The 237,572-nt window shown below is 39.7% G+C and overlaps 6 protein-coding genes, 2 non-coding genes and 2 pseudogenes across 8 annotated transcripts; 5 read left to right on the top strand and 5 right to left on the bottom strand.

Annotated features, from left to right (window-relative positions):
• Positions 1–18,620: 18,620 nt before the first annotated feature.
• LOC136388287 (olfactory receptor 7E178-like) lies at positions 18,621–19,743 on the bottom strand. Its single transcript, XM_066360214.1, is given in 3 exon segments — positions 18,621–19,153; positions 19,156–19,509; positions 19,512–19,743. Coding segments are annotated over 3 exon segments (1,074 nt in total). The 5' UTR covers positions 19,699–19,743.
• A 20,181-nt stretch (positions 19,744–39,924) lies between these two features.
• On the bottom strand, positions 39,925–54,532 carry LOC136388286 (olfactory receptor 7E178-like; annotated as a pseudogene).
• TRNAG-GCC (transfer RNA glycine (anticodon GCC)) lies at positions 52,499–52,574 on the top strand. Its single transcript has one exon. It is a non-coding gene; the product is annotated as a tRNA-Gly (tRNA).
• Positions 54,533–57,887: 3,355 nt separating the features above from the next.
• On the bottom strand, positions 57,888–200,146 carry LOC136379614 (zinc finger protein 699-like). The gene is made up of 7 exons (XM_066347031.1): positions 199,713–200,146; positions 198,072–198,256; positions 194,967–195,019; positions 193,282–193,408; positions 191,298–191,396; positions 60,361–60,544; positions 57,888–59,484 (listed from the first exon to the last, which is right to left on the bottom strand). Exons 2-7 carry the CDS (start codon positions 198,079–198,081, stop codon positions 58,011–58,013), a joined length of 1,947 nt encoding a protein of 648 aa, XP_066203128.1. The 5' UTR covers positions 198,082–198,256; positions 199,713–200,146; the 3' UTR covers positions 57,888–58,010.
• On the bottom strand, positions 62,000–70,586 carry LOC136387383 (zinc finger protein 699-like). The gene is made up of 5 exons (XM_066359232.1): positions 70,330–70,586; positions 70,157–70,240; positions 65,950–66,002; positions 64,272–64,398; positions 62,000–62,208 (listed from the first exon to the last, which is right to left on the bottom strand). The coding sequence occupies exons 3-5, from the start codon at positions 65,995–65,997 to the stop codon at positions 62,000–62,002; spliced, it is 384 nt and encodes a 127-aa protein (XP_066215329.1). The 5' UTR covers positions 65,998–66,002; positions 70,157–70,240; positions 70,330–70,586.
• On the top strand, positions 90,781–107,156 carry LOC136382835 (zinc finger protein 699-like). The gene is made up of 6 exons (XM_066355980.1): positions 90,781–91,042; positions 91,096–91,207; positions 94,419–94,472; positions 95,688–95,814; positions 98,627–98,782; positions 107,077–107,156. Exons 3-6 carry the CDS (start codon positions 94,464–94,466, stop codon positions 107,154–107,156), a joined length of 372 nt encoding a protein of 123 aa, XP_066212077.1. The 5' UTR covers positions 90,781–91,042; positions 91,096–91,207; positions 94,419–94,463.
• Positions 113,074–117,990, top strand: LOC136379658 (zinc finger protein 699). Its single transcript, XM_066347142.1, has one exon. It carries the CDS (start codon positions 113,211–113,213, stop codon positions 114,420–114,422), a length of 1,212 nt encoding a protein of 403 aa, XP_066203239.1. The 5' UTR covers positions 113,074–113,210; the 3' UTR covers positions 114,423–117,990.
• LOC136379741 (olfactory receptor 7E24-like) lies at positions 126,381–135,763 on the top strand (annotated as a pseudogene).
• A 16,996-nt stretch (positions 200,147–217,142) lies between the features above and the next one.
• Positions 217,143–235,884, top strand: LOC136379597 (zinc finger protein 699-like). Its single transcript, XM_066346992.1, has 6 exons — positions 217,143–217,394; positions 217,476–217,567; positions 221,555–221,607; positions 222,809–222,935; positions 226,200–226,356; positions 233,759–235,884. Exons 3-6 carry the CDS (start codon positions 221,560–221,562, stop codon positions 235,482–235,484), a joined length of 2,058 nt encoding a protein of 685 aa, XP_066203089.1. The 5' UTR covers positions 217,143–217,394; positions 217,476–217,567; positions 221,555–221,559; the 3' UTR covers positions 235,485–235,884.
• LOC136390187 (U6 spliceosomal RNA) lies at positions 223,998–224,104 on the bottom strand. The gene has a single exon (XR_010748621.1). It is a non-coding gene; the product is annotated as a U6 spliceosomal RNA (small nuclear RNA).
• Positions 235,885–237,572: the final 1,688 nt, after the last annotated feature.

Genomic DNA, 237,572 nt, shown 5'->3' with positions numbered 1-237,572 from the left:
TTTAATATTGAAGAAGAAATAAAAACCTTCCCAGAAAAAAAAAACACCTCAAGGAATTCACTACAACCAAACCAGTACAGCAAGAAATGTTAAGGGGCCTGCTTTAAAAAGAACAAAGAAAAAAAAAGAAATCGATAAAAAGAGGATTATAGATTTAAAGAATAAAATTACAATAAATATCAATAATAATCTTAAATGTAAATGGATTAAATTCTTCAATCAGACAACATAAGGTAGTTGCATGGAAAAGAAAACAGGACCCATACATAAGCTGTCTACAAGAGACCCACCTCAGAACAAAAGATACACATAGACTGAAATTGAAGGGATGGAAAAAGTATTTTACACAAATGGAAATTTAAAAAAAGTTGGTGTAGCAATATTTATATCTGACAAAATAGACTTTAAAACAAAGGCTATATTATGGGTTAAAGAAGGTCACTACATAATGATAAAGAGAGCAATGCAACAGGAAGATACAAACATTGTAAATATCTATGCACCTAATATAGGAGCACCTAAATATATAAAGTAGATTTTGATGAACATAATAGGTGATATCAACAGCAATACTATAACAGTAGGGGATTTTAATACCTCACTAATATCAATGGATAGATCCTTCAGACAAAAATTAACAAGGAAACAGCCACCATAAATGACACACTAGATCAACTGGATTTAATAGATATCTTCAGAAGCTCTCACCCCAAAGCAGCAGAATATACATTCTTTTCAAGTGCTTATGATACATTCTCTAGGACAAACCACATGTTAGAAAACAAAACAAGGCTCAATAAATTTAAAAAGATTGAAATCATATTAAGCATCTTCTCTGATCACAATGGCATGAAACTAGAAATCAACGACAATAGAAAAACTGAAAAACATTCAAACACTTGGAGGCTAAATAGCATGTTATTAACTAATGAATGGGTTACCAACAAGATCAAGAAAAAATTAAAAAATGTTCTTGAAACAAATGAAAAAAAATACAATTCAAACTTTATGGGGCGCAGCAAAAGCAGTCCTGAGAAGGAAATACATAGCATTAGAGGCTAAGTGCCTCACACAAGAGGAGAGATAACAGGCGTCCCCAAACTATGGCCTGCAGGCCACATACAGCCCCCTGAGGCCATTTATCCGGCCCCCTACCGCACTTCCAGAAGGGCCACCTCTTTCATTGGTGGTGAGTGAGAGGAGCACTGTATGTGGCGGCCCTCCAACGGTCTGAGGGACAGTGAACTGGCCCTCTGTGTAAAAAGTTTGGGGACCCCTGAAACAGAAAAAGCAATTTCCTCTGGGGAAAGGTCAAACAGAAAGCCCTGACACTAGAGGTCTTGTATCCAAGAAAAGAGACCTAGCAAGCCCGAGAAAGGTGGGTTGAACCAGAAAATGTTATGAGACATAACTCTGATGAAAAGAGAGAAACTTCAGAACAGATAAAAAGCTAGAATTTAGCAAAACAAGAGATTGGTCTGACTTACCTCCGGAGGTCAGAATTTGAATTCTCCAATTTCCCAAATTCTGAGATTTTTAGGGCTTGGGGGTGTCTGCTGAAAAGCTGTTTGAGACCCACAGGAAAACTAGAGCTCTGGAATGTCTTCAGGGGGCACCTCTCCTAGAGATCCAATGGGGTCAGGTAACTCTCCGAAGTGGCCACCTGGCCTTAGTTTTTCAACCCGGTGCCTAATATTTAAAATACTCTAATGAGGCACAAGATGAACATGATAGTGACTGACCCATTACTGGACAATCAGACACAAACGAAACTACAAGCAGACAAATGACAACACTGGAACAAAAAACAAGTGAAAGCAAACGAAACCAAAGATCACTGGCCACCGTTATGGTCCAGGATTGAGTCTCAGAAGTAATGCTGTGTCCAGCCTTCCAAAGACACCCATCGTGGTGCCCCAGAAACCGAAAGAAATCTTACTAGCAAGTACAAATTCAATTGGTTCTAAGAGTCAAATTGCAGAACTTTGAGATGGCAAACTTCCTCAACTTTGTCTTCTGGGGCTGAGGAACATCTTCCCAGAGATCTCCCACAAGGAGTGCAATAGCAGGGTTCCAGCTGGACTCTGACCCAAATGCCAAGAAGGCCTTGCTTATCTCTCTGGGGCCTCCAAATGATATGGACGGAGCATGAGTAATTATTGATCAGAGCCCAAATTGATTATAAATTTAAAGAGCCTTTATTAGCTGGCTGGCAACTGCTAGCTGAGAAACAGCTAACAGCCCTGAGCCTAGGGAGAGAACAGTATTTCAGGGGATAAACCACATAGTCATAGCTATTACAACAGGTATGCACAACATTTTTGACATTTCGGTTGAAAGCATTCTTTGTTCTAAAGCTGATGACAGTTCTTCCTATAATTGTTGCAAGGCTAAAAGCATAAAACTACATCCTGCTTCTGTAGGCAAGATTTAGGTCAAAATATCAAACTAGTTGGGCTTGTAAAAATTTTCACTCTAAGTTACTGCACAGGCAAGTTCTATTCAATGCTTAACTTCCTTGTACAGACTATTGGGGATTTTCTACTCTAAGCAGCTACTAAAAGCAAGTTTAAAGTTCCTCTTTATGTCCAACTCTCTATACACAATACTGAGGTCCCATACACAACATTAGGCCCCTATCACAGAGATATAGAGAACTACATCAGAATATGTGGCTGGAAGTGACCTGATGGAGGATAGACACTCAGATAACTTAATCAATGAAGAAAGGAGAATTTATTAAAGCTAGCGGAGCATGTGAAGTTTATAGCTCCAGAACATGGGCTCCTCAAAGTTGATTTTCTTACAGTTTCTATACCTTTACAGTATCTAAGCAATGAGCATGTGATTTCTTAGTTCAAGGTTTCCCAGGACTCAAGAAGATGGGAGGAAAAGGGGGAAGGGGTTTCCAGATCACTGGTTGTAGCTACGTACAAATCTTGCTTTACTTGCTTTGTGTTGCAAGTTGCTCCAAGCAAACATTTAATGAACTATGAGATATAGTTCATTTCTAGCTTGTGGACTCAGTTATTCCTAATGGCTCCTTTCCCATGTATTCTCTGGTTTCTTCCCTCTTAAAGCAGAAGGGAGGCTTGCTCCCTCCTTGGGAAGCAGGACTATCTGTCCTCCTTTATCATGGTCAGCAGAGATGCCACCCACCTCAGGAAGTGCTGTGGGAGATTGTTATGAGAGAAGAAACTGTTTAAAGGATTAATTCCTCCTCTACAAGACAAACTGCACAGTTAAGATAGATAGGTAAGAGTGCACCAATGTACAAAATTTTAGATCATAGAACTGTGGATTTATTTCTGGGTTCTCTGTTCTGTTCCATTGATCTATATGCCTGTTCTTATGCCAGTACCAGGCTGTTTTTGGGTACAATGGCCTTGTAGTATAACTTGATATCAGGAAGTGTGATACCTCTCACTTTATTCTTCTTTTTTAGATTGCTGAAGCTATTCATGTTCCTTTTTGGAATATGTGATTTATATCTTTGAAGTATGTCATTGGTATTTTAATTGGTATTGCATAGAATTTATAGATTGCTTTGGGTAATATAGACATTTTAATGATGTTTATTCTTCCTAACCATGAGCACGATATATGCTTCCACTTGTTTGTATCTTCCTTGATTTCTTTTATCAATGCTTTATAATTTTCCGAGTGCAAGTCTTTAGTCTCTTTGGTTAAATTTACTCTTAGGTACTTTATTTTTTGGTTGTAATAGTGAATGGGATTGTTTCTTTAATTTGTCTTTGTGACTGTTCATTGTTGATGTATAAAAATGCCTTTGGTTTCTGAGTATAAATTTTATATCTTGCTACCTTGCTGAATTCGTTTATCAGGTCCAGTATTCCAGCTATCCCACTTTTAGGAATATTCCCCAAGAACACCACAGAACTGCTCCAAAAGGAAAAATGCACCCTCATATTTGTGACAGCATTGTTCACAATAGCAAAGATCTGGAAACAGCCCAAGTGTCCATCAGAGGACGAGTGGATTAAAAAGCTTTGATACATATATACTATGGAATACTACTCAGCCATAAGAAATGATGACATCAGATCATTTACAATAACATGGATGGACCTTGATAACATTATACAGAGTGAAATAAGTAAATCAGAAAAAACTAAGAACTATATGAATCCATACATAGATGGGACATAAAAATGAGACTCAGAGACATGAACAAGAATGTGATGGTAATGGGGGTGGGTGATGGCAGGGAGGAGGAGATGGGGCGAGAAAGGAGAGGGGTGGGGGAGGGGAAGGGCACAAAAAAAACCCAGATAGAAGGTGTTGGAAGACAATTTGACTTTGGGTGATGGGTATGCAACATAATCAAATGTCAAAATAATCTGGAGATGTTTTCTCTCAACATATGTACCCTGATTTATCAATGTCACTGCATTAAATTTAATAAAAAACTTTTTTTGAAAAAAAAATTTTAGATAAGAATTTAATGAAGTTTGTATTCTCGATCCTGGTTGGGGTCTGGCACAGAAGGGGCATCACCAGCAAATAATCTGAGTTAAACAGTGAATAAACTCTTTTTATAGAATCAAAGTAGGCAATTTGGATTCCTAGGTCTATAAGAAACAATTGGAAAGACTCAATAAATTCAGCACAAGGCAGCACTGTCTCCAAATTTCTCAACAACATTTATTGAAGAGGCTTTCTTTTTTCTACTGTGTGTTTTTGGCTCCTTTGTTGAAGATGATTTGCCAATATCTATGTGGTTTTATTTCTGGGCTCTCAATTCTGTTTTATTGGTCTGTGTGTCTGTTTTTCTGCCAGTACCATGCTGTTTTGATTGTCGTGGCTCTATAATATAATTTGAAGTCAAGTACTGTAATGCCCCCAGCTTTGTTCTTTTTCCTTACAGTTGCTTTGGCTATTTGGGGATTTTTATAGTTCCATATAAATGTGATGATTTTTTTGTTTCATTTCTTTAAAAAATGACATTGGAATTTTGATGGAAATTGCATGACATTTATATATTGCTTTGGGTAATATAGTCATTTTGACTATATTTATTATTCCTGTCCAGAGACAAGGAATACTTTTTTATTTCATTGTATCTTTTTCAATTTTCCTTAACAATGCTTTATAGTTTTCATTATATGTATAGGTCCTTTACATTTTTTGTTATGTTCATTTCTAGGTATTTTATTTTATTTTTGTTGCAACTATGAAGGAAATTATATTTTTTTAGTTTGTTTTCTGATGTTTCATTGTTAGCATATAGGAAGGCAATGAACTTTTGTATATTAATTTTGTATCCTGTGGCCTTACTGTATTGATTTATTGTTTTTAGTAGTCCTTTTGTGGAGTCTTTGTGGTTTTCGATGTATAAAATCATATCATCTGCAAAAAGTGAAACCTTTACTTCTTCTTTTCCAATATGAATGCCTTTCATGTCTTTTTCTTGTCTGATTGCTCTGGCTAGAACTTCCAGCACTTTGTTAAATAAGAGTGGAGAGAGTGGATAACCTTGTCTTGTTCCTGATTTTAGGGGAAAAGTCCTCAGTTTTATGCCATTTAATATGATGTTAGCTGATGGTTTATCATAAATGGCCTTTATTATGGTGAGATATTTTCCTTCTATAACCATTTTGTTGAGTGTTTTAAACATAAAATTGTGTTGTATTTTATCAAAAGACTTTTCTGTATATATTGATAGGATCATATGGTTTTTGTTCTTTGTTTTGCTGATATGGTGTATTATCTTAAATGTTTTACGTATGTTGAACAATCCTTGAGATTCTGGGATGAATCCCACTTGAGCATGATGTATTATTTTTGTACTGTGTTGTTGTATTCGATTTGCTAGTATTTTGTTTAGTATTTTAGCATCTGTATTCATTAGTGATATTGGTCTGTAGTTTTCTTTTTGTGTGTTGTCCTTGCCAGGTTTCAGTATGAGAGTTATGTTGGCCTCATAAAATGTTTGGAAGTATTGCATCTTCTTCAATTTTTTGGAAGACATTGAGTAGAATAGGAACCAAGTCTTCTTTGAATGTTTGGTAGAATTCACTAGTATAGCCCTCTGGTCCTGGACTTTTATATTTGGGGAGGTTTTTGATAATTGTTTCTATTTCCTCCCTGCTTATGGGTCTGTTTAGGCTTTCTTCTTCTTCATGACTCAGTCTAGGAATATTGTATTGTTCTAAGAATTTTTCCATTTCTTCTAGATGGTTGAATTTGGTGGTATGTAGTTTTTTCATAGTATTCTATAATAATTCTTTGTATATCTATGATATCTGTGATGATTTCTCCTCTTTCATTTTGGATTTTGTTTATTTGAGTCCTTTCTCTTTTTTCCTTAATGAGTTTTGACAAGGGTTTGTCAATTTTGTTGATCTTTTCAAAGAACAAGCTCTTTGCTTTATTAATTTTTTTTATAGTTTTTCTGTTCTCTATTTTGTTTCTTTCTGCTCTGATTTTTATTATTTCCTTTCTTCTGCTGGTTTTGGATTGTCTTTGGTCTTCTTTTTCTAGGTCCTTAAGATGTGAAGTTAAGTGGATTACTTGGGCTCTCTCTTGTTTGTTCATAAAAGCCTGTAGTGATATGGACTTCCCTCTTATTACTGCTTTTGCTGCATCCTAGAGATTCTGATATGTCGTATTGTTATTTTCATTTGTCTGTATGTAACTTTTTATTTCTGCTTTTATTTCTTCTTTGATCCACTCATTTTTTAAAAGTATGCTATTCAGTTTCCACATTTTTGTGTGTTTGTTTACCTCTTTTTTGCAGTTAAATTCTAGTTTCAAGGCTTTATGATTGGAGAATATGCTCAGTATGATATCAATCTTTCTGAATTTGTTGATGTTATTTTTGTGGCCCAATATATGGTCAATTCTTGAAAATGTTCCATGTACACTAGAGAAAAATGTATACTCTTGCACTTTGAGATGAAATGTCTGGAAGATGTCTATTATATCCAATTGTTCTAGTGTTTTTTTAAGGCCACTATTTCCTTATTGATTTTCTGTTTGGATGACCGATCTAAAGCCATCAGAGGTGTATTGAGGTCTCCAAGTATGACTGTACTTTTGTCGGTTTTTGTTTTTAGGTCAGTAGCTGTCTTATATATTTTGGTGCTCCTTCATTTGGTGCATGACTCATACTTCTTTTTGTGGCAGGTTGCTTGTTTTTACTTCATTTATTTTCTGTGGTTTTCTTTTTGTTTTTCCTCAGTTTCTACATTTTGTTATCTGTAGTTTTTATTCTACTTATCATTATTTATAGAATTTTTACTATCTCACTGTATTTTTTTCCATTTTATTATTTTTTAGTAATCTTATTAGTCTTATTAACAATACCACTCTCAAATGCTATCAAAGAAAAAGAAATCAAATATGAATACACAAGATAGAGACATAGCTCAGACACATGATAAAAAATCTTTAGAAAAAAAAAAGAACTTCAGTTACATGAAGACCTTGGAGCTTAATGACAGAGAATTCAAAATTGAAGTTCTAAAAACACTCAAAAACATTCAAGAAAACATTGAAAAGCAATTGAGTTAAAAAATATAATGAATGAAAAGAGTACTTCACCAAGAAAATTGAAACTATAAAAAGGAACCAAACAGAGATCAAAAACTCAATACATGAACTAAAAAATGAGGTAACAAGCTTAGTTAATAGAACAGGACAGATAAAGGAGAGAATTAGTGACACTGAAGACTGGCAACTTCTAGAGATGCTATATATAGAGAGAGAGACTCATGAATTTAAAAAAAATAAGAAAGCCCTACAAGAATTGTCTGACTCTATCAGAAAGAGTAAAATAAGAATAATGGGTATATTAGAAGAACACAAAGAGACAAAAGAGAATGGAGAACACATTGAAACAATTGAGAACTTCCCAAGCTTGTGGAAAGAGATACAGCCTCCAATCCAAGAAGAAAAAACAATGTCAAGTTACTTCAACCCAAACAAACTTACTCCAAGGCACATTGTAATAAAATTATTACAAACCAATGACAAAATAAGAATCCTCAAGGCAGCTAGGGAAAAGAAGAATACAACATATAAAGGAAGGCCTATTAGGTTATCATTAAATTTGTCAGCAGAAACTCTATGAGCCAGAAGACAGTGGAGCCCAAATTTTAAAATACTGAAAGAGATAAACTACCAGCCAAGAATACTATATCCATCAAAGCTATCCTTCAAATGTGAAGGAAAAATGAAAACATTTATAAACATACAGAAGCTGAGGAAATTTATCACCAGAAAACCACCACTACAGAAAATATTAAAGGAGGTTATCTGACCAGATATAAAGAAAAAAACAAAACAAAACTATAAGTAAAAACTCCAACAAGACCACAATATAAACAAGAATAATCTGTGAAAACAATATCATAATAGGGGAGAGGATAAAGATCAGCAGTAGCAAAGGAGGATGGAATACAGAAGCACTCATGAGATAATGGACTATAATAAATAAGATAATTTTTCTTTTAATAAGTTAAAATTAACCATAGGTGAAAATGACCCTACTGAAACACATAGCTTAAAAAAAGAAGAAACAGAGGATAGATATATGGAATACCAGAAACAAAAGCAAATGATAGAGAAACAAAAAAAAAAGAAGAACCAAACAAGACAGAGCTATCAAAAAGCAATATATAAAATGGCAATAAAATATCCTCAAGTGTCAATCATTACACTAAATGTACATGGATTGAACTCACCAACAAAGAGGCACAGAGTAGCAGATTGGATCAAGAAGCAAAACCCTACTGTATGCTCCTTCAAGAGACACATCTAAGCTATGACAATAAAAATAGATTCAAAGTGAAAATCTGGAAAACAATTCTCCAAGCAAAAAATATCCAAAGAAAAGAAGGTATAGCCATATTCATATCTGACAATGCTGATTACAAGAAAACAAAAGTAACCAGAGACAAAGATGGACATTTCATAATGATCAAGGGGACATTGTATCAAGAAGACATAGCATTTCTTAATATATGTGCACTAAACCAGACAACACCAAAATATATAATACATCTGCTAACTGATCTAAAAATACAAACCAACGAAAACACAATCATACTTGGAGACCTCAACACACCATTGATGGTATAGATTGTTCATCTAAACAGAAAGTCAATCAAGAAATATCAGCCTTAAATGAAACACTAGAACAAATGGACATAATAGACATCTATAAAACATTTCATCCAAAAACGTCAGAGTGTGCATTTTTCTCCAGTGTACATGGAACATTCACAGGAATAGACCATATGCTGGGCCACAAATATAACATCAATAAATTCAGAAAGATTGAAATTATAGCAAGCATATTCTCTGAACATAAAGCTTTGAAACTACAATTCAACTGCAAAAATAAGTAAACAAACCCACCAAAATGTGAAAAATAAAGAACTTCTAAAAAATGACTGAGTCAAAATAGAGAAAAGCATAGATCAAAAGATATATACAGACAAAAATGACAGCACAACATATCAGAATCTCTGGGATGCAGCAAAAGTAGTAATAAGAGGAAAGTTCATATCATTACAGTCTTACATGAAAAAGCAAGAGAGAGCCCAAGTAAACAACCTAACATCACATCTTAAGAAACTAAAAAAAAAAAAGCCAAATCAAAATCAGCAAAAGAAAGGAAATAATAAAAATTAGAGCAGAAATAAGTAAAATAGAGAACAGAAAAAATATAGAAATATCAATACAGCAGAGAGTTGTTTCTTTGAGAAGATTAACAAAATTTACAAACCCCTGGCAAGACTCACTAAGAAAAAAAGAGAAAGGATTTATGTAAACAAAATCCGGAAAAAAAGGATAAATTACCACAGATATCATAGATATATATACAAAGGATTATTGTAGAATTCTAGAAAAAACTCTATGCCACCAAATTCAACAATCTAGAAGCAATGGATAAATTCCTAGAACAATACAATCTTCATAGACTAAATCATGAAGAAGTAGAAAGCCTTAATAAACCCATAAGCAGGGAAGAAATAGAAACACTATCAAAAACCTTCCAAAAAATATGTCTGGGGCCAGACAGTTGTTCTAGTGAATTCCACCAAACATTCAAAGAAGATTTGGTTTCTATCCTTCTCAAAGTCTTCCAAAAAGTTAAAGAAGAAGCAGTACTTCCAAATACATTTTAGGAGGCCAACATAACTCTCATACCAAAACTTGGCAAGGACAACACACAAAAAAGGAAACTACAAACCAATATCTCTAATGAATACAGATACAAAAATCCTAAATAAAATACTAGCAAGTCAAATAGAACAACACATTAAAAAAATAATTCATCATGATCAAGTGGGATTCATCCCAGAAACACAAAGATGGTTCAACATATGTAAAACAATTAAAGTTATACAGCATATCAACAAAACAAAGAACAAAAACCATATGATCCCATCCATAGATGCAGAAAAGGCATTTGAAAAATACATCCTTTTATATTTAAAACACTCAACAAAATGGGTATAGAAGAAAAATATTTCAATATAATAAAGGCCATTTATGACAAAACATCAGCTAACATCATATTAAATGGTAAAAAACTGAAAATATTACCTCTAAAGTCAGAAACAAGACAAGGCTGCCCATCTCCCCACTCCTACTCAACATAGTGCTGTAAGGAAATTTTAGCCAGAGCAATCAGACAAGAGAAGGAAATAAAAGACATTTATATTGGGAAAGAAGTAAAGGTTTCACTTTTTGCAGATGACATAATCCTACATATAGAAAACCCCAAAGACCCACAGAAAGGCTATTAAAAACAATAAACCAATACAGAAAGGTTGCAGAATACAAAATTAATATACAGAAGTCTATTGTTTTCTTATATGCCAACAATGAAACTTCAGGAAATGAACTCAAAATAATAATTCCTTTTACAGTCGCAACAACAACAAAAAATACCTAGGAAAAAACATAAGAAAAAATGCAAAGGGCCTGTATACTGAAAGCTACAAAGCATTGTTAAAGGAAATTGAAAAGGACACAATAAAATGAAAAATATTCCTTGTTTCTGGATAGGAAAAATAAATATAGTTAAAACAGTAATATTACCCAAAGCAATATACAAAGTTATTGCAATTACCATCAAAATTTAAATGTCATTTTTTAAGGACATGGAATAAAAAAAAACATCAGGTTTGTATCGAACAATAAAAAGCCTTGAATAACCAAAGTAATCCTAAAGAAAGAAAATGAAGCTGGAGGCATAACAATACCTGACTTCAAATTATACTACAGTGCCATGATAATCAAAACTGCATGTTATTGGCAGAAAAATAGACACACAGACCAATGAAACAGAATAGAGAGCCCAGAAATAAAACCACATAGATATGGGCAAATCATCTTTGATAAAACAGCCAAAAACAGACAATGGAGAAAAGAAAGCCTTTTCAATAAATGGTGCTGGGAAAATTGGAAGGTCACATGCAAAAGAATGAAACTTGACTACAGTTTGTCTCCTTGCAGAAAAATTAATTCAAAATGGATCAAACACCTAAATATAAGTTCTGGAACAATAAATTACAAAGAAGAAAACATAGGTACTAAACTCATGGACCTTGGCCATAGAGAACATTTAATGAAATTAACCCCAAAGGAAAGAAAGGTAAAAACAAAGAGAAATGAATGGGACTACATCAAACTAAGAAGCTTCTGCACAAGAAAATAAACTGACAAGAAAACAAACAGCCAACTAAATGGGAGATAATATTTTCAAACAACAGCTCAGATAATGAGCTAATGTCCAAAATATATAAAGAACTCACAAAACTCAGCAACAAACAAGAAAACAATCCAATAAAAAATAAGAAGAGGACATGAACAAACACTTCTCCTGAAAAGAAATACAAATGGCCAATAGATATATAAAAAGATGTTCATCTTCACTCGCTATTAGAGAAATGCAAATCAAAACTATAATGAGATACCACCTCACACCTGTTAGATTAGCTATTATCAACAAGACATGTAATAACAAGTGTTGGAGAGACTGGAGAAAAAGAAATCTTCATCCACTGTTGGTGGGAATGTAAAGTAGTATCATTATGGAAGAAAGTATGGTGGTTCATCAAAAAAATTAAGAATAGAACTACCATATAACCTGGCAATGCCTCTACTGGGTATATACCCCCAAAACTAAAAAACATTGGTACATAAAGACACATGCAGCCCCATGTTCATCACAGCATTATTCACAGTGGCCAAGACATGGAAACAATCAAAAAGTCCTTCAATAGAGAATTGGATAAAGAAGAGGTGGTACATATATACTATGGAATACTCCTCAGCCATAAAAAAATAATGACATAGGATAATTTACAACAACATGAATAGACCTTCATAACATTATACTGAGTGAAATAAGTAAATCAGAAAAAACTAAAAAGTCTATGATTCCATACATAGGTGGGACACAAAGTTGAGACTCATGGACATAGATAAGAGTGCAGTGGTTACCAGGGGGAGGGGAATGGATGGTAGGGAGGGGTAGAAGAGGGGGTAAAGGGAAGGGGGGTGGGGGAGGGGAGGGGCATAAAGAAAAACAAATAAAAGGTAACAGAGGAATATTTGACTTTGGGTGATGGGTTTACAATATAATTGAATGTGAAAATGATTTGGAGATGTTTTCTCTAAATCTAAGTACTCTTGTTCAGTGGTCCTCATCCTTTTTTGGGCTACGGACCGGTTTAATGTCTGAAAATATTTTCACGGACGGGCCTTTAGGGCGGGACGGATAAATGTATCAAGTCACTGAGACAGGCGTCAAGAGTGAGTATTAGATGGATGTAACAGAGGGAATCTGGTCATTTTTAAAAAATAAAACATTGTTCAGACTTAAATATAAATAAAATGGAAATAATGTAAGTTATTTATTCTGTCTCTGGGGACCAGTACCAAATGGCCCATGGACCGGTACTGGTCCGCAGCCAGTGGTTGGGGACCACTGCTCTAGTTGACCAATTTCACCCTGTTAAAATGAATTTTCTAAATAAAATTTTTTTTAAAAGTATATAGTCATTGGACTATATAAAATTAAAGATTTTATACAGATATAATATCATAAAATAAGGAGCAAAGTTATGTTAATTCAATAGTGCAAAAACATTTGATAACATTAATCAACAATTGATAAAATATATATTTATAAACCAGATTTAAAAGGGACTTTATTAACTTAATAAAGTTACAACTTACTGCAAATAGATTGATAATCATTACTGATCAAGAAAAAATTCTTTCTTCTTGACTAAAACATAGTTGAAGAGACACATAACAAGCAAAAAAATGTTAATATTAGTACAAAAACAATGCACAGAAAATTTTATTTGTATTTTAAGTCCAAATTTAGAAATGGACAACTATTGGAGGTCAGTAAGGTTTCCAGGTAAATGAATCTATAGAAATAATTATCAACAATATCCTTCCTACATGACCAGTTATCAATAAAGCAATGGAAGGGAACACTAAAGGCCTAATGAAGAAAGTGAGTGAATGAAGGAGATTCCACGGATTGGTACAACTTTTGTTTTCTGTGTAATCTCTGACTCTTGAGAGGCTGGATAAGAGATCTTAAGGCTAACCCTGCCTGCAGCCCCAGTTTCCCTACATCCTTGGCACCTGGGCCTGTCCCCACTTTGAGCCCGCCTCTCAGAATATTCAACCAAGACCCACCTTATAGGACTAGTCAATCAAACCTTGCCCGCTGACCTAGTCCGGTCCCAAGTCCATGCAACTCCAACTGCGCATCTCTCCTGGGACAAAACTAGCCATTCTCCATTCTATGTTGGAAACTGCAATCTCCCAGTCCTCCACCCCTCCTTGCCCTTCCTGTACAACATACCCTTATTTTCCAAGCATCAAGAGTGAGTCTTAAATGGATGTAACAGAGGGAATCTGGTCATTTTTTAAAAATAAAACATTGTTCAGACTTAAATATAAATAAAACAGAAATAATGTAAGTTATTTATTCTTTCTCTGCGAATCAGTACCAAATGGCCCATGGACCGGTACCAGTTCATGGCCTGGGGGTTGGGGACCAATGCTTTAAATGGTTGCTTGGAGCTACTTGCAACACAAAGCAAGAAAACAGGATCTGTATGTAGCTACAACCAGTGATCTGGAAATCCCTTCCCCCTTGCTGATCCCACCAAAACTCCCCCTCCCCTCTTCTTGAGTCCTGGGAAACCTTAACAAGGGAATCATGCACCCACTGCTTGAATACTGTAAAGGTATAGAACCTATAAGAAAATCTAATTTGGAGAGCTCATGGTTTGATGCTAGTAGCCTCACATGCTCCACTGGCTACTAATAAAGTCTCCTTCCTCTATTAATTAAGTTGTCTGAGTGTCTCCTTCACCAGGATCATTTTCCTGCAACAGCCCCTTTTTTGCCTTGTGTGTGATGAGGGCTTGGGTCTTTCTTCAGGTTTGGCAGGAAGAAAAACGCTGGCTGGGACCTTCTGATGCATATTCCCACAAAGAAAGGCAACTCAGAAATATGGAGCCACTGTAGTAGAACTAAAAATCTTGAGGGCTGAAGACATCAGTCAATTATTTACAATGGTAAGACCTCAGAGGCTCAATGCACAAATCTTATTAGCCATCTGGTCCATGCTGTCCAGTCTCTGGAAGTTTGCTAATATTAATGAAAAGGGGTGAGGGGAAACTTAATGCCCTTGAAGGGTCTTAGTTCTTTCTCTCCTGATAAGAAAGGTGTTGAGGAACAGTATATATATATATATAAATTTAAACTCAATTGAACATGAACATTAACCATCACAAAAACTAGTTGCAGGAATGACAGAGTCATTTACTTAGGGTGGGATAAGACGTCCTGCGGTAATTTCCACTGAATCCAGGGAGGATGGTCTTAAGACATCCTGCTTTCCCCAAGGCTACTAACAGGTGCAGTTTTCTCTGAAGCCAGGGTGAATGTTCTTGATTGCTTGCCTAAGTTAATTATTTTAGAGTGTGGTGACCTTTCTTTGTTTCTAGAGGTTATGCATAAAGGGCCCACATGTAACAGCCTCCAGCTAAAATTTTTCTATAAATATATGTAGGGTCTCAGACCACCCCTGAAGCTCTTAGAGATTTTCTCCTCATTGATGCACACAGTGGATGGGGGTCTGGGAGGGTAAAGGGGTAAATTTGGAGCCCACGCTGATGCTTCTCAGTCTGTTGATGTATTCCTTTATGGTTTGGTGAGATTTGTACATACTCATAATTCTCCTTTTCTTAGTCTATTGCTTCAACTGGCTATGACTGAAGCACTCAAGCTGATGTTTCTTCATCCAGTGATGTGTAGCTTATTGTTGTGTTGCTTCTTTTTCTTCTACTTCAGGTTACATAACTTCAAAACATATTGATTTTGCCTTGATTATCTTTTATTATTAATCATAGTAAATTTTCCCCTAAAATCCATTTGTGAATAATTGCAACTTTGTATTGGGCCTCCTGCACAGCACAGAAGGTCTTCTATATTCTTTGCTTTTTATTTCCAACTTGCAGGATCTCAACTCAAAAGTTAAAATTAATCTTTTTAATTTAACCATTAAATGAGTGACTTCGATATCTGTAATCTTTTGTATTAATCATAAAGTCTATGCAGAAATAGGTCTTCAATATAAAGAATGTGATATTAATCTAAAGCCATACCAAATAATGTGATATTACTTCTATATTATCAATTAATAGTTGTTTCTAAATATAACTTATTATTTTTATTTCCTTAGATGTTGTTGAGTTTGAATTTGTATTTTGAAGAATTATAGGTTTTTGTATTTATTTAGTTTTTCTAACATGAATGAGATTTTAGTTCTGCATTTTTTAAATGAATTATAATGGTATTTTTTTAAACTTTTGATCTGTATATATTTTATATATTTATTTGGTAACTGATACTTAACTACTTCTAGAACCTCTCACAAGGTTCTATCAGGTGTCACCCAGGGCTGCAGTCATCTCAAAGCCTGACTGTCAGAGGCCCACTTCCAAGTTCACTTACAAGGCTGTTTGTAGGTGTCACATGCTTGAGGGCTATTGGCCAGAAAATTCCCTCAGTTCTTTGACACATGACCCTCTTGATGGGGCAGCTCACAATGTGAAGGTTGAGGTACATCATCCCTGGAGAACAAAAGAAGAGCAACAGGAAAATGCCAGATTTCTTTCACTCTATTTTCAGAAGTGAATTCTCATCATTTCTACCCAATGCTTATTGTTGGAAGCAAGACAATATGTCCAGCTCAAACTCAATGGGAGGAAATACACATGGGCATAAAAACCAGAAGTTGAGGATCATTGGGGACATCTCAGACACTGCCCACCAATGGTCTTATCTCCTAAGGCCTTTGTTTTCAGTGTCTTCAAGACTTAAATCATGTCCATCTGCGTTGCAGCATTGTCTCAATTCATCACACAACAAAAACTCAACAGATATTCACCAGAGAGAACCTGGCAAGTGGGTAGAACTTCCTCTCCATTGGAAACTTCTGCAGACATTATACCACTTCTGGCTTTACAGACTCAAGGAGACCACTTGGTTTCTGTTATGCCAGCAGGGTTCCTCCATCAATATCAGGCCAGTCTTCAGCCATTTCACAGCCAAATTTAACAAATGTCTCCAGCAATTTTGATCTCTGCAAACTAGAAAAGAATGAACTGACTTTAGAATATATTTTTTATATTTCTTTGTTTTCTCTCATCTTAAACACTATAATAAAATGTGGTTTGGGTGAATTATTTTCTCATGAATAAATTGGGATGTATGTGGTTAGTTGTGTACTATAACCTTATAAATACTACCCATCCAGGTTTCCTGAGTCAGAGGGACATGGAGGTTGGTTTGTCAAGTTACATGAAGAGTCCTGTACATACAATTGTGTAGAACTCTAAAGGAGCCCAAAGCTTTATTTATCATAACAGAAGACAGGGAAGCATGGTAATAAAGTGAAGTCTTAACCAGACCATCACTAGTGAGAGGAAAGAATACCCTTTTGCTGAAAACATGCTCCTTGGAATTTCTAGAGTAATATAAAAGAAGGTCAATTTCATGTGATGACCAGTGACTTCATGATCCTCAAGTATCATCAGAGAACACAGTAAAAATAAATAGTCTCACCACTGATTTTACAGTTTTATACTCATGGCCAAAACACATAATTTACAAACCCTTTTTTCCTGAGCTTATTTTGCAATCTTCCTGTTGCTGACACCTCACAAAAATGTCTGTACCCCATATCATAATACCAGTCAGAGTTCAGTCATGAAAAGAGAAAACAATTAGTCAACTTGATTAACAAATTGTAATATAAGACATTACTTAAACAGTTATTGAAATACTAAAAGGCAAAGAACAAACCGGTAACATAGCAATTACAAGTGAAGAAAGAAGATATCACTACTTCTCAATGGATGTTAAGGGAAAGGTTGAGTTTTTAGAACATAATGACTTTGTTACCACTATTGACAGTACAATTGTCCCTCATCATATCGTGGTTCACTTTTCATTGTATCACTGCATTGTGGATTTTTAAATTATATATATCTAATTTTATGTACGTGAATCCTGCTATATTGCAGGATTTTGTGGTATATAGGTATTTTTATATATTTATTATTTTAATTTTTGTTGCAAAATAAGCATTTTGTTGCAAAATAGCCTAAAAAAATTGCAAACCATATAAAAATATTAAAACATATTAAAATAATATTAAATTAAAATAAAGCCTTAAGATAGATATAAATTATAAAACTAATATAAGGTCGCTACTTCATGCATTTTCACCTATTGCACAAGGTTCTGGAACCTAACCCCCTTGATAAGTGAAAGACCACTGTATGTAAGATGGACAAAAGATGGAAAATACAGTAGTGATTTTAAGAGTTTCATCCCAACATCAGAAAGCATAAAATTGAGTTTGGAGAAGAGAGACAATAGCTTCAACATAAACACGTATGCACAGCTATAGAGAGGATATAGAGAGGATACTTCAAGAAACATTGTCGGTAATAGCTGGGAAATAACTGGGTAATAACTGGGAAAACACACGTATGATATAGAGAGGATACTTCAAGAAACATTGTCTGTAATAACTGGGAAAACACATTGCCTATTGCTACCATCGGCTCTATCTTTTTCCACCTTTTACCTCTGATTTTCTTCATATTCTTCAGCATTTATCCATGAACAGGTGGACCCAAGACATTAGGCCATTTTTGAAGGAAAGATCTGACTTAGATCAGTAGTTCTCAAACCTGGCTGCACACTACAACTACTAGAAGGCTCTTTAAAATCCTCATGTTCAGACCATATTTCAGTCCCATGAAATCAGAATACATGGTGATGAGACCCAGTGTTAGTATTTTTAAGCTCTGCAGATGATTTTAATAAAAACCAAGGTTTAGAAACAGAAACATTTATCTTACACATACCTGCATGAACAAAGTTGATAGATGATAAATTTGTATGAAAAATTCATAGAGCTGTCAAAAGGATGTAAATTTTAGTTAAACATATAAAGTGTTATTTATCAGTCTGGGATGCTTGGGTCACCAATGTTAAACTACAGAAGTCTCCAGTGATGTTATAATATTCAATCAGGCAGTGATGATGATACACAAAGGACCCCAGGATACTCCCCAGTTTGTTACAGACATACCAAAAGAAGTGATATTCAGATGGTAAGCAGGGAGAAGAGTGAAAGTCATATGACCTACATAAATGATGTGATGAGAGAGGTGGGATTTGCGGGTCTTGATGTTTGGTTCTGTTGCATTTTTCAACTTACACCTCAAATGGATGACACGAGCACTGAGATCAGATTGTGTTTCTGAGAAGCTTCTTCCTGGCCCTTTTGATGTCCCTGTGTTCAGCATGGAGGTGACTACAGTGTACACCACCAAGGACACTGCACCCTGTCTAGGAGAGGGTGAGACAGCTGAACTGAGGTACACCCCAAGGGCTCTTCCATAAAACAAACAAACAACTGACAGGTGAGAGCCACAGGTGGACAAGGATTTATACATCCCACCTGTCAACAGGATTCTCAGAATGAAGCAAATAATTATATAGTAAGAGAAAATAATCCCTAAGAGGGGGAAACTACCAAATATGGCACCAGTAGAATAAATATGTTATTGGTGAGGACTTGAAAACAAGCAAGGTTGAGTAGCTGAGAAGGGTCACAGAAGAAATTTGGTATTTCCACATCCATGAAGCAGGTAAGTTGTGACACCGTTAAGAAGTGCAGCTGAGAGTCTAAGAGGCTGATGAAAAATGACAAAACCAACAAGCCACAGAGACGTGGCTTCATAATAACCAAGTAGTGCAGAGGGTAACAGATGGCCACAAATGGGTCATAAGCCATCATGATCAAAAGGAGATCATTAATACATCCAAAAAGCATAAAAATTGACATCTGAGTCAGGCTGACCCCATAGGAAATGACTCTATTGTGAGTCTGGATGTTCACAATAATTTTGGGGTGGTTGTAGAAATGAAACCAATGGAAGCCAAGGACATGTTGGAGAGGAAGAAGTACATAGGCATGTGCAGGTGGGAGTCTGAGCTGATGGCCAGGATGATGAGCAGATTCCCCAACATGGTGATCGGGTACATGGACAGGAAGAGCCCACTGAGCAAAGGCTGCAGTTCAAGATCATCTGAGCAACCCATGAGGAAGAACTCTGAGACACATGTTAAATTTTGTGGTTCAATGTAGCCTGGATAACTTTAGGAAAAGAAAATAAAGTTGTAAAAGAAAATAAACCCACATGTAAGTGAACACCCAGTGCCATGTTCATAGTTTGAATCCAAGCAGTTCACAAATAAAGTCTTTACACTGAGTTCATCCACCCCAGTGCCTTCAACAATATTTCTCAGTGCCTTAAGTCCTATTTTCTTAGAAGTCTTTACTCATTAGTTTACATAGTATTCACCCATTTTTATACGGACTTACATTACAGACACTTCCTTGAGGAATGTTAGAGAAATAAGGACATTTAGAAATAGCAAATCTATGAACATATCAACTGCAGCCTATTCTTTTAGATAAAGTGCTGAATAAATAATACTCTTCTTCCTCTAAGAAAAAATTATTCTTATTAAATAGCACTTATAAACAGCCCTAAATATTTAGACACAGTGTAAGAAATGCAAGCATACTGATAAGATATATTATTTCTAGAGCTATATTATTTGCTCTTTACATTAAAGTCAATGTTTATAATTACAAAGCAGCTTTTTATGAGCCAGATACTTCATGTGTTCTCATTACCATTTTGGATTTCTGACTTCCCTCCTCTAATGTAATATGTGCTCACTGAGACATATGGGTTGTCATTAAAAAGCCTTATCAAAAAAGCAGTTCAAATGCAATAGAGATGTTTACCTGAAAAAAAAATGAATAAATAAATAAATAAAAAGCCTTATCAAATATCCCTTCCAACCTTGACCTAGCAGACTTCAAATTTTGTTAAGTATGTTTTGAAAAATACAAAAAGTCTTAGATCATTATTGACCCCTACTCTTGGTATTAGTGTATCATGAAGCTATCAATCATTAAACAAGAATTAACTCTAAAAATAAAAACTTGCTTTCTATTTCTTGATAGATACATGAATTTGCCAGAAAATCCAAACTGCCCTCTTGATGTTCTGCTTATCTGTCAGACCTCACCCTTACTTAATGGACCCTCAACCCTGAGACAGGAATTTCAAGAAGATGGAAAGCTGCCCCAAGGAGGAGCATTCAGACATACCAGGACTTTTGATTCAACACCCACTTGCTTGAGACTCTCTGTACCCTATAAAATTCATCCCCCCAGCATGTACTGGTGTTCTTCTCCCCAGGAAAAGTGTCTGGCAGGGTTTCTTTTATCTTTTCAATAAAGCCTGTTACTCTGGACTTTTCGGACTCCCATGGATTTCAACATTTGGTGCTGAAACCCAGGACAGGATGATCCCTCTTTGTCATCCAAACTTACCACCAGAAAAGCAATGGGCAGCAGCAGCTCATCCCAGGCTTACTCCCTGATTCTGTTTGGACATGTAATTGTAGGTTGATTGGCCAGCAGTCTAACTCTGTCCTGAACCCCTGCTGGATCAGAAGATAAGGAGTTTCTCCCTCCCTTCCCTGGTTGGCCTCCAAATTTCTCTCTAAAAGCACCCCTTCCTGGTCGGACGGTTTTGACTTCAGACCCCATATCTACGAGTGGTGTGCCTCTACTCCTTTATGGACTTCTATAAAGGTCTAGGCACGCCTATCCAGGCCCCTCTCATACGTGCTGGGATCTCAGCCTTGGGGTGACAACCTCCTGTCTGAGACTCTTTCTATGAAGATTTTCTCATCTCGAAACTGTGACTGAAGGCGGGGACGCCCCCTTCTCTCACCAGTCTCCTCTACTATGGGCTTCTTTCCGTTTAAACCGTCCAGCCAGGCTCCCCTCAAAACATGGGCTCCTCCCAATCTCAGGCCTCAGAGACTACTCCTCTACTCATTTGGGACTACTACTTCAGGACTCCTCTACTCCTTCAAGACTCACTCTACTCACTGAGGTTCACAGTTTGGGAGTTTTCTACTCAGAGCGGCCTGCTACTATGGACTTCTTTGAAAGTCTAGGCACCTAGCCAGGTTGCTTTCTACTACTATTACAATATCCTAAAAGATCTTGACAATTTCTGCCACCGGACATGGAGGGCCTCAGAAATACCTTATGTGCAGGCTCCCTTTTACTTTCGCTCCTATCCTTAATTTCTCTGCCACCTGTTCTACATGCAGGCCATTTTTTGCCAAAGAAACCTCACCTGAAGCCTTTGCTCCTAATCTTTCCTTCTCCATGGACTCCCAACTCTGTCTCCCTCCTGCTTGGCCCCTGGGCATGCCCCTCTCTTGGGACCCCTCACTGATTCCTTTGCAAATCTCTTCCACTTGAGTCTCTTCCCTCCAGAAAGTGCCCTCCCCTCTCTTCGCTGAATTCTCTTTTTATTCACCTGCAAATACCATTCTCTCTTTCTCCTTCCCTGCTGGCCAGAAGCCCCTCCCTTCTCCACTGTGTACTTAAACTCCTCCTCCCTCCTTAGAGATGGGTGGCTCTGTCTTTTTCTTCTTCAACCCATCCTTCCCCCTACTCAGAGACTGACTGTGCCTTCACTAACCCACATTCTCTCCCCTCTCTTCAGAGATCCAAGTCTTTTTTACTCCTCTGACCACATGACGTTATCACCAGTAACTTAATCTCCTCCTCCTCCTTTTCCTCCTGTAGATTCTGACCCTTTCTTTCCATTCAGCTGTTTATGCTGTCCATTCATCTGCTTTCTCTCTTTCTCCCCTCTATGTTGGCAACTCCCTGCCATCTCAAAAAGATTAAAAAATCAGAGTTGTCTACTGAGCTGTGTGAGTGAATCATTTGTCTTGTCTCTTTGTTTGTCAGAAAATATCTCTAGTATAATTTTAATTGAAACAAGTAAAGTGTGCTTATTTAAATTTCTTAATTTATAATTTATATGTAAAATCTTTGTTTAATGTGTAACAGTGTCTGTTTCTAAGGTCTTAAACCAATAATTATCCAACTCTTAAGCCAGGCTTACAAATCCCCATGGACTCTCCCGCAATACCCCCATCCTTCCAGTTCAAAAACCTTCAGGGGATTATTGCCTTGTACAAGCCTTACACCTAATCAATGAGGCAGTAGTTCCCCTCCATCCAGTAACCCCTAATCTCTACAAGTTACTGTCACACATTCCCTCAAACACCACTCACTTCATGGTCCTAGACTTCAAGAATGCCTTCTTTACCATTCCTCTACACCCTGACTCTTACTTTCTGTTTGCCTTGACCCGGACACTAGTGCAGCCCAGCAACTTACATGGACTGTCTTACCCAGAGGTTCAGAAACAGCCCACACCTGTTTTGGCATACACTAGCTCAGGATTTACCAGCATGCAATCTCAAAACTAGTACTCTCTTACAATATGTAAATAACCTACTACTTTGCAGCTTCTCCCTGCCTGCCTCAAGGAGACACACAACCACCCTGCTTAACTTCCTCACTGTGAGAGAATATCATGTCTTCTCTACTAAGGCTCAACTTCATTCTTAGTCTGTAGTCTATCTGGGGCATTGCCTTAACCCCACCACGTGAATTCATACCGTAAATTGAACTCAGACCCTCCACAGTCTCCAATCACCTACCACCACAGATCAAATCCTTTCTTTCCTAAGTTTTATAGGCTTCTTTTAACACTATATTTCCAATTTAGCTCTCTTAGTCAAGCCCCTCAGTGAGATCTTCTGAGCATGGCTTTTAAGGTCTATAATGGCCAAAGTAGTAACAGAAAAGGCAAATAAGGCCCAAAAGAAGTCAGAAAATACCAACTTTTGGCATACGCTCTTAAAGGGTCCAGCACCGTAAAGGGCTTCATAGAATTCCATCAGGGCCCTGCTCCACAGTGGAAAAAAAGTTCATTGAACTGAAGCCTGCCAGGCTTCCCAGCCCCATCAAGGGACACATCATTGCTGTGGAAAGAAGTACATGAAAAGGGAAGCTGCCCCCTTGCTCCATGGAGGGAAGGTTCAGTCTCTTCTAGCCCTGCTCCAGCTACCTGTGATCTGACCTTGCCCAGCATGCTGGAAATTGCCACTGAAGGCAAAGGATATTGTTCACTAGCCTAAGCTATTTTTTCCAAGTAGCAGATAAGCTGATCTCATTTTTTGGAAACAAAAGAGCCATCTATTATGCCTTGCCTGAATATTTGAGTTTTATTTATCCCTCAAAGATCTCTACTGTAGGTATTGACAGTCTAATTTTATTGCTTTATTTAATGTATAGTATCTCCTTTATTCCTCTTGTCTCAATGCCCCATGCCTATTGTAGGCTGGATTCTGCTGTTAATTCCAGCTAGAAGCAGTGGACACTAGGACTTAAACTCTAACTGAAAAGTGTAAAAATGTAACCAACCTATTCCTAAGTACTTGCAGGATTTACAGGTTAGTCAGAAAACTGTTCAAAGACTGTCCAAGATGCGCTTCCAGAATTACATCACCCAAGGACTGACTTTCACGTGCACAGGTCCACACACCATGATCCTGACAACTCCCACTGCCACTAAGGGAGACTCTTTCCCCCACCCTGACCATCTGGAGCTCAGAAACAGAGAAACAAAGCCAACCCCTTGTCCGTCTATTCTTTATCTACCTCTCATCCTGTATCACCCAATCAGAGGCTTTCTACTTGTGTGGGAGCAACACCTATATATGTCTCCCTACTAATTGGACAGAAACCTGTACCCTAAACTTTCTCACCCCAAATATCAACCTAATTACATCCCATGAGCCTCTTTTAATTCCTAGAACACTACCCGTCAATCTAAGGACCAAACAAGCTGTACAGGTAATTTCTCTTCTTGTTGCTTTAAAAATTTCTATAAAAATAGGTCTAGGGGAAGGGGGACTGACCACTGCCCCATCTTATCCCCCCCCCTCTCTGAAGCCCAGCGAATTCATAAAAAACAAACTAAGTCATGAAATCAGTGGTTTCACACAAACTGGGTATCATGACTATTGCCTTTCATTAGTCCACTCACTCTCCTATTTATTTTTCTAACTTTTTGACCCTGCCTCTTAAGTTTGTTCACTAGTTTCTTACAGAACCACAGACCTTTGCCAGTTAGAAAATTGGAAAAATCTACCTAACCCTACACACCAACCCTGAAACCTGCCCTCACTAAACAGAAAAATCTGAAACCCTATATCAGCAAACCTCCTAAATCTTATCTTTCAACCCTTACAGGTCCCCTAACCCTAACACTCTCCCGTATCCCTGAAGAACTAAGAGAGTGAATAGCATTCACCTCTTTACACTTCTCAGTCTTTTTACTTTTCACAGAGTAAGGGGACAAGATCGCTGGGTCTTTTTGGCCGAAGAAGAGCCTACAAACAGACATGAAACATTTCTTTTAGCTCAAGCTAACTGCTCTCTCCAGGGCTGCCAGGAAAGAATATCTCTAACTTTACCATGGAAGAACTTTCACCCCCCATTACACAACCTTTCTTATCCCTGTATTCCTGATCCCCAAATACTTGCCCCCTTCTTTATCAAGTTTCTACAGGCCTGGATGAGAGAAATCTCTAGGATTGCCTACAATCAAATGCTCCTACACTCCTATCCAAAATACCCCACGGAGAACTTCATGAGGGAAAATTTAAATAGGTAAGGATGACAGCAGGAAGAAGCCACCCCTCAGCCCAAGAAGTTCCCCCCCTGAATGTTCTCCAAACCCCCTTCTTTTTAAACCACACATATTTAGTCCTTTTAAACACATATACCAACAGGTTCCCTGTTTCTAAAAATCTTCACATGTCCTCCCATTCGAGAGGAACCAGACCAGCATGTCTCATGAGGCTCATCCAGGAGACCATGTATTATCATGTCACTCTGTCCACTCAGCATTCGCAGCAGGCAATTCACAATTATTACCTCACAAGATTTTTTTTTTTACCTTCTCACTCAGGATTTTTAAGACATCGCCTGGTTCAGACCTCACAGCACTGATATTAACGACCTCCTTAACTGGATGAGGGACTTGGCTTGGCAAGGTTCCCTTCTTGGGTTCTCTCTAGAAGAAGCAATAATTTTTCAATTTTTTCTTCTTTTTCTCCTCGTCACTCCTCACCATATATTATAAAATTAATAACTGCCTTTCTTTTATATGTAACCACAAAGTTGAGAAATGATAAATACATGAATTTACCAGGAATTCCAAACTGCCTTCTTGATGTTTCACTTATCTGTCAGACCTCACCCTTACTTACTAGACTATCGCCCTTGAGACAGAGGAATTTCAAGAAGCTGGCAAGCTGCCACAAAGAGGAGCATTCCAGACATGCCAGGACTTTTTCTTTTTATAAATAAATTTTTATCTTAATGGGATGACATCAATAAATCAGGGTACATATATTCAAAGAAAACATTTCCAGGTTATCTTGTCATTTAGTTCTGTTGCATACCCATCGCCCAAAGAGAGATCGTCCTCCATCACCCTCTATCCACATACCAGGACTTTTGATTCAACACCCACTTGCTCAAGACTCTCCCTTTACCCTATAAAATTTGTCTCCCCAGCTTGTACTGGTGCTCTTCTCCCTGGGAGAAGTGTCCAGCAGGGTTTCTTTCAATCACGCCTGTTACTCTGGTCTTTTTGGACTCCCATGGATTCCAACATTTCTCACCTTAGAGAGTCTTACATATCAAGTCCAGAGAAACTCAAGGAAACACCTGGGGTTTGAATCTGCTTCACGATTTTTTATTTGATGACTTTATAAACTAATTATATGTATTTCTATATTTCATTATTTGTAACGCTCTTGTTCAGATTGACTCAGCATTCTTATGCCTTCTCTTTGAACCAATTCTATTTTAAATCAATTTTCCTTAAATAAGTTCTTTTTACATCAGCTACCTGAAACCAACTCTGATTTTTATTTCTCTTGAAATTATATATTGTAATTTAAATTTGGGAAAAAATACAGACGAGAGAGATATAGAGATTAATGTAACAAACACCTGGGGAGTTTCCACAACAGTAAAAAGGGTTGTTCTATACAATTAAATTGAATTAAAACTACAGTAGTAAGACCAGTGATTATTATTATGTTGATTATTATGTTTGCCTATAAATATTGTAAAATGTATGATGACCTAGCCACAGCCTACAAACAATTAAACAATAATCTCTCCATGCATGGTTTTTAGTGCTGGTAACACTGCCTTAGCATATAGCCAAACACTTAGAAAATGTTTAAATACCATTACCTATTATACTTATAATCAATATAAAAACATAAGTATAAAATAAAATTTGCCTTCAAATTTATATTTTATAGAAATTTGTAATATTAACAATAAAATCTGCATTTTTATATCCCTGCATGATCTCATTCCCCTGCACACCTGTCCCCCAAGAGCAAACATTGTTATTAAATTTGTGGATGTAGACCCTGGCTGGATGGCTCAGTGGTAGAGCGTCGGCCTGGCGTGCAGAAGTCCCAGGTTCGATTCCCAGCCAGGGCACACAGAAGAGGCACCCATCTGCTTCTCCATCCCTCCCCCTCTCCTTCCTCTCTGTCTCTTTCTTCCACTCCCGCAGTGGAGGCTCCATTGGAGCAAAAGATAGCCCAGGTGCTGGGGATGGCTCCTTGGCCTCTGCCCCAGGTGCTAAAGTGGCTCTGGTTGCGACAGAGCGACACCCTGGATGGGCAGAGCATCATCCCCTGGTGGGTGGGCCGGGTGGATCCCGGTCGGGTGCATGTGGGAGTCTGTCTGACTGCCTCCCCGTTTCCAGCTTCAGAAAAATACAAAAAACCCAAAACTTTTTGTGGGTGTATTTTCTGTCTGTATTTCCATAATGTTGGTGTTTATTTATATGTTTTTAGAGCTTTTCAAAAATTTGCATAAATAGTTCTTCACTGCACACATTGTATCTAAATGTGATTGTTTACTACAATAATCTGTTTAGATCTTCCTTTGAAGTACACACATTTTGATATAACATTGTAACTGACACATAGTATTACCTGAAATTTTTTTTTATTCATCAATTCTTTATTTGGGCAACCTATCAAAATTCTTTTGCCTCTCTTCATATCATACAAGTAAGAATTTCCATATGAGGCCCTGGCCAATTGGCTCAGTGGTAGAGTGTCGGCCTGGCATGCGGGGGACCCGGGTTCGATTCCCGGCCAGGGCACACAGGAGAGGCACCCATTTGCCTCTCCACCCCTCCCCCTCTCTTTCCTCTCTGTCTCTCTCCTCCCCTCCTGCAGCTAGGCTCCATTGGAGCAAAGATGGCCTGGGCGCTGGGGATGGCTCCTTGGCCTCTGCCCCAGGTGCTAGAGTGGCTCTAGTCACAACAGAGTGACGCCCCAGAGGGGCAGAGCATCACCCCCTGGTGGGCAGGGCTTCGCCCCTGATGGGCGTGCTGGGTGGATCCCGGTTGGGTGCATGCGGGAGTCTGTCTGACTGTCTCTCCCCATTTCCAGCTTCAGAAAAATACAAAAAAAGAAAGAATTTCCATATGATATGTCCATGGTGCTGGTGGTTTGTGTTATAAAAATCATTGTGATAGATATGAGAATTTACCAGAAATTCCAAACTGCCCTCTTGATGTTCCGCTTATCTGTCAGACCTCACCCTTACTGGACTATCACCCCTGAGACAGAGGAATTCCAAGAAGCTGGCAAGCCACCCCTAGAAGAAGCATTCTAGACATACCAGGACTTTTGATTCAACATCCACATACTCGAAATTCTTCCTTACGCTATAACGTTTATCCCCCTAGCTTGTACTGGTGCCCTTTTCCCCCAGAGAAGTGCCTGGCAGGGTTCCTTTTTTCCTTTCAATAAAGCCTGTTACTCTGGTCTTTTTGGACTCCCATGGATTCCAGCATTTGGTGCTGAAACCTGGGACAGGGTACTAACTACCTGGATGATCCCTTTTTGTCGTCCAAACGTACAACCAGGGAAGCAATGGGCAGCAGCAGCAGCTCATCCTGGGCTTATTCCCTGGTTCTGTTTGGACATGAAATTGTAACTCAATTGGTCGGCAATCTATCCTTGTCCCGAACCCCTGCTGGACCAGAAAGGTAAGGAGTTTCTCCCTTCCCTCTCCTGGTTGGCTTTAATTTGATCCATAAGTCCCTAATCCATCATCAGATGGTTTTCTCCAGTCAGCCTCACATTTTGAGGGATTTGTCATTTTTCTGTCCCAGGGATAGCACATTCTAAAAGTCTAAGCACTTAGCCAAGTCACTCCACATTCTCTTTGAGCTCCTTCTTAGGTGGTGACAACCCCTAGGTAGGATGACTCCCCATTCCCAAGAGAACTTTCTCCTTTGAGATTGTGATTGGAGGTGAGATGCCCTCTCTAGATCACTAATCTCCATACTGGGCTCTTTGGAGTCAAAGCCATCTGACCAAATCCCATTAGACTGTGTTCTACTCATTTTCTTTTGCCATACTGCCTGGCCACAATATAAACTAGACAATGACTCCCATTGGCCTGAAAATGTGACATTCAATTACAATATTCTGAGAGACCTTGACAACTTTTGCCACCAACTAGTAAAGCTTCAGAAATTCCTTACATGCAGACTTCCTTTTACTTTCACTCTTGTCCTTAATTTCTGTACTGCTTGTTCTACACACAGGCCGTTTTTGGCCGAAGAAACCTCACCTAAAACCTCCGCTCCTAATCTTTTCTTCTCTGTGAACTCCCAACTCTGTCCACCTCCTGTGTTACCCCCGGGAGCACCCCTCTTCCAGGACCCCTCTCTGGTCCCTCTGCAAATCTCTTTCACTTTAGTTATTATCCTCCAGGAAACCCCCTCCCCTCTCTTCGCTGAATCCTGTTTCTCATTCACCTGCAAATACCAGTCTCTCTTTTCCTGCCCTGCTGGCCAGGGGCCCCTCCCCTCTCCACTGTGTTCTTAAAGCATGCTCATTTAAATTCATAATTTAGATGTGAAGTCTTTGTTTAATGTGTAACTGTGTCTGTTTCTAAGGCCTTAAACCAATAGTTACCCACCTCTTAAACCAGGCATACTCATCCCCACAGAATCTCCCTGCAAGACCCCCATACTTTCTGTTCAAAAATCTTCAGGGTTTATCACCTCATACAAGGCCTTACACCTAATCAGTGAGGCAGTAATTTCCCTCCATCCAGTAGTCACTAATCTCTACAAGTTACTGTCACAAATTCCTTCAAACACCACTCACTTCACAGTCCTAGACCTCAAGAATGCCTTCTTTACCATTCCTCTACACCCAGACTCTTACTTTCTGTTTGCCTTTACCTGGACACTAATGCAGCCCATCAACTTATGTGGACTGTCTTACCCCAGGGGTTCAGAAACAGCCCACACCTGTTTTGGCAGGCACTAGTTCAGGATTTAGCAACATGCAATCTCAAAACTAGTACTCTCTTACTATATGTAAATGACCTACTCCTCTGCAGCCCCTCCCTGCCTGCCTCAAGGAGACACACCACCACTTTTCTTAACTTTCTCACTGTGAAGAAATATTTTGTCTTTTCTGCTAAGGCTCAACTTCACTTTTAGTCCATAGTCTATCTGGGCATTGCTTAAACCCCCACCACCGAAGGTCTCATCCTAAATCGAGCTCAGACTTTCCGCAGACTCCAAACGCTTACCACCGCAAATCAAATCCTTTCTTTCCTTGGTCTAATAGGTGTCTTTAAACACTGGATTCCCAATTTTGCTCTCTTAAGTCAAGACCCTCATTGAGATCTTCTGAGCATGGCTTTTAAGGTCTATAATGGCCAAGGAAGTAACAGAAAAGGCAAATAAGGCCCAAACAAGTCAGGAAATACCAGCTTTTGGCATAAGCTCTTAAAGGCTCCAGCACTCTAAAAGGTTTCATAGGATTCCATCAGGGCCCTGCTCCACAGTGGAAAAAAAGTTCATTGAACTGAAGCCTGCCAGGCTTCCCAGCCCCATCAAGAGACACATAATTGCTGTGGAAAGAGGGACACGAGAAGGTAAGCGGCCCCCTTGCTCCATGGAGGGAGGGTTCAGTCTCTTCTAGCCCTGCTCTAGCTACCTGTGACCTGACCTTGCCCAGCATGCTGGAAATTGCCAAAGGACATCATTCACAAGCCTAAGCTATTTTTTCCCAGTAGCAGATAAGCTGAATGAAATGTGTTTTCATTTCTTGAAAACACAAGAGCCATCTATTATGCCTTGCCTGAATATTTGAGTTTTATTTATCCCTCAAAAATCTCTACTGTGGGTATTGACAGTCTAATTTTATTGCTTTATTTAATGTATAGTATCTCCTTTATTCCTCTTGTCTCAATGCCCCATGCCTATTGTAGGCTGGGTCCTGCTGCTAATTCCAGCTAGAAGCAGTGGACACTAGGACTTAAACTCTAACTGAAAAGTGTAGAAATGTAACCAACCTATTCCTAAGTACTTGTAGGATTTACAGGTTAGTCAGAAAACTGTTCAAAGACTGTCCAAGATGCGCTTCCAGAATTACATCACCCAAGGACTGACTTTCACGTGGACAGGTCCACACACTGTGATCCTGACAACTCCCACTGCTACTATAGGTGACTATTTTCTCCACCCTGACCATCTGGAGCTCAGAAACAGAGAAACAAAACTGACTCCTTACCTTCTATTCTCTATTCACCTCTCAGCCGGCCTCACCCAATCAGGGCTTTCTACTTGTGTGAACCAACACCTATATGTTTCTCCCTACTAATTGGATAGAAACCTGTACTGTAATCCAGTGGTCCCCAACCTTTTTGGGGCCACAGACTGGTTTAATGTCAGAAAATATTTTTACAAACCGGCCTTTAGGGTGGAACAGATAAATGCACAAAATAAAATTATGCGACTGGCATAAAAACTGTGGTATTTTAAAATATAGTTGTTGAACTTATGAATCAAGCATCAAGAGTGAGTCTTAGATGGATATAACAGAGAGAATCTGGTCATTTTTCAAAAATAAAACATCGTTCAGACTTAAATATAAATAAAACAGAAATAATGTAAGTTATTTATTTTTTCTCTGCGGACCGGTACCAAATGGCCCATGGACCAGTACTGGTTCATGGCTCGTGGGTTAGGGACCACTGCCCTAATCTATCTCACCCCAAATATCAACCTAATCCCACCCCATAAACCTCTTCCATTTCCTAATACACTACCTGTTAATCTAAGGACCAAACGAGCTATACAGGTAATTTCTCTTCTTACTGCTTTAAAAATTTCTATAAAAATAGGCCTAGGAGCAAGAGGACTGGCCACTTTTTTGTCTTATTTCTAATCTCTCTCTCTCTCTCTTTCTCTCTAAAGCCCAGCAAATTTGTAAACATGGAATTAGTGGTTTCACACAAGATGGGTGTCTTGACTATTGCCTTTCATTAGTCCACTCACTCTCCTATTTACTTTTCTAACTTTTGGACCCTGCCTCTTAAGTTTGTTCACTAGTTTCTTACAGAACCACATGCAGACCTTCACCAATTAGAAAATTGGAAAAATCTATCTAATCCTACACACTAACCCTGAAACCTGCCCTTGTGAAACAGAAAAATCTGAAACACTATATCAGCAAACCTACTAAATTTTATATTTTAACCCATATAGGTCCCCTAATCCTAAAGCTCTCCCATATCCCTGAAGAACTAGGAGAATGAATAGCATTCACCTCTTAATGCTTCTCAGTCTTTTTACCTTTTATATAGTAAAGGGACAAGATCACTGGGTCTTCCTGCCTGAAGGAGAGCCTACAAACAAACATGAAACATTTATTTTAGCTCAAGCTAACTGCTCTCTCCAGGGCTGCCAGGAAAAAATATCTCTAACTTTACCATGAAAAAGCTTTCACCCCATTCTTATCCAAGTACTAGCCCCCTTCTTTATCAAGTTTCTACGGGCTTGGATGAGAGAAATCTCTAGAATTACCTACAATCAAATGCTCCTACACTCCTATTCCCCAATATCCCAAGGAGAACTTCACAAGGAAAATATCAAATAAGTAGGGATGACAGCAGGAAGAAGCCACCCCTCAGCTTGAGAAGTTCCCTCTTAAATGTTGTCCAAACCCCATTCCTTTTAAACCACACATATTCAGTCCTTCTAAACACTTACACCAACAGGTTCCCTGTCTCTAAAAATCTCCACATGTCTTCCCATTGGAGAGGAACCAGACCAGCACATCACATGAGGCTCATCCAGGAGACCATGTATCACCATGTCACCCTGTTCAATTGGCACTCACAGCAAGCAACTAACAATTATTACCACACAAGACTTTTTTACTTCCTCACTCAGGTTTTCAAAGACATCCTGATTTAGACCTCACAGCACAGAAATTGATGGCCTCCTTAACTGGATGGGGGACTTGGCTTTGCAAGGTTCTTTTCTTCAGTTCTCCAGAAAAAACAATAATTTTTCAATTTTTTCTTCTCTTTCTCCTCATCTCCCCTCACCGTATATTATAAAATTAATAACTGCCTTTCTTTTACATGTAACCACAGAGTTGAGAAATGATAAATACATGAATTTACCAGGAGTTCCAAAATGCCCTCTTGATGTTCTGCTTATTTGTCAGACCTCATCCTTACCGGAATATCGCCCCTGAAACAGAAAAATTTCAAGAAGTTGGCAAGCCGCCCCTAGGAGAAGCATTTCGGACATACCAGGACTTTTGATTCAACACTCACATACTCAGAATTCTTTCTTACACTATAACGTTCATCTCCCTAAGCTTGTACTTGTGTCCTTCTCCCCCAGAGAAGTGCCCATCAGGGTTCCTTTCTTCCTTTTAATAAAGCCTGTTACTCTGGTCTTTTCAGACTCCCATGGATTCCAACAATTGCAAGTTCAATTTTACCTCTTACTTACTACCTTTGCTTTTCCAATAAAAAATTATTTGCTGTCAATTATGTACTACTTTTGGAAATATTTCTGAAATATATAAGTATAGTCATTCCATGAAATTCTTATATTATATATGGGATAATATTTCTGTATCTCAGCTTTCCAAAATGGGATGTAAAGTGCATTACTATTTATGAAAAATGCTATAATCCCTATGTTAAGGTCATGATTCCAGAGGTGTGTGGAATCCTCCCACCTCTCTATACTGGCATTCTTTTTCTGGGATAGAAGAGAACAACACCAATCTCCAGAAACATGTGGCATCCAAAGGAGGTAGAACCTAATACCTATTGTTTATTAATAAATATTTGTTTATGGTATTGTAACCAGAAATTGATATACTGTAAGAGTGGGTTTACTGATAAAATGCAAGCCTAAGAAAGTTTTAATCACCTATGATTTTATTATAAGGCAGAGAATCTGAAGGCTGTCTTGTCTGAGGCACTAGAGCATAGAATGACTTCAAATCCAAACATTTGTCTCAGCCCACACAATAAAATTTATCTTCTTATCATTATACCTCTTCTTTCCTATATTTATGAAAATCACCATGATGGTTTTTGAATATGTGATTATTATAGATGCTACTGAATGGGAAATAATAGGTCCCATTAAAAGCCTATGACATACACATAAACAAGTGCTATTTTATCCTGTCTCTTGTCCAATGGGACATCCCTGAAATGGATGAAAACACAGAAAGAAGATCACCAGTGTATGAGCACCACATAAGTGTAAGTTATTTTTCCCCACCGAGAAAGAAGGAAGGGGCTGGAGTCACAAAGTGTGGAATAGTAAAGATTTTATTGAGTTCTATGCTGCCTGGATGATGTTCTCTGGTCCCGGGGATCAGGGGTCAGAGAAGTCACAAGGGGTGACCCGTGTGAGAGATATTTAAAGGGTCCCTAGAGTGGTTGAGCTGATATGACGTGGTGAAATCTTACTGGCTGGCAGGTGGTTGCTCTTTTCCAAAGGGCTCTTGAGAAGTTTCTTTTGGCTTGCTTGGTTGTAGGCTGCCCTAGCCAAAATTTCCGGGCCTGAGTTTCCCCCATTGTCCACCACCCTACAATAAGTACGTTTTATTTCTAGGAACCAAAAAAAGCTTTTATTCAGTATTTATCATATGTTAGGGTTTCCATTTTTGTTATTGTTTGGACTCCTCTGTGCCAGAAATGATCTAAGTTCTGGGGATCCAGAATAAAATGTGACTTCCAAGTCATCAGTGTCTATTTGTATAAGGACAAGAATAAATTGTTTTGTCAGATATTTGTTTATTATTTTTTAACCAAAAATTAAATTACTGGAATAGTGAATTTATTCACAAAAATGCAATCTTAAGGAAGTTTACTATCCATTGAAAATCAAATCATCAGATCACAGGATATTTTGGTGAAATAAAATGAAGCTTAATGTTTCAGTAATAATAATAAAAATAAAATCAACCTTTTTCCCTTATACATATCATCACCTTTAATCACATAGTTAGTATTTGTTCTCTATTTAGTCTTTACTAAATGGAGTTGTATGAACTAAAAACATCGACTCAGATAACACTATTGAGGCTCAGAGACACTAAGAACTTGCTCTATGGAATTAGATAATCAGTAGAGCAGATAGAACTGGAAAAGTATATTATGAATCTCTGAAGCACATGAAGATAACTTTTCCTATTAAAATTCAGAAAGTTTAAAGCAGAGATCCACAGGTCTTAACCAATGAAACACACATGGTATATCTTTAAATACTTACTGGTTTTCTGAGTATAGATGGAAACTGTCATATTTATGTTATGTCTCCCTTTGAAATGAAAATGGACTGAATTAACTGATTAGAAGTGGAAGCAGACGGTTGAGATGAAGTGCAGGAGTAGGGGCAAGAGAGAGATCTACCCTAAATGTCATGAGCTGGCTCTTTCTGTGAACCCTGTCTCTTATCTCAGCCATCCTTCTTATATCATAGTTAAATCAGTAAGGGCCACCTATGGCTCTCTACTGTGGTCTACCAATAACCTACAAAAAGAAAAACACAGTGAGCAGAGAATGTTTGTGTTGAATGACAGAGAAGTGAAATGGTTGTTTGGTTGACAAAGGGACACTGCTAGGCAGGTTCCCTATGTCTGGAGTCGACTGATTGAAACCTGACTTTATTCCATTTTATCCTATGATTTGCTACAAGTTAGGTTAAAAGTGTATAAACTTTTCATGTAGATGAACAATTATATGTGACAATACAGATAAAAAGACAATCAATGCAGCACTTGTTTCAGACCTTCGTACTTGGGAATATTGAATAAAGGTTTATGATGGCCTGACCTGTGGTATAGCAAAGTGGATAAAGCACACTTGTTTCATACCTTCGCACTTGGGAATATTGAGTAAAGGTTTATGATGGCCTGACTCTGGTGTGGCAAAGTGGATAAAGCATCAACCTGGAAGGCTGAGGTAACCAGTTCAAAATCCTGGGCTTGCTTCATCAAGGCACATATGAGAGTTGATGCAAAGAGCTCCTTCTTTTTCCTCTCTCTTCTTCTCTCCCTTGCTGTCCTCTCTAAAATGAGAAAAATAAAAGGTTCATGAATTTTTGTGAGAGTGAGAGAGGCAGGGAGGCAGAGAGACAGACTCCCACATACACCCCAACCGGGACCCACTTGCAAACCACTAGAAGGCAATGCTTTATCCTTACGGAGTCATTGTTCCTTTGCTTGGCAATCAAGGTGATGCCATGGTCTCATCCTCAGTGCCTGAGGCCAAACTGCTCAAACCATTCAAGCCTTGGCTGCGGGAGGGGGAGAGAGATAGAAAGAGAGAGAGAGAGAGAGAGAGAGAGAGAAACATATGGTCATTTTTCCTGTGTGTCCTGACAGTAGTTGAACCTCGGACTTCCACACACCAGGCTGACACTCTACTGCTGAGCCAGAGCCAAAGGTTCATGATTTCATGCCTATGGTCATCTGGCATTAATTGGCCATTCATCTTCATCATCACCATTGTAATCAGTTTGGCATGCATAGGAGGTAATTTAGAGAAACTTATTTTTCAGGTCTGGTGAGAAAAATGCTTACGGGACATAGACCCAGTGTGGGAGGACAGCAGAAATTGAATCAGAGCCTTTACACCCCCAACAAAAACAAAAACATAAACTTCATAGGCCTCTGAGCTGAAACTGTATATTGGTATATACCATCAGGCTACTCAACTGTTCTGCTTGTTCTGATGATGAAAAACAATTATCCCTCTATCCCTTCTGTATCTAGTATCTCCAATAGCACTCACGGCAAGGCACTGCTTCCATGCAGGAAAATGTCAGAGGGATGACGATCTATCACCCTCCTCATGCCTGGTGAATGATGAAGGCTCAGGCTCTGACCTCAGGACTGCAGGAAGACAGAGTCGGGCAGGGACCCCTAGATGTACACATTGACTCTCAGAGAGAAGACACACAAACAGATCCAGCAGTATAGGACTAATAAAGTGAACGGTTGCAGAACACAAGCTGCTTATTAAGAGTTCTTTGTGCTTGAGGACACAATACACCAAGCTCATCACTAGCCAGATTGGTCCAAGTCATCTCAGTCTCTAGAAACTTGTTAATATTAATGAAATAGGGTCATAGGAAAAGTCAATGTCCTTTGAAGGGTCTAGGTCCTTCCACTTCTCAGGAAGAATCTTACCTGTACACCTTCATTAAACTTTCAATTTTTATACATCCTAATGAACAATTCAGACTTACTTTTTAAATTAACATAAGTCAAAATGTGAGGTTTTATTTTTACCATCAAATGCATTCAAATTACCAAGTAATTTAGAGAGAAGTAAGACTTCTATAACAAGAATATAATAGCATTTTCATTTTGTCAGTTAACACTTGTGTCTCTCAGTATAGCTTCTTATTGTAAAAGAACATTTTGTATGAGACTTGCCTTTTTAACAAATTTTTGAAGTTTTCATATATGGTCGTAAACTCTGGGTAAAATTCTGGACAGCAGGTTTCAAAGGCATTCTTATCTCCCCTGCCTAAAACTTTATGCCCTATGATTAGTAGTTCTCCATATTCTCCTCTCTCCACCCATGGCAGCCACCACCACTGCAATGTGATTCTATGAAGCTGACTTTTTGAGATACATCACAGAGGTGGAGTCATGCAGTATTTGTCCTTCTGTGATTGGCCCATTTCATTTAACATAATGTCCTTGAACTTCACCCATATTGTTAAAAATGGCACAATATATTTTCTTCAGAATAAATAGTATTTTTTTATCTATATTATATTAATCCCAGTTTTCTTATTCATTTAACTGTCAATGGCCATTTATTTTATTCCTAAATGTCAATAGTTCCAGTTAAATGATTTTTAAAGACAATATTACTATACTTATTTTTGTTGTTTAGAGAAACAGAATCAAAAGGATATGTGTATGTTTATATATAGAAATATCTTTTAATAATTGGTTCACGCAATTGAGGAGACTTGTTAGGTCCAAATTTTGCTGGAAAAAAGTTGCAATTCAAGTCCAAAGGCAGTCTGCTATTACACTTTTTGCTCCCCCTAGGAGGTCATTCTTTGTTCTAGTAAGGCCTTGTACTGTTTAAATGAAACCCACTCAAATTATAAAGGATAATCAGCTTTAACTGAAAGTCTACTGATCCAAATGTTAGTCTCAATTAAATAAAATCACTAACAGAAAAACATCCAGAATAATGTTTGGCCAAATATCTGTGTACCATTACCCAGCCGAGTTGACACAAAATTTATCATCACAATTATTCTGGCAAATTCCCAGTGCTACTCTTTAATACCTCATTTTTCAGAAACAAAGACACAGTTCCTTATGGATCCATGATAGAACAAATGCAAAGAATCTAACTTCAGTTAATAAAGATGAATAAATCTAACACTAATTTAGAAACTTTTAAAGAGAGGTATGTGTTTTCACTGCAGCTATGGCTTTATTCTCTCTAAAGGGCATTCCCTTCTCCAGTATTAAAGTTCCTGACCAGTGCAGTTGTTAGACAATTTAGCTGAATGACCAAAGGCCAAGTAGATTAAAATAGTTGTTTGGTGGGTTTTCAGAGAGCCCTAGTTTACTGCCTCAGAAATAGAAACATCTCTAAAAAAAAGGGTCTTTCCTGTGTCCTATAGAGTGGACATAGATCAGAGCCCAAAGTCAGATTTGTCAAGAGAAGACACAAAAAAGAATGTTGTCAAAGTGAAGTCCTAAAAATACTGTTATTAGGGAAAGAAAAGAACTACCCTTGGCTAAGGTTAGGCAAACAAAGGTGAGTTTGGAGCTAGATGACCAGCACAAATGACTGGCTGTATGTATGAAAATATATATGTGGCTTGACCAGCTGGTGTCAGAGTGGATAGAGCATTGGACTAGGATGCGGAGGACCGAGGTTCAAAACTCCAAGGTCACCAGCTGGAGTGCAGGCTCATCTGGTTTGATCAAGACTCACCAGCTTCAGTCCAAGGTCACTGGCTTGAGTAAAGGGTCACTCCATCTGCTGTAGCCCCCCGGTCAAGGCGCATATGAGAAATCAATCAATGAACAACTAAGTTGCCACAATGAAGAATTGATGCTTCTTTCATTTCTCTCCCTTCCTATCTGTCTGTCCCTATCTGTCCCTCTCTGTGTGTCTCTCTGTCACAAAAAATTAATTTAATAAATAATTAATTTTAAAAAAACACAAAATATATATGTGAAGAAATATCAGAATTATTAGGGAAAATCACACTGCCTATTGCTAGGGAGAATTTTCATAAGCTCCCACTCTGAGCTCAGATGGCTACAAGAACTCCAGCACCTGTTCATGAGCAGTAAAGGATCCAACACACTAGTCATCACTGAAAAAAACATGTAGTCAGATCAGTAGTTCTCAACCTTGGTTTTTCATGCCAATCAAGTTAGATCACTTTTCAATATTCATGCTAAGAATATACCTCAGTCTAATTAAATTATAACCTGTGCTGAGACACAATCATCAACATTTTTAAAGTTACACAGATGACTGTGATATGAAGCCAGAGCTAAAAATCAGTTACATACATCCTTATACATAAGATGCATAAAGAGATATCTGAAAAACATGAAAATTCTGTGAACAATAGCCATGAATTTTAGAAAGGGTTAAGAACTGCAATTATTAGAATAACAGAAAACAAAAAAAACTAGTGCATTTCTCTAGGATGCTAGGAACAAAAGAGAAATAAAGAACACTCTATAATTATAATGTGATTCAATCATGCAATTTTAATCACTTGAGCCCATTAAATATATAGCAAATGAAGCAATATTCCAATATGAGACCCTGTGAGGGTTGGAATGCACAGCACTACAAAAATTATAAAGCAAAATGGTAGAATTTTGAGATTCAGGAATCTGAATGTTTTAATGTCTTTTCCAACCTGTAAATCAAAAAAGATGGGACAGGTATTGAGATTAGGTTGTTCTTCTGAAAAGCCCCTGAATGGCCCTCTTCATGTCCCTGTTCCTCAAACTATAGATAAAGGGGTTCAGCATAGGAATTACCACCGTGTACATCACTGAGGCCACTGCTCCCTTCCTGGGAGAAACTGAGACAGCGGAACTGAGGTACACACCAAAGCCTGTTCCATAAAATAAACAACCGACAGGTGAGAGCCACGGGTGGAGAAGGCTTTATACTTCCCACCTGAAGATGGAACTCGCAGAATGGAGCAAACAATTTTATAGCAAGAGAACGGATCCCTGAGAATGGGACACCACCTAAGATGGCACCAATGAACTAGATCAATGTATTATTGTTAAGGATTTTAAAATAGGCAAGTTTGAGTAGCTGAGAGAGGTCATGGAAGAAAAATGTGATATTTCCACATCCATGAAGAATGTAAGATATAAAATCATGAAGTAGTGCAGCTGGGAGTCCAAAAAGCTGATGATAAATGACACTAAAACCAGCAGACCACAGCAGCATAGGTACATGATGACCAGGTGATGCAGAGTTACAGGTGGCCACAATTTTTTCAAAGGCTATTATGGTCAACAGTAGTTTGTTTATGCTTCCAAAAAAAGAAAAAGAAAAACAGACATCTCAGTCAGGCAGCCCCCATAGTAGATGACTCTGCTGTAAATCTGGATGTCCTCTACCATCTTTGGAATTGTCATAGAGATGAAACAGAGGTCAGCCAGGAACCGGTTGGAGAGGAAGAAGTACATGGGAGTGTGGAGGTGGGAGTCTGATGAGCAGGATAATGGGCAGGTTCTCCAACATGGTAACCAAGTACAAGGACAGGAAGAGCCCACTGAGCAAAAGCTGAAATTCCAGATCATCTGAGAGACCTATGAGGAAGAATTCTGAGACACGTGTTAGATTCTCTATTTCTATGGGGCTGAGACACCTGCTGAAAAAGAAAAGGGGCTTAGAATAGATGAAACAACTGAACAGGCAGTTATCACTGAGCCTGTATTTTGGATTATGGAACACATACTCTAGGACTTTGGCAGAATTTCTTATTGGTGACAAACTCAATCTCAGAGAATTTTTTTCCTATTGATTTTTTGGCTATTTACCTGTTTCTATGTATATCTACTATAGAGCTACTAAATTAATGAAGTTAATAAAGTCATGAACACAGTAAATTTTACTTTCCTCCCTTGAAAAAATGTATGGATTAAGAAATATCTTTCTTCATTAAAAAAATCAAAATCATTCCAGTTAAAATACACAAAAAGCAAATATACTTTAATTTACCTAAATACAATGCACACAATTTCTTTGATTTGGAATATTTATACGTGTTCCTAACATAACTGTATTCTAAATTAAAGCTGGTTATATTTAATCAATTAGAATCTTTATATAACTGTTACATTTTTGAATTTTTATTCTTATTTGGTTTCTCCAATATTCATCCCAAATGCTAACAAATACCCTCTCAAATATTTGTTTTCTTTTAAAAATCTTTTTAGATATTCATTGAATCCTAGGCTTTTTATGCAGGGTTATTCTTATCAACACTCTACAATCCCAGAGAGTCTTTGTGTTTGAAACTGTTCTTTGCTTTGCTTTTCTCTTTTATGTAGTGGTTTGTTAGAGTGTTTAAACATGCTCCTCATCCTAAGCATTGTTTCTTCATGAAATCAACCACATTATTTCCAGTGGAAGTTTTACAACCAAGAGGAGTCCCAAAGGGATGTCTGAAACTCAGTCTCCTTAAGCCTAGTTAAAAATGTTTTATGTCAAACCTGCCAATTAACAGGAATTCCAGTTCTCTGTACACCAGGTGCCTGAGGACAACTTGAGACTTTCTTTCCCCTGACAGGAAGCAATGGAATTAATTTGAGAAAATGCAAAGGAAGAAAGCACAGGAAATAATATAAGAAAAGCTTGGACAATTTTTACATCATTAAAATGGAGATAAAAATAAAACCTACTTTACAGGACTGTTGAAAGAAATTAAATTAAAATAAATATAAACCAGTAACTATCACTCCCTATTGGCTGTTATAATCATCTGTGGATCTTTTAAAATCTACTGATGCTCTTAGCCCAGTGGTTCTCAAACTTTTTGAAGTTGGGAAGTGTTTACAATCTTATAAATAATTTTAAGCACACTATATACAAATTTCTGAGAAATATGTTATAATAATTAAGTCAAATATTAAAGAAAAAATATATAAAGCCCAAGCGTGCTTTTATTGTAATTAAATAAATAAATACAAGAAAATTAAATTTATTCTGACATTAAAAAACATTTTTATGTTACACTTTTTGAGTTATGCTTTTTAGAATTTGTAAAAAAGAGAGGTTAAAAAATAAAAAAAAAATTACAAAAATGTTATTTTTATATATATAGATACATCCTTAGTAAGATTTATTAAATTTGGAAGGTCCTGGCATAAATGTGTTAAGTTTTTTCATTCTTGGGTGTTTATGAGAAACATGAGCCTGACGTGTCCTGGTGATTTCTTCAGTGTTTGGGCATTTATTTGAAAGACAAACTCTCATTTTCTCATCAATACATTGAAGAATTCCTCTCATTTTACTTTTAATTGTGTTGAGGGTAGAAAATTCTAATTCACATAAATAGGATGTTGAAAATTGTAATAAAATGTTCAAAGCTTTTTTAGATATTCTTCTTTTATAGAAATCCAAAAGGCTTCAAGAGACAATTTCTTATGTTTAATCACCAATCCACGATCAGTAGATATAGCTGCCAGTTCTTCTTCTTTTGTTAATGTTAAACCAAAATTACTTAAAGATTTCATGAATGGGCTTCTAATCCAATCATACTGTTCAGTGTTAAGTGATGGAAAATGCTATAAATTAAATTCTGCCCTTCAGCCTTCAAGTCCTATTTTATTTACACTTAACTTTTGCTCACTTCCAGAATCAGATTCTTCAATATCACGCTTCTATATGAGAAATCTATCCATTCTTTGGGTGGATTTATATAAAAATAATATAATGATGTGTTAACAATAAATATAATAATGATATGTTAACAAAAAAAGCTGTATCTCCATAATAAAATGGTATAATAGAGTAACTATATATATTTTTATATCTGGGCATATGCTGCAAACAAGCACAGCTAGTAATTTCAGGTCCCAAGTGGGAACAGTGCGGGATTAAGAATATATGGAGTTAGAAGGGCCCTGTAGTTGCTGCTGGCAAGAACAAAGCATGCCTAAAAACCACATCTTGCTTTATTTATAGGGCAAAGTGGGCCATTAGCAAATCCATGAGATCTTTGCTCATGTTTCCAAGGCAACTCAAGAATTTTACCAAGTGGCCTGACCTGTGGTGGCGTAGTGGATAAAGCGTCGACCTGGAAATGCTGAGGTTGCCGGTTCAAAACCCTGGGCTTGCCTGGTCAAGGCACATATGGGAGTTGATGCTTCCAGCTCCTCCCCCCTTCTCTCTCTCTGTCTCTCTCTCTCTCTCCCCCTCTCTCTCTCCTCTCTAAAAATGAATAAATAAAAATAAAAAGTAAAGAATAAAAAAAAAAAAGAATTTTACCAAGTGCAGAAAACTCCCACTATACATATCATCTTAACTTTTTCTTTTTTTTTTTTTTTTGGATTTTTCTGAAGCTGGAAATGGGGAGAGAGAGTCAGACAGACTCCCGCATACGCCCGACCGGGATCCACCCGGCACGCCCACCAGGGGCGAAGCTCTGCCCACTATAGGGCGATGCTCTGCCCCTCTGGGGCTTCGCTCTGCCGCGGCCAGAGCCACTCTAGCGCCTGGGGCAGAGGCCAAGGAGCCATCCCCAGCGCCCGGGCCATCTTTTGCTCCAATGGAGCCTTGGCTGCGGGAGGGGAAGAGAGAGACAGAGAGGAAGGAGGGGGGGGGGGTGGAGAAGCAAATGGGCGCCTCTCCTATGTGCCCTGGCTGGGAATCGAACCCATGTCCCCCTCACACCAGGCCGATGCTCTACCGCTGAGCCAACCGGCCAGGGCCCATATCATCTTAACTTTACACCAAAAAAAGGATGGAAGAAACTTGCCTCCAGTCTTTCAGGGGAACATAGGGGGTGGTTAAAACAATCCAGCACCACAGCTTAACACCCTTTTGCAACCTAATCAGGAAAGTGAGGTGGAGTTTGAGCAGACTGGCAGTTTACAGTCAATTCCCAAACCTCTGTCCCCCAAAAATCTGAACTCCAAAAACCTGTTGGTTTTTTTGGTCTCCAACAGGCACATATTTCTCTGAAATACCATAGGTGCACCTGGAAAACTTCTAGGATGCAACAGTGTGTCCTGGCACACACTTTGAGAACCACTGTTTTAGCCACATCCTAGAACCAGTTATACCAGACTTTCTACATGTGAGTCTGATGGTGATCTAATATGCAGCCAGAGCTGAGAGTCATTGCCTTAGAACATTCCCAGGCACTTAGTGGAAGTCTCATTAATAATATCTATTATTATCATTGACATCCACTCACTATATTAAAAGTAATACTTTTGCAGAACTTATATAGAGATTTGCAATATTACCAATGCAATTTCAGTTTTGTTGCTATCCCTGTCCCACAGAGTCAACCACTGTCAGGGAATTTGGTGGGGATATATTTCTGCTTATACTTTTATGGTGTTAGGATTGATTTTGTACTCATAAGCAACTTTTGTGAAAATTTAACTGTAATACTACACATGTTCTTTTGAAATGTTCTCATTAAAATTTTATATTTTTACTCCTTCTATAAAGTATATGCATCTTTTTTAAACTTTTAAGCAGATGTGTAATATCGCCAGAGGGATAGACTTCATTTTATTTTTTAATTTATTATACTGACAATTCTATGCAAACTCTTTTATGTCTCCATATCACACACGTGAGAATGTCAGTAAGATATATGTGAGGTATAGTTTCTTACATTGTAAAAATCAGTGCACATTAAATATTACTATTATTTACCTAAATTTTTCTCAAAAAATCAGATACAATCAATTACCTGCTCTTATTGCTGAGATCTAGAACCAGCATTTCCTGAAGTCTGTCTAGTGATAGTCATGTCAGGATAGTCATGTCATTGAATTTTTCAATTTATAGACAAAATGTTGCTTGCACATACCAGACTTCCAAATGAAATGGAAAAAAAAATACTATTTATAGAAAATTCTATAAAATAAAATATTTATTTTAGAAAGACCCCTGTAAATGACTTGTTCCGTTCCCTTATTCATAGTGACTTCACTGAGTCCCAATAGGAGGAACCAATGATTCTGTCTCTGTTTCCTGATAAAGGACAAAGCAGGCATGAAAAAAAAATTGTTCAGCTCTAGTTCAGGAACAGAGTCCTGAGTCAGGACTCAGGAGATAAACATTTAAGTCCCACATCTTTCACACAGCAAATTTAGAGTGTGTATAAACATCACAGCATCTTTCTGATGACATTTTTACCAGGAAATGGGGAGGAAAATGTGCCCTTAAATTTGGCAATTAACATCTAGTTACCATATTTTAATCAGAATTAAATTGTTATTGCAGTAACTACTTATTAATAAATTTAACCACAAGAAATTTTTAATGACTTCTATATCATTACATGGCAGAGAGATCAAAGCCTTCCCTGTCCCAGGAAACTTGAACATGGAATGACATGACATCCTGAATGTGAAATCCTAAAAGTGTCTCAGTCCATGAAGTCAGATTGATCCTGCCCTTCTCCATCCTTTAAAGTTTTTATTATTTAAAATTAACACAATTTTTTGAAAGTGAATGATGCATGTCTTATAAAAAGAAAGTAAGAGGTTCAGAGGAAGTTTATGTCATAGATGTACATAATCCCCTTTGCATCTTTTCTGTACTCCTGTGAAATATTGCTGGAAGGAATGAAAGGACAGGGAGAAAAGCAGTCGGGGGTGGAAGCCTCTTGCCTACTCTGTGTTTGTGTGAACGAAGGGTTTATTTAATGTTAAAAAAAGTTTTTTTTGTTCTTGTTTTTGTTGCCTACTCTGTGCAAAGGTATAGGCTCTAAGGAATCAGAAATTAAAGAGATTCAGCCCTGGCCAAGTAGCTCAGTGGGTGAAAATTTTTCTTATACACCAAGGTTGTGGGTTTTCTCCAAGTTTCAGCATGTACAAGAAGCAACCAATGCCTAACCAGGTGGTGGCGCAGTGGCTAGAGTGTCAGACTGGGATGCGGAAGACCCAGGTTCGAGACCCCGGAGGTTGCGTGCTTGAATGTGGGCTTATCTGGTTTGAGCAAGGCTCACCAGCTTGGACCCAAGGTCACTGGCTCTAGCAAGGGGTTACTTGATCAGCTGTAGCCCCACGGTCAGGGCACATATGAGAAAGCAATCAATGAACAACTAAGATGTCGCAACAAAAAACTAATGATTGATGCTTCTCATCTCTCTCCATTCCTGTCAGTCTGTCCCTATCTATCCTCTCTCTGAGATAGACTCTCTTTCTGTCTCTGTAAAAAAAATTTAAAAAAAAATAAAGAAGCAACCAGTGAGTGTATAGCTAAGTCTTTGATTTTTTTTCTTCTTTTCTTTTAGTATCTTTCTGAAGTTAAAAGCAGGGAGGCAGTCAGACTCCCACATGCGCCCGACAAGGATCCACCCGGTATGCCCACCAGGGGGCGATGCTCTTCCCATCTGAGGTATTGCTTTGTTGCGGTCAGGGTCATTCTAGTGCCTGAGGCTGAGGCATGGAGTCATCCTCACTGCCTGGGCCAACTTTGTTCCAGTGAAGCCTTGGATGTGGAAGGGGAAGAGAGGGATAAAGAGGAATTAAAGGTGGAAGGGTGGAGAAGCAGATGGGCTTTTTCCTGTGTGCCCTGACCAGGAATCGAACCCTGGACTTCCACATACCGGGCTGATGCTCTACCAGTGAGCCACCTGGCCAGGGCTCTTTTATTTTTTATTAAGTGACAGGTGAAGAGGCAGAGAGACAGACTCTTCCATGAGCCCCTACTAAGATCTAATCTGCAAGCCCTCTATGGGGTAATGCTGTGCTCATCTGGGGCCATTGCTTCATTGCTTGGCAATCGAGCTGTTTTATCACCTGAGGCAAGGCCATGGTGCCATCTTCAGCACCCAGGGTAAACTCAAGTGAGCCATGGCTGCGGGAGCGGGAAAAGAGAAAGAGAGAAAGGGGAAAAGAAGTGGTGAAGAAGCAAATGGTCACTTCACTGGTGTGCCTTGACTGTAAATCAAACCTAGGACTTCTACACACCAGGCTAATGCTCTACAACTGAACGAACCAGCCAGGGCCTGCACAACTAAGTCAAACTTCAAATCCATGGGTTTTCTTCTCTCTTTTTTTTCTCTCTCTCCCTTCACCTCTGTCCCTAAAATCAATAAAAATAAATTAATATGATTCAGTCATTTCCTGTTCACTTACTCAGTATCTACTGGTATAAGGACAGAATAGAATGTCCTGTCAGAAATGGAGGGAAATGCATACCTTCAAATCACACAATATTTTATTCAAAGTGCATAAAGATATACTTTTAATATTAATATTAATATCTAAAATTTATTTTGAACTTTCTATGTACACTCAGTGTATATAGAATTTCCATTATATTTAATCTTTGGAAAAATGCAGTTGTGGCAACAGAAATCAACTAACATGAAAATGTTAAGGTTTAGAGACACCAGAACTTGCCCATTATAGCACAAGATTATATAGCAGACAAAATTAAACTAAATTCTTAGACTCTGATGCTTATATGTTAAACTTCTTTACTGTTTTCCAACACTTCAGGAAGTTTAACACAGAAGTTCAGAGGTCTTAACTAAAAGTACGGCTGAGATACATATTTTAACTGATTTTTTGTTTTTAACAATGAAAACCAACACCCATAATATGTCTCTTTTAGACTGGGAAGGGCTATGATTCAGAAATAAAGGAGGAAGAAGACAGTTCAAGAAAAATCTAGGAGTGGGGGCGAGCAAAATATCTGCCCTAAATTATAAACTGCTGATTTGTCTATGGTTCGCACCACGAACTCAGCTAGCCTTCCTCCAGTCAGTGCAGCAGAGGGCATCCATCACTCTCCACTGAGGTCTCCTGGGAACCCCCACAGGGAGGACAGTGAACAGAAGGTCCGCCTGAAGTGACCTGGCAAGTGAAATAAGTTAGGATTTCAGGAAATAATACTGGCCATGTGTTCTCTGTGTGGAGTCTGGATGCCTGAATTCACAACTTGAATTCACTCCCACTTTACCACAAGCCCTAGTTCAAGTTATATTTGAATGCTGTGCTCCTATATTCATTTGTAAAATGAAGGAATGTGCATTCCTCTTTCAGTGAGTGATTATGCAAATGAAAATAAACAAGGTATAGAACACTCAACTGAGGGCATGGTACTTAGTAGGTCCTTGGTGACCATTCATGACATCTGAATCACTGTCTTTATTTTCTACCTCCTCCTCCTCTTCATCATCATCATCAACACCTCTTGATTTTGGAGTGTTTAGAAGACCATTTTAAGAGGCCTATTTCCTGTCATCCTGGGGGTAATTTCTATAGGAGCTAGAACCATTGTGAGAGGAAAGCAGAACTCTGAATGAAAGTTCTTGGACTCCCACCAGAACCAAGAACCTAAACTTCATAGTGCTTGAAATAGAAACAACATTTGGTACCCTGTCACCTCTCTACTCCAATTGTCCTGCTTCTCTTGACAGTAAAAAATTTGTGTTCCCAGTCCTTCTTCCGTCAATGTCTCCCATGACATTCACTGTGGTGGGCTGCGACTCTGCTGGTCCATGACCAAGGAGGGCCAGTCTGCTGCCCCTTTTCTGCCTGGTAAGCACTGACTGCTGAGGCTCTGTCCCTGGTATTGGCAGATAGACAGATTCAGGCCAGACCTCCCAACACAGATGATTTTTGAGATGAGGCACAGGTGTAAAGCTAGCTAAACAGGGACCGGCACCCTAAAAGCCTAGAGACACACTGATCCTTTATGGTAGTCTGGCCTTAAGACTCAATGCACAGAGCTCACAATTAGCCAGATTGATCCATGAACTCTATTCCCTGAAGACTTCACAATCTTAGACATGGGAGGAAAAAGTCAGTGTCCTTGGTTCAGATCAATTATTTCTGAGTTTTACCTCTTCTCAGGTGAAGGTCACTTGGCTGCTTTGAGTCACATACCAAAAGGAAGGCTCTCCCATAAAGATTAAGTATTTTCAGTTACAAATTCACTTAAAATTTGAATTTTCTGGAATGATATTGGTGATGAAATATACACTATCAGAAATTTGGCATCTTTGATTTAAACATTTCTCATGATAGAACATAAAAATATTTTCATATGTAAACATGCTTATATATCTGCAAGGAGACCTTAATGCTTTTTATCTTGGTTTGCTTGTTTGTTTTTGTTTGGTTTTCTTTTACAGAGACAGAGATTCAGAGAGAGGGTCATATAGGAACAGACATAAATGGAGAGAAAAATGAGAAGCATCAATTCTTTGTTGCAGAACCTTAGTTGTTCAATGATTGCTTTCTCATATGCACCTTGACCAGGGGGCTATCACAAACCAAGTGACCCCTTGCTGAAGCCGGCAACCTCAGGGTTTTAACCCTGGTTCCTTTGAATCCCAGTCCAATGCCTTATCCACTGTACCATGCCTGGTCTGGCTGTGCTTTTCTTAATATGAGTTCTTCTCATTTCTTATGGAGTGCATTTTTTGCTAACTTTTTGTTACTAATTAAAGTGACATCATTAGTTTTATTTATTCCTAATTGATTCGTATTGACATATTAGAAAATAATTAAATTGTATATTTTCATTATCTAGCATTCTTCTTTAGGTGTTTTTAGTTGTTTTTCTTAAGTAAAATTTTATTATCTGAATATTTGTTTTTGTGATATTTGTGTGTGTGTGTGTGTGTGTGTCTGTGTGTCCTAATGCATAGGCTACATCTTCTAGAAACATAATAGCAATAAAATCAACTTCTATATTTGTTCACTATGATGAAAATGACTCCAAGGTCCCAGCATTAAACCCCATACTAGTTCCAGTTAGTATACACATTTTGTTATCTATATTCTTGTTTTGCTTAAATTTTAATGTAGAACAAGCTATAATTTACCAAAGACCTGTTTAACGAAACTAGAATATAATCTGTTCTTTCCCTTTGGCCTCTTATTGTGATAGCCAGAACTTTCACATAGTGATGCTTTACTGTGTGCCAAACCCTGTCCTAAGCACTTTACATATATTTAGTTTTCTCCTCACAGTCACACATAAAGAAAACAATTTTATTAATAACACCAGGAAAGGGTCAGCAAATCTTCCTGTAAAGGGCCTGGTAGTAAATAGTTCAGGCTCGATAGGCCATGTGGTCTTTGTTATAACTACTCAGCTCTGTCATCATAGCACAAAAGCAGCCATCGACAACACATATGTCAATGAGTACAACCATGTTTCAATAAAAGTATATTTATGAAAACTGGTGGCAGGTTAGATTTGGCCGAAAGATGGTAGTTTGTTAGAAGTCAGGTGAAATGCTCAACATCACAGCTTGACCCAGATCATAAATATAGCAATATCAAATTAAGTTTTAATTCTGAAATCTTGTATGAAACAGAAATATATGGAAGTGATAAAAATGGCTACCATATGTGATGTAAACTTGCCATATGACTGATAGATTTTATCACATTATGTCTAATCTTCATAATGACTTTGGATGGAATTAACCAATTAAAATACAGGATACTGCCTAACCTGTGGTGGCGCAGTGGATAAAGCGTCGACCTGGAAATGCTGAGGTCGCCGGTTCGAAACCCTGGGCTTGCCTTGTCAAGGCACATATGGGAATTGATGCTTCTAGCTCCTCCCCGTCTCTTTCTCCTCTCCCTCTCTCTCTCCTCTCTCTCTCTCCCTCTCTCTCTCTCCTCTCTAAAATGAATAAAATAAAATAAAATACAGGATACTCATTTAAAATAAATTTCAGTTGAACACTTGAAACCTGTATAGTTATAAAATTCATTGAATTAAAAGAAATTAAAAAATAAATAAATAATAGAATTTGAGGTTAACAATAAAAATTTGTTTGGTACAAGTGTCCCAAATGCAGTGTTTGTCTGCAATTCCAATTTGGGCATAGTATTTTGCTGACAAATTTAGCAGCTTTACTTTGAAGGTAAATGCAAATAATCCCAATTTTCTGTTAGAAATTTGGGTCTCAGAGATATTTGCACACCCATGTTTATTGTAGCATTATTCATCACAACCATAGAGTGGATACAACCTGAATGCCCACTGACAGATGGATAAAGAAAATGTGGTGTCTACATGAATGGAATATCACTGGGTCATAAAATAGGAGATGCTTTTATCTCCTACAACATGGATGAACCTTGAGAACATGCTAAGTGAGATAAACAGGTCACAGAAAGACAAATACTGCATGGTTCCACTGGTGCAAGAATTCCCAAGTAGATAAACTCATAGAAACAGAAAGTAGGATGATGGTTACCAGAGCTGAGAGGTGAGGCTGTTGGTGTGTAATTTCAGTCAGGAAGGGTGGGGATGTGGGGGTCTGGGGATTTGTTGTGCCAAAATGTGCACATAAGTGACACTTGGACACTGGGAAAGGGTGAAATTAATGTGGTTTTTCTATCATAATAAAAAAAATAAAACAAGGGAAAACAAGATAGAGCAAAAAAAGAGGCTTACTGCATGAAAATGGTCATGTGAAAATCAGAAGTAATCTGCTCATAAAATTAAATTTCAAAGTAACTTATTAATGTTCATGCTTTTATATAAAGAAAAGTACATAATAAAGAGAAAATTCATAGTATGTGACAAATAGAAATGCTCTTTAATGGTAACTGTTTCAAATCACTCTTCAGAAGTTGTATTTTGAGTTAAATATTGAGGTTCAAGAATGTCAGTATTCAATACTATGCCACAAATCCCTCTTTTGAACAATGACATGTGCTGATTGTAAAGGTTGTCAGAAAATTGCCTGAGAATAGAATGTTGCCTTAAACAGATATCATTTGTGCAGACACAGTAATGCCAGGTCCCTGATATGATTATCTGCACAAAAATCTGTACTGTTTGCCATTTCCTATCTCTCCCGAGTAAATGCTTACAAGCAAGAATGCCCTGATGTGCCAGATGATTACCTCGTGTACTTGAGCTTTATAATAAGCTCATAAAGCAAATAAAGAATTACAATGAGGACTTGCATATCAGGGTTCTCAGTCCTTGAGGCTGGGATACCCCTGGTCCCATCTTTGCTGTATCTTGTGTCTGTAATTTCTTTTAAGTTTTGTGGCACCTTCCACTCAGGACTGTCCTTGGCAAAGTCAGTCTCTGCAAAGAGTGAATTCTTTTTTATTTTTTAATGAGACAGAGACGGGGATGAGACATGAGAGTATCGACTTCTAGTTGCAACACTTTAGTGGTTCATTGGTTGCTTCTCATGCATGCCTTGATGGGGGGCAGGGCACTCCAGACCAGCCAGTGAATCTTCCCAAGACAACTATCTGGTCTCAAGCCAGCATCCATGGGATTATGTCAATAATCCCATGCTCAAATCAGGACCCCGCCCTGGCCGGTTGGCTCAGCGGTAGAGCGTCGGCCTGCCGTGCGGGGGACCCGGGTTCGATTCCCGGCCAGGGCACACAGGAGAAGCGCCCATTTGCTTCTCCACCCCCCCCTTCCTTCCTCTCTGTCTCTCTCTTCCCCTCCCGCAGCCGAGGCTCCATTGGAGCAAAGATGGCCCGGGCACTGGGGATGGCTCCTTGGCCTCTGCCTCAGGTGCTAGAGTGGCTCTGGTCACGGCAGAGCATCGCCCCTGGTGGGCGTGCCAGGTGGATCCCGGTCGGGTGCATGCGGGAGTCTGTCTGACTGTCTCTTCCCGTTTCCAGCTTCAGGAAAAAAAAAAAATCAGGACCCCATGCTCAAGCCGATGACCTCAGTTTCAAACCTGGGTCCTCAGCTTCCCAGGACAATGCTCTACCCACTACACAACCACTGGTCAGGCACTAGTATGAATTCTAAAACCAGGCAGACTTAGCTTCTTACAAGTTACATGAACTGGGGTAAGCTATTTCTCTACTTTTTCTTCATCTGTAAAATGTGGTCCAGAAAGCACTTTTCTCAGTTTTTTTGTTGAGTAAATTTATAGTTATAAAGTACTCTAAAAATGATGTCTAACACAGAATAATCACTCAATAAACCAGATATTTTGGTCAAACTATCAATTTATAAAATAACAATGGGTCTCTGATACTTTGTTGACTGGATTTTTCCTTCCTTCTTAACACTCCTTTCATAACACTGAGAACTCATATAATGTGAATGATAAAAAAGATATCTGAGGGCCTGACCTGTGGTGGCACAGTGAATAAAGAGTCAGCCTAGAATGCTGAGGTTGCTGGTTCAAAACCTTGGGCTTGCCTGGTCAAGGCACATACTAGAAGCAACTATGAAAAGATATATGGTGCTTGTCTAACAGATGCCATTAACTATGAAAAACTTACAGCTATTATTATACTTCAAAGAGTATTATAGAACACTTTCCCCTAAGATCATAAGCAAGGCAATGATGTCCATTTTTATCTTTTCCACTCAGGGCTGTAAAGCAATGAGGCAAGAAAAAGAAAACATAAAGTTTGGAATTTCTTTTATTGATACTGACAAGACTGTATACACAAAATTCAAAATAAGCGATAGATATTTGATTAAGTAATTAAATTTATAAAGGCAAATGGAGAAAAAAATCAATATAGAAAAAGAAACTGCAATTCTATGTACTAGCCTGAAAATAAGAAAATAAAATAAATAACTTTGACAGTGAACACACAATAAAATGTACAGATGTATTATAGAATTGTACATATAAAACCTATGTAATTTTATTAACCAATGTCACGACAATAAATTCAATAAAAAAATTTTAAAAGAAAAATATTTACAAAGTAAAATACAGTATATACTTAGTAATAAATTAAAGGTATTTAATTAATTAAAGGTAATCAATACCTATACAATTAAAACTACAAAACACTCTTAAAAGAAATTAGATGACCTAGGAAAATGGAAAATTATATTGTGTTCAACAACTGGAAGAGTTACTATTGTAAAGATGTCAATTTCATTCAGGTTATTTTATAAAAATCAATGCAATTCCAAGCATACTCCCAGCTTTACTTTTGAAACTGATAAGGAGATTCTATAAGTAATACAGAAAGAAATGGTGAATAGAGAAGGCACATATAGACTCTACTCTGGTTTGTGGATGAGCATGTCAGTACTAAGCAAATCAGTGTCTTACATTCCTGTGGATAACAGTGGGCAAGTCAGCTAATCAGATTCAATTGCAATAATCATATTAAAATTGTCCCAAAAGACCATCACTATATTCTCCCTGAGAATTCAATCAGGAAAGAAAGCAGTGTGGATCTCCTGGGGACAACATGAAGAGAGACAGCATGCCAAGAATAGCTAATACAAGAAGAACAGCCAAGACACTGAAACAGAATTCATCCAGATAATATATTTTCAGCCTGAGGATCCAGCCATGTCTAGGGCCATACCACCCTAAACGCACCTGATCTCGTCTGAGGATCCGACCATGCCTGAAGCCAGTTACACCCAAGGACTTTCCAGTAATCAAACCAATAAATTCCTGTTATAACTGACAAATATGGAAACAGTGACAGACAAGCCAGGGAAAAGTTTTCTGCAATATACATATGTATGAAGCACACATTATTACATATATATATATCTCATACATGGCATATGGAACTATTGAAATGCTCATACATAAAATAAAGTACTCTTCAAAATGTAATAAAAATAGGTAAAATGCTTAAAAAGGTACACTCATAAAAGATACCCAAACAGCCAATGAGCACATAAAAAAGTATTCAACCCTGGTCGGTGCTCAGTTAGTTAGTGTTATCCTGACATGCCATGATTGTGTGTTCAGTCTCGGTCAGAGCACATGCAAGAATCAACCCATGAATACATAAATAAGTGCGAAAGTAAATCTATGCTTCTCTCTTTCCCTCTCTCTCCTTTCTATTCCTTTCTCTCTAAAATCAATAAATAAACTTTAAAACATTTGTTTAAGTATTCAACATCATTACACATCTAGTAAATACAAATTAAAACCAAAACAATATATTGCCACATTGTTGGAATGGCTAAAATCAGTGTGGGGCCAAGTATCAGGACCAACTGTAAAGTTCATGCACTGCATCTAGGATTGTAGGTGCAATCAGCCTTTCTGATATAGTGAAATACCTACCGAAACACCTGAAGCCTACCCTGATCCACTAATCACATTCCCACATACAGAGCATTTACCAAAAGAAGTTGGTGTCTGCCAAAAGGACAATGGAAAGGCAAACAGACATTAAGTAAACAAGCCAAACACATAACTGTACATGTTATATTTTAACATTTATATAAAGATCAAAGCTCTTGCCGGGTAGCTCAGTATGTTAGAGCATTATCCTGATAGACAACATTGTAAGTTTGATCCACAGTCAAAGCACATACAGGACTCAACCAAGAAATGCATAAGTGGAACAAGTCATTTTCTCTCTCTCTTTTCATTTATCTCGACAATCAATAAATAAAAATTAAAATAAACCCAGAAAAAAGCTAATAAATTATAATTAAAATGAAAATCAAAATCATGCTTTCCTCTGTGGAGCAACTGCTGAGAAGGCAGATGAATAAACTTTTTGGAGTGATTGAAGTGTTCAGTTATCAGGGTGTAAACATTATGTGCAATTCCATCAAGCAGTACACTTGGGATTAGCACTTCTGTAAAGTACTGTACATATTCCTTAATAAAACAATAGAAAATGATGACAGGAAGTGCTATAGGTATAGTGTGGCTCCATGGAATGACTGGGATACATTCTGAGAAGGGCATCAGTAGACAATTTAGTCATTGTGCAAACATATTAGAATTCACAGGCAATAGGAATGTCTCAGCTTATTACAATCTTCTGGGACAACCATCATCCATTGCTGATTTATGTGCTGTATGCAACACAGGACTGTACTTCTAGAGATGAGGGAAAATACAATAGAAGGAAAAAGTGCGGCTAAACATACCTGAAGCACAAACCAATAAAGCATCATCTTAGGTAAAAAAAAAAAAAAAAAAAAGGGGGGGGGGAGTAAAATCTTCTGTTTGAGGATATCAAATATCTTTCCCCACTAAAATGGGATAACTCCCTATCTGATGCTTGCTTTACTTATATCGAATTTTCCTCACTGTCCTCACCTCTTTTTGTTTTGAGATCACAGTGAACTTACACAGATTTATCTTTCCACTTGAGTAATGATATAATGGGACTGGACTATGCAGATGACAACAGTCCAGCTCCAAACTGAGGCCAAGTCAATATAATCAGTTGATGTGCAGGGGGAGTGTAACATCTGCAGGATGACAATTCTAAAACTTGTCAAAGTCTAAGAGGCTGTGTATGGTCATAATGGAGAAACTTACAGGAAAGTTTATGGAACCGCTGCTTCCACGATAACCAACATCAAGGACTTAATGTTCTTGTGCCAGTACTGAATGGTGAGGCCAATGATCAGGGAAATGAGCTGGAAACTAGTCCACCAGAAACCTATGAATCTGTCTCCCAGTATCACAGCCTTACTAAACTCAAATAAGAAATTCTATAGTCTGCCTTTCATTTTGCATACAAACTCTCTCTTTTAGACAACTCTAACCAGAAACTGTAAGAAATTGGTTCCGGGAAATGGAGTCCCAGCCATGCCCAAATCAACACACAGAAGTAAACTGACTTAATTTCGGCTTTCTTGTCACAAGGTCTTTTTTTACTCTCAAAACACTGGGTGTTTCATTATCAGCCAGGAGCAATGAGAAAGAATAAAATACAAAAACACTTCTTGAAGACCTGTGCACTTAACAATTTCTGCTGAAATTACTTATTAGACAGGTAAAGCTTTGAAGAGTAAAAACTGATAACTTCAAAAAGAATAAAAGGGTTGAAGAATATTGAGTATGCAATTTCCAGGATCAGCCATACTAGGTCAAAATGGAATGACCAAGTACAAAAGCAAAATACAAATGAAATAATACTAAAGTGTGCATACCATGATCACTGCACACTTAGAAATGAGTTCATCATAAACAAAAATAAATAAAGGACCACACTTACCTGAATATGAAGAAACACACTCCTTAACTTAGTGATGGAAATAACATTTATATCTAAACCCAAATAAAAGCACCTCAGAATAAAATAGAGTGGAAAAGTATTAGAGGAAAATTTATCACCTTAATTATTGATATCAGAAAATACAAACCAGACACCACAGAGTAACTTTCCACTTTAAAGGTGAAACACTAATATTTGCTTCTGGAGCAAATTTTCTGATAGACTTATTTTTTAGGAATTTGTGTGTGTGTGACAGACACAGAGAGGGACAGACAGACAAGGGAGAGAGATGAGAAACATCAATTCTTCATTGTGGCACCATAGTTGTTCACTGATTTCTTTGTCATATGTGCCTTGACTAGGGGGCTATAGCAGACTGAGTAACCCCTTACTCAAGCCAGCAAATAAAGCCTCAAGCTGGTGAGCCTTGCTCCAACCGTATGAGCCTGTGCTCAAGCCAGCAACCTCTGGGTATTGAACCTGGGTCCTTTGCATCCCAGTCCAATGCTCTATCTACTACGCCACCATCTGGTCAAGCTCTTACGAATTTTGACTTGTAATAAGCAATATTTTTGAAGGTATTATCACATGGTTTATATACAAGGAATTTCTCTCAATTGTGATTTCTCAGTAGTCTTCAAAAAAATGAGGGATAATTAACTACTTTAATTATTAAAGTCATAGGATGTATGCACTGTGTGAGATCTCACATGTTGCCTTAGATTTGAAAAGCTTTGTAGAAGTTACAGTCCTTACATTTTTTGTTTTCTTTAGAGTTAATTTTCTTTAGAGTTAGAAAATAGACAAGACAAAGGCTTTCCTACACATTCATACGGCTTCTCCCCAGTGTGCATCCTCATGTGAATCCTAAAAACTGAGGAACAGATAAAGGCTTTCTCTCATTTCTTACATTCATGAGATTTCTCTTCAGTGTGAGTCCGTCTGTGCACTGCAAGGTGGGAAGAACTGATAAAGGCTTTCCCACACTCCCTACATTCATAGGGTTTCTCCCCAGTGTGGCTTCTTATGTGTCTTCGAAAGGATGAAGGACAACTGAAGGCTTTCCCACACTGTAGACAGTCAAAAGGCTTTTCTCCAGTGTGCATTCGGGTGTGCACAATCAGGCCTGAAGAGTGACGAAACGCTTTCCCACACTCCTTACATTCATAGGGTTTCTCCCCTGTGTGTGTCCTCATGTGAATCCTAAGAGAAGAGGCGTAAATAAAGGCATTCCCACATTTCTGACATTCATGAGGTTTCTCCCCAGTGTGAGTCCGTCCATGCACTCTAAGGTAGGAGGAACTAATAAAGGCTTTCCCACATTCTTTGCATTCATAGGGTTTCTCTCCAGTGTGGTTTCTTATGTGTCTTTGAAACGATGAGGGACAACTGAAGGCTTTCCCACACTCCAGACAATCAAAAGGTTTCTCTCCAGTGTGCATTCGGGCATGTACAGTCAAGCCTGAAGAGTGACGAAAGGCTTTCCCACACTCCTTACACTCATAGGGTTTCTCCCCTGTGTGTGTCCTCATGTGAATCCTAAGAGCTGAGGCATAAACAAAGGCATTTCCACATTTCCTACATTCATGAGGTTTCTCCCCAGTGTGAGTCCGTCCATGCACTGTAAGGTGGGAGGAACTAATAAAGGCTTTCCCACATTGCTTGCATTTATAAAGTTTCTCTCCACTGTGCAGTCTCAAGTGTGCTGTGAGAGATGAGGGACGACTAAAGATCTTCCCACATTCCTTACATTCGTATTTTGTCTTGAAAGTATGATCTCTCACATGTGCTCTGAAGGATGAAGAACAACTAAAGGGTGTTCCACACTCCTTACATTCAAAAGGCTTCTCGCCAGTATGGATTCTTGTATGTGTTATGAGGTAAGAAGAAGAACTAAAGGCCTTCCCACACTCCTTGCATTCATAAGGCTTATCTTTACTGTGAGTTCTTTTCTGTTCCATGAGGGATGAAGAACAGCTGAATGTTTTGCCACATTCCTCACATTCACAGTTTGTCTGTTCAGGGTGAAGCTTCATATGCGCCCTGAAGAATGAAGAACAGCCGAAGGCTCTGGTACACTGCTGACATTCATAGGGTTTGTCTTCCACGGGGGTTTTCATATGCTTCCTGAAACAGGCAAAGAAATGGAAAGCCTTCCCACACTCCTTGCACTGGTAGGGTTTGCTTCCCATGTGTAAACTGATGTGGTTCTTTAGGGAAACATGATCTGTGAAGACCTTTTCACATTCACGACATTCATAGGATTGTACCTCAGCAGTTCTCTGGAGTACGTTAAGATTTGAATTTTGGCTTAAGTTTTTTCCATGCTGGTTTTCTTGTTTACATTCATAAATGTTCTCCACCACATGATTTCTTTTAAAAATAAAAAGCACAATATTAACAATAAATACATTTTTACCATTAACAGTAACTATACATGTTTTGCACCCTCTGGTGTTATAAGCTGAAACTCCTCACAGAGGGCTCTACAGTAGCTGGTATTTATCAGAGTTGGTTGTTTTTAAAAAAATTCTTTTCCAAGTAAGAGAATGAGAATAAAGAGACTCCTGCATGCACCCTGACTGGGATCCATGAGAAAACCCCCATTTGTGGCTGATGCATTGCCCATCAGGGGCCATGTATGCAACTGAGCTATTTTTAGCACATGCGGCAGAGGCTCCTCAAAGTCAGATAAAATCCCAGGGGTGATGCACTCAAACCAATGGAGCCATAACTACAGGAGTTGAGAGAGAGAGAGAGAGAGAGAGAGAGAGAGAGAGAGAGGGAGTGGTGGAGAAACAGATCATTGCTTCTGCTGTGTGCCCTGACGGCAATTACACCTGGGACATCCATACACCAGGCTGATGCTCTACCACAGCACCACAGCCAGGGCTTTGTAAATTTTTTTTACATTAATTTTAAGGAGGTGACACTGATCAATAAACACATAGATTTCACTGAACATCTCCATAGCATTTAAACTGTTAATTGCTTTATGTATCTGTGACTTTTTGACTGATGGGATTTTTCTCATAACTGCTTACAATTGAGTTATATCAAACATTGAAGATCACAGTCTCATTAGAAGAAAATATCTAGTAAAAATTCTTTATGAAATCATAACTTTTGACAAGTATTAGATATGTATTCTTTATTTTTTGTGACATTTTAAGACACTCTTCTGGGGCACTTTTTACCTTTATATGGATAAAGGTAAAAAGTCCATACCTTTTTATGAATGGAACTCACCTCAAATGTCTCTCATGGTTTTTATTCTTATAATCAATACCATGGTACTCCCACGTTTTGTTTAAAATAGATGGCTGTGTATCATTCCTCTTGAATCTTATTATTTCCTGTTCACTGGATACTATTTCTTCATAAATATCTTGTGAAGTGACTGATTGATTAGTCTTAGGTTGAGTGTCAAAATCTGAAATGAAAGGTAAAGGCACCTTTGTACAAAGGGCTTTCGCTGTGTGGCTATTTCTTTTTTTTTTTTTTTTTTCTGATGCAGATAGAACCTTTTAATATGATTGGTAATAATCACATTTACTGTATGAGTGTATTCTTTTCTAGAACAATCTGCCATCAATTTTACATAGTGTTTTTCTCCCCCCCATCCCTTTAAGGCTTCTATTGTGGCTGAGGCCTATGACTTTGTTCCAGATTGGGCTGAAATTCTATACCAACAAGTGATTCTTAAAGAGACTTTAATTACTTGGAAGAATTTAAGCAGCAAAGGTTATTATGAATGAGTATATTTGAAGAGATTTCAAAAAAGTAAGTATTAAAATGCCTCTGTATTGGATAAGGCATGGTAAGAATTTAATGACTAAGTATAACATGCCTGTAGCCACCCCTCTGCTTGAGATGACAAAGAGCTGTCAAGAATCCCCAGAAAGAAGAGATCTTTTTCTTTTTCTTTTTTTTTTGTATTTTTCTGAAGTTGGAAACAGGGAGGCAGTCAGACAGACTCCTGCATGTGCCCGATCAGGATCCACCCAGCACGCCCACCAGGGAGCGATGCTCTGCCCATCTGGGGTGTCACTCTGTTGGAACCAGAGCCAGAGGCCACAGAGCCATCCTCAGTGCACGGGCCAACTTTGCTCCAATGGGGCTTTGGCTGCGGGAGGGGAAGAGAGAGACAGAGAGGAAGGAGAGGGGGAGGAGTGGAGAAGCAGATGGATGCTTCTCCTGTGTGCCCTGGCCAGGAATCAAACCTGGGACTCCTGCACGCCAGGCCAATGCTCTACCACTGAGCCAACCAGCCAGGGCGAGCTGTGTGGCTATTTCAAGACTCTGCTATCAAGCACAGGGTCAAATGATAATCAACTGAATGAGAAATAATGCCATGAAGATTTTGATGGATGGTATAAAAACAAGGCATTATTAGGAGAACAAAACAAACAGAAACAGGCTCTGGCTGGTTGGCTCAGCAGTAGAGCATCAGCCTGGCATACGAAAGTCCAAGGTTCAATTCCCGGACAAGGCACAAAGAAGAAACGCCCATCTGCTTCTTCACCTTTCCCCTTTCTCTCTATTTCTCTCTTCCCCTCCTGCAGCCAAAGCTCCACTGGAGCAAAATTAGCCTGGGCACTGAGGATGTCTCCATGGACTCCGCATCAGGCAATAGAATGGATTCGATTGAATCAAAGCAACGCCCCAGAAGGGCTGAGCATTGTCCCCCGGTGGACATGCCAGGTGGATCCCATTCAGGCACATGCAGGAATCCATCTGTCTGCCTTCCCACCACTTCTCACTTCGGAAAATACAAAAAACAGGAACAGTGTAAAATGTACATGACCAAATACCAACTTACAAAAAGGAAACAAGGAAAGTCTTTTCAAAAACAAAAAAAAATTGTTAATAAAAAGTCAAACAGTAATCAATGGTGTATGTGGAAAATCATCTCAGACAAAACACGTGTTTGGCTTTCACTTGATTTTTCCGAATGAATACCCCTCAACCTAGACAGTTTCTCCCAAGAACTCTTGCCTTCCTGGCGCTCCCCCTGGACAGGCCCTCTCTTTGTCATCTCCAGGTCCTCCTCCTGCTTCCTCTGGAAGATCAGCCAGGGTGTATGCAGTGCGTACCCTGTTAAACAGAAAGGCATGTCACACACAGGAAAACAAGGAGGAACCACAAACATTTCCAGGAGACAAGGCTGACACTTTGGTCTTCAGATACTGAAAACATAGCGTCAGGTGTAACTTTAATTGCAAAAAAATGTTTAACAAAAATATATTTAAGGGAGATGAGTTGCAACAAAGCCTCTGATGTCCAAAACTGATTTGAAACCGTGGCCAGATAGCTCAGTTGGTTAGACCATAGTCCCAAAGCACAGAGGTTACAAGTTCGATCCCCAGTCAGGGCACATATAGAAAGATATTGATGTTCCTGTCTCTTTCTCTCTATATATATTCCACTCTTGCTGTAGTCAATCAGTAAACATTAAAAACTGATCTTACATTCATATCTAATGCTCAGTATATTAGACTGGTCAGCCAGGACATTTTATATTCCTGCTGAACGTGAGTAATCTCACAGAATACCAATTTTACACAAGGTTACACTGAGATCATGGTAAAGTGAAAAACAAGAAAAAGGTCCACCCACATGGTCAGACAGTCATTCTCTTTAGAATTTATCTGAAGAAGCTGAAAACATGCCCACACAACACCTGCACACACATTTATAGCAGCTTTATTCAAAATTGCCAAAATGTGGCAGTAGCAAAGATGTCCTTCTGTAGGTGAAAGAATGAATGAAAATCTAGAAAACTGAATAACAGGCATGAAGGAACTTTAAATGTGTTACTATCTGAATGAAACCAATGTGAAAAGGGTACATACTGTAAAACTTCAAATACATGACTTTCTCAAAAAGAAAAAATGATGGACACAGTAAAAAGAGCAACAGTTGCCAGGGGATACAAGGGAAGAAGGGATGAGTCAGCCAGACAAAGAGGACTTTTAGGACAGTGAAACTATCTGCATGATATTACAGCAGTGGGTGTACATCATTGCATATTTGTTCAAAGAACAAAGGTACAACAGCAAGAGTGAAGCCTAATGGAAGCTATGGACTCTAGGTGATGATCATGTGTCAGTGCAGGCTCATCAACTGTGACAAATGCAGGACTCTGGTGGTGTGTGCTGACAGTGGGGAGGCTGTGCACGGGGCGGTAAGGGGTATATGGTAAATCTCTGTATCTTCCATTCAGTTTAGCTGTGAACCTAAAACAGCTCTGAAAATAAATAAACATATTTGTTAAAAATTTTCTGTCTACCTAGAATCATAGAATGATGCTTTATTTGGAAATAGGGTCACTGCTGATGTAATCACGTTAAGATGATGTTACATTGAATTAGGCTGGGCCCTAAATCCAATGACTACTGTCCTACAAAGAGGGAGAGACTCAGAGACAGAGAGAAGTCTGTGAAGATGGAGGCAGATTTAGAGAAATGCAGCTGCAAGTCAAGAATACCAGGACTGCTGGCCACCACCAGAGCTGGGAAGAGACAGGCAGGATGTTTTCCATAGAGCTTCAGGAGCATGGCCCTGCTACCACCTTGGTTTCACACTTCAAAAAGTTTCTTTTGTATCTGGTCACCCAGTTTGCAGTACTTTGTTACAAAAGGCCTCAGAAACGAATACAGCTTGATCCACAGATCCATCCTCCAATCACTCAACCAAAGTTCAAATCTTATAAAATGTACCAACACTCTCTGACTGTGACACCTGACAGCTCCCTGTGTCATGTTTTTCTCACTTGACTGAGTAATAAACCCAACTTCTTTAACTTTTATGTTTTCCTGGTGTTCCTTCGGTAAAGGGCCTTGAAGTCAGCAAAATTCTCAAGAGTTCCCAAACCATAAGCCTCCTTGTGTCCCGCAGTGACCCCTGAAGTCTATGCCCACACTTTCAACCCTCAGTAAGCCTTGAGGCTTTCAATCAATGAAAAGGCAGTTCAACACACAGATGTTTATTTTCATGGTCAAGCCACTACACTATACGTTTCTGATGGTTCCTGACTGTGTTCGTCATATTTACCAATGTATTCTTATTCCTCAGCTCAAATCCTAAAATAAGGAATAAGGTCAATTTGTCAGATTTCTTTTCTAAACAACTGAACCTAGGAATGTTGCCTTTCTTACCTAGGGAGGCCAGGTTCTGGAAAGTCTCCAGCATCACATCTCTGTAGAGGCTCCTCTGAGTGAGATCCAGCAAAGCCCACTCCTCCTGGCTGAAGTCCACAGCCACATCCTCAAAGACCACTGGGTCCTGAAACATCCCACACATTCTGTTCAGAAAGGTGCCAATACCTTTTGTTTAGGAGGATGAGTGATACTGACAATATGGGGCAAAGAGAATCCATTCACAGGACATTTGAAGGTTGTGTGGTCTCCTGACACCAACCCCGGGACTCAGCCATCAGACAGAACTCTTTCTCTTTCCCCCACACATCCTCCTGACTGAAAAAGTTCTGAATCACAGGCATCACAACACTTCTAAAACATTAAATTTCTCTCTCTATTGTTTGATGAAAAAAAATTCTGGTCTTAGTATGATCCAGAACAATCCAGACCATATAGCAAAAATGAGAGAAATGCTCTCTGAATGAAATATAGCAGTTCCTCGAATGACTCCTTTTTGTTATAATATTGATGAGATGTGTGGGAACCTCACCATTGTTTATATGAATCAGTCTATAGGGAAACTGGTTTTATTTATTGCTGTTTTCCATAAAAATGCAGAAATTATCAACAATGTTAAGTGAAGATTTAGTGTTTTGTGTTTTTTTTGTGTGTAAGAGACAGAGAGAGGGACAGATAGGGATAGACAGGATGGGAAAGAGATGAGAAACATCAATTCTTCATTGTTGCACCTTAGTTGTTCATTGATTGCTTTGTCATATGTGACTTGACTGGGGGCTACAGCAGATGAAGCGACCCATTGCTCAAGCCAGTGACCTTGGGCTCAAGCTGGTGATCCTTGCTCAAACCAGATGAGCACATGCTCAAGTGGGCAACCTCAAGGTTTTGAACCTGGGTCCTCTGGGTCCCAGTCTGAAGCTCTAGTAACTGCACCACCACCTGGTCAGGGAAGTGAGGACTTATTTTCAGTTTCAACCATGACACTAACAATGCCTTTTTCCAGAAACAATTTCACCTGCTTCCTTCTTTCCCACTATAGTGATCAGTGCAATATGAAACACTGGGTCAAATCTGAATGAGGTTTTAATGAATAAAAACACAATGTGTGATGCACAATTATAAACTCACAATGGAATAAACATTTAAATATTAGAATCAGCACACTCAAAATACCAGAAGACATAGGTAATAAAATCTCAGACATTTCTTTTAGCAATATTTTTTCTCAAAGATCTTCTTGAGGAAGGAGAAAATTTAAAAATTAGACATCAATTAAAAAGTTTTTCCCAGCATAGGAAACTATCAACAAAATATCAATAGAAAGGCAACTCACTGAATAAGAGAACAGTCTCACTGATATATCTGTTAAGAAATTAATATCCAATATTTAAAGAAGTTATAATATTCAACACCAAAAAAAATACACATACAATCCAGCCCTGGCCAGGTGGCTCAGTGGATAAAGCATCAATCTGGCATGCTAGAGGTCATGGGTTCAACCACAAAGTCTGGGCACATATGAAAAGTAATAAATGAGTACACAAGTAAATGGATCAGCTAAGTGACATACTTTCTAGGTGGCCCAACACAGAAACAGGTTGCTGATCCCTGTTTTAAACAATCAGTCGAAATGGTAAAATGGAAATATTCTTTTGAAGAATTATTAGCTCTTACCAACCTGTGGCATGCTTTTCTGGAACTCGGCAGTGCTTCTTTCCTCACCCATGTTCCCTTCATGGAGAAAGACAGAATGCTGAGAAGTTACAGCTGAGGCAGAAGAGTCATGATCATTGAGGTCTCTCCACAATTCACACAATCATGAGCCTGGATGCTGCAGCATGGACCACTCCCCTCAAACTTCCCCCACACATGCACATACACTCATGCAGACACACAATATTCTCATACATATATTCATAGGCCCGAGACACCAAAGCCAACACACACTAATCCTGTAAAATGGTGGAGTAATCTTACCTCATCTAGGATTAGAAAACTATTATCTGGTTCTTGTTGAGTTTTTTATTTCTTTCTTTTTTTAATGTTTAAAAGTTCCATTTTGCAAGTAAGTTGACTGCAGCCTAGAAGTTTAGCTGGCAGTTTGCCTATGATAATGAAAAGCATAAAATGTATCAGGCAATACCTTCAACTTTAGAATATACTACAAAGAATATACACTGTCTCAAACCCAAGAAAGCACTGACTTAAATACCACCTCTGGGTGCTCCATTCCCAATATTACTCCTGCAACCCTTGGCAGGCTAACACACATTACTGCTCAGCCCTTGCTCAATGGGCTCCCCCATGGAATGCAGGTCCCTGAAATGGTTTTTAAAAAGAGCATCAACTGCATAAATTCCACACATGGGAGGCAGAGAATACTACCACGCTGTAATTCTGCTGCAAAGGTTTACTTGTACAGAAGCAGCAGCACAAAAATACTTAAGTTAGCAGAGTGTAGCTCATCTCATAGCAATATCTATAGTGCTGGTGCACAAATTTCAAGCAATGAAAACACAATTGTTCCTTCCACTGCAGTGGATCAAGTATGTATTTTAAAGCCAATAAAAACTGTGATATTCTTTACTATATTAATAACATGTTCCATTTGAGCAACTATAATGAGAATGACTGAAGAGATGCCCATACCTTTGCAAAGAAATTACTTATTTTTCATAGGAACTCTGCAAATCATATTATTACTAATTAATAATTCAGGAATCTTACAGTCAATTGAATACACACTCAATGTTACCCAATTAGAGAGCCACTCTATCCAGTGTGTATGCAGGTCTATTTATCTTCAAAGCTGAAATGCACTATGTGTATATTTCTGAACATATACTTTTAACTTCACTGTCAGCGAGGACTTTATTCCCTAACATTTACCAGGGTGTGGCCTAGAAACCTGTTGGGTACACTATGCAGAATAGACAAATGAAGTATTCTATTCAAATGTTTTGTCTTTGAATACCTTCTCTTGACTAAGACCTATGTCTTGAGCAAGGTAGCTTCCCTTAAGGCCCCTATCTCCTACTCCTTCATTTCATATTCACTTAGGTGAACCTGATCCTACTACATGCAGTCACAGGGGATACAGCACTAAACAAAACAGAAGAACCCTGAAACACATGGAGTTCATATTTGTTTTTCAGGGAGGGCAGTAATTAACAAACTATCAGGTGTTGACAGATATAAAAAAATGAAGTACATTATAGGGATAAGGAGATGCACACATATTTCTCTTCAGTGAGTCAGAATGACTCATGTGACAGAACAGAAGCAGAATATTAAAATAACTGTTTCTTATAACACTGGAAATCCCAGCCCTGGCCGGTTGGCTCAGCGGTAGAGCATCGGCCCGGCGTGCAGGAGTCCCGGGTTCGAATCCCGGCCAGGGCACACAGGAGAGGCGCCCATTTGTTTCTCCACCCCTCCCCCTCTCCTTCCTCTCTGTCTCTCTCTTCCCTTCCCGCAGCCAAGGCTCCATTGGAGCAAGGATGGCCCCGGCGCTGGGGATGGCTCTGTGGCCTTTGCCTCAGGCGCGCTAGAGTGGCTCTGGTCGCAACAGAGCAACGCCCCGGATGGGCAGAGCATCGCCCCCTGGTGGGCATGCTGGGTGGATCCCGGTCCGGCACATGTAGGAGTCTGTCTGACTGCCTCCCCGTTTCCAGCTTCGGAAAAATGAAAACAAACAAACAAACAAACACTGGAAATCCACAGCTGGTGTGGTGTATATATATTTATAAACAAAAATATCATCAAATTCCAGAGAAGGAAAAATCAGTATCAATGAGCTAACCACTGAAGTTTGGAAAAAGTGCAGCATATTGGGTTAGAAAGAAAAGTGAAAACAAGGCCCAATTAATGACAGTTATAAAACTAATAAACAGAATCAGAAAAGCCAATGCATCCTTTGAAAACTATTGAGGTTGAGAAAGCCATAGCAATTTATTTAGCAGCAGAGCCCTGACAAAAGGAGTTATGAATTAGTCATAATTACACATTACAAAAAGACTGCAACAACAAAAAAAATGATGGAGATATGGAAATGTATAAGTAATTAATTAATTTCAAGAGAGAGAGAGTACAATTCTCCAGCAATGATTTAAAATAAATACAACACTTGACTATATCTAGCCATTATAAAAAAAAACTCAGCAGTTTAAAACACACCCACAAAGGAAACAGAAGTTTCAAACTGTTTTATCAGGTGGCTCACCAAATAAGTAAAAATTTTAATATTCCATTTTAGGGGTGGAAATACTTGTTTTCTCAAGTATTTCCAAAACCAGGTAAGTACAATTAACAAAAATCTCTTACACATTAGTGCAAATAATATATCAGTATAGTCAACAAATGAATAATAAATATATTAATCACAAACAACATTCATTTTGTCCTAAGAATAAAATGTGGTTAAAAATGAAATCATTAGGCCCTGGCCCATTGGCTCAGCTGTAGAGTGTTGGTCTCACATGTTGACCTCGGTCAGTATACAGGAGAAGCAACCACCTGCTTCTCCACCCCTCGCCCCCTCCTCTGTCCTCTCTTGCAGCCATGCTAAATGGTTAGAGCAAGTTGGCCCCAATGCTGAGGATGATTTCATGGCCTCGCCACAGGCACTGATATAGCTCAGTTTTCCCATGGAGCCGTGGCACCAGATGGGCAGAGCATAGTCCCTTACTGGACTGGGTTATGCAGGAGTCTGTTGGCCTGCCTCCCTATCTCTCACCTAATAAAAAAAAAGAAAGAAAATGTTATGAAAATAGAATCGATTTATATAATTCACCTTATTAAATTGTCACGTGACTCATCCCCTTCAATAAAAAGTAGTCACTGTCTAGATTAATGTTCACTAGCGATAACAATTTAACCCACCAGAACTAGAGGGGAACACGTTTTACTAGAAAAAAAACCTACAGACATACAATAAACATTGTATTTAATGCTGAAATGGTAGAATAATTCCCTCTGGGATCGGGAACAAGGCAAGGATATAAATTCTATGCTATTCAACATGAACTGGATGGAGGACCTGGCACGTGCACTAAAGAAATACAAGGTACAAGGTAAAAAACAGCTAAAACTGGCAGATGATCAAGCCTTATGTATGAAATTCAGAAAAGATCTACACACAAATGATTACAATGGCTGGCTGCATTCGGCAACGACAGTTACAAATACACTTAATTATTAGTTCACTTGTATGCACCTGAATATAATGTAGCAAACGGGTGCCCACAGGCAGGGTAATGTAAAGATTAAATAATATCTTGTATGGCCAGTAGTCACCACCGTCGTGGCTATGCAAGTGCAGGTTCCCATTGGATTCTGGCAGACAATAAAGAAACAGTGGAGCCAAAAAATGGTGGGCCATTTCTTTACTAAAGTCGCGCACCAGCCAATGAGCAACACACACAGGGAACACACTTCCCTTTCACTCAGGGCTCCCAAAGCCACTGACACATCCAGTTCCACACACAGGAGAATCGTCTCTGGTTTCTCCTAGAATCAAAAGCCCCACCAGTCTCAGTGGAGCTTGCAAAAGCCCCTAACCTCTGGTTCCCATCTGCACACTTTCATTCTCTCTGTTCTTACTCTGCAATCATGGCTTCTCCCTCTGCCTCTTTTTCTTCAAAACTTTCTGGCGCGAAAACCTCTCCTCCAGCAAACATTAGCAAAACAATGGCCCGTCCCACGCAGGAAAGTATTCTGCAATTTCACAGACACACATATACCTGTCCCTGCCCAGCCCCCATGCAAGCTATAAGCGAACAAACATAAAAATTATATTTTAGAAACTTATTTTACCAACATATCTCCTGCACCAGAGGGGAACGGAAGGGGGACGTAATGGAGCTGAATGCCAGCCCCTTGCTCACCGAACACGCCGAAATCCGCAAATCCGCGCAGAGACGACCAGGTGAGGCTCTTGTCCCCGGATGCGAAAAGCGGTGATGCTTTTCCTGTTTGGAAAGGGAGCAAAGGACTCGTCTAGAGGCGATTTATAAATATAAGGATATAAGCGTTGTTCTCCACTTCCCTTTGCTCTCACCCGTTTGTACCCAGCCTAGAGTGCCCGATTCAGGGAGTTGGAGACGAGTAACAGCCACGGGCGGAGCGGACCAGGGCTCTGAGGTAACGTGGCGGCGATCGGAGGCCCGGGTGCGGGGTCCCCGCGGCGCCACCCTCTGATCTCTGGCTTCCCCAAGCCCGAGCTCTCTGCCTTTGCCACCGGACCTGAGACAGGGCCGACCCAAGCCGGGAAGATTGCAGACCCAGGTGAATATTGAGCTCAGACAGGAGTGAGGACACTAGAAGACAGAGCCCACGGCGCACGCACGCGCAAAGGCACACTTTTGCTTCCTGCTAAGGGGCGGGGCCTCGGGAGCTGGGAAATGAAGGTACCAGACGCAAGAGAAACAGGGAAGCGCCCAGAAACAGGGAGGGGAGGAGGAGCAGGGAAACAGTCACTTCCAAGGTAGAGTGGAGACCTGTTAGTTTCCTCCCAGGAGAGATGAGCTGTTGGAATTGGATGAACTTGGGACCGAACTAGGTCAGCGGGTGAGGTTTGACCAGTCCTATGGTGTGAGACTTACTCAGATATTCAAAGAGGCAAGGCTAGGTCGAGGGGCGGGCCTCGAGGAGGTTGGGGCTACAGGCGGGTTAGGTTTAGGACCTATTCAGGCTCTCAAGAGTCACAGACTGGACACAAAACTTAAGCCAGTAGGAATCCATGAGATTGCGTTTCCATTCACTCAGTCCTCTCATTAGGCCTTTAGTGTTACCTTTCATTGCTTTATTGATAACTGGTCATGTAGAGCAAGGGTTGGGAACCTATGCCTCATGAGCCAAATGTGGCTCTTTTGATGGCTGCAGACAAATCTTTAAAAAATATAATAATGTTAAAAATATAAAACATTCTCATGTATTACAATCTATTCATTTCCTACCACTCACGTTCATGGTTGCAGGTGGCTGGAGCCAATCACAGCTGTCCTCTGGGACAACACCAAATTTTTATTGGATAATGCATAAGGTACATGGGTCATTGTGAGGTAAAGGAATGACTTTTCTCCTTTTAATCAAGTAGTCAGCTAGCTAATTGCAGAAACCCTTTTGATGAACAAGATGGCTAAAGAAAAAAGAATGAGGAGTATTGTACTTTTCAGCAGAAATGGACAGAGGAATTTGCCTTTGTGGAGAGAGCAGGTTCTGCAGTGTGTCTAATATGCAATGATAAAATTGCACCGATGAAATGGTCAACTATAAAGTGGCACTTCACACACGCCATAGTACATTTGCATCGAAATATCCAGCAGGGGTCAGCAGGAAGAAAGCATGTCAAGAGCTACTGTGCAGAGTGCAAGCTAGTCAGCAGCAACTCCGTGTTTTGACCCAACAAGGTGACTGGAATTCAGCTAGCTTTACTGTTGCTTTAGCAATTGTGAGAAATGGAAAGCCATTCACATATGGTGAGTATGCCAAAACATTCGTGTTTGATGTTGCCAATGAACTTTTTGACTACTTTTTGGATAAAGACGAGATAACCAAATGAATAAAAGACATGCCTCTGTTGGCAAGAATTGTTCCTGATCATACCATCATGATGGCAAATCAAATTGAGGCAACACAAGTGAAGGACATAAATGCAGCATCATTCTTTTCTTTCGCTTTGGATGAGTCAACAGATGTAAACCATTTATCCTAGTTCAGCGTGATTGCAAGATATGCTGTTGGTGACACACTACGTGAGGAAAATCTTGCTGTTTTGTCTATGAAGGAGACAACAAAAGGGGAATATTTATTCAAGTCTTTCACTGCTTTCACTGAATTTGCTAAAGAAAAAATCTACCGATGGATAAACTTACTTCGGTGTGTACTGATGGTGCTCTGTGAATGGTGGGGAAAAACAGAAGATTTGTAGCGCTTCTTTGTGAACATGAAAAGAGACCCATCCTAAGTTTTCACTGCATCCTACATCAGGGGGCGCTTTGTGCTCAGATGTGCGGTGAGGAGTTTGGTGAGGTGATGTCACTGGTCATTCAGGTGGTCAACTTTATTGTTGCCTGAGCTTTAAATGATTGCCAGTTTAAAACACTGCTGATGAAGTTGGGAATAATTATCCTGGTCTGCTTCTGCACAGCAATGTGTGTTGGTTGTCAAGAGGGAAGGTGCTCAGTCATTTCGTGGCTTGTCTGAGCGAAATACGAACTTTTCTTAAAATGAAAAACGTCGAGCATACTGAGTTAGCTAACACTGAGTGGCTCCTAAAGTTCTACTATCTCGTGGACATGACTGAACATCTGAACCAGCTCAATGTGAGAATACAAGGCATTGGAAATACAGTCTTATCTCTTCAACAAGCAGTGTTTGCATTTGAAAACAAGCTGGAAATCTTCATTACAGACATTAAAACAGGTCATTTATTACACTTTGAAAAACTGGGAGAGTTTAAAGATGCATGCACAGCAGATGACCCTGCTCAACATCTTGATCTCCAGCAGCTAGTGGGCTTCACATCTAATCTGAAGTTATTCAAAGTGCACTTTGGAGAATTTCGTGATTGCACTCATCTTTTTAAGTTCATCACCCATCCACATGAGTGTGCAGTGGACAGCATTGACCTGAGTTACATCCCCAGTGTCTCCATCAGAGATTTTGAGCTACAAGCTGCTGACCTGAAGGCCTCAGACATGTGGGTGAATAAGTTCAAGTCACTAAATGAAGATTTGGAAAGACTTGCATGACAGCAAGCAGAGTTGGTGAGAAAACATAAGTGGGGAGAAATGAAAAAACGTCAACCTGCAAACCAGCTGATTGTCAAAACTTGGAACACGCTTCCCATCACATACCACACACTGCAGCATGTGAGTATTGCTGTACTTACAATATTTGGCTCTACATATGCATGTGAGCAGTCTTTCTCACATCTAAAGAATGTTAAGACCAACCTTGATCACATTTAATGGATGAAAGTCTCAACGCCTGCATGAAGCTTAACCTCACCACGTATCAACCACACTACAAAGCCATCAGCAAAACCATGCAGCACCAGAAGTCACATTAATGGTAATAAGTACTTTATTCATCATTGGTGAGCAACAGCATAACAATGTTATTAAAAAGAATTTACAGACTTATTATACTACAAAAGTGTTGGTTTTACATAAAATGCACACATTTACTTGTATTTTTTTTTTTGTATTTTTCTGAAGTTGGAAACAGGGAGGCAGTTAGACAGACTCCCATATGCACCCATCCAGGATCCACCTGGCATGCCCACTGGGGGGCAATGTTCTGCCCATCTGGGGCGTTGCTCTGTTGCAACCAGAGCTATTCTAGCACCTGAGGCAGAGGCCATAGAGCCATCCTCAGTGCCCGGGCCAACTTTGCTCCAATGGAGCCTTGGCTGCGGGAGGGGAAGAGAGAGACAGAGAGGAAGGAGAGGGGGAGGGGTGGAGAAGCAGATGGGTGCTTCTCCTATGTGCCCTGGCTGGGAATCAAACCCAGGACTCCAGCATGCCAGGCCAACACTCTACCACTGAGCCAACCAGCCAGGGCCATTTACTTGTATTTAATGTTAAACATATTATATGGCTCTCATGAAATTACATTTTAAAATATGTGGCGTTCATGGCTCTCTCAGCCAAAAATGTTCCTGACCCCTAATGTAGAGAAAGGCTACTGCAATTATTTATGTAGTTTACTTTAACTGGAAACCTTGCTGACCTCTAATGTCCATTCCTAAACTTGGACTTAAAGTACAAATAAAATGTTCTGTACATATTTTTTTGTTCTAATATTTGTTAGATTGAAACGAGGGCGGCCACTTCACTGGGGAAGGGGAAAGCCTCCTTTTAGCTTCTCTTGGAAACTGCCGGGTCGGTATAAAACTGTAAGAATGAGATGGCACTCGAACATCAGATCTGCAGGCTTTATTAGATGAGAAAGACCTGCCAGGGCACTCCTCTGGGAAGAAGGGCCTCAAAAACAGACTGAGGCAAAGTTTTATACTTTGGGAATAGCCTCGAGCAAGGGTGTGCTGGTATGTTTGGCTTTCTGGAATACTCCTCTTTGGGGTGACTGACCAGCTTTCTGGAATTCCTTTGTCCCAGGGGCGATTGTCCGGTAATTAAGAGTGGGGTCAGGTAGCCAAGTGGAACAGGAAAAGGGCAGTTGTAATTCAGTATCTATCATTTCTCAACTCTGTGGTATGATAAAAAAGGAAAAGAGGTGTGGGAAGGAGGGGGTATGGAGTCCAGGAAGGAGGTTTGTCTTGGACCAGCCATCTTCTGGAGCTACTTCCTGATGTTATCCCTATAGGGGGCTCCTTCATGAACCCCCCCAATGGGGAAGTTGGAGTAGGGGTTGTAAAAGCATTTGATTGTAGGTAATCTTGGAGATTTCTCTCATTCGAGCCTGTAGGAACTTGATAAAGAAAGAGGCAAGCATTAAAATTACGTACAGATTAGGATTGGTCCTATAATTGGTGCTAGCATGGAGAACAAGGGGTTCTTACACCATTGTTCAGAGTAGAGGTGTATTTATAGAGTTCCAGATTTTTCTGTTTTGCAAGGGCAGGTTTCAAGGTTGGTTTATATGGTTAGGTAGATTTTTCCAATTTTTTGATTGGCGAAGGTCTGCATGTAGTTCTGTAAGAAACTAGTGAATAAACATAAGAGGCAGGGTCCAAAAGTTAGAAAAATAAATAGGAGAGTGAGTGGACTAATGAAAGGCAATAGTCAAGACACCCAGTTTGTGTGAAACCACCGATTCCATGACTTGGTTTGTTTTTTATGAATTTGCTGGGCTTTAGAGAGAGAGAGAGAGAGAGAGAGAGAGAGAGAATAAGACAGGGCAGCGGCCAGTCCCCCTGCCCCTAGACCTATTTTTATAGAGATTTTTAAAGCAACAAGAAGAGGGATTACCTGTATAGCTTGTTTGGTCGTTAGATTGACAGGAAGTGTACTAGGAATTGAAAGAGAATCATAAGGTGGGATTAGGTTGATATTTGGGGTGAGAAAGTTTAGGGTACAGGTTTATTTCCAATTAGTAGGGAGACATATATAGGTGTTGGTCCCACACGAGTAGAAAGCCCCCGATTGGTTGATACAGGATGAGAGGTGGATAGAGAATAGAAGAACAAGAGGTTGGTTTTGTTTCTCTGATTCTGATCTCCAGATGGTCAGGGTAGAGGAAATAGTTGCACTTAGCAGCAGTGGGAGTTGTCAGGATCATGGTGTGTGGGCCTGTCCATGTGAAAGTCAGTCCTTGGGTAATGTAATGCTGGAAGTGCCTCTTGGACAGTGTTTGAACAGTTTTCTGAGTAACCTGTAAATCCTGCAAGTACATAGGGAAAAGGTGGTTACATTTCTACACTTTGTAGCTAGAGTTTAAGTCCTAATGATCACTTCTTCTAGCTGGAATTAGCAGCAGGTCCCAGCTTGCAGTAGACATGGGGCATTGAGACAAGAGGAATAAAGGAGATGTTATACATTAAATAAAGTAACAAAATCAGACTGTCAATACCCAGAGTAGAGATCTTCAAGGGATAAATAAAACTCAAATATTCAGGAAAGGCACAGTAGATGGCCCTTGTGTTTCCAAGAAATGAGATCAGCTTATCTGCTACTTGGAAAAAATACCTTAGGCTCGTGAACAATGTCCTTGGGCCTTCAGTGGCAATTCCTAGCATGCTAGGCTAGCAAGGTCAGGTCACAGGTTGCTGGAGCAGGGCTAGAAGAGACTGAACACTCTCCCTCCATGGAGCAAGGGGCAGCTTACCTTCTCATGTTTCTCTTTTCACAGCAGAGGTGTGTCCCTTGATGGGGCCGGGAAGCCTGGAAGACTTCAGTTCCATGGCCTTTCTTTCTACTCTGGAGCAGGGCCCTGATGGAATCCTATGAAGCCCTTTAGGGTGCTGGAGCCCTTAAGAGTGTATGCCAAAAGCTGGTATTTCCTGACTTCTTTTGGGCATTACTTGCCTTTCCTGTTACTTCCTTGGCCATTATAGATCTTAAAAGCCATGCTCAGAAGATCTCACTGAGGGTCTTGAGTAAGAGAGCAAAATTGGAAATCCAGTGTTTAAAGAAGCTTATTAGATTAAGGAAAAAAAGGATTTAAATTGTGGTGTTAGGTGGTTGGAGACTGCGGAGGGTCTGAGTTTGATTTAGAGTGAGAATTCAGGTGGTGGGGGTTAAGGCGATGCCTAGATAGACTACAAACTGAGAATGAAGTTGAGCTTTAGCAGAGAAGACATGTTATCCCTTTACAGCGAGGAAGTTAAGAAGGGTGGTGGTGTGTCTCCTTGAGGCAGGCAGGGAGGGGCTGCAGAGGAGTAGGTCATTTACATATAGTAAGAGAGTACTAGTTTTGAGATTGCATGCTGCTAAATCCTAAGCTAGTGCTTGCCCAAACAGGTGTGGGCTGTTTCTGAACCCCTGTGGTAAGACAGTTCTTATAAGTTGCTGGGCTGCATTAGTGTCCTGGTCAGTTTAAATAAAGGTAAATAGAAAGCAAGAGTCAGGGTGTAGAGGAATGGTAAAGAAGGCATTCTTAAGGTCTAGGACTGTGTAGCAAGTGGTGTTTGAGGGAATGTGTGACAGTAACTTGTAGAGATTATGGACTACTGAATGGAGGGGAATTACTGCCTCATTGATTAGGTGTAAGGCTTGTATGAGGCAATAAGCTCCTGAAGGTTTTCAAAAGGAAGGATGGGGGTATTGCAGGGAGATTTTGTGGGGATGAGTAAGCCTGGTGTAAGAGGTGGGTAATTATTGGTTTAAGGCCTTAGAAACAGATACAGTTACACATTAAACAAAGAGTTTATATATAAATTATGAATTAAGGAATTTAAATGAGTGTGCTTTACTTGTTTTAATTAAAATTATACTAGAGGTGTTTTCTGAAAAACAAAGAGACAAAACAAGTTATTTACTCATATAGCTCAATAGACAACTCTGCTTTTTTAAGCTTTTCAAGATGGCAGGGAGTTGTCAGCATAGAGGGGAGGAAGAGAGAAAGCAGACGGTTGGACAGTGTGAACAGCTGAATGGAAAGAAGGAGAGTAACAATCTGTAGAAGGAAGAGGAGGTTGAGGTGCTAGTGGTGGTGCCACGTGGTTAGAGAAGTCAAAAAGATTTTGAGCTCTGAAGAGAGGGGAGAGGACGAGGGGGAGAAGGGCATAGCTGTCTCTTTTTCCAGCAGGGGAGGAAAAAGAGAGAATGGTATTTGCAGGTGAATTAAGAAGGGGATTCAGCGAAGAGAGGGGAGGGGGCCATATGGAGGGAAGAGACTCAAGTGGAAGAGATTTGCAGAGGGACCAGAGAGGGGTCTCAAGAGAGGGGTGCCCCCGGGGGTCAGGCAGGAGGGGAAGAGAGTTGGGAGTCCGCAGAGGAGAGATTGGAAGCAGACGTTTTAGGTGAGGTTTCTTGGGCCAAAAAATGGCCTACGTGTAGAACAAGTGGTACAGAAATTAAGGACAGGAATGAAGATAGAAGGAACCTTGCACGTAAGGAATTTCTGAGACCTTCCCAGTTCAGTGGTAAAAATTATCTAGGTTTCTCAGAATATAGTAATCAAATGTTGCTGGGTTCCAGCCCCGGGGGGAACCCAGGGGTCCCACAGGAAGAGACAGCGTTGGCGTGAATCAAGTGAGAGAGCTGAATTCTTTTTTTTCTCTTTAGCATTTACTGACAGGCATCTCTGCCAAATGCTGGTCTAGCTTTATTTTTATACACACACACTAATTTACAATCACATGGTATTCAGAATACATTGATAAATCATTATTTTTGTTTCACTATGGTTACATATTTCTAGATAACAGTTAATTTATTTCTATAAGCTACAAATCAGGTGGTAAGTCATTCAAAGTACAGTTATACAATAACTTGAACAGCAATAACAATATTGGTACAAACTTCTAAAAGGTCAGTACTGATTAATAACTCTACCTTACCTAAGGTCCTATTGTCTAGTCAAATTTTATTTATCTACTATATTTATACACTAGTTAAGTTCTAACTTTATTTTTCTCAGAGTGTTGCACCACCTGTAGGTCAGGTATGAAAGAAGAAAGGAAAGTTTTTTTACTCTACCACATGAAAAGGCTAAGGAGGTAAAGTAATGAATTAAGTGAAGGCTGAAAGGTGCTTCTGTGTATAGTTACTGTTTCCTACCTATTCATAAGTCACAATCTATTTTTTCTAACATGATTAATAAGAAGAAATTCTCCTACAAACTTAACCCTTTTTGAGGGATGTCATAGCCAGCCTCTTATGTCTATGAACCCAGGCAAAGGGGTTTACAGGCTTTTCTGTGGAACTCACACCCTCTGTCTCATTTCCAAAGAAATTACTATGAATCTACAGGGAAAGCACGGTGCTATTATTCCTGTGCCATAAATGATAGCACACACACCCAGAAAAGGGGGGATATAAGGTCAAATTAATTCAAAAGGTCAAAGGGGGAAGTATTGTTGTGCCTTTTCTCTGCTGTGACTTTGTCAACCAGCAGCTGTTGATCTTCTCTGCTGTGACTTTGTCAACCAGCAGCAGTTGATCGGCTTCCGACAGAATGTTCTGTTTTCAGGCCAATGGGAGTCATTGTCTAATTTGTATTGGGGCCACACCATGTTACAGAAGAAAATGGGGTTTTTGGCTTAAGGTCAGAGAGGCCCAATTTAGTGAAGTTTTTTTTTTTAATATTTTATTTATTGATTTTTTTAGAGAGAGGGGAGAGAGAGAGAGAGAGAGAGAGAAGGGGGAGGAGCAGGAAGCATCAACTCCCATATGTGCCTTGACCAGGCAAGCCCAGGGTTTCGAACCGGCAACCTCAGTGTCCCAGGTTGACGCTTTATCCCACTGCGCCACCACAGGTCAGGCCTAGTGAAGTTTTTTATGAGACATCCTAGAGGGGTCTGGTAGGAAGGCTTAGACTCTGAAGAGCCGTGGAGACAGGTGAGCAAGAGGGGGTGTCACCACCTTTTGTCACTGTCCCAAGAGGAGAAAATCTCCATGTGTCATCCCTGATAGAAGTCGTCACCACCTGTCAGGGAGTTCCAAGAGAGAGAGTGGAGAGGTTTTGTGCAGTCCACTGAGACTGAAAGTCAAACCCCTCAAAATGTGAGGTGTGTCAGAGAAACCCGTCTGACCAGAGAAAGTTGTGGAAAAGAGAAGCCGACCAAGGAAGGGAAGGCAGAAACTTTTTACCTTTCTCTGGTCTGGCAGGGGTGCAAGACAGGGTTAGACTGCCAGCCAATTAACCTACAATTGCTTGTCCAGGCTTCATCTGGACAGCAAAGAGGGGCCATCCAGGCAGTTAGTCCCCTGTCCCAGGTTTCAGCACCAGATGTAAGAATGAGACCGCTCTTGAACATCAGATGTGCAGGCTTTATTAGACGAGAAAGACCTGCTGGGGCACTTCTCTGGGAAGAAGGGCCACTAAAACAGACTGAGGCAAAATTTTATAGTGTTGGGAATAGCCTCAAGCAAGGGTGTGCTGGTATGTTCAGCTTTCTGGAAACTCCTCTTTGGGCTGATTGACCAGATTCCTGGAATTCCTTTGTCCCAGGGGTGATTGTCTGGTAATTAAGGGTGGGGTCAGGCAGCCAGGTGGAACAGCAAAAAGGCAGTTGTAATTCAGGTATCTATCAAAAACCCGACTGGGTCAGAGCTCTGAACTGCTTTATTCAGTATGATGTACTGACAGGCTAAACCCCTTCCCGGTTCTGTGGGTTGGCACTGTTGCAGGAAGGCAACCCAATGGAGGATAGAATCTAAGATAACTTTATTAGAGGAAAAGAAAATTTATTAAAAAGCCAATGGAGAATGCAGGACTAGTGACTCCAAAGACACGTGCTCCCCAAAGTTGATTTTCTTACAAGTTATATACCTTTTACAGAATACAGGTTTTCATGCAAGGGGCTTGTGATCCCTTTGTCTTGAGGTTTACATTAGTCTCATGACTCCAGGAGGGAAGGGTGAGTTTAGGTGAGGTCAGAGAATAAGCAGTGACTCCAGGATAGAAGGGTGAGTGTAGGTGAGGTGAGAGAATAACAGTTGGAAATTGCAAATTAGGGTCTTAAAAACTTTTTTTAATTTATTCATTTTAGAGAGGAGGGGGAGAGATAGAGAGATAGAGAGAGAGAGAGGAGGGGGAGGAGCAGGAAGTATCAACTCCCATATGTGCCTTGACCAGGCAAGCCAGGGTTTTGAACCGGCAACCTCAGTGTTTCCAGGTTGACGCTTTATCCACTGCGCCACCACAGGTCAGGCATTAAAAACTTTATAAAAAGGGAAAGAGGAAGGGGTTTTTAGATTAATTCTAACTTCCTTTCTCTATGTAGCAAGTTGTCCCATGCACCATTTCAGAGAACTACAGGAAGCAGTTAATCTCATGCAGGCTCCCTTCCCCCTGCATTCTTCCTTGCTTCTTCTCCTTCCTTCTCTCTTCAAAACTTTCTGGCTCAAAAACCTCTCCTCCAGCAAACATTAGCAAAATAATGGCTCTTCCCAAGCAGGAAGGTAATTTGCAATTTCTCTGACTACATTTACCTTGAGCTGCTGTTGTAAGGTACAGAAAAGCTGAAAATTGATATTGATATTCTGTTAGGAAAGGTCAGGCTTTCCATTCAGGCTTTCCTGTCCTGTCTCTCCTTTAGGGAGGGGAAGGAGAAGAATGTAGAAGTTTCTGGGCCCTGGCCGGTTGTCTCAGCGGTGGAGCGTTGGCCTGGCGTGCGGGGGACCCGAGTTGGATTCCCGGCCGGGGCACATAGGAGAGGCACCCATTTGCTTCTCCACCCCTCCTCCTTCCTCTCTGTCTCTCTCTTCCCCTCCTGCAGCCAGGGCTCCATTGGAGCGAAGATGGCCCGGGCGCTGGAGATGGCTCCTTGGCCTCTGCCCCAGGCGCTGGAGTGGCTCTGGTCGTGGCAGAGCGACGCCCCGGAGGGGCAGAGCATTGCCCCCTGTTGGGCAGAGCATCGCCCCTGGTGGGCGTGCTGGGTGGATCCCGGTGGGGCGCATGCGGGAGTCTGTCTGGCTGTCTCTCCCCGTTTCCGGCTTCAGAAATAAAAAAAAAGGAAAAAAAAAGAATGTAGAAGTTTCTGGCTTGCAAAAACAATGGGTCATTCAGTTTCAAATCTAAAATAAAGGTTAACCTAGAAACTTCTTCTCTTTCAATAGGAGGCAGCATTTACATACCACCTTGCATTGATTGTAGTTTCTCCCCCTTCCTGGAATCTTGAGAGTAAAATACCTCTAGGCTAGTGAGGGAAGAGGAACCCTGAAAGATTTGTAAACATCTTTGATTGTGTTACCTTAAAAGTTTTAATGTTTCTGTGTATCCCCTAAATGAATGTTGCCAGCCTATGTCATGATGTCATGCTCTCCCCCACCCATGTGTGAGCAAGGGTATATAAACAGCCCCTGAACTATTTTTGGGACTGCACGATTTGGGCTTACAGATGCCCCGTGTCAGCCATATGTGGCTAGCATATTTAATAAATCTCCTCCTCTAATAAAACTCTTGAGGAGCCACTGAGCCATTTTACCTGCAGATGTTGTAAAGTACCAAAAGGCTACAGAATTAATATTAATATTTTAGGAGACTTGGAGAACATTTTATTAATTTGGGTTAAGGTGTGCAGAGAAATTGTGAGAATAGTCTCTGTACTGTGTGATTGGCATAACCAGGGTGGCTCTTGCCATTGTATTGTAAATGAAAAGGGAAGGAAAGCATAGATTCCCTGATTCCACCACACCTGTGGGGAAAGGAGTGAATGGCTAGTTAGGTGCAGGAAGAGAAAAGCCAAAATAAACCTTTTCTTATAACAATGAGCCATTTGCGGGCATTTGTCCCCACGGAAACTACCTCTCTTATGTAAATGCATGTGGTTAATACGTCCTACTCTGGACAGAGAGATGGTGGATGAACACTAGAAAATATAGGAAGGCCTTTTAATATGTAAAGAGATATCTTTCTACCATTGTGTTGACTTGTAAATTTTGTTTTCTCCAAAATGATGTATGGTTTGCAAATTGAACATGGTCCTATCATGTTAAAGGACATATGACTATAACCAATAGCGGTAAGGGGCTCCTAATTGCAATTTTTGCTTCTGTACTTCCCACTTACAAAACTATAAAAACTAAGTAGAACAAAGGGCCAGTGTGCTCTCCGTCAGATTTCTGTCGAAGTTCCCGCCGCTTGGCCAAGCTAGACAATAAAGCTTTATTGTGTAAACGACGGACCTTGCTCCTGTCTTCCATATTTCGGGTCCCTCCGAATTTGGATTAACACTCTTTAAAATTTATCTGGACTGGGTGTCTCTATGTGAATTTGATGAAATGAGGTACAATGCCTTTCAGAATCTGGGGTGTGGTACTTTATAACATATGGGGCTCATCCAGGATCTGATGTTGTGTCACTGGATAGAGACACCTTGAATCAGCTGGTCTCTCCAGGGAGTTGCCCAACCCCACTTGAATCTCAAGGAGATGCACACCACCTGGGACTTTCCAGGGCTCCCAGTCTTCTTGTGGGGTCCAGACAGTTCTCTGCTAGATGCCTTCTGGTTCCCAAGATTGACAATTTGGATAATTTGGCAGAAAAAATTGAGGAGGTAGATAGAGCAACTCTTTTTGCTCTACTGAACTTTCTGGCTTTCCTTTGAACTCTTGCTTTCACTTTTCTGTTTTGGACAAGAATGTAGGTAGAGTGGATTTGGGGTCTTTGCTTATTTGGGACTCCAGGGATGTGGAACTCCAGTGAGTAGGTAGCGCTTTCAAGACTACTTTGCTGTTTGTTACTAGTCTATAGTATTGCTTTCATTTTCCTGTTTAGGACTGGTACTGGTCTGGGACTAGTTGTAAGTAAGGTAAATTTGTGATTTACTAATCTGTAACCCTGTGGGTAGATAAAACAGATCTCTTATTTTGCTGATCTGGAACACTGGTAGTCTGTAGGTAAGGTCAATCTAGATGTATGGCCAATCTAGATCTGTGGTCTTTACTAATCCATAATTCTGGTCTGTAGGTAAAGTAAACCTTTTGTTTTGCTAATCTGAAACTCTGGCAGCCTGTAGGTAAAGCAGACTGTTGCTTTGCTAATCTGAAGCTCCAGGTGTGTAAGTGAAACAGAATTTTGGCTTTGCTGATTTGAAACTCTGGCGTAAGTAGAACCAGCTGCTTTGCTGATTTGAAACTAGTCTCCACATTCAGCGGTGTTCTCAGAAAGAAACCTGAGTAGGGACTGAGTTGATACTGAGCTGATCAGGCCCATCTTGGAACTTTCAGGGACACCTCTGTGTTTGTCAAGATCTCAGTCTTTGTTTTAAAGTTTCTATCTAAAACCCCTGGTTAAGAAATCTCTGGTATTGCAACCTGCATGTACCTGAGAGGCCAGAGGGGGGTCCTTCCCTCATCTATGAGGCTTTGTCTTTGTTTATCAAATTATCCCTTATTATTTCATTGAAATAGGCATGCATTGTTTGTGTATAAATCCTTTGTTCAATGTCTAAATATGTCTGTTTGAGTCTTTTGTGTCAGGATTGGAAGCTTCTGACTAAAAGCTATGGTAAGTGACTTTCTTTGTTCTCAAAATCTGCCTTCAGGGCACTCTGACTTCTTCCCTGAAGGAAAAATCATTCTCTTCAGTTGGCTTCTTCCCCTTGTCTTGTGTAATAATTAATATCTCAATAGTCAAACACTCTCATTCTGGGTACTAGTTAATTATCTGTCTTATCTTTCTTGGTAATGCACTAATTCTTAGATTCTCCTGAAACAAGTTTCAGTTTTGTAATAGGTAATAACAACCAGACTTCTAATCCTTGGATAATAAGGAAGTCTGGAATATAGTAATTGGGAACCCAGGTTGTCCCAATCAGTTTCCATACATTGATCAGTGGCTAAATTTAATAGTGAATCCATCACAGTGACTTAAAAGCTTGCTCAATACAGAAGGGCTGGCAAGCAAGCAATTTAAATGAAAGAAAATCAAAGCCCACAAATTGAAAGAGTTTCTTCAAACTCTGAAGCAAAAGGACTAGCAACACGAGGTGTGGGGAGTGAGGGGTGGGTTGAGTACGCATGGTCCCTCCCCTCTCTATTGTTCCTTGGTCTCAGCCAGTGCTGCACCCAAGGGGCAGGCAAACAATAAACAGCCTGCGGCCTTCAGGTGCACTGTTAGGTTAGGATTCAGCTTGTTGTGTGTGGCGCAGAGGAGAAAGAGCAATAAAATAAAGGTAAGGTGACTAAAGTGTAGAATAGAAATTAGTTTCAAATATCCACCAGCAGACCAAAGGAGGTTTTGCCCATTTGGAAATTACAGGGTAGGAATAGTATTAAAAATTGGGACTTTACTTTAAAAAAATCTTAAAGAAGAGAAAAAAGAATTTAGAAATTAACAAACCATAGGTGTGGACCTTGCTAGTTAATTGGCAGTTTCTTAAATTAAATTGCAACTCCAGAAGGAGTAATAGAATCATAAGTAATAGGATTGTAGGGAATAAAATTAAAAATAAGCTCTCCGTGGGTTAGGGATGATGGCTTGTTGCCATCCACAGGTGTAAAAATTAGAGAGAAATTTTAGCACTGCAGGTGGAGAGGGTGTTGGATTCTCCTCCAAGTCTTTCAGTTATGTAAAAGATATAGGGTTCATAAGGAAGACCCACAGCATTAACCATAATGGTAAAAACTGTGAAAAGGAAATTTTAAGGGAGTTGCAGGAAAAATTGGAAACCTCATATAGGCTAAAGCAACTCACTATTGGGACAGTAGTTTTGTACAAATTGTATTTAGCTGCTCAAAGCAAGGCAGTTAGTTTGCAGGTGGCAAATTGATTCGAGTCCTGCTTAGGAAAAGCCCCATTGTCTTGCTGAGAGGCTTGAATACAGGACAACTACAGAAAAAAAGGGTAAAAGTAGCAATGTGGTGTAAATTACTGTAAGTCAAAAGAAAATTAATATCTCTTTGCCAGGTAGGTAGTTTATACCAAGAATCCCTTATTGTATAAAAGTATTTTCCATGTTAAAATGTATATATTGTGTCAAAGGCCTTTTGTTAATTCTTTTATTTGCTGTTTTATAGCCCTGTAATATTGGAATCTTACTTTAAATATTAGGAGTTGTTAATAATGTCTTTTTATGTAATGTTTAGTTTGTTATCATTATGAAACAGTATTGTTAAAATTTCTTTTGAATGTAATGTACAGAATCATTTATCAGTGAAGAGACTCTGGAACTCTAAAGGAGACATCCAAACCTATTTTTCTTGAATTGATCCAGCTAATAATGTTGTTTTTGTCTTTTTTTCCAAAAGTTTATGCATTATAAATAGAAAAGGGCTCTCAAGCCCCTCAGTGAGATCTTCTGAGCATGGCTTTTAAGGTCTATAATGACCAAGGTGGTAATAGAAAAGGCAAATAAGGTTTAAAAGAAGTCAGGAAATACCAGCTTTTAGCATATGCTCTAAAGGCTCCAGCGCCCAGAAAGGACTTCACAGGATTCCATCAGGGCCCTGCTTTAAGAGTGGAAAGAAAGTTCATTGAACTGAAGCCTGCCAGGCTTCTTGGCCCCACTGGGGGACACATCTTTGCTGTGGAAAGAGGGACTCGAGAAGGTAAGCTGCTCCCTTGCTTAAGGGAGGTAGGGTTAAGTCTCTTCTAGCCCTGCTCCAGCTACCTGTGACCTGACCTTGTCCAGCAGTATGTTAGGATTTGCCACTGAAGGCTAAAAGGTGCACAAAGCTGGCCATTGGCCCCATCTCATGACATTGTTCATGAGCCTAAGGTATTTCTTCCAAGTAGCAGATAAACTGATCTTATTTCTTGTGAACACAAGAGCCATTTATTATGCCTTGCCTGAATATTTGAGTTTTATTTATTCCTCAAAGATCTCTACTGTGGGTATTGATAGTCTAATTTTATTGCTTTATTTAATGTATAGTATCTCCTTTATTCCTCTTGTCTCAATGCCCCATGCCTATTGTAGGCTGGGACCTGCTCCTAATTCCAGCTAGAAGCAGTGGTCACTAGGACTTAAACTCTAGCTGCAAAGTGTAGAATGTGACCACAACTCCAATGCCTTGTGGACTTTTTCTGAATATGTGTAACTCCTGTTCTTTAGGACATTTCTCAGACTTAGTGAAATTATGTTAACATGTTAAGAACATTAGTGACTGTAAAAATTTTATTTTGAATCCTGTTATATTAGTTAGAATTTTATTTTTGTTTAATAATCTGGTAGGCTTTAGTCATTTTATTGTATTAAGATGCTTGTTATAGTATTTGTTAACATTAGCTACTTGAATTTTATTTTTAATTGTATATTTTTCCAGTCTGCCTCAAAATCAGAACATAGTAATTCAAATGCATAGATGCCACCCAGAACCAATGGGGTCATGGAACCCTTATTGCCAAAGGTTTATTCAAAACCAATTAGAAAAAAGAATTTAGCCAGTAAAAAAGAAACTGAATAATAATTAGAAACTAATTTGAAGTTGCATTGTGCCCACAGGTACCAAAAGGTCTAGGCAAGTAAAATGCATGAATCAAATAGTAAAAGAAATGTAACCACTCTTTCCCTAAGTAATCACAGGATTTACAGGTTACTCAGCAAACTGTTCAAAGACTGTACAAGAGGTGCTTCCAGCAGTATATCACCAAGGACTGACTTTCACATGAACAGGTCCACACACCATGATCCTGACAACTCTCACTGCTGCTAAGGTAGAAAAATGGCGTGCCTTACTACAATCAGAAACCGGAAGCTGGCTGGTCTACATATGGCAAATGTATGAAAAACTCACTAAGGACTTCTTTTTATCAGACTTTGGAAAAAGGGAAACTAGGGTAAAACAAAAGCCAACTTAATTGTCACTAAAGGTTAAGATTTTTAAAATCAAGAGTTCTGACTAGAAAGGAATTGTATGGTTTTGATAATAGAAGGTATAAGGTATGGAAATACTTTTTTAAAAAAGGAAAAAGCAGGTTGTTGTGAAGGCCAGTTATTTCTGGATAAGAAAGTTCATGAAAGTTGAAGGTTTATGTAAGTTACAGAAGGTTTGTGCAGGTTGTAGGAGGTTTGTACAGACAAAAAAAGAATTTGAACAGTCAGAAAACTGGTTTTCGAAAAATGTTTAATTAGTTACCGTAGCTAACAATCCTATTGTCTGTGGTGATTAGTCCTCTTACTTTAATATTGTCTTGTACTATGTTTAATCAATTTTATAGCAAGGTTTGTTCCTGTCTGTTAAATATCTGTTACATGTTATAAGTTAATATCCCTAGACAGCAGCCTCATACTTTTCAGTAAATTAGGTCAAGGATTTGACTTAAGAAATAGAACCATTGGGGATGTTGTAAGGTACCAAAACGCTGAAAATTGATATTGATATTCTGGGAGGAAAGGTCAGGCTTTTCTTACAGGCTTTCCTGTTCCATCCCTCCTTTAGGGAGGGGAAGGAGAAGAACATAGAACAGGGGTCCCCAAACTTTTTACACAGGGGGCCAGTTCACTGTCCATCAGACCGTTGGAGGGCTGGACTATAAAAAAAACTATGAACAAATCCCTATGCACACTGCACATATCTTATTTTAAAGTAAAAAAACAAAACGGGAACAAGTACAGTATTTAAAATAAAGAACTAGTGGCCCTGGCCGGTTGGCTCAGCGGTAGAGCGTCGGCCTAGCGTGCGGAGGACCCGGGTTCGATTCCCGGCCAGGGCACATAGGAGAAGCGCCCATTTGCTTCTCCACCCCTCCGCCGCGCTTTCCTCTCTGCCTCTCTCTTCCCCTCCCGCAGCCAAGGCTCCATTGGAGCAAAGATGGCCCGGGCGCTGGGCATGGCTCTGTGGCCTCTGCCTCAGGCGCTAGAGTGGCTCTGGTCGCAATATGGCGACGCCCAGGATGGGCAGAGCATCGCCCCCTGGGGGGCAGAGCGTCGCCCCTGGTGGGCGTGCCGGGTGGATCCCGGTCGGGTGCATGCGGGAGTCTGTCTGACTGTCTATCCCCGTTTCCAGCTTCAGAAAAATAAAATAAAGAACTAGTAAATTTAAATCAACAAACTGACCAGTATTTCAATGGGAACTATGCTCCTTTCACTGACCACCAATGAAAGAGGTGCCCCTTCCAGAAGTGCGGTGGGGGCCGGATAAATGGCCTCAGGGGGCCGCATGCGGCCCATGGGCCGTAGTTTGGGGACCCCTGACATAGAAGTTTCTGACTTGCAAGAACAATGGGTCATTCAGTTTCAAATCTAAAATAAAGGTTAACCTAAAAACTTCTCTTTCAACAGGATACAGGATTTACATACCACCTTGCATTGGTTGTGGTTCCTCCCCTTCCTGGAATCTTGAGAGTAAAATAGTTCTAGACTAGTTAGGGAAGATGAACCCTGAAAGATTTGTAAACATCTTTGATTGTGTTACCTTAAAAGTCTTAATGTTTCTGTGTATCCCCTAAACAAATGTTGCCAGCTTATGCCATGATGTCATGCTCTCCCCCGCCCGTGTGTGAGCAAGGGTATATAAACAGCCCCTGAACTATTTTTGGGACTACACGGTTTGGGTTTTCAGATGCCCCATGTCAGCCATATACAGCTGGCATATTTAAAAAACTCCTCTTCTAATAAAACTCTTCAAAATTTATCTGGACTGGGTGTCTATACAGGAACTTGATGAAATGAGGCACAGTGCCTTTCAGAATCTGGGGTGCGGTACTTTATAACACTGCCTAGCCCTTATTCCAAAGTATAAAAGCGAGCAAACATAAAAATCACATTTTACAAACTTATTTGGCCAATATTTCACTCCTTTTGCTCGCTTTTTAGTCCACACCACAGGCATTTCTGTGCAGGGAATGAGGTAGTCCAATGCTTCATTCACTGCACCACTGCCTGATCAAATGAGTCTATACTATTAAAAGAGTGGTTTCTGACTTCTGGTCAAGATGGCAGCATAGGTAAACACAGTACTAGCATCCTGCCACAACCATATCAAAATTACAACTAAATTACAGAACAACCATCATTTGGAACTGCTGGATATTTAGCTGAATAGAAATCCTAAAAGTGGGGATTTAATGAAGAAGGCTCATCAAGACTAGTAGGAAGGGCAGAGATGTCAAACGGGCTGGTTCCACACCCAAGTGTAGCAGATAAACATAGGGAGAGCTATGTCTGCTGCAAAGGCCCCCGCTGGGAAGCTAGTAGTCCAAGCTTCACAGCAGGCTCCCCAACCCAAGGAACCTTGGTGCCTTTGAATTGCTATTTCAACGACAGAGCTCAGAAAGAGTGAGGCAGACAGATTAAGTCTGCGTGCTGGCCCTTCAGGAGAAACTGCCTGGGACTCCAGCAGCCCTCCATCACACTCAGCCATTATCCCTGGGGGTTTTTACTGCCAAAAGCTATAGGAACTTCTCTTCCTGTTACTGGAATCCTGGGCTGGGGAGCCTGGCATGGAGATGGGACTACTTGCTCCTCAGCAGGAACCTCTGCAGCAGATATATGTCATCCCATTTTAATCTGCCACGGTTGGGTGTCGAACCAGTCCATTTCACATCTCTGCCCCTTCTACCAATCTTGATGAGCGTTCTTCTTTAAATCTCTGCTTGTAGGATTTCTATTCAGTTACATATCCGGCAGCTCTGCATGATGGTTGTTCCGTAGTTTAGTTGTAATTTTGATATGGTTGTGAGAAGATGCAAGTACTGTGTTTACCTATGCTACCATCTTGACGGGAGATCAGAAACCATTCTTTTAAAAGTATAGACTCAGGCTATATAAAATTAAAGATTTATACAGATATCATAAAGTAAGTTAAAGGAGCAAAGTTATCAATTCAATAGATACAAAAACATTTGATAGCATTAATCAACAATTGATAATGTACACATAAACCAGATTTAAAAGGGACTTTATTAACTTAATAAAGGCCACAACCTAAAGCAAATAAATTGATAATTATTACTAAGAAAAGAATCTTTTATTTCTTTCTTACTTTAAGAGACACTACACAAACAAGAAAAAAAAAACAATATTAGAAAAAAAAAATCTGTACAGAACATTTTATTTATTTATTAAGTCCAAATTTAGGAAGGGACAACATAAGCGGTCAGCAATGTTTCCAGGTGAATAAACCTACAGGAGGCCCTAAACCTAACCCCGCCTGTAGCACCAATTTTCCTGAGTTCCACCCCTCCACCTAGCCTTGCCTCGCTGAATATTCAACTAAGTCCCGCCCCATAGGACTAGTCAATCAAACCTCCGCCCTCGTCCCCTCTCACATCCACCCAATCTCAACTGCGCGGACCTGGCTCCAGGACCCGACCACTTCTCTCCCCGGAGGAAGCCAGCCTCTACCCGCTCCGTCGTCCCTTTTACTGTCCCTCCGCGCCTTGTAACCCTAACTGTATTTCCCAGCTCCCGAGGCCCCGCCCCTTTCGCTGGGCGCGGCGCAAAAGCAAAAGTGTGCTTCTACGCGTGCGCCAGTCGTGAGGCGGCTCTGGCCTCACCGTCACTTGCCTCTGAGCTCAATATTCACCTGGGTCCGCAATCTTCCCGGCTTGGGTCGGCCCTGCCTCAGGTCCGGTGGCGGAGGCGGAGAGCTCGGCCTTGGGGAAGCCAGAGATAAGAGCGTGGCTGTCGCAGGGACCCCGCAACCGGGCCTCCGATTGCCGCCAGGTTACCTCAGAGCCCTGGCCCGCTCCGCCCGTGGTTGTTGCTCGTCTCCAACTCCCTGAATCGGGCACTCTAGGCTGGGTCCAGTCGGGTGAGAGCAAAGGGAAGTGGAGAACAGCCCTTACGTTTATGATTCGCCTCTAGACGCGTCCTATGCTCTCTTTCCAGAAAGAAAAGGCATCCCTGCCTTTCCCGTCCCGGGACAAGAACCTCACCTGGTCGTCTCTGCACCGATTTGCGGATTTCGACGTGTCCGGTGAGCAAGGGGCTGGCATTCGGCTCCACTACGTCCCCACCTTCCCTTCTGGTGCAGGAGATACTAGTTAATCCTTATGTTTTCCTGCCTGTGGGCACCCGTTTGCTACATTATATCCAGGTGCATACAAGTTAACTAATTATTAAGTATATTTGTAACCGTCATCGAGGAATGCAGCTATCCACTGTAATCATTTGTGTGTAGATTTTTTTTGAAGTTCACACATAAAGGATGATCGTCTGCCAGTTTTAGCTGTTTTTTACCTTGTACCCTGTATTTCTTTAGCGCACTTGCCAGGTTCTCCATCCAGTTCATGTTGAATAGCATAGAATTTATATCCTTGCCTTGTTCCCGATCCCAGAGGGAATTATTTTTACCATTTTACCATTAAATACGATGTTTATTATTATATGTGTTTGTAGATGATGTTTCCTAGTAAGACATATTCTCTTCTAGTTCTGGTGGGTTAAATTGTTATCACCAATGAACACTTTTTTTTTGTATTTTTCTGAAGCTGGAAACGGGTAGAGACAGTCAGACAGACTCCCGCATGCGCCCGACTGGGATCCACCCGGCACGCCTAACAGGGGCGATGCTCTGCCCCTCCGGGGGTCGCTCTGTTACAACCAGAGCCACTCTAGCGCCTGGGGCAGAGGCCAAGGAGCCATCCCCAGCGCCCGGGCCATCTTTGCTCCAATGGAACCTTGGCTGCGGTAGGGGAAGAGAGAGACAGAGAGCAAGGAGAGGGGGAGGGGTGGAGAAGCAGATAGGCGCTTCTCCTGTGTGCCCTGGCCGGGAATCGAACCTGGGACTTCTGCACGCCAGGCCGACGCTCTACCACTGAGCCAACGGGCCAGGGCCAATGAACATTATAGATCCGTCACTACTTTGTATCTAAGGGGATAAGTGATATCTTTTTCTGTTAACACAGTGAATTATACTAACTGATGATTCCATTTTTAACCACATTTTATTCTTAGGACAAAATGAACGAGGTTTGTGATTAATATCTTTATTATTAATTTCTGGACTGCACTAATTTATTTGCACTAATGTGTATGAATTTTTTTTTAATTGTGCTTCTCTGGTTTTGGAAATACTTGGAAAAGCAGTGTTTTCGCCCCTATGATGGAATGTTCAATTTTTTTTATTTGGTGAGCCAGCTGGTTAAACAATTTGTAACTTCTGTGTCCTTTGTGGGTATGTTTTAAAGTGCTGAATATTCTTTTCTTTAATGACTGGATATAATCAAGTGTTGTGTTTATTTTAGACATTGCTGGAAAGTTGTATTTCTCTCTCTCAAAATTAATTCATTACTTGTTCATTAGTTCATTCCCTTAACTTTTTTTGTTGTAGTCTTTCTGTAACATGTGTAATTATAATTAACTCATATCTCCTTTTGTCTGGGCTCCGTTCCTAAACAAAATTGCTACAGGTTTGTAGACTTCATTAGGTTTCAAAGGACACATTGCTGGCTTTTCTGATTTTCTTTATTAGTTTTAAAGTATCATTAATTGTGCCTTGTTTCCACTTTTCTTTTGAACCATTTATACTGTTCTTTCCCCAACTTCCTATGGTGAGCCCATTTTTACTGATTTTGTTCTTCACTGGGATTTGATGATATTTGTAAGTCTATAAATATATGTACACAACCCCAGTTGTCCAGTGCTATATGTAACAGTTATTTTAATTTTCTGCTTCTGTCCTGCCATTTGAGTAATTCTGACTCACTGAAGTAAAATGTGTGTGCTCCTTATCCCAATAATGTGCTTCACTGTATATAGCATCTGCAACCACCTGAAAGTTTGTTAATTTACTGCCTTCCTTCAAGAAATGATGAAGTTCATGTGTTTCAGGGTTTTTCTGTTTTGTTTAGTGCTGTGTCCCCTGTGACTGCATGTGGTAGGATCAGGGGAGATGTTACCTAAGTGAATATAAAATGAAGGAGTAGGAGGTAGGGGCCTTAAGGGAGGCTACCTTGTTCTAGACATAGATCTTAGTCAAGAGAAGGTATTCAAAGATAAAGCATTTGAATAGAATACCTCATTTGTCTATTCTGCATAGTGTGCTCAACAAAGTTCTAGGACAGACCCTGGTAATGTTAGGGAATAAGGTCCTCACTAACTTTGAAATGATAAGTGTATGTTCAGAAATATACTCACTGGGCATTTCAGCTTTGAAGATAAATAGACCTGCATACACACCTGACAGAGTGGCTCTCTAATTGGGTAACATTGAGTGTTTAGTTAATTGACTGTAAGATTCCTGAATTATTAATTAGTAGTAATAATATGATTTGCAGAGCTTCTATAAAAAATAAGTAATTTCTTTGCAAAGTAATGGTCATCTCTTCACAGTCATTCTCACATCATGGTTGCTCAAATGAAACATGTTATTAATATAGTAAAGAATATCACAGTTTTTATTGGCTTTAAAATACATACTTGATCTGCATTGGATAGAACAGCTGTGTTTTTATTTGAAATTTGTGCACCAGCACTGTATATATTACTATCAGATGACCCACATTTCAACTTAAATATTCTTCTTTTGCTGCTTCTGTACAGGTAAACCTTTGTAGCAGAATTCCTATGTGTGGAATTTAGTCAGTTGGTGCACTTTTTCAAAAACCAGATTTCAAAGACCCTACAGCACATGGGGGGAGCCCATTGATCGGGTCAGAGCAGTAATGTGTGTTAACCTGCCAAGGGGTGCAGAAGTAATATTGGGAATGGAGCACCCAAAAGTGGTATATAAGTCAGTTCTATTTTGGGTTTGAGACAGTGTATATTCTTAATATATTCTAAAGGTTGAAGGTATTGCCTGATACTTTTTATGCTTTTCAATATCATGGGCAAACTGCCAGTTAAGCTTTTAGACTGCATAGAACTTAACTTGCAAAATGGAACTCTTCAAAAAATAAGAAAAACACTCAACAAGAACCAGATAATAGTTTTCTAGTTCTAGATAAGGTAAGATTACTCCACCTTCTTACAGGATCAGTGTGTGTTTGCTTCACTGTCTTGGGCAAACCTTGAGTGTGAGGGTATTGTGTGTGTGGGCGGGAGGTGGCGGTGTTTGAAGGGAGTGGTCCCTTATAGTGTGCTGCAGCATCCAGGCTCATAATTGTGCGAATTGTGGGGAGACCCAGAGGATCATGACTCTTTTGCCTCAGCTATAACTTCTCAACATTCTGTCTTTCTTCATGAAGGGAACACGGCTGAGGAAAAAAAACACTGCTGAATTCTTGAAAAACATGAAACAGGTCAGTAAGAGCTAATAATTTTCCGAGTATATTCTCATTTAACCATTTGTTGATCTGATTGTTTAGAGCAGGGACCAGCAACCTATTTCTGTGTTAGTCCACATTGGAAGTATGTCACTTAGATTTTCCATTTAATTGTGTACTCATTTATTGTTTGTCATATGCATACAGACTTGGGGTCGAACTCATGATATCTGGCACTCCACATTGACTCTTTATCCACTGAGCCACTTGGCTAGGACTGGATTATATGTCTGGTTTTTTTTTTTTATGTTGAGTTTTATAAGTTCTCTATAATTTTTGGATATTAATTCCTTATCAAATGTATTAGCGAAAATATTCTCCCATACAGTGGGTTTGGCTTTTGATTTTATTGTGGTTTTTGGTGTGAAAAACGTTTTAATTGATATTGTCCCATTTTTAACTTGTTTTCTTCCTTAAGAATATAGATCAGAAATATACTGCTATAAGAAATACCCAAGATTTTACTGCCTATGTTTTCTTCTGGAATAATAGTGTTTCAATTCTAATATTTAAGTGTTTATTCCATTGTAAGTTTATTCTTGTGCATTCCATATTGTGTTTTTATTCATTAAAACCTCATCCAGCTTTGACCCAGTGTTTCATGTTGCACTAATCACTGCACTGAGAGAGAAGGAAGAGGTGAAATTGTTCTTGGAACAAGGAATTGTTGGTATCAGGGTAGAAATTACAACTAAGTCCTTACTTAACATTGTTGATAGGTTCTGTATCTTTAAGAAAAACAGCAGATAATAAAACCAATTTCAATATAGACTAATTGATATAAATAAGACTAAAGTTCCCATAGCATCTCATTAACATTGTAACAAAAAGAAGACATTCGAGGACCTGTTGTGTTTCATGTATATAGTTTTCTCTGATTTTTTCTATATGCTCTAGACTGTTCTGGATCATGATAAGACTGGAATTGTTTACCACCACATTGTGGAGATAGAAATTGTGTTTCTTAGGAGTGTTGTGATGTCTGTGATACAGGGCTTGATCAGTCAGGGGCATGTACGGGGGAAGGAGAAAGAGATCTGATGGCTGAGTCCCAGGGTTGATGTTAGAAGACTGTACAATTCTCAAATATCTTGTAAATGGATTCACTGGTCGCAGTATTGTCAGTATCATCCTCCCTCCTTAAATCGGGGTATTGGCACCGTTCTGAACAGAATGTATGAAATGTTTCAGGACCCAGTGGTCTTTGAGGATGTGGCTGTGGACTTCAGCCAGGAGGAGTGGGCTTTGCTGGATCTCACTCAGCGGAGCCTCTACAGAGATGTGATGCTGGAGACCTATCGGAACCTGACTTCACTAGGTAAGAAAGGCAACATTCCTAGGTTCAGTTGTCTAGAAAACAAATCTAACAAATTGACCTTATTCCTTATTTTAGAATTTGGGCTGCAGATTGGAATACATTGATAAATATGATGGACACAGTCAGGAACCCCAAGAAACGTATAGTTTAGTGGCTTGACCATGAAAATAAACATCTGTGTGTTGAGCTGCCTTTTTATTGTGATTGAAAGCCTCAAGGCTTATTGAGCATTGAAAGTGTCGGCATAGACTTCGGGGGTCACTGTGGGACACAGGGAGGATTATGGTTTGGGACCTGTTAAGAATTTTGCTAACATAAGTACGCTTTAGCCAAACACCACCAGGAAGAAACCTAACATTTAAACAAGTTGAGTATTTTACTTAGTCCAATGAGAAAAACACATGACACTGGGAGCTATAGGGTGTCTCAGTCAGATAGTGTTGGTACATATTACAGGATTTGAACTTTTGTTGAGTGATTGGAGGATGGATCTGTGGATCAAGCTGTATTAGTTTCTGAGGCCTTTTGTAACAAAGTACTGCAAACTGGGTGACCAAATACAAAAGAAACTTTGAAGTGTGAAACCAAGCTGGTAGCAGGGCCATGCTCCTGAAGCTCTATGGAAAAAATTCTACCTGTTTCTTCCTAGGTCTGGTGGTGGTCAGCAGTCCTGGTATTCTTGACTTGCAGATGCATTTCTCTAAATCTGCCTCCATCCTCACACAGACTTCTTCTCTCTGTCTCTAAGTCTCTCCCTCTTTGTAGGATAGTAGTCATTGGATTTAGAGCAGGGGTCCCCAAACTACGGCCCGCGGGCCACATGCGGCCCCGTGAGTCCATTTATCCAGCCACCACCGCACTTCCAGAAGGGGCACCTCTTTCATTGGTGGTCAGTGAGAGGACCACAGGATGCAGATGCATCCTGTGCTCCTGGAGTACTGTATATGGCGGCACCGCAAAGCGCGGCGTCGCTCATGTACAGTACTACTTCTGGTGACGCGGGATGTACGCGTCACAGCTCTGGAAGCGTGTCATATCACTTGTTATGGCTAGCAGTGACAAATATGGAACCGACATTGACCATCTCATTAACCAAAAGCAGGCCCATAGTTCCCATTGAAATACTAGTCAGTTTGTTGATTTAAATTTACTTGTTCTTTATTTTAAATATTGTATTTGTTCCCATTTTGTTTTTTTACTTTAAAATAAGATATGTACAGTGTGCATAGGGATTTGTTCATAGTTTTTTTATAGTCTGGCCCTCCAATGGTCTGAGGAACAGTGAACTGGCCCCCTGTGTAAAAAGTTTAGGGACCCCTGATTTAGAGCCACCTTAATCCAGTGTAACATCATCTTAACTTGATTACATCAGCAATGACCCTATTGCCAAATAAAGCAACATTCTGAGATTCTAGGTAGACCAAAAACCTTTAACAAATATGTTTATTTATTTTCAGAGCTGTTTTAGGTTCACAGCAAAACTGAATGGAAGATACAGAGATTTACCATATACCCCTTACTGCCCCATGCACAGCCTCCTCACTGTCAGCATGCACCACCAGAGTCCTGCATTTGTCACAGTTGATGAGCCTACACTGACACATGATCATCACCTAGAGTCCGTAGCTTCCATTAGGCTTCACTCTTGCTGTTGTACCTTTGTTGTTTTAACAAATATGCGATAACATACACCCACTGCTGTAATATCATGCAGATAGTTTCACTGTCCTAAAAGTTCTCTTTGGCGATTCATTCCTCCTTCTCTTCTATCCCCTGGCAACTATTACTCTTTTTACTGTGTCCATAGTTTTTTTTTTTTTTGTTTTTTTTTTTTTGAGAAAGTCATGTAGTTGGAGTCATACAGTTTGTAGTCCTTTCACATTGGCTTCATTCACTTAGCAACATACATTTAAAGTGCTTTCGTGTCTTTTTATTGTTTGATAGCTTACTTCTTTATAGCATTGTAAAATGATCTCAGAGTAACCTTGTGTAAGATTGGTATTCTGTGAGATTACTCATGTTCAGCAGGAGTATAAAATGTCCTAGCTGTAAGTATTAAACCAGTCTAATAATACTGAGAATTAGATATGAATGTCAGATCAGTTTTTAATTTTTACTTATTGACTTTAGCGAGAGTGGAATAGGGAGAGAGAGAAAGAGGCAGGAACATTGATCTACTTCTATATGTGCCCTGACCAGGGATCAAACTTGACACCTCTGAACTTTGGGACTACAGTCTAACCAACTGAGCTATCCGGCCAAGATTCAGATCAGTTTTAGACATCAGAGGCTTTGTTGCAACTCCTCTCCCTTAAACATATTTTGGTTAAACATTTTGTTGCAATTAAATTTAGACTTATGGCCTGACCAGGTGGTGGCACAGTGGATAGAGCGTCGAACTAGGATGCCAAGGACCCAGGTTCGAGACCTTGAGGTTGCCTGTTTGAGCGCAGGCTCATCTGGTTTGAGAAAGCTCACTACCTTTGACCTAAGATCGCTGACTCGATCAAGGGGTTACTCGGTCTGCTGAAGAACCATGGTCAAGGCACATGTGAGAGAGCAATCAATGAACAACTAAGGTGTTACAATGAAAAACTGATGATTGATGCTTCTTATCTCTCTTCTTTCATGTCTGTCCCTGTCTATCCATCTCTCCAACTGTCTCTCTCTGTCTGTTTAAAAAAAAATTTTTTTTTAATTTACACTTACACTCTTTTCTGTATCAGAAGACCAAAGTATCAGCCTTGTCTCCTGGAAATGTTTGTGGTTCCTGATTGTTTTCCTACGTGTGACAAGCCTTTCTATTTATTAGGGTACGCTCTGCATACACCCTGGCTGATCTTCCAGTGGAAGCAGGAGGAGGACCTGGAGATGACAAAGAGAGGGCCTGTCCAGGGGGAGCGCCAGGAAGGCAAGAATTCTTGGGAGAAACTGTCTAGGTTGGGGGATATTCATTTGGAAAAATCAAGTGAAAGTCTAACACAGCTGTTTTGTCTGAGATATGGTTTTCTATATATATCAGTGATTACTGTTTGACTTTTTATTAAGTCTTGTTTTTGAAAAGACTTTCCTTGTTTCCTTTTTGTAAGTTGGTATTTGGTCATGTACATTGTACGCTGTTCCTGTTTGTTTTGTTCTCCCAATAATACCCTATTTGTATTACTATCCATCAAAATCTTCATGGAATTATTTCTCATTCAGTTTCTTTTTTTTTAATTTTTATTAATTTTAATGGGGTGACATCAATAAATCAGGGTATATATGTTCAAAGAAAACATGTCCAGGTTATCTTGTCATTCAGTTATGTTGCATACCCATCACCCGAAGTCAGATTGTCCTCCATCACCTTCTATCTAGTTTTCTTTGTGCTCCTCCCCCTTCTCCTGTTCCACTCCCTCCCTCTTTCCCCCACTCCTAACCACCACACTCTTGTCCATGTCTCTTAGCCTCGTTTTTATGTCCCACCTGTATATGGAATTATGCAGTTTTTAGTTTTTTCTGATTTACTTATTTTACTCTGTATAATGTTATCAAGATCCAACCATTTTGTTGTAAATGATCTGACATCATCATTTCTTATGGCTGAGTAGTATTCCATAGTGTATATGTGCCACATCTTTATCCAGTCATCTATTGAAGGGTTTTTTGGTTGTTTTCATGTCTTGGCCACTGTGAACAATGCTGCAATGAACATGGGGCTCCATGTATCTTTACTTATCAATGTTTCTGAGTTTTGGGGGTATAAACCCAGTGGAGGGATTGCTGGGTCATAAGGTAGTTCTATTTTCAGTTTTTTGAGGAACCACCATACTTTCTTCCATAACGGTTGTACTACTTTACATTCCCACCAACAGTGAATGAGAGTTCCTTTTTCTCCACAGCCTCTCCAACATTTGCTATTCTCTGTCTTGTTGATAATAGCTAATCTAACAGGTGTGAGGTGGTATCTCATTGCAGTTTTGATTTTCATTTCTCTAATAACTAATGAAGATAAGCATCTTTTCATATATCTGTTGGCCATTTGTATTTCTTCCTGGGAGATGTGTTTGTTCATGTCCTTTTTCCATTTTTTTTGTTGGATTGTTTGTTTGTTGTTGAATTTTATGAGTTCTTTGTATATTTTTGGATATTAGGCCCTTATCTGAGCTCTTGTTTGAAAATATAATTTCCCATTTAGTTGGCTGTCTATTTGTTTTGTTGTCAGTTTCTCTTGCTGAGCAAAAACTTCTTATTCTTAGTCTGACGTAGTCCCATTCATTTATCTTTGCCTTCACTTCTCTTGCCTTTGGAGTCAAATTCATTAAATACTCTTTAAAACCAAGGTCCATGAGTTTAGTACCGATGTCTTCTTCTATGTACTTTATTGTTTCGGGTTTTATATTTAGGTCTTTGATGCATTTTGAATTAATTTTAGTACAAGGGGACATACTGTAGTCGAGTTTCAATCTTTTGCATGTGGCTTTCCAATTTTCTCAGCACCATTTGTTGAAGAGGCTTTCTTTTCTCCAGTATGTGTTGTTGGCCCTTTTATCAAAAATTATTTGATCATATATATGTGGTTTTATTTCTGAACTTTCTATTCTGTTCCATTGGTCTGACTGTCTATTTTTCTGCCAATACCATGCTGTTTTCATTGTCATGGCTCTATAACAGGGGTCCCCAAACTTTTTACACAGGGGGCCAGTTCACTGTCCCTAAGACCGTTGGAGGGCCGGACTATAAAAAAGAAAACTATGAACAAATCCCTATGCACACTGCACATATCTTATTTTAAAGTAAAAAACAAAACGGGAACAAATACAATATTTAAAATAAAGAACAAGTAAATTTAAATCAACAAACTGACCAGTATTTCAGTGGGAACTATGCTCCTCTCACTGACCACCAATGAAAGAGGTGCCCCATCCGGAAGTGCTGCGAGGGCTGCATAAATGGCGTCAGGCGGCCGCATGTGGCCAGCGGGCCGTAGTTTGGGGACCCCTGCTCTATAATATAGTTTGAAGTCAGGTATTGTAATGCCCCTAGCTTCATTCTTTTTCCTTAGGATTGCTTTGGCTATTCGGGGGTTTTTTATAGTTCCATATAAATCTGATGATTTTTTCTTCCATTTCTTTAAAAAATGTCGTAGGAATTTTGATGGGAATTGCATTAAATTTATAAATTGCTTTAGGTAATATGGCCATTTTGATTATATTTATTCTTCCTATCCAAGAACAAGGAATATTTTTCCATCTCATTGTATCTTTTTCGATTTCCCTTAACAATGCTTTGTAGGTTTTGTAATATAGGTCCTTTACATTCTTTGTTATGTTTATTCCTAGGTATTTTTTTGTTGTTGTTGTTGCAATCGTGAAGGGGATTATTTTTTTGAGTTTGTTTTCTAATATTTCATTGTTGGCATATAGAAAGGCTATGGACTTTTGTATATTAATTTTGTATCCTGTGACCTTACTGTATCGGACAATTGTTTTTAGTAATCTTTTTATAGAGTCTTTGGGGTTTTCGATCTATAGGATCATATCATCTACAAAAAGTGATACCTTTACTTCTTCTTTTCTGATATGGATGCCTTTTATTATCTTATCTTGTCTGATTGCTCTGGCTAGAACTTTTAGCACCATGATAAGAGTGGAGAGAGGGGACAACCCTGTCTTGTTCCTGATTTAAGGGGGAAAGATTCAGTTTTATGCCATTTAATATGATGTTAGCTGATGGTTAATCATATATGGCCTTTATCATGTTGAGATATTTTCCTTCTATACCCATTTTGTTGAGAGTCTTAAACATGAAGTTGTGTTGGATTTTATCGAATGCCTTTTCTGCATCTATTCATAAGATCATGTGGTTTTTGTTCTTTGTTTTGTTGAAATGGTGTATTGCATTAACCGTTTTATGTACGTTGAACCATCCTTGAGATTCTGGATTGAATCCCACATGATCATGATGTATTATTTTTTTAAATATGTTGTTGTATTTGATTTGCCAGTATTTTGTTTAGTATTTTAGCATCCGTATTTATTAGAGATATTGGTCTGTAGTTTTCTTTTTTTGTGCCGTCCTTGCCAGGTTTCGGTATGAAGGTTATGTTGGCCTCATAAAATGTGTTTGGAAGTATTGCTTCTTCTTCAATTTTTTGAACACTTTGAGTAGAATAGGAACTAAGTCTTCTTTGAATGTTTGATAGAATTCACTAGTATAACTATCTGGGGCTGGACTTTTATTTTTGGGGAGGTTTTTAATAATTTTTTCTCTTTCTTCCCTGCTAATTGGTTTGTTTAGGCTTTCTGCTTCTTCTTAACTCAGTCTAGGAAGGTTGTATTGTTCTAGGAATGTATTCATTTCTTCTAGGTTGTTGAATTTAGTGGAATATAGTTTTTCATAGTATTCTACAATAATTCTTTGTATATCTATGATCTGTGGTATTTCTCCTCTTTCATTTTGGATTTTGTTTATATGAGTCCTTTCTCTTTTTTCCTTGGTGAGTCTTGCCAAGGGTTTGTCAATTTGTTGATGTTTTCAAAGAACCAGCTTCTTCTTTTATTAATTGTTTCTATAGTTTTTCTGTTCTTTATTTCATTTATTTCTGCTCTGATTTTTATTATCTCCTTTCTTTGGCTGGTTTTGGGTTGTGTTTATTCTTCTTTTTCTAGTTCCTTAAAGTGTGAAGTTAAGTGATTTACTTCGGCTCTCTCTTGTTTGTTCTTATATAGGCCTGAAGTGATATGAACTTCCCTCTTATTACTGCTTTTGCTGCATCCCAGAGATTTTGATATGTCGTATTGTCATTTTCATTTCCCTGTGTATATGTTTCGATCTCTGTGCTTATTTCTTCTTTGACCCATTCATTTTTTAAAAGTATGTTGTTTAGTTTTCACATTTTTTTGGTGTTTTTTTCCTCTTTTTTACAGTTGAATTCTAGTTTCAAGTATTTATGATCAGAAAATATGCTTGGTACAATTTCAATTTTTCTGAATTTGCTGATGTTATTTTTGTGGTCCAACATATGGTCACTTATTGAGAATGTTCCATGTACACTAGAGAAAAATGTATTCTCTGTCACTTTTGGATGAAATGTCCTGTAGATGTCTATCATATCCAGGTGCTCTAGTGTTTTGTTTAAGGCCAATATATCTTTATTGATTTTCTGTTTGGATGAACTATCTAGAGCTGTCAGCGGTGTATTGAGGTCTCCAAGTATGATTGTATTTTTGTCAGTTTTTGTTTTAAGGTCAATAAGTAGCTGTCTTATATATTTTGGTGCTCCTTGGTTTGGTGCATATATATTAAGGATTGTTATGTCTTCTTGATTCAGTGTCCCCTTAATCATTATGAAATGACCATTTTGTCTCTGAGCACTTTTTCTGTCTTGTAGTCAGCATTATTAGGTATGAGTATTGCTACACCTGATTTTTTTTTTGGATGTTATTTGCTTGGAGTTTTGTTTTCCAACCTTTCACTTTGCATTTGTATTTATCCTTGTTGCTTAGATATGTTTCCTGTAGGCAGCTTACAGTTGGATTTTCTTTTTTAATTCATTGTGCTACTCTGTCTTTTTATTGGTGAGTTTAATCCATTTACATTTAGTGTAATTATTGACACTTGTGGGTTACCTATTGCCATTTTATAAATTGCTTTCTGTTTTGCATCTTGTTTGATTCTTCTCTTTTGTTTTTCTATCATTTGTTTTTGTTTATTTGTATTCCATACTTCTTTCCTCTGTCGCTATCTTTTTTAAGTCATGTGCTTCTGTGGTGGTTTTTTTCAAGGGTGGTTACCATTAAGTAATGAAAAGGGTACCTACCATGTTCATTGTAGTACACTATCTTATGAATGCTTCTGCACTCCATCGTCCTATGCTACTGTTAATCTCTGTCCTTTCCCCCCCTTTTTTTTGGTTTTTGTCACAGTTTAAATTTGGTTTTATTGTGTTCTTGGTGGAGCTTTTTCTTGTGGTTTTGTTTTGTTTTGTTCTTTGTATCTAGTTGGAAAACCCCCTTTAGTAATTCCTGGAGTGGGGGTTTTCTGATGATAAATTCCCTCATCTTTTCTGTATCTGTGAATGTTTTTATTTCTCCTTAGTATTTGAAGGATAGCTTTGATGGGTATAGTATTCTTGGGTGAAAGTTTCTCTCTTTCAGGACTTTAAATATTGGGGTCCACTCTCTTTTAGCTTGTAGAGTTTCTTCTGAGAAATCCAATGATAATCTAATAGGCTTTCCTTTATATCAGGGGTCCCCAAACTATGGCCCATGGGCCACATGCGGCCCCCTGAGGCCATTTATCCGGCCCCTGCCGCACTTCCAAAAGGAGCACTTCTTTCATTGGTGGTCAGTGAGAGGAGCATAGTTCCCATTGAAATACTGGTCAGTTTGTTGATTTAAATTTACTTGTTCTTTATAATACAAAAAAATAAAAAATTTACTTGTTCTTTATTTTAAATATTGTATTTGTTCCCATTTTGTTTTTTTTCTTTAAAATAAGATATGTGCAGTGTGCATAGGGATTTGTTCATAGTTTTTTTTATAGTCCGGCCCTCCAACAGTCTGAGGGACAGTGAACTGGCCCCCTGTGTAAAAAGTTTGGGGACCTCTGCTTTATATGTTGTATTCTTCTTTCCCTGGCTGCCTTGAGAATTTTTTCTTTGTTGTTGGTTTGTGCTAATTTCATTATGATGTGCCTTGGAGTAGGTTTGTTGGGATTAAGAAAACTCAGTGTTCTGTTTGCTTCTTGAATTTGAGGCTTTAGATTTTTTCCACAGGCTTGGGAAGTTCTCATCTATTGTTTGTTTGAATATGTTCTCCATTCCATTTTCTCTCTCTTCTCCCTCTGATATACCTATTATTTTTATGTTAGTCTTTTTGATGGAGTCAGACAATTCCTGTAGGGCTTTCTTGTTTCTTTTTTTTTTAATTTTTGAGTCTCTTTCCTCTTCTCTCTGTTGTGCCTTAAATTGCTTGTCTTCTGTTTCACTGATCCTACCTTCTATCTTTCCTGTTCTATTAGCTAAGCTTGTTACCTCGTTTTTCAGTTCATGAATTGAGTTTTTCATCTCTTTTTGATTTGTTGTTATAGTTTCCATTTCCTTGGTAATATATTCTTTGTGTTCGTTGAATTGTTTTCTGAGCTCCCTAAATTGCTTTTCTGTGTTTTCTTGTATATCTCTGAGTATTTTTAGGATTTTTATTTTAAACTCTCTGTCATTTACCTCCAAGGTTTCCAATATATTAAATTGTATCTCCATAATTTTTTCCTCATCTATGTGTGCTACATCTCTGTCTTTTGTATCCATGATATTCTATTTCCTTTTCCTTAATGGCATCTGAGGGTGGTTTTGTTGATAGTACTAATGAGAATTAATAAAGAATAAGAAGTAAAAAAAAAATGAAAAAAAATTTATTATTTTTCTTTTTTTTCTCCTTTCCTCTCCCCTCCTCCTTGAGAAAAAGTTGTGATGAACTGTGAGTTATATTGTGCTAAATGGAACGAAAACTACTTATAATAGAGGGCCTGTTTTGGGGAGAAGTGATAAAGGGGCAAAAAAGGAGGTAAGGACCCACAAAATCCAAAAACGGAAAAAATTTGGGTCAGAAATAAAATGATTTGCTTGTAAGTGATGGTCGACTAAGAGATATAATGAGAGGGTAAGAGGGAAACAGGAAAATGGAAAAAAAATTTAAAAATTACTATTGTATTTAGTGGAGCAAAAACTAGATAGAATGGAGAGCCAGGGTTGGGAGAAATGCTAGTGAGTTAACAAGCGAAGTATAAAGCACCCAAAGTGCCACTAAGAAAAAATTTGAGTCCCAAATAAAATAATTTGTTCATGATTGATGATTGAATTAGAGGAAAAGTAAAGGAGAAAAGAAGAAACTAATATAGAGGAAGAAAAAAAGAAAGAGGAAAAAACAAAAAGAAGAGAAAAGAATAAAAGGAGAGAGAGAGAGAGAGAGAGTTAAGAGTTTTGGAGTGCAACACTCCTAGAGAGAAAGGAAGAAGAAAGGAAAGATAATGGGAGATGTAACACTTATGGGTAATGTAGTTCAAGGAGAGGAGAGAGTAATACTAGCAGAGAATTAAATGACCAAATTGGAAGAGGAAGAAAATAATCAAGACAAGAAGAAAAGAGAAACAAATGAACAAATATAATAAAATGGGATAGGTTATAAAGTCTGTGGATTATTCTTGATTTTGAGAGGTTATCTTCTTGCTTTTTCTTTCCTCTCCTTCTTCCTGGTCAGTGACTCTGTACCCCAGGTTCTGCCCCTGTGGCACGCTTAGGTAGAGATTTGTAGTAGATAAGTATCTATGGCAATATCATATGTTAGGCTTCAGTCTCGTTGTTAGTCAAGGCTCGTTAGCATTTGCAGGCTCCAACAATGAGAGAGTCTGTTTTCCCGGAGCCTCTCTCCTAGTCTCTCCTTCCTGAATTAGCAGCCTGATGATCCAGCTATGGGGTTGCTGCTTTCTCTGCCTGGAGAGTAATAGGCTCAAAGAGCTGGCAAATCCCCACTCTATCCCTACTCAGCTCAGGGCTCTGGGTAAGGCTCTGACAGTCAGAGCCACCAGCATAATCAGGCAGGGCTGGGAGCCAATTGGTCTCAAGGTGCCTTTCTATGTGCCTCCAGGAGTGTCCAGTATGCCTCAGCACTCTGTGGGACCACTCTCCCAAGGCTTTTTGCACTTTGTAACCTGTTTTGGCTGGGTAGAAGATGCCCTAGTCGCTGTTTGCATAACAGGAGGTCTTACAAGCTGCCAAATCCCTCTTTTTAACGTATAGCCCTGAGTATGAAAGCTCTGCCAATCGGAAGTTGCCCCCACCCCTACGTACATAGCAAGAGGCACTAAAAAATATTACACCTCTTATCTTAGATCACTGAACTGAGAGCGTTCTTGTCAGAGATGCATAGGTCAGTTGGGAGGTGAGCAGACTGTGGGTTAAGCTAATTTCAGTGATTGGATCCACAGATCTGCTCCCGAGTCAGACTGGAAGCTGCTTGCCGCCCCTCCTCCCAGTGCTTTCATATTTTTCTTTTTCTTCCCGGGTCTGTTAGCTTGAATGGCTGGGTGAGGTGCCCTGCCTGCTCGGAGAAGTTTGGGCATAGGAAAGTTCGCTTTCATGCACTTCTCATGTGCCACTGTTCAGGGTGCAGGGACCACACCGAGACTGGTTACAGCCCACCTAAAGGCCTCTGACTCTGCCCTTCTGTCCAGTAACATGTGTGCCCACTCCTGGGGCACTAGGATGAACCTCTTGCACACTAGCCACGCTCGCCGACCAGGATATCGAGGCTAATGGCGGCCGCCATTCACCCGTCTTTGTCAGGGTCCGGCAAAGGCGTTAGCTCGCATTGTCTGAGTCACTGCAGGTACACTCTTTCCTTGGCTTGGACATCTGTGCTGCAGCCTGGCTCTGACATCTGTGCTGCCACCTGGCTCCCTCCACACCTTTAGCCCTCTATCTCAGTTCCAAGCAAAAGCAGCCCTTGCTTAGGTTAGTGAGGAAGGCAGAGTGTTCCTTTCTCCGTCTTATTTCTTTTGGGGTTGATTATATATTTAGTCAATTTTTTGCTCGATCATACCTTCATGTTCAGTGTGTGGGACTTCTAGATGCTCCAAGGATAGATTTTTCTGTTTCTGGTTGAAGAACTTATTGAAATCTTGGGGAGATTTATTGGTGTCGCTCTTCACAGTGCCATTTCTCTGATGTCCTCTCATGCAGTTTCTTATCATTTGACCCTGTGCTTGAAAGCAGAGTCTTGAAATAACCACACTGCCCAAAGCCCTTTGTTCAAAGGTGCCTTTTCCTTTCGTTTCAGATTCTGACACTCAACTTAAGACTAATGAATCAGTCATTTCACAAGATATTTATGAAGAAACAGTATCCGACAAACAGGAAATAGTAAGATTCAAGAGGAATGATGCACAGTCATCTATTTTATACAAAAAGTGGGAATACCATGGGATTGACTATAAAAACAAAAACCATGAGAGACATTTGAGGTGAGTTCCATTCATATAAAAGAATATAGTGCTGCATAATAGTGTCTTAAAATGTCACAAAATATAAAGAACATGTATATAAAACTTGTCAAAGTTGTAATTTTATAAAGAATTTTCACAAGATTTTCTTGCACAAATGAGACTGCGATTTTCAATGTTTGATATAATTCCATTATAAGCAGTTATGAGAAAATTCCCGTAAGTCAAAAACTCAGTGATACATAATGCAATTAACAGTTCAAATGCTATAGAGATGTTCACTGAAATTTATGTACTTTTACAGATCAATGTCATCTGATTGAATTAACTTCAACAAAAAACAAAGAAGGTCCTGGCCCATTAGCTCAGTGATAGAGCATCAGCCAGGCATACGGATCTCCCTGCTTCTCCTCCACTCCCTCTTTCCCTTCTCTCTCTCTCTCTCTCTCTCTCTCTCTCTCTCTCTCTGCCTCTTGCATCCTGCAGCCATGGCTCGATGGCTTCTAGCACATCAGCCCCAGTCCCTGAAGTTGGCTCAGCAGAATCATGCATCTGGCACTAAAAATAGTCCGGTTGCTATTGTAACCACAATGAACTACTCAGGGACCAGATGACATGCTCTGAGGGGCAAAGGGGAGACAGCAGTCCCATTCAGAAAACCAAAGGACTGAGGCCCCAGCATTACTTACATATTTATTAGAAAGTACAAATAACTCAAGGAAGCAGGCAGCAGAAGTTTTCAGGGGATGAAATAATGGACAAGGTATGTGCTGACTTCTAATCTCTGTTCTGAGAGCCTAATAATTTTCCATTACTGAATTTTATCCTGCTGCTTCACTTTTTTCAGCACACACTGTTTCTAGTACATGGTCAGAAAGGTCCCTGGACTCTCGTCCACTCAGAGGTTATACGCTCTGGCAGCTCACTTTCTCTAATTGTAATTTTAACTGTGTATTTTCATAGCATATTGGTACATATCACCCTTTTTTGTTTTAGTAAAGATTAATATAGAGAAAGATGATTCGGTGGTTGAAGTGGAAGGTGAAGAGCAAGCATAGAGAGAAACAGGTTTTTAGGGGTCACAGTTGTGTCTGTATTTTGCAAAAGTTCTTTAGCATGCCTCGTTACATGTTTCAAAGTGTCCCTGGTGATATCAGGCATGCCCTGAGTACTTGGTAGCATGTTAGGTGTCCTCTTTTCAGGTTCATTTACAGACATGGTTTTACTATCAGCTTCTGAATCTCTTGAATCAGATTGCTTTATAGGGGCGGATGCTAATTCATGATGAGGCTTCACATTTCTCACTGGTATCCAAAGAGGACCTGTTGATGACAAAATTACAACATATTCTTACCCTAAGGTTAGCAGACTAAGTAGATTCTGCCACTTAGGGCCAGCTAATATATCCCAGTACAACACGAGAGGCTTAGGTTGTTGCTTGGCTTGGTATAAAATGCCTTTCAGCTGCAGTAAGTTTAGATGAAAAAATGTTTTAAAAATTGAGAGTAAAAAGAGCCTTATACAATTGTTTTTGTGGGGTGAGTCTCTCCTCCTGACTCCCCGATTTTTGTTTCTGTAGTTGGGGCTTAAGAAGGCCATTGGATCTTTCTGTAATACCTGTAAATTTGAGTGAATTGCTCAAGCTCTTGAAGCCCCTAAGAATGTTCTAATGTTTCTTTTTATTTTCCTTTCAGGACAGTACTTCTTTTAAAATCCTTTCTTCCTCTTCTCACCTTTGTCTATTTTTTTTTTAGTTCCTTCTCTTTTTGGTTCTTTATTTTCCACAAACCTTCTACAACCCACACAAACCTTCTGCAACTTACACAAACCTTCTGCAACTTTCATAAACTTTCTTATCCAGAAATAACTAGCTTCAGAACTTACTTACTTTCTATCTTTTCCTTCCAAAAATATCTCTATACCTTATACCTTTTATCATTAGAATCATACAATTTCTAATTAATCAGAATTCTCAATTTCTAAAAACCTTAATTTCAATGAGGACTAAGTTATTAGTAATTTTAGATTGATACTTTTATATTTTAAGACCCTTAGAAACTGGTAATTTTACTGGCAAACAAACATTTTTAAAGGCTATAAAAGAGATAACAGGAACCTAGGCAAAATAAGCACTAGTAGTGATATCAAATGTATTTTTAGACCACCTGGTTAAAGAAATTTGGAATACTTTTATATTTTACAATATTATTAATCATTTTTCTATTGTTCTCAGGATTACAGTAGTTCCCAGGCCTCTAGAAGAAGACTTTAAGATATTTAAATGACCTGGTTTCTCTTCTTCCCATAATTACCCACAGTCATTTTCTTAATAGCCAAATTAAGATTATTCTAGTTAAAGTATTAACCCCAGTTTTAACTTGGCCTGGTAATTTGCATAAACAGAACAAGAATAGTAATTAATAAAATTGGTTAATTAAAATCTGCTTTGCTGATACTTTTAAAGGAATTTTTAGATTGAGTTTTAATTAGTCTCAGGGCATACTCAAAAGCTAGGCTACATATGGTAGTTGTTATTAGGCTCTGCTTGTAATCTTTCTAAAAATATTTTTCTTTTCCACAGTTGTAACAGGTTGGTGGCCTTGTTCACAGACTATCTCCCTTTCCCAACCCCGAGATCTCTCCTGAAAGCATTGTCCTAAGGACTCTTACTAGAATCTTCCCAGGGTAGGGATCGTTGCTTAAGGGGGGGTGAGGGGAATTTGAGACTTTAAAGGGATTCTGGATTTAAAGGAGCCCTGGGCCCAAACCTAACATTCCAGCTTTTTGTTGCTTAAGGAAAAAGGTTGAAGGTCTCTTCTGTAGCTCCTTCCTGCTGGTTAGGGTCGATGAAATAGCTAAGGGTGTGGCTGGTCTGGGGTTTGGGCTAGTCAGTAGTCCGTAAACTCCTTAGTCAACAGAGCCAAATATCAACAGTACAATGATTGAAATTTCTTTTGAGAGCCCAATATTTTAAACTTAAACTATCTATATAGGTAGGTACATTTCTTATCGAGGTATTGCCCATACATGGTATTTTGGAAGAGCCACACTCAAGAGGCCAAAGAGCCTCATGTGGCTCGTCATCTATAGTTTGCCGACCAGGGGGCTAGGTGGTGAGAACAGTTTTTACAGGCCCTTTCCAATTCTAAGGGGTCATTTATATTCCATCCATGTTGCTTCAACCATCCCTTTGGAAAAGTCTTTTTCAATCTTCTAAGTCTGAACTTCTGTCCTTCAGATATGAAGGGCTTTGTTGTCAGGTTGTGAGCAAGAGGGCAGTTCAATTCTGATCCGACACTGCATTTCGAAAGAGTCCCTGTAGCTGTAACTTGAGACTCCACTGCCCAGAAGAAAGGGAATTCCCCATGATGAAGGAGAGATGAAGGGAAAGAGAAATCCCCTGGTCTGATCCCTAAAAGTGACCTCACCACAAGCATTCAATGGCTATTCCCCTGCTGCTTGTGTTCCTTAACAAATAGGATGAGCAGACGTCTTTTTTTTTTTTTTTTGCTAGTCTTTGGGAGGCCCTTTCTTCTGATTCCTCACATGAGGAATCACTTGTGATGAGAATGAACTGCTCAGAGTAGCAAACCTGTCATTTGATTCCCATTCATCACAGAGGGCCCCACATGTCATAGAGACAAAAACTACTGAGACCAGATGAAATGTTCCAAGGGGTTGAGGGGAGGCAACAGCCCTGATCAACAGACTGAAGAGCTAAAGCCCCATCCCCAGCCTTACTCAGATATTTATTAGCCAGTACAAATAACTCAAGGAAGCAGACAGCAAAAGTTTTCAGGGGGTGAAGTAAAGGACAAGGAACATGCTGACTTCTACTGTCTGTTCTGAAAGCCTAAACATTGTCTGTTACTGAATCTTATCCTGCTGTTTTGCTGTCTCCAGCATGAACTGTTTTCAGTACGGATCAGAGAGGCACCTAGACTCTCATCCACTAAGGGCTTTCACCTTAGGTCACCTTGCTGTCTCTAATTATCATTCTAACTGCATATTTTCATAGTATATTCCTACAGAATTTGAGTATGGCCCCAGATGGGCAGAGCATTGGCCCCAGATGGCATTCATTGGGTTAGTCCTTGTCAGGGTGCATGCAAGAGTCTATCTCCCCTCCTTTCACCTGTAAAAGAATTTATAAAAAAAAAAACAACAAAAAACTTGGTGATAAATACTGGCTATTGTAGAGCCCTCTGTGAGAACTTTCAGTTTATAAACCCTTAGGGCAGTGATTCTGAAACTTTTTGAAGTCGGGGTGCACTTAAAATCCTACAAATAATTGTAGGGTTGCTATATACAAATTTCTCAGAAATATGTTATAATTAAGTCAAATATTTAAAAATATATATATAAATACAAGCATGCATTTATGGAAATTAAACAAAATAAATATGAAAAAATTAAATTCTGATATTGAAAACATCTTTATGTTAAATTCTTTGTTATGCTTTTTAGAATTTATATAAAAGTGGTTAAATAATAAAAAACAAAACAAAAATGTTATCTTTTTATATATATACAGATGCATTCTTAGTAAGATTTAGTAAATTCAGCAAGTCCCAGCATAAATGTGTTAAGTTCTTTCATTCTTGTGTTTATGAGCAACATAAGCCTGATGTGTCCTAGTGTCTTCTTCAATGTTTGGGCATATATTGAAAGGCAAACTCTCATTTCCTTGTCAATACACTGAAGAATTCCTCTCTTTTACTCTTAATTGTGTTGAGTGCAGAAAACCCCCACCATACATATCATCTTAACTTTACACCAAACAAAGGATAGTAGAAACTTGCCTTCAGTCTTTCTGAATAACATGGGTGGTAGTGTAAACAATCCAGCACCACAGCTTAACAGCCTTTTGCAACTTATTCAGGCAAGTGAGGTGGGGGATTGGGCAGACTATCAGCTTACAGCCAATTCCCCACACTTCTGTTCCCCAAAAATCTAAACTCCAAAAACCCTGTTGTTTTTTTGGTCCCAAACAGGCACATATTTCTCTGGAATACCATAGGGTGCACCGGAAAATCTTCTATGGCACACCAGTGTGCCCTGACACACACTTTAAGAACCACTGCCTTAGAGTGAAAACATGCACAGTTACTGAAAATATTAAAAATATATTTATTACTAATATTGTGCTTTTTATTTTTAAAAGAAATCATGTGGTGGAGAACATTTATGAATGTGAACAAGAAAATCAGTGTGAAAAAACCTTTGACCAAATTTCAAATCTTAACGTACTCAAGAGAACTGCTGAGGTACAATCCTATGAATGCCATGAATGTAAAAAGGTCTTCACAGATCATGTTTCCCTGAAGACCCACGTCAGTTCGCACACAGGAAGCAAACCCTACCAGTGCAGGGAGTGTGGGAAGGCTTTCCATTTTCTCGCCTGTTTCAGGAAGCACATGAAAACCCCCGAGGAAGACAAACCCTACGAATGTCAGCAGTGTACCAGAGCCTTCGGCTGTTCTTCATTCTTCAGGGCGCATATGAAGCTTCACTCTGGACAGACAAACTGTGAATGTGAGCAATGTGGCAAAACCTTCAGCTGTTCTTCATCCCTCACAGAGCACAAAAGAATTCACAGTGGAGATAAGCCTTTTGAATGCAAGGAATGTGGGAAGGCCTTTAGTTGCTCCTCCTCACTATCCAAACATAAAAGAATTCACAGTGGAGATAAGCCTTACGAATGCAAGGAATGTGGGAAGGCCTTTAGTTCTTCCTCTCACCTCATAATACATTTAAGAATCCATACTGGCGAGAAGCCTTATGAATGTAAGGAGTGTGGGAAAGCCTTCAGTGAGTCCTCGAAACTCACTGTACATGTCAGAACACATACTGGAGAGAAACCCTATAAATGTAAAGAGTGTGGGAAGGCCTACAATTGTCCCTCCTCCTTAAGTATACATATGAGAAAGCACACAGGAGAGAAACCTTATGAATGTCTGGAATGTGGGAAAGCCTTCTCTTTCCTCAGTTCCCTTAATACACATGTGAAAAATCAAAGTAGAGAGAAGCCCTATGAATGTAAGGAGTGTGAAACAGCCTTCAGTTGTCCTTCATCCTTCAGAGCACATGTGAGACATCATACTGTCAAGACAAAATACGAATGTAAGGAATGTGGGAAGGCCTTCAGTCGTCCCTCATCTCTCACTGAACACTTGAGAACACACAGTGGAGAGAAGCCTTATAAATGCAAGGAATGTGGGAAAGCCTTTATTAGTTCCTCCCACCTTGCAGTGCATGGACGGACTCACACTGGGGAGAAACCTCATGAATGTCAGAAATGCGGGAAAGCCTTTATTTATCCTTCAGCTCTGAGGATTCACATGAGAACACACACAGGGGAGAAACCTTATGAATGTAAAGAGTGTGGGAAAGCCTTTCGTCACTCTTCATACCTGACTGTACATGCCCGAATGCACACTGGAGAAAAGCCTTTCGACTGTCTACAGTGTGGGAAAGCCTTCAGTTGTCCCACATCCTTTCGAAGACATGTAAGAAGCCACACTGGAGAGAAACCCTATGAATGTAAGGAATGTGGGAAAGCCTTTGTTTGTCTTGCCTATTTTCGAAGGCATGTGAAAATTCACTCTAGAGAAAACATACAAATGTAAGAACTATGGGGACATCTGCAATGCTTTTCCAATCTTAGGCAACATGTGAGATCTCCCACAGTGGAGAAATCTTATGACTGTAACTAAGTAGATAATTGTCCCACATCTTTTAGATGACTCCTGAGAACTCATAACTAAGAGAAGACCTTTGTATGTAAACTATGTGGTAATGCCTTCCAAAATATTACTTATTATGTCATAATTTCTAAGAAATAAGTGAATAAGAAAATTTGCACTAAAAGCAAAGATCAGTGCTTCACTTTTAAAGTAGAATGTTGGCTCACTGGTTTCTGGTTTGTATTTTTTTATGTATTTCCTGGTTAGTGTAGTCTAAAATAGAGAGTTTGTATGTGAATTGAAAGGCAGACTATAGAATTCCTTATTTGAGTTTAGTAAGGCCATGATACTGGGAGACAGATTCATAGGTTCCTGGTGGACTAGTTTCCAGCTCATTTTCCTGATCATTGGCCTCACCATTCAGTACTGGCTCAACAACATTAAGTCCTTGATGTTAGTTACCTTGGAAGCAGTGGTTCCGTAAACTTCCCTATAAGTTTCTTCATTATGGCCATACACACCCTCTTAGACTTTGACAAGTTTTAGTATTGTCATCCTGCAGATGTTACACTTTCCCTGAGAGATCAACTGATTATATAGATTTGGCCCCAGTTTGGAGCTGGACTGTTGACATCTCCACAATCCAGTCGCATGATATCATTACTCAAGTGGAAAGATACATCTGTGTAAGTTCACTGTGGTTTCAAAACAAAAAGAGCTGTGGACAGTGAGTAAAATTGGATATAAGTAAGATAAGTATCAGATAGGGTGTCATCCCATTTTAGTGGAGGAAGATTTATATTTGACATCTTCAAACAGAAGATTTTACCTTTTTTTTTTTTTTTTACCTAAGATGATGCTTTATTGGTTTGTGCTTCAGGTATGTTTAGCCGCACTTTTTCCTTCTATTATATTTTCCCTCATCTCAAAAAGTACAGTCCTGTGTTGCATACACTACATAAATCAGCAATGGATGATGGTTGTACCAGAAGATTATAATGAGCTGAGAAATTCCTATTGCCTGTGAATTCTAATATGTTTGCACAGGGACAAAATTGTCTAATGATGCCCTCAGAATGTATCCCAGTCATTACATGGAGCCACACTGTATACCTATAGAACTTCCTGTCATTGTTTTCTATTGTTTTATTAAGGAATATGTACACTACTGTACAGAAGTGTGCTATTCTAAGTGTACAGCTTGATGGAATTGCACATAATGTTTACACCCTGATAACTGAACACTTCCATCACTCCAGAAAGTTATTCATCTACCTTCTCAGTAATTGCTCTATAGAGGAAAGCACGATTTTTACTTTAATTATAATTTATTAGCTTTGCTTCTTCCTGATTTACTTTTATTTTAATTTTTATGCATTGATTGTAGAGAGAAAGAAAAGGAGAGGGAAAGAGAGAGAAATCGACCTGTTTCACTTATTTATGCTTTTCTTGGTTGAGTCTTGTGTGCCCTGTCTGGGGATCAAATTCACAATGTTGGTGTATCAGGATAATGCTCTAAGCAACTGAGCTACCCGGCCAGAGCTTTGATCTTTACATGAATGTTAAAATATAACGTACAGTTATGTTTTTGGCCTGTTTTCTCTACTTAATGTCTGTTTCTTTTTCCATTGTCCTTTTGGCAGACACACACTTATTTTTCTTAGTAAATGCTCTGTATGTGGGAATATGGTTAGTGGGTCAGGGTTGGCTTCAGGTGTAGTTTTGGTAGGTATTTCACTATTTTAGAAAGACTGACTATACCTACAATTCTAGATGCAATAGATGAACATTTCAATTGGTCTAGATACCTGGCCAGCACACACTCATTTTAGCCATTCAGCATAAGATGTAATATTTTGGTTTTGATTTTAATTTGCATTTACTTGATCTATAATTATGATATAGTTAAAAAAATGGTTTAAAATTTATTTACTGATTTCAGAGAGGAAGGAATAAGAGAGAGAGGAAAAGAGAGAAGCATAGACTTACTGTCCCAATTATTTATGCATTCATTGGTTGATTCTTGCATGTGCTCTGCCTGGAAATAATTAATCCCACAATAGTGGCATGTCATTATGAAGCTCTAACCAACCAAGTACCCGACTAGGGTTGAATGTATTTTTATGTGCTTGTTGGCTATTTGGGTATCTTTCATGAGGGTACCTGTTGAAAAATTTTACCAATTTTTATTTCTAATTTGGAAAATTTCTTTCTGTTACTTGTCCATTTTATGTATGTGCATCTCTGTAGTTACATAGGCCATATATGATATATATGTAATGTGTATTTTATACATATGTATATTGTGGAAAACTTTTCTCAGTCTCTGGTTTGTCACTATTTTCATATTTTTTAGTTATAACAGGAATTTATTGGTTGGATTACTGGAAAGTCCTTGGATATAACTGGCTTCATGCATGGTTGGATCTTCAGGCTAAACCAATTTTGTCTGGCTATACATTTTTTTTTTTTTTTTTTACAGAGATCGAGTCAGAGAGATGGATAGATAGGGACAGACAGGAACAGAGAGAGATGAGAAGCATCAATCATCAGTTTTTCATTGCGACACCTTAGTTGTTCATTGATTGCTTTCTCATATGTGCCGTGACCGCGAGCCTTCAGCAGACCAAGTAACCCCTTGCTCCAGCCAGGGACCTTGGGTCCAAGCTGGTGAGCTTTGCTCAAACCAGATGAGCCTGCACTCAAGCTGGAGATCTTGGGGTCTCAAACCTGGGTCCTCCGCATCCCAGTCCAACGCTCTATCCACTATGCCACTGCCTGGCCAGGCTGGATATACTGTCTTAATGTCTTGGTGGTGCATCTTATTGCATTAGCTTTTGGCAGGCTATCTCTCTTTATGGCCCCAGGAAATGCACACTGCTTTCTTTCTGGATTAGATTTTTAGGGAGAATAGAGTGATGGTCTTTTGGGACAATTCCAATATGATTGTTGTCACTGAATCTGATTGGCTCCCTTGCCCACTGTTATTCACAGGAATGTGAGACTCTGACTTGCTTTAGGAGTGGGCACTCATACTCATCCACACACCAGAGTAGAGTCTATATGTGCTTCTCTATTCATTTCATTCTGTATCTTCTTATCGATTTTAAAAATAAAGCTGAGACTATGCTTGGAATTACATTGATTTGATAAAATAACCTGAATGAAATTGACATTTTTATAATGCTGGGTCTTACAGTTGATGAACATAATATAATTGTCTATCTTTCTGGGTCATCTTTAACAGTGGATTGTAGTTTTAATTGTAGAGGTATTGAGTACCTTCATTTATATATATACTGTGTTTTACTTTGTAAACATTTTTATTTACTTTAAAAATATTTTTTATTGAATTTATTGGAGTGACATTGGTTAATAAAATTACATAGGTTTTATATGTACAATTCTGTAATATATCATTTGTATATTGTATTGTGTGTTTACCACCCAAGTAATTTTTTTATTTTTGTTTAGTGTATAGAATTTCAATTTCTTTTTGTACATTGATCTTTTCTCCATTAACCTTTATAAATTAAATTACTTATTTAGATATTTATGGCTTATTTTGGATTTTTTGTGTATACAGTCTTAATATCAATAAAAGAAATTCTAAACTTTATCTTTTATTTTCTTGCCTCATTACTTTACAGTGATGAAAAGATAAAAACACCATTGCCTTGTTTCTGATCTTAGGAGATAGTGTTCTATAATACTCCTTTAAGTATATATATATTAATAGCTGTAAAGTTTTTATAGTTAATGGCATCTGTTAGATAAGCACTAGATATGTTTTCAGTCATACACAATTATATGGGCCACCAATGTTGTGAAAGGACCGTTAACCCTTTGAGTAGTACGAATGCTCATGTACGTCCTTGTGCCTTCTGACCATGCAGAGTATGATTATTTTAAAAATGTGTAAGACAACATTTAAAAAAGGCAAATGTATGTTCTTATTTTTAAAATTGGTTATCGTGCCTGACCTGTGGTGGCGCAGTGGATAAAGCATCGACCTGGAAATGCTGAGGTCGCCGGTTCGAAACCCCGAACCCCGGGCTTGCCTGGTCAAGGCACATATGGGAGTTGATGCTTCCAGCTCCTCCCCCTTTCTCTCTCTCCCTCTCTCTCTCCTCTCTAAAAATTAATAAATAAAATTAAAAAAAAAAAACCTTTAAAAAAAAAATAAAATAAAATTGGTTATCAAACAAACACAATTTTGTTAGTAAAACTGTAACTGGAACTTATTTTACTTTTTGAAAAATAATTCACTACTGGGGGTCAGCAAGCATAAAAAAAATCTTACTACTCAAAGGTTAAAAAGGAAGGAAAAAACTCAGTTGGCAAAGTATGAGAGATCCAAGATCATAGTATCTTTGAGTGACAACATATGGCACATTGTTACTTTATAAATAATAGTTTGGTTTGACTAAAATAGCTATGGTTTATTTAGTGATTACGGGGGTTCCTTGGGTCATGATACAGTTTCATTCATACAAGAGTGACATAACCTGAATTTTGATGTAAGTCGAAACACACCCTAGCCTGTCAGTTACCTATCCTTACACAGTTGTAAAATCATAATGTAGAACATAAAGACACAAGTAAGCCACAGAAAAAGGAAAAAGACATAAACATACTGTACTGTACACTACTGTGTATTCTGCCCCGCTGCAACCAAACTGGTTTGCCTATGTCGTCCATAAGTATGTTAACAGCAGAAGCTGAAATACATCTTGATTTTTTTGTTTTTATGGTAGTGAGTGTAGTAAACTTCAAATGTCGTATGTCGATACTGTCATAACCTGAACTCCCTGTGCTCTGTGTTAGACACCCTTTAATGCAGTCTAGCTCTACTCTTCACAAAAATGCATTTCTTTTCACAAAAATAATGTGAGGTGGGTGCTGTGTTCACCATGTTTTACAGATGAAGAAAAAGGGGCAGAGAAACTGCTTGCCCAAGGCCACATAGCTTGTAAGTAGCTAAATCTACCTGGCTTCAGAATTCAAACTTGTGTCTGACCAGTGGTAGTGCAGTGGGTTGAGCATCATCCTGGGACACAGAGGACCCAGGTTTGAAACCCCCAGGCTGCCAACTTCAGTACAGGCTCACCTGCTTGAGCACGGGGGCACTTGTTTGAGCATGGGATTATTGACATGATCCCATGGTCTCTGGCTTGAACCCAAGGTGGCTGTCTTGAGCAAGGGGTCACAGGCTTGGCTCAAGCACCCCCATCCTCCCCATCAAGGCACATATGAGAAGCAATCAATGAACAATCCAAGTGCCACAACTATGAGTTGATTTTTTGCATGTCTCATCCTTCCTGTCTCTGTCTCATTAAAAAAATAATAAAAAAGTTCACACTTGTAACTACCTCATGTTATTCAAAAGAGAGATTTGTGGCATAGTATTAAATGCTGACATTCTTGAACCTCAATATCCAACTCAACGTACAACTTCTGAAGAGTAATTGAAATAGTTACCATTTAAAAACATTTTCATATGCCACATACTCATGAATTCTTTCTTTGTTATGTACTTTTCTTTACACAAAAACTTAAACTTTAAAAAATTACTTGGAAAATTTAATTTTATGAATTGATTGCTTCTGATTTCCACATGAACGTCTTCCTGCAGTAAGCCCCTACTTATGCTTTATCCTGTTTTCCATTTTAATTTATTTTTTTTATTCTGGCAGAAAAACCACATAAATTTACCCTTCCCCAGTGTGTAAGTGTATAGTAGAATGTCAATCACATGCACATTTTGGTACAACAAATCTTCAGACTCCCTTGTTCACATTCTTCATGACTGAAATGACCTACCAAAAACAACTCCACCACCCTTTCCTCTCAGCCTCTGGTAACATCATTCTACTTTCTGTTTCTAAGAGTTTATGTATTTTAGATATCTCGCACCACTGGAACTATGTAGTGTCTTTTTGTGACTTGTTCATTTCACTTAGCATAATGTTCTCAAGGTTCATCCATGTTGTATAAGAAAGCGTCTCTTATTTTATGACCCAGTGATATTCCATTCATGTAGACACCACATTTTCTTTATCCCTTCATCTGTCAGATTGTTTTCACCTTTTGGTTGTGGTGAATAATGCTGCAATAAACATGGGAGTGCAAATATCTTTTCTCTGAGAATCAGATTCCAAATGGCAAATTTGGATTATCTACACTTACCTTTCAAACAGAGCTTCCAGATTTAGTAGGACAATAACCATTCCCAAATTGAAAGTTTAGAAAATGCATTTGGGACCTACTTGTACCAAAGAGTTCTTTGTTATTTACCTCAAATTTTATTTTATTTATTTATAAAATTTCTTAATTCATTGGATTGATATAGTTCATCAAGCTAATTTTTGTTACTAATTTAAGTGGCATTATTAGTTTCATTTACTGCTAGTTGGTTTATATTAGCATATTAGAAAATAATTAAATTGTATGTTCCCATTATCTAGCATTCTTCTTTAAGTGTTTTTAGTTGTTTTTCTTGAGTAGAATTATATTATCTGAATATTCATTTCTGTGGTATTTTGTGTGTGTGTGTCTGCCCTAATACATGGGCTACATCTTCTAGAAACATAATATTGATAAAATCAACTTGTATGTTTGCTCACTATGATGAAAATGACTCCAAGGTCCCAGCATTAAACCTCATACTAGGTAAATACTGTACTTGGTTAGTGTACATATTTTGTTTTTCATATATCTTTTCTGGTAAAATCTGTAATATGAAATGGATTATAATTTACCAAATGCTATTTGAACATAAATAGAAATTTTGGGTTTTTTTCTTTGGGCCTCTTATTATGATAAACACAACTTCCACTTATTGATTCTTTACTTTGAGCCAAACACTGTCCTAATAAGTACTTTATATTATATATTTAGTTTTCTCCTCACAGTAACCCATAAAGGAAACAATTTTATCAATAACACCAGGAAAGGGTCAGCAAATCTTCCTGTAAAGGGCCCGGAGAAGCAGGACCTTTGGAGTAGACAGGTGACAGAGCACCTAATGGAGTTTCTACTTCAAGAACTGTGAATTCTATGTTCTTGCTGGGAGTTTAAGAACTTTTATTCAGAGTTCTGATTACCTCTTATAATGTTAAGTGGGAGTTTAAGAACTTTTATTCAGAGTTCTGATTACCTCTTATAATGTTTTTAGTTCCCATAGAAATTACTCCTATGATGGCAAGAAACAGGCCTCTTTAAATGGCCTCATAAGTACTCCAAAATCAGGAGTTGATGAAGATGAGCAGGAGGAGTTAGAGGAGGATGAAAAAGTGATCCAGATGTCATGAACAGTCACTGAGGACCTCCTAAGTGCCAGGCGCTCAGCTGAGTGTTCTACACCTTGTTTTATTTTATCTGCATAATCACTCCCTGAAAGAGGAATGAACATTTTATCATTTTACATATGAATACAAGAGCACAGCATTTGCTTAAAGTGGGAGTGATTCCAGTTGGAATCCAGGCATCCAGACTCCACACACAGGACATATGGCCAGTATTCTCTCCTGAAAACCCAACTCATCATTTTACTTGCCAGGTCACTCCAGGCAGACCCCTGTTCACTGTCCTCCTCCCTGTGGGGGTTCCTAGGAGACCTCAGTGGAGAGTGATGGACGCCCCCTGCTGCACTGACTGTAGGAAGGCTAGCTGAGTTCATGGTGCGGACCATAGACAGATCAGCAGTTTATAATTTAGGGCAGACCTTTTGCTTGCCCCCACTCCTAGATTTTTCTTGAACTTTTTCCTCCTTCATTTCTGAATCTTAGCCCTTCTCAGTCTAAAAGAAACATATTATGGGTGTTGGTTTTCATTCTTAAAAACCAAAAATCAGTTAAAATATGTATCTCAGCTGTACTTTTAGTTAAGACCTCTGAACTTCTGTGTTAAACTTTTTGAGGTGTTCGGAAACAGTAAAGAATTTTAACATATAAGCAGCAGAGTCTAAGACAGGGGTCCCCAAACTACGGCCCGCGAGCTGCATGCAGCCCCCTGAGGCCATTTATCCGGCCCCCAACGCACTTCCGGAAGGGGCACCTCTTTCATTGGTGGTCAGTGAGAGGAGCATAGTTCCCATTGAAATACTGGTCAGTTTGTTGATTTAAATTTACTTGTTCTTTATTTTAAATATTGTATTTGTTCCCATTTTGTTTTTTTACTTTAAGATATGTGCAGTGTGCATAGGGATTTGTTCATAGTTTTTTTTATAGTCTGGCCCTCCCAACGGTCTGAGGGACAGTGAACTGTCCCCTGTATAAAAAGTTTGGGGTCCCCTGGTCTAAGATTTAGTTTAATTTTGTCTGCTATATAATCTTTTGCAATAATGGTCAAGTTCTGGTGTCTTTGAACCTCAACATTTTCATCTTAGTTGATTCCTGTTGCCACAACTGCATTTTTTCAAAGATTAAATATAGTGAAAATTCCATATATAATGAGTGTACACAGAAAGTTCAAAATAAATTTTAGATATTATTATTAATATTAAGTTTATCTTTACACACTTTGAATAAAATATTGTGTGATTTGAAGGTATGTATTTCTCTGGATCTCTGATGGGACATTCTTTTCTGTTTTTATACAAATAGATACTGAGTATATGAAGGGAAATGACTGAATCTCATTAATTTAATTTTTAAATTTTTATTGTTTTTGGAGGGAAAGGTAAAGGTAGAGAGAGGAAGAGAAAAAGAGAGAAATATCTATTTGTAGTTTGACTAAGTTGTGCATTCATTGGTGATTTCTTGTACATGCCGAAACAAAGATAGAACTCACAATCCTAGTATATTGGAAGGATGTTCCACCCAACTGAGCCACTTGGCCAGGGCTGAATGTCTTTAATTTCTGATTCCTCAGAGCCTATACCTTTGCACAGAGTAGACAACAAAAACAAATTTTTTTTTAACATTAAATAGACCCTTAGTTCACACAAACACAGAATAGGCAATAGGCTTCCACCCTGGGCTCCTTTTCTCCCTGTCCTTTCATCCCTTCCAGCAATAGTTCACAGGAGTACAGAAAAGATGCAAAGGGGATTATGTGCATCTATGACATGAACTTCCTCTGAACCTCTTACTTTCTTTTTATAAGACATGCATCATTCACTTTCAAAAAATTGTGTTAATTTTAAATAATGAAAGCTTTAAAGGGTGGAGAAGGGCAGGATCAATCTGACTTCATGGACTGAAAACTTAGGATTTCACATTCAGGATGTCATGTCATTCCACGGTTCAAGTTCCCTGGGACAGGTAAGGTTTTGATCTCTCTGCCATGTAATGATATAGAAGTCATTAAATATTTCTTGAGGTTAAATTTATCAATAAGTGGTTACTGCAATAGCAATTTAATTCTGATTAAAATATGGTAACTGGATGTTAATTGCCAAATTTTGGGGCATATTTTCTCCCCATTTCTTGGTAAAAATGTCATCAGAAAGAGGCTGTGATGTTTATACACACTCTAAATTTGATGTGTGAAAGATGTGGGACTCAAATGTTCATCCCCTGAGTCCTAACCCAGGACTCTGTTTCTCAACTAGAGCTGAACAATTTTTTTTCATGCCTGCTTTGTACAAGATCAAGAAACAGAGGCAGGCCCCGGTCAGTTGGCTCAGCGGTAGAGCGTCGGCCTGGCGTGTGGGGGACCCGGGTTCGATTCCCGGCCAGGGCACATAGGAGAAGCGCCCATTTGCTTCTCCACCCCCACCCCCTCCTTCCTCTCTGTCTCTCTCTTCCCCTCCCGCAGCCAAGGCTCCATTGGAGCAAAGATGGCCTGGGCGCTAGGGATGGCTCCTTGGCCTCTGCCCCAGGCGCTAGAGTGGCTCTGGTCGCAGCAGAGCGACGCCCCGGAGGGGCAGAGCATCGCCCCCTGGTGGGCAGAGCGTTGCCCCTGGTGGGCGTGCCGGGTGGATCCCGGTCGGGCGCATGCGGGAGTCTGTCTGACTGTCTCTCCCCGTTTCCAGCTTCAGAAAAATACAAATAAAAAAAAAAAAAAAGAAAATAAACAGAGGCAGGGCCTTGGCCGGTTGGCTCAGTGGTAGAGCGTTGGCCTGGCGTGCAGAAGTCCCGGGTTCGATTCCTGGCCAGGGCACACAGGAGAAGTGCCTATCTGCTTCTCCACCCCTCCCCCTCTCTTTCCTCTCTGTCTCTCTCTTCTCCTGCAGCCAAGGCTCCATTGGAGCAAAGATGGCCTGGGCGCTGGGGATGGCTCCATGGCCTCTGCCTCAGGTGCTAGAGTGGCTCTGGTCAGGACAGAGCGAAGCCCGGGATGGGCAGAGCATCGCCCCCTGGTGGGCGGAGCATCGCCCCCTGGTGGGCGCGCGCGGGGTGGATCCCGGTCGGGCGCATGCGGGAGTCTGTCTGTCTCCCCATTTCCAGCTTCGGAAAAATACAAAAAAAAAAAAAAAAAGAAACAGGCAGAATTATTGGTTCCTCCTATTGGGACTTAGTGAGGTCACTATGAATAAGGGAATGGAAAAAGTGATTCACAGGGGCCTTTCTGGAATAAATATTGTAGTTTATAAGATTTTTTATAAATAATATTTTTTACATGTCAGTTTGGAAATCTGACATGTACAAGCAATATTTCCTTTAAACCTGAGAAATTCAGTGAGCTATCATGACATGACTATTACTAGACAGACTTCAGGGAAATCCTGGTTCTAGATCTCAGAAATAAGAGCAGGTAATTGATTGTATCCGATTTTGGGGGGAAAGATTTAGGTAAATAATAGTAAAATTTAATGTGCCGTGACTTTTATAATGTAAACAACTATAAAAGTGTGGGTTTATTTCTGGGTTCTCTGTTCTATTCCATTGATCTATATGCCTATTGTTATGCCAGTACCAAGCTGTTTTCAGTACAATGGCCTTGTAGTATAACTTGATATAAGGAAATGTGATACCTCCCATTTTATTCTTCCTTTTCAAGATTGCTGAGGCTATTTCTGTTCTTTTTTGGTTCCATATAAATTTTTGAAATATGTCATTGGTATTTTAATTGGTATTGCATTGAATTTATAAATTGCTTTGGGTAAATAGACATTTTAATGATGTTTATTCTTCTAAACATGAGCACGGTTTATGATTCCACTTGTTTGTATCTTCCTTGATTTCTTTTATCAGTGTTTTAAAATTTTCTGAGTACAAGTCTTTAATCTCCTTGGTTAAATTTACTCCTAGGTACTTTAATTTTGGTTGCAATGGAAAAGGGGATTGCTTCCTTATTTTCTCTTTCTGAAAGTTCATTGTTGGTGTATAAAAATGCCTTTGATTTCTGAGTATTAATTTTATATCCTGCCACCTTGCTGAATTCATTTATCAGGTCCAGTAGTTTTTTGACTGAGACTTTAGGGTTTTTTATATACAGTATCATATCATCTGCAAATAACGATAGTTTTACTTCTTCTTTTCCAATTTGGATGCCTTTTATTTCTTCTTGTCTGATTGCTGTGGCTAGGACTTCCAGGACTATGTTGAATAAGAGTGGTAAAAGGGGGCATCCCTGCCTTGTTTCTGATCTTAAAAGGATTGCTTTTCATTTTTGCCCACTGAGTATGATGTTGGCTGTGGATTTGTCATAGATGGCCTTTATCATGTTGAGGTATGTTCCCTGTATTCCCACTTTGCTGAGAGTTTTGATCATGAATGGGTGCTGGATTTTATCAAATGCTTTTTCTGCATCTATTGAAATTATCATATGGTTTTTTTTCCTTTTGTTTATGTGATGAATCACATTGATTGATTTGTGAATATTGTACCAGCCTTGCCTCCCAGGAATAAATCCCACTTGATCATGGTGTATGATTTTTTTCATATATTGCTAAATCCGATTGGCTAATATGTTGTTGAGGATTTTAGCATCAAAATTCTTCATGGATATTGGCCTATACTTTTCTTTTATTGTGTTATCTTTTTCTGTTTTTGAAATCAGAATTATGCTCACCTCATGAAAAGGAGCTTGGTAGCCTTTCTTCCTGTTGAATTTTTTTAAATAGCTTGAGAAGGAAAGGAGTTAGTTCTTCTTTGAATATTTGGTATATTTCACTTGTGAAGCCATCGAGCCCTGGCTTTTGTTTGTTAGTAGTTTTTTGATAACTGTTTTGATCTCGTTTGTTGTAATCGGTCTGTTTAGGTTTTCTGATTCTTCCAGATTGATTTTTTAAATATTATATGTTTCAAGAAATTTTTCCATTTCATTTAGGTTGTCTAATCTTTTGGCATACAGTTCTTCATAGTATTTTCTTATAATCTTTTGTATTTTTGTTGTGTCAGTTGTTATTTCTCCACTCTCATTTCTAATTTTATTTATTTGAGTCCTCTCTCTTTTTTTCTTGGTGAGTCTGTTTAAAGGTTTTGGCCACTGGAGTTCAATGAGTGTGGCCTCTGGGTTTCCTACATGTGTTCTGTCTGCAGGCCCACCACCCCCTCTGCCGCTGCCTAGGGTATTTGGGCGTGGGCATTGCCAGCACTGCCCCTCTATAGCCCTGAGAGGGGCTGTGTCCAAGTGCCCGGGTCTAGTAGCCTCAGCAGTCTCCGCCTTTGCCCTGCTCCCGTGAGTGAGGTTATGTGCTGTGCCTGTGCAGCAGGCCTCGCCACCAAGGGCAGGTGTGAGCACCTTTGCTCAGCTCCCAGTTTTCACCTGTTACCGGGCTTTCTCTCTGCCTCCGAGGTTGGAGCCAGCCCATGCGTTGGGCCGCAAGCCTTAGTTCTGCATGACCTTGCTCAACGGCCATGTCTCCACCCATTCCTGGGCTTTTGCCTTTCCCCTGCAGGTGGGTTTGCAGGCTGGCCCACAGCCTGGTGGCCAGATCATTTTCAGGCATCCCCTCCACTCCCACTGGGCAAGACTGAGCTCACACCCAGGCCTCAGTTGTGGCCAGCTGGCTTCGACCCTTGCTGACGTAACCATGCTTTTGTGCCCAGCCGCTGACCACTGTCTGGCAAGCCTTCAGTCATGTGGTGGGGCGCTGCAGCTCAGACCCTAACACTCAATATTGTAGTTCTGAAAGCTCCCTTCTTCTAAGCAACTCTGCTCTGAGTGCTGCGAGAGAGTTTTTTGGCTGGTGTCCTGCTGTTGTAAGGTACCAAAAAGTTGAAAATTGATATTGATATTCTGGGAGGAAAGGTCAGGCTTTCCTATCAGGTTTTCCTGTCCCATCCCTACTTTAGGGAGGGGAGGGAGAAGAATGTAGAAGTTTCTGGCTTGCAAGAACAATGGGTCATTTAGTTTTAAATCTAAAATAAAGGTTAACCGAGAAACATTTTCTTTTTCAATAGGAGGCAGAATTTACATACCACCTTGCATTGACTGTAGTTCCTCCCCCTTCCTGGAATCTTGAGAATAAAGTACCTTTAGGTTAGTGAGGGAAGATGAACCCTGAAATATTTGTAAACATCTTTAATTGTGTTACCTTGAAAGTCTTTTTTTGTTTGTTTGTTTGTTTTTTTTACTTAATAAAATATTATTTTAATGCAAGAGAAAAATATACTTGGTAATTGTTTCCAAGAATGATTTTTTTTATTTTTTTATTTTATTTTTTTTATTTAAATAAATTGTTATTAATGTTAATGGGGTGACATTAATAAATCAGGTTACATATATTCAAAGAAAACATGTCTAGGTTATCTTGTCATTCAATTATGTTGCATACCCATCACCCAAAGTCAGATTGTCCTCCGTCACCTTCTATCTAGTTTTCTTTGTGCCCCTCCTCCTTCCCCTAACCCTCTCCCTCCTTCCCTCCCACGTCCTCCATCCCCCCACCCCTGGAAACCACCACACTCTTGGCCATGTCTCTTAGTATCGTTTTTATGTTCCACCAATGTATGGAATCATGTAGTTCTTGTTTTCTTCTGATATACTTATTTCACTCCGTATAATGTTATCAAGATCCCACCATTTTTTTTTTTTCTGAAGCTGGAAGTGGGGAGAGACAGTCAGACAGACTCCTGCATGCGCCCGACCAGGATCCGCCCGGCACACCCACCAGGGGGCGATGCTCTACCCATCTGGGCGTTGCTCTGCCGCGACCAGAGCCACTCTAGTGCCTGGGGCAGCGGCCAAGAGCCATCCCCAGCGCCCGGGCCATCTTTGGTCCAATGGAGCCTTGGCTGCGGGAGGGGAAGAGAGAGACAGAGAGGAAGGAGTGGGGGTGGAGAAGCAAATGGGCACTTCTCCTATGTGCCCTGGCCGGGAATTGAACCCGGGTCCCCCGCATGCCAGGCCGATGCTCTAACGCTGAGCCAACCGGCCAGGGCCAAGGTCCCACCATTTTGTTGTAAATGATCCGAAGTCATCATTTCTTATGGCTGAGTAGTATTCCATAGTGTATATGTGCCACATTTTCTTTATCCAGTCTTCTATTGAAGGGCTTTTTGTTTGTTTCCATGTCTTGGCCACTGTGAACAAGTACTGCAATGAACATGGGGCTACATGTGTCTTTACATATCCATGTTTCTGAGGTTTTGGGGTATATACCCAGTAGAAGGATTGCTGGGTCATAAGGTAGTTCTATTTTCAGTTTTTTGAGGAACCACCATACTTTCCTCCATTATGGTTGTACTACTTTACAGTCCCACCAACAGTGGATGAGAGTTCCCTTTTCTCCACAGCCTCTCCAACATTTGCTATTACCCATCTTGTTGATAATAGCTACTCTAACAGGAGTGAGGTGGTATCTCATTGTAGTTTTGATTTGCATTTCTCTAATAACTAATGAAGATGAGCATCTTTTCATATATCTGTTGGCCATTTGTATTTCGTCCTGGGAGAAGTGTCTGTTCATGTCCTCTTCCCATTTTTTTATTGGATTGTTTGTTTGTTTGTTGTTGAGTTTTATGAGTTCTTGGTAAATTTTGGATATTAGGCCCTTATCTGAGCTGATGTTTGAAAATAACATTTCCCATTTAGTTGGCTGTCTGTTTATTTTGATGTCAGTTTCTCTTGCTGAGCAAAAACTTTTTATTCTGATGTAGTCCCATTCATTTATCTTTGCCTTCACTTCTCTTGCCTGTGGAGTCAGGTTCATAAAATGTTCTTTAAACCAGGTCCATGAGTTTAGTACCTATGTCTTCTTCTATGTACTTTATTGTTTCAGGTCTTATATTTAGGTCTTTGACCCATTTTGAATTAATTTTAGTACACGGGGACAAGCTGTAGTTGAGTTTCATTCTTTTGCATGTGGCTTTCCAGTTTTCCCAACACCATTTGTTGAAGAGGCTTTCTTTTCTCCATTGTGTGTTTTTTGCCCCTTTATCAAAAAATATTTGACCATATATATGTGGTTTTATTTCTAGACTTTCTATTCTGTTCCATTGGTCTGACTGTCTATTTTTCTGCCAATACCATGCTATTTTGATTGTCATGGCTCTATAATATAGTTTGAAGTCAGGTATTGTAATGCCCCCAGCTTCATTCTTTTTCCTTAGGATTGCTTTGGCTATTCGGGGTTTTTTTATAGTTCCATATAAATCTTATGATTTTTTGTTCCATTTCTTTAAAAAATGTCATAGGAATTTTGATGGGAATTGCATTAAATTTATAAATTGCTTTGGGTAATATGGCCATCTTGATTATATTTATTCTTCCTATCCAAGAACACGGAATATTTTTCAATCTCATTGTGTCTTTTTCTATTTCTCTTAACAATCCTTTGTAGTTTTTGTTATATAGGTCCTTTACATTCTTTGTTATGTTTATTCCTAAGTATTTTTTTTGTTGTTGCAATCGTGAAGGGGATTATTTTTTTAGTTAGTTTTCTAATATTTCATTGTTGGCATATAGAAAGGCTATGGTCTTTTGTATGTTAATTTTGTATCCTGCGACCTTACTGTATTGGTTTATTGTTCCTAGTAATCTTTTTGTGGAGTCCTTTGGGTTTTCGATGTATAGGATCATATCATCTGCAAAAAGTGATACCTTTACTTCTTCTTTTCCGATATGGATGCCTTTTATTTCTTTGTCTTGTCTGATTGCTCTGGCCAGAACTTCTAGCACCACGTTAAATAATAGTGGAGAGAGTGGACCACCCTGTCTTGTTCCTGATTTAAGGGGGAAAGCCTTTAGTTTTATGTCATTTAATATGATGTTGGCTGATAGTTTATCATATATGGCCTTTATCATGTTGAGATATTTTCCTTCTATACCCATTTTGTTGAGAGTCTTAAACAAAAAATTGTGTTGTATTTTATCAAAAGCCTTTTCTGCATCTATTGATAAGATCATGTGGTTTTTGCTCTTTGTTTTGTTGATATAGTGTATTACGTTAACCGTTTTTACGTATGTTGAACCATCCTTGAGATTCTGGGATGATTCCCACTTGATCATGATGTATTATTTTTTTAATATGTTGTTGTATTCGATTTGCCAGTATTTTGTTTAGTATTTTAGCATCTGTATTCATTAGAGATATTGGTCTGTAGTTTTCTTTCTTTGTGCCGTCCTTGCCAGGTTTCAGTATGAGGGTTATGTTGGCCTCATAAAATGTGTTTCGAAGTATTGCTTCTTCTTCAATTTTTTGGAAGACTTTGAGTAGAATAGGAACCAAGTCCTCTTTGAATGTTGGATAGAATTCACTAGTATAACCGTCTGGGCCTGGACTTTTATTTTTGGGGAGGTTTTTAATAGTTTTTTCTATTTCCTCCCTGCTAATTGGTCTGTTTAGGCTTTCTGCTTCTTCATGACTCACTCTAGGAAGGTTGTATCGTTCTATTAATTTATCCATTTCTTCTAGATTGTTGAATTTGGTCGCATATAGTTTTTCATAGTATTCTACAATAATTCTTTGTATATCTATGATGTCTGTGGTGATTTCTCCTCTTTCATTTTGGATTTTATTTATTTGAGTCCTGTGCCTTTTTTCCTTGGTGAGTCTTGCCAAGGGTTTGTCAATTTTGTTGATCTTTTCAAAGAACCAGCTCCTTGTTTTATTAATTTTTTCTATAGTTTTTCTGTTCTCTATTTCATTTATTTCTGCTCTGATTTTTATTATTTTCTTTCTTCGCCTGGTTTTGTGTTGTCTTTGTTCTTCTTTTTCTAGTTCCTTAAGGTGTGAAGTTAAGTGGTTTACTTGGGCTCTCTCTTGTTTGTTCATATAGGCCTGAAGTGATATGAACTTTCCTCTTATTACTGCTTTTGCTGCATCCCAGAGATTCTGATATGTCATCTTGTCATTTTCATTTGTCTGTATATATCTTTTGATTTCTGTGCTTATTTCTTCTTTGACCCATTCATTTTTTAAAAGTATGTTGTTTAGTTTCCACATTTTTGTGGGTTTTTTCCCCTCTTTTTTGCAGTTGAATTCTAGTTTCAAGGCTTTATGATCAGAAAATATGCTTGGTACAATTTCAATTTTTCTGAATTTGCTGATATTGTCTTTGTGGCCCAACATATGGTCAATTCTTGAGAATGTTCCATGTACACTAGAGAAAAATGTATACTCTGTCGCTTTGGGATGAAGTGTCCTGTAGATGTCTATCATATCCAGGTGTTCTAGTGTTTCGTTTAAGGCCAATATATCTTTATTGATTCTCTGTTTGGATGACCAATCTAGTGCTGTCAGCGGTGTATTGAGGTCTCCAAGTATGATTGTATTTTTGTCCATTTTTGTTTTTAGGTCAATAAGTAGCTGTCTTATATATTTTGGTGCTCCTTGGTTTGGTGCATATATATTAAGGATTGTTATGTCTTCTTGATTCAGTGTCCCCTTAATCATTATAAAATGACCATTTATGTCTCTGAGTACTTTTTCTGTCTTGTAGTCAGCATTATTAGATATGAGTATTGCTACACCTGCTTTTTTTTGGATGTTATTTGCTTGGAGTATTGTTTTCCAGCCTTTCACTTTGAATTTGTTTTTATCCTAGTTGCTTAGATGTGTTTCTTGTAGGCAGCATACAGTTGGATTTTCTTTTTTTAATCTATTCTGCTACTCTGTGTCTTTTTATTGGTAAGTTAAATCCATTTACATTTAGTGTAATTATTGACAATTGTGGGTTACCTATTGCCATTTTATAAATTGCTTTCTGTTAGTTTTTTATCTTGTTTGATTCTTCTCTTTTGTTTTTCTGTCATTTATTTTTGTTTGTTTGTATTCCATACTTCTTTCCTCTGTTGCTACTTTTTTTAAATCATGTGTTTTTGTGGTGGTTTTTTCAAGGGTTGTTACCATTATGTAATGAAAAGTGTACCTACCATATTCATTGTAGTACCCTATCTTATGAGAGTTTTTCATTTCTGTTTGATTTGTTTTTATAGTTTCAATTTCTTTGGTAATATATTCTTTGTGATCGTTGAGTTGTTTTCTGAGCTCCCTAAATTGCCTTTCTGTGTTTTCTTGTATATCTCTGAGTATTTTTAGGATTTCTACTTTAAATTCTCTGTCATTTAGCTCCAAGGTTTCTAATATGTTAAATTTTTTTCCATAGATTTTTCCACATCTATTTGTGTTACCTCTCTATCTTTTGTATCCATAATATTTGATTTCCTTTTTCTTATTTGCAGCTGAGGGTGGTCTTGTTGATAGCACACTGGTACACTTCCTCCTCCTCGGCTTGAGCGAACGTCCGTGTGGCAGTTAGCTTCCTCCACACCCTCAGCTCCCTCCGGACTCTTAGCTCCAGGTGATAGCAGCCCTTTTGCCTTCAGTGTTTGTGGAACTCTGGAATGCTCCGAGGATAGATTTTTCTGTTTCTAGTTGATAAATTTGTTGAGATTTTGGGGAGATCTTTCGTACATGCTGCTCACGGCACCATTTCTCTTACGTCTACCTTGAAAGTCTTGATGTTTCTGTGTATCCCCTAAATAAATGTTGTCAGCCCATGCTATGATGTCATGCTCTCCCCTGCTTGTGTGTGATCAAGGGTATATAAGCAGCCTCTGCACTATTTTTGGGACTGCATGATTTGGGTTTGATGCCCCGTGTCAGTCATATTGGCCAGCATATTTAATAAACTCCTCCTCTAATAAAACTCTTCAAAATTCATCTGGACTGGGTTTCTCTACATGAACTCAATGAAATAAGGTACAGTGACTTTCAAAATCTGGTGTGCGGTACTTTATAACACTGCTTCCCTTTGCTGGTATTGCTGTTTCCAGGGGAAATATTCACTTCAGATTTGGAGAGTGGCTTAGCCCAGGGGTTAGGGTGGCTGTTCCTCAAAGTGTGTCTCCCTGTGCCTCCTAGATTAGACTCTCTTTCTGCTGCTCCAGTACTCTTTTTTCTCCCCATCCTCCAGAGCCCCAAGTGAGTGGTTGTGAGAGAGCTTTTCTGCGTGGTCATTTTAAGATGAATCCTGGATCTGAGATATCTGTCTCTTTCTCACAAACAGTATCCTGACTTGTTTCACAGCTAAATACTGTCCATACACCTCTTCTAGGCTCTGGGGCTGCAGGATGGGGCTTTGTTCCAGGGATTTAGGACCCTCCCCTCTCCGCTAAACTTACTTTTCACCATGCGAGTCTCTCTGGGCTGCCATTTGCTCCAGGGAGCTGGGCAGCCCTCTCCATGTTTCTGCTTCTCCTACCAGTCTCAGCGTGGCTTCTTCAGTGTTCCTTGGTTGAAGAGTCCTCTTAGTTTAGTCCAAAGTTGGTTTTTCCAGATGATGGTTCTTAAAATTAAGTTGTAATCCACTTTGGTTCTGGGAAGTGGAAGTTGGTACATCCACCTACTCCATTGCCATCTTGCCGCTCCAACCCGCTCCTTTCTGACAGCTGTTTATGTGTTCCTTTTAAAGTACAACTCTCTTGTTTGAGTTATCACTTATTTTAATGAAGAAAGAGAGATGGAAAATCAAATGATAAAACTCAGGAAGATAAGTATAACATACAAATTTTTCTGATTATGAACATTCAATCTTCATTTAGAATCCAGATTACATAATCCTGCCTTTTATACAGTGTTTAAAATATTATAAATAAAGTGTCTATCTACTAGCATTGTATTTGAATAAAATAAGGCATATTTAGCTACTTATTAGTTTCTTTCCATGAAAAAGATTTTTATTTTCTTTAAAGAAGAAAAGGTATTCTTATTCTATATTTTTTCTTAAAGAAGTTGGCTGTGTGTTTCTGTGATTATGGGTTTGTTATCTCTAATGTTCCTGCTTCTCTGATACTCTTCAGTTGACTTTTTGCCAAGTGTGTATAGAAAGAAATGACTAACACAGAAACATTAAAGAAACAGTTCTAATTAGATAAGATTGGTCATACTATCTGCTAAAGGTACTAGGGTGTGTGACCTCACAAATTAATTGCTTAAATACAAAATATGGAAACAGTACAGTATGCCCATTTACTTATTTTCTTTTTTCCAGTCCTCTTTTCCTTTTCCAAAGGTGTCCAGGCTACATAGAACCAGAAAATATAACACGTGTATCAGAGTTCTTCCTCATGAGTCTGTCAGATGATCTGGAACTGCAGCCTTTGCTCAGTGGGCTCTTCCTGTCCATGTACCTGATCACCCTGTTGGGGAATCTGCTCATCATCCTGGCCATCAGCTCAGACCCCCACTTCCACATGCCCATGTACTTCTTCCTCTGCAACCTGTCCCTGGTGGACATTGGTTTAATTTTTACCACCGTCTCAAAGATGATAGTCAACATTCAGGCTCATAGCAGAGGCATTTCTGTGAGGGCTGCCTCACACAGATGTCTTCTTGATCCTTTTTGGATGTGTGGATGGTATGCTTCTGACTGTGATGGCATATGACTTGTTCATGGCCATCTGTCACCTTCTAAACTACTCAGTCATCATGAGCCCACACTTCTGTGGCTTCTTAGTTTTGGTTTCATTTTTCATCAGCCTTTTGGACTCCCTGCTGCACAGTCTGATTGTGTTACAACTTGTCTGCTTCAAGGATGTAAAAAATTATCATTTCTTCTGCAATCCTTCTCAACTCCTTTGTCTTGCCTGTTCTGACACTTTCACCAATCACATAGTCATGTATTTTGTTGGCATCAATTTTGGTGGATTTCCACTCTCAGGGATCCTTTTCTCTTACTATAAAGTAGTTTTCTCCATTCTGAGGGTCCCCTCATCCGATGGGAAGTATAAAGACTTCCCACCTGTGGCTCTCACCTGTCAGTTTTTTGCTTATTTTATGGAACAGGTATTGGGGTGTACCTTGGATAAGCATTATTCTCGAAGAAGAATGTGGTGGCCCCAGTCATGTACACTGCGGTCACCCTGATGCTGAACACCTTCATCTACAGCCTGAGGAACAGGGACATTAGAGTGCCCTATGGAGGCTCCACAGCAGAACAGCCTAATCTTACTACCTGTGCAATCCTCTTTGGAATGTGGTTGGCAAAATTAAAAAAATGAAATATGTAGACCGGTGAATGCTATTTCTTTAGTCACTTTCTTTTTTTATTTGAAGGATTTTATTATTTTTATTTAATTAATTGTGTCTACATACATTCTAGGATCACCCCAAATGCATCCCCCTTTGCCATATTTCCGTCAACATCTCCCTTCCCTTCCCTTCAGGTTTATCCCATCCTATTATCCCCTTTCCCTCTGTCCTCTTTTCCTCTGATCCCTTTGATCTCTCCTCTCTCTCATTTCTGTTCCTCAGTTCACATTGCTCATTGAATTCCTCAAAAAAGTGAGGTCAAATAATATTTATCTTTTTCTGCCTGGCTTATTTCTTTTTTTATAATTTTATTTTTTTAATGGGGTGACATCAATAAATCAGGATACACATATTCAAAGATAACAAGTCCAGGTTATCTTGTCTTTCAATTATGTTGCATATCCATCACCCAAAGTCAGATTGTCCTCTGTCATCTTCTATCTAGTTTTCTTTGTGCCCCTTCCCCTCCCCCTTTCCCTCTCCCTTTCCCCCCTCTCCCCATAACCACCACACTCTTATCAATGTCTCTTAGTTTCACTTAGTCCCACCTACGTATGGAATAATGCAGTTCCTGGTTTTTTCTGATTTACTTATTTCACTTCGTATAATGTTATCAAGATCCCACCATTTTGCTGTAAATGATCCAATGTCATCATTTCTTATGGCTGAGTAGTATTCCATAGTGTATATGTGCCACATCTTCTTTATCCAGTCATCTATTGATGGGCTTTTTGGTTGTTTCCATGTCCTGGCTACTGTGAACAATGCTGCAATGAACATGGGGCTGCATGTGTCTTTACGTATCAATGTTTCTGAGTTTTTGGGGTATATACCCAGTAGAGGGATTGCTGGGTCATAAGGTAGTTCTATTTTCAGTTTTTTGAGGAACCACCATACTTTCTTCCATAATGGTTGTACTACTTTACATTCCCACCAACAGTGGATGAGGGTTCCTTTTTCTCCACAGCCTCTCCAACATTTGCTATTACCTGTCTTGTTAATAATAGCTAATTTAACAGGTGTGAGGTGGTATCTCATTTCCGCCTGGCTTATTTCACTTAACATAATAATTTCCATGTCCATCCATGTTGTCGCAAAAGGTAAGATTTCCTTCTTTTTCATGGCCCCATAGTATTCCATTGTACATATGTACCACTGCTTTTTAATCCATTCGTTCACTGATGAAAACTTGGGCTGTTTCCAGATCTTTGCTATTGTGAACAATGCTGCCATAAACATGGGGGTGCATTTCTCCTTTTGAAACAGTGCTTTGGTGTTCTTGGGCTTTATTCCTAAAAGTGGGAAAGCTGGGTCAAAAGGCAGTTTGATTTTTAATTTTGTGAGGAATCTCTATACTGTTTTCCACAGTGGCTGCACCAGTCTGCATTCCCACCAGAAGTGCAGGAGGGTTCCCTTTTCTCCACATCCTCACCAGCACTTATTCTGTTTTGTTTTTTTGATGAGCACCATTCTGACTGGTGTGAGGTGATATCTCATTGTGGTTTTAATTTGCATTTCTCTAAAGATTAGTGATGTTGAGCATTTTTTCGTATGCCTATTGGCCATCTGTATGTCCTCTTTGAAGAGGTGTCTATCCATTTCTTTTGCTCATTATTTGATTGAGTTGTTTATCTTCCTGGTGTTGAGTTTTACAAGTTCTTTATAAATTTTGGTTATTAACCCATTATTAAACATATTGTCAAATATGTTCTCCCATTGTGTAGTTTGTCTTTTTATTCTGTTCTTATTGTCTTTAGCTGTGCAAAAGCTTTTTAGTTTGATATTGTCCCATTTGTTTATCCTGTCTTTTACTTCACTTGCTCGTGGAGATAAATCAGCAAATATATTGCTGCGAGAGATATCAGAGAGCTTACTGCCTATGTTTTCTTCTAAGATACTTATGGTTTCATGGCTTACATTTAAGTCTTTTATTCATTTTGAGTTTATTTTTGTGAATGGCATAAGTTGGTTGTCTAGATTTATTTTTTTGCAAGTTGCTGTCCAATTTTTTCAACACCATTTGTTGAATAGGCTGTCTTTACTCTATTGTATGCTCTTACCTCCTTTGTTCTGGGTTTTCTGTTCTGTTTTATTAACCAATATGTCTGTTCTTGTGCCAGTACCAAGCTGTTTTGAGCACAATTGCCTTGTAGTATAACTTGATATCAGGAAGTGTGATACCTCCAATTTTATTCTTTCTTTTCAAGATTGCTGAGGCTATTCATGGCTATTCATGGCTTTTATTAGTTCCATATAAATTTTTGAAATATGTGTTCTATATCTTTGAAGCATGTCATTGGCATTTTAATTGATATTGTACTGAACTTATCAATTGCTTTTGGTAATATAGACATTTTTTTTTGGTAATATAGACATTTTAATGATGTTTATTCTTCCTAACCATGAGCACAGTATATGCTTCAACTTGTTTGTATCTTCCTTGATTTCTTTTATCAATGTTTTATAATTTTTCAAGTACAAGTCCTTAATCTTCTTTGTTAAATTTACTTCTAGGTACCTTATTTTTTTGGTTGCAATAGTGAAGGGGATTGTTTCCTTAATATCTCTTTCTGACAGTTCATTGTTGGTGTATAAAAATGCCTTTGATTTCGGAGTGTTAATTTTATATCTTGCCACCTTGCTGAATTCGTTTATCGGGTCCAGTAGTTTTTTGACTGAGACTTTAGGGTTTTCTATATACAATATCTTATCATCAACAAATAATGATAGTTTTACTTCTTTTTTTTTCAATATGGATGCCTTTTATTTTTTCTTCTTGTCTGATTGCTGTGGCTAGGACTTCCAGGACTATGTTGAATAAGATTGGTAAAAGGGGGCACCCCTTCCTTGTTCCTGATTTTATGGGGATTGCTTTTCATTTTTGCCCATTGAGTATGATGTTTGTTGTGGGTTTGTCATAGATGGCCTTTATTATGTTGAGGTATGTTTCCTGTATTCCCAGTTTGCTGATAGTTTTGATCATAAATGGGTGCTGGGTTTTATCGAATACTTTTTTTGCATCTATTGTAATTATGTGTTTTTTCTCCTTTATTTTTTTTATGTGAAGAATCACATTGATTGATTTGTGAATATTGTACCAGCCTTGCATCCCCAGAATAAATCCCACTTGATCATGGTGTATAATTTTTTTTCATATATTGTTGGATTTGGATGGCTAATATTTTGTTGAGAATTTTAGCATCTAGATTCATTAGGGATATTGGGTATAATTTTCTTTTATTGTGTTGTCTTTGCCTGATTTTGGAATCAGAATTATGCTCATCTTATAAAAGGAGCTTAGAAGTGTTTCTTTCTCTTGAATTTTTGAAATAGCTTGAGAAAGATATTAGTTAGTTAGTTTTTGAATATTTGGTATATTTCACTTGTGAAGCCATTGGGCCCTGGGCTTTTGTTTGTTCAAAGTTTTTTGATAACTGTTTTGATCTCATATGTTGTAATTGGTCTGTTTAGGTTTTCTGATTCTTCCAGGTTGATTTTTAAAATATTATATGTTTCAAGAAATTTGTCCATTTCATCTAGGTTGTCTAGTTTTTTAACATACCATTATTCATAGTATTTTCTTACAACCCTTTATATTTCTGTTGTGTCAGTTCTTATTTCTCCACTCTTATTTTTAATTTTATTTATTTGAGTCCTCTCTCTCTCTTTTCTTTCTTTTTTTTTTTTTTGGTGAGTCTTTTAAATGTTTATCAATCTTCCTTAACTTTTTAAAGAACCAACCCTTGTTTCATTGATCCTCTGTATTGTTTCTTCAGTCAGGAGTTGAGAACGTTTTTGGCTGAGAGAGCTATGAACACCACATATTTTGAAATGTAATTTCGTGAGAACCATACAATATGTTTAACACTAAATACAAGTAAATGTGTGCATTTTATGTAAGACCAACACTTTTATAGTACAATAAGTCTCTGAATTTTTTTTAATAATGTTGTTATACTGTTGCTAACCAACGATGAATAAAGTACTTCTTACCATTAATGTGACTTCTGGTGCTGCATGGTTTTGCTGATGGCTTTGTAGTCTGGTTGATATGTGGTGAGGTCAAGCTTCATGGAGGCATTGAGATTTCCATCCATTAAATGTGATTGTAGGTTGGTCTTAACATTCTTTAGATATGAGGACTGCTCACATGCATATGTAGAGCCAAACATTATCAGTACAGCAATACTCACATGCTGCAGGGTGTGGTATGTGACAAGAAGCACACTCCAAGTTTTGACAATCAGCTGGTTCGTGGGTTGAAATGTTTTCATTTCTCCCCACTTGTGTTGCTCACCAACTCTGCTTGCTGTCATGCAAGTCTTTCCAAATCTTCATTCAGTGACTTGAACTTATTCACCCACATGTATGAGGCCTTCAGGTCAGCAGCTTGTTGCTCAAAATCACTAATGGAGACACCGGGGATGTAACTCAGGTCAGCGCTGTTCACTGCACACTCGTGTGGATGGGTAATGAACTTAAAAAGACAAGTGCACTCACAAAATTCTCCAAAGCGCACTTTGAATGACTGCAGGTGATTATATGTGAAGCCCACTAGCTGCTGGACATCAACATGTTGAGCATGGTCACTTACTGTGCATGCATCTTTAAACTCTCCCTGTTTCTCAAAGTGTAGTAAATGACCTGTTTCAATGTTGGTGATGAAGAGTTCTAGCTTGTTTTCAAATGCAAACACTGCTTGTTGAAGGGATAAGACTATTTCTAATGCCTTGCATTTTTATATTGAGCTGGTTCAGATGTTCAGTCATGTCCATGAGATAGTAGAACTTCACGAGCTGCTCAATGTTAGCTAACTCAGGATACTCGACATTTTTCATTTCTAGAAAAGTTCGGATTTTGCTCAGACAAGCCATGAAATTGCTGAGCACCTTCCCTCTTGACAATCAATGCACATTGCTGTGCAGAAGCAGACCAAGATAATTATTCCCAACTTCATCCAGCAGTGTATTAAACCGGTGATCATTTAAAGCTCAGGCAAAAATAAAGTTGACCACCCAAATGACCAGCGGCATCACCTCATGAAACTGTTTGCCACACTTATGAGCACGAAATGCCTCCTGATGTAGGATGCAGTGAAAAGTAAAAATGGGTCTCTTTCCAAATTCATGAAGAATTGGTACAAATCCTTTGTTTTTCCCCTTCATGCACAGAGCACCATCAGTACACACTGAAATAAGTTTATCCATTGGTAGATTTTTTTTTTGCAAACTCAGTGAAAGACTTGAATAAATCCTCCCCTCTTGTTGTCTCTTTCATAGACAAAACAACAAGACTTTCCTCATGTAATGTGTCACTGACAGCATACCTTGCAATCACGCTGAACTGGGATAAATGGCTTACATCTCTTGACTCATCCAATGCGAGAGAAAATAATGGTGCTGCATTTATGTCCTTCACTTGTGTTGCCTCAATTTGATTTGCCATCACGATAGTACGATTTTGAACAGATCTTGCTTACAGAGGCATGTCTTTTATTCATTTGATTATCTTGTCTTTATCTGAAAAGTCATCAAAAAGTTTGTTGGTAACATCAAGCATAAATGTTTTGGCATACTCCCCATCTGTGAATGGCTTTCTGTTTCTCACAATTGCTAAAGCACCAGCAAAGCTAGCCAAATTTCAGTCACCTTGTTGGGTCCAAACACAGAGTTGCTGCTGACTAGCTGGCACTCTGACTAGTAGCTCTTGACATGCTTTCTTCCTGCTGTCCCCCACTGGATATTTTGATGCAATGTAGTAAGGCATGTGTCGAAGTGCTGCTTTATATTTGACCGTTTCATTTATGCAATTTTATCATTGCACAGTAGACAAACTGCAGAACCTGCTCTCTCCATAAAGGCAAATTCCTCTATTTCTGCTGAAAAGTACGATACTTCTCATCTTTTTCTTCTTTTAGCCATCTTCTTCATCAAAAGTGTTTCTTCAATTAGCTAGCTGACTACTTGTTTAAAAGGAGAAAAGTTTACTTCCTGACCTCACAACAACCTATTTACCTTATGCATTATCCAACAAAAATTTGGTGTTGTCCCAGAAGACAGCTGTGATTGGTTCCAGCCACCTGCAACCATGAATATGAGTGGTAAAAAATGAATGGATTGAAATACATGAGAATGTTTTATATTTTAATGTTATTATTATTTTTATTAAATATTTTACTGAAAGCCAGATGCAGCCATCAAAAGAGCCACATCTGGGACTTGAAGATGGCAGTGGAGTAGGCAGATGCACAGACTCCCAGCTCACAACACTTGGATTAAAAATTAATTTAGGAACAATCAGTGGAAAACCCAACTCTGAACTACAAGAACAGCTATCAAAAACCAAGGAGCAAAGAAGAAGCCACACCAAGCCTGGTAGGGAGTGCCAAGGAGCAATGAGTCTCCCCTGCTTACAGGAACAGAGGGGAGGGTGAGGCTGAGAGCACAGAAAAGTTCTTACTTCAAGAAAAAGAGCAGAAATATTTCTCACAGCCACTTGCCTAAGAACCTGGAAATGAGGTGTGTTGAAAGGGCTGGCTTGTCTTCCAAAAGGATAGAAGAGAGAAAGAGAGACAGATGGTGAGGTGCAGAAGAATGCATGGGACGACCTGAGAAGCTGACTCATCTAGTGCTGGAGGTGGCCAAGCTGGGGGAGGGGTTGATCCTTCCACATAACACAAGAATAAATTGGTTCTGGGTCACATATCTCCAGACATCTCTCCAGTTCCAATTAGCACAACATGACACAACTGAAAACAAGAAGTGGGTAGGAAGGGCAATAACTCAGGTCTCCATGGAGATCTGAGATACACCTCCTCCTACTGAAGCTGAGAAAACACCTCACCACCAGAGAAAGTAACTGGCAGATCAGGCCTTCAGAGTCTCAGGTTACACCCACCGCATTCCTGGATACAGTTTTAAATAAGCCCCCTGCTGAGATCAGTAAACAAGACTACTACATGTTAAGAAAACTGAGAAAACAAACAAATCAAGACTTATAGTGGCTCTACTAGAAAAGCCAAATCAGAAAGTGGATTACAAATAACAGCTGATGCCAACCTAAGAAGACCTAGAAATAGCACAACTGAAAACTGGAGGCAGACAACACCAAGCCTAGACTCAACCACCTCTACTAACAATACACCCAAACACACAGACACAATGAGAAGACAGAGAAATGCAATCCAAATGAAACCAGAAGAGGAACCTCCAGGAAATGAACTGAGTGATATGGAAATAACCAAACTTCTGGATGCAGAGTTTAAAATAATGATTGTAAGGATGCTTAGGGATCTTAGAACAACAATGGATGGTCATTACAAACACCTAAATAAAGAAATAGCAAGTATAAAAAAGGACATTGAAATATTAAAAAAGAATCAGTTGGAGATGACTAATACAATATCAGAAATGAAGACCACAATGGAAGGAATTAAAAACAGGATGGATGAAGCTAAGGATTGAATCAGCGAGTTGAAGGACAAGTTGAATGACGGAATGGAAGCAAAGCAGAAGAAAAAAAAGACTCAAAAAGTCTGAGGAAACTCTAAGAGAGCTCTGTAACAATATAAAAAGAGATAACATTTGCATCATAGGGATTCCTGAAGGAGAAGAGAAAGAACAAGGAATAGAGACTTTGTTCAAGCATATCATAGCTGAAAAGTTCCCTAAATTAATGCAGTAAAAACTCTCACAAGTTCAAAAAGCACAGAGAACTCCATTAAAGAGAAACCCAAAGAAATCTATACCAAGACACATCATAATTAAAATACCAAGGCTAAGTAATGAGAAAATATTAAAAGCTACTAGATAAAAAAAGGCTATCAACTACAAAGGAGCCCCCATAAGGGGGCTCCGAATTCTCAACAGAAACACCTGAGGCCAAAAGAAAATGGCAAGAAATATTTAAAGTAATGCAGAACAAGAACCTACAACCAAGACTACTTTATCCAGCAAGGCTATTATTTAAAACTGAAGGAGAAATAAAAAAGCTTCTCAGACAGCCCTGGCCGGTTGGCTCAGTGATAGAGCATCGGCCTGGCATGCAGGGGTCCTGGGTTCGATTCCAGCCAGGGTACACAGGAGAAGCACCCATCTGCTTCTCCACCCCTCCCCCTCTCCTTCCTCTCTGTTTCTCTCTTCCCCTCCCGCAGCCAAGGCTCCATTGGAGCAAAGATGGCCCGGGTGCTGGGGATGGCTCCTTGGCCTCTGCCCCAGGCGCTAGAGTGGCTCTGGTCGCAACAGAGCGACGCCCTGGAGGGGCAGAGCATCGCCCCCTGGTGGGCAGAGTGTCGCCCCCTGGTGGGCGTGCCAGGTGGATCCCGGTCAGGCGCATGCGGGAGTCTGTCTGACTGTCTCTCCCCGTTTCTAGCTTCAGAAAAATACAAAAAAAAAAAAAAAAAAAAAAAAAGCTTCTCAAACAAACAAAATAAAACTCAAGGAATTCATTACAACCAAACCTTTCTGCAGGAAATATTAAGCGGCTAGTTGTAAACAGATTAAACTTGAAAAAAAATATAGCAAAAGAGGAATACAGCCTTAAAGAATGAAATGGTGGCCCTGGTCAGTTGGCTCAGTGGTAGAGCGTCAGCCTGGCATGCAGGAGTCCTGGGTTTGATTCCCGGCCAGGGCACACAGGAGAAGCTCCATCTGCTTCTCTACTCCTCCCCCTCTCCTTCCTCTCTGTCTCTCTCTTCCCCTCCTGCAGCCAAGGCTCCATTGGAGCAAAGTTGGCCCAGGCGCTGAGGATGGCTCTGTGGCCTCTGCCTCAGGTGCTAGAATGGCTCTGGTTGAAATAGAGCAAAGCCCCAGATGGGCAGAGCATTGCCTTCTGGTGGGCATGCTGGGTGGATCTCAGTTGGGCACATGCGGGAGTTTGTCTGACTGCCTCTCCGTTTCCAACTTCAGAAAAATACAACAAAAAAAAGAATAAAATGGCAATAAACAACTACATATCAATAATAACCTTAAATGTAAATGGATTAAATGATCTGATCAAAAGACATAGGGTAGCTGTGTGTATAAGAAAATAGGACTCATACATATGATGTCTACAAGAGACACACCTTAAAACAAAAGATGCACATGGACTGAAGGTAAAAGGATGAAAAAAAATATTTCACACAAATGGAAATGAAAAAAAAGCTGGGGTAGCAATACTTATATCAGACAAAATGGACTTTAAAACAAAGGCTATAGTAAGAGATAAAGAAGGCCATTACATAACAATTAAGGGAGCAATCCAACAGGAAGATATAACTATTATAAATATCTATGCACCTAATATAGAAGCACCAAAATATATAAAGCAGACTTTGATGGATTTAAAGTGCAAGATCAACAGCAATATATAATAGTAGGCGATTTCAATACCCCACTAATCACTAGATAAATCCTCAAGAAAGAAAATTAACAAAAAAACAGCAGACTTAAAGGACACAGTAGATCAACTGAAATAGATATCTTCAGAGCCTTTCATTCTAAAGCAGCAGAATATACATTTTTTTCAAATGCTCATGGTACATTCCCTAGGATAGACCACATGTTAGAGCACAAAAGTGGTCTCAACATATTTAAAAGATTGAATTCATATCAGGCACTTTCTCTGATCACAATTGCGTGAAACCGGAAATCAACCACAACAAAAAAACTCAAAAATTCTCAAACACATGGACACTAAATAGCAGGTTGTTAAATAACAAATGAGTTAAGAACAAGATCAAAGAAGAAATAAAAAAATTTTTGAAGTTGCAAATACAAAATTAGTGGGACCCCCTACTTCAGGGGTTTCTTGGTCAGGATTTTAGTACAAGGAATGTGGCCCATACTCAGAGCTTCATTTCTCTGCCACTTCTTGACACTCAAGTTTTATTTCTCCCCAACAAGGTGAGCAGCAGGTTCAGACTGAGTGTGGCTGATAGTCCCCTCTGAAGTTCTTTTAGCTGGTGAGATCCTGGTCTCAGAAGGAAGACTGAGAGAGTCCTTTCCTGGGTCTGTGTCCCCCTAAAGGTTGCTAAACCCCTCAAACAGATCCAAAAATAGACTCCCAGAGACCCATACGTTAAATATCCATGCTCCAAGCCTCTTTCCGTTCCCTCTGTGGAATCTAGCCCTGCTGGGCAGGATATCCAGCATCCAGGCCGGCTTACTGTGAAGTTCCACCCTATCCAAAGCATATGAGTAACTGTCCTAGTGCTGATCATAGAGAGTGGAACTCACCTCAGCTTGCCCAGGTGCAAGAAACCTTTCTTTAGGATACCACTCTAGCAAATGTTTTTAGGTTCTGAACTGATGCTTTTTGCTGCTAGTCCCTGGATGTGCCAGCCCTGAGCCTTCCTGGCAGGAACCCAGTGCAGACCAATGGGAGACACTGCCTGTGTTTGGCCCTCAGCAACCTTCTTGGAGCTACAAGCAATCCTGAGTTTGTGGCTGCCTCTGCTGGGCCCAGGTGTACATGAAAATACCAAGCTGCACACTTAGGCTGGCTTTTACCCACACTGGGCCTTGGGCAAGTTTCACTTAAAAGGTCAAGTTTCCCTGAGTCTTATGGCCTGCAATCTGTCTGTTGGGCTCAGCCACTGAAAATACCTCTGCTAGAGTCTACCACAGGCATGGCCAACATGCAGCCCGCAGGCTGGATCTAGCCCGTGTAATGAGTTTATGCGACCCGCGATTACATTTTTAATATTCTCTGCACAATGCCCTGTAAAAATGAAATAAGTGGTACTTTTAAATTGTTATACATAAAACTACAATATCTAACCATTGTACAACAATGGAAGTTAAAATCTCAGCTACTCAGAAGTGGAAGCGTCTTTGATTATTGGAAATTGAGATATTTAAGAAGATAGTGATAAGTGGAAAAGAATTCCACGTGTGACTAATCTAGGTTTAACTTCCAACAATTGGTCGAATGGATTCAGGATACTTTTTATTTTTTAAAAAAATTCCATTATAAAAATTTATAACTTTTGTACTCATCTGTACTCAATATGAACTGTTTGACATTTAGCAGCAATATGAAACCCACATTCTTTTAGGCGGAGTTTGCCAGTGCACACCCAAGGTCAAACATTTCATTATTTTTGTATTTAAGTGTGCTGAATCAAGTGGCATTGTAGCATAGACAGTAGCTGCAGTTGATAACTGAAATCATGTCCTGGCTGTTTGTAAAACAAAATAATTGTTTTATTTGCGATATAATCCCTTCAAGCTCATTCTATTAAATTTTTCAATAAATTTCTCTTTTTATTTTTTATTTTATTTTTATTTTTTTACAGAGACAGAGAGAGAGTCAGAGAGAGGGTAGACAGACAGGAACAAAGAGATAAGAAGCATCAATCATTAGTTTTTCATTGTGCATTGCAACATCTTAGCTGATCATTGATTGCTTTCTCATATGTGCCTTGACCACAAGCCTTCAGCAGACTGAGTATCCCTTTGCTCGAGCCAGCAACCTTGGGTCCAAGCTGGTGAACTTTTGCTCAAACAAGATGAGCCCGCGGTCAAGCTGGCAACTTCGGGGTCTCAAACCTGGGTCCTCCACATCCCAGTCCAACGCTCTATCCACTGCACCACCACCTGGTCAGGCTCATTGTATTAATTAAATATTGTTTTGATTGATTATGATACAGTTTGGATATTTATACAGTATGTAATTATATTTTTATTAATTTGTTGTACTAAATTACTTACATTTATTCATAAACAAATCACATAATAAAATTTTGTTAATTTACACGGATCATTTTTCTATTTAACATTTTTAAATTTTAATATTTTGTCTGGCCCGTGAAAAATGTTTTCTTTCTAATCTGGCCTGGGGGCAAAAACTGTTGGCCACAATTGGTCTAGCACCTGTAGCAATTCAGGGATTAGGAAGGGTGGTGGGTGTGGCTCTACCCCTCATCCCCAGGTGTCAGTCAGTCCAAACTTCTTTTGCAGACTTCAGTAGGGTGTGGCTCCAGAATTCCAGTGAGTATGGACTCTGAGACCCAGAGGTGTGGTCTATCCCCTCTATGGACAGTTTATACTGAGCCTCCCATGAGGTAAAAGCACTAGTCCTACAGTCTTGTAGGGGAACGCTCTGGTCTCAATACCAGAAAACTGAGCCACTAATGTGCACCCTATTTCCTGGCCTCTTAGAACTACTCAATGCCATGACAGATAGGAGAGACTCCTGAGAGTGGAGCAGTTGCTTTTCCCCAGGCTGATGCTGCACAAAAGGGATGCTCCATCCAAGAAAGATGGTGACTGCAGTATTGGAGAATGATTCAGTACAGGGCTTCTGGTGGCCATTCCCCAGTGTCTCTCCCTGGGCTTCCAACTTTATACTTTTTTTTATGAGACTGCAGCCCTCTCAGCCCTACCTAAACCAGGGTCCTGGGTAAGAGGCTGTAAATGGGATTTTCTGAATAGACCCTTTAAGACAGAGCTTGCACCTCAGGAAGCTCAGTCTCTTTCTCACAGACAGAAACCCCGATTTTTTTCACCACCAAATGCTGTCTGGGCACCTCTTCTTGGCTCTTGGGCTCTAGGCTGGGGCTTCAGACCTGGGGCTGAGCACCCACACCTCTCAGGGCAGCTCTCCCTATGCTGAGAGTCCCTTCAAACCCTCATTCACCACTCACTCCTGGGAGTGGGCAGCCCTTTCCATTTCTCCTCCCTTCCTACCAGTCTCGGTGTGGCTTCTTCTATGATCCTTTGTTATAGAGTCCTCTTCCTTCAGTCCAGAGTTGGTTTTTCAAGATGATTGTTCTTAAATTAAGTTGTAATCTAACTTGGTCCTGGGAGGTGGCAGTTGGAATGTCCACCTACTCTGTCGCCATTTGGGACCCTCCCATTTTTGTCAATTGTAAGGCAAATCCTAGGGGAAGTAGAGACTAGATGGAAAAAAAGCACTTGAACTAAGTGTGTGCATTATCTAGGCCCTTTGTGAGCCTAAAACAAACATGAGAAAAATGCAGATATCTGGAGAGACAAACCACTAGCTAAACACATGAGCTTTCAATTAGAGGCAGTGTACCCACCACTGTGCATCAGATCATGCCTGACCTCTCTGAATGGGGAAACACGTACTGTATACACTAGCAAGAAAGCACTGTCACTATCTGATTGCCAGGCTTCTCATTTGGTGGTTACCAGCTCTGAGGACAACAGGAGAATGCAAAGGGCCTAACAGATCTTCCTGAGAGAATGATGAAATTCCCCTTCTCTGGGACAACAGTGCGCAGGCCCTCTCACAGTCCCACAGGTGTACACCTTCACCTGGCAGTGCTTATGGTAGGGGGAGACCCTCACAGAAATTTCTGTACAACCTTTAAAAGATGCATTTTGAAGACTACCAATCAAAGCACTGATAAAACAGGTGGAAATTGAGAGAAAATAAACTAACATCCATGGAGAGAGGATGGGATCTACCAGCCCCGGTCCACATGGATAAGGGAAGCTGAGCAGCTGCTAAGATGTATGCTAAAGGGTTTCTACATGCTGACAGAAAAGACCTCAGTGTTCCCCTCATGTGAGTCTTGTGGACCAGCTCTCTGCATTTGTATCCCACCTGCTAGGCTACATATATGTGTTTCCAACAGGCACATATACGTATGTGAAAATGGCATAATATTGTATATAGAGAACACTAAGGATTCCACTAAAAATTTACTAAAACTGATGGCTGAATTCACTAAAGTACCAGGATACAAAATATAGAAAATAGTGAACTATCAGAAAGAGAAACTATTTAACCAGTAATGTAAAAGAAATTTATCAGACACTGAGGAAATAATTTGACCAAGCCCTAGCCAGATGTCTCATATTATTAGAGCATCATATTGAAGCTCAGACATTGCTGACGATCCCTGGTCAGGGCATGGACTAGAACAGACATCCCTGTCTTTCTCCCTTTTTCTCTCTCTAAAATGAATAAACTATTTTTTAGAATATTGACTAAGTCACAAATAAATGGAAGTATATACTGTGTTTATGAGTAGGAAGGATAAATATGATTAAAGTGTTTGTAATACATAAGCCAATCTATAGATTCAATGCAATTCCTATCAAGATACCAATGGCATATTTCACAAAACTAAAACAAATATTTCCAAAATTTACATGAATCCTCAAAAGACCTTGACTAGCCACAGAAAACAGGAGAAAACATTTTGGATACATAATTTAATATTCAGAAGATGCTGAATTCATTAATGTTTCTATGGATTACAAAAAGGTCACATACTAAATCTGACAAGCTCCAGAGAGGCCTGCATGGTGGCCCTGCAAACTCAGAGACCTAAAGTGACCACACAGGATGGTCTGAAATAAAAACTGTCTAACTAAATGCTGTTTATGGGGTGCAATCACATTCTAAGGAGGTATTTTTTCCTAACAAAGGTCAATGTTTCCCTTAACTGAGCTTATCTGTTGTCTTTCTGTAATAACATACCTGATAACATACCTTTAAAATGTAAGAGTTACATGCCTTTGAAATATTAGTGATTTACATTTTTACCCTGCAGGGCACAACATCCCCAGAAGATCAGAGACCACAAATCCCCTCATTGTTAATATTATCATGCTAATTGTTCACTGTTAACTATCCTATTCTTATCAATGTAAAAGATGTGTCTATTTGTGTCATTTTTTATCCAATCTCAAAGATTTTATCTCTTTTCTTTCTCTCATCTTTCTAATCTATCACTAGTTTATTCATGAGATTATCCTTACATTTCTCCCATTGATTCTGTTTTTCCAGAGCATTTTTTCAATTCATTGAGATTTTGTTTCCCAGCAATTGTCATCAGTTTGGCTCAAATAAACCCATAAAAATTTTTACAGGTTTGGATGTTTTTTATATTGACAAATTTTTGTTATAATTTATAAGAGCATAGATAACATGTTTGTTATTATAAAAAAAGGCATTTATTATTTTACACATATTACATTTTCATGGTTTTATAGGTTCTATCATAGCTGGATTCTTTTTAATGTCAGAAGCATTGATTAATACAGAGATACGCACATTTATCATGCCATGATTGCACATTTTTCTTTTCTTTTTTTGTATTTTTCCAAAGTTAGAAGCGGGGAGGCAGTAAGACAGACTCCTGCATGTGCCCTACTGGGATCCAGCCAGCATGCCTATCAGGGGGCAATGTTCTGCCTATCTGGGGCATCACTTCATTGTGGCCAGAGCCATTGTAGTGCGTGAGGCAGAGACCATGAAACCGTCCTCAGCACCCAGGCCAACTTTGCTTCAATGGAGCCTTGGGTGTGAGAGGGGAAGAGAGACATACAGACGAAGAAAAGGGAAAAGGGTGGCGAGCCAGATGGACACTTCTGCTGTGTGCCCTGACTGGAAATCAAATGGCATGGTTATTTTCAAATGGTTATTGCCAAGTAAAATTTTCTTTTGCTGTAATTGTACCTTCTCAAAGTAAATTCATATTTGAGACTTATCTTATTTAGTATTACTTCATTATAGTGGACTGCTACTAAGATCACAAAATTTTAATGCCATAGACAAGACAAAAATAATGCTACCACCTGGTCAGGAAGTAATCTTCTAATTACTAAGTTTTTTTCTTATTTTATGCATTTTTTTAAAGTCATAAATGACTTTCATTACTTTAGTGAAGAATGAAGAGCAAGCATTACAGATGTTTTACATTAATACAACCAAATTTTTGGATGAAAGAAATAGTGTTTTGAAGTGTATTTGATTTGCCACCATACATAAAAAAAAGACTACAGCCTGACCAGGTGGTGGCGCAGTGGATAGAGCGTTGGACTGGGATGCGGAAGACCCAGGTTCGAGACCCGGAGGTCGCCCAGCTTGAGCATGAGCTCATCTGGTTTGAGCAAAGCTCACCAGCTTGGACCCAAGGTCACTGGCTCAAGCAAGGGGTTACTCAGTCTGCTGAAGGCCCATGGTCAAGGCACATATGAGAAAGCAATCAATGAACAACTAAGGTGTGGCAATGCGCAACGAAAAACTAATGATTGATGCTTCTCATCTCTCCATTCCTGTCTGTCTGTTCCTGTCTATCCCTCACTCTGACTCTCTCTCTGTCTCTGTAAAAAAAAAAAAAAAAAGACTACATATTTTGTTCTGTTTTGTTTGGATGTATTTTTCATTTGGTGGTTTTAATTTTATCATGTTTGGTTTTTATTTGTTTGTTTGTTTTTCCATTTAATATTATTTTGGATTGTGTGAGGTGTACAGCATAGTGATTAGACAATCATATATTTCATAAGGTGTCTCACCTGATATTTCCAGTACCCTCCAGGCATTAAAAGTTATCAGAATATTATTGTCTATATTTCCTATGCTGTACTTTATATCCCCAAGAGTATTTTGTAACTACCAATTTGTACTTCTTAATTTTTTTACCTTATCCACAGAGTCCCTCAATCCCTCTCTTTCTGATAACCACCAATCTGCTCTCTGTGTTATGAGTCTGTTTCAATTTTGTTTGTTTAGTTGTTTTCTTCTTTAGATTTCACATATAAGTGAAATCACATGGTGTTGTTTTTATCCTGCCTGACTTATTTCACTGAGCATAATACCCTCTAGGTCCATACATGTTGTTGCAAATAGCTTTATGTTTAAAAAAACTTACATGTTTAAAGCTGAGTAATATTTTGTTGTGTATATGTAACACAGCTTTTTTTATCCACTCACCTACTGATGGGCAATTGGTTTGCTCTGTATCTTAGTTATCATAAATACTGCTGTGATAAAAATGGGATTCTATATATTTTTTTCAAAGTAGAGTTTTGGATTGGAAGTACCAAGTTACCTAATATTAAAATATACTACAGAGACATAGTAATCAAAATAGCATGGTAGTGGCCTAAGAAGACACATAGACAAATGGAAAAAAATAGCGCAGAAATAAAGTCATGCCTATATGGTCAATTAATTTTTTTACAAAGAAGGCAAGAACATGCAATAGGATAAAGACAGTCTATTCAATAAATGCCGTTGAGAATATTGGACAAGTTCATACAAAAAATGAAACTAGACCACCTTTCTACACCATATATAAGGATAAACTCATTAAATCTAAGACTAGAAACCATAATACTCCTAGAAAGAAACAAAAACAGTAAACTCTCTGACATTTCTCTTAACAATATTTTTCTGCTGTATCATTTCAGGGAAGAGAAACAAAAGAAAAATAATCAAATGAAACTACATCAAACTAAAAATTTTATATAGCAAAGAAAGCCATCAACACAACAAAAAGATAACCTACTAAATGTGAGAACATATTTACAAATGATACATCTGATAATTTGTTGAGAGCCAAAATTTATAAACAACTCATACTACTCAGCACCAAAAAACTCCCAAACAATTTAATTAAAAATCAGAGGACTTGAATAGGCACGTCTCCAAAAAGGACATGCAGATGGTCAACAGACACATGAAAATATTAAAACCAGTAATCAGCAGAAAAATGCAAATTCAAAGCACAGTGAATTATCACCTCACACCTATCAGAACAGCTGTCATCAATAAATCCACAAACAAGAAGTGCTGGCAAGCATGTTGAAAAAGGGACCCTCACACACTTTTGGCTGAAATGCAGATTGGTGCAGCTACTGTGAAAAACTATACAGAAAGTCCTCAAAAACTTAAAAATGAAAGTGTTTTATGGCCCAGCAATTCCACATTTGTATATATATCTAAAGAATCCCTAAAGACTACTGAAATTGATAGAGAAAAATAAAGGGCAATAAAAAAATAAATACCTAAAAACTCAAATACCTCATTTTATTTTACAGTATCAATTGATTACCTTAATGGACTACCTGTTACACAATAAGTATATATTACATACACATAAACACAGACACACACACAATATAATTCTTGCCATGAATATGAAATGGTTGTAACCACAGAAGCACTAACTACAGAATCAATATCCAGAGTTCTTCAAGAAAAAAATATGCATAAATACTAAGTATGAATTAAAGAAAAGTAATACAATCTAAGGACAATATAAACAAAGAATACATTTAGCCTGACCAGGTAGTTGTGCAGTGGGTAGAGACTGGGACATGGAGGACCCAGGTTTGAGACTCCAAGGTCACTAGCTTTAGCACAGGCTCAGCTAATTTGATCAAGGCTCACCAGATTGAGCCCAAGGCTGCTGGCTCAAGCAAGGGGTCACTCCGTCTGCTAAAGCCCCCCAGTCAAAGCACATATGAGAAAGCAATTTATGAACAACTAAGGTGCCACAATGAAGAATTGATGCTTCTCATCTCTCTCCCTTTCAATCTGTCTGTGCATATCTGTTCTTCTCTCTGACTCCCTCTGTCTCTGTCAAAAAAAGTATATTTAAATACTCAAATATTTTATTTTTATATCTTTAAATTTTGTATTAAATGTATTGGGGTGACATTGGTTAATAAGTTTATATAGGTTTTAGGTGTACATCTCTAATACATTATTTGTATATTGTATTATGTGCTCACCATTCCAAGTCAAGTCTCCTTTCATTGGCAGGGTAAATGAGGATACATAGTCAAATGTTTGAGTTAAAATTTATTAAACATAGCCCAGAATCTAAACCATTACTATAGTACACCTGTGCTGCCACACTGACTTTGTAAAAGGCCTCCCTTGACAACCTGAGGGAGGTTGTCTACAAAGCAGCCTGAGGAATCTTTAAGAACATAGATCTGCTAGCTTACTCCACAGCTTAAAATGCTTCAGTCATTCCTCATTACACTTGAAATAATAGCAAACGAGTTGCAGTCTATGTGAGAATCTAAATGAATTTGTCAGCTCCTAATTTTCTCCAACAGCATCTTCTTCTCAATTTGTCATATGTTGATTATTCCTCCTCTGTTGTTATTCTTACTATGTTTTATTTAGAATATTTTAAGTGATTTGTCTTTCAGTTAACCCATCTCTTTTTTCTCTTTCTAATGTTCTGTTTGAGATATATTTTATTCAAAAATTCTGTTTTCTAAAAAAAAATTGTGTTTTATAAACTTAATTCCTTGTGAAATTATTCATCTCTTGTGTATTTTCTCTATTTCTTTGAACATATTAATGATAACTCTTTTCAAGTCCTTGTTTGATAATTTCAATGTCTAGGTTTCTTCTCAGTCCATTCCTATTACCTTTTAGTAATATATTTCTCTCATATGACATTCCTAGAAATTATTTTATTGAACATTATACACTATTTTTAATATTTTATGTTTAGATTATCTTTCATCAAGGAAGTTTTACCCTTTCTCTTGCTAGGAAATTCCATTATTCTGAGCTAAATAAAACCTAAGTTAAACTTTCAATAAGGTTTCTTCCTATTTCTGTTTCTCCTTTGTTTCTGCAGTGTAGATAATCATATTCCTTTCTTTCTGTTGATCAAGCTATTATTTTACTAGTATCACTCAATTATTTTTATTTAATAAGCACAGTAGGTTCATGAGGAGAAAGACATTTCAGTATGCTCAATGTATGCCACTAAAATCTTTTTAATGTGTTCTACCCTGTGGGTTTTCTCCCAAGATGTATTAAGATATAATTAATATATAAGATTTTGTAACTTTAAGGTATACAACATGATTGGATATGTGTCTATATTGTTAAATAATTACCATAATAAAGTAAGTTCATTCATCATTTTATATAGTTAACAATTATTTATGTATGAGTAGAATAAAAATCTGCTCTCTTAGCAAATTTAAAGTATATAATACAGTATTGTTAAATTTAGTCATCATATTGTTCATGAGATCCCAAACTTATTTATGCTATAACTAGAAATGTATACCCTTTAACCAACAGCATCCCATTTCTCCCACCTTCTGGCAACCATGTTGTACTCTTTCTTTTTTTCCCTCTTGATTTGAAAGAAAAGGAGAAAAAGAGAGAGAGAGAAAATGAGGGAAAAGCAAAGAAAGAGATACAGAAACACCAACTTGTTTCACTTTATTGTTTCATTTAGTTGTGTATTCATTGATTTCTTTTGCAATGTGCCCTTATTGAGATCAAACTCACTTCTCTGTGCCAGCGCTTTATCTACTGAGCCACTTGGCCAGTGCCTGCCTACTCTTTCTTTCTTTAGACATGAAAATAAATTGTGTCTCTCAATCTATGAATGGATAAGAAAAGTGAGCATATATATGGAATATTATTCAGCCACAAGAAAGCACAATATCCTGCCATTTGTGATAACATGACTGAATTTTAAGGATATTATGCTAAGAGAAACAAGTCAGAGGAAAACAAATACTGTATTTTCTCATTTATATGTGAAATCTAAAAGTATAAACACACTCTTTGAATGATAAAATCCATATATTCAGTGGGAACTACTCCTCTTGTGATTTTAAAACTATGTAGAATCTCTGGTTTGACCTGTGGTGGGCAGTGTATAAAGCATCAAACTGGAATGCTGAGGTTGCTAGTTCAAAACCCCCGGCTTCCCCAGTCAAGGCACATATGGGAGCTAATGCTTCTTGCTTCTTTTCTCTCCTTTCTCTTTTTCTTCTTTTTTGCTTCTCTCTCCCTTTCCCCCTCCCTTCTCAAAAATGAATAAAAAAATAAAGTAAAGTAAACTAGAATCTCTGGGTCCTCAGCAGTAGAAGAATATTTTTTTGCATACATTCTTTTTAGATTTCTTCAGTTTATTCAGTACAACTTCATATTTAATAAATAAATTAAAAATAACATTTTCAATACATTTGAGTTCCTTCAACTCTTTAATATACTATTTACTGTAGTTCTGTCAGACCTGTTGGGATCTCTATTTTTCAACAGTGAACTTTATCTGGTCAAAGCTCAAGTTATTCACTTAAAATATTGAGAGTATTGGTAACTTTCTGTAGAGAAAGAAGCTACAGTTCATCAACAAATCTCTGTGTGCTGCTTTTCTCTCCACAATCTTATCTTGTGTGTAATAGATCCATTTTAGGAATTTTAAATGTCTTCAACTGATACATATAAAATGTCCAATAAATGTTGACTTTTACTTTACTATGACTATTGTTACTATAATACTATCAATATGATTGTTCCCTCACTTGTTTAAACCACACTACTTTCCAGAACAGCCAGAAGAGTTAAAAAAGTATGCCAAGCATTATTTTAAATAGCTCACATTTCATATCAAATATATTATTATAAACAACTAAACACCTGACTTTTGGAGATTCACTCTATACTAACTGACATTTAGATAATAGGGTTCCTTATGCTGTAACTATTATGAGTTGTATCTTATAATAAATTAATAATATAGTTTTATTTTACTTGTATGAGTGTCATAAAAAGCTCTCTGCCTACTTCAATTTGATTATAAAAAAGAACACAATGACCTATTTAATGAAAAATTTCTGATCTAAAGAGTGCAGCCTCAGTAATACAATTTGGCTAGTTCTATATGACAATTTTCCAGACACATCACAGCCAATATATCAACATGCAGATTTTTTATGGTTATTATTAAATCCCCTTAACCTGATGCCTCCTGCTGTCCTTTGAATAAAAAGCTTCTTGGTTCTTAAACATTTGCTACACATGTGCAGTAAACCAGAATTATACTTGCAACTTAACAAGTCTGTCTTAATACAGAAAAATACTTTTTCCTCAAGTTCAATACATCTATTTATTATTCATCCTTCTCTCTTCCAGAGCTCAAAACATGCTAGTTTGTAGAAATATAATTTTTATTTATTTTTTTGCTTTTCCATACAAAATTTTAGTCATACTATAAAATATATATTATTTTCATAGAAAATTAATTGGAAGGATACAAACTTTGGGATAACTATAAAAACCTTGGGGTAACTAAACCTCACAACAAAGAAAAATTCTTACCTGTCTCAACTATTAGTTACTGCCCATGAGACACTCTGCTGTGTAAATAAGAAATGAATATAGCATGAGACAGTCTTATTTGTTTTGCTATTGCATTGAAAGGAGGCTGTTTCAGAAGGTTTTAATATCAGGAAAGAGAGAATTTATTTCTCAAGTTGTACTTATCACATCACCTAAACCTCTAAATATATGTTGAACACAAATGTCTTAGATATCTAAAATATTGATTATTCATCAGTATATTTAATTACTCCAGATCTATCTCCAGATTCTAGCATTAATGGTGTAACATAGATTTATTTAAATTTAGCACCTTAGATTCTCAGAGATATGGAAATGTTTATATTAAATTATATAAATAGCATCAGAAAAGGTATATTTTGGCATAAAGTACATAGACTTGGTCATAATTCCACTATCAACAATAGTTTACTTTCCACTGATTTCCACTGAATTGCAATATACAAAGTGAATCACTGTTTTATCATAATTCTGGAACTCCACTGATTCTTTTCAATGACTTTTTAAGGACATTTAACAAGTTGAGCAACAATAAGAGTGAATATTTTAAGAAAATGATGTTATACATTTAAAACTAAGAGCAGTTTTTAACCATTGCAGATGGTGACAAATAAAAATTGAAATGAGACATTCTCAAAGCTGTGTTCTACTTATAAAAACTTATAATGTAAAAAATAATAATTTTATTTGTCACAATACAAAGATGAAAAAAATAAAACATTCCCATTTGTACCAGCCACTCTACCAGGCATTTTCTTTTTTTTTTTTTATAAATAAATTTTTATTTTAATGGGGTGACATCAATAAATCAGGGTACATATATTCAAAGAAAACATTTCCAGGTTATCTTGTCATTCAGTTCTGCTGCATACCCATCACCAAAAGAGAGATCGTCCTCCGTCACCCTCTATCCAGTTTTTTTTGTACCCCTCCCCCTCCCCTTCTCCCTTCTTCCCTCCCCCCACCCCCTGTAACTACCACACTCCTGTCCATGTCTCTTAGTCTCGCTTTTATGTCCCACCAATGTATGGAATCCTGCAGTTCTTGTTTTTTTCTGATTCACTTATTTCACTCCGCATAATGTTATCAAGATTCCAGCATTCTGCTGTAAGTGATCCGATGTCATCATTTCTTCTAGCTGAATAGTATACCATGGTGTATATGTGCCCCATCTTCTTTATCCAGTCTTCTATTTTTTTTACAGTGATTAAAAGCCTTTAAGCAAACTCTTGGCCAATACAGCAAGAATCCATAAAAGAGTAGTGTCCTTAACATGTTCACCAAGTCCAAGTTGGCCCCATCACCATGCCAAATTCCTGAGAAATGCAACCCAACCACAGTTCAGTCTGTTAGGAGCTGTCACAGGGAGCAGGAGTCCAGGAAAAGTCCCCACAGGAAAAGTCCTCATGGCGCTGGAATTGTTGTCACCATTCTATACTTTGCAGCTCATGTCCAAGTCCCAATGACAGCTGCTTCTAGCTGGTAATGATTCAGGTAGACTGGAAAAGCCATTTGCAGCATGCATGGATATGGAGCTTCTGTTCTCTGCCTGGAGAGTTGAGACCAGGTTGCTTTTCCCTGGAGCTCTGTGACTGTGGCATGGTAAAGAGAACCTTGGGATACACTAAGCTGGGTGGCAAAGGTAAATTCGTAATACAAGTTGGCAAAAGGGGGAAGGAGAGCTCTACATTAGGAGTAGGTCCCAGCCTGAAATATGAGTGGGGCATTGAGGTAGGAGGGATAAAGGAAACACTATATACTAAGCAAAGCAGCAGAAAATAGGACTATCAACACCCACAACAGAGATCTTTGAGGGAAGAATAAAAAACCTGACTATTCAGGCAAAACATAGTTAAGTGGCCCTTGTGCAAATGAGATCAGTTTACCTGCTTCTTGGAAGAAATACCCTAGGCTCGTCCACAGTGTCATAGATGGGGCCGACGGCCCTGGGCACCTTCAGCCTTCAGTGGCAAACCCCAGCTTTCTGGGCAAGGTTAGGTCATAGGTGGCTGGAGCAGGGCTAGAAGAGACAACCCTCCCTTAGAGGAGCGAGGGGGAAGCCTACCTTCCAGTGTCCCTGTTTTCTCACAGCAGAGGCATGTAAGCCTGGCAGGCTTTAGCTCAATGACCTTCCTTTCCACTATTGAAGCAGGCCCCAGATGGCATCCTATGAGCCCCCTTTAGGGCATTGGAGCCTTTAAGGGAGTATCCTAAAAGCTGGTAGTTCCCCTGATCTCTATTGGGCTTTTTCTGCCTCTAGGTATCTTAAAAGCCATGCTCAGAAGATCTCGCTGAGGGGTTTGAGGATCCCCATCCGCCTATATAAAACTTTTCCATATATCTGGAGCTATTTGGAAAAAGACAAAACAGTGTTCTTAGCTGGATCTAATAAAGAAGGTAGTAGTTTGCAGGCGAAAAAAGATTTGGTGTCTCCTGTTCATCAGCCTTCAAAAGAAATGTAAATTTTTTTTTTTAAGTAAAAGGCATGATATGGTAGTCCCGTAGTAGTCATTGGCCTGGTGTGCAGGATTCCCGGGTTCAATTCCTGGCCAGAGCACACAGGAGAAGCGCCCATCTACCTCTCTACCCCTCCCCCTCTCTCTCCCCTCCCTCCTCTCCATCTCTCACTTCCCCTCCCACAGCCAAGGCTCCACAAGAGCAAAGCCACCCCGGGCACTAAGGATGGCCCCATGGCCTCTGCCCCAGTCTACCAGGCATTTTCACATTTATTACCTCATTTAATGACAAATAATATCTAAGCTATTATTATTATTATTTCTACTTGTAAAATGAGAACATGGTAGTTTAGAAAGTTATAGTAATTTGAAGAATAGATATTGTTAATTACATAGAAATGCAACCATCCTATATTTAAATTTGTAGCCAATACATTTTCAGAAAACAAAAGCTTCATTTTTTTATACATTAAAAAATTATAGATACATATGAAAAGATATACTGTAACAAATTATACTAGATTAGAGCTGCAATCATTTCTCTTTGTTGTTTTATAAGAATACCAAGTAAACATTAAAATCATCAAAATGCAGTAGTCTTAAAAAAATTTATTTTACATTCTGTTTTGTATTATTATTCAGATATAAAAAATATAGTTTTTAATACTGTTATAAAATGTTGATTTGTTCCTTGTTTAAAGACAGACATGATATATGCATATATGTATTTATGTATCTATGTATTTAAAATAATGGGTGTGTGTATGAGTGTGTGTGTGTGTATGCAGAAAGTGATTCAAAAATTTTAGTGCAGTGTTAAATTTTAATTTCACAACAAAAATGTTTCTACTTTATGAAGTGTCATTGGGATATTTTATTATGTAAATTTATTTTAATCTTATTTAGTTTTGTGAATTTTTGTACAGTTAATAGTTATTTTTTACTCAAAACTGTCCATTTTTAATCAGAAACTGTATAAAAATTTACCTTTAAAATCTACATATAAGATAGTCTTTCCAGCATTGTTGGTTCCAAATTAACTTTTCAGTTATGAGTAAAAATAAACTTTGATGAAGTAATTAAGGAAATATTTTTGTTTTTAGTTTCTAGGCAAATGGTTTCTCAATACTAAATATACTCCATGGCAAAGAGTAACACCACTGGTGAGTCTCATGTTTATTCTGACTTTCTTCCTTGGGCTACTCTCTGGCTCACAGCTGAGTAGAGTGGAGTGCAAGCAGAAGGTAGTGGATGCCTTCAGTTGAAGTGGCAGAGAATGGAGTTAGACACTGCCACTGAAGCAACTGAAGTTTGTTATGGAGGCACACGGATATCAGGTAAATGCAAAGGCTGCCACAAGGAGTATGTGTGAATGTGCCAATAGGCATTTGATAGAGTTTCTCATTCACAAGAAGAGTCTCAGCTTAGAAAATACCTGCCACTGAGACGCTGAGAAGTGAATGGAGACAAACATTGCTGAGGCCAGGAGAATTTATTGATAATCTACCTAGAGAGTTAATTACCTTTTGAATTAATTAGTTAAGAATTAAATATAAATTTCAAAATGGCCACACCTAGTGAGTAAAGACTACCAACTAGAATAAAACCTGAGCTCTGGGACTAAGAAGCTAAGTAAAGCAAGTTAGCCCTAACAATAAGAGAAAGCATGACTTGAGAGTAGTAAACAAGGCAACAGTGATTCTGCACCTGAAACTACCAAAGCTCTACACCCTCCTAAGCCTCCTCCCTGGCCAAATCTGTTTCACTTGCTTGGACTTGAAATATAATTTTTTCAGTGTAAGATTGACTCCTGAAAGCTGGGAGTTGTTTGCTTTCCAATGGGAGGACCCAGCTACAGCGACAAAAATAAAGTACACCTGGACTAAGTTCCTGCAGAGGTTCAAGAACTCTCCCACCATTTTGGGGGAGGCCCTAGCTTGAGATCTTTAGTGGTGTCCTGCACAGGACATCAAATGTGTCCTTCTTGAGTATGTGTATGATCTGTTGTTGGGTCACAATGCTCTCCAAGGCTGTGCTCAAGGAATGGATGAGCTTCTACATCATCCAGAGAAGAATGGATACAAGGTCTCAAAGAAGAAGGCCCAGATCTGCCAAAGGAAAGTCAAAGACTGGAGATTCATTCTCCAGCAGGGGGAGAGGAGGCAAGGAGTGGAACAGAAACAGGTTATTCAGAACATCCAGTCCCCACCATGAGGAAACAAGTTAGAGAGTTCCTGGGTGCAGTTGATTCTGTCATTTGTGAATCCACAACTTGGCTGTACTGGCCAAACCCCTCTATGAAGTTACAAAAGGGGGAGAAAAAGAGCCCATGGGGTAGGGTCCAGAATAGAACTGTGCTTTTCAGACTCTTAAAAAGTAATTACAACTTGTCCAAGCACTAGCTCTTCCTAACCTAGCAAAACATTTTGTACTGTATGTCTCAGAGAGAAGCAAGACAGCAGTAGGGTTATTAAAGCAAGACTCCAAACAACTAGACAGGTTGCAACAGGCTGGCCACCATTGAGAGCCCTAGCAGCCACAGCTATGCTGGTACAAGAGGCAGACAAATCAATTTTGGGACAAGACTTAAAAGTATGGGTGGCCCCTTGCTCTAATGACTCTAATGAACACCAAAGGACATCACTGGCTACCTAACGCCCACCTCACCAAGTACCAGAGCCTATTATGTAAAAACCCAAGACTAGTAATAGAGGTGTGTACCAGTTTAATGCACCAACCCTGCTCCCAGTGAAGGAGGAAAAGCCACAGTACAGTTGCTTAGAAGTGCTTGATTCAGTATACTCTATTCGGCCTGGACTTACTAGATCATCTAAGCCTTCTAAGGGATCCTGACTAAGACCTGCAGCTCCATTAACTCAAGGAGAGAAAGGCAGGCGAGATATGCTGTAGTGACTTTAACAGAGAGTATAGCAGTGTTAGTCAACCTGGTCCCTACCACCCACTAGTTGATGTTTCAGTTTTCATGGTGGGCAGTAGTGGAGCAACCAAAGTATAAATAAAAAGATAGATTTAACTATAGTAAATTGTTTTATAAAGATTTATTCTGCCAAATTTAGTGAAAACCTGACATAAAGTACTTGGTAAGTAATTATTATTATATGACTCTACAGACACACTGTATATAAAATTTCCACTATATTTAATCTTTGGAAAAATGCAGTTTTGACACAGAATCAACTAAGATGAAAATGTTGAGGTACAGACACACTAGAAATTGCCCATTATTGCAGAAGATTATATAGCAGACAAAATTAAACTAAATTTTTAGACTCTGCTGCTTATATGTTAAACTTTTTTACTGTTTTCCAACACCTCAGAAAAGTTTAACACAGAAGTTCAGAGGTCTTAACTAAAAGTACAGCTGAGATGCATATTTTAACTGATTTTTGGTTTTTAAGAATGAAAGCCAACACTGGTAATATGTCTCTTTTAGACTGAGAAGGGCTAAGATTCAGAAATGAAAAAGGAAAAAGACAATTCAAGCAAAATCTAGAAGTGGGGCAAGCAAAAAATCTGCCCTAAATTATAAACTGCTGATTTGTCTATGGTTCGCACCATGAACTCAGCTAGCCTTCCTACAGTCAGTGCAGCAGGGGACCTATATCACTGTCCACTGAGGTCACCTGGGAACCCTCACATGGAGGAGGACAGTGAACAGGGGGTCTGCCTAGACTGACCTGGCAAGTAAAATGACAAGTTGGAATTTCAGGAAAGAACACTGGCCATGTGTCCTGTGTCTGGACTCTGGATGCCTAGGTTCCATCTTGAATTCATTCCCACTTTACCACAAGCCCTAGTACAAATTATATTTGAATGCTGAGCTCCTGTATTCATGTGTAAAATGAAGAAATGTGCATTTCTTTTTCTTGGGAAGCAATTATGCAGATGAAATTAAACAAGGTGTAGAACACTCAGCTGAGGGCCTGGAACATAGGAGGTACTCGTTGACTGTTCATGACATCAGGATCATTGTCTTCATTTTCTACCTCCTCCTCCTCTTCATCATCATCATCAGCACCTCTTGATTTTGGACTGTTTAGGAGACCATTTGAAGAGGCCTATTTTTGTTATCATGGGGGTAATTTCTATGGGAGCTAGAACTATTGTGAGAGAAAAGCAGAACTCTGAATGAAAGTTCTTGGACTCCCACCATAACCAAGAATATTAACTTCATAGTGCTTAAAATAGAAACTACATTTGATGCCCTGTCACCTGCCTACCCCAAATGTCCTGCTTGTCCTGACAATAAAAACAATGCTCCCAGTCCTTCCTCCCTCAATGTCTCCCATGGCATTCACGGAACTGAGCTGTGACTTTGCTGGTCCATGACCAAAAAGGGCCAGTCTGCTGCCCGTCTTCTGCCTCCTGAGCATTGACTGCTGAGTCTCTGTCCCTGGTATTGGCAGATAGAGATTCAGGCCAGACCTCCTGACAGAGATGATTTTTGAAAGATGAGGCACAGGTGAGAAGCCAGCTGGACAGGGACTGGCACCCTAAAAGCCTGGAGACACACTGATCATTTATGGTTGTCTGGCCTTGAGCAGTCAATGCACAGAGCTCACAATTAGCCAGATTGATCCGTGAACTCCATTCCCTGAAGACTTCACAATCTTATTTATGGGAGGAAAAAGTCAGTGTCCTTGGTCCAGATCAATTATTTCTGAGTCCCACCCCTTCTCAGGTGAAGGTCACTTGGCTGCCTTGAGTCATGTACCAAAACAAAGGCTCTCCTCATAATGATTAATTATTTCCAGTTAAAAATTCACTTAAAATTTGAATTTTCTGGAATGATATTGGTGATGAAATATGCACTATCATAAATTTGGCATCTTTGATTCAAACATTTCTCATGATAGATCATGAAGATATTTTTATATGTAGACATACTTATATCTGCAAGAAGACCTTCATGCTTTTCTTATCTTGGTTTGTTTGGGTTTTTTTGTGTTTTTTTTTGTCTGTTTGTTTTTTTTTTTTTTTACAGAGACAGAGATTCAGAGAGAGGGACATATAGAGACACACATAAAGGAAGGGAGAGAGAGATGAGAAGAATCAATTCTTTGTGCGGCACCTTAGTTGTTAAATGATTCCTCTTATATGTGCCTTCATAAGGGGGCTACAGCAGTGCAAGTGACCCATTGCTCAAGCCAGCAACCTTGGGCTCAAGCCAGTGACTATGGGTTCATGTCTATGATCCCACGCTCAAGCCAGTGACCTCGCACTCAAGCTGATGAACATGCACTCAAGCCTACAACTTCGGGATTTTGACCCTGGGTCCTCTGGATCCCAGTTCGATACTCTATCCACTGCACCACCTTTTGGTCAGGCCTTTGTGCTTTTCTTTTATTTTTTTTTAAATTTGTGACAGAGATAGAGACAGATAGTGGGACAGATAGGGACAAATAGACAGGAAGGGAGAGAGATCAGAAGCATCAATTTTTTGTTGCAGTACCTTAGTTGTTCATTGATTGCTTTCTCATTTGCGCTTTGACCAGGGAGCTACCACAGAGCAAGTTACCTCTTGCTCAGCCAGATGAGCCAGTGTTCAAGCTGGTGACCTTACAGTTTCAAACCTGTGTCCCTTGCTCTCAGTCCAGTACTCTATCCACTGTACCACCGACTGGTCAGGCTGTGCTTTTCTTAATATGAGTTCTTCTCATTTTTTGCTACTTTTTTGTTACTAATTAAGAGACATCATTAGTCTTATTTACTCTGAATTGATTCATATGGGCATATTACAATATAATTAAATTGTATATTTCCATTATCTAGAGCTCTTCTTTAGGTGTTTTTCTTGAGTAGAATATTATTATCTGAAAATTCACTTTTGTGGTATTTTGTGTATGTGTGTGTCTGCGTGTCCTAATGCATAGCCTACATCTTCTAGAAACATAATGGTGATAAAATCAACTTCTATATTTGTTCACTATGATGAAAATGACTCCAAGGTCCCAGCATTAAACCTCATAGTAGTTCTAGTTAGTATACACATTTTATTTTTTATATTTTTGTTCTGCTTAAATTTTAATCTAGAATGAGCTATGATTTACCAGATGCCTGTTTAACAAAACTAGAATATAGTCTATTCTTTCCCTTTGGCCTCTTATTGTGATAGCCAGAACGTCCGCTTATTGATGCTTTCAGGGCTCTCAAACTCGCGGCCCGCGGGCCGCATGTGGCCCACCCACCAATTTTGTGCGGCCTGCAGACTAATCAAACTTCGTGGATTAGTCTGCGGGCCAGTCTGTGGGCTGCACAAAATTGGTGGGCGGACCGCGAGTTTGAGACCCCTGCTTTACTGTGTGCCAAACCCTGTCCTAAGCACTTTAAATATATTTAGTTTTCTCCTCACAGTAACCCATAAAAAAAATAATGTTATCAGTAACACCAGAAGCCTGACCATGTGGTGGCGCAGTGGATAGAGCGTCGAACTGGGATTGGGAAGACCCAGGTTTGAGACCGTGAGGTCGCCAGCTTGAGCCCAAGGTTGCTGGCTCGAGCAACGGGTTACTCGGTCTGCTTAAGGCCCTTGGTCAAGGCACATATGAGAAAGCAATCAATGAACAACTAAGGTGCCACAACAAAAAACTGATGATTGATGCTTCTCATCTCTCTGCGTTCCTGTCTGTCTGTCCCTATCTATCCCTCTCTCTGTCTCTAAATAAATAAATAACACCAGGAAAGGGTCAGGAAATCTTCCTGTAAAGGTCGTGGTAGTAAATATTTCAGGCTCTGTAGGCCATGTGGTCTTTGTTATAACTACTCAGCTCTGTCATCATAGCACAAAAGCAGCCATCGACAACACATACATCAATGAGCAAGGCCATGATTCAATAAAATTTTATTTATGAAAACTGGTGGCAAGTTAGATTTGGCCCAAAGATCGTAGTTTGTTAGAAGTCAAGTGAAATGCTCGACATCACAGCTTGACCCAGATCATAAAGATAGCAATATCAAATTAATTTTTAATTCTGAAATCTTCTATTAAATAGAAATATATGAAAGTTATAAAGATGGGTACCACATGTGATGTAAACTTGACATATAACTAATAGATTTTATCACATTATGTCTAATTTTCATAACGACCTTGGATGGAATTAACCAATTAAACTATAGAATACCCATTTAAAATAGAATTTTAGTTGAACACTCAAAACCTGTATAGTTTGGCAAACCATATCAACCCATTAAATTAAAAGAAATTAAATAAATAAATAAATAATAGAATTTGAGGCTGACAATGAAAATTTGTTTGGTACAAGTGAGTCCCAAATGCAGTGTTTGTCTGCAGTTTCAATTTGGGCATAGTTTTTACTGCCCAATTTAGGTTGAAGAATGTCAGTATTCAATACTATGCCAATCCTTCATTTGAACAATGACATGTGCTGGTTATAAGGGTTGTGGGAAAATGGCCTGAGAATAGAATGTTGCCTTAAACAGATATCATTTGTGTAGACTTAGTAACGCTGGGTCCCTGATATGCTTATATGCAAAAATATCTTCTGTACTGTTTGCCATTTCCTATCTCTCCCGAGTAAGTGCTTACGAGCAAGCATGCCATGATGTACCAGAGAATGATTACCTCGTGTACTGAAGCTTTATAATAAGCACATAAAGCAAATAAATAAATACAACGAGGACTTGCATATCAGGGTTCTCAGTCCTTGAGGCTGGGAGACCCTTGGTCCCATCTTTGCTGCATCTTGTGTCTGTGATTTTCAAGTTTTGTGGCACATTCTACTCAGGATTGTCCTTAGCAGAGTCAGTCTCTGCAAAGGGTGATTTGTTTTCATTTTTTAATGAGACAGAGAGAGACAGAGACAGGAAGGATGACACATGAGAAGCACAGACTTAGAGTTCCAGCACTTTAGTAGTTCATTGATTGCTTCCAATACATGCCTAGATGGGAGGGGGGGGGCACACCAGCCCAGCCAGTGCCTCTTCGAAAGACAGCTATCTGGTCTCAAGCCAGCATTCATGCGATCATGTCAATAATCCCATGCTCCAAGACAGGACCACATGCTCAAGCCCATGACCTCAGAGTTTTAAACCTGGGTCTCCACTTCTCAGGACAATGCTCTACCCATTACATAACCACTGGTTGTCCAAAACTATGAATTCTAAAGCCAGGCAGACTTAACTTCTTACAAGCTATTTGACCTGGGGAAAGCTATTTCTCTGCCTTTTTCTTCATCTGTAAAATGTGGTCCAGACAGCACCTTTTTATTTATTTTTTACAGAGACAGAGAGTGAGTCAGAGAGAGAGATAGACAGGGACAGACAGAAACGGAGAGAGATGAGAAGCATCAATCATTAGTTTTTCATTGCGCGATGCAACACCTTAGTTGTTCATTGATTGCTTTGTCATATGTGCCTTGACTGCGGGCCTTCAGCAGACCAAGTAACCCCTTGCTTGAGCCAGCAGCGACCTTGGGTTCAAGCTGGTGGGCTCCTGCTCAAACCAGATGAGCCCGCGCTCAAGCTGGTGACCTTGGGGTCTCGAACCTGGGTCTTCCGCATCCCAGTCCGACACTCTATCCACTGCGCCACCGCCTGGTCAGGCTCAGAGATTTTTAAGAGTAAATTTATTATACTTATTAAGGACTCAAGTGGTGCTTGACACAGAATAATCACTAATAAAATGTAGGTATTTTGGTGAAACTATCAATTTATAAAATAACAATGGGTCTCTCATACTTGTTGACTCAAGTATTTTCTTTCTTTTTAACACTCCTTCCATAACACTGGGAGCCATATGATGTGAATAATAGAAAAGATATCTGTTGCTTGTCTAATGGATGCCATTAACTATGAAAAACTTACAGCTATTATACGTAAAGGAGTATTATAGAACAATTTCTCCTAAGATCAGAAGCAAGACAATGATGTTCATTGTCATCTTTTCCATTCAGTGCTGTAAAGTAATGAGGCAAGAAAGTGAAAGATAAAGTTTGGAATTTCTTTAATTGATACTGACAAGAGTGTATACACAAAATCCAAAATAAGCCATACATATTTGAATAAGTAATTGAATTTATAAAGGCAACTGGAGAAAAAAATCTATATACAAAAAAGAAATTACAATTCTATGTACTAGCCTGAAAAATCAAAAAATAATATAAATAACTTTGGTGGTGAATACACAATAAAATATACAGATTATAGAATTGTACATATAAAACCTATGTAATTTTATTAACCAATGTCAGCACAATAAATTTAATAAAAAGAATTTAAAAAAAATAAAAATATTTACAAAGAAAACACAATATATACTTAGTAATAAATTAAAGGTATTCAATACCTATACAATTGAAACTACAAAACACTGTTAAAAGAAATTTGATAACCTAGGAAAATAGACAATTAAATTGTGTTTAACACCTGGAAGATTTACTATTATAAAGATGTCAATTTCACTCAGGTTCTTTTATAAAAATCAATGCAATTCGAGTATCGACTGAAAAGATGGCAGTGGAGTAGGCGGACGCCCACTGTCACCACCAAACTGGAATACAAATCAATTTAGGAAAAATCAGCATGAAAAACCAACTCTGAACTACAAGAACAGCTCTCAAAAACCAAGGAGCAAAGAAGAAGCCACAACAAACCTGGTAGGGAGGGCCTGAATCTCCCCTGCTTACAGGAACATGGGGGGTGTGAAACTGAGAGCCCAGAGGGGATCTCACACAAGGGAAAAGAGCAGAAACTACTGCTCACAGCCACTTGCCTGGCGACCAGGGAGCAAGGTGTGTTGAAAAGACCAGCTTATCTCCCAAGTGGAAAGGAAAGAAAGAGGGACAGACTGTGAGGGGCTAAGGAAGGAAGAAGACGACCTAAAAAAGCTGACTCATCTGTGCTGGAGGCGGCCATTGCTGGAGGAGGGACTGAACCTTTCACAAAACAGAGCTGAACTGCTTCCAGATCAGAGCTCTCCAGACATCTATCCAGCTCCAATCAGCGCAACAAGACACAGCTGAAAACAAGAAGTGGGGAGGAGGGGCAGTAACTTAGGTCTTCATGGAGATCTGAGATACACCTCCCCCTACTGAAGTGAGAAAATACCTTGCCCCCAGAGACATTAGTTGACTAAAGAGGCCTTCAGAGTCTCAGGTTACACCCATTGCATTCCTGGATACAGTTTCAAGGAAGCCCCCTGCTGAGATCAGTAAACAAGACTATCACCTGTTAAGAAAACAAACAAATCAAGACTTCACAGCTGCCCAAATCCGAAAGTGGATTACAGATAACAGCTGATACCAACCCAAGAAGACCTAGAAATAACACAATTGAAATCTGGAGGCAGACAACACCAAGCCTAGACTCAACCAACTCTATAAATAAAACACCCAAAAACAGACAATGAGAAGACAAAGAAGTGCAATCCAAATGAACCCACAAGAGACACCTTCAGGAGATGAACTCAGTGATATGGAAATAATCAAACTTCTAGATGCGGAGTTCAAAATAATGATTGTAAGGATACTTAGGGATCTTAGAACAACAACGGATGGTCATTATGAACACCTAAATAAAGAAATAGCAAGTATAAAAAAGACTCAGTCGGAGATGACAAATACAATATCAGAAATAAAGACCACAGTGGAAGGAATTAAAAACAGGATAGATAGAGCAGAGGATCGAATCAGCGAGTTGGAGGACAACTGGAATGAAGGAATGAAAGCAGAGAAGAAAAGAGAAAAGAGACTCAAAAAGTCAGAGGAAACTCTTAGAGAGCTCTGTGACAACATGAAGAGAAATAACATCCGCATCATAGGGGTTCCTGAAGAAGAAGAAAAGAAACAAGGGATAGAGACTTTGTTCAATTATATCATAGCTGAAAACTTCCCTAAATTAATGCAAGAGAAACTGTCACAAGTCCAAGAAGCACAGAGGACTCCATTAAAGAGAAACCCAGGGATGACGTCAGAGTAATGGCGGGGTAGGAAGCGATACCGATAAATCTCCCCCAAAACTCAACAAGATCTTCAACCAGAAACAGAAAAACCTATACTTGGAGCTTCCAGATGCTTCGCAATACACCCAAAGGTATGATTGAGTGAAAAATTGGCTAAATATATAACCAAACCCCGAAGGAAATAGGGAGTAAGAAATGCTCCGCCTTCCTCACTAACCTAAACAGGGCGGCTTTCTCTGGTAACTGTGAATATAGAAACTGAGGCGGGCAAAGGGGGTGAATACATCCAGGCCGCGACACAAACGGCCGAACCAGGCTGTGGCACGGAGATCCAAGCCAAGGAAAATCTGATCCTGTGGCAACCCGGGCAATTCAAACTAACACTCGCGCCAAACCCAAACAAAGACAAGCGGCGCGGCCATTTTACCCGGTCTCCTGGTCGGTGCGCAGTTAGTGGGCGAGAGATTTCTTCCTAAGCCCCGGAAGTGAGTGCCCGTGTTGCCCCACGGAGAGGCAGGGTCAGAGGCCTTTCTGTGGGCCGAGGGCAGAGTCTCTGGGCAGCCCCAGCGCCCTGGGAAAGCCACGCACGGGAGGGAGTGAGAACTAATTCCAACGGTGGAGATTTTCCGTGCCGGAGGGTGTTTCACTCAGAGGGAATCGCGGCCGGCCTCATATCCTGGTTTGCGCGCGCAGATAAGGAGTGAGCGATTCCTCCGAGTGCCTCGGCAGTGCGCACCCGTGTTATCGCACAGAGGGGCAGAGTCAGGGGCCTTTGTGTGGGCCAAAGCGGAATCTCGGGCCGCCCCAGCGCCTTGCAAAAGCCGCGCACGGGGACGGAGCGAGACTCAATTCCAACGCTGCAACTTTTCCCTGCGGTTGGGGGTTTCACTCAGAGCGTGAGACTGCTGGCCGGATATCCTGGTCTGCGCGCGCAGCGAGTGAGTGAGAGTTTCCTCCAAGCGCCCCGGAAGTGGGCGCCCACCTGTGTTACCGGACAGAGTGGCAGAGCCAGAGGTCTTTGAATGGCCGGAAAGCCCGCCTGATTATGCTGGCAGCTCTGACTGACTGAGCCTTACCCAGAGCCCTGTGCTGAGTGGAAATAGAGTGGGGAGTTGCCAGCTCTTTGAGCCTCTTACTATCCAGGCAGAGGCAGCGGCAACCCCATAGCTGGATTATCAGGCTACTAATTGAGGAAGGAAAGACTAGGAGAAAGGCTCCAGGAACACGGACTCTCTCACTGTCGGAGCCTATAAATGCTAATAGCCTCGACTGCCAACGAGACTAAAGCACAATACATGACATTGCCATAGAGACTTATCAACTGCAAACCTCCACCTGAGCGTGGCAAAGGGGCAAAACCCGGGGTACAGAGTCACCGACCAGGAAGAGGGAGAGAAAAGAAAAAGCAAGAAGATAACCTCTCAAAATCAAGAATAATCTGCAGACTTTATAACCTATCCCATTTTATTATATTTGTTCGTTTGTTTCTCTTATCTTCATTCTTGATACTTTTTTTTTCCTCCTCCAATTTGGCCGATTAACTCTCTACCGGTCTTACTCTCTCCTCTCCTTGAACTACACTACCCATAAGTGTTACATCTCCCATTATCTTTTCTCTTCTCTTCCTTTCTCTCTATGAGGGTTGCACTCCAAAACCCTTAACTCTCTCTCTCTCTCTCTCCTTTCTTTTTTCTTCTTTTAGTGGTTCCCTCTTTTTTTTTCTCTCTCTCTCTTTCTTTTCTCCCTCTATATTAGTTTCTTCCTTTCTCCTTTACATCTCCTCTCATTCAAACCTCAATAACAAACAAATTATCTTATCTGGGACTCAAACTTATGTTTGTGGCATTTTGGGGGGTTTTTACTTCACCTTTTTAACTCACTAGCAGTGCTCCCATACCTGGCTCTCCATATTATCTAGTTCTTGTTCCACTAAATACAATAGTAATTTTTTAATTTGTCCCCCCATTTTTCCGTTTTCCTCTTAATCCTCTCATCATAACTCTTAGACAACCAACACCTAAAAGCAAATCATTTTATTCTTGACCCAAATTTTTTCCTTATTTGCTTTTTGTGGGTCCATACGCTCTTTTTTTTCTTTTTTCTTTATTTCTTTTTTTTTTTTTTTTTTTTGCCCCTTTATTACTTTTCCCCAATTCAGGCCCTCCATCACAGGCATTGTTTGTTATAATTCACAGTCCACCACAAGATTTTCTCAAGAAAGAGGAGAGAGGAGAGGAGAGGAAAAAAGGAGGGGGGGAATAATTTCCTTTTTTTTTTTTTTTTTTTTTTAATTTTTATTTTATTTTATTTTTCTTTATTTCATTATTAATTTTTTTTAAAAAAACAACTCTTTGATTTTTTTTTTATTATTTTTTTAAACTTTTTATTCTTTATTAAATCTCATTAATACTATCAACAAAACCACCCTCAGATGCCATTAAGGAAGAGAAAATCGAATATCATGGATACAAAAGAAAGAGAGGTAACACAGCTAGATGAGGAAAAATCTATGGAGAAAAAATTTAATATATTGGAAACCTTGGAGCTAAATGACAGAGAATTCAAGATAGAAATCCTAAAAATCCTCCGAGATATACAAGAAAACACAGAAAGGCAATTTAGGGAGCTCAGAAAACAACTCAATGAACACAAAGAATATATGTCCAAGGAAATTGAAACTATAAAAACAAATCAAACAGAGATGAAAAACTCAATTCACGAGCTGAAAAACGAAGTAACAAGCTTAGCTAATAGAACAGGTCAGATAGAAGAGAGGATTAGTGAAATAGAAGACAAGCAACTTGAGGCACAACAGAGAGAAGAAGAAAGAGACTCAAAAATTAAAAAAAATGAGATAGCCCTACAAGAATTATCTGACTCCATCAAAAAGAATAACATAAGAATAATAGGTATATCAGAGGGAGAAGAGAGAGAAAATGGAATGGAGAACATACTCAAACAAATAATAGATGAGAACTTCCCAAGCCTGTGGAAAGAATTAAAGCCTCAAGTTCAAGAAGCAAACAGAACTCCAAGTTTTCTTAACCCCAACAAACCTACTCCAAGGCATATCATAATGAAATTGACACAAACCAACAGCAAAGAAAAAATTCTCAAGGCAGCCAGGGAAAAGAAGAATACAACATATAAAGGAAGGCCCATTAGATTATCATCAGATTTCTCAGCAGAAACTCTACAAGCTAGAAGAGAGTGGACCCCAATATTTAAAGTCCTGAAAGAGAGGAACTTTCAGCCACGAATACTATACCCATCAAAGCTATCCTTCAAATATGAAGGAGAAATAAAAACATTCACAGATACAGAAAAGATGAGGGAATTTATCATCAGAAAACCCCCACTCCAGGAATTACTAAAGGGGGTTCTCCAATCAGATACAAAGAACAAAAAAAAACAGAGCCACAAGTAAAAGCTCCAAGAAGAACACAATAAAACCAAATTTAAACTGTGACAACAACAAAAAGAAAGAGGGGGAGAAGATGGAGATTAACAGTAGCAAAGGACGATGGAGTGCAAAAGTACTCACAAAATAGTTCGCTACAATGAACAGGGTAGGGACCCTTTTCATTATTCAAAGGTAACCACCATTGAAAAAACCACCACAGAAGCACATGAGATAAAAAAGATAGCAACAGTGGAAAGATGTATGGAATACAACCAAATAAAAACAAAAGATAGAAAAACAAAAGAGAAGGATCAAACAAGACACAAAACTAACAGAAAGCAATCTATAAAATGGCAATAGGGAACTCACAAGTATCAATAATTACACTAAATGTAAACGGATTAAACTCACCAATAAAAAGGCACAGAGTAGCAGAATGGATTAAAAAAGAAAATCCAACTGTATGCTGCCTACAGGAAACTCATCTAAGTAACAAGGATAAAAACAAATTCAAAGTGAAAGGCTGGAAAACAATACTCCAAGCAAATAACATCCAAAAAAAAGCAGGTGTAGCAATACTCATATCGGATAATGCTGACTACAAGACAGGAAAAGTACTCAGAGACAAAAATGGCCATTTCATAATGGCTAAGGGGACACTGAATCAAGAAGACATAACAATTCTTAATATATATGCACCAAACCAAGGAGCACCAAAATATATAAGACAGCTACTTATTGATCTTAAAACAAAAACTGACAAAAATACAATCATACTTGGAGACCTCAATACACCGCTGACGGCTCTAGATCGGTCATCCAAACAGAGAATCAACAAAGACATAGTGGCCTTAAACAAAACACTAGAGCACCTGGATATGATAGACATCTACAGGACATTTCATCCCAAAGTGACTGAGTATACATTTTTCTCCAGTGTACATGGATCATTCTCAAGAATTGACCATAAGTTGGGCCACAAAAACAACATCAGCAAATTCAGAAAAATTGAAGTTGTACCAAGCATATTTTCTGATCATAAAGCCTTGAAACTAGAATTCAACTGCAAAAAAGAGGAAAAAAATCTCACAAAAATGTGGAAACTAAACAACATACTTTTAAAAAATGAATGGGTCAAAGAAGAAATAAGTGCAGAGATCAAAAGATATATACAGACTAATGAAAATGACAATACGACATATCAGAATCTATGGGATGCAGCAAAAGCAGTGATAAGAGGGAAGTTCATATCACTTCAGGCATATATGAACAAACAAGAGAGAGCCCAAGTGAACCACTTAACTTCACACCTTAAGGAACTAGAAAAAGAAGAACAAAGACAACCCAAAACCAGCCGAAGAAAGGAGATAATAAAAATCAGAGCAGAAATAAATGAATTAGAGAACAGAAAAACTATAGAAAAAATTAATAGAACAAGGAGCTGGTTCTTTGAAAAGATCAACAAAATTGACAAACCCTTGGCAAGACTTACCAAGGAAAAAAGAGAAAGAACTCATATAAACAAAATCCAAAATGAAAGAGGAGAAATCACCACGGACACCGTAGATATACAAAGAATTATTGTAGAATACTATGAAAAACTTTATGCTACTAAATTCAACAACCTAGAAGAAATGGATAAATTCCTAGAAAAATACAACCTTCCTAGACTGAGTCAAGAAGAAGCAGAAAGCCTAAACAGACCTATCAGTAGAGAAGAAATAGAAAAAACCATTAAAAACCTCCCCAAAAATAAAAGTCCAGGCCCTGACGGCTATACCAGCGAATTTTATCAAACATTCAAAGAAGACTTGGTTCCTATTCTACTCAAAGTCTTCCAAAAAATTGAAGAAGAAGCAATACTTCCAAACACATTTTACGAAGCCAACATAACCCTCATACCAAAACCAGGCAAGGATGGCACAAAAAAAGAAAACTACAGACCAATATCTCTAATGAATACAGATGCTAAAATACTAAACAAAATACTAGCAAATCGAATACAACAACATATTAAAAAAATAATACATCATGATCAAGTGGGATTCATCCCAGAATCTCAAGGATGGTTCAACATACGTAAAACGGTTAATGTAATACACCATATCAACAAAACAAAGAACAAAAACCACATGATCTTATCAATAGACGCAGAAAAGGCTTTCGATAAAATACAACACAATTTTATGTTTAAGACTCTCAACAAAATGGGTATAGAAGGAAAATATCTCAACATGATAAAGGCCATATATGATAAACCATCAGCTAACATCATATTAAATGGCACTAAACTGAAGGCTTTCCCCCTTAAATCAGGAACAAGACAGGGTTGTCCACTCTCTCCACTCTTATTTAATGTGGTACTAGAGGTTCTAGCCAGAGCAATCAGACAAGACAAAGAAATAAAAGGCATCCATATCGGAAAAGAAGAAGTAAAGGTATCACTTTTTGCTGATGATATGATCCTATACATCGAAAACCCCAAAGAATCCACAAAAAGACTACTAGAAACAATAAGCCAATACAGTAAGGTCGCAGGATACAAAATTAACATACAGAAGTCAATAGCCTTTCTATATGCCAACAATGAAACAACTGAGAAGGAACTCAAAAGAATAATCCCCTTCACGGTTGCAACAAAAAAAATAAAATACTTAGGAATAAACATAACAAAGAATGTAAAGGACTTATATAATGAAAACTATAAACCATTGTTAAGGGAAATCGAAAAAGATATAATGAGATGGAAGAATATACCTTGTTCTTGGCTAGGAAGAATAAATATAATCAAGATGGCTATATTACCCAAAGCAATATACAAATTTAATGCAATTCCCATCAAACTTCCAATGACATTTTTTAAAGAAATAGAGCAAAAAATCATCAGATTTATATGGAACTATAAAAAACCCCGAATAGCCAAAGCAATCCTAAAGAAAAAGAATGAAGCTGGGGGCATTTCAATACCTGACTTCAAACTCTATTATAGGGCCACGACAATCAAAACAGCATGGTATTGGCAGAAAAATAGACACTCAGACCAATGGAACAGAATAGAAAGTCCAGAAATAAAACCACATATATATAGTCAAATAATTTTTGATAAAGGGGCCAACAACACACAATGGAGAAAAGAAAGCCTCTTCAATAAATGGTGCTGGGAAAACTGGAAAGCCACATGCAAAAGAATGAAACTGGACTGCAGTCTCTCCCCCTGTACAAAAATTAACTCAAAATGGATCAAAGATCTAAACATAAGACCTGAAACAATTAAGTACATAGAAGAAGACATAGGTACTCAACTCAGGGACCTGGGTTTTAAAGAGCATTTTATGAATTTGACTCCACAGGCAAGAGAAGTGAAGGCAAAAATTAATGAATGGGACTACATCAGACTAAGAAGTTTTTGCTCAGCAAGAGAAACTGATAACAAAATAAACAGAAAGCCAACTAAATGGGAAATGATTTTTTCAAACGACAGCTCAGATAAGGGCCTAATATCCAAAATATACAAAGAACTCATAAAACTCAACAACAAACAAACAAACAATCCAATAAAAAAATGGGAAGAGGATATGAATAGACACTTCTCCCAGGAAGAAATACAAATGGCCAACAGATATATGAGAAGATGCTCATCTTCTTTAGCTATTAGAGAAATGCAAATCAAAACGGCAATGAGATACCACCTCACACCTGTTCGATTAGCTGTTATTAGCAAGTCAGGTAACAGCAAATGTTGGAGAGGCTGTGGAGAAAAAGGAACCCTCATACACTGTTGGTGGGAATGTAAAGTAGTACAACCATTATGGAAGAAAGTATGGTGGTTCCTCAAAAAACTGAAAATAGAACTACCTTATGACCCAGCAATCCCTCTACTGGGTATATATCCCAAAAACTCAGAAACATTGATACGTAAAGACACATGCAGCCCCATGTTTATTGCAGCATTGTTCACAGTGGCCAGGAAATGGAAACAACCAAAAAGCCCATCAATAGATGACTGGATAAAGAAGATGTGGCACATATACACTATGGAATACTACTCAGCCATAAGAAATGATGACATCGGAACATTTACAGCAAAATGGTGGGATCTTGATAACATGATACGAAGCGAAATAAGTAAATCAGAAAAAACCAGGAACTGTATTATTCCATACGTAGGTGGGACATAATAGTGAAACTAAGAGACATTGATAAGAGTGTGGTGGTTACGGGGGGGAGGGGGGAATGGGAGAGGGATAGGGGGTGGGGAGGGGCACAAAGAAAACAAGATAGAAGGTGACAGAGGACAATCTGACTTTGGGTGGTGGGTATGCAACATAATTGAACGACAAGATAACCTGGACTTGTTATCTTTGAATATATGTATCCTGATTTATTGATGTCACCCCATTAAAAAAATAAAATTATATATTAAAAAAAAAAAATAATAAAAAAAAAAAAAAAAAAAAAGAGAAACCCAAAGAAAACTACACCAAGACACATCATAATTAAAATACCAAAGCTAAGTGATAAAAATATTAAAAGCTGCAAGAGAAAAAAAAGTTATCACCTACAAAGGAGCACCCATAAGGATGACATCTGACTTCTCAACAGAAACACTTGAGGCCAGAAGGGAATGGCAAGAAATATTCAAAGTAATGCAGAACAAGAACCTACAACCCAGACTACTTTATCCAGCAAGGCTATCATTTAAAATCGAAGGAGAAATAAAAAGCTTCCCAGACAAAAAACAACTCAAGGAATTCATTACAACCAAATCAATGCTGCAGGAAATGTTAAGGGGCCTATTTTAAACAGATCAAAGTGGGAAAATAATATAGCAAAAAAGGAATACACCTTTAAAGAAGAAAATGGCAATAAACAACTACATATCAATAATAACCTTAAATGTAAATGGATTAAATGATCTGATCAAAAGACATAGGGTAGCTGCGTGGATAAGAAAACAGGACCCATACATATGCTGTCTACAAGAGACACACCTTAGAACAAAAGATACACATAGATTGAAGGTAAAAGGATGGAAAAAAACATTTCATGCAAATGGAAATGAAAAAAAAGCTGGGGTAGCAATACTTATATCAGACAAATTGGACTTTAAAACAAAGGATATAGTAAGAGATAAAGAAGGCCACTACATAATAATAAAGGGAGTAATCCAACAGGAAGATATAACTATTATAAATATCTATGCACCTAATATAGGAGCCCCCAAATATATAAAGCAGACTTTGATGAATTTAAAAGGCCAGATCAACAGCAATACTATAATAGTAGGGGATTTCAATACCCCACTAACATCACTAGATAGATCCTCAAGAAAGAAAATTAACAAAGAACCAGCAGACTTATTGGAAACACTAGATCAACTTGATTTAATAGATATCTTCAGAACCTTTCACCCTAAAGCAGCAGAATATATTATACATTCTTTTCAAGTGCTCATGGTACATTCTCTAGGATAGACCACATGTTAGGGCACAAAAGTGCTCTCAACAAATTTAAGAAGACTGAACTCATATCAAGCACTTTCTCCGATCACAACGGCATGAAACTAGAAATGAACAACAGAAAAGCTAAAAAATTCTCAAAGACATGGAAACTAAATAGCAGGTTGTTAAATAACAAATGGATTAAGAATGAGATCGAAGAAGAAATAAAAAAATTCCTAGAAATGAATGACAATGAGCATACAACAACTCAAAATTTATGGAACACAGCAAAAGCAGTACTGAGAGGGAAGTTCATAGCACTACAGGCACACTTTCAGAAGCTAGAAAAAGCTCAAATAAACAACTTAACCCTGCATCTAAAAGAATTAGAAAAAGAAGAGCAAGTAAAGACCAAATGTAGTAGAAGGAAGGAAATAATAAAGGTCAGAGCAGAAATAAATGACATAGAGGCTAAAGAAACAATACAGAGGATCAATGAAACTAGGAGCTGGTTCCTTGAAAAGGTAAACAAGATTGATGAGCCTTTAACTAGACTCACCAAGAAAAAGAGAGAGAGGACTCAAATAAATAAAATTAGAAATGAGAGTGGAGAAATAACAACTGACACAACAGAAATACAAAATCTTGTAAGAAAATACTATGAAGAATTGTATGCCAAAAAACTAGACAACCTAGATGAAATGGACAAATTCTTTGAAACATACAATCTTCCAAAAATCAATCTGGAAGAATCAGAAAACCTAAACAGACCGGATTACACCAAATGAGATCAAAACAGTTATCAAAAAACTCCCAACAAAGAAAAGTCCGGGGCCCGATGGCTTCACAATGGAATTCTACCAAATATTCAAAGAAGAACTAACTCCTATCCTTCTCAAACTATTTCAAAAAATTCAAGAGGAAGAAAGAATTCCCAGCTCCTTTTATGAGGCGAGCATAATTCTGATTCCAAAACAAGGCAAAGACAACACAAAGAAAGAAATTTATAGGCCAATATCTCTGATGAATATAGATGCTAAAATCCTCAACAAAATATTAGCAAACCGGATCCAACAATATATGGAAAAAATCATACACCATGATCAAGTGGGATTTATTCTGGGGAGGCAAGGTTGGTACAATATTCGTAAATCAATCAATGTGATTCATCACATAAACAAAAAGAAGGAGAAAAACCATATGATAATTTCAATAGATGCAGAAAAAGCATTTAATAAAATCCAGCACCCATTCACGATCAAAAGTCTCAGCAAAGTGGGAATACAGGGAACATACCTCAACATGATAAAAGCCACCTATGAGAAACCCACAGCCAACATCATACTCAATGGGCAAAAATTAAAAGCAATACCCTTAAGATCAGAAACAAGGCAGGGGTGCCCCTTTTCACCACTCTTACTTAACATAGTCCTGGAAGTCCTAGCCACAGCAATCAGACAAGAAGAAGAAATAAAAGGCATTCAAGTTGGAAAAGAAGAAGTAAAACTATCATTATTTGCAGATGATATGATATTGTATATAGAAAACCCTAAAGTCTCAGTCAGAAAGCTACTGGACCTGATAAATGAATTCAGCAAGGTGGCAGGATATAAAATCAATATTCAGAAATCAGAGGTATTTTTATACACCAACAATGAACAGTCAGAAAGAGAAATTAAGGAAACAATCCCGTTCACAATTACAACCAAAAATATAAAGTACCTAGGAGTAAACTTGACCAAGGAGACTAAAGACTTGTACTTGGAAAATTACAAAGCATTGATAAAAGAAATCAAGGAAGATACAAACAAGTGGAAGCATATACCGTGCTCATAGTTAGGAAGAATAAACATCAATATTATGTTTATTCTTAGGAAGAATAACATCAATGTCTATATTATGCTATTCTTAAGAAGAATAACATCAATGTCTATATTATCTAAAGCAATCTATAAATTCAATGCAATACCAATTAAAATACCAATGACATACTTCAAAGATATAGACCACATATTCCAAAATTTATATATATGGAACCAAAAGAGAACATTAATAGCCTCAGCAATCTTAAAAAAGAAGGCGGCCCTGGCCGGTTCGCTCAGTGGTAGAGCGTCGGCCTGGCGTGCAAGGGGTCCCAGGTTCGATTCCCGGCCAGGGCACACAGGAGAAGTGCCCATCTGCTTCTCCACCCCTCCCCTATTCCTTCCTTTCTGTCTCTCTCTTCCCCTCCCGCAGCGAGGCTCCATTGGAGCAAAGATGGCCCAGGCACTGGGGATGACTCCTTGGCCTCTGCCCCAGGCACTAGAGTGGCTCTGGTCATGACAGAGCGATGCCCCAGAGGGGCAGAGCATCGCCCCCTGGTGGGTGTGCCAGGTGGGTCCCAGTTGGGTGCATGCGGGAGTCTGTCTGACTGTCTCTCCCCGTTTCCAGCTTTGGAAAAAAAAAAAAAAAAGAAGAAGAAGAAAGTGGGAGGTATCACACTTCCTGATATCAAGTTATACTACAAGGCCATTGTACTCAAAACAGCCTGGTACTGGCATAAGAACAGGCATATAGATCAATGGAACAGAACAGAGAACCCAGAAATAAACCCACAGTTCTAGGGAAAACTGATATTTGACAAAGGAGGTAAGGAAATACAATGGAGTAAAGACAGCCTCTTTAACAAATGGTGTTGGGAAAATTGGACAGCTACCTGCAAAAAAATGAAACTAGATCACCAGCTTACACCACTCACAAAAATAAACTCAAAATGGATAAAATACTTAAATGTAGGCCGTGAAACAATAAGCATCTTAGAAGAAAACATAGGCATTAAGCTCTCCAACACCTCTCAGAGCAATATATTTGCTGATTTATCTCCATGGGGAAGTGAAATAAAAGACAGGATAAACAAATGGGACTTTATCAAACTAAAAAGCTTTTGCACAGCTAAAGACAACAAGAACAGAATAAAAAGACAAACTACACAATGGGGAACATATTTGACAATATGTCTGATAAGGGGTTAATAACCAAGATTTATAAAAAACTTGTAAATCTCAACACCAGGAAGACAAACAATCCAATCCAAAAATGGGCAAAAGAGATGAATAGACACTTCTCCAAAGAGGACATACAGATGGCCAATAGGCGTATGAAAAAATGCTCAACATCACTAATCATTAGAGAAATACAAATTAAAATCATAATAAGATATCACCCCACACCAGCCAGAATGGCGCTCATCAACAAAACAACACAGAATAAGTGCTGGCAAGGATGTGGAGAAAAGGGAACCCTCCTGCACTGCTGGTGGGAATGCAGACTGATGCAGCCACTGTGGAAAACAGTATGGAGATTCCTCAAAAAACTGAAATTCGAACTGCCTTTTGACCCAGCTATCCCACTTTTTAGGAATATACCCCAAGTACACCATAGAACGGCTCCAAAAGGAGAAATGCACCCCTATGTTTGTGGCAGCATTGTTCACAATAGCGAAGATCTGGAAACAGCCCAAGTGTCCGTCAGAGGACGAGTGGATTAAAAAACTTTAGTACATATATACTATGGAATACTACTCAGCCATAAGAAATGATGACATCAGATCATTTACAATAACATGGATGGACCTTGATAACATTATACGGAGTGAAATAAGTAAATCAGAAAAAAACTAAGAACTATATGAATCCATACATAGAAGGGACATAAAAATGAGACTCAGAGACATGAACAAGAATGTGATGACAACAGGGGTAGGGGGTGGGGGGAGGGGGTATGGGGTGAAGAAGGAGAGAGGGGTTGGGGGAGGGGAGGGGCCCAAAGAAAACCAGATAGAAGGTGACAGAAGACAAGTTAACTTTGGGGAAGGCATATACAGCACAATCAAATGTCAAAATAATCTAGAGATGTTTTCTCTCAACATATGTACCCTGATTTATCAATGTCACTGCATTAAATTTAATAAGTAAATTTTTAAAAAGCAATGCAATTCTACGCATAGTCCCAGATTTATTTATTTTTTATGTTCTTTTTACAGAGACAGAGTCAACAAGAGGTATAAATACAGGCACACATACAGAACGGAAAGAGATGAGAAGCATCAGTGATTTTTTGATGCGACACTTGTTTATTCATTGCTTTCTCATATGTGCGTTGACCGTGGGGCTACAGCAGACCAAGTAACCCCTTGCTCAAGCCAGCAATCTTGGGCCCAAGCTGGTGAGGTTTACTCAAATCAGATAAGCCCACGATCAAACTGGCAACTTTGGGGTCTCGAACCTGGATCCTCTGCATCCCAGTCTGACGCTCTATCCACTGCACCACTGTCTGGTCAGGCTGTCCCAGCTTTATTTTTGAAACTGATAAGAAGATTCTATAATTAATACAGAAAGAAATGGTGAATAGAGGAGACACATATAGACTCTACTCTGGTTTGTGGATGAGCATGTCAGTACTAAGCAAATCAATCTTACATTCCTGTGGATAACAATGGGCAAGTCAGGCAATTAGATTCAATTGCAATAATCATATTGGTATTGTCTAAAAAGACCATCACTCTATTCTCCCTGAGAATTCAATCAGAAAAGAAAGCAGTGTGGATCTCCTGGAGCCACCATGAAGAGAGACAACATGCCAAGAATAGCTAATGCAAGAAGATGAACAGTCAAGACATTGAGACAGAATTCATCCGGATAATATTAATACATTTTCAGTCTGAGGATCCAGCCATGTCTGATGCCAGTTATACCCAAGGACTTTCCAGTAATCAAACCAATAAATTCCTGTTATAATTAACAAATATGGAAACAGTGACAGACAAGCCAGAGACTGGGAAAAGTTTTCTGCAATATACATATGTATGAAGCACACATTATTACATATATATAAATATATATCTCATATGTGGCATATGGAACTATTGAAATGCTCATACATAAAATAAAGTACAGGTAATAGAAGGAAACTCTTCAAAATGTAATAAAAATAGGTAAAATGCTTAAAAAGGTAACCTCATAAATGGCCAACAAGCACATAAAAAAAGTATTCAACCCTGGCCGGGTTCTCAGTTGGTTAGTGTCATCCTGACATGCCATAACTGTGTGTTCAGTCTCCGGTCAGAGCACATGCAAGAATCAACCAATGACTACATAAATAAGTGGGACAGTAAGTCTATGCTTCTCTCTCTCCTACTCTCTCCTCTCTATTCTTTTTTTCTCTAAAATCAGTAAATAAATTTTAAAACATTTTTTTAAGTACTCAACATCACTACACATCATGTAAATACAAATTAAAACCAAAGCAATATATTGCCACATTTTCTGAATGGCTAAAATCAGTGTGGGGCCCAAGTATCAGGACCAACTGTAAAGTTCATGCATTGCATTTAGGATTGTAGGTGCAATCGGCCTGACATAGTGAAATACCTACCGAAACTGTACCTGAAACCTATCCTGATCCACTAACCATATTCCCACATACAGAGCATTTACCAAGAGAAATAAGTATGTGTCTGCCAAAAGGACAATGGAAAGGCAGACACACATTAAGTAAAAAAGCCAAACACAGAACTGTACATGTTATATTTTAACATTCATATAAAGATCAAAGCTCTGGCTGGGTAGCTCAGTTTTTAGAGCATTATCCTGATACACCAAATTTGTGAGTTTCATCCCCAGTCAGGGCACCTACAAGACTCAACCAAGAAATGCATAAATAAGTGGAACAAGTCAGTCTCTCTCCTTTCCTTTCTCTCTACAATCAATAAAACAAAATTAAAATAAATCAGGAAGCAAACTAATAAATTATAATTAAAGTCAAAATCATGCTTTACTCTGTGGACCAATTACTGAGAAGGCAGATGAATAATCTTTCTGAGTGGTGGAAGTGTTCAGTTATCAGGTTGTAAACATTATGTGCAATTCCATCAAGCTGCACACTTAGGATTAGCACACTTCTGTACAGTAGTGTACAAATTCCTCAATAAAACAATAGAAAACGATGACAGGAAGTGTGGCTCCATGTAACGACTGGGATACATTCTGAGAAAGGCATCATTAGACAATTTTGTCACTGTGCAAACATATTGGAATTCACAAACAATAAGAATTTCAGCTCATTATACTCTTCCAGGACAACCATCATCCATTGCTAATTTATGTGGTGTATGCAACACAGGACTGTACTTTTAGAGATGAGGGAAAATATAATAGAAGGAAAAAGTGCAGCTAAACGTGCCTGAAGCACAAACCAATAAAGCATCATCTTAGGTTAAAAAAAAAAAAGGTAAAATCTTCTGTTTGAAGATGTCAAATGTAAATCTTCCTCCACTAAAATAAAAGACACACTCTCTGTTGCTTATCTCAGTTATATCCAATTTTCCTCACTGTCCATAGCTCTTTTTATTTTGAGATCACAGTGAACTGACACAGATGTATCTTTCCACTTGAGTAATGATATCATGGGACTGGACTGAGGAGATGACAATTAAAGCTTTGAATAGTAAAAACTGTTAATTGAAATAGAATAAACAGAGTGAAGAATATTGAATATGCAAATTCCAGTGTCAGCCATACTAGGTCAAAATGAAATGACCAATTACAAAGACAAAATACAAAAGAAATTATAAATACTCGTGTTCATATAATGATCACTGCACACTTAGCAATGAGTTAATCAGAAAAAAAACAAAAATAAAAGGACCATCCCTACCTGGATATGAAGAAACACACTTACCAAAAAAAAAAACAAAAAAAAAAAACCAAAAAAACACGAAACACACTGCCTCACTTAGTGATGGAAACAACATTTACATCTAAACCCAAATTAAAGCACCTCAGAATAGAGTGAAAATGTATTAGAGGGAAATTTATCACCTTAATAATTCATATCAGAAAATACAAACCAGAAACCATTGAGCCAACTTTCCACTTTAAAGGTGAAACACTGATATTTGCTTCTAGAGGAAATTTTCTTATACACTTATTTCTTAGCAATTTTATTTGTGTGTGAGACAGAGACAGAGAGAGGAACAGATAGGAACAAACAGAAAGGGAGAGAGAGATGAGAAGCATCAATTCTTTATGGTGGCACCTTAGTTTCCCATTGACGGTTTTCTCATATGTGCCTTAACTGGGAGGCTATAGCAGACTGAGTGACCCCTTGCTCAAGCCAGTGAACTAGTGCTCAAGCTGGTGAGCCTTGCTCGAACCATATGAACTTGTGCTCAAGCCAGCAACCTCAGGGTATTGAACCTGGGACCTCCGCATCTCAGTCTGACGATCTATCTACTGCACCACCACATAGTCAAGCTCTTCGGAATTTTGACTTGTAATAAGCAATATTTTTAAAGATGTTACCACATGGTTTATATATTCTGAATTGTGAGTTCTTAGGAGTCTTCAAAAAAATGAGGGAGAATTAACTACTTTATTAAAGTCATAGGCTGTCTCCATTGTATCAGATCTCACATGTTGCCTAAGATGTGAAAAGCTTTGCAGATGTTCCCATACATTTGCATGTTTTCTCTAGGGTTAATTCTCACATGTGTTAGAAAGTAGACAAGACAAAGGCTTTCCCACATATTCATAGGGCTTCTCCCCAGTGTGCGTCCTCATGTGAATCCTAACAACTGAGGAACAGATAAAAGCCTTTCCCTCATTTCTTACATTCATGAGGTTTCTCTCCAGTGTGAGTCTGTCCATGCACTACAAGGTGGGAGGAACTAATAAAGGCTTTCCCACACTCCTTGCATTCATAGTTTCTCTCCAGCGTGGTTTCTTACATGTCTTCGAAAGGATGAGAGACAACTGAAGGCTTTCCCACACTGTATACAATCAAAAGGCTTCTCTCCAGTGTGTATTCGGGTGTGTACAGTTAGGTCTGAAGAGTGACGAAAAGCTTTCCCACATTCCTTACATTCATAGGGCTTCTCCCCTGTGTGTGTCCTCATGTGAGTCCTAAGAGATGAGGCATAAATAAAGGCTTTCCCACATTTCTTACATTCATAAGGTTTCTCCCCAGTGTGAGTCCGTCCATGCACTGTAAGGTGGGAGGAACTAATAAAGGCTTTCCCACATTCCTTACATTTATAGGGTTTCTCCCCAGTGTGGCTTCTTACATGTCTTCGAAAGGATGAGACACAACTAAAGGCTTTCCCACACTGTAGACAGTCAAAAGGCTTCTCTCCAGTGTGCATCCGGGTGTGCACAGTCAGGTCTGAAGAGTGACGAAAGGCTTTCCCACACTCCTTACATTCATAGGGTTTCTCCCCAGTATGAGACCGGCCATGTACTATAAGGTGGGAGAAACGAGTAAAGGCTTTCCCACATTCCTTACATTTATAAGGATTCTCTCCACTGTGCAGTCTCAAGTGTGCAGTGAGAGATGAGGGACGACTGAAGGCCTTCCCACATTCCTTGCATTCAAAAGGCTTATCTCCACTGTGAATTCTCTTGTGCTCTGTGAGGGATGAAGAACAGCTGAGGGTTTTGCCACATTGCTCACATTCACAGTTTGAATGTCCAGAGTGAAGCTTCATATGTGCCCTGAAGAATGAAGAACAGCCGAAGGCTCTGGTACACTGCTGACATTTGTAGGGTTTGTCTTCCAGGGGGGTTTTCATGTGCTTCCTGAAACAGGAGGGGGAATGAAAAGCCTTCCCACACTCCCTGCACTGGTAGGGTTTGCTTCCTGTGTGCGAACTGACGTGGGTCTTCAGGAAAACATGATCCATGAAGACCTTTTTACATTCATGGCATTCATAGGATTGTACCTCAGCAGTTCTCTGGAGTACGTTAAGATTTGAAATTTGGCAGAAGTTTTTTCCACACTGGTTTTCTTGGTTACATTCATAGATGTTCTCATCCACATAATTTCTTTTAAAAAGAAAAAGTACAATATTAGTAATAAATACATTTTTACCATTAACAGTAACTGTGCCTGACCAGGTGGTGGCGCAGTGGAAAGAGCGTTGGATTGGGATGCAGAGGACCCAGGTTTGAGACCCCGAGGTCACCAGCTTGAGCGCAGGCTCATCTGGTTTGAGCAAAAGCCCACCAGCTTGGACCCAAGGTCGCTGGCTCCAACAAGGGGCTACTCGGTCTGCTGAAGGCCCGCGGTCAAGGCACATACGAGAAAGCAATCAATGAACAATAAGGTGTTGCAACACGCAATGAAAAACTAATGGTTGATGCTTCTCATCTCTTTCCATTCCTGTCTGTCTGTCCCTGTCTATCCCTCTCTCTGACTCACTCTCTGTCTCTGTAAAAAAATAAAATAAAAAAAATAAAAAACAGTAACTGTACATGTTTTGCACTCTCTGTGGTTCTAAGCTGAAACTCCTCAGAGAGAGGCTATACAATAGCTGGTAGTTATCAGTTTGTTGGGTTTTTTAATTCTTTTGCAAGTAAGAGAATGGGAATAAACAGACTTCTGCATGCGCCCTGACTGGGATCCACCAGGCAACCCCCATCTGTGGCTGATGCATTGCCAATCAGGAGCCATGCTCGCAACTGAGCTACTTATAGAACCTGAGGCAGAGGCTGCAGAGTCACATCACATCCAGGGGTGATGCATTCAAACCAATGGAGCGATAGCTACAGCAGTCTGAGAGAGAGAGAGAGGGAAAGAAAAAGAGGAAGTGATGGGGAAGCAGTTTGTTGCTTTTCCTGTGTGCCCTGACTGGGAATTAAACCTGGGACATCCATATATCAGGCCAATGCTCTACCACAACACCAACAGGCCAGGCATTTTTTATTTTTTTTAATTAAATTTAACGAGGTGACAACGATCAATAGACACATAGGTTTCACAGAACATTTTTACAGCATTTTAAGTGTTACTTGCATTATGTATCAGTGACTTTTTGACTTAAGGGATTTTTTTCATAACTGCTTACAACTGAAGTATATCAAAGATCACAGTCTCATTTGTAGAAGAAAATATCAGTAAAAATTTTTTATGAAATCCAACTTTTGACAAGTTTTATATATGTGTTCTTTATATTTTGTGACATTTTAAGATGCTCTTCTGGGGCACTTTTTACCTGTATATGAATGGAACTCACCTTAAATGTCTCTCATGGTTTTTGTTCTTACAGTCAATACCATGGTTTTCCCACTTTTTATATAAAATAGATGACTGTGCACCATTCCTCTTGAATCTTACTATTTCCTGTTCAATAGATACTGTTTCTTCATAAATATCTTGTGAAGTGACAGATTTATTAGTCTTAGGTTGAGTGTCAAAATCTGAAATGAAAAGTAAAGTCACCTTTGAACATAGGACTTTCACAGTGTGGCTCGCTCAAGACTCTGCTTCAAGCCTGACCAGGCGGTGGCGCAGTGGATAGAGCATCAAACTGGGATGCGGAAGACCCAGGTTCAAGACCCCAAGGTCACCAGCTTGAGCGTGGGCTTATCTGGTTTGAGCAAGAACTCACTAACTTGAGCCCAAGGTTGCTGGCTCGAGCAACGGGTTACTCGGTCTGCTTAAGGCCCTCGGTCAAGGCACATTTAAGAAAGCAATCAATGAACTACTAAGGTGCCACAACAAAAAACTGATAATTGATGCTTCTCATCTCTCTGCGTTCCTGTCTGTCTGTCCCTGTCTATCCCTCTCTCTGACTCTCTGTTTCTGTAAAAAAAAAATTTTGTAAAAAAAAAAAGACTCTGCTTCTAAGCACAAGGGTCAAATGATAATCAACTGAATGAGAAATAATTCCATGAAGATTGATGGATAGTAAAAACAACAAGGTATGATTGGAAGAACAACACAAATAGGAATAGGCTCTCGCCAGCTGGCTCAGTGGTAGAGCGTCGGCCCGGAATGTGAAAGTCACAGGTTTGATTCCCAGCCAACGCACAAAGGAGAAGCACCCATCTACTTCTCTACCCTTCCCCTTTGTTTCTATCTCTCTCTTCTTCTCCCACAGCCAAGGCTCCATCGGAGCAAGTTGGCCCGGGAGCTGAGGATGACTCCATGGGCTCTGCCTCAGGCGCTAGAATGGCTCCGATTGCATTAAAGTAATGCTCCAGAGGGACTGAGCATAGCTCCCTGGTGGGCATGCCGGGTGGATTCCAGTCAGGGCCATGCAGAAGTCTGTCTGCCTGCCTCCATGCTGCTTCTCACTTTGGAAAAATACAAAAAACAGGAACACAGTAAAATGTACATGACCAAATACCAACTTACAAAAAGAAACAAGGAAAGTCTTTTCAAAAACAAGAAAGACTGTTAATAAAATGTCAAATAGTGATCAATGGTGTATGGGGAAAATATCTCAGACAAAACAGCTGTTTGACTTTCACTTGATTTTTCCAAATGAATACCTTCCAACCTAGACAGTTTCTCCCAAGAACTCTTACCTTCCTGGCACTCCCCCTGGACAGGCCCTCTCTTTGTCATCTCCAGGTCCTCCTCCTGCTTCCACTGGAAGATCAGCCAGGGTATATGCAGTGTGTACCCTGTTAAAGCAGAGAGGCATGTCACAAATATATCCAGGAGACAAGGCTGACATTTTGGTCTTCTGATTCTGCAAACTTAGCATCAAGTGTGACTTTAATTGCAACAAAATGTTTAACAGAAATATGTTTATGAAAGAGAAGTAGCAACAAAGCCTCTGATGTCTAAAACTGATCTGAACCTTGGCTGGATAGCTCAGTTGGCTAGACCATAGTCCCAAAGCATAGAGGTTGCAAATTCGATCCCCGGTCAGGGCACATATAGAAAGATGTTGATGTTCCTGCCTCTTTCTTTCTCTCTCTATTCCACTCTCGCTAAAGTCAATAAGTAAAAATTAAAAACTGATCTGACATTCATATCTAATGTTTAGCATATAAGACTGGTCTAATTCTTACAGCCAGGACATTTTGTACTCCTGCTGAACATGAGTAATCTCACAGAATACCAATCTTACACAAGGTTACTCTGAGATCATGGTAAAGAGGAAAACAAGGGAAAGGTCCACCCACATGGCTGGACAGTCATTCTCTTTAGAATTTATCCGAAGAAGTTGGAAACATGCCCACACAACACCTGCACACACATTTATAGCAGCTTTATTCAAAATTGCCAATACTTGCTGGCAGCAAAGATGTCTTTCTTTAGGTGAATGGATGAATAAAAATCTAGAAGATTGAGTAAAAGGCATGAAAAAACTTTAAATGCGTTACTAACTGAATAAAACCAATGTAAAAATGGTACATACTGTAAAACTTCAAATACATAACTTTTTCAAAAAGAGAAAACAGTTGACACAGTAAAAAGAGCAGTAGTGCCTGATGAGGCAGTGGCACAGTGGATAGAGTGTTAGTCTGGGATGCGGAAGGACCCAGGTTCAAGACCCCAAGGTTGCCAGCTTGAATGCGGGTTCATTGATTTAAGCAAAAGCTCACCAGCTTAAACCCAAGGTCGCTGGATCAAGCAAGGGGTCACTCAGTCTGCTGAAGGCCCACGGTCAAGGCATGTATGAGAAAGCAATCAATAAACAACTAAGGTGTCGCAACAAAAAACTGACGATTGATGCTTCTCATCTTTCTCCATTCCTGTCTGTCTGTCCCTGTCTATCCCTCTGACTCTCTCTCTCTCTCTCTCTCTCTCTCTCTCTCTCTCGGTAAAAAACAAAAAACAAACAAACAAAAACCCCCAAAACAGCAATAGTTGCCAGGGGATGAGTCAGCCAAAGAGGACTTTTAGGACAGTGAAACTATCTGCATGATATTACAGCAGTGGGTGTACGTCATCGCATATTTGTTCAAACAACAAAGGTACAACAGCAAGAGTGAAGCCTAATGGAAGCTATGGACTCTAGGTGATGATCATGTGTCAGCGCAGGCTCATCAACTGTGACAAATGCAGGACTCTGGTGGTGTGTGCTGACAGTGGGGAGGCTGTGCATGGGGAGGTAAGGGGTATATGGTAAATCTCTGTATCTTCCATTCAGTTTGGCTGTGAACCTAAAACTGCTCTGAAAATAAATAAACATATTTGTTAAAAGTTTTATGTCTACCTAGAATGTCAGAATGTTGCTTAATTTGAAAATAGGGTCATTGCAGATGTAATCAAGTTAAGATGAAGTTACACTCCCTGTGTCCCTCCCTGAAGTCTATGCCCACACTTTCAATGCTCCATAAGCCTTGAGGCTTTTAATCACAATAAAAAGGCAATTCAACACACAGATGTTTTTCATGGTCAAGCCACTACACTATATGTTTCTTGGGGTTCCTGACTGTGTCTGTCATATTTACCAATGTATCTTATTCCTCAGCCCAAATCCTATAATAAAGAATAAGTTCAATCTGTCAGATTTCTTTTCGAAACAACTGAACCTAGGAATGCTGTCAATCTTACCTAGTGAGGCCAGGTTCTGGAAGGTTTCCAGCATCACATCTCTGTAGAGGCTCCTCTGAGCGAGATCCAGCAAAGCCCACTCCTCCTGGCTGAAGTCTACAGCCACATCCTCAAAGACTACTGGGTCCTGAAACATCCCACATATTCTGTTCAGAAAGGTGCCAATCCCTTGTGTTCAGGAGGATGGAGGATGGTGACAATACGGGGCACAGAGAATCCATTCACAGGACATTTGAAGGCTGTGTGGTCTTCTAACATCAACCCTGGGACTCAGCCATCAGATAGATCTCTTTCTCTTTCCCCCACACATCCTCCTGACTAAAAAAGTCCTGTATCACTGGTATTACAACACTTCTAAAACATTAAGTTTCTCTCCCTATTGTTTGATGAAAAAAATTCCGGTCTTACTATGATCCAGAACAATCCAGACCATATAGCTAAAATGAGAGAAATGCTCTCAATAAAATACAGAAGTTCCTCAAATGACTTCCTTTTGTTATAATATTGATGAGATGTGTGGGAACCTTACCCTTGTTTATATCAATCAGTCTATAGGGAAACTGGTTTTATTTATTGTTGTTTTCCATAAAAACACAGAAATTACTAACAATGTTAAGTGAGGACTTAGTGTTTTGTGGGTTTTTTTGTGACAGAGACAGAGAGAGGGACAGATAAGGACAGACAGGATGGAAGAGAGATGAGAAGCATCAACTCTTCATTGTGGCACCTTAGTTTTTCATTGATAACTTTGTCATATTTGACTTGACTGGGCTCTACAGCAGACGGAGCGACCCCTTGCTCAAGCCAGTGACCTTGGGCTCAAGCTGGTGAGCCATGCTCAAACCAGATGAGCATGTGCTCAAGTGGGCGACCTTAAGATTTTGAACCTGGGTCCTCTGGGTCCCAGTCAGAAGCTCTATCTACTGTGCCACCACCTGGTCAGGGAAGTGATGACTTAGTTTTAATTTCAACCATGACACTACAATTCTTTGTTCCACAAACAGTTATCACCTGCTTCCTTCTTTCCCACTATAGTGATCAGTGCAACATGAAACACTGGGTCAAATCTGGATGAGGTTTTAATGAATAAAAACACAATGTGTGATGCACAAGAATGAATTCACAATGGAAGAACATTTAAATATTAGAATCAAAACACTCAAAATCCCAGAAGAAGACAGAGGCACTAAAATCTTAGACATTTCTTTTAGCAGTATTTTTTCTGAAAGATCTTCTTGAGGAAGGAGAAAATTTAAAAACTGGACCACATCAATTAAAAAGTTTTCCCCAGCATAGAAAACTATCAACAAAATAGAAAGGCAACTCACTGAATGGGAAAACATTCTCACAGATATATCTGTTAAGAAATTAATATCCAATATTTAAAGAACTTGTAAAATTCAACACCAAAAAAAAAAAAAAAATACACATACAATCCAGCCCTGGCCAAGTGGCTCAGTGGAAAAAGCATCAATCTGGCATGCTAGAGGTCATAGGTTCAACCACAAGTCTGGGTACATATGGAAAGAATAAATAAATACACAAGCAAATGGAACAGCTAAGTGACATACAGTACTTTTTATGTGGCCCAACACAGAAACAAGTTGCTGATCCCTGTTCCAAACAATCAGCTAGACAAACTAGTGAAATGGAAATATTCTTTCTGGGAATTAGCTCTTACCGACCTGTGGCATGCTTTTCTGGAACTCGGCAGGGCTTCTTTCCTCACCCATGTTCCCTTCATGGAGAAAACAGAGTGCTGAGAAGTTACACCTGAGGCAGGAGAGTCATGATCATCTAGGTCTCCCCACAATTCACACAATCATGAGCCAGGATGCTGCAGCACACTATAAGGGTCCATACCCCTCAAACTTCCCCACACATACACACACACACACATGCAGACACACAATATTCTCATACATATATTCATAGGCCCGAGACACCAAAGCCAATACACACTGATAATGTAAGAAGCGGGTGTAATCTTACCTCATCTAGAACTAGAAAACTATTATTGGGTTCTTGTTGAGTTTTTTTTTCTTTACTTTTTTTTATGTTTAAAAGTCTCATTTTGCAAGTAAGTTCACTGCTGCCTAAAAGTTTAGTTGGCAGTTTGCCTATGATAATTAAAAGCATAAAATGTATCAGGCAATACCTTCAAGCTTCAGAATATACTACTAAGAATATACACTGTCTCAAACCCAAGAAAGCACTGACTTAAATACCACTTTTGGGTGCTCCATTCCCAATATTACTCCTGCACCCCTTGGCAGGCTAACACACATTATTGCTCAGTCCCTGATCAAAGGGATCCCTCCATGGACTGCAGGGTCCCTGAAACATGGTTTTAAAAAAGAGCATCAACTGCCTATATTCCACACATGGGGGGAGGGACAGAGAAGACTTCCATGCTGTAATTCTGCTGCAAAGGTTTAGTTCAGGAGTCCCCAAACTTTTTACACAGGGGGCCAGTTCACTGTCCCTCAGACCTTTAGAGGGCCAGACTATAAAAAAAATCTATGAACAAATCCCTATAAACACTGCACATATCTTATTTTAAAGTTAAAAAAAAAAAAAAGGGAACAAATACAATATTTAAAATAAAGAACAAGTAAATTTAAATCAACAAACTGACCAGTATTTCATTGGGAACTATGGCCTGCTTCTGGCTAATGAAACGGTCAATGTGCTCCTCTCATTGACCACCAATGAAAGAGGTGTCCCTTCTGGAAGTGCAGCGGGGACAGATAAATGGCCTCGGGGGCCACATGTGGCCCGCGGGCCATAGTTTGGGGACCCCTGGTTTAGTTGTACAGAAGCAGCAGCAGAAAAATACTTAAGTTAGCAGAGTGTAGCTCATCTCATAGCAATATTTACAGCACTGGTGCACAAATTCCAAATAATGAAAACACAACTGTTCCTTCCACTGCAGTGGATCAAGTATGTATTTTAAAGCCAATAAAAACTGTGATATTCTTTACTATATTAATAACATGTTCCATTTGAGCAACCATGATGTGAGAATGACTGTGAAGAGATGCCCATATCTTTGCAAAGAAATTACTTATTTTTCATAGGAACTCTGCAAATTATATTATTACTACTAATTAATACATACTTCAGGAATCTTACAGTCAATTAACTACACACTCAATGTCACCCAATTAGAGAGCCACTCTGTCAGGTGTGTATGCAGGTCTATTTATCTTCAAAGCTGAAATGCCCAGTGAGTATATTTCTGAACATACACTTATAATTTCAAAGTTAGTGAGGACATTATTCCCTAACATTACCAGGGTCTGGCCTAGAACTTTGTTGGGCACATTATGCAGAATAGACAAATGAAGTATTCTATTCAAATGTTTAATCTTTGAATACCTTCTCTTGACTAAACCTATGTCTTGAGCAAGGCAGTTTCCCTTAAGGCCCCTACCTGCTGCTCCTTCATTTCATATTCACTTAGGTAGCATTTCCCCTGATCCCACCACATGCAGTCACAGGATACAGCACTAAACAAAACAGAAGAACCCTGAAACACATGGACTTTTTTTTTCAGGAAAGGCAGTAATTAACAAACTGTCAGGTGTTGACAGATGTTATATTAAAATGAAGAACATTATAGGGATAAGGAGATGCACACATATTTCTCTGTGAGTCAGAATGACTCATATGGCAGAACAGAAGCAGAAAATTAAAATCACTGTTTCTTATAACACTGGAAATTCACAGCTGGTGTGGTGTGTATATATTTATAAAATTAGAAATATCCTCAAATCCCAGAGGGGAAAAAAATCAGTATCAATTAGCTAACCACTGAAGGTTGGGAAAAGAACACCATATAGGATTAGAAAAAAAAGTGAAGGCCTGACCTGTGGTGGCGCAGTGGATAAAGCATCAACCTGGAAACGCTGAGGTTGCCGGTTCAAAAAAACCCTGGGCTTGCCTGGTCAAGGCACATATGGGAGTTGATGCTTCCTGCTCCCCCCCCCCCTTCTCTCTCTCACTCTCTCTCCCCTCGCTATAATAAATAAATAAAAAAAATATTTTAAAAAATGCAAAAAAAAAAAAAAAAGAAAAGAAAAAAAAGTGAAAACAAGGCCCAATTAATGACACTTTCAAAACTAATAAAAAGAATCAGAAAAGCCAGCAATGCATCCTTTGAAAACTACTGAGGTCAAGAAACCCATAGCAATTTTCTTTATCAACAGAGCCCTGACAAAAGGAGTTATGAATTAGTCATAATTACATTACAAAAAGACTGCAACAAAAAAAATGATGGGGATATGGAAATGTACAAGTAATTAATTAATTTTAGTAGAGAGTACAACTTTCCAGCAATGATCTAAAATAAATACAACACTTGACTATATCCAGTCATTATAGAAAAAAACTCAGCAGTTTAAAACACACCCACAAATGAAACAGAAGTTTCAAATCGTTTTATCAGGTGGCTCACCAAATAAATAAAAATTTTAATATTTTATTATAGGGGTGGAAATACTGTTTTCTCAAGTATTTCCAAAAGCAGAAAATTGCAATTAACAAAAATCTCTTACACATTAGTGCAAATAATATAATATCAGTACAGTCAACAAATGAAGAATAAATATATTAATCACAAATGACATTCATTTTGTCCTAAGAATAAAATGTGGGTAAAAATGGAATCATTAGGCCCTGGCCCATTGGCTCAGTGTAGAAGGTCGGCCCCATGTGTCGACTTCGGTCAGCATACAGGAGAAGCAACCACCTGCTTCTCCACCCCTTGCCCCCACTCCTCTCCTCACCTGCAGCCATGGCTCAATGGTTAGAGCAAGTTGGCCCCCACTGCTGAGGATGGCTTCATGGCCTCACCACAGGCACTAAAATAGCTCAGTTGTCCCATGGAGCTGTGGCCCCAGATGGGCAGAGCATCGCCCCTTACTGGTCTGGGGTTATGCAGGAGTCTGTTGGTCAGCCTCCCTATCTCTCACTTAATAAAAAAAAAAAAGAATTAAAATGTTATCAAAATGGAATAGATTTATATAATTCACCTTATTAACAGAAAAAAGTCACATGACTCATCCCCTTCAATACAAAGAAGTGACTGTCTAGAATGTTCATTGGTTATAACAATTTAACCCATCAAAAGTAGAAGGGAACACGTTTTACTAGAAAAAGAGTATCTACAAACATACAATAAACATTGTATTTAATGGTGAAATGGTAGAATAATTCCCTCTGGAATCTGGAACAAGGCAAAGATATAAATTCTATGCTATTCAACATGAACTGGATGGAGGTCCTGGCAAGTGCACTAAAGAAATACAAGGTACAAGGTAAAAAACAGCTAAAACTGGCAGATGATCAGTTTATGTGTGAAAGTCAAAAATGATCTACACACTAATTGATTACAATGGATAGCTGCATTCTCTGACAATGGTTACAAATATACTTAATAATTAGTTCACTTGTATGCATCTGGATATAATGTAGCAAACAGGTGTCCACAGGCAGGGTAAAGATTAAATAATTTTTTTTTTTTTTTTTTTTACAGAGACAGAGAGAGATGAGAAGCATCAACCATCAGTTTTTTGTTGTGACACCTTAGTTGTTCATTGATTTCTTTCTCATATGTGCCTTGACAATGGGACTACAGCAGACCGAGTAACCCCTTGCTCCAGCCAGCGACCTTGGGTCCAAGCTGGTGAGCTTTGCTCAAACCAGATGAAACCGCGCTCAAGCTGGCGACCTCCGGGTCTCGAACCTGGGTCCTCTGAATTCAGTTCGATGCTCTATCCACTGCAACACCACCTGGTCAGGCAAGGTTAAGTAATATCTTGTATGGCCAGTAGTCGCCGCAGTCGTGGCCATGCAGGTGCAGGTTCTCATTGGAATCAGGCAGACAATAAAGAAACAGTGGAGCCAAAAATGGTGGGCCACTCCTTTACTAAAGTCACACGCCAGCCAATGAGCAACACACACAGGGAACACACTTTCCTTTCACTCAGGGCTCCCAAAGCCACTGACACATTATCCGGTTCCACACCCAGGAGAAGCTTCTTCAGTTCCTCCTAGAATCAAAGGCCACACCAGTCTCTGTGGAGTTCGCAAAAGCCCCTCAAGTCTGGTTCCCACCTACACACCTTAATTCTCTCTGTTCTCACTTTGCAAACATGGCTCATTCCTCTTCCTTTCCTTCTTTCTTCAAAACTTTCTGGCGCAAAAACCTCTCCCCCAGCAAACAGCAAAACAATGGCCCTTCCCAAGCAGGAAGGTATTCTGCAACATTACAGACCACATATACCTGTCGTTGCCCAGACCCCAATGCTAGCTATAAGCAAGCAAACATAAAATTCATATTTTAGAAACTTATGACCAACATATCTCCTGCACCAGAAGGGAAGAGGAGAGGGCGCAGTGGAACCGATTGCCAGCCCCTTGCTCACCGGACACGCCGAAATCTGCCGATCGGCGCAGAGACGACCAGGTGAGGTTCTCGTCCCCAGGACAAGAAAAGCAGGGATGCTTTTCCTTTCTGGAAAGAGAGCAGAGGACGCGTCTAGAGGGGGAATTATAAATATAAGGGTTGTTCTCCACTTCCCTTTGCTCTCACCCGACTGTACCCAGCCTAGAGTGCCCGATTCAGGGAGTTGGGGACGAGCAGCAACAGCCACGAGCGGAGCGGGCCAGGGCTCTGAGGTAAAGTGGCGGCAATCCGAGGCCCCGGTGCGGGGGTCCCAGCGGCGGCCACCCTCAGATCTCTGGCTTCCCCAAGGCCAAACTCTCCGCCGCCGGCACCGGACCTGAGGCAGGGCCGACCCAAGCCGGGAAAATTGCAGACCCAGCTGAATACTGAGCTCAGACAAGAGCGAGGATGCAAGAAGACAGAGCCCACGGCGCACGCACGCGCAAAAGCACACTTTTGCTTCCGGTTTTGGGGCGGTGCTTAGAAAAGGGGCGGGGCTTCGGGTGCTGGCAAATGAAGGTACCAGGGGCGGGAGGGACAGGGAGGCGCGGAGAAACAAGGAGAGGGGCGGGGGAGTTGGGCAGCAGCCACTTCCAAGGTAGAGTGGAGACCTGTTAGTTTCCTCCCCGGAGAGATGAGCTGTTGGGATTGGATGAAGTTGGGACCGAACTAGGGCGGGCTTGGGGAGATTGGGGCTACAGGCAGGGTTAGATTTAGGGCCTCCTATTCAGGCTCTCAAGAGTCACAGACTTTGGACACAAAATTTAAGCCTGTACGAATCCATGAGATTGCCTTTCCATTCACTGTCCTCTCATTAGGCCTTTCATTGCTTTATTGATAACTGATCAGTGGTCCCCAACCCCCCTTTCTTTCTGCAGAGAAAGAATAACTTACATTATTTTCGTTTTATTTATATTTAAGTCTGAACAATGTTTTATTTACGCCAATCGCATAATTTTATTTTGTGCATTTATTCGGTCCACCCTGAAGGCCGATATGTGAAAATATTTTCTGACGTTAAACCGGTCCATAGCCCAGAAAAGGTTGGGGACCACTGATGTAGAGGAAGGCTACTGATAATTATTTACGTAGTTTAGTTTAACAAGAATCCTTGCTGACCTCTAATGTCCATTCCTAAATTTGGACTTTAAATACAAATAAAATATTCTGTACATATTTTTTGTTCTAGTATTTGTTAGATTGAAACGAGGGGTGGCTGGTTCACTGGAGAAGGGGAAAGCCTCCTTTCAGCTTCTTTTGGAAACTGGCAGGTCCGTATAAACCCCCGACTGGGTCAGACCTCTGGACTGTCTTATCCAGTATGAGGTACTGACAGGCTAAACCCCTTCCCGGTTCTGTGGGTGGGCACTGTTGCAGGAAGGGAACCGAATGGAGGATAGACTCTCAGATAACTTTATTAGAGGAAAAGAGAATTTATTAAAAAGCCAGCGGAGGCCCTGGCCTGTTGGCTCAGCGGTAGAGCGTTGGCCTGGCGTGCGGGGGACCCGGGTTCGATTCCCGGCCAGGGCACATAGGAGAAGCACCCATTTGCTTCTCCACACCCCCCTCCTTCCTCTCTGTCTCTCTCTCCCCCTCCCGCAGCCAAGGCTCCATTGGAGCAAAGATGGCCCGGGCGCTGAGGATGGCTCTTTGGCCTCTGCCCCAGGCGCTGGAGTGGCTCTGGTCTCGGCAGAGCAACGCCCCGGAGGGGCAGAGCATCGCCCCTGGTGGGCGTGCCGGGTGGATCCCAGTCGGGCGTATGCGGGAGTCTGTCTGACTGTCTCTCCCCTTTTCCAGCTTCAGAAAAATACAAAAAAAAAAAAAAAAAGCCAGCGGAGCGTGCAGGGCTAGTAACTCCAAAGACACGTGCTCCCCAAAGTTGATTTTCTTACAAGTTATATACCTTTTACAGAATACAGGTTTTCATGCAAGGGGCTTGTGATCCCTTTGTCTTGAGGTGTAAGGCACTCTCATGACTCCAGGTGGGAAGGGTGAGTTTAGATGAGGTCAGAGAATAAGCTGTGACTCCAGGAGGGAAGGGTGAGTTTAGGTGAGGTCAGAGAATAAGCATTGGAAATTGCAAAGTAAGGTCTTAAAATCTTTTAAGAAAAGGAGAGAGAAAGGGGTTTTCAGATAAATTCTAACTTCCTTTCTCTATGTAGCAAGTTGCCCCTTGCACCTTTTCAGAGAACTATAGAAAGCAGTTAATCCCATGCAGGCTCCCTTCCCCCTGCATTCTTCCTTGCTTCACCTCCTTCTTTCTCTCTTCAAAACTGTCTGGCTCGAAAACTTCTCCTCCAACAAACATTAGCAAAATAGTGGCCCTTCCCAAGCAGGAAGGTAATTTACAATTTCACTGACCACATTTACCTGACACTTCCCAGCCCCCATTGCAAACTATAAGCGAGCAAACATAAAAATCATATCTTACAAACTTATTTGGCCAGTATTTCACTCCTTTTGCTCACTTTCAGTCCACACCACAGGCATTTCTGTGCAGAGAATGAGGTACATAATATAAACAAACTACCAGTAACAGTACACGTCATACAGTTTCAACAATTACAAAGGTGTCCTTCACAATGTCTCTCTGAGCATTTTGCACAAAATGCAAAATGTCCTTGGAGCTTCTCTCCTACTGGAAGAAAAGCTTTCCGGTGCAGGAGGGCTTTTTCCTTAGGCCCTGGGGAGAGCTGAACTGAAAACACAAATCTGGTGTATTCCAAAAGGAAAGTTTATTTTAAAAATGCCTGGATGCAAGTGTACAAGCAAGCTGAGACCAACAGTGTCAGTCCCAAACTGTGGGAGGGGGTATTAGGTATAGGGAATTTGCTGGCATGGGGTTTCTACACCTGAGCAAGCTTAGATTAGCAATATCAGGTGCTACGGACCTGCACAGCTAGTAATATTATGTGTCCTGAGGGGAGTTAAGAAAATAGATTCACCAAGAAGAAAGGATGGGATCAGGAGGCCTCTTCAATGCTGATGGCAATATCAGAAAGAGCAAGCCCCCAGACTTTGCTTTATTATATAGCATAGACAATTAAAGCCTTTAATCCAATATACAAATAGGGAATCTCTGACACACAGCCACTCATCTGAGGCATAAATAGGATTCTTCATAAAATCGCACCACCCTACATCATGCAAATGTCAAGAGTGTGGAGAAAAGGTTAGTGTTGACAAAATTTTAGGATTAAAAGGGTGGGGAAGGCTTAGTCTTTAAAACTAAGCCTTAGGCTATAACAAACCTGTCAGCCCACAGCCCCTTTCCCACAATCAGGGGTTCTGTGGCCTTGGTTACTGACTTAGAGGAGAATTCTGTTGCAGGGACACAAATTCTTTGATGTAGCACAGACTTAGTGTGCTTGGTAAATCCTGAATACAGCCAAGAGGTCAATCTCCCAGGAACAGCTGGGGCCTTAGTCTATGAGCCTGCTTTCACAAACATCTATTGTGAATTTTTGTGTGTGACAGAGACAGGGACAGACAGGAAGGGAGAGAAATGAGAAGCATCAATTATAAGTTGCGGTACCTTAGTTTTTCACTGATTGCTTTCTCATATGTGCCTTGCTGCGGAGGTGGTTCTACCAGAGTGAGTGACCCTATGCTAAAGTCATCAATCTTGGGCTCAAGTCAGAGACCATGGGTTGATGTCCATAATCCCACCCTAAAGCCAATACCCTTTGCTCAAGCTGGTGAGCCAGTGCTCAAGCTGGTGACCTCAGGGTTTCAAACCTGGGTCCTTAGCATCTCATGCTGATGCTCTTATCCATTGTACCACCACCTGGTCAGGCAACACCTATTTTGATTTAAAGCTCCCTCAATTGTCAGGTTCCTCCCCAATACAAACCTTTTTAGACATTTTTGTGAAGGTAAGCTTTTGCTACATTTCAAAGTGAAGGCCAGGCAGCTGTTAGGAAAGAGAATAGCAAGAAAATTAACTCTATTTTTACAAAATGCCTGGGTAAGAAAAATATAAGTTTTAAAGGGGCTAATTTAACCCTAACAATATTAACTGGTTATTTTTCCTTGTTTGTTCAGTATCTCTTAAGTTATGCTATTGTAAAGCCAGTAGCCACAGCCACCATCACAGCCACCTGGCCCATGCAGGTTCGCATTTGATTCGGACAGACGATAATGAAACCATGAAGCCAAGAACTGGTGGGCCATTACCTTTAATCCTAGCTTTCACCCAGCGGGCAAAAATACACACAGTGGGAAAACACTTCCCCTTCCATTCAGGGCTCCCAAAGTCACTGATTCATTTGAGTTTTCCTAGAATCATAGGTTTCTACCTCACCAGCCTTATTAACCTCTGTTCCCCATCTCCTTCTTTCTGCACAAACTGGCTTCTCCTTCAGCACTCTGCCATTTTGGCTACCTCTCCTTGCAATGCTAATTTCAGGAACCTAGCTCAAGCAAGCCCCAGTCTGCCTCATTTTATAGTGTTGAAATGCAAACCTTTAAGCCAATCTACAAATAAGGAAGTCTCTGATACAAAGTCACTTATCTGAGGCATAATGGGATTCCTCATAAGAGTACATACACCACCCCACATCAAGCAACAGTCAAGGGTATGGGGACAAGCTTAGTTTTGAAAAGATCTTAGTATTAAAAGGGTGGAAAAGGCTTAGTCTTAAAACTAAGCCTTAGGCTATAATGACTTTGCTGGCTTACAGTCTGTCCCCGATACCCAATGCAAACTATAAGTGAGCAAACAAATACATCATATTTACAAACTTATTTGACCCACAGCTATAAAGTCAGGAAGAAATAAAAATTCTTGTCTTGCCCTGGCCGGTTGGTTCAGTGGTAGAGCGTCGGCCTGGCGTGAAGGGGTCCCGGGTTCGATTCCTGGCCAGGGCACACAGGAGAGGCGCCCATCTGCTTCTCCACCCTTCCCCCTCTCCTTCCTCTCTGTCTCTCTCTTCCCCTCCTGCAGCCGAGGCTCCATTGGAGCAGAGATGGTCCGGGCGCTGGGGATGGCTCCTTGGCCTCTGCCCCAGGCGCTAGAGTGGCTCTGGTCGCGACAGAGTGATGCCCCGGAGGGGCAGAGCATCGCCCCCTGGTGGGCAGAGCGTAGCCCCTGGTGGGCGTGCCGGGTGGATCCCGGTCGGGTGCATACGGGAGTCTGTCTGACTGTCTCTCCCCGTTTCCAGCTTCAGAAAAATACAAATAAAAAAATCTCTTTAAAAAAAAAAAATTCTTGTCTTGGTCAGTAATGATTATCCATCTATTTGCTAGAGGTTGTGGCCTTTATTAAGTTAATAAAGCCGCTTTTAAATCTGGTTTATCTATACATCTTATCAAGTGTTGTTTAATGTTTTTGCATCTATTGAATTGATAACATAATTTTACTCCTTTAACTTATTTTGTGATATTATATCTTTATAAAATCTTTAATTTTAGCCTGACCAGGTGGTGGCACAGTGGATGGAGCATCAGACTGGGATGCAGAAGGACCCAGGTTCGAGACCCTGAGGTCTCCAGCTTGAGCGCGGGCTCATCTGGCTTGAGCAAAAAGCTTACCAGCTTGTGTTCAGGGTTGCTGGCTCGAGCAAGATGTTACTCAGTCTGCTGTAGCCCCACGGTCAAGGCACATATAAGAAAGCAATCAATGAACAACTAAGGTGTCACAACGAGAAACTGATGATTGATGCTTCTTATCTCTCTCCGTTCCTGTCTGTCTGTCCCCATCTATCCCTCTCTCTGACTCTCTCTCTGTTCCTATAAAAATAAATTAATTAATTAAAAAAAATTTAATCTTTAATTTTATATAGCCTGAATCTATAATTTTTGTGAGGTTGGTTGGCGATGGGAAAAGGTCACATGAGGAACCAGGTTCGAGGACTTTGGCTGAAACTACCCACACCCAGGACCACCAAAAGAAATGGCTCAGGAGCATTTTGTAAAAGAACAACTGTCTGTCAGCCAATGAAATTTTGCCACCCCAAACCATCCTATCAACCCTATAAATTACCCCTTGTGTGGGAGTAGCTGTGCTACTTCCCTGACCCCTGTCTTGCAGACCAGTGAACGTCGCCCATGATGCGCTCTAAATAAAGCTGTTGCTTGTCCACACTTGGTGGCTACGTCCTTCTTTCTTCCTCAGCAGAAAATACCTTACATTTGGTGGCAAAACCCGGGAGGAGCTTGAAGCCCTCAAGGGCCACTTTTCTCCCCTTTCCTTCCAAGGAAGACCGGGGACCTCTGACCTCCCACCCATTTCAACATATGGTGCGGTAAGTCCCCAGCCTCCAGCCTCCCCTCAGTTCTTTTTGACTCTGAGACTCTCTGTCCATAATTGCAACTGCATCAGGGACCTTCTCCCATTTCCTAGTGCAGTTCTCAACCTTTCTAATGCCGTGGCCTTGCAATACAGTTCCTCATGTTGCGGTGACCCCAAACCAAAAAATAATTTTGGTGGCTACTTCATAACTGTAATTTTGCTACAGTTATGATTCGGAATGTAAATACCTGATATGCATTATGTATTTTTCGATGGCTTTAGGCAACCCCACTGGGGTCGCGACCCACAGGTTGAGAACCGTTGTCCTAGTGTGTGTGTGCCTGTGGGGATGTCCTGGACACTCCCACTCTGCATGACTGTCTGGTGGCCAGAGATTGAGTTGCACGACACCAGTTCTCATAGCTGATCACTCCAAGGCTGAGGGCTGCCATGGGGGCACAGGAATCTAAATTGGGCCCAAAAACACCCCTGGGGTGCCTTATCCAGAATCTCTCAAACATTGATTCCTCCCTAAAGAAGAAGAAACTGATTTTCTTCTTCACTGTGGCTAGGCCACAGTTCCCACTGGATAAACAGACCAGGTGGCCTCCTGAAGGGACTTTCAACTTTAACATCCTCATCAATTTACAGAACTATTGCCAGAGAACTGGGAAATGGTCAGGGATTCCTTACATTCAAGACTTCTGGTATTTGCACTTTCGTCTTAATCTCTGTGCCGCCTGTTCTACGGCACAAGTCCTTTTAGCCAGAGAAACCTCAGCTAAACCCTCCACTCCTGATCTTTCCTCCTTCGCCGACACCCTTGAGGAACTCTCTCCCCCTTCTGCACAACCCCCTCTGTCCTATCCTATCCAGGTCCTCCTCTCCCTTCACTGGATCCTGTTTCTTATTCGCCTGCATACAGCAGTCCCTCTTTCTCCTCCGCGGTCAGTGCTCACACCAGATCTTGCTCTGAGCCACAAGAGGGAGAAAACTTTCTCTGCCCTCTCTGCCAGGTGGCCGGAGTGGAAGGAGTTATTCAGGTTCGTGTTCCTTTTTCCCTCTCTGATCTGTCTGCAATCGAAAAGCGTTTAGGCTCCTACTCTTCTAATCCTACTGCCTCACTGACGCTATGGACCTTCATACTCGTTTAGACCCTACCTCCAATGCCAGGGCCACTGTATTAGCCACCCACTTTATTTCCCAATTGGCCCTGTGTCGGGAGCCGATCCACAACTGCTGGCTGACAAGGTCACAGCAGGAGAAGACCCACAACTGCTGGCTGACAAGGTCACAGCAGGAGAAGACCCACAACTGCTGGCTGACAAGGTCACAGCAGAAGAAGATCAAAAACTGCTGATTGACAAAGTCACAGCAGAGAAGACCAATGGCTGCGGGGTGACAAAGTCACTGCAGTGAAGACCAATGGCTGTGGGGTGACAAAGTCACCGCAAAAGGAAAGGCACGATACTTCCCCCTTTGATTTTTTTAATTAATCTGGCCTTATATCCCCCCTTTTCTGGGTGTGTGCTATTATTTGTGGCACAGGGATAATAGTACCGTACTTTCCCTGTAGATTTGTAGTAATTTCTTTGGAAATGAGACAGAAGGTGTAAGTTCCACAGAAAAGCCTGTAAGCCCCTTGAACTGGGCTCATAAACATAAGAGGCTGGCTATGATATCCCTCATAAAGGGTTAAGTTTGTAGGAGAATTTCTTATTAATCATGTTAGAAAGAATATAGCTAGAACTTAGCTAGTGTATGAATATAGTAAATAAATAGACAATAGAATCTTAGGTAAGGTGTTATGGAATGGCCTGTTGCGTGGCCTGGGATGGGAATGCAGTCAGCAAGAAAAGGATGTTTTGCTAAGAGAATTGTTTTATGACTGAAGGCAGTTACTGGACTTTCTCAGTGAGACATTCTCATGAGATTTATATACTTTCCCAAGGTTTTTCGTTCAGATAATAAAGAGGAATATGGAAACATCCATAGAAGCAATAGCAATTAATGTCTTCTGAAATTATGTTGCTACTAAGCTATCTTGCGAGTGCACTCTATATATCTTTAAGTAAAAGTTACTCTTAATGTTATGTCAATTTCTTAATGGGCAAGCCTTTTGTTATCTTGTGAGAAAAGTCAGGACACTGCATAAACTCAAGGCCATTTGCCTGAGCAAGCGGTGGTCCTTTGCTACTCCCTAATGATTTTGTCTGTTAATCTCTCTCTGCCCCTTGACTCACAACAACAGTAAAGTTGAGTTATTAGTTAGTACTAATCCTTTAAAAGCTTTTACCGATGTTATCGTTATTCAAGTTATTTTTTAATTGTACTTTGAATGATTTGCCACCTGATTTGTAGTTTATAGATATAAATTAACTGTTATCTGGAAACATGTAAACATAGTGAAACAGAAGCAATGATTAATACCATGTAATTGTAACTTGGTGTGTGTGTATAAAAAAGGAGCTGTACTAGCATTTGGGAGAGATGCCTGGCAGTAAATGCTAACAAGAGAATAAAGAGAAAGAAAAGAATTCGGCTCTCTCACTCGAATTTCGCCGACACCGTCTCCTCCTGTGGGACCCCTGGATCCCCCCCGGGGCTGGACCCCGGCAGCCCTGGACATTCAGAAGAAACTTAAAAAAGGCAGAAAAGGGCCCCCGAACCCCTATTTGAAACCTGATGAATATGGCATTTAAGGTTTTTAATATTCAGGAGGAAAAGGCTAAGGCTACTCGCCAGGCCCACATGCAGCAAAAGGTAACACTCCAAACCCAGGCTCTTGTGACAGCCCTGAAGCCAGCAGTGCCCCTTCTTAAGGCCACCCACTAAGCCCTGTCCTGACTGCAAGCAGACCAGTCACTGGCAGAGCAATTGCCCCCTTTGGGTAACAAGCTCTTCCTCGGTGTCTTTACACAGAGCACAAGCCACCCAAATGGGAGGCCAAGCCAGCCAGGCAGACCCATTGCTCGAACTCCTTGGCCTCATGGACGACTGATGCGGCCCAGACTTGAAGACCCCCATCACTCTCGCCGAGCCCAGGGTAAAGCTGCAGGTAGCAGATAAGTCCATCTCATTTCTTGTGGACACAGGGGCTAACTTCTCTGTTTTACCATCACACTCTGAACCTCTAGTTCCCTCACAGGTCTCAGTTATGGGAATAGACAGGATCCCATATGGAGCAATGCTGTTACTAAATCAATGAGACTGGCCTGATGGAAGAAAACATCAATGTCCTCAACCATCTGCAAGAGAAACTGCACAAGATCCTCTCTTCCTACAACCTGCTTAACACTTGGTGGCTGCCTGACCAGTGGTGGCGCAATGGATAAAGTGTCAACCTGGAAACGCTGAGGTTACCAGTTCAAAACCCTGGGCTTGCCTGGTCAAGGCACATATGGGAGTTGATACTTCCAGCTCATCCCCCCTTCTCTCTCTCTCTCTCTCTCTCTCTTTCTCTCTCCCCCCCCTTCTGTATAATAAATAAATAAAATCTTTAAAAAAAAAAACAAAAAAAAAAAACACTTGGTGGCAGTCACCAATCCTCACCTGGGTTGCCTCTATCCTAGATCCTCTTCTAATTATCAGCATATCACTCATGTTTGCTCTTCTTCTTCTTAGATTCTTACAGGGTCACATCTGTGAGGCTTCTCGAGTCACCAGATGCTCCTACAGCCATATACACGACTCCCCTTAGAGCCATCACATTTTGACCTTCTTTCCCCACGATGCCCCTAATCAGCAGGAAGTAGCCAGATGAATAGCAGTGTCCCAATCTAAAATAAAAGGTTGGCCCTGGCCAGTTGGCTCAGCGGTAGAGCGTCGGCCTAGCGTGCGGAGGACCCGGGTTCGATTCCCGGCCAGAGCACACAGGAGAAGCGCCCATTTGCTTCTCCACCCCTCCGCCGCACTTTCCTCTCTGTCTCTCTCTTCCCCTCCTGCAGCCAAGGCTCCATTGGAGCAAAGATGGCCCGGGCGCTGGGGATGGCTCTGTGGCCTCTGCCTCAGGCGCTAGTGGCTCTGGTCGCAACATGGCGACACCCAGGATGGGCAGAGCGTCGCCCCCTGGTGGGCATGCCGGGTGGATCCCGGTCGGGCGCATGCGAGAGTCTGTCTGACTGTCTCTCCCTGTTTCCAGCTTCAGAAAAATGAAAATAAAATAAAATAAAATAAAAGGTTGGAATGTGAGGTTACTTGGCAATGAGGAAGATCACATGAGGAACCAGGTTCGGGGACTTTGGCTGGAACCACTCACACCCATGACCTCCAAAAAAAATACCGGTCACACTCATGCCCGCCAAAAGAAACAGCCCAGGAGCATTTTGAAAAAGAACAACTGTCTGTCAGCCAATGAAATTTTGCCACCCACCACCACCCTACCATCCCTATAAATTACCCCCAGGTGGGAGACACTGCATGACTTTCCTGGCCCCTGTCTTGCGGACCAGTGAACCTCGCCCAGGATGTGCTCTAAATAAAGCTGTTGCTTGTCCACACTTGGTGGCACGTCCTTCTTTCTTCCTCGGCCAAAAATACCTTGCACATTTATTTTTATTTATCTATTATTTTTAAACCTGTTTTTTGTTTTGTTTTGTTTTTTACAGAGACAGAGAGAGTCAGAGAGAGGGATAGGTAGGGACAGACAGACAGGAACGAAGAGAGATGAGAAGCATCAATCATCAGTTTTTCCTAGCGACACCTTAGCTGTTCATTGACCACTCTCTCATATGTGCCCTGACTGTGGGCCTTCAGCAGAAGGAGTAACCCCTTGCTCAAGCCAGCAACTTTGGGTCCAAGCTGGTGAGCTTTAGCTCAAACCAGATGAGCCCGTGCTCAAGTTGGTGACCTCGGGGTCTCGAACCTGGGTCCTCCACATCCCAGTCCGACACTCTATCCACTGCACCACCGCCTGGTGAGGCTATCTATTTTTTTGATAGAGACAGAGAAAGAGTCAGAGAGAGGGACAAATATGGACAGCCAGACAGGAATGAAGAGTGATGAGAAGCATTAATATTTTTTTGTAGCGGCACCTTAGTTTTTCATTGATTGCTTTCTCATATTGCCTTGACTGGGGGGCTACAGCAGAGTGAGTGACCCCTTACTCAAGCCAGCAACCTTGGGCTCAAACTAGTGACCATGGGTCACTAGGTCAAGCTAGGATCATGTCTATGATCCCATATTCAAGCTGGTGAGCCTGTGCTCAAGCTGGATGAACCCATGCTCAAGCCGGCAACCTCTGGGTTTCGTACCTGGGTCCTCTGGATCTCAGTCCAATGCTTCATTCACTGCACCACCACCTGATCAGATGAGTCTATACTTTTAAAAAAATGGTTTCTGACTTCTGGTCAAGATGGCAGCATAGGTAAACACAGTACTAGCATCCTCCCACAACCATATCAAAATTACAATGAAATTACAGAACAATCATCATTCGGAACTGCTGGATATTTAGCTGAATAGAAATCCTACAAGGGGGGATTTAAAGAAGAAGGCTCATCAAGACTGGTAGGAGGGGTGGAGATGAAAATCGAGCTGGTCTCACACCCAAGTGTAGCAGATAAACATAGGGAGAGCTATGTCTGCTGCAAAGGCCCCCTCTGGGAAGCTAGTAGACCAAGCTTCACAGCAGGCTTCCCAGTGCAAGGATCCATTGCCAAAAAGAAAAGTCCCCATAACTTCTGGCAGTAAAAACCATGAGGGATAAAAAAAATAAAAAAATAAAATAAATAAAACCATGAGGGATAAAGGCTTGTGATATGGAGGGCTGCTAGAGTCCCAAGCAGTTTCTCTTAAAGGATCCACACACAGACTTAATCTGTCTGACTCAGTCTTTCTGAGCTCCAGGACTGAAATTGTAATTCAAAATGCAGTAGAAATATATGGGGAGAAAATGAAGTGGCTGGCATCAGCATGGGACCTAGAGTTGGCTTTCTCCCAGACAAAAGTGCTGGCAGGGCCCATTGTTCCTATCATGAACCCTCCCCCCCCAGAGATGACAGGCAGGAGCCATATCTGAGTTTATACCAATCTGGCTGTTGCTGTTTATCCCACTCTGGTGATTTCAAGAGACCAAATCCCACCAAACTTGCAGGCCTATCCAAGCTGTTTACAATGCCTTTTCCTTTTAAATGGCCTGTCTTGGTTCATGCTTCAGATTTTACTAAAATCTCTTAGTCAAGCAATATCTGACTTCCATGTGCCCTATTTAAGATATTTTCTGCCAAGAAAGAAAGAAAGACATAGCCACCAAGTGTGGACAAGCAAAAGCTTTATTTAGAGTGCATCTTGGGCGAGGTTCACTGGTCCGCAAGACAGGGGCCAGGGAAGTTGCGCAGATTTCCCCGCGCGGGTTGGGGGGGTTAATTTATAGTGTCAGTAGGGTGGTGGCAAGTTGATATGCTGTGGCAAAATTTCATTGGCTGACAGATTTTTTTCAAAATTCTCTTGGGCCATTTCTTTTGGCGGTCATGGGTGTGGGTGGTTTTGATCTAAGTCCCCGGTCCTGGTTCCTCATGTGACCTTTCCACATTCCCAACCAACCTCACACCCTATACCCCTTGCTAAGTGGCCCCAGGCCTGGCACTAGCAGCATCCAGTTGTGGTCACAGTGTGGTCTTTCCTGAAGCACTCCTAATTCCAGTACATCTAGCAGCCAGCTGTAGATCACTTTGTAGCTCAGGCCAGGTGGCCCTGGACAAAACACAAGTTGTTGCCAAACTTGGCAACAGCCTCCCAGAAGCCAGGAGAGCCAGCACACCTGGTGGACAGCTTCAGGCCATGTCAAATGCCACCCATCCACCTCCACAGTGACACAATCAAGGGGTGGGCTCAGAAGGCAGCAGAGCCCCACTGAAGTAAGTCATGCTCTGTGGGGGGGACCCCAGCACAGCTGATCCTCCACAGTGGTCAGAGGTCTCAGCCAGTCCTTGCAAGAGATCAGCCTGGGGGTAAATCCCTATCATTGATGTGCTAACAGCAATCAAGGCTCAACTACAACAGGAGGGTGTACACAGCCCACACAGGGTAGGGGGCACAACTGGAATGTTCAGCTTGGGTGATTGGGGAAGCTAAGGCAAAGACCCTATAGTACACCTACTACTACATTAGACCATTCTACCGACCAGGAGACAGAGCAGCTCTACCTAATACATAGAAGCAAGCATAGGGGCGCTGCCAAAATAAAGAGACAAAGAAGCACATCTCAAATGAAGGAACAGAACAAAATTCTAGGAAAAGAACTAAACAAAATGGAAACAAGCAATCTACTACAGTAGATGAAGAGTTCAAAACACTGCGTATAAGAATGCTCAATGAATTTAGGGGAAGAGTAGATGAACTTAGGGAGAACGTCAACAGCATGTAAAAAAACATGGAAAGCATTATAAATAACCAGTCAGAAATAAAGGATTCTCTAAGTGAAATAAAGAATAATTTACAGAACATCAGCATTAGAGTAGATAAAGCTGAGAATCAAGTAGGCAATTTGGAATGTAAGGAAGCAAAACACACCCAACCACAACAGCAAAAAGTAAAAGGAATAATTAAAAAAATGAATATAGTGTAAAAAGTCTCTGGGTCAACTTCAAGCATACCAACATTTGTATCATGGGAGTGCTGGATGGAGAAGAGAAAGAGCAAGAAATTAAAAACCTATTTGAAGAAATAATCACAGAAAGCTTCCTTAAAATTGAGAGATTTTAGGAAAATCTGAAGCATGAACCAAGATAGGTCATTTATAAGGAAAAGGTACTGGAAACAGCTTGGATAGGCATGTAGGATTGGTGGGGGTTGTTCTCCTGGAATCACCAGAGTGGAGTAAACAGTAATAGTCAGGTTGGTAGAAACTCAGATAAGGCTCCTCTCTGTCATCTCTGTGAAAGAAGGGCTCGTTACAGGAACAGTGGGCTCTGCCAGCACTTCTGTCTGTGAGAAAGCCAAGTCTAGTTCCCATGCTGATACCAGATACTTCATTTTCTCTCCATATATACCTAGTGCCTTTTGAATTGCTATTTCAACAACAGAGCTCAGAAAGAATGAGGCACACAGATTAAGTCTGCATTCTGGCCCTTCAAGAGAAACTGCATGGGACTCCAGCAGCCCTCCATCACACTCAGTCATTATCCAGGGTTTTTACTGCCAAAAGCTATAGGGACTTCTTTTCCTGTTACTGGAATCCTGGGCTGGGGAGCCTGGCGTGGGGCTGGGACTACTTGCTCCTCAGCAGGAACCTCTGCAGCAGATATATGAAATCCCATTTGAATCAGCCACACGTGTGTGTGGAACCAGCCCATTTCATATCTCTGCCCCTTCTACCAATATTTATTTATTTATTTATTTATTTATTTATTTATTTATTACAGAGACAGAGAGAGTCAAAGAGAGGGACATACAGACAGGAACAGAGAGAGATGAGAAGCATCAATCATCAGTCCTTCATTGCAACACCTTAGTTGTTCATTGATTGCTTTCTCATATGTGCCCTGACCGTAGGCCTCCAGCAGACCAAGCAACCCCTGCTCAAGCCAGCGACCCTGGGTCCAAGCTGGTGAGCTTTTGCTCAAACCAGATGAGTCCGCGCTCAAGCTGGCGACCTCAGGGTCTCGAACCTGGGTCCTCAACATCCCAGTCTGGCGCTCTATCCACTGTGCCACCGCCTGGTCAGGCCCTTATACCAATCTTGATGAGTCTTTTTTTTTTTTTTTTTACAGAGACAGAGAGAATCAGAGAGAGGGATAGACAGGGACAGACAGACAGGAACGGAGAAATGAGAAGCATCAATCATTAGTTTTTGGGAGTATATTAAGTAGGACACTTGAGTCCATGTTAACACAATAAATTAAAATTAATAAAAAATTTTAGAAAAAAAAATCATTAGTTTTTCGTTGCGCATTGCAACACCTTAGTTTTTCATTGATTGCTTTCTCATATGTGCCTTGACCGTGGGCCTTCAGCAGACCAAGTAACCCCTTGCTTGAGCCAGTAACCTTGAGCTCAAGCTGGTGAGCTTTTGCTCAAACCAGATGAAACTGCACTCAAGCTGGCGACCTCGGGGTTTCAAACCTGGGTCTTCCGCATCCTAGTCCGATGCTCTATCCACTGTGCCACTGCCTGGTCAGGCATTCTTTAAATCTCTACTTGTAGGATTTCTATTCAGCTAAATATCCGGCAGCTCTGCATGATGGTAGTTCTGTAGTTTAGTTGTAATTTTGATATGGTTGTGAGAAGATGCAAGTACTTTGTTTACCTACGTTGCCATCTTTTTTTTTTTTTAATTTTTATTTATTATTATTGTTTTACAGGGACAGAGAGAGAGTCAGAGAGAGGGATAGACAGGGACAGACAGACAGGAATGGAGAGAGATGAGAAGCATCAATCATCAGTTTTTTGTTGGGACTCCTTAGTTGTTCATCGATTGCTTTCTCATATGTGCCTTGACCGCAGGCCTTCAGCAGACCGAGTAACCCCTTGCTCGAGCCAGTGACCTTGGGTCCAAGCTGGTGAGCTTTTTTTGGCTCAAGCCAGATGAGCCCGCGCTCAAGCTGGCAACCTCGGGGTCTCGAACCTGGGTGCTTCTGCATCCCAGTCCGACGCTCTATTCACTGTGCCACCACCTGGTCAGGCAAAGATATATATATATATATATATATATATATATATATATATATTTTTTTTTTTTTAGAGAAGAGAGAGAGAGGGCGAGAGAGAGACAGAGAGAGAGGAGAGAGAGACAGAGAGAGAGAAGGGGGGAGGAGCTGGAAGCATCAACTCCCATATGTGCCTTGACCAGGCAAGCCCAGGGTTTTGAACCGGCAACCTCAGCATTTCCAGGTCGACGCTTTATCCACTGCGCCACCACAGGTCAGGCTATGCTGCCATCTTGACGGGAGGTCAGAAACCATTCTTTTAAAAGTATAGACTCGGGCTATATAAAATTAAAGATTTTATACAGATATAATAAAGTCAGTTAAAGGAGCAAAGTTATCAATACAATAGATACAAAAACATTTGATAACATTAATCAACAATTGATAACATGTACGCATAAACCAGATTTAAAAGAAACTTTTTTTTTTTTTTTACAGAGACAGAGAGAGAGTCAGAGAGAGGGATAGATAGGGACAGACAGACAGGAACAGAGAGAGATGAGAAGCATCAATCATCTGTTTCTTGTTTCGACACCTTTGTTGTTCATTGATTGCTTTCTCATATGTGCCTTGACTGTGGGACTACAGCAGACCAAGTAACCCCTTGTTCGAGCCATCGACCTTGGACTCAAGCTGGTGAGCCTTGCTCAAACCAGATGAGCCCGCGCTCAAGCTGGTGACCTCGGGGTCTCAAACTTGGGTCCTCCGCATCCCAGTCTGACGCTCTATCCACTGCGCCACCGCCTGGTCAGGCAAAAAGAAATTTTATTAACTTAATCTTTATTAAAGCAAATAGATTAATAATTATTATTAAGAAAAGAATCCTTTATTTCTTTCTTACTTTAAGAGACACTACACAAACAAGAAAAAAAATTTAACATTAGGAAAAAAAATCTGTACAGAACGTTTTATTTATTTATTAAGTCCAAATTTAGAAAAGGACAATGTTAGAGGTCATCAAGGTTTCCAGGTAAATGAACCTACATAAATAATTATCAACTGCCTTCTTCTCCATGAGCAGTTATCAACAAAGCAATGAAAGGGAACACTAAAGGTCTATTGAAAGGGCTGAGTAAATGGAACGGAGATATCAGGGACTGGTACAGGCTTAAGTGTTTTGTCCAGTCTCTGTTTCTTAAGAGCCTGGATAGGAGGCCCTAAGCCTAACCACTCCTGTAGCCCCAATTTTCCTGAGTTCCACCCCTTCACCTAGCCTTGCCTCGCTGAATATTCAACTAAGTCCCGCCCCATAGGACTAGTCAATCAAAGCTCCGCCCTAGTCCCCTCTCACATCCATCCAATCTCAACTGTGCAGACCCGGCCCCAGGACTGGACCACTTCTCTCCCCGGAGAAAGCCAGCCGTTCCAGGCTCCGTCGCCCCTTTTACTGTCCCTTTGCGCCTTGTACCCCTAACTGTATTTCCCAGCTCCCGAGGCCCCGCCCCTTTCGCTGGGCGTGGCGCAAAAACGGAAGTAAAAGGTGCTTTTGCGCGTGCGCATCTTGTGAGCCGGCTTTTCTGGCACCGTCACATGCCTCTCAGCTCCTTTTTTCACCTGGGTCCGCAATCTTCCTGGCTTGGGTCGGCCCTGCCTCAGGTCAGGTGGCGGAGGCGGAGAGCTCGGCCTTGGGGAAGCCAGAGATCAGAGGGTGGCCGCCGCCGGGACCCCGCACCCAGGGCCTCGGATCGTCGGGGCGTTATCTGAGAACCCCGGCCTGCTCCGCCCGTGGCTGTTGCTCGTCCCCAACTCCCTGAATCGGGCACTCTATGCTGGGTCCAGTCGGGTGAGAGCAAAGTGAAGTGGAGAACAACCTTTATGTTTATATATAATTTGCCTCTAGACGCGTCCTTTGCTCTCTTTCCAGAAAGGAAAAGCATCCCTGCCTTTCCCATCCCGGGGACGAGAGACTCACCGTGTGATCTCTGCGCCGATCTGCTGCGGATTTCGGCGTGTTCGGTGAGCAAGGGGCTGGCATTCGGCTCCACTACGACCCGTCCCCCCCTTTCCCTTCTGGTGCAGGAGATACTAGTTAATTTTTATGTTACCCTGCCTGTGGGCACCCTTTTGCTACCTTATATCCAGATGCATACAAGTGAACTGATTATTAAGAATATTTGTAACCGTCGTCGCCGAATGCAGCTATCCATTGTAATCATTTGTGTGATCATCTGCCAGTTTTAGCTGTTTTTTATCTTGTACCTTGTATTTCTTTAGTGCACTTGCCAGGACCTCCATCCATTTCATGTTGATATATCTTTGCCTTGTTCCCTATCCCAGAGGGAATTATTCTACCATTTCACTATTAAATACGATGTTTATTTTATGTTTGTAGATATTTTTTTTGTTTTGTTTTAGTAAAACGTACTCCCTTCTAGTTCTGGCGGGTTAAATTGTTATCACCAATGAATATTAATATGGATCAGTCACTACTTTGTATCGAAGGGGATGAGTCATGTGACCTTTTTCTGTTAATAAGGTGAATTATATACATCGATTCCATTTTCATAACTTTTTTTTTTTTTTTATTAAGTGAGAGATAGGGAGGCAGACCAACAGACTCCTGCATAATCCCAGACCGGTAAGGGGCGATGCTCTGCCCATCTGGGGCCACAGCTCCATGGGACAACCGACCTATTTCAGTGCCTGTGGCGAGGCCATGAAGCCATCCTCAGCACTGGGGGGCCATCTTGCTCTAACCACTGAGCATGGCTGCAGGAGAGAAGAGGGGAGGCCTGGAGGGATGGAGAAGTAGGTGGTTGTTTCTCCTGTGTGCTGACGGAAGTGAACACGTGGAGCCAACAGTCTCCAGTTGAGCCAACGGGCCAGGACCTAATGATTCCATTTTTAACCACATTTTATTCTTAGGACAAAATAAATGTCGTTTGTGAATTAATATATTTATTCTTCATTTGTTGACTGTACTGATATATTATTTGCACTAATGTGTAAGAGATTTTTGTTAATTGCAATTTTCTGCTTTTGGAAATACTTGAGAAAACAGTATTTCCACCCCTATAATGGAATATTAAAATTTTTACTTATTTGGTGAGCCACCTGATAAAACAATTTGAAACTTCTGTTTCCTTTGTGGGTGTGTTTTAAATTGCTGAGTTTTTTCTATAATGACTAGATATAGTCAAGTGTTGTATTTATTTTAGATCATTGCTGGAAAGTTGTACTCTTTCTCTCTTGAAATTAATTACTTGTACATTTCCATATCCCCATCCTTTTTTTTATTGTTGCAGTCTTTTTGTAATGTGTAATTATGACTAATTCATAACTCCTTTTGTCAGGGCTCTGTTGCTAAAGAAAATTGCTATGGGTTTCTCGACCTCAATAGTTTTCAAAGGATGCATTGCTGGCTTTTCCGATTCTGTTTATTTGTTTTGAAAGTGTCATTAATTGGGCCTTGTTTTCACTTTTCTTTCTAACCCTGTATGCTGCTCTTTTCCCAACCTTCAGTGGTTAGCTCATTGATATGTATATTTTTCTTCTCTGGGGTTTTGATGATATTTTTAAGTTTATAAATATATATATACACCACACGAGCTATGGATTTCCAGTGTTATAAGAAACAGTTATTTTAATTTTCTGCTTCTGTTCTGCCATATGAGTCATTCTGACTCACTAAAGAGAAATATGTGTGCATCTCCTTATCCCTATAATGTTCTTCATTTTAATATAACATCTGTCAACACCTGACAGTTTGTTAATCACTGCCCTTCCTGAAAAAAAAAATTCCATGTGTTTCAGGGTTCTTCTGTTTTTTGGGTTTTTTTTGTATTTTTCTGAAGCTGGAAACGTAGAGACAGTCAGACAGACTCCCGCATGCGCCCGACTGGGATCCACCCAGCACGCCCACCAGGGGGCGAAGCTCTACCCACCAGGGGTATCGCTCTGTTGAGACCAGAGCCACTCTAGCGCCTGGGGCAGCCGCCAAGGAGCCATCCCCAGCGCCCGGGCCATCTCTGCTCCAGTGGAGCCTCGCTGCAGGAGGGGAAGAAAGAGACAGAGAGGAAGGAGAGGGGTAGGGGTGGAGAAGCAGATGGGCGCTTCTCCTGTGTGCCCTGGCCAGGAATCGAACCCGGGACTTCTCCACGCCAGGCCGACGCTCTACCACTGAGCCAACCGGCCAGGGCCGATTTTTCTGTTTTGTTCAGTGCTGTATACTGTGACTGCATGTGGTAGGATCAGGGAGATGTTACCTAAGTGAATATGAAATGAAGGAGCAGGAGGTAGGGGCCTTAAAGGGAAGCTACCTAGACATAGGTCTTAGTCAAGAGAAGGTATTCAAATATAAAACATTTGAATAGAATACTTTATTTGTCTATTCTGCATAATGTGCCCAACAAAGTTCTAGGCCAGATCCTGGTAATGTTAGGGAATAATGTCCTCACTAACTTTGAAATGATAAGTGTATGTTCAGAAATATACTCACTGGGCATTTCAGCTTTGAAGATAAATAGACCTGCATACACACCTGACAGAATGGCTTTCTAATTGGGTAACATTGAGTGTGTAGTTAATTGACTGTAATATTTCTGAATTCTTAATTACTAATAATAATGTGATTTGCAGAGTTCCTATGAAAAATAAGTAATTTCTTTGCAAAGATATGGGCATCTCTTCACAGTCATTCTCACATCATGGTTTCTCAACTGGAACATGTTATTAATATAGTAAAGAATATCACAGTTTTTATTGGCTTTAAAATACATACGTGCTGCCCTGGCCGGTTGGCTCAGTGGTAGAGCGTCGGCCTGGCGTGCAGAAGTCCCGGGTTTGATTCCCGGCCAGGGCACACAGGAGAAGCGCCCATCTGCTTCTCCACCCCTCCCCCTCTCCTTCCCCTCCCGCAGCCGAGGCTCCATTGGAGCAAAGATGGCCCGGGCGCTGGGGATGGCTCCTTGGCCTCTGCCCCAGGCGCTGGAATGGCTCTGGTCGCAACAGAGCCACGGCCGGGAGGGGCAGAGCATCGCCCCCTGGTGGGCAGAGCATCGCCCCTGGTGGGCGTGTGGGGTGGATCCCGGTCGGTCGGATGCGGGAGTCTGTCTGACTGTCTCTCCCCGTTTCCAGCTTCGGAAAAATACAAAAAAACAAACAAACCAAAAACCAAAACATACTTGATCCACTGCAGTGGAAGGAACAGTTGTGTTTTCATTATTTGAAATTTATATATATATTATTGATACTATTGCCAACTTAAGTATTCTTCTGTTGCTGCTTCTGTACAGGTAAACTTTTGCAGCAGAATTACAGCGTGGCAGTCTTCTCTGCCTCCTATGTGTGGAATTTAGTTAGTTGATGTACTTTTTCAAAAAACAGGTTTCCAGGACCCTCAGCCCATGGGGGGAGCCCATTGATCAGGGGCTGAGCAGTAATGCATGTTAGCCTGCCAAGGGGTGCAGAAGTAAGTAATAGTGTAAATGAAGCACCCAAAAGTGGTATTTAAGTCAATGCTTTCTTGGGTTTTAGACTCTGTGTATTCTCAGTATACTGTGAAGGTGGAAGGTATTGCCTGATACTTTTTATGCTTCTCAATATCATGGGCAATCTGCCAGCTAAACTTTTAGACTGCAGTGAACTTAACTTGCAAAATGGGACTCTTTAAAATAAAAAAAGAAAACCTCAACAAGAACCAGATAATAGTTTTCTAGTTCTAGATGAGGTAAGATTACTCCACCTTCTTACAGGATCAATGTGTGTTTGCTTCGGTGTCTTGGGCTCCTGTATCTGCATGTGAGGGTATTGTTTGTGTGCGGGGGTGGAGGGTTGGGGGGGGGGAGGTTGGGGAGGGGAGGTGGCGGTGTTTGAGGGGTGTGGTCCCTTATAGTGTGCTGTAGCATCCAGGCTCATGATTGTGCGAATTGTGGGGAGACCTAGAGGATCATGACTCTCCTGCCTCAGCTGTAACTTCACAACATTCTGTCTTTCTTCATGCAGGGAACATGGGTGAGGAAAAAAACGCTGCTGAGTTTCAGGAAAACATGCCACAGGTTGGTAAGAGCTAATAATTTCCCAAGAATATTCCCATTTAACCATTTGTTGATCTGATTGTTTAGAGCAGGGATCGGCAACCTGTTTCTGTGTTAGTCTACGTAGAAAGTATGTCACTTAGTTTTTCCATTTAGTTGTGTGCTCATTTATTGCTTGTCATATGCACCCAGTCTCGGGGTCGAACTCATGGTATCTGGAACTTCCACATTGACTCTTTATCCACTGAGCCACCTGGCTAGGACTCGAATGTATGTCTATTTTTTTATGTTGAGTTTTATAAGTTCTCTATAATTTTTGCTTATTAATCCCTTATCAAAAATATTGGTAAAAATGTTCTCCCATTCAGTGAGTTGGCTTTTCATTTTGTTGATAGTTTTCTTTGCTGTGAAAAACTTTTTCATTGATGTGGTCCCATTTTTAAATTGTTTTCTTGCTCAAGAATATAGATAAAAAAATGTACTGCTATAAGAAATACCCAAGGTTTTAGTGCCTCAGTTTTCTTCTGGAATAATAGGGTTTCAAGTCTAATATTTAAGTGTTTATTTCATTGTGAATTTATTCTTGTACATTCCACACTGTGTTTTTATTCATTAAAACCTCATCCCAATTTGACCCAGTATTTCATGTTGCACTAATCACTGCAGTGAGAGAGAAGGAAGAAGGTGAAATGGTTTCTGGAACAAGGAATTGTTGGTGTCAGGGAAGAAAGTACAACTAAGTTGTTACTTTAACATTGTTGATAGGTTCTGTATCTTGAAGAAGAAGAGCAGATAATGAAACCAATTTCAACGTAGACTAATTGATATAAATAAAAGTAAAGTTCCCACAGCATCTCATTAACATTGTAACAAAAAGAAGCCATTCGAGGACCTGTTGTGTTTCATTTATATAGTTTTCTCTAAATTTTCCTATATGCTCTGGACTGTTCTGGATCATGATAAGACTGGAATTGCTGACCACCACATTGTGGAGATAGAAATTGTGTTTTGTAAAAGTGTTGTGATGTCTGTGATACAGGACTTGTCAATCAGGAGCATGTGAGAGGGAAAGAGAAAGATCTGAAGGCAGATTCCGAGGTTATGTTAGGAGATCATACAATCTTCAAATATCCTGTAAATGGATTCACTGGGCCTGGTATTGTCAGTATCATCTGAATTTGGGATTGGTACCATTCTGAAAAGAATGTGTGGGATGTTTCAGGGCCCAGTGGTTTTTGAGGATGTGGCTGTGGACTTCAGCCAGGAGGAGTGGGCTTTGCTGGATCTCGCTCAGAGGAGCCTCTACAGAGATGTGATGCTGGAGACTTTCCAGAACCTGGCCTCACTAGGTAAGAAAGGCAACATTCCTAGGTTCAGTTGTTTAGAAAAGAAATCTGACAAATTGACCTTATTCCTTATTTTAGGATTTGGGCTGAGGAATAAGAATATATTGGTTAATATGACGGACACAGTTAGGAACCCCAAGAAATGTATAGTGTAGATGCTTGACCATGAAAATAAACATCCGTGTATTGAACTGCCTTTTTACTGTGATTGAAAGCCTCAAGACTTATTGAGGGTTGAAAGTGTGGGCATAGACTTCAGGGGTCACTGCGGGACACAGTGAGGCTTATGGTTTGGGACCTCTTGAGAATTTTTCTGACTTCAATGCCCTTTACCGAAGGACCACCAGGAAAACATAAAAGTTAAAGAAGTTGGGTTTATTACTCAGTCTAGTGAGAAAAACACATGACCCAGGGAACCGTATGGTGTCACAGTCAGCGGGTTTTGATACATTTTACAGGATTTGAACTTTGGTTGAGTGATTTGAGGATGGGTCTGTGGATCAAGCTGTATTAGTTTCTGAGGCCTTTTGTAACAAAGTACTGCAAACTGGGTGACCAAATACAAAAGAAACTTTTTTTTTTCCAGAGACAGTCAGATAGAGGGATAGACAGGGACAGACAGACAGGAACAGAGAGAGAGAGATGAGAAGCATCAATTATCAGTTTTTTGTTGTAAGACCTTAGTTGTTCATTGATTGCTTTTTCATATGTGCCCTGACCGTGGGCCTTCAGCAGACCGAGTAACCCCTTGCTAGAGCCAGCGACCTTGAGTCCAAGCTGGTGAGCTTTTTGCTCAAACCAGATGAGCCAGCGCTCAAGCTGGCGACCTCGGCATCTCGAACCTGAGTCCTCTGCAACCCAGTCCGACGCTCTATCCACTGCACCACCGCCTGGTCAGGCCAAAAGAAACTTTTTGAAGTCTGAAACCAAGGTGGTAGCAGGGCCATGCTCCTGAAGCTCTATGGAGAAAATCCTGCCTGTCTCTTCCTAGCTCTGGTGGTGGCCAGCAGTCTTGGAATTTTTTTTCTTTATTTTATAAATAAAAGGATCCACTGAGTTTTGTTTAAAAATATGGAACGCTTCATGAATTTGCATGTCATCCTTGCGCAGGGGCCATGCTTATCTTCTCTGTATCGTTCCAATTTTAGTATACGTGCTGCTGAATCAAGCACAGTCTTGGTATTCTTGACTTGCAGATACATTTCTTTGTGTGTGTGTGTGTGTGTGTGTGTGTGTGTGTGTGTGTGTGTGTGTGTGATAGAGAGAGAGTCAATTAGAGAGACAGATAGGGACAGACAGAAAGGATGGGAGAGAGATGAGAAACATCAATTCCTTCGTTGCGGTTCCTTAGTTCATTGATTGCTTTCTCATATGTGCCCTGACGGGGGTGGGGGGGCTACAGCAGAGCAAGTGACCTCTTGCTCAAGCCAGCGACACTGGGCTCAAGCTGGTGAGCCTTGCTCAAACTAGACGAGCCTGTGCTCAAGCTGGCGACCTCAGGGTCTCGAGCCTGGGTCCTCTGGATCCCAGTCTGATGCTCTATCCACTGCGCCACTGCCTGGTCAGGCGATACATTTCTTTAAATCTGCCTCCATCTTCATGCAGACTTCTGTCTCTAAGTCTCTCCCTCTTTGTAGGACAGTAGTCATTGGATTTAGGGCCCACCCTAATCCAGTGTAACTTCCTCTTAACTTGATTACATCAGCAATGACCCTATTTCCAAATAAAGCAACATTCTGAGATTCTAGGTAGACATAAAACTTTTAACAAATATGTTTATTTATTTTTAGAGCAGTTCTAGGTTTACAGCAAAACTGAATGGAAGATACAGAGATTTACCATATACCCTTTACCGCCCCATGCACAGCCTCCCCACTGTCAGCACACACCACCAGAGTCCTGCATTTGTCACAGTTGATGAGCCTACACTGACACATGATCATCACCTAGAGTCCGTAGCTTCCATTAGGCTTCACTCTTGGTGTTGTACCTTTGTTGTTTGAACAAATGTGCGATGACTTACACCCACCGCTGTAATAACATGCAGATAGTTTCACTGTCCTAAAAGTCCTCTTTGGCGATTCATTCCTCCTTCTCTTCTATCCCCTGGCAACTATTACTCTTTTTACTTTGTCCATAGTATTCTATTTTTGACAAAGTCATGTAGTTGGAGTCATACAGTCTGTAGTCTTTTCACATTGGCTTCATTCACTTAGCGACATACATTTAAAGTGCTTTCATGTCTTTTTATTGCTTGATAGCTTCTTTATAGCATTGTAAAATGATCTCAGAGTAACTTTGTGTAAGATTGGTATTCTGTGAGATTACTCATGTTCAGCAGGAGTAGTAAATGGCCTGGCTGTAAGCATTAGACCAGTCTAGTAATACTGAGCATTAGACATGAATGACAGATCAGTTTTTAATTTTTACTTATTGACTTTAGCGAGAGTGGAATAGAGAGAGAAAGAAAGAGGCAGGAACATCGATCTATTCCTATATGTGCCGTGACCAGGCATTGAACTTGCCACCTCTGTGCTTTGGGACTATGGTCTAACCAACTGAGCTGTCCGGCCAGGGTTCAGATCAGTTTTAGACATCAGAGGCTTTGTTGCTACTTCTCTTCCATAAACATTTTTGTTAAACATTTTGTTGCAATTAAAGTCACACTTGGTGCTAAGTTTGCAGAATCAGAAGACCAAAGTGTCAGCCTTGTCTTCTGGAAATGTCTGTGGTTCCTCATTGTTTTCCTGCATGTGACATGCCTCTCTGTTTAACAGGGTACACACTGCATACACCCTGGCTGACCTTCCAGTGGAAGCAGGAGGAGGACCTGGAGATGACAAAGAGAGGGCCTGTTCAGGGGGAGCGCCAGGAAGGCAAGAGTTCTTGGGAGAAACTGTCTAGGTTGGGGGGTATTCATTTGGAAAAATCAAGTGAAAACCAAAAACAGCTGTTTTGTCTGAGATATGATTTTCTCCATACACCATTGATCACTATTTACTGTTTATTAACAGTCTTCCTTGTTTTTGAAAAGACTTTCCTTGTTTCCTTTTTGTAAGTTGGTATTTGGTCATGTACATTTTACGCTGTTCCTGTTTATTTTGTTCTCCCAATAATACCCTGTTTGTACTACTGTCCATCATAATCTTCATGGAATATTTCTCATTCAGTTTCTTATCATTTGATCCTGTGCTTGATAGCAGAGTCTTGAAATAGCCACACTTCCCAAAGCCTTTTGTTCAAAGGTGCCTTTACCTTTCATTTCAGATTTTGACACTCAACTTAAGACTAATGAATCAGTCATTTCTCAAGATATTTATGAAGAAACAGTATCCAATGATCAGGAAATAGTAAGATTGAAGAGGAATGATGCAGAGTCATCTGTTTTATACAAAAAGTGGGAATACCATGAGAGACATTTAAGGTGAGTTGCATTCATAAAAAAGAAACTAGTGCCTCATAATAGTATCTAAAAATGTCATGAAATTTAAAGAACACATATATAAAACTTGTCAAAAGAAGTTATGTAATTTTTTTTATTATATAGGAAAAATTTTATTTGATAAATATAATTTTGTAAACTTTAAATATTATCGAAAGCTGTACAATAAGTATACTACATTTACTAAAAATACAGAAAATTTTTACAGGATTCTATTAGACAGCCACAGTTTCTGAGGTCCAAAATTTTAAAGTAAGTGTTTAAGCTATAGTATTTATAGTTATTAATTTCTCATAAAAATCTAACAATCACCATTACAAACATATCATTAATTATGATCTATTTTTTGTAGGAATATCATTCAAGTTATCTCAAAATAGCACATTTATTTATTTATTTACAGAGACAGAGAATAAGTCAGAGAGAGGGATAGACAGGGACAGAGAGACAGGAACAGAGAGAGATGAGAAGCATCAATCATCAGTTTTTCATTGCGCATTGCAACACCTTAATTATTCATTGATTGCTTTCTCATATGTGCCCTGACAGCAGGCCTTCAGCAGACCGAGTAACCCCTTGTTGGACCCAGCGACCTTGAGTTCAAGCTGGTGAGCTCCTTGCTCAAACTAGATTAGCCCGCGCTCAAGCTGGCGACCTCGGGGTCTCGAACCTGGGTCCTCTGCATCCCAGTCCAATGCTCCATCCACTGCGCCACCACCTGATCAGGCAAAATAGCACATTTATAATATTCTATTTTTAAGAAAATAGATAACCCATTTCAGGACAGAAAAAAAAATGTTTCTAAAAGAGTACTCAAAATTAATAGAGCATGTTTTACATAACTCTTTGGTGTGTTAGTTTTATCAGTATGTGCTTTATCATATACCCCAAATTGATCTTTACATGAAAAGCACAAACATAAATGACTTTCCCTTTTCCTCCAGACTCCAATAACTTTTCAAAATAACTAGCATATTTAAAAATTTTCGGTATATTAAATTTTTTACTGGCCTATCAGATAGGAGTCTCAAGTTAATCACACAGGAAGTTATGTAATTTCATAAAGAAGTTTTACAAGATTTTCTTACACAAATGAGACTGTGATTTTCAATGTTTGATATACTTCTGTTGTAAGCTATCATGAGAAAATTCCCCTAAGTCAGAACCTCAGTGATATGTAATGCAATTAACAGTTCAAATGCTATAGAGATGTTCAGTGAAATTTATGTACTTTTACTGATCAATGTCATCTCATTGAATTAATTTCAACAAAAAAAATAAAAACAATCGGCCCTGGCCGGTTAGCTCAGTGGCAGAGCGTTGGCCTGGTGTGCGGGAGTCCCGGGTTTGATTCCCGGTCAGGGCACACAGGAGAGGTGCCCATCTGCTTCTCCTCCCCTCCCCCTCTCCTTCCTCTCTGTCTCTCTCTTCCCCTCCCGCAGCCAAGGCTCCATTGGAGCAAAATTGGCCCGGGCGCTGAGGATGGCTCTGTGGCCTCTGCCTCAGGTGCTAGAATGGCTCTGATTGCGGCAGAGTGACGCCCCAGATGGGCAGAGCATCGCCCCCTGGTGGGAATGCTGGGTGGATCCCGGTCAGGCGCATGCGGGGATCTGTCTGACTGCCTCCTCGTTTCCAACTTCAGAAAAATACAAAAAAAAGAAAAGAAAATAAAAATAAAAACAGTCTTGGCCCATTGGCTCAGTGATAGAGCATTGGCCAGGCATATGGATATCCCAGAGTTGATTCTCGGTCAAGGCACACAAGAGCCGGCCCTGGCAGGTTGGCTCAGTGGTAGAGCGTTGGCCTGGCGTACAGAAGTCCCGGGTTCGATTCCCGGCCAGGGCACACAGGAGAAGCACCCATCTGCTTCTCCACCCCTCCCCCTCTCCTTCTCTGTCTCTCTCTGCCCCTCCCGCAGCCAAGGCTCCATTTGAGCAAAGATGGCCCGGGCGCGGGGGATGGCTCCTTGGCCTCTGCCCCAGGCGCTAGAGTGACTGGTCACGACAGAGCGATGCCCCCTGGTGGGCGTGCCGGTGGATCCCGGTCGGGCGCATGCGGGAGTCTGTCTGACTGTCTTTCCCTGTTTCCAGCTTCAGAAAAATACAAAAAAAAAAAAAAAAAAGGGCACACAAGAGAAACAACTACCTGCTTCTTCTCCACTCCCTCCTTTCCTTTTCTCTTTCTCTCTCTCTCTCTCTCTTTGCCTCTTGCTTCCTCCAGCCATGGCTTGATTGCTTCTAGCACATCAGCCCCAGGCCCTGAAGTTGGCTCAGCAGAGCCATGTATCGGGCACTAAAAATAGTTTGGTTGCTATTGCAGCCACAGTGAACTACTCAGAGACCAGATGACATGCTCTGAAGAAGGAGGGGGGGCAAGGAGAGACAGCAGCCCCAGTCAGCAGACCAAAGGACTGAGGCCTGGTCCCCAGCCTTACTCAGATATTTATTAGTCAGTACAAATAATTCAAGGAAACAGACAGCAGAAGTTTTCAGGGAATGAAGTAAAGGACAAGGTATGTGCTGACTTCTAATCTCTGTTCTGAGAGCCTAAACATTTTCTGTTACTGAATCTTATCCCGCTGCTTCACTTTTTTCAGCACACACTGTTTCTAGTACATGGACAGAAAGGTCCCTGGACTCTCGTCCACTCAGAGCTTTTACCCTCCGGCACCTCACTGTCTCTAATTGTAATTTTAACTGTGTATTTTCATAGCATATTGGTACATATCACCCTTTTTTGTTTTAGTAAAGATTAACATAGAGAAAGATGATTGGGTGGTTGCAGTGGGAGGTGAAGAGCAAGCATGGAGAGAAACAGGTTTTAGGGGTCACAGTTGTGTCTATTTTTTGCAAAAGTTCTTTAGCATACCTTGTTACATGTTTTGAAGTATCCCAGGTGATGTCAGGCATGCCCTGAGTACTTGGTAGCATGTTAGGTGTCCTCTTTTGGAGTTCATTTCCAGAGGTGAATTCACTATTAGCTTCTGAATCTCTGGAACTGGGTTGCTTTATAGGTGTGGATGATAATTCATGATGAGGCTTCACATTTCTCACTGGTATCCAAAGAGGACCTATTGATGACAAAATTACAAGATATCTTTACCCCCAGGTTCGCAGCCTGACTAGATTCTGCCACTTAGGGCCAGCTAATATGTCCCAGTACAACACGAGAGGCTTAGGCTGTTGCTTGCTTGGTATAAAATGCCTTTCAGCTGCAGTATGTCCAGATAAGGAAAATGTTTTAAAAATTAAGAGTAAAAAGAGCCTTATACAATTGTTTTTGTGGGGTGAGTCTCTCCTTCTGACTCCCTCTTTTTTGTTTCTGTAGTTGGGGCTTAAGAAGGCCATTAGCTTTTTCTGCAATACCTGTTAAGTTTCAGTGAATTTCTCAAACTCCTGAAGCCCCTAAGAATGTTCTAATGTTCCTTTTTATTTTTCTTTCAGGACAGTCCTTGTTTTAAAATCCTTCCTTCCTCTTCTCTCCTTTGTCTATTTTTTTACTTCCTTCTCTTTTTGGTTCTTTACTTTCCACAAACCTTGTACAACCCACACAAACCTTCTGCAGCTTACACATACCTTCTGTAACTTTTATAAACTTTCTTATCTATTCAGAAATAACTAGCTTTCAGAACTTACTTACTTCCTTTTCTTTTCAAAAATATCTCTACACCTTATACTTTTTATCATTAAACCATTACAATTTCTTTCTAATTAATCAGAATTCTCAATTTCTAAAAACCTTAATTTCAAGGATGACTAAGTTAGTAATTAAAATTTTTTGATTGATACTTTTATGAACATATTTTAAGACACTTAGAAACTGGTACTTTTATTGGCAAACAAACATATTTTTATTTATTTTTTTGTTTTTTTTTTTTTTACATAGGCAGAGATAGACAGGGACAGACAGACAGGAATGGAGAGAGAGATGAGAAGCATCAATCATTAGTTTTTTGTTGCACGTTGTGACTTCTTAGTTGTTCATTGATTGCTTTCTCATATGTGCCTTGACCGCGGGCCTTCAGCAGACCGAGTAACCCCTTGCTGGAGCCAGCGACCTTGGGTCCAAGCCTGCGCTCAAGCTGGCAACCTCGGGGTCTTGAACCTGGGTCCTTCCGCATCCCAGTCCGACGCTCTATCCACTGCGCCACCACCTGGTCAGGCCAAACAAACATATTTTTAAAAGATATAACAGATAACAGGAACCTTTTGTAAACCTAGGCAAAACGAACACTTTTTGTTAAGTACTTAAACACATTAAATTAAACTAGTAGTGATATCAAATATATTTCTAGACCACCTGGTTAAAGAATTTTGAAATGCCTTTATATTTTATAATAGTGTTAATCATTTTTCTATTGTTCTCAGGATTACAATAATTTCCAGGTTTCCAGAAGAATTCTTTAAGACATTTAAATGACTGGGTTTCTTTTTTCCCTAAAATTACCCATAGTCATCTTTGGTTTTTTTTTTTTTTTTTCAGAGACAGAGAGAGAGTCAGAGAGAGGGACAGACAGGAATAGACAGACAGGAATGGAGAGATGAGAAGCATCAATCATTAGCTTTTCATTGTGCATTGCGACACTTTAGTTGTTCATTGATTTCTTTCTCATACATGCCTTGACCGTGGGCCTTCAGCAGACCAAGTAACCCCTTGCTCGAGCCAGCAACCTTGGGTCCAAGCTGGTGAGCTTTGCTCAAACCAGATGAGCCTGCGCTCAAGCTGGCAACCTTGGGGTCTCAAACCTGGGTCCTCCGCATCTCAGTCTGATGATCTATCCACTGCACCACCGCCTGGTCAGGCCATAGTAATTTTTTTTAATAGCTAAATTAAGATTATTCTAGTTATTAACCCCAGTTTTAACTTGGCTTGGTAATTTGCATAAACAACAAGAATAGTAATTAATGAAATTGGCTTCTTAAAATCTGCTTTGCTGGAACTTTTAAAGGAATTTTTAGATTGAGTTTTAATTAGTCTCTTGGGAACACTCAAAAGCCTGTTACATAATTGCTATTAGGCTCTGCCTGTAATCTTTCTAAAAATATCTTTCTTTTCCACAGTTGTAACAGGTTTGTAGCCTTGGTCACAGACTATCGCCCTTTCCCAACCGAGGTCTCTCCTGAAGTCATTGTCCTAAGGACTCTTCCCAGAATCTTCCCAGGGTGGGGGGAGATGTTTAAAGGGAGGTTGAGGGGAATTTGAGACTTTAAAGGGGTTCTGGATTTAAAGGAGCCGGGGGCTCAAAGCTAACATTCCAGCTTTTTGTTTAAGGAAAACGGGTAAAGGTCTCTTCTTCTGTAGCTCCTTCTTGCTGGTTAGGGTTGATGAAGTATCTAAGGGCAGCTGGTCTGAGGTTTGGACTAGGTGGTGAGAACAGTTTTTACAAGCCCTTCCCAATTCTAAGGGGTCATTTCATATTTCATCCATGTTGCTTCAACCATCCCCTTGGTAAAAGTCTTTTTCTAATCTTCTAAATCTGAACTTCTCTCCTTTGGATAGCGAGGGCTGTGCTGTCGAATTGTGAGCAAGAGGGCAGTCCTACACTGCATTTGAAAAGAGTCCCTGTAGCTGTAACTTGAGATTCCACTGCCCCGAAGAAAGGGAATTCCCCATGAGGAAGGAGAGAAGAAGAGAAAGAGAAATCCCCTGGTCTGATCCCTAAAAGTGACCTCACCACATGCATTCAATGGCTATTCCGCTGCTGCTTGTGTTCTTTATCAAATGGGATGAGCACACGTCCTTTTCCTTTGCCAGGCTTTGGGAGGCCATTTCTTCTGGTTCCTCACATGGGAAACCACTTGTGATGACAATGAACTACTCAGAGTAGCAAACCTGTCGTTTGGTTCCCATTCCTCACACAGGGCCCCACATGTCAGAGAGACAAAAACTACTGAGACCAGATGAAATGCTCCAAGGGCCTGAGGGGAGGCAACAGCCCTGGTCAGCAGACTGAAGAGCTAAAGCCCCGTCCCCAGCCTTACTCAGATATTTATTAGCCAGTACAAATAACTCAAGGAGACAGCAAAAGTTTCCAGGGGTGAAGTAAAGGACAAGGAACATGCTGACTTCTGTCCTCTGTTCTGAGAGCCTAAACATTGTTTGGTACTGAATCTTATCCTGCTGTTTTGTTGTCTCCAGCATGAACTATTTCCAGTACGGGTCAGAGAGGCACCTAGACTCTTATCCACTAAGAGCTTTCACCTTAGGTCACATTGCTGGCTCTAATTATCATTCTAACTCTGCATATTTTTATAATATATTCCTATCGATTGTGAGTATAGCCCCAGATGGCTTTCACTGGGTTAGTCCTGGTCAGGGTGTAGGCAGGAGTCTGTCTGTCTCCCCTCCTTTCTCTTGTAAAAGAATTTTAAAAAATGAAAAAAACAACAACAAAACTTGGTGATAAATAGTGGTATTATAGAACCTTCTGTGAGAATTTTCAGCATATAAACCCATAGGGCAGTGATTCTCAAACTTTTTGAAGTCAAGGCGCATTTAAAATTCTACAAATAATTATAGGCACACTATATTCAAATTTCTGAGAAATATGTTATAATAATTAAGTCAAATGTTAAAGAAAAGAATATAAAGTCCAAAAGTGCTTTTATGGTAATTAAACAAAATAAATACAATAAAATTATATTTATTCTGACAATGAAAAACATTTTTAAGTTACAGTTTTTGAGTTACACCTTTTAGAATTTGTAAAAAAGAGGGGTTAAAAAAATGACAAAAATGTTATCTATCTATATATATAGATACATTCTTAGTAAGATTTAGTAAATTTGGCAAGTCCCGGCATGAATATGTTAAGTTTTTTCAATCTTGTGTTTATCAGAAACTTCAGCCTGATGTGTCCGAGCAATTTTTTCAATGTTTGGGCATATTTTTAAAAGACAAACTCTCATTTTCTTGTCAATATATTGAAGAATTTTTTTTTTACTCTTAATTGTGTTGAGTGAAGAAAACCCCCAACATACATATCATCTTAACTTTACACCAAACAAAGGATAGAAGAAACTTGCCTCCAGTCTTTCCAGAAAATATGGGGGGTAGTGTAAGCAACCCAACACCACAGCTTAACAGGCTTTTGCAACCTAATCAGGCTAGTAAGGTGGGGTTTAGACAGCCTTTCAGCTACAGCAAGTTCCCTACAGTTCTGTCCCCCAAAAATCTAAACTCCAAAAACACTTGGTTTTTTGGTTCCCAAAAGGCACATATTTCTCTGGAATACCATAGGATGCACCGGGAAATTTAGGGCGCAGCAATGCATCCTGGTGCACACTTTGAGAACCACTGTCTTAGGTTGAAAAACATAGACAGTTACTGAAAATATTAAAAATGTATTTATTACTAATATTGTGCCTTTTATTTTTTTAAAAAGTCATGTGGTGGAGAACATCTATGAATATAACCAAGAAAATAAGTGTGGAAAAACCTTTGACCAAGTTTCAAATCTTAACGTACTCCAGAGAACTGCTGAGGTACAATTCTATGAATGCCGTGAATGTAAAAAGGTCTTCACAGATCACATTTCCCTGAAGACCCACATCAGTTTGCACACAGGAAGCAAACCCTACCAGTGCAGGGAGTGTGGGAAGGCTTTCCATTTCCTTGCCTCTTTCAGGAAGCACATGAAAACCCCCGTGGAAGACAAACCCTACGAATGTCAGCAGTGTACCAGAGCCTTCGGCTGTTCTTCATTCTTCAGGGCACATATGAAGCTTCACTCTGGACAGACAAACTGTGAATGTGAGCAGTGTGGCAAAACCTTCAGCTGTTCTTCATCCCTCACAGAGCACAAGAGAATTCACAGTGGAGAGAAGCCTTATGAATGCAAGGAATGTGGGAAGACCTTTAGTTGCTCCTCCTCACTATCCAAACATAAAAAAATTCACAGTGGAGATAAACCTTACAAATGTAAGGAGTGTGGGAAGGCCTACAATTGTCCCTCCTCCTTAAGTATCCATATGAGAAAGCACATAGGAGAGAAACCTTATGAATGTCTGGAATTTGGGAAAGCCTTCTCGCTCCTCAGTTCCCTTAATACGCATGTGAAATATCAAAGTAGAGAGAAGCCCTATGAATGTAAAGAGTGTGGAACAGCCTTTAGCTCTCCCTCATCCTTCAGAGCACATGTGAGATATCATACTGCCAAGACAAAATACGAGTGTAAGGAGTGTGGGAAGGCCTTTAGTCATCGCTCATCTCTCACTGCACACTTGAGACTGCACAGTGAAGAGAATCCTTATAAATGCAAGAAATGTGGGAAAGCCTTTACTCGTACCTCCCACCTTATAGTGCATGGGCGGACTCATACTGGGGAGAAACCCTATGCATGTAAGGAGTGTGGGAAGGCCTTTAGTCTCTCTTCAGCCCTGAGTGTACACATCGCCCGAATGCACACTGGAGAGAAGCCTTTTGACTGTCTACAGTGTGGGAAAGCCTTCAGTTCTGTCCCATCCTTTCGAAGACACATAAGAAACCACACTGGGGAGAAACCCTATAAATGCAAGGAATGTGGGAAAGCCTTTACTAGTTCCTCCAGCCTTACAGTGCATGGACGGACTCACACTGGGGAGAAACCTCATGAATGTAAGAATTGCGGGAATGCCTTTATTTGTGCATCATCTCTTAGGACTCATATGAGGACACACACAGGGGAGAAACCCTATGAGTGTAAGGAGTGTGGGAAAGCCTTTATTAGTTCCTCCATCCTTACAGTGCATGGACGGACTCACACTGGAGAAAAACCTTTCGACTGTCTACAGTGTGGGAAAGCCTTCAGTTGTCTCTCATCCTTTCGAAGACACATAAAAATCCACACTGGGGAGAAACCCTATAAATGCAAGGATTGTGGGAAAGCCTTTATTCGGTCCTCCCACCTTACAGTGCATGAACGGACTCACACTGGGGAGAAACCCTATAAATGCAAGGAATGTGGGAAAGCCTTTATTAGTTCCTCCCACCTTACAGTGCATGGACGGACTCACAGTGGGGAGAAACCCTATAAATGCAAGGAATGTGGGAAAGCCTTTATTAGTTTCTCCCACCTTACAGTGCATGGACGGACTCACACTGGGGAGAAACCTCATGAATGTAAGAAATGAGGGAAAGCCTTTTATCTGTTCTTCAGTTCTTATGTTTCACATGAGGTTGCACACTGGGAAGAAGCCCTATAAGTGTGTGGGAAAACCTTTGTCTTGTCTACTTTCTAACATGAAAATTAACCCTAGAGAAAACATACAAATGTAAGGACTATGGGAACATTTGCAGATCTTTTTAAATCTTAGGCAACATGTGAGCTCTCACACAGTGGAGACATTCTATGACTTTAACCAAGTAGTTAATGGTCCCTCATTTTTTTTTTTTTTTTTGCATTTTTCCGAAGCTGGAAACAGGGAGGCGGTCAGACAGACTCCCGCATGCGCCCGACCGGGATCCACCCGGCATGCCCACCAGGGGGCGATGGTCTGCCCCTCTGGGGCTTTGCTCTGCTGCACCCAGAGCCATCCTTCTGTGTGTTGATTTGGGCATGGCTGGGACTCCATTTCCCAGGACCAATTTCTTATAAAGTTCCTGTTTAAAGTTGTATAAAATAGAGAGTTTGTATGTGAATTGGAAGGCAGAGGATGGAATCACTTATTTGAGTTTAGTAAGGCTGTGATACTGAAAGACAGATTCATAGGTTCCTGGTGGACTAGTTTCCAGCTCATTTTCCTTATCATTGGCCTCACCATTCAGTACTGGCTCAAACAGAACATGAAATCCTTGACGTTAGTTACCTTGGAAGCAGCAGTTCCATAAACTTTTCTATAAGTTTCTCCTTATGGCCATACACACCCTCTTAGACTTTGACAAGTTTTAGCATTGTCATCCTGCAGATGTTACACTCCCCCTGCACATCAACTGATTATATTGACTTGGCTCCAGTTTGGAGCTGGACTGTTGTCATCTCCACAGTCCAGTCCCATGATATCATTACTCAAGTGGGAAGATACATCTAAGTTCGCTGTGCTCTCAAAACAAAAAGAGCTGTGGACAGTGAGGAAAATTGGATATATGTGAGGTTTGCATCAGATAGGGTGTCATCCCATTTTAGTGGAGAAAGATTTATATTTGACATCTTCAACATCTTCAAACAGAAGATTTTCCTTTTTTTTTTTTTTTTTTAACCTAAGATGATGGTTTATTGGTTTGTGCTTCAGGTATGTTTAGCCATACTTTTTTCTTCTATTATATTTTTCCTCATCTCTAAAAGTACAGTCCTGTGTTGCATACACCACATAAATCAGCAACGGATGATGGTTGTCCCGGAAGATGATAATGAGCTGAGACATTCCTATTGCCTGTGAATTCTAATACGTTTGCACAGTGACAAAATTGTCTAATGATGCCCTTCTCAGAATGTATTTCAGTCATTACATGGAACCACACTGAATACCTATAGCACTTCCTGTCATTGTTTTCTATTGTTTTATTGAGGAATTTGTACACTACTGTACAGAAGTGTGCTGATCCCAAGTGTACAGCTTGATGGAATTGCACATAATGTTTACACCCTGATAACTGAACACTTCCATCACTCCAGAAAGTTTATTCATCTGCCTTCTCAGTAATTGTTCCACAGAGTAAAGCACAATTTTGACTTTAATTATAATTTATTAGTTTGCTTCTTCCTGATTTAATTTTTATTTGTTGATTGTAGAGAGAAAGGAAAGGAGAGAGAGATAGAAATTGACTTGTTCTACTTACGCATTACTTGGTTGAGTTGTTTGTGCCCTGACTGGGGATGAAACTCACAACATTGTCATATCAGGATAATGCTCTAACCAACTGAGATACCCAGCCAGAGGTCTGATCTTTATATAAATGTTAAAATATAACATGTACAGTTATGTGTTTGGCTTGTTTACTTAGTGTCTGTCTGCCTTTCTGTTGTCCTTTTGGCAGACACACACTTATTTCTCTTAGTAAATGCTCTGTATGTGGGAATATGATTAGTGGATCAGGGTAGGCTTCGGGTATAGTTTCGGTAGATATTTCACTATTTCAGAAAGGCTGATTGTACCTACAATCCTACATGCAATGTATGTACTTTACAGTTGGTCCTGATTCTTGGCCCCCACACTCTGATTTTAGCCATTCTGAAAATGTGGCACTATATTGTTTTGGTTTTAATTTGTATTTGCATAATG

The sequence above is a fragment of the Saccopteryx leptura genome, chromosome 1, assembly GCF_036850995.1.
Source record: "Saccopteryx leptura isolate mSacLep1 chromosome 1, mSacLep1_pri_phased_curated, whole genome shotgun sequence".
Taxonomy (NCBI): domain Eukaryota; kingdom Metazoa; phylum Chordata; class Mammalia; order Chiroptera; family Emballonuridae; genus Saccopteryx; species Saccopteryx leptura.
Note: the sequence above shows the minus strand (reverse complement) of the source record. Positions and strands in the feature narration are given on the sequence as shown.

Bases quoted from the DNA above. Each gene is read 5' to 3' on its own strand.
- LOC136387383 (XM_066359232.1), bottom strand. From the start codon at position 65,997: ATGGGTGAGGAAAGAAGCACTGCCGAGTTCCAGAAAAGCATGCCACAG. The intron at 64,399-65,949 runs GTTGGTAAGAGC...GGGATGTTTCAG, and splicing joins TCCAGAAAAGCATGCCACAG to GACCCAGTGGTCTTTGAGGA. The intron at 62,209-64,271 runs GTAAGAAAGGCA...TCTGTTTAACAG, and splicing joins CCAGAACCTGGCCTCCCTAG to GGTACGCACTGCATACACCC.
- LOC136382835 (XM_066355980.1), top strand. The intron at 95,815-98,626 runs GTAAGAAAGGCA...TCTATTTATTAG, and splicing joins TCGGAACCTGACTTCACTAG to GGTACGCTCTGCATACACCC. The intron at 98,783-107,076 runs GTGAAAGTCTAA...CTTGCACACTAG, and splicing joins TATTCATTTGGAAAAATCAA to CCACGCTCGCCGACCAGGAT.
- LOC136379658 (XM_066347142.1), top strand. From the start codon at position 113,211: ATGAAAACCCCCGAGGAAGACAAACCCTACGAATGTCAGCAGTGTACC.
- LOC136379614 (XM_066347031.1), bottom strand. The intron at 191,397-193,281 runs GTAAGATTGACA...CTGCTTTAACAG, and splicing joins CCAGAACCTGGCCTCACTAG to GGTACACACTGCATATACCC. The intron at 60,545-191,297 runs GTAAGAGTTCTT...CTTTCATTTCAG, and splicing joins CCAGGGGGAGTGCCAGGAAG to ATTTTGACACTCAACCTAAG.
- LOC136379597 (XM_066346992.1), top strand. From the start codon at position 221,560: ATGGGTGAGGAAAAAAACGCTGCTGAGTTTCAGGAAAACATGCCACAG. The intron at 221,608-222,808 runs GTTGGTAAGAGC...GGGATGTTTCAG, and splicing joins TTCAGGAAAACATGCCACAG to GGCCCAGTGGTTTTTGAGGA. The intron at 222,936-226,199 runs GTAAGAAAGGCA...CTTTCATTTCAG, and splicing joins CCAGAACCTGGCCTCACTAG to ATTTTGACACTCAACTTAAG.